The sequence below is a fragment of the Lagenorhynchus albirostris genome, chromosome 1, assembly GCF_949774975.1.
Source record: "Lagenorhynchus albirostris chromosome 1, mLagAlb1.1, whole genome shotgun sequence".
NCBI lineage: Eukaryota > Metazoa > Chordata > Mammalia > Artiodactyla > Delphinidae > Lagenorhynchus > Lagenorhynchus albirostris.
In genome coordinates, this window is record NC_083095.1 from 15,476,340 (window position 1) to 15,731,965 (window position 255,626).

Below are 255,626 nucleotides of genomic sequence, written 5' to 3' on the forward strand. Positions count from 1 at the left end.
CCGGCCACCCCTCAACCGGTGCAAACACCCAAGCAGTCTCCAGTTCTCTCCTAAGCCAAATCTTTTCCACTTGTCTTTCTCTGGGGTTCCTCCACGACCCAGTCCAAGGCTCCCCCATCCTTGGAAATTGTTTTGTTGGACTGCTGTACCGAGGCGTATAAAGCTTGAGGACTTTATTATTATTTCGATCCTTTTCATTTCCTCCCCTTCTGGGCAACGGAGCAATGAAATTTCCAATCGAGACTCCAAGAAAACAGGTGAACTGGGATCCTAAAGGTTGGTATTTCTTACTTTTGACCGCCCGGGCCCTGCCTCTGTCTCCGGCGTGTGCGCGCTTCCTTGACTGGAAGCACACTTGCTCCTGGCGGCCTGTGTCCTGAGGCTGGAAAATTCGCCTGGGAACTGCAGCGCGGGTGGGAGGAGGGCGGAGGCAGCGTGGGTGCCAAGCCCAGATAGCGCCTGTCATTATCACATAATCAGTGTCCCTCCTGGATTGTTTTAAAATCTGTTTAAAGATACACCAATCTGGGTGTTTGACTTGAAATCGCACCAAGTGTCGATATTTCCTTCTGACTTTGTGTGTGTGTATGTCCTTTGTTTCTGGTGATCTTTGTCTCTGGCAGATGGGTGGGGTGCCTCCCCCTGGACCTGGAGCTGCACCGCCTGGCAGGGTGTCCTCAGTGGGAAAGGTTTCCTGGCAGCAAGTGGGGCTTGGAGCCGCAGCAACAGCCCCTGGAGGTGGCCCTTCTCTAGGGCAAGCGGAATAATGAAGCCCACGGGGCCTTCCAAATCTTCGCTCAATCTTATTACCAAACCACGCAGCTAGGTTGGCTCAGATGGGAGTAGAAGGGGGAGGAGGGAGTGGTTTTCAAAAAGGGTGGGGCAGGTAAGGGCTCGGGGAGGGGAGCATGCCCGAGTAGTAGTGTCATTTACAAGCTTTTACGAATGTTGCACAGTGGCCCCTGGGCGCAAAAGGGAGTGATTTAGACAGATTTGTGTGTGCCTAGGGTTGTCCAGGGTGTCTGTAATTAGCATATAGATGTTAAGGCTTCTCGTGAGTGATCACTATGGGAACAGAACAAGTTGAAACCTCGTGTCCAGTTTTGACAAGAATGCTCTTGCTTTTGTCATGCTTTGACAAGCGTTTCTCTTAGCTCATCTGAAGGCTGAGTTGGGCGAGGCAACGCCTCTGTGTGAATTGGGGTTGAAATTTGTTTATTTGATGTGTATGTATCTGTGTGTGTGTGTGTGTGTGTGTGTTTAGTGTTTTTTTTATGAGTGCATTTCTTCTTTTCCCCAGACTGGAAAAGAGGAAACCCAGTCATTGTTGAATAAATGTCTTAGGAATTGACTGGGTACTGAAGACAGAGTGAAGAGACATTTCCTATTCTAACACCAGTGCTGTTAATACAACCAGGGCTGTTAAGTGCAACCCAGACCTTCTATTTTGTCTCTAGATCTCTGGAAATATGGAAGTGTGCCTGTTGTTTGTCTGTTTGTTTTCTTTTTTGGGGGGGAGAGGAATCCTTGCAAAACATATTTATTGAGTATCTACTACAAACCAAATGCTGTCCAGGCACAGGAAATACAGTCAGAATACTACAGACAAAAACTCTGCCTTCTTGGAATTTATAGTGAGGGATACAGACCTAAATCAGTCATTGCACAGAAGTGCATAATTACAAGTTTATACATGTTCCATGAAGAAGAGCATCAAGGCTTTAAGAAAGTGTCTGATGGAAGAGACTGACAAGAACCACGGGAGGTGGATAGTCAGGGAAGATAGTCAGATATTTGAACTGAGACCTGGAGGATATGTAGGGATTAATTGGCTAATGAAGATGGGAACTTGCAGAAGAAGGAACAGCAAGTGCAAAGGCCCTGAGGCAGAGGGAGCATGTATATTTGAGGACCTGAAAGGAAGCTTCCATGGCTGGAGCAGAGAGCAAGAGAGCATGTGTTTTGAGGTGTGGCTGGTGAATCCATAGGGTCTGATCCCAAAGCCTCGTGTTGTTGCAGGTAGGGATGGAATTGTGGATTGGGAGGTTGGAGTGTTTCAAGCTGAGGAGCGACATGATCTCAACTGAGTTTCAAAACAAGTGCCATGTGGCTCTTGTGGATGTGAGGGACCAGATACAATAGTAGTGTGGACCATGGTGGTGGCTGTGGAGATGGAAAAATGGATGGAGTAGGGAGCGAGGGAGGGTACAAAAATCTACAGGCTTTGTGTGAATCAGATGTGGATGTGGAGTAGTTGGAATGATTGGGAAGGCAGCCAGGGCAGGACTAGTCTTGAGGGAAAACTCAGGAGCTCAGCCCAGGACTTGTTGAGTGGGAGACGTCTCTGAGTCATCCAGGAGATGGGTCAAGTGGGCTGTTGTCTAAAATATCAGATCAGTTATTTTCAAGGAGCTCTGATAGGGAGGGCTGTGGGGCCGATTTTGTGAAGCTTGCCTTGGCTTTTAAAATACATTTCTATATAATCATCATTCTATCTATTTATGTCACAGTGATAAATACAGATGAATCCCACATTTTACAGCCTAAAACAGTGAAGAAGCATGCAAGTAGTGTCTATAGTCACAACTGATGAAGCTAAAAATGGAAAGACCCCGATAAAAGTCACAGCATTCAGTGAGCAATTATTGCATGCCAGGTGTTTGATGTACATAATTTCATACAGTTATTGTCATAGTACTTATCTGATGGCACAGTGTTATTGTCCCCGTTTGACCCTTGATTGCCATCAGGACACCACTGAGCTGCATTTTAGTAGTGTGCTCTGACTTGAGGCACAATTGTTCCTGGAGGTGTGGATGACAGTAGTCTTTCCTAGCCAGGGGGTGGAGGCAGGAAGAGAGTGGGGAGTGAGGGTACCATATCTCACACTGGCATAGAACTAGGTGCACATATATTAATGAATTAATTAAATTATTTATTAACTTATGTATTATTAATTATTCTTTAACCAGAAGATTAATTTAATGTTCTTTATTTAATCATAGACAGAAGAGATGATCCTAATTTTAGAGGTGAGGGAATCGAGGAACAGAGAGGTTGAGTAACTTATCCGAGGCCACACAGCTAGTGGGTGGTGGGGTCAGACTAAAATATGGGCCCTTAAACACTCTTCCCGTCTGTTCCTTATGTTATTGCACCTCTGGCTCCTGCCTGGTGAGGTTCCCAGAGCTCAGGGACTGGAGAAGCTTCTTTCAAGGAGGAAGAGCATAAGAGAGAGTAGGAGGAGGAGGTGGGGGAAGAGGAAGAGAAGGGTGAGGCAGTAAATCAGTCTTTCTCACTCATTCCTTTCTCCATTAACCTGTCTAACCAAATATTATCTCTGCATCTACCTCTGGGGGGCGGGTAGTCACTGGTTACTGGACAGACATTGGGTCTGTGCTTTGGAAGTTTGGGTTTACATAGACCAAATGTGTTTAGAAAGAGAAAGATGAAGCAGACCCTAGCATTATAATAGAAAAGAGGAGGGACAGTTCCTTAGAATTCTGGAATGAACAGACAGACTTGCACCTTCAGGTGGCTGTGCTCACCGATTTTGGAAGGAAGTTGTAATTATGATGTTTTGCTTATAGCCCTATTACCTGACAATTTAATAGCACAAAATGAAGGTGGTTTGAGAACAGAGTGGTTTTGATTGCACTTGGGTGAATTAAGCAGAGCACTGTTAAGAGGTTTAGGTGCAAAAATAAGACCTAAGTGTAAAATGATTATTCTCTGGTGAGCTATGGCCTTCCTCCATATTTGTAAAGCTAAGCCTTTAACACACAGTGACTGTTTGTGGAGGACCTACACAAAAGTAGGTTGGCACTAAGTATTGGCTTTCATAGCAGGATTTATATGCGTTTTAAATCACTGGGATCACTTGTTGATGATCTTCTGCTGAAAACTGGGATTGGCTATCTGCTTTGATGTATGTTAAAAGCTTTTAAAAACCAGTAAGATCAGCAAACAATATCCCTACAGCTTGAGGCAAGCAGATCATTATAGTGTAAAAAACTCAATTTTGGGGCAAAAGAATTAGTTTCTAAAACAAGCTGTAGCAATAATTAGCTGTGTGACTTTGGGCTGCTCACTTAGCCTCTCTGGGCTTAACCTTCCTCCCAAGGGCAAGGAGGCCATTGACATGGCCTCTTTGATCCTATCTCTTTAACATCCCCCTTGAGCTGACCTCTGGACTATTTGGCTTCCTTTTGTTCCTCAAGTAGATCAGACATGTTCCTGTCTCAGGGCCTTTGCACTTGCACTTTCCATTGCTTATAAATGTATGTTAGCGTGGCTGGCTCTTTTCCATCCTTTAAATCTCAGTTCAAATATCACCTTGTTAGCAAGGGCTTCCCTGTCCCATCTGAAGGCCTCGCCTCTCGTTCCCCAGCCCTATCGCTTTCTCTTACATCTCCTGTTCAGTTGTCTTCCTGGTACTTGTCATGATCTGAAACCATCTTACTTGCTCATGTGTCACCTTTGATGCCAGCCTCACTTGCTAGCGCATGAGTCCAACAAGCAAGAATGTTCCCTGTCCCGTTCACTGTCTTAATCCCAGGCCCTGGCAAGTGCCTGGCACGTAGTGGATGCTCAATAACCTTTTGCTGAATGTATGTAGGATGGATCAGAGAGGATCTCTAAGGCTTCGAGCATGATGGAAATTCCAGCACTCTTTTAAGCTACAAATGGCAAAGGACAAATAAGAATAGGATAATATATCCCTAATTAATGGAGTGTTGGACAGGACACTGATATTCCCACTTCCTTGCAAGCTCCCAGCTCTCTAGAGCCTCCAGCAGACTGTTTTCCTTCTGTTTGCCTTCTCACCAGGAGTGGAGGTGAGGTGGGGGCAGGTGGGTGGGCAGATGTAGCCTGACAAAGGTACGGTTGGTGTCCAGTTAATAATTTGGTGCATGTTGGTCAGTGGTGTGCAGCTCATTTTAGGTAGTTAAATCCACTTAACAAAGAAGCAAAGCCTTAGAGCTGGAGCTGGATTTTTTTTTTTAAAGCTGCATTTTTAGTGCATAGTTGAGTGCAAAGTTCCAGAGAGGCCTATATCTTATGTGTGTATCACCTTTCAGTTTATAGAACGCTTTTTACAAATTATCTCATTTGTTCTTTTCTTTTTTTTGCGGTACGCGGACCTCTCACTGTTGTGGCCTCTCCCGTTGCGGAGCACAGGCTCCGGACACGCAGGCTCAGCGTCCATGGCTCACGGGCCCAGCCGCTCCGTGGCATGTGGGATCCTCCCGGACCGGGGCACAAACCCGCGTCCCCTGCATCGGCAGGCGGACTCTCAACCACTGCGCCACCAGGGAAGCCCTCATTTGTTCTTTAAATAACCCTATTTTTGTCAGTATTGAACTCTTAGATTTACTGATGGGAATAGAACAAGTAAATGATTTATATGAGGGCCCAAGGCTGCCAACAGGCAGTGCTGGGGCCAACCCAGGCCTTCTGATGCTTACGTCCAGGAAATTTTCCTCAAGCTTTCCTCCCTCCCAGGATTTTTGTCCATTCCACACTCTCCCATTCTTTCCTATCCAAAAATGTATTTCAGAGATTTCTCTGAGAGATTTAGAGGAAGAAGTCTTTCGGTTGATCAGTGAGCCCTTAGCTGACGTGGTTTTCTTCAGGTTGTACTTTCACTGGCCGGCGCTTTATCCCATGAGTTCATTGAAGACCCTTGGATCCCGCTTCTGCTCTCTTGGTTAAAAAGAGATTTTGCTCTCTTGTGTATATGACGCATGCTCGACCTGTAAGCTCAGTTGAGTGCTATCTTTATTAATGTGTTTCCAAACACACATTTGTATAGCTTAGATTTTCTGGAAAGAAAATAATCTTTTGATTTAATATCCAACTTTCAGGAGATCAGCTTTCCAAATGGGATTAATGATGTGCCAAACTCACCACAATTATCCTAGAAAGTACAGAGGAAAGATGTTCCAAAGACTGTCTGGGCCAAGATTTGGCTCCGGTTCTTTTTCAGTGTCCAAGGGAGTTTCATCACCCTTTTGCCAATCCCAGCGATCACTGGGTGGAATTGGAACTGGGTAGGTCGACTTTACTATTCCACTCCGTTTCTGAAACATCTGTACTTTGGCTCTCTGGGAGTCTGCCCAGACTGTCATAACAAAATATCACAGACAGAGTGGCTGAAACAACAGAAATTTATTTTCGCACAGTTTTGAAGACTAGAAGTCCAAGACCATGGTATTAGCAAGGTTGGTGTCTGGTGAGAGCTCTCTTCTTGGGTTGCAAATGGCCATCTTCTTGCCTCACATGATGGAGAGAGTGTACTCTGATGTTTCTTCCTCTTCTTAAAGGGCACCAGCCCTACTGAATGGGAACCCTACCATTATGACCTCATTTAATGTTAATTACCTCCTAAAGGCCCTATCTCTACTTCACTTATGTTTGGGGTTTAGGTTTCAACATATGAATTTTTTGGGGGTGGGTATGTGGGACACAATTCAGTCCATAGCAGGCTCTATATGAGCATCATCTTAAGTCAGAGGCATTAAAAAAACACAATCCAGGGCTTCCCTGGTGGCACAGTGGTTGGGAGTCCGCCTGCCGATGCAGGGGACGCGGGTTCGTGCCCCGGTCCGGGAAGATCCCACATGCGGCAGAGCGGCTGGGCCCGTGAGCCATGGCCGCTGAGCCTGAGCGTCCGGAGCCTGTGCTCCACAACGGGAGAGGCCACAACAGTGAGAGGCCCGCGTACTGCAAAGAAAAACAAACAAACAAAAAACCAAGAACACAATCCACATCTTGCCCCAAATTGGGACATTTCACCACAACTGAAATACGGTGTTTAATGTAGGCACAGTGCTAGGGGCCCACTGTTGGTAAGAAAAATAAAATGTACCTTTTTTGAGGAAGTGGATTCATTTTACTTTTAGCCCGTGGGGGATTAGAGAGTTTAGTGAAGAGATAGAAGGAAGCCATTTTACTGAAAGCCAATTAGGAAGTTTCAGTTTGGACAGCTCCCTTGGCTGAAGCAGCAGAGTGAATAAAAGTGACCATCTTTTGCTGTACTCAGGTTCTGTTATGAAGGGCACTTACTGGACGAGCCAGCAAGGGTTAGAGGTGGTTAGGGGCTCAGCTCTGCATGACTTGGTTATGTAATCTACCTCAACGTGGCCCCAGCACCATGTTGGTTACACCCACCTGGCAGGTTTCTCACAGGAGTCAAAGGGCTTTTGACTACTTGTGGGCTCTGGTGTTAGTGGTCCTCTCAGCAGAGACTTTACTGTATCAGGGCTCATTAATTACTGTTATCCCGGGTAATGAGAGAAAATGGAGAAACAAAAACCTCACATTGACTTCCTAGAACATTGATTTGTGGTTTGCAGACACAGTGTGAGATTTTTTTTCTCCCTTGTAAGTGTCTGGGGCTGAGTACTATGAATTGAAAATGAAAGCTGACATTCTTATCTTCCTTGTAGGGTTGGACTGGGGGTTGAGGGCCAGAACCATTGGCATGGGTGGGGGTGGTCACAGGGGAGCTGTGTTCTCTTTTTCCTCTATTCCCAGAGCCAGGGAGGCAGATAGGGGTGGGCAGAACAGGTTGTGTGGAGGGTTAGGTAGCAGGATTTCAGGGGATTCCAGTTTCTGTACTACCAATTACTTCACTTTCTTTTTCCCTAGAGGGAACTTTGAAACAAAGCGGAACGGTGGCAAAGTATAGGATTTGTAGAGTCAACCACTGCCATACATAAATCATGTGATCACAGGGAACTCCCTTATTCCTCCCTCCCTTCTGTTTTTCCTTCCTTCCTTTATTCTCCCCCTTCCACCCTCCCTCCGCCCCCGATGATTTCTACAGAGTTCTGATTTCAAATGCTATCTCTTATGCAAAGAATTCTGAGTTTTTAAATTCAACTACCCAATGTAGGGGCAAAGGTAGTGTTTACAGTTTAAAAAGAGTTGCTTAAAGAGTCACTGCAGGTTTGCTCAAGAGATAGAGAGCCTGAAAGTCATGGTGACCTTTGCAGAATGGGCTAAAATGCTGATATTTGTAATTCTGACATACAAGCTAGCAACAATTTTACTACCAAGAAATGAGTTTCTAATGTGTAAACAGCCCTGTGGGTCCCCCAAATAACACATTAAATATTTTAGGATAAAGATAAATAGTGTAACTTACCAAATTTAATGTGATATGAGCCTGATAGTTTAAGTAGAGATGCTCAGTATCATGTGATACTGGGCAATTGAACATTCAGTCCACCAGTTGAGAATATTGCTTTAGGCCAAAGGCATTCATTTCTCATGGTGGAATTTGAGGCTATATGGGAAGCAGTTTAGTAGAGTGGGTTCAGCATATACCTCCTTAAAAGAACTTGACAGGCATAAATGCATGTTATATTCATTGAACCTAGCCTCTGGGCTAGATGCCAACCTCTGTACATTACAGGAGCTTAGGGTGGGAGGATCTAGGTGCTAGTTCCAGCTCTTCCATTCTTATGGAAAAGGAGAGAGTTGGGACATTGCTTGATAAGGCCCCTTCACGCCCTGATAGTCTTAGATCGCCTGGGTCCCAATTTGAGCTCCATCACTGATTAGTGGCTGATTTGGGCAAGTTGCTTCATTTCTCTGTGACTTGGTCTCCTCCTCTGTAAGGTGGAGATGATGACAGCCTGTACTTCCTTGATTTGTTATGTAGATCAAATGAAGTGATATATATTATACAAAGCTCTCAGAAGAGTGCTAGATTGTCATAAGAGCCCCCTGAGTGGTACCTGCATTATGTTATCATCACGGTTGAAGGGGCCCCTGTTCTGTAGAAGTCAGGGAAGGCTCTGGCTCCCAAATGCTTCAGAAGCATCTGATTCACTCTCCAGATCATTTGGGAGGGTGGCCTATTCCACAGAGCACCCCCCTTCCTGGCACTCTTTTAGACTCCCCATATTCTTATTCCAGGTTTAAAAAACCTAGACTGTTTTAATCAAACCAGAGGAAAAAAACAGAGAAAAAATCATAATACTCAACCTGAGTTACTGTTCTACCAATTCTATTAGCTGTGTGAACCCGGGCAAGTCACTTAAGCTTTTGGAGCCTTAGTTTTCTCCTGGGTAAAATAAAGAGCACAGTAACACCTGCTTCACATTTGCTAAGATGATCAAATGAGAATAAATGTGAACAAGCTTTATAAACTGTTAAGTTATCGACCAGCATTTCCCAAGGTGTGTTCCATGAGATACAAACTAGTCTTACCAGATGCTGTGTGAAAGAAAATGTTTTCATGGCCATGTCAGATGGCAGAATGATGCATGCTCGTTCCCTCCTGGAGAGTTGATATTGCTGTGTAACAAGTGACCCCAACATTTAGTGGCTTAAACCAATGATCAGTGTTGAGTATCTCACAGTTTCTGTGGATCAGGAAATCAGGAATGGCTTAGGTGTGTCATCTGTCTGGGAGTCATCCGGTGGTTATGGTCAGATGTTGGCTGGGGCTGCTGTCATCTGAGAGCTTAACTGGGGCTGCGGGATCTGCTCCTGAGATGGCTTCCTCGTGTGACTTGCAAATTGCAGCTGGTTGTTGGGGAGAGACCTCATTTCCTGCCAATGTGAATCTCTCCACGGGCTTGAGTGTCCTCACAACATGGCTGGCTTCCTCCAGAGTAAGCGCTTCAAGAGAGAACGAGGTGGAATTGAATGCCTTTTATAACGTAACCTCAGGAATCATACATTGTTACTACCACCACATGCTTTGTATTTTCATCCAGGTTTACTGAGGTATAATTGACATAAAACATGGTATTAGTTTTCAGTGTACAACATAATGATTTGATATCTTTATCCATTATGAAATGATTACCACAGTAAGTTTAGTCAACATCCATCACTTCACATAGTTACAATTCTTTTATGATGAGAACCTTTAAGATCTACTCTTTTAGCAACTTTCAAATATATAATAGAGGATTGTTAACTATAGTCACCATGCTGTACATGACATCCCTGGGACTTATTTATCTTATAGCGGGAAGTTGGTACCTTTTGATCCCCTTCACTCATTTTGCCCACTCCCCACGCTTTGCCTTTGGTAATCACCAGTCTCTTCTCTTTTTTTATGAGTTGGGTTTTTTTAGTTTCCATATATAAGTGAGATCACCCTGTATTTGTCTTTCTCTGTTTGACTTATTTCTCTTAGCATAATGTCCTCAAGGTCCATCTGTGTTGTCACAAATGGATTTGCTATCTCATTCTTTTCATTAGATGCGAGTCACTAAATTTAGTCCGCATTTGGGGAGGAGGGGTGATTAAGCTCACTTTGGAAGGAGGGAGTGTCAAAGAATTTGAGGAAATATTTAAAAATCACCATAAGCATTTCCCCTTATTTCTTATTGAATACGTACTAAGCGCCAGGCACTGTGCAAAGTACTTTAGAGTCATAATCTCATGTAGTCCTCTTTATAGTCCAAAGAAACAGGTGAAATGATTATCCCTGCTTTCTGAATGATGAGGCTGAGGCCTGCAGAGCTTAAGCAACTTGCCCAAAGTTACCTTGTAGCTCTATGACTTGATGCCGGAGGTGTGTTAACACTGGAGCTCTCACCTGTACCTTCTACACCTCCCCTGAGAATCCTGCAGTGCAGAAACCAGGCTGATTTTGTTTAACCCTGCATTTCCCACTTACCCACAGAACCATAATTTACTGAATTCCATTTACTGCTCTTATCACGCATTGCTCCGAATGGTATTTAGAAAGACAGCGAGTATGATGATGATTTATATAAAATATGAATATATGGTCTTATAGTAGATAACAATATACCAACCAGTCCAAGCAGATTTTTCAAATGCAAAAAGCATCTATTCAGCCTCTTTTGGGTGGGCACCATTCTACATGTGGATCTGCAAAATATTCACCAAAAAATGACTGCATGATATACCCAATTTCTTTTCACTGCGATACCAGAGGTTGAGTGAGACAACTCAGGGACCCACCTCGTTTGCAGATTGCCCTTCTTTGACAGCCCTCTTCCTTTACACACTCAGGGACTGAAAACCCAACCTCCTTGGATAAAGCCAGAAGAACAGGACATCCCTCAGGCTGGGCAGTAGAAATGTCAGGGAATGGGCGTCTGGTGTGTTTCTGCAGCAGACCTTATGTCTGTACGTGTGAGGGAGCACAATAAAATATTCACCAAAAAATGGCCACATGATATACCCAGTTTCTTTTCACTGTGAAACCAGAACGTAGCCAAGACGGCAGGGATGGTGTGCCTGGGGTGATGGGCCCAGCACATGGGGAGAAGCCACTCTCTGTTATATTTGGAGTAAACATACTTTTTTTTTTTAACCACCTTGTTGCTTTTTCTGCACATTCTTGAAGAGAAAATGATTTCCAGGAAGCCGAATGCATTTGATGTCTTTGAGGTTCCCACGTTTCCAAACATTGCACACCTGGATTATTCCGGAGGCGACTTTATAGTCTAAGGAGAGTTCTGAAGCTTCTGTGTCCTGGGTGGAGGAGAGTGAACACAGTGTCTTTTGAGTGCCACCATGGGCTTTGTTGAATACGTTACTTCTCCCACAAAATGGCAAAGAGAGGCCCTAGGACAGGATGAGGGTGGGTTGAATGAGGCTGCCTGAGAGCCCTGTCACATTCCGGAGCCAACTCTCATGGCGTCTGTAACCATAGCAACCAGGGGCTGAAAAAATTCTCAGGATGCAGATATGCCATTGTATCCACCTTCTGGTTCCCTTGCTTTCCCCTCTATTCCTTCATCCAGGAACTACCCTCACCCTCACCCCTGAACAGTGACTGATGTTCAGGGTGATTCTACACTGGTGATTTTAACTTCTGACTGATTCTTCATTTCCTGAGCCCCCATTTTCAATTCCTGGACCTACAGCTGATTCATTGTGACCCAGACTAAGCCACATGCACATCATTTCCTCAGCGTTTCCATTTTTACTATGAAAAATTAGGCATAGTTATGTAGCGAACGTACTCTAGATTTAATTGCAGTCATGCATAATGTTGGTGGCTCATGACACATTGTTTTGAATAACACTCCTGCACTTACTGCATGGTTTAGATCTTAGATTTTGGGGGATATGTTATAAAAGAACAGAGAAAGCCAGTGAGGCACAGTAAATAGACCGCTGGTCTCTGGCCAGAAAATCTGGATTGTGGTCCTGGTTAGAGTGTGAGGTGTGTCCTGGTGGCATGAGGATGGGGAGGTGGGTGGCTGCCAGATTATGCAGGGGATAGTAGGTCATATGAAGGAGCTTTTTAATTTTTTTTTCTGAGAATAATGGGAAGGTACTGAATAGTTTAAAGTAGTAGGGATGACACAATCAGATTTGTTTTTTTTTTTTTTTTTTTTTTTTTTTGCAGTACGCGGGCCTCTCACTGTTGTGGCCTCTCCGGTTGCGGAGCACAGGCTCCGGATGCGCAGGCTCAGTGGCCATGGCTCACGGGCCCAGCCACTCCGTGGCACGTGGGATCTTCCTGGACCGGGGCACGAACCCGTGTCCCCTGCATCGGCAGGCGGACTCTCAACCACTGCGCCACCAGGGTAGCCCCAGATTTGTATTTTTAAAGATTATTTAAACCACTTATAAATGATTATAAATTGTAATCGAATGATTGATTCAGCAAATGTTTATGGAGCATACCTACTATGTGCCAGGGATGGTGCTGGATGTAGGACTTACCTGGGGGATTCCTTGTCTTGTAGGAATTTTTGAGAAACATTTGGGGAGGAAAAGAAGCTTTCCTTGGCCTCTTTGGTTTATGACAACCAATTCTAAACTTCTGGTTGCAAATGGGAATTGTATCTTTTTCTTTTATTTTTGCAGGGGGAGGTGTATCTTAAAGCAATGGCTGCCACATTTTCAATCTCTGTTAATTAATATAATCTTTTCCTTGGCTTTGTTACATGACTTTCGATTCTGTGATAATTTCTATATTTGGAGTCAGTGAATCAGTAAACCAAAAACTATGGCGCATTCAATATTTTGTACTTCAAACACCTTTTGGAAGCATTCAGCTATCAGTTTAGCATAATGGACCTAATTAAAATTGCCAGCATCTCCTGCATACCCACTGTCACTTTGTTCCTGGAGTGTCGGGAGGCATTGTGGCATTGGGGTATTTCTCCTTTGACTATAATGGGACCTCCTGCCTGTCAAGTCCTTGTGGCCTCAGCTCTGAAGGCTTCCCCGAAGCCTGAATTAATGAGAAGCTATGAAGTGCTGGTCCGTTTCTCTGGCAGGGTGAGAACACAGCTTCTATAGGAGCATGAATGCCTGCTTATTAGGCAATAATCTTCGTATTCAGACTCAGTTCTAAAGAGAAGTGGAGCCAGCGGCACAGGGGGTGGGATTAGAGGAGCCTTCTAAGCCCCTGTCTACAAGCTGACCCACAGCACTCCTTCCCGTGACCATCGGACTGCCTAAAACCTATCAGTTACTCTGTTCATCGGCAGCCTTTCATTCATCCTTGGGGTTATTCCCTAAACATTTTGTGAGTCAGTGACAGCAGAAATGGGGCTAGACACAGAAAGATGAAAAAGATCTGAGGCTCTATACCCAGGAAAGTTACAGTCTAGCCACTGAGACAGGTGCAAGTCAATATGGATTAAAACATCATCTCCAGAACACATCTTTTTTTTTTTAACTTTTTATTTTATGTTGGAGTATAATCGATTAACAACATTGTGATATTTTCAGGTGCACAGCAAAGTGACTCAGCCATACCTGTACATGTAACCATTTACCCTCAGACTCCCCAGAACACATCTTTTTAAAATGCAAATATATCTTCTCCAGATAATTTACAGACTCTCAATTACCCACTGGTACAGCCAAGTTAATCAAGTTTCCGTGAGAGACGTGAGCTGAGAGGGAATGGAACACAGAACAAAACGTATTGATGGGTTGGCGTAAAGTGGGGAAGGGAAAAGTCAGGAGCGTTGAACACAGACTTTGGGAGGAGTCGTGTAGGGAGCAGACTGGACATGGATAGAGTTGTGTGATGGGGGCAGGTGGGATGGAGGTGCCGCAGGTCCAAGCAGGGGACAGAATGTGCGGGGACGAGAGGGGAAGTCACTGAAGGCCAACCGTGACTGTGTAAAAGCCCAGTTCACATTAAACTCACTTCAGAAATCGGGAAGGGCTTTTGAGACATCGAAACTCTCTGCGGCTTCTCAAAGGAAAATGCTGAAGTCTAGAGAAGTCAACTGACTTGCCCAGACAGCGAAGAGGCAACAAAGCACGTGTTTGCATCCTTATCTAACCTCCATGAGCAATACTGCCTCTCACAGTAATGCCAACAGGGGAGGGGCCTTTGTCTCTCTTCTCCCTTTGGAAAGAAGAATTGATGAAGATCTATGGCTCTACTGATCCTGGAACATATTGGTTCTGAGATTCCAAACTAAATCTTCCATAAGTCTATAACAAGTATGGACACGGGTGTATATTCAGCCTCTTGGAGAAGATGTTCATTCATTTATTCAGTGAATATTTACCGAGTGCCTTCCTTGTGCCCACCACTATTCCAGGCCTGGAGGTAAGAGATGAACAACACAGAGTCCCTGCCCTCCTGAAACTTACCACCTGGCCAGCGCTCTCAGCCTTTCTTACAGACACTCAGATCGATTTCCTGCGCATTTCAGAAATCTCTCTTAGGCACACATTTGACAAATAAAGGGGCTTAAAAAATTTTATAATAAGGATGAAAACGAGGCCATTGTGATGTTACATTGCTCTTTGAAAAAATGTCTAGTTTGTTAATTTTGTAGAGAATGAGTGTTGATCTTGCAGAAGGCAGCAACATTCTGCTAGAAAATGCAGTGATTTCAAAGAAGGCCTAGTTTATATTGAAATTTTATTAAGAACCTTTGTTAATTAGGACTCTGTGGCTTGTGTATCTACCACTGGGACGGGAGGTTGAGTCTCCCTCATGATGATGACATGTAAATTAATCTCAGAGGAATTGCAAGAGGCTGAGATGTTCGGTACTTAAATACTCTCACTCTGTCTGGCAGATGGGAACTTTTTGCTACACGTGATTTCCAAAGTATCTAAATTTACACGTCTTCTGAATAGGGGGAAATTGGGGCTCCAGTTGGTTTGTTTTGAGTCTGGAAGTCTCTTTGCTACATCTGGGATGCTGGGGCAGACTGAGGCCAACAGAGTCAAGGATGCCAGCCTGGGTCACGAGGCCTTAAGGAGACAGCATCTGGTTGGACTGCCTGGGGTGTCCACTATAAATCCAGTGGGCTGTGGGAGCCTTACGTGGAGTTTCAGGCAGGGTTGGGGTGAAGCGGCACCACCGCTGCCAGGATTCTCAGCCGAGTGGCTGGGAGAGACCTGTAGGAGCCATCCTGCTGGCAGCTAACAGGGGTTTCTGCTCTATTTTAAACCAATTCTAGTGATCGAGAGAGCCCTGCCTGTGATGCCTGGTGATGGTAGTGATGGCCACGTGCTGCTGGAGGGGAGGGGTGTGTGATGAGAAAGTGTGCAAGAGCTCAGATTTGACCCCCAGCTCCGGCACTCCCACGCTGCTGGTCTTACCTCTCTCTGCCTGTTTTTCCACCGTAGAACCAGAAGTGATCACAGCACCCATCCCTTCGATGTTGTGAAACTTAAATGAGACAATGGGCACAAAGGACAGAGCATAGTGCCAGGCACAAGGAGGCACCTAATAAATGATGGTGATGATGTGACTGGTAGCACCCATTTACTGAGGGTCTGCATCAGGTTCAGTGCTCAGGGCATAACACACGAGACATAACATTCTTCACAGCAACCTGAGTCACTTTGCTTGTTCTTCTAGTCAAAATCCTAATGTTCAGGCACATGACCTAGATGCTCAGGTCTTCCAAAGAACCTGCACAGAGTGAGGGCTCCAGATCTGTTTGTTTTTTTTAAACAGCTTTATTAAGATATAATTTACATAACTTAAAAATTACCCATCTAAAATGTACAATTCAGTGGTTTTGTGCAACTATTACCACTGTATGATGTTAGAAGATTTTCTAAATCACTCCAAAAAGAAACCTCATCCCCATTAGCTGTCAACCCCTAATTTCCCTCATTCTCTCCCAGTCCCAGGCAACCGCTAATCTCCTTTCTGTCTCCACGTACATGTCTGTCCTGGACATTTCGTATGAATGGAATTGTATAACATGTGGCTTTTTGTGACTGCCTTCTTTCACTTAGTGTAATTTTTTCCTTCATGTCATAGCATCCATATCTATTTTTGAATGAATGTCAGTCATCTGAGACATGTAGTATTAGGTCCATTTTGAAGATGAAGAAACCAAAGTTGCTAATGGCCACCCAAGTTGAAAGTGCTTGAGCTGGGGTTTGCACCCAGGTCTGTGTTGGATCCAAGGCCATTCTCTTGTCATTCACTTTCTGGCCTCTGATTAGGCCTCTGCATCATGCTGTGCACTATCTCCAGGGAGAAGAGCGTGGATGCCCCAGGCCTGGCCCCTCCGCATTGCTGTGGTTGTGGGAGTCCCTCCTCCCAGGACTCTGATATTCTCCATCCACCTGATTGACGGAGGAGGATATGGTTTCGTGGCTGGATACCCACAGGGTGACTTCCAGGACTTGTGTTGGCCAGTCTAGTTCTTTTGTCCATTTTTCAAGGGTAATGACGTGAACTGGAAGAGTTATAGACATGAAAATGAAGGGACAGATATATTTTCTGGATTCAAAGCCCAGCAATCCAGTCACCTGCTGTAATGGAGGAAATGTCATCTTTCTTGCCTTGTCTTTAACAGCAGATTGTAATTAAACACTACGAAGTGTATGATGGCCCTCCTCTCCCGGCCCCAGGACTTTTCCTGAGGCATGTGAGATGGAGTATACATTTCTCAGCTGCTGTGGCAGCATCGGGGTGGTGGGCATAGGTGTTTGTGGAAGGAAAAGGCCTACTACCAGCTGGCTCTTGGGCAGGGATACGTGTCTTTGTCGTATGTTCCATGGGGACCTACGTAGTCTATGATGACGAGACAGCACATCCTATGAAGTACTAGATTCTCATGTTTTCCCAAAACTGCTTCTGTCTTACTGTTCTCTCATATCCTATTCTAGGGAAAAAGGCTCCATTTGGTCATTAAAAATGCAAGTGAGTTTTCCATCTTGCTTCTACCAAAGAAGAAGGAATGTAACCTTATGTATTACCTCTAGGTTCCTTTCGAAACACCATGAAACCTTATGTTGACTTAAAACTAGTGGCACTTGATCTTTGAATTAGCAAGTTGCTGAAAGTACATTAAGACCCCAGGACTTGGTTATGCGCTTGTTTGGTAGATTTCTCGTGGAAGTGGCCCCACACCTGGTCTCAGTTCACGTGAGACGTTGAGCCTTGTGTGATGTGGCAGACGCGCCCGTGCCCATCCTTACCCCTTCAGTGCAAACTGGCTAACTTTGATGGCCAGTTCTTGCGTTTTGGGCCTTTCTCCTTAACTGAGCCTACTTTGCTGCTCCCATGGAAGGCAGAAAGTGCAGGGGAATTAGAACACCCCAAGAGCAGCCCTCAACCAATGACTGATGGGAGATGGTAGGTAAATACCCCGTTACTGAGGGTCTGCATCAGACCTCAGGCCTGGGTACGATAAATCAGGAATATGTTCTGCAGTGGGAAAAATTCCGTTCTTCCATAGTGACAGCTAGCTTGATGCTGCACTTTTCTTGGCGGCCTTCTGACCCGTGTCTCTCTTTTCCATTTCCCTATTGGTGCTTTCTTCACCTCCCAAACAACTACTGTGCTCTAGTCCTTTATCTTAGGATCAGCTTCTGGGGGAACCCAAATTAAGACATATGGTAATGTTTTACCCTTCCCTTGCTTCTCTACCTCATTCCCCAGCCAGCTGGCTTTGAGTGAGAGAATAGGGTAAGGGCCCCAAGATGCTTCTCAGGCAGGCTAATGGCTCTCAGGGGATATTATCTATAGCTAATCAGCAGCTTTCTCTTTAACTCAAATCCTGGTGCTGGTGAGTAATCCAAAAAGCATGAAAAGAGAGCTAAGGCTTGATGAGTCTCATCTCAGCCTCATCAAACCATTTTGTTTCCATAATTCCCTTTCTCAAGAGATGGCAAAATGAGATACAGTTGATTCTTGTTGTTTGCAGTAGTTACCTTCCATAAAGTCTCCGCGAGTACTGAATTAGTGAACACTGGACCATTGCTTCTAGGGGAAATCTAGAGTTAGGTTCCTGCAAGCCTCTGGTTACCACATTTCCATCAACTGATCTATATATAACCTTGTTCATGTGTGTTTCTGTTTAAAGATATCTTACTTAACATGTATCGTTGACTCACTAACATTGAACTCTCGGCCAATGGCACTGTTACTCATGCCTGATGGAAGCTTACCTAATACACATATTTTCTCCGTAAGGGCAATCCCAGCCTTGCACTTAGGAGCACGAGACAGCACTTAGCACTATGCTTGAGTGCAATCTTAAGCAGTGAAATGACCAACAGAAAGCACAAAAATGTGAAAAACGTGGCACTAAATAGACCACAGAAAGGACACTTGCTTACAGTATGAGAACTGACACAAAGAAGGCAGAGCATTTCCTTGTTTGACCTCAGTTGGGAACGTGTGTGTTGCAAGACTCAATTTTTTTGCTGCTCTGCACCTGTCCACGAATGACTGTGAAAGTACCATGAGTATCGATTTGGGGGTTATAAATAAATTTTAGCAAGTAGGAGAATTTGCATATGTGGAATCTGTCAACTTTCTTTTTCATCCCAGTGCCTTAAGGCTCTCCTTCAATTCAGTATATTTATTACACATGTGCACCAGCCTCCGTGATAGATTCTGAGGTGTTAGGAGATGCTCCCTGCCCTCCGGGAGTCTCCATCCTGCTGGCACGGGATTTAAACTACGACACAAGACAGGGCACATACTCCAGAAGAGAGGCAAACAGTTTCATGGGAGTGGGAAGGGGGGCGGGATTTGAGAGTACAAGTCAGGATGGGCTTCACAGTAGCGGGAGAGTCTTAGATAGGTCGGAAGAGACATTTCGCATTTTGAGCATTTCCTACGTCACTGAAAAAAAAGGGAGCAACTGGTCAGAAAACATCATTTCCCCCACGCCCCCCAAGTCGGCCAGACTCCCTGCATCTGCACCTGCCATCTTGTCTTTATCCCTCTATGGATGCAGTGTGTCTGCTGTCCAAGGCCAGCCTCTCCACTTGTGCCGGGGGCCCCCACCTACGCTCTCTTGCTTCTCCTCTCTGCCCTGAGCCGCCCTCTCTCCCTCTCCACTGAAACATTCCCACGCACGTGTACACGTGCTTCAGTATCTCCCCCCATCCCCTTGGCCCCCCCATCCCCTCCAGCCGCCACCTAACTCCTATACACACTTCACAGCAAAATTGCTGGAAAGAGTTGTCTGGAGTCACGGTCTCCATCCCCTCTCCTTTCTGTCCATCACCACTTCACGGGGGCTGCTCTTACCGAGGTCACCAGTGGCTGCTGCATCCCCTTTCTGTTCTTTTATCTGAAGTGTCAGTGAGGATGCTTTCACCTGAACGTGGCAGAATGTCCCATTTAAAGAGGCTCAAACAATATGGACATTTACTGTTAAGAGAGTTATCATCTCACTGAACAAGGGGGCCCTTAGGCTGGCTCAGCTGCTCTGTAATGCTACTCAGAACCCAGGCTTGTCCAGCTTCTTGCCCCGCCTCCCTTTATCACTGGGCAAAAGTTCCCTAATGGTGGTAAGAGGGCTGCGGATGCTCCAGCAGGCATTATGTTGTCTAAACACAGCATGGGAAGTGGAGTGGTCTTTTTCCTTATATTTCTCTTTTGATCATGGAGGATTTCTCCTCCTAGGAACTCCACAGCCTACTTCTCCTTACATCAACCCCTAAACCAATCACTGTCAAAGGGGAATGGTATTATCATTATTGGCTTGGACCAGTTAAGATTTATCCCCTGAGTCTGTGACTGGGGCCCACCTTTTTTGAATGTGTTGCCATTTAAGCAACATTTAAGTAAAATTGGGTCTGTTAGTGAGGAAGGGGGAGGGGCTCATGTGAAAGCACATGTAGCACCTGCCACATCTTCCTTGACACCTCAAGGCCATTTTGACAATCGACCACTCCCTCCTTCTGGAAGCATTTTACTTCTGTCACTTGCTTTGGGACATTGTCTCCTCTGAGTTTACTTTTACCCTTGTGGCCACTCCTCAGCTTCCTGTTGTCCCCTTCTCCGGTACTCTCACTCTCAATGACTGAATGCCCAGGCACTTGAACGTGAGGGCCTTCTTATCTCTGTCTGGTTCTCCCCAAGTGATGTCAGCAGTCCTTAATGCTTCCCAAGTGTGCCTCTCCAGATTTGCACAGCCACCTGCATCCTTGGTGTTTCCACTCACGTGTCTTCAAAGACTGAAACAGGACTGTGGGCTTCCTATCCCAAACCTGTGCCTCTGTGATGTGTCCTCATCCCAATAAATGGCACCACCACCATACAGTTGCTGGAACAAAAATCTACGCATGATGAGTGAGTCCTTTCTCTCCTGCCCTCTGGCATTTCACACCCCATTTATCAGCAAGTCATGTCAACTGTGACCTCTACAATATATCCAGAATCTGCTTGTTTCTGTCTAGCTCTCACCTCTCTAGTTCTAGCATCCTCAGCGGGATGGCTGACAATAGTCTTCTTATTGGCTTCCCTACTTCTACTCCTGTTCGCTATACTCCATTCCCCACAGAGCAGCCAAAATGATGCTTAAAAATGTAAATCAGATCCTATCATACCCAGAGCTTAAAATTCTTGAATAGTGTCTCTTTCCACGTTAATTCTGAGCTTCTGATGCTGGCCTGCAAAGCCCCGTGTGATGATTGTTGCTTACTTCCTCTCCAAACCTCAGCTACAGCCTAGCCCTCTTTAGACTTATTTCCATTCCTTGAATACACCGTGCGCCTCCTTATCCGAGGGCTTTTGTAGAACCCTCCTGGAATTCTCTTCCACTGGATCTTCATGTGATGGGCTCCTCTTCACTTCCAAAATCTCAGCCCAAATGCCACCTCCTCAGAGATGCTTTTCTAAACAGTCACTTGTGCAGCTCATTCTCTGTCATAGCACACTGTTATAATTCTCTGCCTTATGCCTATCACTCACTAAATGTTTTTCTATTTATTAATTTAATAAGGAAAGACTAAAAAATTAATAAACTAAGATGACTAAAATGATATCTCCATGAAGACAAGAGAGAGTTTTAAGAGAGGAAACATAATGAGCAGTGTTAAATGCTCTACAAAGACTGAAGATAATGTTAATGATGATGATAATGATAATGATAGTAACAGCTACCACTTATTGTTACTATGAACCTGGCAGAGTGCTGGGCATTTTGCATACATTATCTTATTTAATCCTGACAGTGTCTCTATTTCAGGGAATGTCATCATTCCCATTTTACAGAGGAGAACATCAAGGCTTATGGAGGTCAGGCACAGTGCCTGGCACATGGTAGCTTTCAATTAATGTTTGCTATGTTAGTGAATGAATTTTCCCGAGGTCTTGGAGTTCCAAATGGTGAAGATGAGAGTCTAACCTAGGTCTGAGTGAAACCAGAGTCCATAACCACTGGACTGTATTTCCTCAGATGGCGATTGAAATACTGAAATACCCCTTAACAGATTGAGAAAGAAAAGTATAGTACAGGATAGATGATTATTTATTTATTTAAAAAGCATTATAAATGAAATTAATTTTTGGACCAAAAACCTTCTGAATTTTGGACTTCATAAAATTCTTTTGAAGGGATAATAGAGTTTTGAAAAAATGTTAGGGATGAACCCAGATTGAGTGATTTCCTTATTTTTTTTAATTGAAGTATAGTTGATGTACAATGTTATATATGTCACAGGTGTACAATATAGTGATTCACAATTTTTAAAGGTTATACTCCATTTATATTTATAAAATATTGGCTATATTCCCTGGGTTGTACAATATATCCTTGTAGCTTATTTTATACATAATAGCTTGTACCTCTTAATCCCCTACCCCTATCTTGCCCCTCCCCCTCCCTCTTCCCACTGGTAACCACTGGTTTGTTGTCTATACCTGTGAGTCTGCTTCTTTTTTGTTATATTCACTAGTTTGCTGTATTTTAGATTCCACATATAAGTGATATCATACAGTATTTGTCTTTCTCTCTCTGACATTTCACTTAGCATAATACCTTCCAAGTCCATCCATTTTGTTGCAAATGTCAAAATTTCATTCTTTTTTACAGCTATTATTCCATTGTATGTATATACCACAGCTTCTTTATTCATTCAAAGTGTTGATGGACACTTTGGTTGCTTCCATATTTGGCGGTTGTAAATAATGCTGATATGAACATTGGGGTGCATGTATCTTTTAGAATGAATGTTTTTGGGGTTTTTTTTTGGATATATACCCAAGAGTGGAATTGCTGGGTCATGTGGTAGTTCTATTTTTAGTCTTTTGAGGAACCTCCATACTGTTTTCCATGGTGCCTGCATCAATTTACATTCCCAGCAACAATGTACAAAAGTTCACTTTTCCCCACAGGGTGATTTCCTTATTTTTTTTTTAGCACTTATTTATATTTATTTATTTATTTATTTTTGGCTGTTTTGGGTCTTCATTGCTGCACGCAGGCTTTTTCTAGTTGCGGTGAGCGGGGGCTACTCTTCCTTGCACGTGTGGGCTTCTCATTGCGGTGGCTTCTCTTTGTTGCGGCGTGCGGGCTCTAGGCGCATGGGCTTCAGTAGTTGTGGCTCTAGAGTGCGGGCTCAGTAGTTGTGGTGCACGGGCTTAGTTGCTCCGTGGCATGTGGGATCTTCCTGGACCAGGGCTCGAACCTGTGTCCCCTGCATTGGCAGGCGGATTCTTAACCACTGCACAACCTGGGAAATCCTGATTTCCTTACTGAAATACCCCAAGGATGCATTCTAACGTTACACCCAGGTTCATTGTGCAGGGAATTGTTAAAACTCAGTCTTTGGGATGAGTACAGTAAGAATCCCAATTGTAGACGCTGAGCACATTCTACACCAAGTTCATGTCTGACAAGCTAGTAGAGCACTCAGTGCTATATGTTTTCTGGATGTGTCGGCTTTTGGTTTATTACAAGACATACACTTAGTGCCTGTGGTTTGTTCAGCACTCTTGTAGGTTGACCGAGACTTCACACAACATTAAGGACATAGTCTTGGCCCTGGCTGAGTTCACAGTCTAATCAGTGTGATGAAACATACTTGTGGATGAATGCAAAGTCACAAGTGAAAACCTTACTCTAATGGATGAAGAATGTGAGGTACAAGATGGATTGGAATAAGAGATGGAAGAAGCAGATGGTTCTGAACTTCCATTACACAGGGGGAAGGGATGCACGTGGACTGGTGGAGAGAAAAGGTGGGGGAGAACGTTCTAAGCACAGGCAAGATGGTGTACATTTGCAAGATTTGCCCAAGTGTAAGATTTGCCCAAGGGGCAGAATGGGCGGAATCTCCCTGCAGAGGGATCAGAGGTGGGTTTGGAAGAAAGGATTAGAGAAATGAGAGCTGTCAATAGAGGAGGTGGGGTGTGGCTGGTCGTGGGGAGCTACTCAGGGGTTCCTGAGACCTGATGTGACATGAAGGAATATTTGTAAGGGATTAATCTTGCAGTGGGAGTGGGACATTTGGGAGCAAACAAGATTCAAACTGGAAATACTAGTTAGGGGGCAAGATTTCTTAATTTCAGTCTTTCCTGTGCCACTTCTGATTTTTATTTTTTCTGCCATATTTAAATATCATCTGTACCACTATTTACTTAATATTTTTCTGTAAGTAGATTTCACTTTTAAAAGCTTAAATAAATTTAGCTTTGCCTTAAGCAGTAATATCTACCACTGTTTAGTTAATAGTTTTCTTTGAGACCCTCATTTAAAAATTAAATAAGTTTAGCCCTACCCCAAGCAATAGTACCTTTAAAATCATAGGTATTCTGTACTAGTTATATTTTTCCTAGTGCACATTATAGTAAACCCATGGCCATTATAAAGTTTTCTTCTGTATGTCACTTGAAGTCATCTTGTTTACCACCAATGGTTCATGTGCTGCGCTTTTGGGAACACTCAGGGCATTACAGCTCTCTACTGTGACATGATGGAATTGAATAAATGGAGTTTAGCTTACATTTTTAAATACTTACCTTGTACAAACTACTGGCTGAGGGAGATGAAAATATGAATTACATACAGTCTTTGCTCTTAATGGATTTGGAGGGAAGCAGGGAGCGAATGGCATACCAATAAGAAGGTGAGATGTAGGCTTAATGAACCCAATCCCAGCCATGTGGAGCAGCTTTTAATTATGCCATCTGATATCAACTCTGTCAACTGGGCAACACTATGGAACTAGACTGGGTGAGCGCTCCTCAAATCCATTTCACTCCAGCAAGTATTTTCCAGACGCTTCCTGATGCTTTTGCGACTATGAAGGAGAGTATAGTGTTTTAGGGAGGGATAAACCAGCAACCAAAGGATGAAGTGGGAGGCAGAGTGGGCTAAGGACCATAAGAGAGATGCACTGAGTGTATGCTCAGGGCTTACGAGAGGAAGGGTTCCGAGCCAGCTCTGGGGACTAGGAAAGACTTTCTAGAAGACGTGCCATTTCAGATGGGCTTTAAAGCAGCGGTCCCCAACCTTTTTGGCACCAGGGACCAGTTTCGTGGAAGACAGTTTTTCCACTGGGGTGGGGGCATGGTTTTAGGACGATTGAAGCGCATTGCATTTATTGTGCACTTTATTTCTAGTATTATTACATTGTAATACATAATGAAATAATTATACAACCCACCATAATGCTGACAGGAGGCGGAGCTCAGGTGGTAATGCGAGCAGTGGGGAGTGGCTGTAAATACAGATGAAGCTTCCCTCACTTGCCCGAAGCTCACCTCCTGCTGTGCGGCCCCGTTCCTAACAGGCCACAGACAGGTACCGGTCAGTGGCCCGGGGGTTGGGGACCCCTGCTTTAAAGGATGAGATGATGTAGAAGGCAGTGATGGAGGGGTTCTTGCAGAAGGAAAGGCATCAACAAGGCACCAAAGAGGAAAACTGAGGCATTTGTTTGGGAGAAGGGCAAGTCTCCGGTTGTTTTGTGGGAACTTGGGGAGATGAAGGTGGAGAAGCAGGCTGGGGTCTTGTGGGCCCCTTAGATGCTGGGCCGAGCATGGATGTATTTCTGTAGGTGATCAGGAGCCATTGAAGTCTATGATGTGTGATAAGTTGCACCTTATGAAAAATCTAAATGGATCTCAATCGGAGGGCGGAATAACAGCAAGCTGGAGACTATTAGGAAGAAACTGCAGTAATCTGGGTGAGAAACGATGAGGTCCTGAATGGTCATCATGGCAGAGGTCTGGGGTAGAGGGACCAACGGGGAAGTGAAGAAGAAAGGTCTAAATAGAGGGTCAGTACAGAGGTCTGGGGATCACCTGGCCATTGGCGTAGTGGAGTCAATCATTTCTCTTAAATTACAAGGAGAGCAGTTCATCCACTGGGTGTGAGATTTTTTTTTTTTTAAATTTTCAGATGATGAGAGTAATATTTACTAAATACAAAACTGAGAGGACTAGACTAAAAAAGGTACTCTGTGGCCCACCTGGGCTCTGCTTCCCTGGTGACAGGTAAGATGACCTCTCTTCCTTCCAACACAGGCTGCCCATGGGCAAAGGACTTGAATAAACATTTCTATAGAGAAGACATACAAAAGACCAACAGGTATAGGAAAAGATGCTCAACATCACTAGTCATCAGAGAAATGTATGGGGAAAGAAGACAATGGTTGCAATTCTAGTACATGTGGAGGAGGGGGAGGGTGTGTCCTACAGGAAATACTTTGCTGTGAATAGACAGAAGCAGTCCAGGCTCTGTTATTCCTTTTATTTTGTCTTTAAGTATACACAGGAGAAAGAGCTGTGTAATTGGATTCTAGAAGCATTTAGGTCAACACTGGAAAAGGACATTATTGTTTATTATATATATATTTTTTTGCGGTATGCGGGACTCTCACCGCTGTGGCCTCTCCCGTTGCAGAGCACAGGCTCCGGACGCGCAGGCTCAGCGGCCATGGCTCACAGGCCCAGCCGCTCCGCCGCATGTGGGATCTTCCCGGACCGGGGCACGAACCTGTGTCCCCCTTCATCGGCAGGCGGACTCTCAACCACTGCGCCACCAGGGAAGCCCTAGAAAAGGACATTATTACTCTTGGCCTTTATGTGGGTAGCATATCCTGGGGAACTGGTGGATCATATTCTGTGATAGGTCATCTGAGTGGCTTGCTTTTATCCGTATAGTAGTCATTTCCCCCTGCAATGTGTCTATATTTGGGGAAACTTAGGTGACGGGACTCTTCTCTTCCAACTTCTTGTTTTCCACCTGAAAAGGATCTGATGTCCAGTGGCTGTGGATGCAATTCTGCCTCTACACGAAGAGGAGTCTAATATGAATACGGTTAAGCAAACAGCAGATGAAGGCTTAACAAGGGCTGGGTTTGGAATTTGACATTCTGATGCAGAGCAAGAGAAGAGTGACTCGCTGATGCTGGTGGCAACTGTCACTGGAAAATTTCCCAGAGAACCTTTTAAATTTATGAATCTCCAAAATCCATCTATTTTCATTTAGTCTTTGCCTCTATATTTCCTGTCCTTTTATCTCTTTCGTGTAATGCCTATCTATCTCTGTAGTACCCAGAATAAAACGCACCAATTTTAATTGTAATGAATAGGGTGTAGTGACTCTTGGGGGCTGCTCTGGACAGGCAGTGAAGGCTGAATCCTTCTAATGGGAACTGCATAGGGAACCTGACTCACTTGCCCTCACCGCACCACGGCGCAGGGATTGGTCGAGCTCCAGGGACTCTATAGCCAATTTAGCCGTACAAAGGAAAGGAAAAGCACAGTTAAGTGGATCTGTATTCCCAGTTATCAAAGATGCCAATGCTATCTCCTGGCTAATAGGAGCCCAAAGTGTGCCCTGATGTTTCTGAATAGGCCTTATGTTTTATGGTCCCAGATACTGCATACTTAAAAATAGTGTCTACCTTAAAATTAGCTATTAGCTAGACACTAAACTTTTAGAATCTATTACTGTATCTAGGTCTCCATTTCCCTGAAGAGGCAACAAACTGTTTAGACTGAAGCTTGTTTATTTTTCCAATGAATTTAAGTGGAAGGTTTGGTGAAATGATGTATTTAATTTTTAGCATGAATTTCCTTTGCATCAAATTTTCTTTTTAAATGATGGAACCTCATTATAATACAGCTATTAGGAAATGCGTTCATTTATTATAATGTGGCTGTTAGGAAATGCATTCATTCATGCATATATTTATTCATTCAACAAACATATATTTACTGTCTGCCAGGCTCTGTGCAGGACTCTTAAAAATATGGACAAGAACCATGTTTTGTACTTTTTAACATTTCTCCAAGAGAAGTGCTCTGTTGTACAACATTAATCCCAGGATGCATTATTTTCATTATATGTCTGAAATCAGAATGTGTCTTACTACCAAAGGTATGTAATCCTTTATTGACGATGTTAATTTTTTAGAGGTACATAAAATAATGATGCATTTGTAATTGATGGTGTATTAGATTTGATAGGAGATATTTACACAATACTATTACTGATACCGTGCTTTGACCACTATTATGGGGCCATTTGGAGTTCCGTACTAAAGTTAAGCCTCTAGTTTTAGGCATTGAAGTTGGTTCAGGGATGCTAGATCTCAGATGCCCAGATGTCCACATCTAAGAGAGTAGAGTCAGAAGGTTTATGGAGGGCCAGGTGGCAGAGGCAGTGCAGAGGCAGTAACAGCAGGATGGAGAGAAATTCTCCAATGCCTCGCGTCTCTGCATCTTCTCCCCTTTTCTGGTCTGCTACATAAATCCAGTGCAGCATGACTCTGCCAGACAGACAGAGCAGGAGGAATGAGAAATGGTACTTAAGGCTGTAGCGTGGGAGGTGGGAACTGGCACCCAGAGAGGCTAGGGTCAGTGTGTGTACCTGATGAGGGTAAAGTGACCAAGGAAGTTACAAGGACAGCAGCAACATTTATTGAGACACTCCATTTATCAAATGCCTTATTATTGCCCATTTAAAATATGCTATTTTTTCGGTTTTACTGAGATATAGTTGACAAATCAAATCATAATATATTTAAAGTGTACAATGTGATTATTTGATATATGTATATATTGTGGAAGGATTCCCACTATTGAGTTAATTAAGACATCCATCCTCTCACATATTTACCTTTTTTTGTGTGGGAACACTTAAGTACTACTTTCTTAGCAAATTTCAATTATACAATAAAATATCCTCAAATATAGTCACCATGCTATACATTAGATCAAACCTTATTTATCTTATCTGCTTGTGCCCTTTTGATAGCCTCTCAGTATTTCCCCTACCCCCTGGAAACCACCATTCTTCTCTGTTCAGAGTTTTATTTTTTAAAAATTTTATTTCATCTATAAGTGATACCATGCAGTACCTTTCTATGTCTGGCTTATTTCATTTAGCATAATGTCTTCTAGGTTCATACATCTTGTTGCAAATGGCAGGCTATCCTTCTTTTTAAAGGCTAAATGGTATATCTGTATATCACATTTTCTTTATCCATGAATCCACCGATGGACACTTAAGCTGTTTCCATACCTTGGCTACGGTGAACAAAGCTGCTGGAGCATTAAAGTCTACTCCACTTCAACATGCTGCATGGCATCCAAAGTCTCAGAACATGAAGTTAATTTATGTCCAGTCAAGAGAAGTCCCAGAAGCCAACCAGGGTCAGAGCAGTGCATGGACAATGACATATAGTAGCATCAGAATCCAAGATTAGGGCCACTGAGCAGAATTCTAGTGATGTCTTGAGTAACTTCCCTGTGTGCTGTAGCCCAGGTGCATGGACTGGCCCATATTGGGAGGGGACAGATGCCCTGCAGGTCCAGGGAAGTACCTGGTAGCTTGATGAGTTAAGTGCTGAGGTTTGAGAATTTTGTTACTTTACTCTAATCAAACCTCCAGAGAGCAAAAGTGCTATTGTAGCTAAGGTTCCAGAACTCTGTGATGGGTATTTTAATAAAGCCCCTGATTCCAAGAGAAGTTTGCTGTAGGGATGAGCTTACAGTCCATAGCTGAGGGCTGATTAATAATTTTAATTATGTTTCTAGTATTTGTGGAGATATTCTGCCATCATTAGATTCCTTTTAGATTTTCATTCCATGTAGATCTCGAGGAAATTTAAAATGTTTTGGTTCATTGTTTAAAATCACTGTTATTTTGCTGAGAGCTATTGAATAGCCAAAAGAATTTTACATATGATCAGAAAGAGTCCAATCTTCCAAACGCCAAGGGTTGCTGTTCAAATCTGGGAACTAGGAAGAATTTGAAGTTGTTCACCTAAGTGTATTTCTAATTTATTTTCATAGGTGTGACAGAAAAAAGTAGCTGTTTATTAATATAGAGGAAATAGCTCCACTGAATGGTCAGAGCAGTTGTCTTTCTAATGTTGCATGCAACACAAATGATACCACTCTTGTCACCACTGTCTTTGTCATCATAAACATTTAAGTACATAACTACTCCTTGCCTTGTGCAAGGTGTCCCACAAAGAGGCTTGTTCCCTGTCTTTTAGACTTTCCAATATAAGAACAGAACAATGAGGAAACACACATAAAAATACGTTGAAAAGATTTAGAGTATTCTGAATGAGAATATTAATGAATGCATAGTGAGAAATTTATAACCTCTACAGGGTCACAGGTGACTGTATTTAAATGTTTTCTAAGGGTAGAGAACAACATTATTAATACACGAAGAGGGAAAAGTTGGGACAGTATTCTTTAAGTTGCTTATTAAGTTTAGGTGGAGAAAAAAAAGGCCAGTAATTTTTCAGGTCAGGATTTGATGCTAACCTGGCAGTGGTGATGCTGGAATTGGTGCTCTGGAGACCAATCAGAACCTCTTGTGGGATTTGCCCATGTAGTGGGTATGAGACCATTTAGATGTCAAGATTGACTGAGACCTGAGCTTCGTGGGCATAAACACAGCTGCTGGATAAGCCGATGTATCTGTTAGGATAATTTCTGTTGCAGATGACAGAGAACCTGGCCCCATGGGATCCAGCTCAAAAGGGGATTATTGAGTCTCAGAACTGAACAGTTCAGGTAGAGTTCAATCTAGGGCTCAGGACTAAATGCATCCAGCACTGAGTGTTTTTTCATTTCTTGTTTTGTCTTTTTTGCATTGCTGTGTTCTTGGGCAGGTTCCTTCTTGGTGGTTCTAAGATGGTTGCCACTGGCTCCTGGGCTTCATCCTTCCAGATTCATATCCTTCAGGAAAAAGAAAGCTAAATTCTCTAAGGCTCAAATGAAAAGCTTGCATCTGAATTTTCTTGGTCCTGACTGGCCTGTGTAGGGTCAGACTCGGAGTGGAGCCCAGAAAAGCCCAGCACAAGGACTGAGAGTTGGGCTGGAGTGGTTGCCTTAAAAAATATCAGGGTGGGGAATTGCTTGGTGGTCCAGTGGTTAGGACTCTGTGGTTTCAGTGCCAAGGGCCCAGTTTCGATCCCCGGTTGGGGAACTAAGATCCCGCAAAATGCTCTGTGCGGCCAAAAAAAAAAAAAAAAAGAAAAATCAGGGTGATTTTGCTACTACGTGGCTGCTCATGGATGCTGAGAGAAGGGATGAGGTGAGGAGAGAGGGCAGATGAGAATGGAAGCTGGGATACTGGTGGGGAGGTTATTGAAGTCCAGGTAGGGAACCATGGTGGCTTGGATAAAGAGAGTGGCAGTTGACATGGAGAAGGGTGGACAGGTTTGATTTATAACCTGGAGATGGAATCCACAAGATTTGCTGATGGAAGCTGTGTCGAGGGTTATAAGAAAAAGAATTAAACGTGACTCCCAGGTTTGTGGACAGAGCAGCTTGGGAGAACAGTGGTACCATTTTTTGAGATAGGAAGACTTGAGGGGTTTTTGTTTTATTTTGTTATTATTAATTTTAGTCAACTGTGTTATTTTGACTCTGTGGGATTTGAAAAGCCTGTCAGATATCTGAGTGGAAATTTTAACTAGACAGTTGGAGATAGGAGACTGGAATTTAGAGGATAGGGCTGGAAATATAAATTAATGGACATATGAATCTGTAAAACGAAGGGGGTGGCTACAGCACTTTTAATTTTTTTTAAAGCTGTGTAGTCAGTTTATGAAATGGGTTGGACTTGTCGGGAGTGCAGAGAGAAAATGGCTTTATTCATCTTCAACTGCTACCTTCACTCTGTTCTGTTAGGCCAACCCTGGATGATATCTCAGAAATATCCCACAGCTTTTCCAGGCACTTAAAATAAAATAAGTAAAGCAAAATAAAATAAAATAAAATACAGTAAATTATTTTCAGGCCTTCCAAAGTCCAGTTGAATATAAACTCAAACATCAGTCTCTCCATCAATTCAAAGCTCTCCTTTTCCTGCAGGTCAGGCCTGCCTGAGATAACACAAACCAGCAGTGGACAAGAATGGCCTTGTTTGCTTTCTTTTTTTCCTCGTCCAAACTCCTTCCCTGCTTGCTTTGCTGCTCTGGCTACTCCAGAGTCAGGTGGCAGGGAGAGGGGTGATGAGAAAGCAAAATGTTTTATTGATACCTGGCTGATCTGTAGCCATGGGATACATACCCTCTTTGCCCTCCAGATTGAGTGGGCTTATAATGCCCAAACCAACTGCTGGGTTGACCAGCGTGAGCTCCTCCGGAACAGGTTAGACACTGTTCAGACAAGGAGAGGAAGGAGAAGGTTATGAGGGTCTACCCAGAGTCTGCGCTGGGATGATGACATGAAACCAGAAAGTGCTCTCCCCCTGCCTCCCACTCTGAGCTGTGAGGCCACCACATGTGCAGGTCCCTGGATTTTTTCCTGCTGGTGGGCAGGCTGTGTGGGGTGGCATGTAGAGTTTTACCCATCTTGTTTTCCTCCCAGGACAACTCTGTCTCCACCTGTTGGACTGCACCCTTGAGTTAAGGAGACATAACATCATTTTAGACATGTTCACAGATTGGCTAATAGAAAAAAAAAAAGCTTGTTAAATTATGGCAGATAATTTTTCACAGAACGAGAACAAAAAATTTCACAGTTTATATGGAAACACAGAAGGTCCTGAATAGGCAAAGCAATCTTGAGAAAGAAAAACGGAGCTGGAGGAATCAGGCTCCCTGAAATCAGACCATACTACAAAGCTACAGTAATCAAGACAGTATGGTACTGGCACAGAAACAGAAATATAGATCAATGGAACAGTATAGAATGCCCAGAGATAAACCCATGCACCTATGGTCACCTTATCTTTGACAAAGGAGGCAAGAATATACAATGGAGAAAAGACAGCCTCTTCAATAAGTGGTGCTGGGGAAACTGGACAGCTACACGTAAAAGAATGATATTAGAACACTTCCTAACACCATACACAAAAATAAACTCAAGATGGATTAAAGACCTAAATGCAAGGCAAGACACTATAAAACTCTTAGAGGAAAACATAGGCAGAACACTCTTTGACATATATCACAGCAAGATCTTTTTTGACCCACCTCCTAGAGAAATGGAAATAAAATAAAAAATAAACAAATGAGACCTAATGAAACTTAAAAGCTTTTGCGCAGCAAAGGAAACCATTAACAAGATGAAAAGACAACCCTCAGAATAGGAGAAAATATTTGCTAATGAAGCAACTGACAAAGGATTAATCTCCAAAATATACAAGCAGCTCATGCAGCTCAATATCAAAAAAACAAACAACCCAATCCAAAAATGGACAGAAGACCTAAAAAGACATTTCTCCAAAGAAGACATACAGATTGCCAACAAACACATGAAAAGATGCTCAACATGACTAATCATTAGAGACATGCAAATCAAAACTACAATGAGGTATCACCTCACCCCGGTCAGAATGGCCATCATCACAAAATCTACAAACAATAAATGCTGGAGAGGGTGTGGAGAAAAGGGAACCCCCTTGCACTGTTGGTGGGAATGTAAATTGATACAGTCACTGTGGAGAACAGTATGGAGTTTCCGTAAAAAACTAAAAGGAGAACTACCATATGACCCAGCAATCCCACTACTGGGCATATACCCTGAGAAAACCATAACTCAAAAATAGACATGTACCACAATGTTCACTGCAACACTATTTACAATAGCCAGGACATGGAAGCGAGCTAGATGACCATCGACAGATGAATGGATAAAGATGTGGTACGTATATACAATGGAGTATTAGCCATAAAAAGGAATGAAATTGAGCTATTTGTAATGAGGTGGATGGACCTAGAGTCTGTCATACAGAGCGAAGTAATTCAGAAAGAGAAAAACAAATACCATATGCTAACGCATACATATGGAATCTAAAAAAACGTACTGATGAACCTAGTGCAGGGCAGGAATAACAACGTGGACGTAGAGAGCGGACTTGAGGACACGGTGGGGAAGGGGAAGCTGGGACGAAGTGAGAGAGTAGGATTGACATATATACACTACCAAATGTAAAACGGATGGCTAGTGGGAAGCTGCTTCATAGCACAGGGAGATCAGCTCAATGCTTGTGACGACCTGGAAGGGTGGGATAGGGAGGATGGGAGGAAGGCTCAAGAGGGAGGGGATATGGGGATATATGTATGCTTATAGCTGATTCACTTCGTTGTACAACAGAAGCTAACACAATATTGTAAAGCAATTATACTCCAATAAATGTATTAAAAAATTATGGCAGATAGAGTTAGGGCGTCCATGCATTCTGACTTTTTAAGACTGTCTCCATTTTGAGTAATTATTTTTTCAGTAATGATGACTGATTAAATGCATACTGTGTGGGACTTAAATTTTGGATATTTGTAAGGCTTTTTATGTATAAAATCACAGATCAGAAAAATTCAGTGGCATATCGTGGTTGTCTTTCCTCCTTCCCTCCCTCCCTCTCTTCTACTCTCTCTCACTTACTCTTCCTCCCTATCCCCTTCTCTCTTTCTTTCTTTCACTACCTACTGTGGGAAAGACATTGGGTTCAAAATTTGGGATACAAGGATGAATAATTACTATTCCCTGACTACCAAGGATTTATAGTCCAGTAGAGGGATTCATTCATTTTATCCAACAGACATTTATTGGACATCTGTGATGTAGCAGGCAATAATCTAGGTGCTGGGATGCAATGATGAACAAAACAGATCAGATCTAATACCCTAGATGGGGAGTTTATACTTCAGTGGGGGAGATACACGATAACCAAGCAAATAAGTACAGAATACAATTTCACCTGTGAAGAAAATAAGGTCAGACAGTGGGCTAGAGAGTGCGTGGCCCTGAGAGTGGAGAGTAGCCTTTCTGCATTGGGATGGTAGCATTAAGCAGGGCCGGAGCATTGAGAAGGAGCTGCCCTGCAAGGATTGGCGCAAGCATGTTCCATCCAGAGGGCTCAGCGACGGGGAAATCCCAGAGGTGGGAGCTAACTTGGAAAAAACTGGAGGATGAGTGAGGCTGGAGGGTGTTGAGGAAAGAGGTGAGGTTAGAGAGAGAGGCAGGGAGGGAGGTGGTTGCTCGTTGAAGGGTAACAGGAATCCTCAGGAGGGTTCTAAGGAAGGGAGTGTTGGGGTTGAATTTGCATTTTTATTTATTTATTTAATTTAGAAATATGTACTTTTTAAAACACATTCAGTAATATCAATAAATACGTGGATGCACAGGCCAGCTGCCCATGGATGTATTGTTTGGCCTGTACACTGTTTTACAAAATACAGAATTAGCTGCCAACATTAAAAATACATATAATAATTCACATTTTCACAGATTTCTCATCAATGTTCTAGTTTTCTCAACTCCTCCCTCATCATTTTTCTTCCTAGTGAAGACCAAACATACCAAGTACTTTTCTACTGTGTTGCTTGGTATTTTTTTTTTCACACACACACACACACACACACACACACACACACACACACACTGTATTTTATTTTTACAAGAGATAAATAGGGGCTTCCCTGGTGGCGCAGTGGTTGAGAGTCCGCCTGCCGACGCAGGGGACACGGGTTCGTGACCCGGTCCGGGAAGATCCCACATGCCGCGGTGCGGCTGGGCCCATGAGCCATGGCCACTGAGCCTGCGCGTCCGGAGCCTGTGCTCCACAACGGGAGAGGCCACAACAGTGAGAGGCCCAAGTACCGCAAAAAAAAAAAAAAAAAATGATAAATAAACTGACACCAAGCATTGTAAATGGATGACCACAACAAAAGCAACAATGATTGCAATTACCAAACACGAAACACACTCATACTATGTCATAATATTGACATTCAGTCCAGGAATCCTCCACGGTAACAGCTCCTTCACTTTGCAGTGAAAATTGATTTGTATATTTTTTGCCTCTGAGTCCTTGTGGGATTTTTTTCTTTATTATTCAAACAGAAAGTCACAAAAATTATAATCGTCCTCATCAGTTCACTCAGTCTCATGTAATTAACTTTTTTTCATCTTGATCTTTTGTTAGCACTTTTATGAGTTCATCAGTTTTCCATTAGAGTTCTGAAAATGCTTATTCATTCAGTTCAGCAGTATAGTCAGTTACCAGAAACCTGTACTTGTCAGAGTCTTTTCCAAAGGGGGAAATCAGGATCTTCTTGGAAGGAAGAGTTGGCTGGATTGAATAGACAGTTCAATCCACAAGTTCTGGATAAACGTCAGGGCTGGGGATGAAGATGTAGAGATCATCAGTCAGATGAACAAGGAGTGAGACAAAATGTGAGAGGTATCCATTTGACTTAAGAAGAGCATCATTTTTGCTTTAGAAGATGTGGCACCTAAATTATGTCAGTGGTGGGGAAAGGAGTAGTATTCATTGTGTTGACTACATACCAAGCACTGTGCTAGTTGCTTCACATATAGTATTTTTCATGGCATAAGGCTTGAGAAGCATCCCTAAGTGCACTGCAGTCTGGTACCCACTCTGGAATCAGATTGTTAGATTCAAATCCCAGCCCTGGGAATTCCCTGGCGGTCCAGTGGTTAGGACTGCAAGCTTTTACTGTAGTAGGCCTGGGTTCTATCCCTGGTTGGGGAACTAAGATCCTGCAAGCTGCGTGGCCAAAACAAAACTAAACAAAACAAATCCCAGCCCTGCTTCTTATTAGTCCTTCTGTGCTTTGTTTGCTCATCTGTAAAATGGGGTAATACTAGTACTTACTTCATAGAGTAATTTTAAATGAGTTAATACATGTAAAGTATCTGGAATGGTCCTTGGTACGTAATAAGCACTCAATAAATGGTAATGATTTGAATGTTGCTATTTGCTCTGTATATGGTACGTTCAATAGATGGAAGAGTAAATTGTGTTATATATAATAAGAGCATTATTTTAGAATCTTGTTTCAACTTGTTTATTGGCCAATGTGTAAGATGCTTGGGTTCTGTTCCTGGTTTTTGCCATGGTTCAATTTTATGAGCAATTCCTCTTCTGTAGTATGAATTAAAACCACTTTCTGTTGCTATGGCTGTAGAACAAACCGCCCCAACTTACTGGCATGAAACTAGCATTTTATTTTGCTCATAGACTCTGTGGTTTGGAAAATCAGGCAGGACTTCATAGGGATGGCTTGTCTCTACTCCATGATGTCTGGGGCCTCACCTGGGGAGACTCGAAGGCTGTGGGTGTTAATGGTGGTGGTGGGGGGGCTGGAATCAACTGGAAGCATCTTTGCTCACATGACTGGTAGTTGATACTGCCCCTCAGCTGGGATCTTAGCTTGCCTGTGGGCTGGAACACCTACACAGGACCACTCCGAGTGGTCTCTCCACATAGCCTGGTTTGGGCTTCCTCACAGCAGGGCAGCTGGGTTCCAACAGTGAGTGTCCATGAGAACTGGGAAGAAGTGCTGTGATCTTTTATGACAGCTTTGGAGGTCCCATAGTGTCCCTTCTGCCTTAGTCACAAGCCTGTCCAGATTCCAGGAAAGGGGGCATAGGTTCCACCTTCACAAGGGAGGAATATCAAAGTCACATAGTGAGAAGAGTTTGTGGGATGGGAGATATTGTGGCTGGTTCTGGAGAATTACAGTCCGCCTTGAGGCTTAACCGGGAGGCCAATTATGAGGGACTGATTGGCTTAAAGGATCCAATACATTTCTACATTTGGGACATGCTCTGAAGTCAGGGTCTCCTTTATCTATTAACGGACTTGACCTCTCTTGACCCAAGTTGTGTTGGAATTCAAAGGTTGACTTGTTAGGACTGGTAAGCTCTCTCTCATTTAAGAAACCCTGATGGAATGTTGACTTTGTGCCCTGTGTTAATTGCCATGGAGAGCAACTCAAGATACCGCAGGAAGCCAACAAGCTAAAAGGTGAAGATGGATACCGTTGGCTTTCAATTAAGTAGTCTCTGGAGAGGGAGAAATGACAATCCCTAATGACAGTTACAGTAAAACTAGTCAAGGGCTTCCCTAGTGGCGTGGTGGTTAATAATCTGTCTGCCAACGCAGGGGACAAGGGTTCGAGCCCTGGTCCAGGAAGATCCCACATGCCGCAGAGCAACGAAGCCCGTGCGCCACAACTACTGAGCCTGCGCTCTAGAGCCCGTGAGCCACAACTACTGAAGCCCTCCTGCCACAGCTACTGAAACCCGCATGCCTAGAGCCCATGCTCCAAACAAAGAGAAGCCACCGCAATGAGAAGCCCACGCGCCACAACGAATAGTAGCCCCCGTTCTCAGCAATTAAAGAAAGCCCGTGAGCAGCAATGAAGACCTAATGCAGCCAAAAAAAAAAAAAAAACCTAGTCAAAACAACACACAAAATGAGTTTAATGCAAACATATTCAGTTAGCATTACATTCAATGTTCAGGAACACATTTCTCATTCTGTAGACCTTATCTATTAATTAATTATTATTATAACCAGCAATTATTTATTAAATACTTACTGCAGCCATTCGATATACTAAGCACCCTATGAGTATGATATCATTTATTTGCAGTGTAATCCAATGAGGCAGGTTACTTTACTGTGCCCCTTTTATAGGTAAGGGAGAGAGTAGTAGAGAGGTTAAGTGACACAGGCTGGCATTTGTACCCAGGTCTTCTGCTCCCACAGTAGATGCTGAACGTGGCAGGGCTGGTTGGTGCAAAGCTGGGACTAGAACCCAAGTTCTGGATATTCTCTTTGGTGCTCTTCCTCCAGATTCTTTCCTCCAGATTTGTGGTTTCCAATTGTGTTCCATGAATCTTCTGGGTCACAAGGAGGTCTGGGGACCCAGTGCAGGGATTGAGAGGGAGGTAAAGCTGGTATGACTCGTGCCCTAAATTCCAACTGTTTGGTCTTCTTTGAGACACTATATTATGTTATATTATATTATGCACAATGTGATATATAATGATATAATTTAATATATCTAATATTTACTATATTGTATTAGTAATATATGATACAATATGTAATATCCAAGACCAGTGTGGAACAGATCAGAGGCGTTGAGATTTTTAGAACAAAATTCTCCCTCCGAATGGAATTCTACATCCATATCTATGTAATTTCCACCTAAAATTTGAATTTTATTCAACTCCACTGAATTTCCACTCAAAATTCAAACTTTTAGAACAAAACTCTTCCACTTGAAGGAGAGTTCAGTTTGATTTGTATCTTATGTCTGTTAGGTTTCTCTGACGCCTTCCTTCAAATGGAATTTTGTATCTATATCTATAATCTCCACTTAAAGTTTAAATTTCATTCAATTCAATTGAATTTGCACTCAAAATTCAAACTTTTAGAACAAAACCCTTTGATGGAAGAGTTTTGTTCTAAAAGTTTGAACACCTCTGATCTGTTCCACATCGTCCTTGGATATTTTTAGTTTAAAGATTTGGTCCGTAAGCGGTATGACTGTCTTTAACTCCAGGCTTAAGAGCTCAGTCACTAGTTAAAACCTCTTCTGCCGGTAAAATCTGCATTATCATCTGCTGTAGAAAATAACCTTTAAAGTGCCCATGCAAGCACTAATCCATAAAATCAAAAGTCATAGAAAAGGGAGAAAGTGTTTATTCTATTTTTTAAAAGTTCAGTTAGATTTAGATCATCTGTCTGTTAGATTATCCTGACTGATGTAGTATGTAAATATGTCCCAGAAAGAGTGATCATACTGTGATCTTTGTTTTCAGTTTACTTTTTCACATTGGGTTTTCTTGATGGAAAGTGATTTTAAAAATAGCCTTAAAATGTGATGATCACCCTCTTCCTTTAACAGACTGCAGAGTTTGATAGATGCATCCAGCAATCGTTCACTTGTGATAAAAGGAAATGTGAAATTTTAGGTACAGGAACATTTCTAGCTCATGTCCAGATTGTAGGGAGATCACAAACTTGACAGAGCTGAAGCTGCCTCGAGAGGCAGGGTTGCCATGCACAGCTGCGCAAGTTGTGTACTGCACTTAGTGAGCACACATCAAATGCTGGTTTGAGAGAAACTGCGTTATGTGCTGTGGGGAAACGTAGCTGACAATGACATTTGAATGGAAAGAAGCTACCCCTGTACTTGTGATGCTACTTAGAGAACGCCATGAATGGGCCTCACATGGAGGTTCTCAATGAATTAAGTGGTTGTGGCACTCTTGGCTGTGCTTGAGGAACCGAGTACCTCATGACATCAGCACTGTGGCTGTGGAGCATATGGCTTTGCTGAGGTCGGCACCTCGCAATTAGAGCAGCTTAAATGCATCTGGCTTGCGAGGGGCCATTAAAAATCTTTAAATAGCAGGGAACTCTTGGAAATGCCCACAAATTCCAAGACAGCCGGGCTGAGCCATTCACTATTTTAATTGGTCAGACGAATTTCTATGCCTTCCTTTCTCCTTCTAGGAGGTGGAGGAGACATAACCACAAGACTGTATTTCAAATGACCTCTTCAGAGGCAATTTCAAAGCAATTAAGTACAGGCTGAACCCAACGTGTATGTCGAATTAAATATCAGCTAGGATTTTCTATGAAGATTCTATTCCTTGGTTAAGACTGGAGAACCCAAAGGTTAGATTTAACTCTCTATGAAAATGTTTTTTTTCTCTTGCGGTTTTCCCCAAGCTTTGCCAGTTGCGAGGATCTTGCATCCACAGTAAACATTCCTTTACATGGCAAGCTGAATGCAGTACTTACATTCTCAACTAATTTATGGAGCCCTGCTGCGTGCCAGTACTCAATATCTAATTTGTGTTTGGCTCTAGGATTTTGAATCATGTCCCATGGTTCTTATAACTGGGCAGTTCCTTGAAAGGAAATGTGTTTATAGTGGCTGCTTAATTGTGACTGATTCATCACAGGGAGAGTTTGCCTGGGTAACAGATTTGGGTCTGAGGGTCTGTAAGAAGGTGGTAGTGTGGAAGAGGGGCTTAACCCTTCAAAAGGATGTCAGAGCAAACTCCGTACACCCTTGCTTTATGACCTGCCTCTTGGGGAGCCGCTTATGGACCAGCATGGCAGCTTGGTAGATTGCCCTGTGATCCATACAAAGATCTGCTTGCTCTCTGAGATTTTGGACACCTTCTCTAGATCCTTGAGTGTTGGGCCTTCTCTGAATGACATGGGAGTGGAAGAGAACACCCCCCCGCCCCCATTCATCCATCCTTTTACCTTGGTTAACTCCTAGGCAGCAGGGTTCTGCTCCATCACCTGTGCCCTCTGGTGCCTGAGCACAAAAGGTTTGGACAAACAGCTGTTAAATCCATTCTGTGAACATGAATTGAGCTCTTATTGTGTACTGTGCATTGGGATTGGGACTGTGGACCATTCAGAGATGGAAGGGTTCATGTTCAAGGGGTCTCTGGAGGCATTTACCCTCTAGATATTTTGGGGGTGGAGTGAGATGATGGTCTAGCAGGAAGGTCCAACCTACATTTAGCAGCTCTCTGGTGTGGAAAATTCCTGTGGAAGCTGGTTTAGCCCTAGGATTTCCCTGGCAGCACTGACTCTTGCCTTCATCAAACCCCATTTGGTCCCCCCGCCCCAAACCTAGGTGTTGCTAGGTTTATTGAAGATTCCCTTCCCTACTTTTAAAAGATCTCCTCCCCCGATTTTTCAGTAAGTCTGCTGATTCCTTGAAGACTTCACTAGTTAGAGCTATTAAGAAGCTTTCAAAACACTTCTTCAGAGAACTGGATTGGTACTTTTTCTGCGTCGCTGTCTCCCCAGCCTCTTGAGGACTAATTCTTTTCCCTTTCAGGTTTCTCTCTTCCTCTCGCCCTCGCTTACTCCCAGCCTTTGAGAGCTGCATTTGCAGTAAATCACAGAAATGTTGCTGATGTCAGCAGCACTGATACTGCATTAGAGGAGCTGCTGTAGAGGAAATTATCCAGAGGGTGTTGCTGAAATGCAGAGCCATTTTGTAGGGTGTTTTGTAGAAACCGTTTTCTCCCCTTGACAGATCTCATTCATTTTTGCAACTTAGTAGGCACAGTGGAGGAAGAACCACCTAAAACAATTTTTTTCTCCATCTAAGTTTTTTGTTGGAGTTTTAGTGACAATGAATGAGCAGGGTACACTGAGCAGCTAGCTACATTGGCGAGTGAAGACGGCTGAGGCTGCTTGCAAAACAGAATGTACTGGGGCGTTGAGACTCCATCTCAAAGACCCTGGGAGAAGGGCAAAGTGAGGGCACACCTCATTCTACATAAACTGTTCTTAAAAATAGATAAGCATAAACCAAAGCCCATTTTAGAGGCACACAGAACTTGCTTTTTAAATGCTTTTTGCAAGAAATCCTTTTGGAGAGTAAATATCCATCTTGCAGAGGGATTTTCATATACAATTCCAGGTTTGTTTGTAGTGAGATACACTTGCATATCTTCAAGACATGTAACCTGACTGCCATCTCTGAGCAGGGGAGCAGGGCAGCTTGCCGCGCGGCACTGAGGGCCAGCTGAGGAGGGACACTCTGGATTTAGAATGGCAGCAATCCCTGAGCCTGTTCTGTTTCCCTGGCAGCGTTCAGCAGCCTGGATGAGGACCCTATGCAGAGAAGAGGAATAATGTAGAAGGGGCTAGTTCCAGGTAGTTCCAGGAAAGGACAGGAGGGAAGGGAGTTGAGTCTGGGAGCTGAAGGGTGTAGTGTTGAACGTGGAGTCTAAGCTGAGTGGGGTAGGAAGAAAGAGGATGTGGGGAGGGCATGAGAGGGGGCAGGAGAGTAGAGTCAGGATGTGATGGGGGAGTAATTAAGCGAGAGAGCTGGAAGAATCGGATGTGCAAGTCAGCAGCAGGTTTCTGTAACTGAGTACTTCTGAGGTGGGGACGTTTCTCGCGACGACGCTGACGAGGTTCAGGATGTGGCCCAAGAGGAGGCAGTGGTAGTGGGTGCTGTTGGTGCCCCACGAGCTCTCCCGACGCGCTTTCCTGGCCCCGTGCACCCATCCTTCAGAGTCTGTGTCCTTTCCCCTTGTAGCGCGCGTGCCCACAGCCTTTTTCAGAGGACTTCCCTGGGTTTACTGGTGCCTCTTTTCAGCAGTGTTTCAGGGTGTTTGTCTCCCCTAGGGCTTTTCCGTAGCCAGTGACAGGTCACAGGAGTGAAAGCCTAGCTCCCTTGCTTTAGGGTGAGACAAACGCAGGATGTAATTTATGCTGCAGAGCCCCCGCGGGCTCAGGCAGAGACCAGGGGCCTCACCTGGAATTGCACCTTTGCTTGGTTTCTTGCCCTTCGTTTTCCTGCTTCCTCGCTTCCTTGTGGGCTCTTCTGGAAGCACTGCTTAAATAAATTGCTTACAAACCAATCTTCATCTCGGGATCTGCTTCTGGGGAACCTGACCTGAGTCAGTGGTTGAAGTGGAATGGAGATGGTAATGGTGCTGAAATCAGGGAAATGGGAGGCGCGGGTATTGGGTGGGTTCTCTGTGGGACATTACAATCATTCAGGAGGAAAGCAGGACCTGGATGGTGGAAGGCGTCGGGGAGAAGTCAGGTCTACCACTGACAGCCATAAAGCAGAGTAGGAAGTAGAGGACCCAGAGGGCTTGGGTCTCAAAGCAACAGGGGCTTTGACAGAGTGTGGAGTATTGGTTTTCTGGGACAGCCTCGTCCTGATGTTGTGGGTGAGGGAGATTGAGCAACCTCTACCTGAATGCCACCCTTAGAGGGCAGTATCCTCAGGGGAAGCCCAAGTGTCAGGGAAGAATGTGGAGGAAGTAGGGGAGGTCTTCAGTTCTGCAGCAGGGGGTCCTGCGGTATCTTTGGAAAGGTTTGGAATGGGAGAGGAAGGGCAGGTTGGATCAGAGCAGAGGAAGCAGAGAGTAGAAGACAGATCAAAGCTACATGGAGGCCACACTGGCCTTGCACTTCTTAAAATAATTGATCCTTTTCAGCTTCCTGGTGGATGGTGGCTTGGCAGCCTGAACTCTGAGTGTAGAGTTTGGTACTATTCCTGGCACAAAGTTGGCATGTATTGGCTGAATAAGTGAACGAATGACACATCAAGTTTCTAAATACCCCTTCCTTTTTCGTTATTGTAAAACATTAGCACACTCATCACTTCAATGTATTTTATGCTCTGATAGATACGGAATTTATCCAGGTACCTGTACCCACCTCTGTCACCATCATAGGGTGGGATGCAATGAACAGATTTCCTGAGGTTAGAGAATTAGGCAGTAGCATGGGTTATGGACTTAAGTCACAGAATCTTTCTCCCTAATGGATTAACACTAGTTTTTTGGTTTTCCTTTCTGCTGTGGATCTGTAAAAATAATTGGTTAAATGAATACAACTATTCAGGATCTATGTGTTTGTGACCACTGATACCGAAAGGACTTTACTGAGGCTGGAGGAATGCCTGTGGAGGGCGAGGTAGGGCTGTCGAAGTAACACGGACCCTGAGGCCATGTAAAGAGTTGTGGCATTGTAACTGCCGGGGTTTAAGAAGCAGCTAGATTGCAATTTTAGAAGGATCGCTTGGCTCCAGCCTGGTTGGGAGGGGTCCCCTGCAGAGAGCTGCAGGAGAGGTAACTAACTGCTTTTGATGTGACATCTGGGAAAGGCAAACCTAGCTCGAAGGAATGGGTCCTGACAATAGGATTTCAAACGCTTGGCCCCAGGGTAAAGGAGGTGTTTTGGGAACTGCAGCTGTTTATATTATTTTTAATCCCAAAGGGAAGGGAAAAAAACCTTTCCTTTTAAAAGTGCTCTAGCTAATTTAAATTGTGGAGGAAAAACTTAGAGCAGGAGACAAAATATATTATTCATGAAGCATTTTGGAACAAAGGAACCCCAGCCGTGGCTGTGCACCTTTCAGCCTTGACCGTGGAGTCAAAAACAACAAATGAGTCCATCTCGCCAACATGGCAGAGTCTGGGGTCTGTTGGCAGAACCAGAAGGTAGGCAGCCCTGGATCCCGAAAGATGAGCAGACCTGCGGGAAATGATGGAGCTGTTCTGACCAGCTCAGCACATACAATACCTCTGGCTCTTCGCTCTTTGTGCTCGTGTGCGTAAGTGAGAGTTCATTTCACTGCAGCAATAAAGGCATCTCGCTTGCTAGCAGGAGTAAGCTATAATGCCTAGGAATTCTGGAACAGAGGTCTGTTGAAGAGAGTTTCCTGGAAGCCAGGGGTAGAAAATGGTCTATGAGAAGGCCATTAATGAGCAGTAGGATAGTCCTACGAGACAGTAATCAGTTCATCAAACACACCCTGAGACCTCTAGCAGACCAGGCCTTGGGAATGATGCTAGGGGTGGAGTGGAATAAGACTGACTACCTTTGGGACTTCCGTGGTGGCGCAGTGGTTAAGAATCCACCTGCCAATGCAGAGGACAAGGGTTCGAGCCCTGGTCTGGGAAGATTCCACATGCTGCAGAGCAACTAAGCCCGTGTGCCACAACTACTGAGCCTGCGCTCTAGAGCCTGCGAGCCACAACTACTGAGCCCACGTGCCACAACTACTGAAGCCCGCAGGCCTAGAGCCCATGCTCCGCAACAAAGAAAAGCCACCGCAATGAGAAGCCCGCGCACCGCAACAAAGAGCAGCCCCTGCTTGCCACAACTAGAGAAAGCCTGAATGCAGCAACGAAGACACAGCACAGCCAAAAATGTAGTTAATTAATTAAAAACAAAAAGGAAAAAAAAAAGATTGACCACCTTTGATGTCTAGGAAACCACACCCTGGTGCTCCCCCTTTGCTCTCTCATTCTTTCTAGTTCTTTCTCTGTTGTCTCTTACATGTTCCTCCCTTGAGCACCATCTTTTACTCTCTTCTCATTCTGCATCTCCTTCTGGACCATTTCGTCCAGTCCTGTGGCTTCAATATCACCTATATTCTCATCACTCTCAAACCTAGACTTCCAGCTAGATTTTGTCCCTGAGTTCCAGTCCCTTAAGTCTAATGTCTACTGGATATGGCCACCTGGATGTGCCACAGAAGCTGTAAACCCAGGCCTCCTGCCTTCTCTGTCCTGGAGAACACCACGCTCTTCCAACCAGGTGCTTGGGTGTCATCCTGGATCCTGCCCTCTCCACACTTCTCGCTTTCTGTCAATCACTAGGACCTGTGGATTTTACTTCCTTAACACCCCTTGTCTCTGACCCCCTCCTCTCCATCCCTTGTGCTACTGCCTGAGTTGAGGCCTCCATGCCAAGAGCCTCATTCTCCAGGCCCTGTCTGCTGGTGAAGACCCCTGACTTTGTGCCATGCCATTGGCTTATAAATACAACAAGAGAGTTGGGGAAGATAGGAGAAACCATCTACTTACTGGTCCTGAAAGAAGAAAGAAGTCGGTGATCATTTGAGCCCCAGATGAATCCAGCGACCTTTGTTTTCTTCTCAGGCTGGGGGTGCACTAATGGGCCAGGGCTTCAGCCTTTGGGTCCTCAAACCCAAATTGATGCTGTTTGGTCCTAGTCAGAGGAACCCCAGGAAGGCCGGCTGGAGGGAAATTCTGCCTGCTTGCTACCAGAGAGGTGATTCACCAAGGGTGATTCATTCCATCCAACGGATTTTTTTACCCCCCCCCCAAATATTTTGCACCCATGAGTAAAAGAGAACCTTCTAGCCCTTTGTGAAGAGAACAAGAAAGCTCAGAACTGAGCGTTTGGAGCACAGTGAAGTGGATTACAAGCTCTCCTTGGACTATTTGCTTTCTGAGAATTTTGACACCTTGACTCAGGATGTCTGTCTGTGAGAAAACAACCACCACCACTAGCACCAGATTCAGTGAACTCAGCAGTCAGACTTTCCTTTGGGCACGTGTGCAAACTTGATATCATAAATGCTGGCATAAGGCAGATTTGTGGATGGATGGATGAATGAATTCAGGAATGAGCAAATTGTACCTAGGAGCCTTCCAGCTGTAGGCACTGTGCTAAGCTCCACATTGAGATGTAGAGAAAATCTCAAGGGGAAGGGCATCTGGTTGTACTGAGGAGTGGGCAGTCAGGGAGGACTTCTTGGAGGTGGTAACACATGAAGAGAGTTTTGAAGTATGAGGAGCAGTTGGCCAGATAAAGAGTGAGAAGGAGAAAGGAATTGGGAAGCAAGACCTGTTCCTCTGGGCTTGGCATGCGGGGGCCTGGGTGTTGCTTGCCTGGGGCAAACGTTGCTTGTGGGGAGACAGCCAGGCATGAGGTCCTGGAAGGGAGTCTTGCTGCAAGCCATGGAGCCTGCATGTTCTTCTGAAGCTCTGTGGTGCCTGGAGTGGAGCTTGAGGATGAGGTGGGTGTGATCAGATCCACACCTTGGAGAGGCCCCCTGGAGGATGTGGAGCGTGCATTTAAGAGGGGCAGGACTGGAGGCTGTCCCAGCAATTCAGGTGAGAGCAGGCGAGGACAGAGCTGAGTCAAGGTGGCAGCACATTCTTACCTCCTTCTTCCTCCCCTTTCAGTCTTGCTTCCCATTGTCGTGGCTCTCTGTCCCAGATATTTCATGATACCTTGGTCTCTTCCATCTGGAAACAAAGCCTGAAGTTTTTAAGGAGGGCTAGAAGGAGAGGGCAATGATAAAACCTAAAGGGAGAGCCTCGTCTATGGTGGCATTTTGGGGTCATGGCTTGGTTATTTAGTATGTCTAGACTGAGTGTCATTGCATTCTTTTTTTCTTTTAAAAAAATCTTTATTGGAGTATAGTTGATTTACAATGTTGTGTTAGTTTCTGCTGTACATCAAAGGGAATCAGGTATACATATACATATATCAACTCCTTTTTTAGCTTCTTTCCCCATACAGGTCATTACAGAGTATTGAGTAGAGTTCCCTGTGCTATACAGTAGATACTTATTAGTAATCTATTTTATATATAGCAGTGTGTATATGTCAATCCCAATCTCCCAATTTATCCCCCCTCTTTACCCCCTGGTAACCGTAAGTTTGTTTTCTACATCTGTACCTCTCTTTCTGTTTTGTAGATTAGTTCATCTGTACCCTTTTTTTAGATTCCACATATAAGCTATATCATATGATTTTTGTCTTCCTGTGTCTGACTTCACTCAGTATGACAATCTCTAGGTCCATCCATGTTGCTGCAAATGGCATTATTTCATTCTTTTTTATGGCCGAGTAATATTCCATTGTATATATGTACCACATCTTCTTTATCCATTCCTCTGTTGATGGACATTTAGGGTGCTTCCATGTCCTGGCTATCGTAAACAGTGCTGCTGTGAACACTGGAGTGCATGTATCTTTTCAAATTATGGTTTCCTCTGGATATATGCCCAGGAGTGGGATTGCTGGATCATATGGTAACTCTAATTTTAGTTTTTTAAGGAACCTCCATACTTTTCTCCACAGTGGCTGTACCAATTTACATTCCCACCCACAGTGCAAGAGGGTTCCCTTTTCTCCACACCGTCTCCAGCATTTATTGTTTGTAGACTTCTTGATGATGGCCATTGTGACCAGTGTGAGGTGATACCTCATTGTAGTTTTGGTTTGCATTTCTCTAATAATTGGATTTTAAAATAAAGGCTGTAAAGTGATGGTCATTGCATTCTTACCAGGACCAGCTTGATCATGTCTAAGGTGAACCTGTCACATGGAAACAGGAGAAACAAGGTCTGGCTGCAAGGTATGTGGAATCAGACGGAGCACACACATTCTCTTGGCTGTTCTTAGAGGCAGATCATGGCTGAAACCAGCTGCTGTGACAACCGCGGGGTGATGGGGCTGGAATGGTCTCTTCCTTGTCTCTCCTTCCCTCTTCCCAACACCCACCCTCTGGTCCAGCCAGGGAAGGCTTTTGGGGATTCCAGGCTCAGCTTTAACCTGGGCCTCTATGGAAGCTCTGAGCTGCCTATGCAGGTGGCCCTGGAACAATTCCAGACCCGGGGGGGGTTGGTGGTGGTTGGTGAGGGGAGGCGAGTGTTCACTGCCTCTCACCAGCGTGTTGCAGTCACAGCTGTACTTTGCATGGGTTGACAGGCAGAGTCATGTCGCTATGTGACAGTGGTACCTCCGAGGTGGCTTCATTTCACGTTCTCAGGATACCCCGAATCCCGTTTGATACCCAGCATCCCGAACGCCATTTGTTCCAGGTGCTGTGGAAGAGTGCGGGTACTCGGGGTTAGGGGTCTGAAGCTGGATCCAAGGATGCCACTGCTTACTAGCTTGTGACAGGCTAGTCAGTGTCACCTCCCCTGGCCTCAGTTCCTCACCTGTCCAAGGGGGATAGATAATGACCACAGCCCGCTACAGAAGGCTTTGTGAAGATAAACTAGGTCTTGCATCATATCTTTGTCAATTCTCCCACTACCTCTGAAGGCAGGGATGTGTCTTATTCATATATACATCCCCAGGGCCAAGCATGGTGCCTGGTGAACTCATGTGTTTGTTGATTGAATGTATGAATGGATGATGCAGTAAAGTGTACGGGGCTTGGGAAAGCCTGAATAGTATAAAATTGACCAAATTCAAACAAGAAGAAAAAGATTTCCACATGTGCCCCCATATCCACCCACATCTACAGAAAAAATGGGATGGGCTACTGTTTGGGAGGAAACATTGTAAAATGAAAATTATTGTCTTCCAACATTTTCTTTCTCATCAAGTCTTGGCAGCACTTTTGCTGCCAAATCCTTTTCTGTTGGCGTTGTGAATAGGCCATTACTTTATATGCCTCATCCATTATTGACACATTTTAGATGAAAGGGCTCTTTCCACCTGGAGTTTCTTTTTTTCCTAGTTTTCTGTTCCTATGGGCCAGAGAACTGACTTTGAGGTCAGGTTATTCTAATTTTAATCCTGGCTCCACCACTTTCTGGCCACCTGACCTGGGCTTAGTCCTTTAAGCTCTCTGGGTCTCAGTTTCTTTGTCTGTGAAGTGGGCATGTGTGGCGGCCGTGAGCAGGCATGCGCCACGCAGGCCTCCAACTGGAGGGAGTATAACTGAGCAAGAGCCTGGCTGCTGCTCTGGCATCCTCTGTGGTCACACTTCCTGTGGGCTGCTTCCAGCCCGTGGCTGAGGGCAGCAGGGACCCTAAAGCAGGCCTCTCCTGGGAGACACAGGACTCCTCAGATGGCTGACTCTGGCTCAAGAACTCCTTGATGGCTGTGCTGAGCCTTCTTGGGCTACAGGTGGTCTAGGACTCCCACACCCTCCCTTCCTTCCCGCTCTCCATCAGTGGAGTCAGGCTCACAGTGTGTCTGCTGGCTGTCCTCACCACCTGACTGCATTTCCCTTAATAAAATCCATACACATTTATTTTTATTTTTTTGAATTTTTGAATTTTATTTTATTTTTTTATACAGCAGGTTACTAGTTATCCATTTTATACATATTAGTGTATACATGTCAATCCCAATCTCCCAATTCATCCCACCACCAACCTTCCCCTCGCCCCCCTCCCCCCACCACTTCCCCCCCCTTGGTGTCCATACGTTTGTTCTCTACATATGTGTCTCCATTTCTGCCCTGCACATTTAATCCCCTCTTGGCATCTGCTTCTGGGAGGACCTGGACTCACACAGGGGAGATAATACCTCATGGTGAGGACCAAATGCAACAATGTAAACAAGTGTTTTTCAGAGTCACAGGCACAAAGTGAGTGTGCAATAAGTGGCAGGGACTCCTATTATCTGCACCACCACTGTCACTATCATCTGGCCGATTTTGCTTCTTTGGTGGCTCCAGGCACAGAGAGCTCCAGTGGCAGATCCCAGGTCACAAGGCAACTTAGTATTAGAGTGAGAGCAACTGTGGTTTCTGAGCAGAAGAAATAGATTAAATAAAACATCCTTTGTAAAATAGAAATATAGATCAGTGGAACAGAATGGAAAGCCCAGAGATAAACCCACGCACATATGGTCACCTTATCTTTGATAAAGGAGGCAAGAATATACAATAGAGAAAAGACAGCCTCTTCAATAAGTGGTGCTGGGGAAACTGGACAGCTACATGTAAAAGAATGAAATTAGAACACTTCCTAACACCATACACAAAAATGAACTCAAAATGGATTAAAGACCTAAATGTAAGGCCAGACACTATAAAACTCTTAGAGGAAAACATAGGCAGAACACTCTATGACATAAATCACAGCAAGATCCTTTTTGACCCACCTCCTAGAGAAATGGAAATAAAATAAAAAAATAAACAAACGGGACCTAATGAAACTTAAAAGCTTTTGCACAGCAAAGGAAACCAGAAACAAGACGAAAAGACAGCCCTCAGAATGGGAGAAAATATTTGCAAATGAAGGAACTGACAAAGGATTAATCTCCAAAATTTGTAAGCAGCTCATGCAGCTCAATATCAAAAGAACAAACAACCCAATCCAAAAATGGGCAGAAGACCTAAATAAACATTTCTCCAAAGAAGATATACAGATGGCCAGCAAACACATGAAAGGATGCTCAACATCACTAATCATTAGAGAAATGCAAATCAAAACTGCAATGAGGTATCACCTCACACCTGTCAGAATGGCCATCATCAAAAAGTCTACAAACAATAAATGCTGGAGAGGATGTGGAGAAGAGGGAACCCTCTTGCACTGTGGGTGGGAATGTAAATTGCTACAGCCACTATGGAGAACAGTATAGAGGTTCCTTAGAAAACTAAAAATAGAACTACCATACGACCCAGCAATCACACTACTGGGCATATACCCTGAGAAAACCATAACTCAAAAAGAGTCATGGACCAAAATGTTCATTGCAGCTCTATTTACAATAGCCAGGACATGGAAGCGACCTAAGTATCCATAGACAGATGAATGGATAAAGAAGATGTGGCACATATATACAGTGGAATATTACTCAGCCATAAAAAAGAAATGAAATTGAGTTATTTGTAGTGAGGTGGATGGACCAGAGACTGTCATACAGAGTGAAGTAAGTCAGAAAGAGAAAAACAAATACTGTATGCTAACACATATATATGGAATCTACAAAAAAAAAAAAGGTCATGAAGAACCTAGGGGCAGGACAGGAATAAAGACGCAGACATAGAGAATGGACTTGAGGATGCAGGGAGGGGGAAGGGTAAGCTGGGACGAAGTGAGAGAGTGGCATGGACATATATACACTACCAAATGTAAAATAGCTAGCTAGTGGGAAGCAGCCGCATGGCACAGGGAGATCAGTCAGTGCTTTGTGACCACCTAGAGGGGTGGGATAGGGAGGGTGGGAGGGAGATGCAAGAGGGAGGAGATATGGGGATATATGTATATGTATAGCGGATTCACTTTGTTATAAAGGAGAAATTAACACACTGTTATAAAGCAATTATTCTCCAATAAAGATGTTTAAAACATTTTACAAAAAAAGCATCCTTTGTAAACTTATCCAAGTTAAGGAAAAGACACAAACCAAATCCTTTTCTAGCCATCGAAATGTGCAGTCATCTTTGCTAAAGCAACCTACTCCATTTCTCATCAAACGCACAAAAGGTTTTGTAACATTCTGAGGTCCCTGCCAATACTCGTGATACGTACAAATATACTCCAATCATTAAGTCAGGGCGGCTTGCATTTCCCAAGAACCATGAGGGGGTAAAAAAAAAAAAGAAAAAGAAAAAAGTGGTCATTGTTATTTACATTTGTCACATAAGGAAACAGAAACTAAGTGGCGGTTTCAAGGTCACCCAGACACTGGTGGGTTTGGGATCGGAACTCTCTGGTTTTTGTTTCTGGTGTTTTGGAACTCAGGAATTGGTGGATTCTGTTCAAACTCTGCTCCTAAGCTCAGTCTCTTAGCAAACTGGCGCCAGGAACTGGCCCGCAAAGACCTTTCTCAAGCCCAATTCTGCCCAGCCTCAGGGGTGCTAGAAGCCCTGGAATCATCCATGATGCAAATAAAGTCAGTGAAGGAAACTGATCTCCATGCTCAGGGCCATCATTTGTCACCCAGAGAGGCTTCATCCTAATGTTTTTTACCTGACGCTGTGGAGCATGTTCACTAAGTAGACTGTCAACCCTGTGAAGCTGGGAGGGACCGTGCCATATCCCCACCACAGCACAGCCCCATTTGGTGCTAAATAAATGCTTGTTCTTGAGGGTGGTGGTGATTCTGATGGGGCTTCTGTTTATAGTCCGAAGGAGTCATCATCATCATCACCAACAACAGAAAACAAATATTTGCTCTTGGCCAGGCACTGTGCCAAGAAATGGGGATCCAATGATGAAAAGTCAAGCCTTCTGACTCCAAGGAGTTCAGAGTCTTGTGGGGAGACGGTCACGTCGAGTCTGCCTGGAGAGGCCAGGATGGCATCACAGAGGAGGCAGCTTGGAGCTGAGACTCAGGAGGGCGGGAGTTCCCCAGGCAGATGGGGGTGGGGAGGGGACTCCTGGCAGAGGGAACACACGTGAAGGAGTGGAGGTGTGAACAGAGCACTGCTGTGTTAGAGGACCTGTCCAGTGTTGCTGGAATGTCAAGCTGTTTTCCATATGACCCCGCCATCCACCACTGTAGGCGTGGTTTGGAAGTGCCAACATTTCTTCCTGCCTTTCCTTTTTCATTAGAAGGTTCTTTTCATCAGCCACCAATGATTGGCTTCCCACTATGTGTCAGGCACTGGGCAGGTTACTGGGGTACAAGAGATGAGGGGGGTCGACACGGTGCCTGCCCTCCTGGAGCTCTAAGTCGAATGATGAGCAAACAGGTTCTGTCAACATCATGGTGCAGAGAGTGGGGGCCAAGGGAGACCTAATTTAGTGGGGGGGGTGTATTAGTTTCCTGTGTCTGTTGTAACAAGTTGCCACAAACTTAGTGGCTTAAAACAGCACAAATTTATTATCTTATGGTTCTGGAAGTCAGAAGTTAAAAATCTGTCTTACTGGGCTGAAATTAAGGTCTAGGCAGGGCTGGAGGCTCTAGGGGAGAATCTGTTCCTTGTCTTTTCCAGCTTCTAGGGACTGACTACATTCCTTGTCTTATGGCCACATCACTTGGACCTCTACTTCTGTCCTTAAATCTGTTTCTTTCTCTGACCCTCCTGTATTCCTCTTATAAGGACATTTGTGATGACACTGAGTCCACCCAGATAATCCAGGATCATCTCCCCAACTCAAGGTCCTTAACTTAATCAGATCTGCAAAGTTCCTTTTGCCATGTAAGGTAACATATTCATAGGTCCCAGGGATGAGGATATGGGCATCTTTGGGGGCTGTTATTCTGCCGACCACAGAGGGTGCAGGGGGAAGGGGAGGAGGTGCTTCTAGAAGTGGTATTTAACCCCCAGACTTATGGGTCAGAAGGTGGGTGAAAGTGGAAGCAAGGAGGTCACTTATGAGGCTGTTGGATTAGACCAGGCAGGATGTGATGGTGGCCATGGTGATGGTGAGACTTGCAAGGGATTAAGATACAGCGAAGAGGGCGAAAGAATGGGAAATGAGGACAAAGTTGAAAGAAAGCAGGCCTGGGCAAGGCTAGACTTCTCTGTATCAACAAGGGCAAGTTGGAACCTGAATGTAATGCCTTTAGGGAATATTAGCAAGAACATAATGCCCAGGGTGCTAATTCTAATTCTTGAGTCAGAGATTCCAGAGAGTTCTGTGTTCATGTAGGTCAGAAGGAAATGTAACATTTACTGACTTATTTGATAGAATAATGTACAATAAAAAACTGATATTCAACTTTGGTTTCCAAAGGGAAAATCTGATTTTGAGGTTCTACGAGGAAAGGCAGACTTTACAAACTAGATTCTTCCAGGTGTTGTCAGGGTCATTGGTGTTTGAGTGAGGACGAGTGACATTCCTACACTTTTATTTACCCTGAGTTCCCCAAGGCAGAGATAGAGCAGTTTAACTCTCACTGAGTGGGACTGTTTGCCTCACTTAGATAATTAGGTTTGTCACCTCCTAATATACATTATTTACACAACAGCCAAGCTGCACCTTGACAGAGGCCATAATAAGCATTAGTATTATAAAAGGAGAACAAAAGCGAAGGAAAATGGCCATTCGTTGCGCACCAGGCCGATTTCTGAAATGTGTGATACCATTCTGTGTGTGACACTGCGCTGAACTTCCTGCCATTCCGAAGAGTCCCCAAATTAACATATTTATATCCAAGGTAATGAAATTGCCCTTACAGAGAGCAGGGACCTTTGAGAATTCGATGTGTTCAAACCAGGGGAAGTTTCTTTTCCAATAACTTATTATTCGAGGAAAATAGAAGAAAAATTCTATCATTAATAGATCAGGAGTGATTACATGTAACTCATTGCATTTTCTATTGAGAAATACATTTAGGGTCTATTTTATTATTCTATTTTTTTCAGAAAACCAAGTTAACTGGAATATAACATCAGTCTTTGATTCCTTCCCTCGTTATCACCACCTTTCTTTTTGCTTACCTTTAGTAGTTGTCAGAAACCCAAACTTTCTTTACACTGATTGATTTTTTTTCAGTTGAAGTATAGTACATTTACAATATTATATTAGCTTCAGGTGTAAAACAGTGATTCAGTATTTTTATAGGTTATACTACATTTAAAGTTATTACAAAAAATGGCTGTATTTCCCTGGGCTGTTCAATACATCCTTGTTGCTTATTTATTTATTTATTATGTTAAGCCAATGAAACTTTTTTTCTTGATGTTTAGTTGATTTACAGTATTGTATAAGTTTTAGGTGTACAACATAGTGATTTGCAATTTTTAAAGGTTATACTCCATGTATAGTTATTATAAAATACTAGCTATATCACCTGTGCTATACAATATATCCTTGTAGCTTATTTATTTTACACATAGTAGTTTGTGCCTCTAATCCTGTACCCCTATCTTGTCCCTTCTCTCTTCCCTTGCCCCACTGGTTACCAGTAGTTTGTTTTCTTTAAAATTTATTTATTTTTGGTTGTGTTGGATCTTTTTTGCTGCGTGCGGGCTTTCTCTAGTTGTGGTGAGCTGGGGCTACTCTTCGTTGCGGTGTGCGGGCTCATCGTAGTGGCATCTCTTGTTGCGGAGTATGGGCTCTAGGTGCACGGGCTTCAGTAGTTGCAGCACGTGGGCTTGGTAGTTGTGATTCACGGGCTCCAGAGCGCAGGCTCAGTAGTTGTGGTGCATGGGCTTAGTTGCTCCATGGCACGTGGGATCTTCCCGGACCAAGGCTGGAACCCGTGTCCACTGCACTGGCAAGCGGATTCCGAACGACTGCGCCACCAGGGAAGTGCCCACTAGTTTGTTTTTTATATCTGTGAGTCTTTTTCTCTTTTGTTGTATTTACTAGTTTGTTTTATTTTTTACATTCCACATATAAGTGATATAGAGTATTTGTCCTTCTCTGTCTGACTTATTTCACTAAGCAAAATTTCCTCCAAATCCATCCATGTTGTTGCAAATGGCAAAATTTCATTCTTTTTTATGGCTGAGTAATATTGCATTGTGTGTATACACCACATCTTCTTTATCCATTCATCTGTTGATGGACACTTCCATATCCTGGCTGTTGTAAATAATGCTGCTATGAACATTGGGGTGCATGTATCTTTTCGAAATAGTGTTTTCATTTTCTTCAGATATATACCCAACAATGGAATTGCTGGATCATGTGGTAATTCTATTTTTGGTTTTTTGAGGAACTTCTATACTGTTTTTCATCGTGGCTATACCAATTTACAATCCCAACAGTGTATTAGTGTTCCCTTTTCTCCACATCCTTGCCAACATTTGTTATTTGTATTGTTATTTTTGTTGATTTTGCCATTTTGACAGGTGTGAGATGATATCTCATTGTGGTTTTGATGTGTATTTCTCTGATAATTAGTGATGTTGAGGATTTTTTAATGTGCCTGTTGGCCATCTGTATATCTTCATTGGAAAAATGTCTGTTCAGGTTTTCTGCCCATCTTTAATTGAGTTTTTTGGTTTTTTGATATTGAGTTGTGTGAGCTGTTTATCTATTTTGGATATTAACCCGTTATCGATCATATCATTTGCAAATCTTTTCTCCCATTCAGTAGGTGGTCTTTTTGTTTTGTCAGTGGTTTCCTTTGCTGTGCAAAACCTTTTATGTTTAATTAGGTCCCATTTGTTTATTTTTGCTTTTATTTATTTTACCTTAGGAGGCAGATCCAAAAAAATATTGCTATAGTTTAAGTCAAAGAGGGTTCTGCCTATGTTCTCTTCTAAGAGTTTTACGGTTTCAGGTCTTACATTTAGGTCTTTAATTCATTTTGAGTTTATTTTTGTATACAGTGTGAGGAAATGTTCTAATCTCATTCTTTTACATGATGTCCAGTTTTCCCAGCACCATTTATTGAAGAGACTGTCTTTTCTCCAGTGTATATTCTTGCCTCCCTTGTCATAGATTAATTGACCATAAGTGTATGGGTTTACTTCTGGGCTCTCTATTCTGTTCCAATGATCCATGTGTCTGTTTTTGTGCCAGTACCATGCTGTTTTGATTATTGTAGCTTTGTAGTATAGTCTAAAGTCAGGGAGCATGATACTGCTAGCTTTGTTCTTTTTTTTCAAGATTGCTTTGGCAATTTGGGGTCTTTTGTGGTTCCATATAAAATTTAGGATTATTCTAGTTCTGTGAAAAATGTCCCTGGTATTTTGATAGGGATTGCATTAAATCTGTAGATTGCTTTGGGTAGTATGGACATTTTAACAATATTAATTCTTCCAATCCAAGAGCATGGGATATCTTTCCATTTCTTTGAATCATCTTCAATTTCCGTCATCAGCGTTTTATAGTTTTCATCGTATAGGTCTTTCACCTCCTCGATTAAGTTTATTCTTAGGTATTTTTATGTGATTTTAAATGGGATTTAAAAAAACCTTTCTCTTTCTGATATTTCATTATTAGTGTATAGAAACACAACATATTTCTGTTTATTAATCTTGTATCTTGCAACCTTGCTGAATTCATTTATCAGTTTTAATAGTTTTTGTGTGGAGACTTTAGGTTCCTCTATATAGAGTATCATGTCATCTGCAAATAGTGATAGTTTTACCTCTTCCCTTCCAATCTGAATGCATTTTGTTTCTTTTTCTTGTCTGAATTCTGTGACTAGGACTTCCAATACTATGTTAAATATAAGTGGAGAGAGTGGGCATCTTTGTCTTCTTCCTGAATTTAGTGGGAAAGCTTTCAGCTTTTCACTGTTGAGTATTATGTTGGTTGTGAGTTTGTCATAAATGGCCTTTATTATGTTGAGATATGTTCCCTCTCTACACACTTTAATAAGAGTTTTTATCATGGATGGATGTTGAATTTTGTCAAATGCTTTTTCTGCTTCTATTGAGATTATCATGTGATTTTTATCTTTCCTTTTGTTAATGTGGTGTATCACATTGATTGATTTTCAAATGTTGAACCATCCTGTGACCCTGGAATAAAACCAACTTGATCATGGTGTATGATCCTTTTTATGTATTGTTGGATTTGATTTGCTAATATTTTGTTGAGGATTTTTGTGTCTATGTTCATCAGAGATATTGGCCTGTAATCTTTTTTTTTTATATCTTTATCTGGTATCAGGGTAATGGTGATCTCATAAAATGAATTTGGGAGTGTTCCATCCTCTACAATTTTAGAGGGGAATATTTTGAGAAGGAAAGGTGTTAGCTCTTATTTATATGTTCGGTAGAATTCCTCTGTGAAGCCATCCCATCCTGGACTTTGGTTTGCTGAGAGATTTTTTTTATTACAATTTCAATCTTACGTCTGTTCATGTTGTCTTTTTTCCTGACTCAGTCTTGGCAGGCTGTACATTTCTAGAAATGTGTCCATTTCCTCTAGGTTGTCCAATTTGTTGGCATATGACTGTTTATAGTATTCTTTTATGATTTATTGTATCGCTGTGGTATCAGTTGTTATTTCTCCTCTTTCATTTCTTACTTTGTTTATTTGGGTCTTCTCTCTTTTCTTCTTAATGAGCCTAGCTAAAGGTTTATCAATTTTGTTTACTTTTTCAAAAAACCAACTCTTGGTTTCATTGATTTTTCTATTACTTTTTGGTATCTATTTTATTTATTTCCTCTCTGATCTTTATTATTTCCTTCCTTCTGCTGACTTTGGGCTTTGTTTGTTCTGCTTTTTCTAATTTCTTTTTTTTTTTTTTTTTTTTTTTTTTGTGGTACGCAGACCTCTCACTGCTGTGGCCTCTCCCGTTGTGGAGCATAGGCTCTGGACACGCAGGCTCAGCAGCCATGGCCCACGGGCCCAGCCGCTCCGCGGCATGTGGGATCTTCCCGGACTGGGGCACAAACCCGTGTCCCCTGCATTGGCAGGCGGACTCTCAACCACTGCGCCACCAGGGAAGCCCTCTAATTTCTTTAGATGGAAGGTTAGGTTGTTTATTTGAGATTTTTCTTGTTTCTTGAGGCCTGTATTGCTATAAACTTCCCTCTTAGAACTGCTTTTGCTGCATCCCATAGATTTTGGAAAGTTGTGTTTTCATTTTCATTTGTTCAGGGTTTTTTTCTGATTTCCTTTTTGATTTCTTTGTTGACTCATTAGTTTTTTAGTAGCATGTTGTTTAGTCTCTGTGGATTTGTGCTTTCCCCATTTTTCTTTCTGTAGCTGATTTCTAGTTTCATACTTCTGTGGTTGGAAAAAATGCTTGATATAATTTCTATCCTCTTAAATTTGTTGAGACTTGTTTTGTGGCCTGGCACGTGACCTATCCTGGAGAACATTCTGTGTGCACTTTAAAAGAACGTGTATTCTGCTGTTTTTGGATGGAATGTCCTGTATATATATATATATCTATTAAGCCCAACTGGTATTGTGTCATTTAAGACCACTGTTGCCTTGTTGATTTCCTATCTAGATGATCTGTATATAGATGTAAGTGAGGTGTTAAAGTCCCCTATGTTATTGTATTGTTGTCAGTTTCTCTCTTTATGTCTGTTAATATTTGCTTTATATATTTAGGTACTCTTGTATTGGGTGCATATATGTTAATGAATGTAATATCCTCTTCTTGTATTGATCCTTTTATCAATATATAATGCCCTTCTCTGTCTTTTGTTACAGACTTTTAAAGTCTATTTTGTCTGATGTGAGTATTGCTACCTCTGCTTTCTTGTCGTTGCCATTAGCATGAAATATCTTTTTCCATGCCCTCACTTTCAGTCTGTGTGTGTATTTAGTTCTGAAGTGAGTCTCTTTGTAAGCAGCATATAGGTAAGTCTTGTTTTCTTATCCAATCAGCCACCCTATGTCTTGATTGGAACAGTTAGTCCATTGACATTTAAAGTAATTATTGATAGGTGTGAACTTATTGTCATTTTGTTATTTGTTTTCTGGTTGTATTTATAGTTCTTCCTTGTTCTTTTCTTCCTCTTTTAGTTCCTTCACTTATTTGATGATTTTCTTTAGTGGTATGCTTGTTCCTTTCTCTCTTGTTTTTGTGTATCTGTTGTAGGTTTTCACTTGTGGTTACCATGGGGTTCATATGTGTTGACCTGTATCTATTTGTTTTTGTTTGTTTGTTTGTTTGTTTGCGGTATGCGGGTCTCTCACTGTTGTGGCCTCTCCCATTGTGGAGCACAGGCTCCAGACACGCAGGCTCAGCGGCCATGGCTCACAGGCCCAGCCGCTCCGCAGCATGTGGGATCTTCCCGGACTGGGGCACGAACCCGTGTCCCCTGCATCGGCAGGCGGGCTCTCAACCACTGCGCCACCAGGGAAGCCCATCTATTTGTTTTAAACAGGTAGTTCTTCAAGTTCAAACACATTCTAAAAGATCTACATTTTTTACTTCTCCCACATATTTTATTTTTGATGTAATATTTTTCATCTTCATGTTTATCCCTTTACTGATTATTGTAGTTATACTTGATTTTACAACTTTTTTGTCTTTTAATCTTTGTACTAGCTTATTTAAGCAGTTTATCCTCAGCCTTTACTGTATATTTTCCTTTACTAGTGGGATTTTTCCTTTCCTATAGATACTTCTTCTTGTAGCCTTTTCTTTTCCACTTAGAGAAGACCCTTTAACATTTCTTTTAGGGCTGGTTTAGTATTGATGAACTCTTTTAGTTTTTGCTTATCTGGGAAGTTCTTTATCTCTCCTTCAATTCTAATTGATAATCTTACTGGATAGAGTGTTCTAGGTTGCAGGTTTTTCCCTTTCAGCACTTTAAATATATCATGATACCCCTTCTGGCTTTTGCAAAGTTTCTGCAGAAAAATCAGCTGATAGCCATCTGGGGGATACCTTGTATATGACTCTTTGTTTTTCTCTTGCTGCCTTTAGAATTCTCTCTACCTTTTGGTGTGGGTCTGTTTGGGTTCATCTTGTTTGAGACTCTCTGTTCTTCCTGGAGTTGGATATCTGTTTCCTTCTTCAGATTTGGGAAGATTTCAGTCATAATTTCATAAAATATATCTTCAACCCCCTTCTCTCTCCTTCTGGGCCCCCTATGATGTGATTGTTGGTATACTTGATGTTATCCTAGAGATCTCTTAAACTGTTCTAATTTTTAAATTTATTTTTCTTTTTGCTGTTCTGATTGGGTGATTTCTGTTATTCTATCTTCCAGATCCCTTCTATGTTCTTCTGTGTCACCTCATCTGCTGTTAATTCCTTCTAGCGTGTTTTTCATTTCAGTTATTGTATTCTTTGGTTCTGACTGGTTCTTTATTTTACATTTTTTAGTTCCTTGTTAAAATTCTCATCTATTCTTTTACCTAATTCAGTTAGTATTCTTATTACTAATGCTTTGAATTCTTCATTTGGTAACTTGTTTATTTTGATTTCATTAATTATGTTTTCAGGGGTTTTCTCTTGCTTTTTCAATTGAGAAAATTCCTCTGTCTTCTCATTTTCCTTATCTTTCTCTGTCTCTATGAAATTAGGTAAAAGTTACCCATTGCTCCTTATGTTGGAGCGAGCATTCCTTTACAGTCTGAGTCTGCCAGTGGCTTTGGTGGGAGAGCTGGATTTGATGTGAACACAAGCCATATCTTTCCTCAGGTTGTGCTGACAGCTATTATCTTGGTAGGAGGTGGCGATGGAAATGGAGAGACTAGGGCTGGAGCAGGTGTAAGCTGAAGCTTCTGTGCTAAGTGTCCATCATCACCCTGTGGGGGAGCAGGGTCAGGTTCCAAGTTGCTAGAGCAGAAGCCGTGAGAGTTGGGCTTCCAGACTGGCTCAGTTCCCTTCATGTATGTGCTCTCCCCCTCCCAGCACTGGCACCCTCACTGCAGAGTAGAACAGTACTGGAGCAAGAGGAGCTAGCACAGGCACTCGGTGAGGGCTGGGGTACAGTCCGTGGCGGTCCAGCCACCATCAGAGATCTGGACTGCCTCTGATGTGCCACTTGTATAAGTGAAGCAACGGCTGCCTCTGCCCTTCTCAGATGTTGCTTCAGGTTTGAGCTACCTCAGTGTCTCACGACTAAGGTCTCTCCTTGCTCATGGCAGCTTATTCCAGTGTGGAGCTGTGATGGGAGGCAAGCAAGGCTGGAATGTTCACTTGGATCAGGCTGGTGTATACACTGGGGAAGTCATGGGAAACCAGCCAGCCACCTGCTTGATTTCAATTTGCCCTCTCGTCCCTGCTTCAGGAGCAAGCCAGCACAAGCACGCTCCTCCTGAGTGGAGCCCAGGCTTCCCACAACCCTCCTGTTAGTCCCACCAGCTCTCCAGGGGGTCGTCTTCCTTATGTAGGACCCCAGGGTTGGGGCACCCAATATGTGGCTTGAACCACTCACTTCCCAGGGAGTGTCTCCACCCATGAAATCTCCCTTCTCCTCTGAGTCCCCTCCCAAGGACACAGGTCTCAACCTGTAGATGTATTTTTGATGTGTTCGTGGGGGGAGGTGAATTCCATGTCCTCCTGCCTGTCTATCTTGATCTGAGTGTCACTGTGTTTGGTTTTTGACTCTTCATTATAGCAAACTCCTTTTGCTTTGTGACCATAGACCTGGATAAAAGAACTTTTAAACTTGCTAGATGCTCATCTCTTCTCTACTCTTGGTATTACCTAGCCCTCAGCACTTGGACAATTCTGCTGGGTATCCTTCTCCTACCTTTTCTTCTCCAAATTGCACAATATGTCTCTTTTTAAAATATCACGGTTTGTTGTGTGTCTTACACATCACTTAACAAGGAAACTAAGGGAGAAAATGAATGAGAAATAACAGAGACATGGCTTTCAAATTTGGACCCTTGTAGAGAAATATAAACATTTCAGACTCAATTAATATTATTTTTTGGTGTGAAAACTAGAACACCTGGTGCTCGCTGTTTTAGAATTCAACAGACACCTAGCAACTGATTGAATTCCCTCACTGCAGGCTTGGTGAACCAATCTTTAATCCTCACGTTTGAAAGCTGGCTTGAGAAAGACACCTGTGCTTTGTTTCCGACAAGTTTTGGGCTTTGTGTTTATAAACAAATTCTCTTCTCCCCTCTCACCCCCCCGTTTCTCAGTGGCCGTTCCTGCAGCAGCGCCCCCGGTGTGCCAGCCCAAGGGCACCACTGACGGGCATTACGCGGCCCCACGCCTCTCCATCTCCTCCCGAGCCACGGTGGTAGCCAGAATGGAAGGTGCCTCCCAGGGGGCCCTGCAGACCGTCATGAAGTGTAAAACAGTGGTTGCCATCTTCGTGGTCGTGGTGGTCTACCTCGTCACGGGCGGTCTCGTCTTCCGGGCATTGGAACAGCCCTTTGAGAGCAGCCAAAAGAACACTATTGCCATGGAGAAGGCAGAATTCCTGCGGGATCATGTCTGTGTGAGCCCACAGGAGCTGGAGACATTGATTCAGGTGAGCAAGGAGTGAGTCCACAGTAGAATCACCTTGGGTCGGGGGGAGAGTGTGACATTGGTTTTGTCTTTCTGGCTCACTGAGCTTTGCCGTTGGTTGAGATGCTACTGATGGTCAGGGAGGTCCTCTCTGGGAGGTGACACTTGAGTGGAGACCCGTGACAATGTGGGGGAAGAGGGCTCACATGTACAACGTAGGAGCAGGCTGTGTTTTGTATCACCTGCTTTTGCATGTGGTGGCCAGAGGCAGCAGCCGGCAAAGGGCTTTGGATTTTCAGATTCAAGGCCACTTATATATGCTGATTAACTTTTAAATCTGTGTGAGATGCTGGGGTAAGAGGGTGGCCCAGAAACCAAAGAAAGAGAGAATTTTAAAGGAGCAGGGATGTATGAACCTGTCGCAGGTGGATGAGAATGGAGCAGAGAAAAGGGCACCAGCTGTGGGATGGGTAGGGTGTTAGTGACTTGAAAGAGGCTTTGGTGGATTTGTGAGGATGAAACAATAAGGATAACAGTAACAGGGATAATCAAGGTTGCTATTTTTGAACACTTACTGTGTGTCAGGCACTGTACTAAAGCCCTTCCATGCCTTGGATATTAAGGAAAAAATGTGCATAAAAAATGGAGGCAGAGAACTTTGGGCCCCCGCCTACAGAAACAAGGCAGAGGAAGGGGTGGGGCGACCTTGGCAGGGGTGATGTGAGGCTGGGAAGGGATGTGGGAGACAGGGAGTCATCTAAGGTGGCACGACAGGAGGAAGCGAAACAGGAGGCTTGAGAAGTGAGCGAAAGGTGGAGAGGACCGAGTCCTGGGAAGAGGGAAGGGAAGTGGTTTAGAGCCCAGCAGATGGGCTTCACCTTGGAGGTGAGGCAGGATGGCGGCCTCCAATCTACATGCCCTCCTGAGCCACGAGCAGCAGTGGTGGGGGGCGGTGACGTTTATGGAGGCAAGGGAGAGTCCCATCTTTCTGTGGGTTCTAAAGGTTGGAAGACAGAGGGATGGAAAAGACAGCTTTCACAATTCCTTCTGGCTCTGGGATTACCAGCATTAAATTCTTTTCTTTTAAAAATTAATTAATTATATTTTTGGCTGCGTTGGGTCTCTATTGCTATGCACGGGCTTTCTCTAGTTGCAGCGAGGGGGGGCTACTCTTTGTTGTGGTGTGCGGGCTTCTCATTGCGGTGGCTTATCTCGTGGCGGAGCACGGGCTCTAGGCGCACGGGCTTCAGTAGTTGTGGCATGTGTGCTCCAGTAGTTGTGGCACCCGGGCTTAGTTGCCCTGTGGCATGTGGGATCTTCCCAGACCAGGGATTGAACCTGTGTTCCCTGCATAGGCAGGCGGATTCTTAACCACTGCACCACCAGGGAAGTCCCACCAGCATTAAATTCTAATGGCTAAAAAAAAATTCTAATGGCTACTACAAATTAGGATTCTGTAGGATTCAAAAGTCTGGGCTGGCTTATTTATTTATCTATTTCCAGCCACACTGATAGGGGAGGGGACTTCTGAGGCTGCTTATGATCTGGCCCCTTCATAGTAGTTGTAGTCTTTTAAATTAGTTTCTATAATCTGACTTGACCCTTAGATGAATAGAAATATACATTTTTTTCCTGGAATACATATGGTTTCATACCTATATCGTACAGTTTTTTTTTTTTGTTTTGTTTTTGGCGCTACGCGGGCCTCTCACTCTTGTGGCCTCTCCCGTTGCGGAGCACAGGCTCCGGACGCGCAGGCTCAGCGGCCGTGGCTCACGGGCCCAGCCGCTCCGCGGCAGGTGGGATTTTCCCGGACTGGGGCACGAACCCGTGTCCCCTGCATCGGCAGGCGGACTCTCAACCACCGCGCCACCAGGGAAGCCCAGATTTTATTTTTTAATAAAAACTGTAGGATAGGGCCTCCCTGGTGGCGCCACCAGGGAAGCCCAGATTTTATTTTTTAATAAAAACTGTAGGATAGGGCCTCCCTGGTGGCGCGGTGGTTGAGAGTCCGCCTGCCGATGCAGGGGACACGGGTTCGTGCCCCAGTCCGGGAAAATCCCACCTGCCGCGGAGCGGCTGGGCCCGTGAGCCACGGCCGCTGAGCCTGCGCGTCCGGAGCCTGTGCTCCGCAACGGGAGAGGCCACAAGAGTGAGAGGCCCGCGTAGCGCCAAAAACAAAACAAAAAAATAAATAAAATAAAACCTTACAATTCTAAAGGTCAAGGGGCAGTGTTTCATATCACTCTTTCTTAGATGGCCTTGTCTTTTTTTTTTTTCTCCTTTCATGGTAAAATACTACCAATCTGTCACTAATCTGTGCCAGGTTTAAGGCTCATAAAGGCGTAGAGAATGGAGGAAATAATTCGGGAGTAATTTTCAGTAAGGAACTTATTATACATGCTGTGGTGATATGTGGTGAGATCCTTTTTATTTAGTTGCAATACATGTAATAACCTAAAAGGTGGTCTGAATTGAACTGGACTTGTGCCTGAATTTTCTTTCCTTAGACAATGAGATCTTGAGGAAAGGGATCATATCTCATTATCTTTGCATCCATGTGTAGCCTCTGCATGGCTTTACATCTAATTACTACCCAATAGAGACATGCTTTGGGGATGAGCTATCAAACTAAATCTATAACACTGGCGATGCCATGAGACATCTGAGCTTATTCATGCATTTATTTATTAATTCTGTATTTCTTTGTTGTTCATTCTTTGGCCTTCTCCTTTATGAAAGAATTCAGTGGCCAGAATGAAGGACAGAATGGAGGAGGGTAAAGATTCTAGTTCTGGTGTTGCTGTTAAGACCCGTCCTTTACCTCGAAGATTTCTCTATGAAATGAGGGTGTGTGTGTGTGTGCGCACATGCCCTTGAGATCATTTTTATAACAATTAAAACATATGCCCTTTAGTAGGCACCCGTTATGAGCTAGGCCTCTTCTACCCATCATCTCATTTAATCTCTCCAACAACCTTCTAAGTTGGTATAATTATACCCATTTTACAGGTAAAGAACTCATGCTAAAAGAGGTTGAGTAACTTTCCAACCACCAACATGACAGAGCTGGGATTCAAAGTGAGGTCTGCCTGGCTCTACCCTGCCTCGCCCAATGAGTCTGCAGCCCTTGAAGTAGTGTTTACTTTAGCATAAGCTTAACTCTCTCTTAAACATTTGCTTTATGTTCAACACTTTCCAGAATTTTAGCAGAGTCAAAAGGCATTGGAGTTCTTTGCTCTTTAACACAAAGCATTTCCTCTTTTTTCCCTTTATACCCATTGACTATCAATCCTGGACATGGGATACTTTAAGATCTCCATCTACTCTGATATAAGGATTTATACTGGTGTTTACTTACAGTTTTTTGTAGGCTAAGCAGTTAAAAATGCTGAACCTGTGTCAGTCAAGAATCAAATTATTATGGTTTATAAATAAGATGAAAAGACAACCCTCAGAATGAGAGAAAATATTTGCAAATGAAGCAACTGATAAAGGATTAATCTCCAAAATATACAAGCAGCTCATGCAGCTCAATATCAAAAAAACAAACAAACCAATCCAAAAATGGGCAGAAGACCTAAAAAGACATTTCTCCAAAGAAGATATACAGATTGCCAACAAACACATGAAAGGATGCTCAACATCACTAATCATTAGAGACATGCAAATCAAAACTACAATGAGGTATCACCTCACACCAGTCAGAATGGCCATCATCACAAAATCTACAAACAATAAATGCTGGAGAGGGTGTGGAGAAAGGGGAACCCTCTTGAACTGTTGGTGGGAATGTAAATTGTTACAGCCACTATGGAGAACGGTATGGAGGGTCCTTAAAAAACTAAAAATAGAACTACTGTATGACCCAGCAATCCCACTACTGGGCATATACCCTGAGAAGACCATAATTCAAAAAGAGTCATGTACCACAATGTTCACTGCAGCTCTATTTACAATAGCCAGGACATGGAAGCGACCTAAGTGTCCATAGACAGATGAATGGATAAAGAAGATGTGGCACATATATACAATGGAATATTACTCAGCCATAAAAGGAAAAGAAATTGAGTTATTTGTAGTGAGGTGGATGGACCTAGAGTCTGTCATACAGAGTGAAGTAAGTCAGAAAGAGAAAAACAAATACCATATGCTAACACATATATATGGAATCCAAAAAAAAAAAGGTTCTGAAGAACCTAGGAGCAGGACAGGAATAAAGACACAGACGTATAGAATGGACTTGAGGACACGTGGAGGGGGAAGGGTAAGCTGGGACAAAGTGAGAGAATGGCATTGACATATACACACTACCAAATGTAAAACAGATAGCTAGTGGGAAGCAGCCGCATAGCACAGGGAGATCAGCTCGGTGCTTTGTGACCACCGAGAGGGGTGGGATAGGGAGGGTGGGAGGGAGACACAGGAGGGAGGGGATATGGGGATATATGTATATGTATAGCTGATTCACTTTGTATACAGCAGCAACTAACACACCATTGTAAAGCAATCATACTCCAATAAAGATGTTAAAAAATTTTATTATGGTTTACCCTTCACTGATTCCTTCATAGGATGAAAGTGTCCACACTTTTGGACCAGGGGGCATCCTCTCCACTCTACACCTCTCAGCAGCACTGTATGTAGTGCTCATAAGAAACACAGTGTTTGGGAGGGTTTTCAGTGTGGTGTGTCCTAAGATGGAAAAATAATATTATTGTATCTCACCGATATTTTTATTGTTGTATGTGGCTGGTCAATGGTATTTATCTGGTAGTGTCAGGACTCTTGGCTGGATTGAGTGAACCCCTCATAAAGCTAATCTGGAAGGTGTAATTCATGTTATTAATAATAAAAACAGAATACCTGGAACAGATTAACCCCTGTGAAATGCCTGGCTAGCTTAAAAGGGCCATAGCTGGGGAGGGATTTTCCAAAGACTTAAACCACTTTTATGAGGTATCACAGGACTCCGGGTGTGACAGATGGGTCACCATCCCTGACCCAGATGCTGCTATGGAGGAGACTGTTTCATTCATTAATTCATCTATGCATTCTTTAAGTTGCTACGGAGCTTCTGTTATATCAGGTAACATGCTAAGTCTTGGGGATAGAAAAGATGAAGATAAAATACACCTTGAGCAAGTTGTGAACTTCTCTGTGATTCCATTTCATTATCAATAAAATGTGCCTAAAATCCCTCACCCTTAGGATATTGAGAGGATTAAGTTCTATAATTCATGAGAAGGGCTTTGAACTGCTCTTGGCACGTGGTGCGCACTCAAAAAAAAAAAAGATAGATATTGCTGCTGCTGTTTATAGTATTATTCAAGGAGCTCAGAATTTCAAGCAGTGATTCTTAGTGGGGAGTGGGGGTTGCTTCCAGGGGGCATCTGACAATGTCTGGAGACGTTTTCAGTTGTCACAGTTGGTGCTACAGATGTCTAGTGGGTAGAGTCCAGGGACACTGCTCAACATTCAGCAATGCCCAGCATATCCACTCATAACAAAGAATTATCCAGTTTCACATGGCAGTAGATTGAGAAACCCTAGAGGAAGAGGCATATAAACCAATAACTAGAATTCATTGGAATGGAGCTATTTTCCCCCAGTTTTATTGAGATATAATTGACATATATCACTGTATAGGTTTAAGGTGTATAGCATAATGGTTTGAACATTTATTGTGAAATGATTACTGCAGAAAGTTGAGTTAGCATCCATCACCTCATGTAGATCCAATAAAGGGAAAAATTTGTTTTTCCTTGTGGTGAGAACTCTTAGATTTATTCTCTTAACAACTTTCACATATAGTATACAGCAGTGTTAACTATACTCATAAAGTTGTACATTACCTCCCGAGGACTTACTTATAATTGGAAGTTTGTACCTTTCCTCCAACTGGCCTTTCCCCACCCCCTATCTCTGATCTTTTTTCCTATGAATTTTTTTTTTTTTTTTTTTTTTTTTTTTTGCGGTACGCGGGCCTCTCACTGTTGTGGCCTCTCCCGTTGCGGAGCACAGGCTCCGGACGCGCAGCCTCAGCAGCCATGGCTCACGGGCCCAGCCGCTCCGCGGCATGTGGGATCTTCCCGGACCAGGGCTCGAACCTGTGTCCCCTGCATTGGCAGGCAGATTCTTAACCACTGTGCCACAAGGGAAGCCCTCCTATGAATTTTTTAAAAAACATTTCACATGTAAGTGAAATCATACAGCATTTGTCTTTCTCCATCTGACTTATTTCACTGAGCATATCCTCAGAGTCCATCCATGTTTTTGCAAATGGCAGGATTCCTTCATTTTTTAATGGCTGAATAATATTACATCATATATATGTAAAACTCACAACTTCTTTATCCATTAATCTGTGGCCACTCAGGTTGTTTCCATGTCTCGTCTACTGTAAATGCTGCTATGAACATGGGGGTGCAGATACCTTTTCGAGTTACTGTTTTTGTTTCCTTTGGATGTGTTCCCAGAAGTGGAATTGCTGGATCATTTGGTAGTTCTGCTTTTAATTTTTTGAGGAAACGTCATACTGTTTTCCGTAGTGGCTGCACCAGTTTCCAACCCCATCAATAGTGTGCGAGGGCTCCCTTTTCTCCACGTTTTCCCCAGCGTCTGTGATCTCTTGTCTTTTCGATGATCACTGGAGTGGCACCCCAGTGAGGCAAACAGAGGTCAGGGAAGATTTCGTGGCCATTTGTCTCCTTTAGTCCCTATAACGATTCTATGAGGATAGTCTTTTGTGCCACTCGCAGAGGAGGAAACTGAGGCAGCAGGAGGTGAAGTTACACGCTCAAGGATACCTGATTAGTGAGTGGAGGATCTCAGATTCACTCCTGGGCAGTCTGACCACTGTCCTGTTCTCTTAAACACCACGCATGGGAACAGAAACGTGCAATACGGAAGGATTTCATCATTCAGGACCCACCGCGAAGGGTATCGGCATGTGGCGCCCGTTGAGGGAGGTGCAGGTGGTCCGTGTGCCTTGAGCTGAGAGGTGTGGGCAGGTGGTGGGAGATGAGCTTGGGACGGGGGCAGGGGCTGGATTTGAGGTGCCCAGAGAGCCTTGCTGAGCGGTTTGGGCTTTGTGCTGCGGGAAGTGGGGGAGTCACTGAAAGATTTAAGAAGGTAGGGACACGATGGAAACTTTCTTTGGAAAGGTAACTCTTTGAGCGCTGAGGATGTAGGGTTGGAGGAAGGAGAAATTGGAGAAGTAAGACCAGTTCGGAAGCATATTGGGACCTCATCGGTGGGCCATGCTGAGACACAAGTGAAGGGGCCACATTTAAGAGAGTCTGACAAAGCAAACTTGAAGACGACTCATGTCCCGTTCAGCAAAGATGTCTGGAGTGCCTGCCCTGTGCTCCGCCTTCCTTCCTGTTCAAGCAGAGGCCATGTGGGTCGGGGGAGCCCGGCGAGTGGCGCCCACACTCTGGAGTTAATCTTCCTGTGTTAAATCTTTTTTCTGCCCGTGGGCTGTGTGACCTGGGTGAGAAAGGGAGTCACCCCAGGCCTCAGCTTCCCTTCTGTAAAATGACGATTATGATAATAGTGTCCACTTGTTAGGGAGGTGTGAAGATTAAACAAAAAGCTCAGCTACTTTGAGCTATTGTGATCGCTACTATTTATTTGTTAGGGAAGGCAGGAAAAAGAAATATAGAGAACCCCTAAATTATTATTATTTTATTTTAGTGAAACAAGTAAAGTGTTTATTAGGAGGAAAAAGAGTACGTGTGGATAGACACATGGGCGGACTCAGAGAGAGTCGTGCCCTCATGGGAGTTTGAATCACCTATATGGGGCATTTCTTCCAGGTTTCCTTTGGCCAGTCATCTTGCTTTGCCTGGTTCTGAGTCCGTATTTGGTATATCTCAGGGTCCTCCCAAGTGTGTGCACCCATCTCTTAGCCAAGATGGATTCTAGTGAAGAGGCCTATGGGTAGGTTGACATCACTCCCGTTTTGACCTCCAAGGAGCCTTTCTGCGCATGTGCAGTAGGGAAGGTCTCCTCGACCTCGACAATGAGAAATATGTGGTCTCTATCTTTTTTCTGGGCAGGGCTCAGCCTCTCCTATTGTTCTCCTGATAAATATTATCTTTATCTTGGAGTATCTGTCCACAGGGGACAAACTCCAGCTGCTCAGCCTGGGGCCCATCTATCTCCTGCCTCAAATCCTCCCTGAGAGACATAGACCCCGAGAACTCTTTATTGGGAAGAAGAAGGGCAAATGTCTGTCTTCTGTAACTTCTTCAGGCTGGCACGGGGCTCATAGACCCTACCTAGTTGGGGTCACGGAGCTCTGGCCCTGTCTCATTAAGGGCCCCAGCATGACTTCCGTTGTTATTTCAGCAGGATATGCTGTGGGGAGTAGAAACCCTCTAAATTATGCGCATCCTGGGGTTCTGCTAAGGGAAAAGAGAAGAAAACTCCTGAAATGCACTTTGGGGCTTCAAATCCTAAATTTGATTTGCTTCGACTGTTAAAGTGTAAAGTCCCCTTCGCAGCAATGACTCCCCTGAGTGCTGAGTTGGGCTGCTAACACCATTTGCTGTGTTGATGTGGCTTGAGCCCAGGGAAGTAACCGAGCAGTTTTCTGTGTCATTTAGAGGCTTACCCTGCCACCTAGATAATCATCCCAGCTTTGATGGGGACGCTTGGCCTCAGATCTATTAAGCAGACACCGGGGCTGGCTCCATGATCTCTGTTCAGCCTGACTGTTCCTCTGTGTGGTTTGAAACACATAGTGGAGAACCTCAGGGACCCAGAAGGCTCAGGCAGCCCCAAGGAGTGGGTCACTCAGACAATGGGATGACCAGTGACTCCAGAGTGTGAGTGAGTGAAAGGGCCTGCATCCTCCGGGCCTGTTTGCTATTTATCCCTCAGTGAGGCACGTCCATCTTCTAGTGTGGTGCCCGGGGGCAGGCTGATTAACCTGAACTGGGCTTCAGCAGTTCAGTCCACAGAGGACACAGAAGACCCATTCATCTCTGGAATCTTACCCTTGAGACTCCATGAGAGAGTCTGCAGATGACAGTAGTAGGGAAATTTCCTGCAGAGCTGTTGTAATAATAAAAAATGGCTACCACTTTTATGTTTATGTTTATGTTTACGTTTACGTTTATGTTTACGTTCCTCTAGGCATGTTCTAAGTGCTTCAATCCTTTAATTCATCTAACCCCTGCAACAAACCTACAGGTAGGAGCTATTGTCATCATTCAATTTCATGGATGAACAAATAAATTCTAAGAAATTAAGTAATTTGCCCAAGGCCACACAGCTGATAGGTGGTTAAACTGGGATTTGAGCCTTGGGATGCCGGACTCCAGAGCCCATACGTCTAAGCACTGTGCTAGACTGCCCACTTGTGTCAAGGGTCAGTACCCCCTACACTACGTCTGAGCCTTTTCTTAAAGGTTTTACCCCAAGGAAAAGATTGGAGGGAGAAAGAGAAATTTTTAGGGAAATGTGGGCTGACACGGTACCATAGCACTCTAAATATGGACTGTTGTGTTTTCAAAGAAGGGAGTGTCAAGGAGGGGAAAGAGCACGGACATTGGAGTCAGATAGACTTGGTCTTTAGCACTATTAAACCTAAGGCTGCTTTTCCTATGATAGGGATGGTGCAGTCCCTCTTCATTCGGAATAATGGGAGGAGGGAGTGAGTTAACCCACGTAAAGTGCTCAGCAGAGTATCTGGCATAGAGTTGGCATTTAGGAAACACTATTTCCCCCTGTCCAGCTTTCATCTCCAAACATCTTATGGAAAAATCCCAACAAACTTTTTTGGCCAAACCAATACATTGAATAGGTTTTTTAATTTTTTTTTATTTTTTGCGGTACGCGGGCCTCTCACTGTCGTGGCCTCTCCCATTGCAGAGCACAGCCTCCGGACGCGCAGGCTCAGCGGCCATGGCTCATGGGCCCAGCCGCTCCGCGGCATGTGGGATCCTCCCGGACCGGGGCACGAACCTGTGTCCCCTGCATCGGCAGGCAAACTCTCAGCCACTGCGCCACCAGGGAAGCCCCTGAATAGGTTTATGAAGTCGCAGTTTCCATCAACTCAATTAGGCAGTCACTCCATCCCAAGAACTCCTTTACCCTCCATGCTCTCACAGGCCACAATTGCTTCCTTCCCTGCCCCCAGCGCAGTTGTTTTAGAAACTTCCCACATGACTCATCTTGGAGAAAGCAATAAAACATTCAACCTCTGTAACCGTCAAGGGACAAAATCATGAGGCTTCACTGACTGACAGGGGAGGGAAGAATGCTTCAGCCTGCGTGGATGAGGGTCTGTAGTGGTCATTTGTCAGGTTGTGACTTTTTATGTTGATGGGTAGGATCTTTGCCACTGGTTTTCACCGTATGATCGCTTAGGGATTTTTATCCTTTGCTAATAAATGGTTAGAGTCTTGGATCCTTTGCTCAGTACTGGGGCCTCAAGATGTATTTGATGGATACTGTTTGACACCACTGATTAAGTCCTGACTGTGTGCAGGCTTGGGGCCAGGCAGTTTACATGTGTTCCTGAACCTCATTTTCACTCCCCATTATTCCAAGTGGTAGCCGCTGTTACTGTCCCCATTTACCAAGGCTAGGTGTCCTGGTTAAGTCCTCGCAACTAGCTAGTGGCAAAAGTGGGCCTGGAATCTGGATTTTCCAACTCCAGAGCCCATGGTCTCTTCATCAGGCTCTATCCCTGGCTCGACACAATGGGGCTGAAGAGTGTGTAATTATATCAGGACAAATTCATCCTAAGGGAAAATCCACTTAAACCACAGGATGGGAAAGCTCCTTCCTGAGAGTCAGTGCTTGCTTTCTGACACAGATTCCCGTTCTCCTTCTCCCCTGGATTTTTAACGCTCCCAGCATATGGAGAGCATCCGTGCCAGGGCCAGGTGCTGAACTGTGGGCCTCTGGTATAGTGACTCACTTCACTGCTGGTGGAGGAGTTAATTTGAGATATGGGCGGCTGCAGGAGAGGACTGGGTACAATGCTGTGGTCCTGGGCATGGACCTTTGATGTTGTCATGGTGACTGAAGCTGCTATTCTGCAGATAAAGGGAAGGCCAGAGATCTTGAGCTGTCAAGATTTCTCCCCACAAGCAGGAGATATTGGTTAATTTGCATGACCCATGAACATGTCCCAAGGCTGTGACATTTACCATTCTCTTCTGCCAAACCCCAAATCACTCGCTCACTCACCTGCTTACTCACTCCCTCATTCATTTATTAATTTGACAAATTTATTGATTTACTCAACGCTAAGTACTGAGGCCATGATGGTGAATAAAAGGCAGACACGGTCCCCGACCTCTTGGAGCGTTTATAGCTAGGATGGGCAAACATCCCAGCTTTTGTGGATCTGAAATATTTGTGAACAGTGGCCCTTTTCCTCTCAAACGTGGTTTGAAAGATAAATTATATGGTCACCCTACTGATTGGTAGTGGGAGAGGCAAACCTTATGCATGTAATCACAGAAATAAGTGTAAATAAAACCAGATGAATGCTGCAAAGGGATGGGGGAACTAGAGCTGTGAGGCATGTGAACAGACCTGATTAGTAGGACAGGGGTTCTGGGCGGAGGGAGCTGTCAGGCCCCTGTGGGTGGAAGGAAGCCAGGATGTCTGGGAACTTGAGAGAAGGGGAGTGTAGGTGGCCGGAGGTCCATTAACAAGGGGAGATTGGTAGGCATTTAGGTTGGAGACAGGCAGGGGCAACACCCTGCAGGGCCTGATGCTGGATTTTATCCTAAGAGCGCCGGGAAGCTCTGGCTGTATCAAGCAGCAGGGTGACGTGATCCGATCAGTCAGTCCATTGCCATTTTGGTCCCTCATAGAAGCCCAGAGTATAGCAGTGGTAGTTATGAGCTGGGTTTTAGTCATCCGTTCATCCATTCATCAGCTAAACGTTCATGGAGTGCCAACTGTGGCACTTTGCTAAGTGTTATGCTCCGGATTTCTGAACTGATTTATCCTCAGGGGTGCCAAAACTCAAGGCCTGGAAGAAGCCTTCGTGGGCCCTCCTGGTAGCATCAGACACTCACATTTGCCTCTATGCTTATTAGACTCTATTAGCTAGTCATCATTTTCTCACCTGTCTCTTTCCCAGGATTGTGAGCTTTTTGAGGTTGAGTCTGTGTCTTTTATCCTTGTATCCCTGATGCCTGGCACAGTGGCTGGCCCGTAGAAGTTGCTTACAGTTTGAGAAATGAATGAATGGTGCTTGTGTATCTGTTTTGGAGACCAAGAGCCCTTCGTTTATTTATTTTATTTTATTTTGGCTGCGTCTGAGGCTTGCAGGATTTTAGTTCCCTGACCAGGGATTGAACCCAGGCCACGGCAGTGAGAGCACCGAGTCGTAAACACTGGACCGCCAGGGAACTCCCCTTTCATTTAGAACCTTCACAGAAGCAAAGCAGAAAGTGATTTTGTTTCTGTGCTCTAGAAGACCTTTCCTCTCGGTCTGGTTGTCAAGAGTACTTCTTCGTGTTCTTTATGCATGAGCAGATTCCCTTCGTGTCCATAGCCCCAAAGTTTTACTTATTTAAGAACGTAATGATTTTAAGGAAAGGATGGTGCCTGAGACATCCGTTCAGCAGCCAGTGGAAATCCTTGCTGTGAGTGTGTGCAAAGCCAGATGAGCCTTCTCCTTCCCTGCCCTGAACCCTCCCTTCCTCCAAGCAGCCTTTTGTGCAGGAAGTTTGGACCGCAGCCGAGGCAGCAGGTGACCTCTGGTGAGCGCAAGATCGGCATCTTTGTGCCCAAAGATGCAGCTCTGGCAAGTTGAAGCAACTCCCCTGGCTGTTGCCCTGAAGTCAGAGGCACTGCCCTCTCTTCAGCGAAGTGGTCATGCAGAAGATTGTTCAATGTGTGCAAGATCGGGCTTGCAGCCCCTGGCCTGTCTCTACAGGCTTACACTTCATTATTACTATTGTTTTTATCCCTGGGGTTGTTGAGTCCATCACTGTTTAGGGAAGAAGATCTAAAGCTTTTAAGCCAGAAATTGAAGAGCTAATGGCAAGTGGCATGACACTAGATAAATGAATTTGCAAATGAGAAGTCAGTGTTCTTAAAAAACTCTCATAAAAATAAAACAAAATCCAGAAATGAATGCTACGGTGTCGGTGTCCGCATTTATCTACAAATGTGCATGTGTTTGCTCCTCATTGAAGGTGAAGCAAAAATCTCATTTAACAAGATTTATTTTTTTATTTTTAAAATTTTTATTGGAGTATAGTTGATTCACAATGTTGTGTTAGTTTCAGGTATATAGCAAAGTGAATCAGTTATACATGTACATATAGCCACTCTTTTTTAGATTCTTTTCCCATACAGGCCATTACAGAGTATTGAGTAGAGTTCCCTGTGCTGTACAATAGGTCCTTATTAGTTACTTATTTTATATATAGTAGTGTGTATATGTCAATCTCAATCTCCCAATTTATCCTTCCCCCACTTTTTCCCCCTTGGTAACCATACGTTTGTTTTCTACATCTGTGACTCGTTCATTTAACAAGGTTTTGGTGGTGTGTGGCTCGTACAATTATTTTCATTACTCATAATCAGTTGTATTCATTTTAATAACTAATATTTGCTGAATGCCTGTCATGAAGCAGGTGCTGTGTTAGACCGATGATTAGAAAAATAAAAGAAAAAATGATGCAAGACGTCTACTTCCTGTCCTCCAGAATCCATTGTCTCTCTAGCTCACTTACACGGTATTTACTGTGGCTAGGCACCGCTCTAAATGCTTCATGTTTATTGTTATTTAGTCTTTACAATGATCCTTCGAGGTAAGGGTAAGCAGCTGGGGAACAGAAGTTAGATAAGCTTAGGTGACAGGTAGAACTGGGATCTGGACACAGGCAGCCTGGCTCCAGAACCCACGCTTTTTCACCAAGATGCTCTACTCCTGCTGGGGGAGACCGACGTGGCTTGGGTAGTTAAAGTCCAGTGCGACTGGTGCCAGAAGACAAGGAAACACTCAGGCCCTTATTCACGGAGCAGGAGTCTCTGACTCAATCTGTGGGACCCCCATTCTCCTGTGAGAAGACTACAGAGAATAATAATTATCTGTTGGTTGTGCTCTAGAGGGACATGGCTTTGCATCTTCACATAAGGTGTTGAACTGGGCCAATAGATTCTATTTAAAACCACAGTACACGATGTATCATTCAGGTCTGCAGTTAAGAGGCGCTTATCCGTATCTATTGAGAACATGTGTTTTCCCTTCATTCTTGGTAGAAATGGGCAGAAGAGACGGAAAGCTTGTCGATGAGGGTTAGCCTTACTGAGGAAGGGAGGGTTTAACCTTTTGTTCTTTGAAAAATGAGGATCAGACGTACAAATTCCTATTTCCCTATATTGTCCTTTTTCAGGTGGAAGAAAGTGACATAACAGACGAGCGTTAGAAAAAGGGTTTGCAAACTGGAGAGAGAGCTGAGGTGCTGGTAGAAGGTGCTGATACATTTTCTAAGGGGCGCAGGAAATGAAATATTAATTTGGGATTAATATCCAGCACTCAAAAGTAAGAAAGAGTCCAAGTGAAAAGCTACAATGAAAACAAGATAGCAGAAGCATCGTCTGTTAAATTTCAAGCTTTCTCCAATGCAGTGACGATGGAAGGAGTAGTCATCTTGGGTTTAGCTCACGGCAGTGAATCAGAATTCCTGGAGCTGCTTTTGTAGTCCAGTAAAAAAAAAAAAATTTTCCCCAGAAATTAGATAGACTCATCTTTGATAGGAATAATCTCAAGTGCAGAGAGAGCAGTGCATACATCAAGCATTCTCCTCAGGACCAAGGTGATTTTTCATCATCACTTGGCGGATTTGGTAGAGGCTGAGTCCAGCCTGAGATGAAAGGACGAGTTAGTCACTCTGAAAGTTTATTGGTCTTATCAGAGCACACACATATATCTCTGCTTCCTTAGTGGACTTGATGCGTTAAAATGTCTCTTATTTCATCCTTCCATGTAGTCAAAGAGACAGAAAAAACGAATTCTACATTGTAAGGCACAATTTGGAAGGTAGGAGGTCTCCTGCCAATATGGCTTGGTCCCATATGACAATGTTTGGCTACATCAGTCATTAGTGTATACCCAGGTGCTAAGGAACTGAGTTTTAGAACATTTTCTCCCCAAAGAATTAACTAGTGTAGCAAGGAAAGCTACCTTCCTCAGACCATAGGCTCTGGATGCGCCGTCTAGCTCACTTTGGGTTTCTCTATCTTATTCTTCAAACAAATTCTCCACTCACGCTGTCCAATCTGCAGGTGACCTTCACTTTACGTTTATAACCAGGTCGTAAAGCACCCCCCGGACAGAGGAAAGGCTAATGGGGGTGGCTCCAGGTTTCCTCTCTGATGCCCTCCCACTGTTGTCTGAAGTATGTATATGATGTGGCTTTGCACTTGGACGTGAAGGAGCCCCTCCCCCTGCCCCCAGCCCCAGCACGGTCACTTCTGCTGCTGTGAAATATTTATATGTGAAATGCTTCTGAAGCAGGAGAAATAAAAAGCAACTGCGGTGAACAAATTAATATCATACTTCCACTTGTCACCTGAGGCCCTTCCGCAACAAACGTGTGAGGCGGGGGAAGGATGCTGCTACCCTGTTGTCAGGGTTTTGAGTCATTAGGGGCATTTGTGAGTTGTAATGAATGTGGTCTGCCAGTTGCCCTTCTCTGTCTCCCAGGGGTTGTGGCTTTCCTTCTGTCCATTAATGGCTGAAAGTATGCCCGCTTTGAATGCATTTATGAAGCCACTTTCCACCGCGACCCCCTCCTCTTGCCTCGACCCCTGGCTAAATATCTCCTTCATAAATCCTTTTGCTGACTGTGCCCTCTCGAGATTAAGAACGTTGTAGACCTAGCGCCACCTTTGTGCCCTCAGATGAGGTCATTTCCCTTTGTTCCCGTAGTGTGAGCTGTTAGTAAGAGGATCATACATCCTGTCTTATGCCTGTCCTGCAGTTCAAGCATAATCGCGAACAAGGCCCTTTTCCCTCTGCAAGTGTCCTGGTTTGGACAGTAAATCAAACCATCGCCATGGTTATTAGCGTCCGTGTATACGGTGCCAATCGGCTGCATTCTTCAGTCTCAGACACGCTGAGTGATCACCTCTCCACCTTTGTTTGTCTTCCTTTTTGGTGCCATGTGAGGAAACAGAGAAACAGATTGTCTCACCAAGTACACAGATCATAGGAGAAAAGCCACAGACAGTTAGTGGTCCCCTGTGGGCCGTCATTCATCCCAGAGTAGCGCTAACACTCATGATGGTATCTTGTGCTGCCCGGAACAGTGAGTTATGCAACCCAGCATTGCCGCATGGGATGACAGCACCAGGAGAATTTGGTGGGGGGATCTTCGAGGGCTCTTTATCCCCTTCTCATTTTGGGAGAGGCTGCAGTTTCTCTGTTATACCTTTCTGGTGGTCCTAATGCAGGGAAGGAAGGAGGATAGAGGAAGCAGGAAGAAAAGAGATCCTTTCATTTATTTATTTTCCAGTTTTATTGAGATATCATTGACATATAACATTGGGGAAGTTTAAGGTGTACAACGTATTGATTTGATATACTTATTTATTACAAAATGATGACCAGCATAGCATTAACTAACATCTCCATCATGTCGTATAATTACCATTTCTTTTTTTGTGGTGAGAACATCTAAGATTTATTCTCTCAGTAACTTCAGGTATATAATACAGTATTAGTAACTGAAATCACCATGCTATACGTTAGATCCCCAGAACGTATTCATCTTATAACTGGAAGTTTGTACCCTTTGACCAATATCTGCCCTCTCCACCCTCTAGCCCCTGGCAATCTCCATTCTACTCTCTGTGAGAAACAGATGTTTAAATTTATTTTTATTGGAGTATAGTTGATTTACAATGTTGTGTTAGTTTCAGGGGTACAGCGAAGTGAATCAGATATATATACATATATATATATATATCTCCATTTTTTTTCAGATTCTTTTCCCATATCGGTTATTACAGAATGTCAAATATAGTTCTCTGTGCTATACAGTAGGCCCTTGTTAGTTTTCTGTTTTATATATAGCAGTGTGTATATGTTAATCCCAATCTCCTCATTTATCTCTCTCCCCTACGTTTCCCCTTTGGTAACCATAAGTTTGATTTCGAGATCTGTGATTCTGTTTCTGTTTTGTAAGTAAGTTAGAAACAGATTCTTTTAGACCTTACCACTGTCACCAACTCTTCCTCCTCCTTCTTTATTTTTTAAAAAATAGGACAATCGTTATATTTCTTTGTGTTGGACTACTTTCTTATGTTTGTCTGTATTACAAAGAAATAATTGCTTTCCTCTCACACCTCTGGGAAGACCATGTGCCTACATTTATTACTGTCGTTTGTTCACTCATTTCTTATTTTTTTTTAAAGCAATCTTTTTTTTTAAATGTATTTATTTAATTAATTTATTTATTTTGGCTGTGTTGGGTCTTCATTGCTGCGTGTGGGCTTTTCTCTAGTTGCGGTGAGCGGGGGCTACTCTTTGTTGCAGTGCGCGGGCTTCTCCTTGCGGTGGCTTCTCTTGTTGCAGAGCACGGGCTCTAGGCGCACGGGCTTCAGAAGTTGCAGAACTCAGGCTCAGTAGTTGTGGCTCGCGGGCTCTAGAGCGCAGGCGTAGTAGTTGTGGCTCACGGACTTAGTTGCTCCGCGGCATGTGGGATCTTCCCAGACCAGGGCTCGAACCCGTGTCCCCTGCATTGGCAGGCGGGTTCTTAACCACTGCACCACCAGGGAAGCCCCACTCATTTCTTATTGATTGAAACATTCATTTATGAATCGTTTACTGGGTAGGAGCTGGAAGTTCTAACTGACAGGCTAAAAAGGAAATTCAAAAAGGGATGGAATTAAATTTTCAAATGGGACCCTCTTATCTATAGTATGTTTTTCCTGAAGCTTGAAACTCTCACATGACATGTAGTTTAATTTTTTTCTTTTTGATCCTCAGAAGACCTCTCTGAACTTGGTAGTGGTTGATCTTGTAACTGAACACGTGATGCTCATTAAGTCTGAGATCGTGGCTTAAAATGATGCTGATGTTGGTTGAACCTCTACCCTTATGATCCTTTAAGCCAGACTGTACATGGCTCAGTTTCGTCATTTCATTATCTACGTGCTTTCATTATCTACGTTCTAATGGGCTGGCTTATCTTCACTTTTGCAGCCTGAATGGAGAGAAAGAAAAACAAACAAACTTAAAAGCAAATGCATTTAATTTTAAAAGGCTTTACTTGAGTTCAAACAGTTAAGATTATTAGAAAATACTTTAGGAAATTAATAATGTTAGAAGTATGAATTCAATCAGAACTATTGAGTTAAAAATGATGCTGTTGGTTCAAGTGATAGCAGTCCATTTATACTGGGTTTCCCCTGTAGGTATGTAACCTGAGTTTGTTAATTCATTTTAATTCTGCTTGTTTGCTGGAGTCTTTCTGATGTATATGATCTAGATAGAATCAAACCTCATTCCTGGGGTTGGGGATCCTCTAAAGTCTTACCAAGAGGTTGGTGACTTGTGACAGGCCTTATTTTTCTCCTTCTTACTTCTGGTTTTAAATCACATTCTGGCCCACAGTGCCCATAACAATCCTTATATTTAAAACCACTTCCCCAGGGCATTTGCTTGTATAGCCCACTTTACTGAAGATTTGGGGGAACAGGAGAGGAATTTATGTCACACATATGAAGCAAGTTAAAACTGGGTACTAGATGGACCTGCTTTTCAGAAGTCTTGGACATTGCTGTAACTGAGCTCAGCTGACACTTTGTCTCTTTTGCTTTCCTTTTTTCTTTTTTTGGGGGCTTTCTCTCTCTTTTCTCTGTTCCCTCCCTTTCAGGCTATAAAATCAACCTTTCTCCATTTTTATTTATTTATTTTTAATTTAAAATTTAATGCTGAGCCATTAAGCTCTCACCAGCTCCAGCAGCCAAATAAAGTTTGGTGCCCCCATGGACATGTTCAGGGAAGTAGTCTAATTAGAAATGATCGCTTGTGAGGTCCCTTCTGTCTAAATTCTTGGACGATGACAAGACCTCTCCCTCATCTCTGTCTGGAGGTGAGCACAGGGTGGGGGAGGATGAGTGTGTTCTGGGTACCATATGCAGAGGAAAGGGCAAAACCGTGGCTTTGGGCCAGTCAAGACTTGAATTCTGGCTTCTCCACTTCCTGGCTGTGTGACCTCGGGCAAGTTCCTTAACTTTCCTGAGCCTCTTTCCTTATCTCGAAAGAGCAATAATATTCCATAAAGTTCTTGCAAGTTGTAGAAAGAATAAAATTGAATAACACACAAGTTGTGGAAGGGATAAAATGGAAGAACACTTCTAAAACACCTGCCTCAATGTAGACACTCAACAAATGTTAATTTCCTTTCCTTTCAACCGATAGACACTTTCCTTCAGGGTTACATATGTAAACATTAAATATTTATAAATTGCATAATTCAAAGAAAAGAAACTTGGAAAGGAATCTTACTTTGGATTTTTTGATGAAGCAAATAATTATCCCTGCCTGTCTTTGCTGCAAATCTGCATTTTTATAGGCAGCACTTGGTCTGCTTAGGATACTTACGTGTAATTCTCAGCACAGTGAGACCTGATTGAACCCAAACTCTTTTTGCAGCTTCATAGAAGTTGTAAATATTAGGTATTGATGGTGTGGTCTGTGGCTACCTAAGCGACTGGGGCCTGGAGCTGTCCCTGAGGTATTATTTCCAGGTGGACCCATCAGAGCTAAATAGACTATGAGGCTATAAACACTAGTTAAGGCCTGTGGCTTGGTCTGATGGCGCTCAAAGTATAGTGACAATGGGTATTTTACCAGCAGAAAGGACTTGGCATCTGTCTTTTCTCTAAAGCAGAGAATTGCATAGCCCCCGATGAATAAGTGATCCTTGTAGATTAGGCCGATTTAAACCACAGGCAAAGACACATCCCATGCAGCTGGATTTGAAATTCTGGGATGCCAGCGTTTATGTTAGAAACAGTGGCCAGTATAATATTTCATGTTCTTATAGGCAGGAAAGAATAAACTAAAGACTTAAACAAAAGAGCTTTTTTCTTTTGTCCAGTATGTTGTCTAGGGGGTTTGCAACAGAAACCATATGTGGCCCACAATTACTATCCGACCTTTTCTGGAAAAGGGTTGATCCCTGGTTTAAAGAGTTTGAAATATCTCAGATCAATGAAGGCAAAATGTTACTAACAATGATTGACTTTTTCATTTGTAATTTAATTTATGGCAACCACTGTCTGCTTGTTTTTTTGTGTGTTTTTTTTGCGGTACGCGGGCCTCTCACTGTTGTGGCCTCTCCCGTTGCGGAGCACAGGCTCCGGACGCGCAGGCTCAGCGGCCACGGCTCACGGGCGCAGCCGCTCCACGGCATGTGGGATCCTCCCGGACCGGGGCACGAACCCGTGTCCCCTGCAGCGGCAGGCGGACCCTCAATCACTGCACCACCAGAGAAGCCCCTGTCTGCTTGTTTTAACAGAGCTTTATGGGCATTATTTAGGATGAATATAATCCCATTGCAGTATTTAATTGTGTCTGGCAATATTCACATGGGGTTATTACGATTTTGTCCAGGGAATGGAGACTCTAGAAGTAGCTCATATTTCTGTCACCTCCGTCTGAAGCCCCTACCTTCCTCACCACAGCTCACCTGATTGAAATCTCTTGCTACCCTCTCCCCTGGCCTGAAGGAGTTTGGCAGGGTGAGCTCAGGAAGGGCTGCTGAGGAATTTTCCACCTTATTCTGTGCCTGCTGAGAGTAGGGAAGGATTTCCAGCAAGGGAGTGTGTGATCAAAAGCCCGTTAAATGTATGGGTGCAGAAGCGTAAGTCCTGGGACGGAGGCATGTTGTGGAGGCTACAAGGTACAAACTGAACCTCCTGGAAGAAATGGGGCCCAGATTAGACCCTGAAGGGTGGGCACCTTTGTGGGAGGGCAAAGCAAAGTTCCAGAAGTATGAGGGGATGTCTCATAGCGTTTCCTGCCCAGGGCTGGAGGCTTTTATAGTATAGTGTGAGATGAGGTTGGAGCATCAATGTGGCCAAGTCACTGGGAATTTTAAGGTGTATGGAATTCCAAATCCGGTAGCCAGTGAGGAGTCATTGTTATTTATTTTTAAAAGGAGCCGTGTGTGTGTGTGTGTGTGTGTGTGTGTGTGTGTGTGTGTGTTGGGGGACAGTGAAATGACAGTCACAAAATTGTCAACTAGTTGTTAAACCCTGACACAGTGCTGGGCGTTGGGCTCAGCGTATTACATGAATCATCTCATTTAATCCTCACAACGACTCTGTGGGGGAAGGCATTGTTATCTCCAGTTTGCAAATGAGGAAATTTGGGCTTAGAGAGGTTAAAATAACTTGCCCACTCTCTCGCTTTGTCACAGTTTACCCTTCTGCCTCCTCATATCCTGAAGTCCATATATACACTACCAAACATAAAATAGATAGCTAGTGGGAAGCAGCTGCATAGCACAGGGAGATCAGCTCGGTGCTTAGTGACCACCTAGAGGAGTGGGATAGGGAGGGTGGGAGGGAGGGAGACGCAGGGGGGAAGAGATACAGGAACATATGTATAACTGATTCACTTTGTTATAAAGCAGAAACTAACACACCATTGTAAAGCAATTATACTCCAATAAAGATGTAAAAAAAAAAAAAAGATACATTAAAAAAAAAATAACTTGCCCAAGTGTCTGAGGTGATTAACGAGCAGAACCATGACAGTCTGACCCAGGAGCCCAAGCTCTTAACTCCTGAAACAAGCTCAGTGTAAAACATTCCAACAAAACAGGAAAAAAGAGAGTGAAAAGGAACTGAAACCCTGCCTCCCGGGAGTGACCACTTTGGGTGCCAGTCCTTTTAGACATCTTTCTATGTATGTGCACAACAAGATGTATGCGTTTTGCATAACTTCTGCCAGGATTGGGTAAATCCTATGTCTGCAAATTTTACATAAATGGCAACATACTATATATGGATTTTTCCCCCCAATTTAAAACTAATTTTCTAATTTTAACAAGTGGAGGTATAGTGTTAAAAAACAAAATTCAGGGACTTCCCTGGTGATCCAGTGGTTAAAACTTGGCGTTTCCACTGCAGGGGGCGTGGGTTCCATCCCTGGTCAGGGAACTAAGATCCTGTGTGCCACACGGCGAGGCCAAAAAATTAAAACAAAAACCAAAATTCAACCGAGTAGATTTGAAGATCTAATGGGCTTTATTCAATGATTTATGAATCAGGCACCATCCCATATAGCAGCTAGAGGGGTCCTCCCAGGGGTTGTACAAAATGGAAGGTTTTTATAGGAAGAGAGTGGGGCAAAGGAGCTATTATCAAAAGAAAAGAAAGGATTATATTTTAGGTCAGGACATCTTTGGGGGGAGAGGGGGGAAGGAATAGCAGGGGTTTTAGCATGCACATTGCCTCTTTTCCTCTGGGGGACGGAGCAGGTCTATGAGACAGGCTGCCTCATTGGTGCTGACCAGAAAATTCCAGACTGGTTGATTAAGATTACATTTCTGGATAGACCTAGAAAATATTATATTTAGCGAGGTAACTCAGACAGAGAAAGACAAATACTACATGATATCATTTATATGTGGAATCTAAAGATAATACAAATGAGTCTATATACAAGACAGAAATAGACTCACAGACACAGAACACAAACTTACGGTTACCAAAGGGGAGAGAGAGGGAGGGAGGTACAAATTAGGAGTATGGGATTAACAGATACAAACTACTATACATAAAATAGAGAAGCACAAGGATTCAGCACAGGGAACTATATTCAGTATCTTGTTATAACCTATAATGGAATATAATCTGAAAAACAATAACTAAATCACTTTGCTGTACACCTGAAACTGACACAATATTGTAAATCAACTATACTTCACTAAAAGAAAAGAATAAATAGTAAAAAAAAATTACATTTCTGGGGAAGGTCGTAACTGCAGTAAAGTCAGGTATCAAGTGCAGCTTTGATACCATGGACTTTAGCACAAGTGATGCCATTTGGGCCTGTGCTTTTCTCTGTAACAATAGTATTTCATCATATGACGGTACCCTCATCCACGTAACCAGTCCTTTATAGATCATTGCAGGTTCTGGAGCAAGGAAATCTTAGTAAGCTTTTTTTTTTTTATAAACTTATTTTAAATTGCTTTCTTCTCACACCTTTGGGAAGCTCATGTGCCTACATTTATTACTTTTGTTTGTTCACTCATTTCTTACTTTTTAAAGCAATCTTTTTTAAAAAACGTATTTATTTTATTTATTTATTCTTTTTGGCTGCCTTGGGTCTTTGTTGCTGAACGCGGGCTTTCTCTAGTTGTGGCGAGCGGGGGCTACTCTGCGTTGCGGTGTGTGGGCTTCTCATTGCGGTGGCTTCTCTTGTTGCGGAGCACGGGCTCTAGGCACGTGGGCTTCAGAAGTTGCAGCATGTGGGCTTCAGTAGTTGCAGCACGCGGGGTCAGTAGTTGTGGCGCATGGGCTTAGTTGCTCCGTGGCACGTGAGATCTTCCTGGATTTATTGGCAGACGATCCTTAACCACTGTGCCACCAGGGAAGCCCCTTGGTAAGCTTTTTCACTGAACCTCATGCTTTCTCACTTTCCTTGCAGCATGCTCTTGACGCTGACAACGCAGGAGTAAGCCCCATAGGAAACTCTTCTAACAACAGCAGTCACTGGGACCTCGGAAGTGCCTTTTTCTTTGCTGGAACTGTCATCACCACCATAGGTATCAATGTATTTGCAAGTATCTTTTCCTCTGCAGGCCCTCCTGAGGAATGGCACTAAAATCAACATTTTGTCCTCATAGAATACATGGCAGCCGGAGGTTCAAAGGAGGCTGAGGAAACACTGTCAGATTAATGCAGTACTTGTGTGGTGGCTTTCAATAAAAGGCAGAGCAGAATGAAGAATTTCACTTTTCAAAATGAAAGACTAGGGAAACTTTCGTTTGAAAGGACCTCATGGAAAGGTTAGGGTAAAAAATGAACCTCTGAACGATCAGTTGAACTCTGATTGCTCAGTTGAGCTCAAATTCTTTTTTAAAAAGTGTACTTTTTATTGACGTTATACATTAAACAGCCAAACTGTGTTCCACAAAGTTTGTTATGTAAAACAGCAGTCTCTGCCCCTCTCCTCTTTTTCACCTCCCCTGGGGCAACCCCTTTCATTTCTTTTGCATGATTATTTTGATATTCATCTCCATGTCTTTAAATGTCACATTGGTATTACACTTCCCGAATTTTATTTTAGAGGTGATTTCTTGACTTCCCATTGTGGAAGATGAGGAATCAGTTCTCTTTTTCCTCCCCGCCCCACTGTAGAAGAGCTCTCTTCCTGTCCTCTTTCCTTCCCAGTATAGTTTGATTAGATCAAAAGTGAATGTGAGTAGTTGCATTATTTTGCTAGGTAAATGCTCCTCTTCCAACTGATCGTAAGGCGAGCTATGATTACTTCCTTCCTGCACCAATTTTTGTCTTTTGTCAATTTTTGTGTGTGTCTTTTTTCTTATACTTGGGGAGTTTTGTATTTTTGCCATAGGGATTAAACGATTTGTCATAGGGGTTAACTTTATAATTATAATCGCATATAATAACCTTAGTGTTCTATTCTTTAAGTAGTATCTATTAGTTCCTTATTATGGGTGATGACATCTCTTCTCTTTCTCCACCACACAATTTTAGTTGACACCATCCTTTTAATGTTTACTTTTACATTATTAAATATGCTTAGGCTTCTATTAGAAGAATTGCCCACTTTAATAACTCTTGGCTCTCAATTATTATATATAATGCAGTCAGGGAACTTACTCAGCATCTCAACTTCTTTTCTTCTTCCACTATCAATTATTACTCATTGTATCATTCTGTAACATCAGGGTGTATATTTCACATTCTGCTATTCTGTTCTGCTACCTGGGCACTCCCATTTGTTTTAGTCATAGTTCCACAGTTAAGTATTTTCGCTGTTCATCTCTAGCCCTGGTTTTCATCACGGTTTTGCTATAGTTTTTGTCACCATCACTTGCTTGGCTGAAACTCTTCTTCAGGTAGTTGCCTTAAGAATGGCTCCAGGGAGCAATATTCCCTGGGTTCTTGTGTTGTTCAAAATGGTCTTATCCTTGGAGGGCAGTTTGGCTGGAAATGAAACCCTTGACTCACATGTGCTTTTTTAAGGATCTTGTTGGATCTCCACTTTCTCCCAATGCTTATGTTGCTGTGGAGAAACCTGATGCCAGACAATTTTTTCCCTTTTATAAGTGACTTGATCTTTCTGCTCAGCTACTCAAAAGATTATTTCTTTATCTTTCATCTGATAACACTACCAGGTTTTGTCCCTTTTATTTCAGGAAAGTTTTCTTGATTGCTATTTTTAAACATTTTCTCTGCTGTATGATTTTGGTTCTGTTCTTTGGGAACTCCAGTTATACATCTATCATCACTTCTTTGCTTGTCTTCTATGTCTAGTGTTTTCCCTCTACTCCTTTTTGTCTTTAAAATTTGGTTTTCAACTTGTTAGTATTATCTTCTTTTTTTTGTTATTTTTTCACAGTGCCTACTCTGCCATGTGCTTCTTCCAATTTTGTTTTCATTTTTATGAGCATTAGGGGACTTTTTTCTTTCCTACTTTTTCCCTGCATTCTATTAGCTTGGCTCACATTTCATCTGCACTTGTTGTCTCACCATTTCCTCCCTGATTTCTTGCATCTTTGTGGTTTCTCTGTGATGATTCTTAGAGGTGATTACTTCATAGTTGTTTACACTTTTCGTCTGGTTGGGGCAACATTTTTCTGCTGAGTGTCTCACATTCACTGGTAAGTTTTGCTGCTCTTTCACATTTTTAAAAAAAGGAAGCTTTATGCTGGGCCAGTTTCTTTCTTTTTAATTTTTTATTATTTTTTCGGCTGCATTGGGTCTTCGTTGCTGTGTGTGATCTTCCTCTAGTTATGGCGAGCAGGGACTGCTCTTTGTTGCGGTGCATGGGCTTCTCATTGCGGTGGCTTCTCTTGTTGCGGAGCACAGGCTGTAGGTGCACGGGCTTCAGTAGTTGTGGCGTGCAGGCTCAATAGTTGTGGTTCGTGGGCTCTAGAGTGCAGGCTCAGTAGTTGTGGCGCACAGGCTTAGTTGCTCCGTGGCATGTGGGATCTTCCCGGACCAGAGCTCAAACCCGTGTCCCCTGCATTGACAGGCAGATTCTTAACCACTGCGCCACCAGGGAAGTCCCTGGGCCAGTTTCTTTTTCACATACTTGATGCCAAATGAACTGGATATTCCTGGACCAGCTCTCTGCTGAACATTTCCATGGGCTGGGGAGAGCAGAGCAGGGAGAAGCAGGTAACCTTTCTGGTAGCACATGCCAGGACTCTCCTCTTTCCTGTTGTCAGAGAGACAGAGTGCTTCCTGCAAATATGGCCCATCTGTGTTATTCTCTGTATAGCTCTGCCTCTTCTGTTTTTCTGGATCAGATCAAGTTTAGGGGGGCTTCTGCTGCTCTCCCTCTTCACCCTACATTCCATACTTGGTACATATAGGGTTATCTTTTTTGAAGTTCAAGGTGAGACACTCACTTTCATAACTGGATTTTTGCAGGGACTTTCTGAGATATGCCACCTATGGACCCTCTCATCATTCTCTGTACTTCTTCTCTGTATTATTTTTCCATATTGCTTCTGTGTAATCTCATCTTCTTTTGGTAATCCTTACGTATATTGTGGAATCTGTAGATTGCATCCCTCTCCCAGCTCTGCTGAAAAAGAGTTTGAGAGTTATCTGCCCTCATTTACTAGTGAGGTAGTGAAGTCACACTACAATAAAAATTCTCATTCAGAAGAATGGGAGACACACAACAGTCACCGGTTCATAGCAATGTTGGACACACAGTGGGATGCTCTTCTACCCTCGAAGTGGGAGGATTCCTTCGTTAACATTTGTTTATACGCTTTGGGAGGAAATCTCTCTCATAGCTCAAGTCTCTCAAATCTCATAGCTCTCTGAGGCCCAGCTCTGCCTTCTGGGAGGTTTTTCCCTCTCCCTTACTTCTTGGTGTTGGAGAGTATGCCTTTTTGGGGGGATGCATCTTTGACGATTGACTTCCTATTGGCACAAGTTTCAGAAGCTAAGCGTTGTTTAGAGGCACAGGATTTTGTTTATGGTTGTAGACCTCCTCTTTAGGACCTGTGTTATTTTTACATCGGTGCAATGAAGAAAGTTATATGCATTAAGAAAACTAGAGTCAGAGAGAATTGTCATTCCTTTTTAGAAAGCCTCTTAATCATGTGATGTACTAGGTTCACGCTTGCAAGTCTGCAAATACATTAAGATCAACTATGACAAGTAGTAGAGGTGTGCATTACACTGGTGAGTCTAGGGCCTAGAAACCTTTCAGACACTCCAGACCAGATTAGGTCATATTTGTCCTCAATCCCACAGCATCCAACAAAGGAAGCAGGGTGATACGGCGCCATCTGGTGTAATGGCAAACAGTGCTATACACCTCAGCATCCCCCGAGGGCATCACTGTAGTAGAGCAGAGAAGACCAATGTCAGGTTAGATTGTGTTCAGTGGTCTGGTTATTAAGATGGGGAAATGTGTCATGTGTTTCAGGGGGATTTATAGTAAAATAATTGAAATTGAGAAAGTCTAGGCCACTTCAAGAAGTACATTTTGGAAAGTGCACCTCCAGTGCCCAGTATTGGACACATGAGACCTTAGTGTATATTAAACAAAAAAGAAAATTCTAATATTCTTATTTTTATAAAATGGCTAAATCAGTGGCCTATATGATGCACTGAAAAACACTATAGCTACATTGGGATGTGCGCCCATTTATCGTGTTAACTCATTAAGCTCCCAAGGGCTTGGTTTATTGAACAACTGTGTTCACTGACCCACATGACATTATGTAACTGAGGAATGGTGGTTCCAACCACCTAATGAGGAACATTTGACGTGTAACGTCTTCTGCCCCTTTTAATGTGCTTACACTGGAATCTTTGAGTTTGTGCAAATGAGTCAGTTTCTGCTGCTTGGCACCCATTCACTTACTCACTCTTGTCCTGATAACCATTTCCCTAATGGTCCCCTTCCCCACACTTGGCCCCCAGGCCACGGGAAGAATCATCTTGTCTAGACTCAGAAATCCAGTGCCTTTTGTTTACAATAACCAAGACATGGAAGCAACCTAACTGTCCATTGCCAGATGAATGGATGAGGAAGACGTGGTACATATATACAACAGAATACTACTCAGCAATAAACAAGTATGAAATAATGCAGCAACATGGATGGATCTAGAGATTGTCATACTAAGTGAAGTAAGTCTGAAAGAGAAGGACAAATACCATATGATGTCACTTACATGTCGAATCTAATACATGACACATATGAACCTTTCTACAAAACAGAAACAGACTCACAGACATAGAGAACAGACTTGTGGTTGCCAAGGGGGAAGGGGGTGGGGCAGGGATGGACTGGATATTTGGGGTTAGTAGGTACAAACTATTACATATAGAATGGATAAGCAACAAGGTCCTTCTGTATAGCATAGGGAACTATATTCAATATCCTATGATAAACAATAATGGAAAAGAATATAACAGAAAGAATGTGTGTATATATATATATATATATATATATATATATGTAACTGAATCACTTTGCTGTACAGCAGAAATTAGCACAACGTTGTAAATCAACTATACTTAAATTAAAAATGTGAATTAAAATTAGATTAGAACCATAAAAATAAGAAATCCAGTGCCTTGCATGTGCGTGGCCGCAGCCCTGAGTTCAGAGACAGACATGAGATCTGGATTAGGCCAATAAGCAAGTCAATTCCTGGGCTTTTGCTTGAGCGTTGGAGGAAGTGACTTCTCTTTCTTACTGGATGTAAATTGGGAAAAGGATAAGCCTGGGACCCTACCATTCATTTTTGTCCCTTGAGGGTTTTTCTGCCTAGAATTCAGCTAACAGTAAAGAAGCAGATTAACAGGAGAGGAGTGATAAGCGGGGTGCAGCTGGTATCCTTTGAGCTTGGAATGAAGCTACCCATGAAGAATTAAATAAATATTAAATATCCTGCTATTTACTGGGGTCTGTACATTTCTCTTTTTTCTTCAGCAAGTGTGCATTGGGTTTTATCTCGCCTAAGGCTGAAAAATTCTAACCAATGCACACTTATGGCTCAGAGATCACAGAGGGCCAGTAAGTATCCTCTGACCTCATAGCCAGTGCCTGACCCTGCTGGCCACTGCAGCTGCCATCTCCCACCTTCTTTGGGCTACTTGCTCTTGATTTAAAGTCTTAGAGCTTCCTATTGGGTAAGCCCCTAAGTTCATATGCTGGTGTCCTGGCAACCTGGGATGCTGTTGCCTGTATAGTGAGAGGCAGGACGCTGTGTCATATCTGGGCAAAGGACAGAGACCTTTCCCAAAATATGAAAGAAGGTGGAGGCTGAACAGGAAACTACTACAAAACAAGCGTAAATCAAAAACAAACAAAAATAAAACCCAACCCAAACCACAAGTCCACTTCAGTATCATGGCTCAGTGTTAGTGTTAGAGATTGGGTCCTTTACTATTCAATGGAGAAAATGCTATTTTCTCTCTCACTTTGTCTTAATTGAAAAATAATGTGTTGTGAGTTGAACATCATTTAGCTGGCTAAGTTTTGACTCCAGGGCGGAGGGTCTTTAGAGAGTCATACCAGTAGAAAATTCTAAAGAAAACATAAGTACAATGTTAGTAAGAATAATGAAGTGAGGAAATAAGGTTTTTTTCCCCAGTTATTTAGTGGTAAATTCATTCATCACAAGTGGTAGCAAAGCTGATAAGAAAACTAAGAGCCTGCTAATTCTTCCCTTTCTTGCTGAGAAATTTTCCATCATTTAGGACACAGGCAGTAGAGCAGCTGGAGCTGAGGAACGTTTTCATTATTTGTGAAATACGCATACATTAGCATGCTTGCTTGGTTTCACATAATGTGTGACATAATTCGGTAAACATTTTCCCATATTACTAAGGTTCTTCGAAAAACATAAGCTTTGATGGGTTCCATTGGCTCTACTCTCAATGCTGTCATCACATGTTGTTGGAGTCGTACGCGGTTTTTACTTATGTGATGGTGTAACATCACGATGAAAATCTTTCTTCATGAATGGTGATCTTCATCTGTGGCTGTTTCCTTGGAAAGATCCCCCAGGGCTTGCTGTGTCAAAGGGCCTGGACCTTTTAAAGGCTTGCCAAATTGCTCTCCAGAATGACTCTCTTGAGTACTATGTACTATTCAGACACAGAAGAATGTGCTCATTATTTAGAATGTGTTAGAGAGATCTTAGGAATAATAGTCTTTTCCTGAAAAGCAGTGATATTACTCAGTATCAGAGGTCCCTTTTATATGAAAATATCAAAGCTTCTTTTTTTTTTTTAAATAAGGTTTTCTTGTGCTCAGATATACAGGAAGATCTCCAAGTGTATGGCAAAAGGGAGAATACTCAGGCTCTTTTCCAAACCAGGAGCCATGCCAGAAGACTAGACTGCTGTCTTTGTTGAGGTCACTGTGCACCCTGTTCCCTTTCTCGGTAACTAATTCTGATGTGAGAAAGTCCCACCTGCCTCAATTGTTGACTCTGCTGGTGGGTCTCCAGCAACTAGTTTTTCTAAGCTGGAGGAATGATACTCCTGTGTGCAGATTGTTTCCCACAAACCATCACATGTGGAAGGGCAGAAAATGATTGCGTTCTCACCAACAGCTATGGAATGCAGTTAGATGTCATCTTGGAGGCTTTTTTTTTTTTGTCTTGGCCACACTGTGTGGCATGTGGGATCTTATTTCCCTGATCAGGGATGGAACCCATGCCCCCTGCAGTGGAAGTGCAGAGTCTTAACTGCTGGGCTGCCAGGGAATTCTCCATTTGAGGCATTTTTGGATTAAGTCACTTGGCTCTACCCATATCCTAGAGAGCCCCTCATCAGGTCCCAGACGGTAGTCAGTAACTGTGTTCCTTGCCTGGTGGCCTCAGTGAAGAGCTGTACTGGCCAAGGTACCAAGGCAGCTATTTCTACTTGACTAGCACTTGGATTGGACGTTTAGCCCATGGCTTTGGGAATAGCTGTCACTGTGGCTAACACTTACTGGGTGCTTACGAGGTGCCAGGAACTGTGCTCCACATACGTTATCTCACTTAGTTTCACGTTAACTTCATGAGGTAGGTACTCTTACTTGCCTTATTTTACTAATGAGAAGACTGAGACCCAGGGATGTCAAGTAGCTTGTTCAGTATCTCAAGGTCGGTAAGCCATGGAGTCTAGCTTTATTCACCAGGACCAGCTACATAAGGCACAAGGCCCAGTGCAAAATGAAAATTCAGTCTTTTGCTAAAATAAAAAGATTAAGAAGGACAAAATGGCAAGGGCAGAGCATTAAACCAAGCGTGGGGCCCTTCTGAGTATGGGGCTCCATGTGACTGCACAGGCCACACGCCCATAAATGCACAGACAGTAGACTTTGAGAACATGTACTCTAAACCAAATACCAGAGCTGAATAGCACATGGTTTGCCCAAGATTTGACTTTGGCATGTAAACAGCAAATGGAAGAGTTTCACGTGCACCACTCAGGCCTGAGTCCTCTTGAAACACCAGCTTTGTCTTTGGAAAGGGCTTGGGCTGTTTTCTAGCCAGGGGTGACCAGAGCTAAGCACTACCTTGGTCCTTCTCGTTCACAACAGAATGTTCTCTCTGGGCTGGTCATCTCCTGCCAAAAGTCACCAGAAGCCAGTTGGTGGAGGAGCTCCTGGAACTTCTTCTGCTTTATTTTCAATCCAGTTCTAATGTCCTGGGCTAGTTCTTCCTGACCATCTGCCTCTCACTTCCCAGCCTTTGCTGCCCCATCCATACGCACACCCCAAATCCAGCTGTGGGCCCACCCAAGCCATTGAGTCAGCCCAGCCTGGGGCACAGGCATTTTGTCTTTTGTCCTGGTGCTATAGGAGAACAATGGAGTTTCCGGAGGGAAAATAGGAACCAACCCTGTTTACTCCTGGGGCTTTAGTTTTCCTGGAGACACATAGCTTAGAAACGATTCCTTCCCACAGAAAACCTGGGGCAAGATGATAACTGTGGATCCTTACTGAGGGCTTATTCTTTGCATCATGCTTCACATGTATTTAATCTCCACAGGTTACTCATGCTTCACATGTAACTCTTTAAGCTATGAGGTAGGTGCTATTAATAGCTCCATCATTCAGTCACGGAAAGCAAGGCAGAAAGGTAGATTGCCCAAGATCTGAGAGTTGGTAAGTGGAAGAATCAGAGCAGGAATCCCCGCAGTCTCGAGTTCTAGAGCCACTGTTACACCTTACTTCAAAGTTCCATCAAGCCTTCTGGAAGGATGGGCAGGGAAGTCTAGCAGGCCCGGTACAAACAGAGGCAAAAATCCAGGAATGTGGCCCTCTTGTTGCCTCCTGTTTAGAGCAAAGCTCTAAAATGTAGCTTCTGGAAATTTCTCAGAGTAACAGGGTTGAGGGTCAAACTGGAGAACCGTCTTTCCATATAGTTCATCAGAGGCAGGTGACACAGATACACACACGCACACACACACACACACACACACACACACACACACACACACACACACAATACAGCATTACTCAAGAACAGCAATTATTTTATGTCCCATGTGAGGTGATGGCCTGAAATATATTTAAAGACTTATTTTGTTACCAAGTCCAAGCTTGCTCCGCTTGCCGCACGACAGGCCAATAAATCAGAGATGAGGTGTTGAGGCAAGGAATAATGACTTTGACTTTGTTCAGAAAGGCAGACCGAGAAGATAGCAGACTAGTGTCTCCAATAAACCATCTTATCGGGGTTTGGATGCCAGTATAGCCTTACAAATGTTCCCTGAAATGGCCAGCCTTAGGGTGGGGATGTTTTAATTTCTTCTTTCTTGCAGCCATCCATAGGTGGACAGGGTTTGGATGTTTCCCTGAACAAAGGCACTTGGGTTTAACATTCAGGCAGAGGGGCAGGGTTCCCTGAGGCAGGCCATTGTGTACAGACACTATCCTTTTAGTGAACAAAAGCAACAGTTAGCAAAGGTTAAAGTAAAAGAAACAGATCCAACATGTAGTCAGATTGGCTCTTCCCTGTTACAATTTGAATATTACTTCACTAGTGCCCAAGAACTTTGCTCTAATTTTATTTTAGTGTCTAGTCTGCGAAACACTGAACAAGTAAGGAGCTGATTGTAAGACTACTACTAACCCTTGGCATTGGTATAGCACTTTACAGTTCACTGATTTTCCCCACATTGTCCATCAACCCCTCTAATACTAGGATTGGGGAGGTGAAGCGAGCCTAAGGCCAACCAGGTAGAAGGAGGTGGTATCGGATTTGAGCCTCATCTTCCCACTTTTCTCTCATGCTCCTAAGATGACACTGGAATGTCCCCTGAGCACAGTCCTTACTGTGGTGGGACAGATCCTCTCTAAAAGCTGGAGGAAGGGGTGCAGCCCCTGTTAGGGCTAATAAGAGGCCTATTAAGCAGGTGTAAAGCCTCAGTTTGTCTGCCTGTGTCTGCAATGTGCTTCTTTCTGAGATATTCAGACTAAAGGAAAACCTATATTCCTTGACAGTAATCAGGCAATTATGAAACAGTCAAGCAAGAGTGATAAATGTTTCCACAAATTACCAGAATATTTCCAAGAGTCACCATAACTCTGCATAAAGTGGAGCTATATAGGCACATTTATTCCTTTTTTAATAGGGCTATCTTAATGTAAATTGGATTATTCTAGAGGGAGATGCTTACAAAATGATTTTGTCCAAGTTCCTGAAAACACTTGAAAAAAGTTCTGAGAGCCTTTGGTTTTTTGTGTGTTTTTTTGCACAATTAAATCAAAAATCATGGTGAGTAAAAGAAATGCAAGATTAGGAAGGCTTGCCTGAACAGTCATTTAAGAAATAGAAGCTATAATTTAGATGATTTATGATAAGACGTTTGAATGATTGTGACTGGAAAATTGAAAGGGAAAATAACCAGGTGACTCATCACCTAAAGGCAGAAAGCAACAGTGAGTTCTCCAGGCCTGTAAGAGGATGAATGATGGACCAACCATCAACATTATCTTTACTCTGTTGCATCCCCCAAATGCCAGTAAGCCATGAGCCCAATAACTCACTTCTTGCATGGGTTTAGAAATAAGCTCCAGGAGTTGCCCTATATGGGAGAATAGTTAGGTGACTATCTAGACACTAGTTAGCATAATGTTGCAAGATTCATTGGCATGAAAGTGAGTAACAAGTAATTTAGAGTCTCATCTCTGTGTAATTTGTGCTAATGCTATAAGCCTTTTTCTTCCAGCACCACTTTCTTCAGTCCCGTCATACAGAGTAAGCCGAATACTCACTAGACGTGAGTTACTTACGTAATTGCAGAACTCTTGAGAACGCAGGTGTTGGTGTTTTCAAAGCACTATTTGACATAACATATGAATAGACCTGGCTATAAAAGGATTCTATTGTATTTAAACATCCATTCCACCAACAAACATTTATTTAGCACCTGATAATCCTTGGGGCAAGAAGTGGGTGGGATATCATCCACCCTGGTCAGGATGGCCATCCGTCAAAAAATCTACAAACAATAAATGCTGGGGAGGGTGTGGAGAAAAGGGAACCCTCTTGCACTGTTGGTGGGAATGTAAATTGATACAGCCACTATGGAGAACAGTATGGAGGTTCCTTAAAAAACTAAAAAGAGAAATACCATATGACCCAGCAATCGCACTACTGGGCATATACCCTGAGAAAACCATAATTCAAAAAGAGTCATGTACCACAATGTTCACTGCAGCTCTATTTACAATAGCCAGGGTATGGAAGCAACCTAAGTGTCCATAGACAGATGAATGGATAAAGAAGGTGTGGCACATATATACAATGGAATATTACTCAGCCATAAAAGGAAAAGAAATTGAGTTATTTGTAGTGAGGTGCATGGACCTAGAGTCTGTCATACAGAGTGAAGTAAGTCAGAAAGAGAAAAACAAATACCATATGCTAACACATATATATGGAATCTAAAAAAAAAAAAAAAGGTCATGAAGAACCTAGGGGCAAGATGGGAATAAAGACGCAGACCTGCTACAGAATGGACTTGAGGGTATAGGGAGGGGAAAGGGTAAGCTGGGACAAAGTGAGAGAGTGGCATGGACATATATACACTACCAAACGTAAAACAGATAGCTAGTGGGAAGCAGCCGCATAGCACAGGGAGATCAGCTCAGTGCTTTGTGACCACTTAGAGGAGTGGGATAGGGAGGGTGGGAGGGAGACACAAGAGGGAGGAGATATGGGGATATATGTATATGTATAACTGATTCACTTTGTTATAAAGCAGAAACTAACACACCATTGTAAAGCAATTATACTCCAATAAAGATGTTAAAAAAAAAAAAAAAAAAGGAAGTTGGTGGGAGGAGAGGCAGGGCTCAGTTGATATGGAGTTCCCAGGAAAGAGAAAAAGAGATCCGGGCAGAGCTAACCATCACTGTCAGCGTGAGTAAGAGCACAAAGTCTTCCCTCCTCCACTCTTTACTCTTTTCCCAGGGTAGGGCTGTACGATCCATGGGTCCTTTCTGAATTTGTACTAGACCACACATCCTCCTTAATGTGGAGCACCCATCACCCTAAGAAGGCAAATGCTGGAGACACCCACAGCCTGTCAGGTGGAGGGGATGGCCATGGGATGAGGCTGTAAGGCAGAAGCTGTTTTTAAATCTAAAAAAGGCAATGCTGAACCCTTCTCAGGTGTTCAGCGTCCCTAAACCAGACACATCCTAGATATGTGATGTTTCTGAAATGGGTTGTACCATTTCCCATCAGAAATGCAATTCTGGGTGACCATAGATTTCCTAAAATGTCATCTAATGAAACACAATAAGATCCTGGAAACCTGGGTCCTTTTGAAAGTATTTACAGGGAGAGAAGGAAGAGAAGCAATGGAACAATGTTCTGAATTTTATAGGGCCTTGGAAATGAAGTTCTGCTCCTAAAACTCATGAAGTGGAGGGGTGGGGGGGAATGGAGAAACCCTTTAAGAAGTCCGGATTCTTTCATTCAGTGCTGTAATTTCTCTGGCGCCTCACCATTCTCCCTCTCTCTTTTTGTTATTTCTCACCAGGGTATGGGAATATTGCTCCAAGCACTGAAGGAGGCAAAATCTTTTGCATTTTATATGCCATCTTTGGAATTCCACTTTTTGGTTTCTTATTGGCTGGAATTGGAGACCAACTGGGAACCATTTTTGGGAAGAGCATTGCAAGAGTGGAGAAGGTCTTTCGAGTGAGTACTGCCATCTATTTAAACCCTAACCTCTGTGATCCAGTTGGCTTTAGCCTGACAGGATCCAGAAGGAATTACCAGGGTGTTCTTGTATCATTATCACTTTTAATGGAATAGTTCAATGTTATGGTCGTATTTTTATTTTTGGCCCATGGTAGTCACAGGTACTGTGCCTAAACTCTTGTCTCTTGTCGGTCTTCCTGGAATCACAACACAAGAGGGTTAAGTATAGATTTGCCAATACAGATTTTCTGAAGAGGTGAGGCATACGCAATTTCTTATGAAAGGTGGAAGATGGGTTCCTTAGTGTGTTGGCAATAAAGTAGAGAATTATAAATCCATCCATTTTGTTATTGGAGCTCCTTCACTTTATTTCCAAGCACAGCATCTTCAGGCTGATCCTGGCTTCTAAGACCTCTTCCAGAAGCCTGCATTTTCTAGACATTGCTCTGTGCTATGTGTCTGTCTCTTCATGGCCCCCCCCGCTCCCACTGCTGAGCGCTCCATCAGCAGTAGTACACTAACATACTAATTCATACTAAGGTGTTGATGATTGCTATTGCCTTAATTAGGCTTTTCCTCTTGAGAATACTCACCTTTAAACAAGGGACAAAAATCTCAACTCAAGGAATTTATTTTCTACAGATGGCATTCCTGGCATCAGTGACAGGCATGTGGAGTAGAGGTGATTGGACTGGGGTTTCCAAAGCCCTTTAGCTCACACCTGTTCACATAGTTTAACAGAACATTAGTTTTACTTAGGTGTTAGGTCATTTCTGCTCTCTTTCTCAGTTTTGACATAATTCTCAAGTCTTTCGAACCTTCTTCAGGGAATTATTTCTTATGATGACTTCATATTTGAAAATGATCATTTGAGATCTTTTTCAGAATCTGGCAATGATGGGCAAAGATAGATCAGTGGTAAGTTCTAAGGCTGCGCTTGTTTTCCCCTCTGAGACAAGAAATCATGACATAAACTTCTCTTTAGAAGAATGCAAGGTAGCTCTCCCCTCGAGAGCTACCAGTTTCAGAAATTCTGGTAGAGTTGAGTGGAGGAATAAGGCACTAGAGCTGGCTTAGAGCCATCTTCTATAAGCTCAGTGATCTTGGGTAAGCTGCCTCAGTTTACTCATCAGCAAAATGGGATGGAATTTGAATTTAAGGTCTGGGTGATGATTAAATGAAATAATGTATGGAAAAGAGCTTGGTACAGGGCCAGACACAGAGTTCAGTGTTGCTGTGTGTCTGTCTCCTGAAAGAAGCACTTGTTGGCAGGCTAGCCACCCATTCAAATTTCATGAGTCGCTCGGTGACATGGGGGTTTTCCTGGAATGTTCTACAGTCTTTGCCCCAAAATGCTGGCTGGCCTTATTAGAACATGCACCTGGGCCCCTTGGTCACCATGGAAACCATCAGTGCTCAGCTTCTGTGCTTCTCAGATGCTCATCTCCCTAAACCAGATGTGGCAACCTTGTCTCCAAGAGCAGTTTTGAACTTCTCAGAGGTACCCTTTTAGCCGTGGCCTCTTGGCTTCTGATTTAGAGAAAAATGAATCTGCGGATTAAACACTCCGAAGAACAGGAGTCAAATGGAGAAATGACTGATCTGGAATTTCTATTTTTATATAGCTTCTCTAGATCTGAGTTTATTTGTAGAAAGAAAGGATCGGACTACAGGCTTTTGAAATCCCCCTTTAGCAAAAATAAAATTTGGTCACTGTATTCTAAATGAGGGAAGAGGTTGCAATCATTTAGTGACATCTGCTACCGAAACTGGGGACTTAGTTCCCATACGAATTTTGGACTGCAAGTACAGAGAACTGTTCTTCCCCTTGAAGATGCCTCTCAAATGGATCATTCACAGGACTCTGGGACAGAGCCTTCAAAATCTTGTTTCATTTTTTTTTTTTTAAGATTTATTATTTATTTATTTTATTTATTTATTTTTGGCTGCGTCAGGTCTTAGTTGAGGCACGTGGGATCTTCGCTGAGGCACGCGGGATCTTCCGTTGCAGTGTGCGGGCTCTTCCTTGTGGCGTGCGGGCTTCTCTCTAGTTGTGCTGTGGGTTCCAAGAGCACGTGCGCTCTGTAGTTTGCGGCACGAGGGCTCTCTAGTTGTGGCGCGTGGGCTTAGTTGCCCCGTGGCATGTGGGATCTTAGTTCCCCGACCAGGGATCGAACGGGTGTCCCCTGCATTGCAAGGCGGATTCTTTACCACTGGACCACCAGGGAAGCCCCTCATGTTTCATTTCTATGCTGATGGCCCACTCAGGTCCTTGCGGTGCCATCAAAGACTGGGAGTCTTTGGGGAAGGAGCAGCGGTATATTACCGAGTTGGCCGCACACGATGTATGCGTTTGCACAACATTTGGAGGGGGCTGTGGAAGGGGTGTCTGAGTTCCAGGAGGAACACGGGTGCACTTCCGGAAACTACAAACAACTGATTCTGCAGCAGTTTGCTTGCTGCATGCAGTTTTGGTGGAAAATCTCAAAGCTTTTTGCTTTTCACTTAAACTACATCTAAAAGGCCCGTTACCCTTAGGTGATTATTTGAGAACTGAAAATTGTACAAACCAACAAAGGTTGGGATTGTGAAGTTTTAGTTCCCACGAGGAAGGTTTATTTATTTATTTACCTGCTCACTGATTAAGGCTTTCCATTCATCTGGTGTGTTTTCTCTCAGCTCTAGGAAGGAGAGGATTTTTAGTGGAGTAAAGATAGAATATAAAATCTAGGTGCCTATATTCTGAGGTGATATGATTTGGTTTCTTCTATACCATTCCAGGTCTGAGCCTCATTTTAAAGAATTGTGGAGACTTACTGTATTATATAGAAATGCCAAAAGCATTCCTGAATACCCGACTGTTGGGGTTTTTATGGGGTGACTAAATGAAAACTCTTTTTTCCCCTCTGGAGTTCAGAACTAATTGAGAAATAGACACAGGAGTCAGATGGAGATTAAAAGGTCAGCTTTATTGCTGATAAGCTCATCAGAGAATGTAGCTTTAGCTTTGATGCCAAAAGGACTTACTAACCATTTTCACCCTGAATTAGAAGAATTTCCCTGCAGTATTAGTTTTCTATTGCTGTGTAACAAATTAGTACAAATGTAGACGCTTAAAGCAACACTCGTTTATTATGTCATAGCTGTGTAGGTGAGACGTCTGGGCAGGCTTGGCTGGGCTCTGGATCTGGGGAAGAATCTGCTTCCACACTCATTCAGGTCTTGGCAAAGGATAGTTCCCTGTGGCTGTAGGACTGAGAGTCCTGTTTCCTTGCTGGTTGTCAGGTGGGAGCCATTCTTACCTTTGAGGTTGCCTGCATTCCTTGGCCTCCATCTTCAGAACCAGTATGGAACCCTTCTTCTATCTCTAGGACTTCCCCTCTGCGCTCTCCCGTCATCTGGAGAAAGCACTATGCTTTTAAGGGCTCATGTGATTAGATCAGACCCACGTGGACAATCTCCCTATCTTTACGTGAACTGTGCCCTATAACATAACAGAGTCATGGGAGTAATCGCTCATCATATCACAGGTTCTGGGGATTAGGGTGGGGCATCTTCTCTGGTCTTTTTAGAAAATCTGCCTCCCACTCCATCTTGGTCGTTGGTAGCACAGGCCTCCTCAGTGAGGGCAGGGTCTGCTCCACTGACCTTACTACATCATAGAGAGCGAAACAGTGCAGCTCTCCGCAGCAGATGGTTTCAAACAAGAGATGAAAGAGGCTGAGCCGAGGGAGCTCAGGCCCTTCTGCTGAGTCCACTGGGTGAGCCACTGTCTGGCTAAGCAGCAGGGGTAGAGATAGGGAGTGTTACTCTAGCTGGAGTCCTTCTACATGGAACATGAAAATGGACATTGCCCCCAACGTTGATTTACAGTGGATGAAGAATTTGACACTTCCTTATCTCGCATAGCAAGAAGGCTAGAGGAAGATTGTTTCCGGTTTGGTGCATCAGTTTCCCAGTGACAAGTTAAGGATTCTGGTGCCAATTCCAATGCGTGGATTTTTCCGCACACCACCAGGTAATTCTCTGGCACCAGCTGGGTGTCCTACAGTTCAACTCAATTCTGACACTATCTGTCTGGAATTAGCATCAGATCCCACAGGTTAAGGGCTCAGTCCTACAAGCCTGCCCTCCCCTTTAGATGCCAATTGCAAGTTCTGCTTGTTACCCATGCTTCTGATGAATGGCTAAAAATCAGAGGTTCCCACAGCATCTTCCTTCCTTGGGTTCAATTAATTTGTTAGCGTGGCTTACAGAACTCAGGAAACCAGCTTATTCACTAGATTACTGGTTTATCACAAAGGATATTTAAAGATATGAATCAAAAGTGAGATGAAGAGATACACAGGGAGAGGTCCAAAAACCATGGAGCTTCTGTCCCCAGGGCATTCGGGGCCTGGCATGGTGGCATGTGGAGTGTTATGGTTCACCAACCTGGACGCTCCCTGAATCTCCTCCTTTTTGAGTTTTGATGGTGGTTTCATCACACAGGCGTGATTGATTCAATCGTTGGCCATTGGTGATCAAGTCAACTTCCAGCTCCTCTCCTCTCCTGGGAAATTGGGGGTTGGAGGTGGAGTGGGGCGGGACTGAAAGTTCCAGCCCTCTATTCCTGGTTGGTTTCCCTGGTAACCAACCCCCATCTTTAGGTGATCCCAAAGCTACCTCATTAACATAACAAAAGAACCTCTATGGCTCTCATCACAGGAAATTCCAAGGGCTTTAGGAGCCCTGTGCCAGGAAAGACCAAGACCAAATACGTATTTCTTGTTCTCAATCACAATATCACACGTGTACACCCGGGTTTGTTCTCCTTCTACTCTGCTGTCCTTGCCACGTTAGCTTTGCGTCCTCAGGCTTGTGACCTCCTTGTTTGCAAGACAGCTGCCTCAGGACCAAATAGCATGTTTTCACTCAACCACATTTAAAAAAATTATTTATTTATATTGAGGTATAGTTGATATACAATACTGTAGGTAACAATATAGTGTACAATACAGTGATTCACAATTTTTAAAGGTTATACTCCATTTATAGTTAAAATAAAATATTGGCTATATTCCCTGTATTGTACAATTATATCCTTGTAGCTTATACATTTTATACATGATAGTTTGTACCTCTTAATCCCCCACCCCTCCCCCCTCCCTCTTCCCACTGGTAACCACTGGTTTGTTGTCTATATCTGTGAGTCTGCTTCTTTTTTGTTATATTCACTAGTTTGTTGTAGTTTTTAGATTCCACATATAAGTGATATCATATAGTATTTGACTTTCTCTGATTACTCAACCACATTTAAGGTAAGACAAAAAGGGCTCCTTTTATGGGAGAAAAGTCTTGCCCCAAATTTTCCCTGCAGACTTCCTCTTCTGTCTCATTGGCCGGAAGTGGGTCGCATGACCATTCCTACCTGCAAGAGAGCTTAGGAAGGTGAGGCATTGACAAAGGAGAATGGGGTGGATTGACTTAGACCATTGGTTCTCAGCGTGTGGTCCCTGGACCAGCAGCATTAGTAGCATACTCTGGGAACTTGTTAGACATGGAAATTCTTAGAGAAGTTGGGGCCCAGCAATCTGTGTCTGCCAAGCTTTCCAGGTGATTCTGATGCCTGCTAAAGTTTCAGAACCCCAAGGCACAGTGGAGTCATATTTCATCTCCGGCTGTGATGAACAAAGTTAGAATTCTGGGAGCAAAGGAGAAGTTGGGGTAAGCAAATGACAGCATCTGCCACAGGTGTCATTCAACTGCTAGCCACACGGACCACTCACAGCGATGCCGCCCTCTCTCCCCCTTACGTATCGATAAATTCGGTGGCCTTTGGGATCCTTGACTGACGAGAGGCTAACTTATACGATACCTAACAAACCACCAGCTTACTCACCCCCGTCCCCCAGGTCTGCTGCTGCCTGGGCAATTCTCCAGACTTTAGGGTTTTTTAGGGGAAGAGAGTCAGGCATGGCATGGCTCTTCAGAGCTTTGGCCTCCAGTCACAACCCACTGGCCTGAACAAGTCACACTGCTCTATCCAGAGCCTGGAATGCATTGTTTGATCTCCAGGAAGGGGGGCGGGGATGGGAAAATAGGTGAGTACTAGTAACGTCATGTGCAGATTCCCTGGGACTACCTGTTGGCTCCGCTCTAGGGTGACAAGCGTCCCTAGAATTTAGATACAGGTGGCCCATGGATCACTCTTTGGGGAACACATCTCCAGTGAAACTCATATAGCATCCAACAAAAGTGGAGCCCCTGATTTGTTGTGACTTGCCTAAAACCACACAGTGAGTTGAGTGAGTGAGCCTGGACTTGGGATAATTTATAATTATTTATATAACATAAAGTAAAAATAATTCTTCCTAGGTTTCCAGCAGGAAATCTGGGCAGTTAGCAAGGAAGGATAATTACTTGGGATTGAGCAGGGATTACTTGGGTTCCAAAGCAGATTTTTTTTTAATTAATTTATTTTATTTATTTATTTTTGGCTGTGTTGGGCCTTTGTTGCTATGCGTGGGCTTTCTCTAGCTGCGGCGAGCAGGGGCTACTCTTCATTGTGGTGCGCAGGCTTCTCACTGCAGTGGCTTCTCTTGTTGCAGACCATGGGCTCTAGGCACACGGGCTTCAGTAGTTGTGAAACACGGGTTCAGTAGTTGTGGCTCGCGGGCTCTAGAACGCAGGCTCAGTAGTTGTGACGCACACGCTTAGTTGCTCCACGGCATGTGGGATCTTCCCGGACCAGGGCTTGAACCCATATCCCTGTGTTGGCAGGTGGATTCTTAACCACTGTGCCACCAGGGAAGCCCCCAAAGCAGATTTTGGAAGTGGGCAGCCTCTTCTTCTCCTGCTATGGGCTGGCTCTTTTGCTGGGCTGGGCCGACTGTCACTTGATAGGATACTGTAGGAAACCTGGTCAGATTTTGGACTGGATCCCATTTTCTTGCTCTGAGCTGGACTTTGGCCTCTGGTAGGAAGCAGCTGCCTTTTTTTATCTGGCTGATCAGCAGGCTTTCTGATATTATCTCTAAAACCAAGGGACACTTTTTTTCTTCTTTGGCCTCGCTCCCAAGGATACAGCAGAAATGTGTATTTGCCTTTGGAACGAAAGGAGCCTGGGTGTAGCTGACAAATAATAACGTGTTACCCTAGGCTTATCGGTGCTGTGATAACCTGGGGACTTTAGAACCCACCAAATGCTTACAACAGGGTGATGACAATCTCAGTCTGGTAATGATGTTCCATTAGTGGGCTAATTGATCACTTTGGATTGCAGGAAGGGGCTGGTGGAGAAAGCCTAGGACTCCTGGAGTCCTCTGCCATGTGCCTGGCCTGAGTCAAAGAAAGATTTTGAAGAACACCCTTGGCAGGAGACTTGTTTCTTACAGCGTGTCTTTGAACTAGTCCCCAGCAGCAACGGGGATAACAAAATTATTATCATGTCAAGAAGATAAAAGCCCTTGTTTTCGAAACTGGGTATTATTCTCGGCTCTGTGGGTTCAACTACAATTTCCAATTCCTAGTATTAGTGTGAAAGTTCGTTGGGGTACTAGTTATGCACACCAGCATCTTGCCTAAATAGCGGGGGGCCGGGGAGGGCCAGATGGTGGGCTGAGAGCGCCCAAGGGTCTGCATGTGTTTATGTGTGTGTACGTGTGTCTTTCTGCCTCTATGACATGCCCCCACTAGTGCATACCCTATTAAACATGCCTGAGAAATAACCCAGTGGGACTAATGTTACATGAATATTGTGAGTTTATTTTGATCAGAGAGAAGACCCTGGTTTTTAATGTGCACACTGCTTTCTTACTTCCCCTAATGGGCTAGAAGAGGGTGCAAGGTAGCTGTTTTTAAATGCACAGAAGGCAAATATTTTTACAGCTTTCTCAACCAGGTTCAGAACAGCTGAATTAATTTAATATTGTCCCAGGGGCTTCCCTGGTGGCGCAGTGGTTGAGATTCCACCTGCCAATGCAGGGGACACGGGTTCGTGCCCCGGTCCCGGAAGATCCCACATGCCGCAGAGCGGCTGGGCCCGTGAGCCATGGCTGCTGAGCCTGCGCGTCTGGAGCCTGTGCTCCGCAACAGGAGAGGCCACAACAGTGAGAGGCCCACGTACCGCAAAAAAAAAAAAAAAAAAAAACATTGTCCCAGATGTGCACTTGGGACAAACTATATAAGTGACATCCACAAAACAGTCTACACAGCATCTCTTAATCACAGCCGTGACACAGTTTGTCCACGATGGTCCTTCGTTTCTCCCTTCCTCTGATGCAGGCTTGCTTAGCCTCAGCTCTATGGACATTTTGGGCTGGATAATTGTCATGGGACCTGTCCTGTGCATTGTAGGAAGTTTAGCAGCTTCCCTGGCCTCTATTCACTAGATGCCAGTGTCATCAGTGCTTCTGGTACGACAGCCAAAAATATCTCCAGACATGACTAAATATCCCCTTGAGGGCAAAATCATCCAGGTAAGAACCATGACTCTGCTGGGATTTAAGGGATCAATTGCCCCACAGGTCCCAAGGGGTGGACCCTGGTCCCCTGGCTGAATCTTCCATACAAGCTCTGGGGTCTTCATCCATGGTCCTGTCCAGTTCATCAATGCCAGTGCCGTTCCCACTCGGAATTCTCTTCTCTCAGATGGGTCCTTGAAGAGGGCTTTAGAAATTTTATACTCTGGGAATAAGATCATTTCTCACCAATAAGGGAACATGCCTGGGGACTTGATTCTGATGATATATACAAAGATAGTTGGTTCTGCTACTCTTCAGCAGGCATACCATCTCAGCACTCTCTCTAGCTGGCCCACTGGGGACTAATCTAATATATGATTCTTCCTCGTTCTTGTCTATCTTTGATAACTGGCCAGTGTCCTTTTGGTGTTTCCTGTTGCCATCTGGGATCACCATGGGAGGTTTTTGTTTGTTTGTTTTTTTATAAATTTATTTTATTTATTTATTTTTGGCTGCCTTGGGTCTTCGTTGCTGCTCGTGGGCTTTCTCTAGTTGGCAGTGAGCGGGGGCTACTGTTTGTCATGGTGCCTGGGCTTCTCACTGTGGTGGCTTCTCTTGTTGCAGAGCACGGGCTGTAGGCTCCAGTAGTTGTGGCGCGTGGGTTTCAGTAGTTGTGGCTCGCGGGCTCTGGAGCAAGGCTCAGTAGTTGTGGCGCACGGGCTTAGTTGCTCCGCGGCATGTGGGATCTTCCCGGACCAGGGCTTGAACCCGTGTCCCCTGCATCGGCAGGCAGATTCTTAACCACTGCGCCACCAGGGAAGCCCACCATGGGAGGTTTTAATGGCCTTTAAAATGCATCTTCACTGTTTCCTATAAACAGCAAGGCTATCAAATCTGCCTAAAATATAACTACTTAAAATACTGCCTGGGGCTTCCCTGGTGGCGTGAGTGAGCCTGGACTTGGGATAATTTATAATTATTTATATAACATAAAGTAAAAATAATTCTTCCTAGGTTTCCAGCAGGAAAACCTATTTGTGCCTCATAGCATTTTATCTGCTCCCAAAGCGTTTTAGTTTTCCAGCTTTATCTCATCTGTGGATACTTTGAATTGGACCATTGCCTCGGATTCTTCTCTCTGCACCTGCTCTAGCTCCTTCACCTGGCTCCTCATTGGCAAACATCTTTTCTTGGTGTTCTCTTCTCCTGGAGATTAACCTAGGACTTCATTAAATGCCCGCTTGCTCGTGTCTGCTGTGTGATTAACGTGAGGGTGGGCTTATAATATGAAAGTGGGCTTGTACTGTCTCGACGGCTGACTGATTTGGGCCCACCTCTGTGAGGCGGGTGGCCAGGCAGACTGTGTTCTCCACTCTTGTGTTCATTTCTCCACTGTGTACAGCCCACTCGGTGTTGACAATAAGGGGAACACACAGCTCTAAGCCAAGCTTCTTGGTGAGCCGAGGCAGCTGGTCTTGTCTTCCAAAAGCATTCTTCTTTTTCTGGATTCATCAGATTGCCTCAACAGTTTTGAGAACCTGGAGTCTGAGGGCATCAACAGCAAGATTTTAATTCCCACTGGGGATTTCACTCAGTCCTAACCTCAGGGAAAGTGGTGGAAGAAGCTCTTCCTAAACTACCGTCCAAACGAGGAAGGTCTCTGGAACGTTTATATGGGTATTCCTTACCTGCCAGGTCTTGCCCATGGAAGAGTTGGTCACTTCCTAGAATCCCAGGGGATTTATTGATGAAAACATTTTATATCTTTGCCTTTTGGAACTACTGAAAGTCCAGTGATGCCTTAGTATGTATGGTAAGCTGTTTTTAAAACTTCCAGGTACTTCTGAGTTATGAATTTAATCCAAGAATTTTATTAGTACTCACATTTTTATTAGTATCATAAAACCAGCTTAATAGGTGGATGATTTCCCATGTTCACCTTTCATCACCAGTTTTTACAGGATAGTTTGGGTCCTTTGGAGGACACTCATACAATAGAATAATAATCCTTTACCCTTTTATAGAACTCTCTACCTTTTTTATATTACATTTATCAATATTAAAAAAACTTTTTTTCTTTTACACTTAACCTCATGCTACCTCTGTGAGCCAAACGAGTAAAAAACACTCTAGTATGTCTTCTGACAAATTAGGTTCCTAAAAATTGAGAGATGCCATTGTTGAACCGTTGAGTCTGCCCATCTGGAGCAGGGTATGTGGTCTATGACTGGTATGTCAGCGGTCATTGATAAATTCCAAGTTGCTTTAGAACTTTTTGTTTTAGGAAAGGGGAAGTGTTTACATCATTACTGAGAGGTGTGCTGGTGTTCTGAACTTTGACCCCAAAGAAGCCGCTCCCTTGGGGGTGACAGCATGGTAGGCATGGTATGGTCACACTGCAGAGCAGACTGATGGCTTTGAGTAAGGAAGGGCTGCCCAAACTGATCGAGCCTAGGAAACGTGCATTCCTGTTAGAGGAATTACACTTTGTATTTTGGGGGAGAAAATGCTTTGTTTTTTATTTTCTGAGGAGAGCTGCATTTGTGCCTCATAGCATTTTTGACTTAATGGTTTTGCACTATATCTTGGAAGTTTACTGCTGAGTTTTAGTCTCTTGTTGGGATAGAGCTGTGGTTCTCACCCTGTGGGTGGTGGGTCCCCAGGGGCCTGAGCTGCGATTTTAAAGGATTAGAGCATCATTTTGTGCATCAAGCATTATTGGTAGATAGAATAAATAATGTCTCCTTTATATACTTACTACCCTTTCCCAAATGTACGTAGAGGGGTAGTCATCAATAATTCACTTAAGTTCATTTAATAATATGATTCCTGGATTCATAGTAGCTTTTTTTTTTCTTTATGGGTTTGCACAATCAATGGGTACCAAACGTCCTATTATTGTGTGGGGATTGAGGATTTTTTTTTTTAATGTTCAAAAGGGATTCCCATACTCAGAAAAGTTGAGTACAAAAGTACAGGGCAACCCTGGCTTTTCAAATCAGCACTGTTTCCAGGGAATGAACATTTTGGTCCTGGCCATAGTCACTGTTTCAGTGAGGGTCTCTTCATTTAAGGTGTCCCCAGGAATTTGCTGGATACTTTAGAGCCTGCTTCAGCTTTTTCTTTAGGTCTATTTTGTTCTATTGTGGTAAAATACACATAACATAACATTTACCATGTTAACCATTTTTAAGTGCACAGCTCAGTGGCGTTAAGCACATTCACACTGCTGCGCCGCCATCACCACCATCCACCTCTACAACTTTTTCACCTTCCCGAACCGAAACCCTGGGCCCATTAAACAGTAACCCCTCATTCCCTCCAACCTCCCAGCCCATGGCAACCTCTATCCTACTTTCTGTCCCTATATATTTGGCTGCTCAATATACTCATATAAATGGACTCATACAGTACGTCTCCTTTCCTGACTGGTCTCTTTCACTTAATGTAATGTCTTTAAGGATTCATGCATGTGGTGGCATGTGTCAGCGTCTCCTTCCTTTTCAAGGCTGATGGGTTCCACTGTATATATATAGACCACATTTTGTTTATCTATTCATCTGTCTTTCGTTGGACACTTGGGTTGCTTCACCTTTTGGCAGTTGTGCATAATGCTGCATGAACATGGATGTACAAGTATCTGTTCAAGTCCCTGCATTAATTGGGTATATACCCAGAAATGGGATTGCCGGATCATGTGGGAATTCTGTGTTTTATTTTTTGAGAAACTGCACTATTTTACATTCCCACCAGCAATGCCCAAAGGTTCCAATTTCTCCACATCTTCACCGGCACTTGTTCTTTTCTTTTCTTTTTTTTCTTCAGCTTTTATAGGCCACAAAGACAACATTTGGTAACCTGCTACCTGATTGTCCTCTGAAATCTGGGCTGCTCCAAGGCTGTCATTCTGTTTCATGGGGGGCAAAGTGGAGAGGCTGTGCTTTGGGCCCTGCCTCCCTCTTAAACTCTCTCCCCTCCTCTACTCTCACCTCCAGCTGTGTCCCTGTGCTTATTCCCACTCTGCTTCCTTAGCTCTGGCCATGCACCAGCGCTGCTAGGAGGGAGGGTGGCTCACCACCAGGCCAACCTGGGCCTCACATGCTGTTGATGCCTGGTTTCCACCTGGCCTTGCTGATGCTCTGAAATCCTTTCTTCACCTCATAATGATTCACTCCCCAGCTCCCCATTCGGGTTGCTCCTTTATACCTCTCCCCAGGTCGACTTCATAAGCAGTTATCAAATAACGCCTTTTGTGTTCTCAGCAGGGTGGGGGCATGGCCATAAACAAAGACAGCCCCTTCTTCCAAGGAGAAAACAGACATGTATGAAGACCAGTGTCCATAGTGAGACCAGGGCTGGGGCAGGCGGCCTCAGAAGTCACATGGCCTCAGTGCGTAAGCCCTGATCACCAGCCACGTGACCCCGGGCTGTGCCTCAGTTTCCTTACTAGAAAAATGGGGATAAAAAAATAGTAGCTATCTCTTTGGGCACTTAGTTGATGCCTGAGAGCAATGCCTGGCATCCAGTTAGCGCTCAATAAATGTTATTCATTGTTATGATAAGCACATTGTTAGCTTACGAGCCCAGGGGAGGGTCTTGTGAATTCTAGCTTGTGTATTTGACGTCACACACTTTTTCAATGATGGACCTGTTTTGTGTAGCTAATGGATTGTTCTCTTTAAGTAACACATAAGGGCTCTGAAGCTAAGGGATACTCTGCCTTTCTTTTTCCGTTCCCCTCTGGTACCTGCTCAGTGCTAAGTGCTTTAGAGGCATTCAGTAAATAAGTATTGATGGTGAATTTGTTGGAGGGGAAAGAGAAATGAACCAGATTCCTTTTCACACACCCAGGGAGTGTAGGCTCTGCGTCTCCCTCCAACAAACCCGACTGAAGAAGAGATGCTTACTGATGCAGGTTTCAGTGCTACCCTTCCTGGAATGGATGTGGAGGTGGGTGGGGCTGGAGAAATGGAGGCAAAAGGGCAGTAACAGACAGAGGGAATCCCATGGGCAGGAGGACGTGGGCCTGGGATAGAGCTCCAATCGTCAGTCATTGCCTTGGGAGGAAAAGATGCACTGACCATGATTCAGCAAAGGAAGAATCCAGAAGCTCTGTTTTCCATCTGAGCAAGCGGGGAGGTTGTGCATTTCATCCTTGACTGCATTTCACTGACTGCAACTGCTTACGCAGACATGTCCATGATATTCCACCACATAGATAGATGCTGGTGAAAGGAAAATCGAAGAACGAAAAAGAATTTATTTTAGCTACATGCTGCTTGCCTCTCAGCTTGCATGTGCTCTTGCTAGGTCTTGAACACACAGACCTGTACATATTTTTCATAAAGCATCAAAGACTTCCAAGGCTTTCTTCCCCAAAGATAAATGGCTCCTGAAATATCAACGAGGGACCCCCCCACCTGGAAGACGGGTTTTGCTGTGCTGGTGTTTAGATACTGCGTTCTTGCCACCATGGTTCCACTTAGACTGAACAATGTCCCTTGGGTTAGTTTTTTTCCATTCCTTGGCAGAAATGAATTTTACTGTAGAAAGCATCAACAATATTTCTACCTGAGCCTGGGGAATGGTTGAAGGGCTCATGTCAGATTATTATTATTAATATTTGGCTGTCTCCCCATCCACACTCCCTCCCTCCCCCAGCTTCCGTCTCACTGCTGAATAGGCACAAATGAATGTGACGGGCATCTCGCATCAGTCACCAGGACAGTCCCTCCTGATTTGATCAATGCTTTGCACTTTAGTTTGAACAATTAGAAACAGGATTCTAGAGCATGCAGTTAAAAAAAAAAAAAAAAGCAAAGGAATTTATGTATGATTTTAAGGATAGGACACAGAAGCTTCCGTGTGATTTTTTTCAAAATGAATTTTATCAAGGACGGTAACAGAGTTGGCACCAAAACCAACAAGAAAGCAAATATCAACATTTCAAATGAAATGCGTCCCATCTAAGTGCCATATGGTGCTCTGGCAGTGTTATTACCACTTTCTTTTTGGCTTTCATCCTTTTCCTGACGTCGCCGTTTGCTTCTTGTCTCTGCTGCTCTTGAAAAAAGTCTCAGTTGTCCTTAGCCCTTTGACTCTGTATTTCTGGTAGGTGTCTTTCTCTTCTACCTCCCCTTTGGAGGCTTGTCAACCTTTTCCCCAGGGAAGAGGAGGAAGAAGACCTGCCCAGATGGCCGGATAAACATGTGACATCTGCTTTCGGGAGCCTCTACTAGGGGTAGTTGGAAGGTGGATGAGACTGCTTCCTGCCTGAAAAATGGGCATGTTGCTTTCTGTCTCTTTTCTAGTTTTTTAAAAAAATGATCACATGCCTTTAGTTTTAATAATATTTTTAGAAATGTCTTGAGTTCAGATTCTCTCCCATTATTAGGGAAACAACAACAACAACAAAATGAATTCACCAACCAGACTTTGTGAAAAATTCATATGGGTCGAATTTTTAAAAAATGAGTGAAATAGGTGTGGGAGATTCAGAGGTACAAAATTTTGGTTACAAAATAAATGAGTCATGGAGATGAAATGTACGGCATGGGGAACAGAGTCAATAATATTGGAATAACTTTGTACGGTGACAGGTGGTAACTAGACTTACTGTGATCATTTCGTAACATATAGAAATATTGAATCACTATATTGTGCACCTGAAACTGATATAAGTGTTGTAGGTCAACTATGCTTCAACAAAATTATTAAAAAAATTTTTTAAAGTTTTTCACAGTTAACATTCTTTCTTAGAGTAAGATCCTTGATGATCGTGTTTGGGGAGAAATCTCTGCTTTCACAGGGGAAATTCCAAGGGTCTGTGTGTTTGCACCGAGTGCCACCCTCTTTCATCTCCAGATTTTCGCTGTGATATTTATGGTGCTTCAAACACTGTCCCATCTTCCAACTGCTCTCAGCATAAACGTCAGCTCTTCAGGGAGGGTTTTCTGAGTCCTAAATAAGGTCAGCACCTTGCACTCCCATAGCACCTCACATGCCTAGGTAATGTTCATCTCCTTGAATCTGAGTTTCATGTTTGATTCTTCTCACCCCCATCAGCCCTATGAGGACAGGTTTGTCTGCCCGTTCAGCACAGTTTCCAGCGCAGGGCCCAGCACCCACACCTGGGGAAGGAGTGAGTGAGCGTGACTACAATCATACATTTTGATACAGAAAATGCCCTTGAAATCAAAAGTAGTATCGCATGCAAATAAACGTCAGTGGAAAAAAAAACCAAATAGCTTTAACCTTTGAGATGCAATTATTTTGATGAAAGGGCAGTCCAGTAGGGGAGCTGTCCCCTGATAATGCTTTTTGCACATGGACTTTTATCTCATCGAGAGACACCTGTAAGTGTGATCTTACAGAATTCTCAAGTCAACCTCAGATACAATGTACAGTTAACTTTCTTAGTGGTTCTCATCCCTGTAATACCCAACACCCCCTTTTAGAGCAACTATTACTGCCCCTTTACTACATAGAAACAAATTTCATAGGTAGTACAACTTACCTACACACCATTTTCTAGCTACAAGATGAAGGAGGAATAAAAGGAAGGTAATTTATAATAAAATAATCATGTTTTTGTAATAGGTGCTTGGTCATGAATCCCCAGGAGAAGTACTGAAGTAGTGAGACCCTCGCATCTACATGTAGGATGCAGAGGCTGGTCCAGGTGTGTGGTGTCAGTGACTAAGCTGCCACAAGGGACTTTCCTGCCAGTGATGGGGTTTTCCAAGATGGAGAACAGCTCTTGGCAAGGTTCCAACTCGTCAAAATTCAGCCTTCTTGCAATTTATGTTGGAGTCACAGTCTTATAAAATTCAGCCTATATTGAAACTGTGCAAAAAATTGTGTGTGTGTGTGTGTGTGTGTGTGTGTGTGTGTGTGTGTGTGTGTATGTATACCTAAAAGGGAGTTACATTCTCAGCTCAGGTAATTATACATACACATACATTTTTCTCAGTGGGTTGTTCAGAACTCACAGTAACTTTGGGCTAATCCTCTGCTTCGTGACACTCACTTTTGTATTATAGGATGTCTAAACATTCTTGTCCTCACCTACTATGTGCCAGGAGAGCACAAACACCCTCACAGATTTACCAGTCACCTCCTCAGGTGTTATAAACCAAACGGGGTTATAAAAAAAACTTCCAGGAAGCTCCTGTGTAACTTTCAGGACTATACATGTATAATTTCCTGTAAATGGCCATGTTCAAATGTCAAGACTCTCTCCTTGAGGCAGTTCCTGTGCTGTCAATATTCAATTCAATTCAACAGAAACATCCTGTGTGCATGCGTGTGTATGTCCATTGCCTGGGCCTGTCATATATACTCTTATGAGCAACTTACATTAGGAACTCCTGACACTTTATCTCTTGCTGGATGAATAGTTTTAGTTCCTTCATAGAACAGTTTACCTTAAACAGTGGCTCTCATATTTTCCCCAGGTGCCAAGAAAGAGGAAGCAAGTGTAGAAAAACACATGGTGCAGGGCACCTGGGATGCAAAGGTAGGGAGACACACATGCAGGAAGACAGCAGTTCGGGGTGAATTGCAAGGAATAAAGACGGCAGGGAAGAGGACACGGTAACTGACAAGGCAGAGGCTTCCTGCAGGAGGTAATGTCAGAATTGTGTTTTGAGGAATGAACAGGAGTTTTCCAAGCGTAAAAAATGGAAGAACATCCTAGCAGATGGAACGACCTTGAAGAAGACACAGAAGCATAGATTGGTGCAGTGTTTGGGCACCAGTAAAGGATCCAGTCCCTTTAGAGAGTAAGATGCAAAAATAACTGGAGTTATAGATGAGATGGGATGGCACACGCTTGCCAACAGTGGGACTCCTCCACAGCTTTGCTCAGGAAGGGGGTTGCCGCATTCTGGAGGGAGGGGAGGTGGCGTGGGCAGCAGGCAGGATGCAATTACTGAATTGGAACAAGGCCACGTCCTCACAGCTTCCACTGCCACCTCTGGCAACCGTCCCTGGGATTCTGAAGCTTCAGACAAGGCCCATCTCTCTTACTTTACCACAGGGAGTAGCTACTTTTCCTTCTCTCTCTAGTTTTCCCTCAAAGGCATGGCTGTCAACCCCTTCCCAAAAGAAAGAAAGACAAACTGCACAGTTTTCCAGGGCTTCGTGTTATTTCTCTGGGGAAATATTGCAGTGTTTGTGAGCACGGTCGACACTTTCTGTCTTTCCCTTTTCTCCTCCTCTCGCTCTCCCTCTCGTTCTCTCCACCTCTCCTCCTTTTCTTTCATTGTAAAGGTTACAAAAGGAATAGATGGTCGTTGTAGAGACTTTGGAAACACAGAAGGGTACAAAGGAGAAAAAAAATCACATGAAAATCCGTTGCCCAAAGAGATCCATCGTTAAGACGCTGATAATTGTACTTTTGAGTCTTTTCTCTTTGCATCTATATGTAGCCTTAATGCCTGTTGCTCCACTGGCCCCCCAGCAGGCCCCTCCCAGCTGTCTTTTCTTCTAGTACTTGCAGGGGGTATCACTCATGTGTGCCCACATCTGTCCTGACCACAGCCTGTGTCCTCCCCCATCAACTCCTCCAGATTACCAATCTTGCCTCTAACCACGGACCCCTCTTGGCAATGCTCCTGGCCCCCTCCTGCAGGTGGCAGACCCCTCTGCCTTGGTTGGTACTTGCTCCTGCCCTGCTGGCCTGGAAGGAGGCTGGGCCTCCACGCTCGCTATAACCCTTCATCCCAGGAATGGATATAGCCTCTTCTATACCACAGCCGAAACTAGCTGCAATTTTTAAAGAGACTTTTCTGAAGATTTAGGAATGTCAGAGAGATATTACCCAAAGCAGTTAGATCACATCTGGTTATCTTGGAGTTCAGATCTCTGGCTGATCTTGGAGTCCAGATGTCTGGCAGTGGCAGGGGACTCTGTGGGGCTATGTCCCTGACCCACCTCCAAGTGGCTGAAGCTAGTTTTACCCTCACCTCTAGGAGTGGCAGTTTAGCTGAATCAAGAGAAACCAACTATGGCTAAGTTAAGCAAAAAAGAAAAAAAATTTAAATGCTGTTGTGTAACTATCACATCCCTGAGGTGGATGGAGACCTATACTTGGAAGGTACCCAGCCAAGAACAGCTACCCATAGAGCTAGACCTGAAAGAAGTCACTGCTCTGTCTGCCTGGCACAGACAGCAGCCAGCCCTGCTGACCCCACTGATTCTGGGCCCTGGATGCTGTACTGACCACCACTGGGGCTACCAGTCCCGGAACGGAGTCCACATGGTCCATGCTTCTTTCTGCAACACCACTGGTGTGCTCACTGCTGCCTGCCCCCTCCCACTCCCCACCCCCAGCACCTTGGAAGCTCCCATCTGGTCCTACTCAATTCCACCTTGATCAGGGCCAAGTTTCTCCCCTCCTCATCTCTACCCCACTCAGTGTCCAAGTCCCTCAGTCTTTGTTGAAGAGACTTAGGAGGATCCAGGACTCATGAGAGGTGGGCTGTGCACAGGTGGTGAAGCTGGGGGTGCCCACTCTAGGAGAGAGCTCTACAACGAATCCCTTCCTCTCTGCCTCTGGTCCTGCACACTGGGGGTTGTGCTTGGAAGACCCTAGGGAGACTCAGTCCCTTCCTCCCTCCTCCCTTTCCAGGCTGAGTGGCCATTCTGCCCCCTCTCTGTCTCCATCCCTAGCCAAGTCTTATCTAGTCTCTGGGAGATGAAGAAGTGGTTCTGTAAGATGCCTCTGAGAATCATCACCCCTCATTTAGGAATGGCCTTTGGGATGCCAGAGAGAGAAAAGAGAGGGAGGAAAACACAGAAAACCTTCAGATGAACACTTCATGATCCACTCTGCCACATCTGCCCAGTAGTGCCTTGTTCAAAGTCTGACTTACATCTCTCTGGTTGGGGGAGCCTGGGTTGCATGCTTGTGTCCTTGTAGTAGGGAGGCTGGGAAAGTGAGTAGCTGGCATTCTTCAGCTTCTGTGCTGGGAGGAGGTCTCTGTCTTTCACCAAACAAAAGAAGGGGGTTCAGATGATGGGTGGACAAAAAGGAATGACTGGGGTCCTCTAAAGCGGTCATGACCTGTGATCTAATCTATCACAGCATGATAATAGGGTGGTTAGTTGGCCTTCAACAGCATCACGATGGTCATGAACAGCACACTGCAGGCTGTGTGTTACCAGGGTGGGTCCAAGTCCATTTTCTAGTCTTTTTTCAACATGAGGAGAACATCAGGAAGCCTGGATGTCTTTTTACAAAATTGTCTTTGGGGTCTCCGCTTTTGGTCTTCTGTGGAGAACGGTTCAAATAAAGCATGCGTCTCTGCTAAACACTTTGCAGGATTGAAGTCATCTAAAACTAGATGAGAATACTTCTAGTTTAAAGAGAATACTTTTCTAAAGAAATTATTACCTGCAGAGACACAACTCCTACCTAAGAGTGGACCACTGTTTACTATTTTATCTTATAGAGCATGTGATGTCCACGCCTGCTATCATTTGCATAGCTAAACAGCCCAGTCATTTCATGAAAGATGAAGGTATACTTTAGTCATTTACATTAAGCTCCATTAAAGGGTTTGTGTATAACTTAATTCTCTTAAAAGAAAAAAAAATATGCCAATTAACTAACAACTGGGACATTTATTGTGTGTGTTCATTTAGTAATACCAATAGGCTTCTGTCTGGTCATGTCTAATCAAATCCACATTCTAATGAAATCCATTCTAATCAAATTAAAGAACAATGCTACTCTTTAATAATCATGGAAGAATGATAGATGAATAAACATAGATGAATTATGGATTTATTTGCTCACAGTGCATACACACTTGGAACTTGGAATGTCCTTGAGGGATTTGTATAAAACTTGAGTAAGATACAAAGAGGACAAGTCTATCAGGATGTTGAGATACCCACTTTGGACGACTCTGCCATGAGGCTATCAATGAAAATTCTGCCAGGAGCAGGAATCAACCAAAAAAGTACATTAAGTCTGAGTTCCTTCACCTCCTTGGCCTCCTTGCAGGCTTGTTTCTCTCCAGCACCAGTCTCCTGCCTTGAATCATTTGCAGTAACCCCCTTTACTACTATGGGTGAATCTTGAGGTATTACATATATATGGGCCATATATATGGGAGAACAGGACAGGCAAACAGTGTCATCAGTTCTTCCTGTTATACTCTCTCATTCAGTGAATTCTTTCCCCTTCATGGCATTTCTCTCAAGCTGTGATGATATACTTGCTTGTGTGATTATTTAATGTTTGTCTTGCCCCGACTAGCTCTGTGAGGCTGGGGGCCATTTGTTTCTTCTCACCCGTGGATTTAGCCCTGTAACTGATGGAGAGTCGTGCCTGATAAATGTTTATTGAATGAAAGAATAGAAAAGTTATAGGATTCAGCTTCACTCACAGCTTGGGAAATATTCTGCTCGAGAAAATCTCTCTGTTCTTGATGCTTCTGTCAAGTTCCCTCAGTGCAGGGCTTCCCAGTGTAAGATTTATTTCTGGGTGACTTTCTATGAAGCTGTGTTCCATTCTTATTTAAACTTCTCTGTTTCCAGTCTAACTCTAAAGGTCAAGCATATCTCTTTCTCTTCTGTTTTCTTTGTTTCTCAAACAGAGAGGTACAAGCCCAGCTGAAAGCCTTCTAATACCTCCAAAAAAAAAATTTTTTTTTAATGAATTTATTTATTTATTTATTTTTGGCTGTGTTGGGTCTTCATTGCGGTGCGCGGGCTTTCCCTAGTTGCGGTGATTGGGTGCGGGGGGCTACTCTTCGTTGTGGTGTGCGGGCGTCTCATTGCGGTGGCTGCTCTTGCTGCGGGGCATGGGCTCTAGGCGCGCGGGCTTCAGTAGTTGTGGCACGCGGGCTCTAGAGCACAGGCTCAGTAGTTATGGTGCATGTGCTTAGTTGCTCCGCGGCATGTGGGATCTTCCCGGACCAGGGCTTGAACCCGTGTCCCCTGCATTGGCAGGCGGAGTCTTAACCACTGCGCCACCAGGGAAGCCCCTCAAAGGTTTTCTTAATTTTTCTTGCTTCTCATTGCCTTTTTTTTCTCTTGTAGTTCACACATCTTTTCCCTATATGAGTTCTTAATGCTTATTTCATTATTCTTTATAGTTTTATGTGGATGAGCATCCCTATGGGCTTTCGTTAAAAATATCTGTCTAAAAAGAAAGAAAGAAGGAAAGAAAGGGTGTAACCATTGGGAAAGGGTTTGCTCTCCACTTCCCCAATAAAACTCAGGAATTTTTACAGAGATTGACTCAATAATATCCAGGTGCTTTTTTAGCTGCTGACCTAAATCTGGCTGATCTTGGGGGCTTTCTTCAAATCTTCCAACAGGCAAGATAAATAAGACCACAGAAAATACATGCTTGTTTGTCACTTATCTTGATTCTTGGACATATAGACAGTCATTCCGGGAAGCCCACCAGAAGCTCACAGATGCCTTCTCTCTGGGCTACTCATACCCAAGGTGAGGGCATTTGAAGGCTTTCTTCTCTCCCATACTTCCTGGGTGCTCTTAGATGCTGGTTCCAGTCAACAGTGACATGGCTAAGAGATGCCAGGAAGGACGAGAAAGAGTGAAGAGCTCCTTGATAAGCCACAGTGGGGCAAGTGAGCATTTTACTTACCTCGTGTGTTAGGCGGCTGCATTATGATCATTGCTCCCCAACTCCACCCCACCAAAGCCCCTCCCCCTGCTCCCCCCGCCAGACCCTGGGCAAGGTTCTTGTCTCTCCTAGACAGCTCCAGCCAGGACTTGTCTTTCCCAATTCCTTATCTTCTTTTAGGAGAGCATTCTTAGCAGGAGGCCCACTGTAATCTCACTCTTTCTTTTCCCCTTTTGTTACATGTGTTCCTTCCTGGTGAGGGGCCACAATCTAAAGAAGAGAATTTACCTTCCTTTGAAAAGAACTTGCACCACAGTACGTGGTCTGACTTCCTTCCCCCCTTTATAGTGGAGTAATTACTGAGCTATTGCCAAAATTTTTAAAACAAACATGGTAACAGAGTTGAGATGATTGGGGTCTTTGAAAGAACCAAATAAACAGCATCCCCTCTTTCCCACCCAAGGTATGTACCAACTGAGAAATAAGACAAAGGAGATGATGATCCCAACCTAATGTTACTATGTCCCCTCAACACTGGAGAATTTGGCTTATATTTGTGGAAAAACGGGTTTCCTAGTACAACCTGAGAATTAGACAGGAGATCACAAGGGGCTACTTTTTTTTGTGTGTGTGGTACGCGGGCCTCTCACTGTTGTGGTCTCTCCCGTTGCGGAGCACAGGCTCCGGATGTACAGGCTCAGCGGCCATGGCTCACGGGCCCAGCCGCTCCACGGCATGTGGGATCTTCCCAGACCGGGGCACGAACCCGTGTCCCCTGCATCGGCAGGCGGACTCTCAACCACTGCGCCACCAGGGAAGCCCCACAAGGGGGTACTTCTTGAGGGCAGCTTGTTCCCAAAAGGAAGAAGAGAGGAAGAGGCTGAGTTCTCAGTTCTTGCATCAGAGTCAGAGGCTGGAGAGAGGCCTGTGTGTTACAGCGTGTGGAGCCCCATGAACAAGGGAAAAAGCAGCAGGGATGGGAAGGAACACTTTTTCTATTCGGGGACTCTTGTGTCTTGACTACTGTGGACTGTTTGGCCAATGAACTATGACCTTGAACCCTCGTTAGCAAAGGGAGGGAGAAGAGTGAGTCTACCTTTCAGCTGTCTGTAGCCTAGTTACTGTAGTATTATCATTATATGCTTGTGTGTTTGGTGGTGGAGAGGGCATTTTTGGGTGGGAACATTGTTCATGTTGCTGCTGAAATCTGGGTAAAATACATTTAGAATTTGGATAGGTGAGCAGCTGGGTGTGGCATCTGTCAGGATTGCCAGGAGTTATTCTGTTGGTGTGGCTCATCAGGAGGTGTCCCCAGCCTCCTCTCCTTACCATGGGCCTGCCTTTCATACCTCAATTAAAGGGAAGGATCATTCCTCAGCCACGGTTACAGCTGGGTGTTTCCTCCATTGGTGTGATCACTTATGTGTTGTTCTGATTTCTGGGACATAGTTTCTGAGTGCTTAGCTAACAAAGATCCAAACATCTTCTGTTACGGGTGGCACACTTTTGGATTCCACTTACAATAGCTACAAGAATATTCCTTTCTTCTCTACCAGGTGATATTTTTAATCACTGGGATGTCATTAGGTAATAACTTTGCCTTCAATGGTCAGACCAGGGCTGGGCACCATGGACAGCGCCACAAAGACTGTTTTTTGGCCAAAGACTCAGATGTTCCCACCCCGCCCCAGCCAACTAGACTTTGTGTGCATGAGGAAGGAACTTTCTCTCTCTCTTTTTAACTCCTGTGTCCCTTGCAACTAGAACAACCCCTGACATGTAAAAGGTTCTTAATAATTATGTGCTGAATGAATTACCTGGTTGAATTTTAAGTGCAAAAAAATCTTGTGTTCCAATAGAGAATTATCTTCAAATGTTAAAAGCCACGGAATTTTTGAACAGAAAACTTTCAAAGATTTTAATTAAACTGTTTCCGGAGTGGAACAGCTGAGAATTATGATTATTTCTGGATTTTAATTTTTCTTCATCCCAGATGCACCTATGTTGGCACTTCAGTGATAAAAACAACTTAATTGTATACACCAAAAGCTTTTTCAAAAACTTTGCATGGCCATACCAGCAAAGCACTGAACTGGCCAAAAATCTGTTGGATGCTGCAACGTGGCTCAGAGTCAGATATAACTTTTCTTTCTTTTTTTTTTTTTTTTTTGGTATAGATACTATCCTGCTTTTGAGTAGGACATTTTCAGTAGGCTCCATGGAGAGTTTACTGCACAATTCTTACTAATGTGTGTTTATAGTTTCTCTGCCATGGAGATTATAGGCAAATGGTGTTTAACAGCTCTCCTCACAGTTCATAGAATTGCTGGTACTACATGGCTATTCGTGGTGATGTTGAAACCACTCGTTAGAATTGGACTTTTAAAAAAGAAATCTTTGTGAAAAACATAATAGTATCAGAAAATAAAGTCAACTCTTTTGTGAGGCAGCTCCTATTATCTTTCCATTTTGAGAAATCATTCTCAGTTCAATTGTATTACCATGGTGATGTGTTTGCATTTCAACAAAACAAAAGTGAACCATAAACTAGAGCTCTGCATGTCTAGCTCCCGTCCTAGGGTTTTTATGACGGTGTCTTTATTATTGAATAAAATCCCCAATGTCCTGGCTAAAAATCACAGCAAATAAACAGTTTCTCAGCCATACACAACAATCTGGATTGCTAACCTCAGAATTCTAAGACATCTCATAAAAGTGAAAAGAAGAATAGATATTAGAGAGGGGTAAAAAATCAAAAAAGAAATAGCCCACAAATGAATAGAAATATACTTGTTCTCTAACCTAAGATTGTGGAAGTAAACCAACAGGGGAAGACCTCTATCCTTGATGAGAATTGGATGTGTGGCTTAGCCCTCTGAGGTCTGAAACAAGTAAACACTACCCGAATGGTCAGCACATGCCTCCTCTCTCAAAGGAGAGCTCTTAGAGCTGGGTCCCCTGCCTCCTATTTATGAAATGTATTTTGCTCTTTGGAACAATTGCACATAATTTTGACAACTAAAAGAACTGTACAGGAGGTGTGGTTTGAGTTCCTCAAAAATTCCTACAGTTAGTGCCAGTCGGACGTGGGAAATAGTATTGCATGATACCATCTGCATAAGGAGAAGGAAAACCCACATCATCTATTCTAATCCAAAAAGTGTGAAAACAAGATTTGGACAGATATATACAACTATTCTATCACTTCTGCCCAAATATTGTATCAAACCATCTCTTCCCAGATAACAATTTTGTTAGCCTAAAAACACATTAGCTCAGTCAGATCTGGGCTCTCACAAAGCTTTTTGCTAGCTGCTCGGCCTACTGGTAAATAAGCAATGGGATTTTGCCTAGCAACCCCACCATGGAAACACAGCTTGACTCCCTAAGTGGTGGGGGAGTTAGGGGGGCAGTTCAAGGAACCCAAAGGCTGTGCCTTTCAGGGACCCTCTGCAGCTGGTTCCTGACACCGCAACCATTAACGGCAATTCTTGTCAGTTTCAGAAGGATGATGAAAAACTTGGGGGAAATTAATTAAAAGGCAAATAAAAAAGCTTCCAAGATTGTGAGCTGAGACTGTCTGAGAGCTCAGTCCAGAGTCAGCACAAAAGAACCAAGGGAGAATGAGGACTTTTTTCTTATTGAAAAGGAGGTAATTATAGGAGATAATGTATCCAGGAAGGGAAAACCAGCAGTGACCACCTGAAGTTAAACAAAGATTATCTTAAGCCACATGTGAGGGAACATTTCCTCAATAGCAAAGGGCAACATTAAATCCGGGAATGTCCACATTTAAGGAAAGCCTTGAACTTTTACATCAAAAATGATTGCTAACAGTCATCAGGCATTTAGCAGGCACTGTGCTGAGCTTTTAGACACTTATTTAATCTTCCAGGCAATCCTATGAGGTGGATTTTCTTACCTCCATTTTTAGAGGAAGAAACTGATGCCAGAAAAATTGAGAAACTTGCCCAAGGTCACTCAGTCATTTAGCAGCGGGGATGGGATGTGTCTCAAGCAGGCTGCCCCTAGACGCCAAGTTCTTAAACACTATTTTACCATAGTAGTGAATGGGTGCAGAGCTAATGAGGATAAGAAGCCCAGAGATCACTGGATGACGTGTTTGTGGTTCCAGCTTGAAAGCTACAGTTTAAAATGTTCAATTAAGGCAACTGTTCTTTCTTTTTAAGTGTCTAGAGGGCAGCAAAAACATGAGTATTCAGAATAACATATTGCCAAAATCTTACACCCATATCTCTTCCTTATATGGTGAAGTATGGGTATACGCAATTTCATACACCTACACACACACGTGCATGCAAGACACTTGATTTCGTAAGTCCCTAAAATACTCCGATGACTAAATTCTCCAAGGATTCTCTGAGCATCACCCTAGGATGTCTGGAGGAAGCAGCCCAGGGACATGTTGGTTGGCTTGGGCAGTGAGCAGTGGTGAAATGTTTACCTTGCAGATAAACTCTCCAACAGATAATGCAATTAAGACTCCACCATCTAGCCTTTGTTACACACCTTCCTCTCCTCTACAAGACAAATGCTGTCCAGTGCCATCTTCCCTTCTGCCCACCTCCTGGAGCCTGGGAATGTCTCCAGCTTCCTCCGTACGTGCTGCTCTCTTTTGCCAATCTCAACCTCATTTGGATTGCAGTTGCATTCGCATCCTAATTTCTGACTTAACTAGTGTCTCACAAACATTTAATTCACTTTAATTTCATTATGCATTTGAGGAGACGATTTACCGAGGGGGAAAATGATGTTCCCATTGCCGGCAATTAGATTAACTGAATGATCTATGGTAAAAATCTCCTTTTGGGCTTTGGAGTTTTGTACATGTTTACAAACAAAACTAGGCTAATAATAACTAATTTTCTGGATTCTCAGAGGGGCCTTAACTGTCCCCTCAAAGTTCTATAATATCGTATTTGGAAATTCATGAAATGGGTAAAACATTCCTTGTGGTTCTCGGGTAATTTATCTTGTCACAGTACTTTCATTTGTGGAATAATGGTATTTTCATATGCAGTTTCAAAAATATCAATAAATTATCTTTTTTTTTTTTCTGATGGCTTTTCTGAGGAGATGGGGAGGGAACTATATAAAAGCTTGGATCAATTTATTTTTTCCTGTTCCCACTTTATATACTGAGTACTCTTTTAGGAGTTAGAGAACTTGACTCCTTTTTATAAAGGATTGTATGTCTTTAGCTTTTCCTACAAATATTTAGGGGAATATACTGATCCAGGAACTGGAGTGTAAATAATGCTGATTGAGGTTTGTGCAAATAAATATTCTCCACTCTTCCTATCATTTACCTGCCCCTTCCATTCTGCCATATTGAACATACCTGGGACTCAGGACCCCAGGCAGGTGGGACGGATGGTTTTGAGACATGATTACAGAGAAGAGCAGCCTCGCCACTCCTTTTCCAGCTCTTTTGTCCCTTGGCGTTTTCCAGGGAAGAGGTGGTACTGAGGTTTGTCTCCGTAAGTCAAGGAGGAAGAGGCGAACGAGAGGAAGGGAAACAGAATCATCATCAACCTTCCTATCTTGGAGACCTAGTCATTGCCTTGGCTAGCGTTTCCTGGTCAAGCCGAGTGGTTGATCGTAGAAGAATCTCTCTTGACCATTTCTGTCCTGGGAAACCTGGCTGACGTGACCCTGCTGTGATGAAAGTTTAGGAATTCCTGGACACTGACAAGGTCGCTCCGTGACAAGTTTTTGTTTTTTTTTTTTTTGCGGTACGCGGGCCTCTCACTGTTGTGACCTCTCCCGTTGCGGAGCACAGGCTCCGGACGCGCAGGCTCAGCGGCCATGGCTCACGGGCCCAGCCGCTCCGCGGCATGTGGGATCTTCCCGGAGCGGGGCACGAACCCGTGTCCCCTGCATCGGCAGGCGGACTCTCAACCACTGCGCCACCAGGGAAGCCCTCAGTGACAAGTTTTTATTCTCAGTCTTCCTTCCGAGAGGGGAAACAGGAAGGCCTATTCTTCACGGAGGTTAGTCTGGTTTCTGTCCTTGGAGGAGCACTCTGGCAACTTTGAATTGGTGAATCCTTGAGTAACTTGAAAGTCGGTTTCCATCGCTGCGCACCGGACTGAGATCATGCCAGAATTCGCATCTTGGCTCTGCCCCTAATTAGCAACATTTTATGCAAGTTCCTTACCCTTGTTGGCTTCTTTCTGCATCTGTAAAATGAGGTGTATGAATGCAAAGTTCTCTCTGTACTCTGGAGGTTCTCTGCTAAGTTACCAGAAGGCAATAACTAGAAAATAGATCACATGGTGAGGATTTCCATGACGTAAATGTGTACTTTTGCAGAAACTCAATCTAAGCAATGTACAAAGGTCCGGGCACTCTGGTGTTAAATATATATTTATGATAGTATGTGGCTTTGGTTGAGTAATGGTGCTAGGGTCCCCTCTTGACAGTCTGTAAATTATTCAGTTTAGTTGCCATGCCAGTGTTGTCTTGAGTGCCATTCAGTGGGACACCGGTGTGCCTCCCGTCTATCTCTGGACTCCATGGGCATGATTCTTTGGCTAAACCCCAAGCTAAGTGGCGTTTCTTGCCCAAGGACCCCTAGACCCCCTGAAAACTTCTGAATGTGCATTTCTCTAGGAGAGGGTCCACAGCTTTCGTCAGATTCTCCCAAAGCTGCCCATGACCAAAGAGAGGTTCAAAGCCACTGATGTTTTTTTCTCTACCTCTGTCTTCCGAATCCAGGGTGATGGAGCTGACTTGCCTCTCCTTCTTTCTCTTTTGCTGTTCTTTAGAAAAAGCAAGTGAGTCAGACCAAGATCCGGGTCATCTCGACCATCCTGTTCATCTTGGCCGGCTGTGTTGTGTTTGTGACAATCCCCGCTGTCATTTTCAAATACATTGAGGGGTGGACGGCCCTGGAGTCCATTTACTTTGTGGTGGTCACTCTCACCACGGTTGGCTTTGGTGATTTTGTGGCAGGTAAGCACCCTGGGCATCCCAGTTACCAGGGCCCTGGTGGGGAAAATATTCTGCCGGCAGTGCTTTTCCGAACCATGAGAAAAGATGTGGGAGAAGCAAATGAAAAAGGCTCAGCATCACTGCTGCTGTGCCCAGGCTTGTTTCAAGCCCATGGTCCTATGCGATGTAGACAGCAGCGGGCTGCTGCCTTGAAAGGAAGCCAGCCTCTGCCTCCCCAGGTTGCAGAGTGTCCTTATCACCATATGAATTATGAGTGAAATGAATTTCTCATTGGATTTTGGACTTCTGAATTGTATTAAGGCTGCTTGAATCAATTGATAAAGGCTATATTAGCAAGTGGCAAATATGAAACTCTGGAGAAATTAGCATAGAGTATAGTCTGCAGTGATCTGCAGATTAAGCTGCCTGATGCTGAGGTGAGAGCCACTGTCCCTGCAGAAGTTGTCCTGGGCATGTCCGGATGCAAGACTTAAGACTCAGGTGCCCTACCAGGAGCTGAAAACTGCCCCGAGGGAATATAATATTATAATGGCTTCTGCATGAATGTATATAAGAGAAATAGCCTTCACTGTAAAAATAAATGCCAATGAACTGTGCTTAAGGAAGCAAAAGAAAACCACCATCAAATGCATCTAGGGACCGGGAGCTTGAAAATTGAGATGAGATCTGACATCTTACGTGGACCACTTTCCGAGTGTGGTAGGAAGGCAGGAATAGAAGGAGGAGGCCATCCTTCTTTTTCCTAATGGAATAGTTCTAGGTGGTCAGAGAGTCGGTCATTTTCTACTTCAAGAAGTGAACACTCTGACCAAGCAACTCTATCATAAGTTATACATTTATAGAGGACAGGGATCTCCTCTCCCGGAATCTGGAAAACAGCAAATTCTGGAGAGGGTGTGAAGGCTGGTCAGCAGGTGCATGGGTGTCTCCAGGTTAATTCTGGAGTGATTTTGTAGCTATTCCAACTGGGAAGAGGAAGACTGAAGTCCACTTTGTAGAAATAGCAGTTTTAACTTTTTCTTCCTTTTTATCGGCTAAGGACTAAGAACTGCAAAGTCAAAGTGATTAAAAATTGTTGACAAAGAGCCCGAGGCCTGGGACCCCACCAGTCTTTCCTTATGCACAGTGCTCAACCATTGTGCAGATCCTCAGCTTGGGCAAGAGGTCACTTGATGCAATTTGGTGAGAGGCCTGAAGCTCTGGAAAGACACCACACAGAGAAATGAGGAAAGTAAGAGGAACAACTGTCTGGTTAAGTCCTTAGCATCACCCATAGCTGCACTGTGGGAAAACTCAGCTGAGGTTCCAGTCCCAGGTAAACACATGGAACGGCAGCTGCAGTTTAGAGCTATTTCACCAACATCTTTTTTTTTTTTTTTTTTTTGTGGTACGCGGGCCTCTCACTGTTGTGGCCTCTCCCGTTGCGGAGCACAGGCTCCGGACGCGCAGGCTCAGCGGCCATGGCTCACGAGCCCAGCCGCTTCGCGACATGTGGGATCCTCCTGGACCGGGGCACGAACCCGCGTCCCCTGCGTCGGCAGGCGGACTCCCAAGCACTGCGCCACCAGGGAAGCCCTTCACCAGCATCTTTAAGCTCCCCAGAGCATCATTTGCACTCTGTTGTGCTGCAGAGCCCCCTGTGCTAACACTGGCCTGTCTGGAGGACTGTCTTCTGGAGGGCACTTATGGTAAACCCTGCTTTCTAACCAAGCGCTCAGTTCCATCTGTCAACCTGTTAATCTGGGGCAGAAATAGCACAGCCTTGGGAGTATGAGGTTTAAAAAATTACTTGTGATTTAAATGTATTATTTATCCTTATGAGCCACCATGGGCTGTGACTACAGTAGCACACACCAGCACTTGAGCTGATGTTTACTTACCTGGTAAGGTTGTGACTGCCACTAGCACTGGTTTTTTTGTTGTTTTTTTTTAATGATCTTTAACAATGGAAGATTTTAATGGAGCAAATGGGCAAATCTACAGAAAAACACATAGAATTGTTAGAATGTTTTAAAGTCTGTTTTTGTTGTAACTGAGTGAGAGAAAATGGACGTGTTTTCCCCATGGGTTTTTGATAACGGTGGTTGTACATGTAAATATGTGTCCCACAGAGTACCTCTCTTTTTTTTTCCTTTTACTTTTTATTTTATATTGGAGCAGAGTTGATAACAATGTTGTGTTAGTTTCAGGTGTACAGCAAAGTGATTCAGTTATACGTATACATGTATCTATTCTTTTTCAAATTCTTTTCCCACTTAGGTTATTACAGAATATTGAGCAGGGTCCCCTGTATAGCACTGTTTTAACTCTCTTACTCACCGCAGATTACAGAGCAATATTTCCTTTGTCCTGAAGTTTCCGCAGACTCGGGTCTTCTATAATTCACGGTGCTGACTGCAATTGGACCAGGCCCTTCTAAACTGCAGTTTCCAGGGCTAACATAGACCAATCTGAAGAATGCATGCCTTAGAACACTGGAAGTATGTCACAACCTTTTGGCAATACTTTTAAGAGCAAAAGGGAAGGATGCCCGTCATTTTTTTTTTTTTTTTTTTTTTTGTGGTACGTGGGCCTCTCACTGTTGTGGCCTCTCCCGTTGCAGAGCACAGGCTCTGGAGGCGCACGCTCAGCGACCATGGCTCACGGGCCCAGCCACTCTGCGGCATGTGGGATCTTCCCGGACCGGGGCACGAACCCGTGTCCCCTGCATTGGCAGGGGGACTCTCAACCACTGCGCCACCAGGGAAGCCCGCCCATCATTTTAAAAGATAACATTAACAAGAGTTGCTGGTTGCTGTGATTTGACAGGGCGTCATTTCAGAAATATCGGTCAGAACATCAGTCACCATGCAGGATCAAGTGCTGGTTTATTTTGTAGCTGACTCACTTTAGGACAGTCTAACAACATTACAAGCATTTTGGACCCTGACTGGGAGCACATACTGAGTTCTGCATTCCAGGCTAGCCGCTGATAAAGGAACAGGCAGCCTTGTTCACTAGCGCGCCCTAGTGACAGTCTTTTTTGGGTGATGGTGACTTGTGAAGGTAAATATTTATTTTTAGATAGCTCCAAGGAGAAAGCTGCAGAGATCTCTAGCCTAGCGCAGAGATGAAATGAACCTCGAAACACACTTAATGTTGCAGAAACTCCAACTGTATCCTAGAGAAAGCTGAGCGGGGAGAGTTGCCTGAAAGGGCAAAACAAGGCAGCTACACCAAACCGAGGGGGGTTTAACCACAGAGCCCTTTAGCAAAATTTGGAATTCTAATTTTAAGAAGTGGCTGTAGCTATGGAAACCTCGTGGGGTGGCGTTGCAAAGTGGGTTTGGTCACCCCGAAAAGAGCCGCAAGCCACAGTGCCTGCCCAGCTGCCTTTGGGAGGTATTCTTGATACCATAAGAGCTCAGTATGGATTCAAGGATGCTAGATGAGGTTACAAACATGCCCCAGTGGGAAAGTCCAGTGATCACTCACCATGTGGTACCATAATTACCAATCCATGGTTCAAGTTGGTTGCCTTAGAAATGGCCACCTGCCTGCTTCAGGGGGCAGCGACATCTCACAGAGTGAGAGCAAGGCTGTGAGTTATTTCGTGGAGCTTCCTTACTTCTTTAGGAGAAGGGCGCTGGGCTTGGAATCTCTTTTGCATGGCTACCTTAGGCAGTGCCTGTAGGAGGCCTAGAATAAATAGGCTAATTACTTGGAATAATGACTGCTCCTTTCAGTGGGACAGCAGTCAATGCAGTCAGGCAACTAGTCAATTTGGTCTGATGGATTTTTACTGTAATCCCTATTTGTAAAGGGGTTGAACTAGCCGGCCTTGGAGGTCCCTTTTCGTTCTACCACGGTGATTCTAATTGCTGAGTCTAACTGACCCTACGGATTAGCATCATGTGAACGCCATCCCTTGGTGAGCACTATTGCTTGGGCCCGAGTCTTGGGAATACCATTAAGTCTAATATTACTTCCATACACCTACTCATCTCTTGGTTCATGCATGTGCGCTTAAGAAGGACATGGTTCCAAGAGTTCCCAACCATCCGGGATTATTTAATGATATTTTATTTTGATTAAATTTAAGGCGATTTAAGAAAAACTTGACAACTGGGCCTGCTCCGTTGTCCTCTAATTCAAGTCATTCATCGTCAAGCTCAGGTTTAGACTAGGTGGATCAAGTTGGCCACTGGATATTTTTTGTTACGGGTATTATGGTGAGTGGTTAAGATTCAGAGGAAGTTAAGCCACAGGTCAGGCTACTTTAGGGAAGAGACACGTCTTTTCCTGGCCATCCCACCGATGTCACATTATGGATTACAGCAAGCCTAGTAGCTGTTAGATGGTGATGGACGACATTTCTGCTACACAGACTGGGATATGTTTGCTCTGCGAAGACTATATGCTAGATCCTGGTTAAAGTAACATTTGGTTGTTTTCAGGGGGAAACGCTGGCATCAATTACCGGGAGTGGTATAAGCCCCTAGTGTGGTTTTGGATCCTTGTTGGCCTTGCCTACTTTGCAGCTGTCCTCAGTATGATCGGAGATTGGCTACGGGTTCTGTCCAAAAAGACAAAAGAAGAGGTAGGACCCCTTTCCAGATTCTATGAATGTTCCTGAGATCAGATAGGCTCGTGTTAAGAATTACCTATCTCTATTCTATGGGCTAGACTGTGTCCTACTAAATGGAGGGCTTCTAGGCTTCCTCATTTTGAATCCTTGAATTGTTTTAAAAGCCAGGCTAAATGGAATAGCAGTTATTTCTGGATCCTTTTTTGGCAGGTGTGAGAATCTGATGACCCACCAGCCCACAGCTCCTGGAAAGACTAGTAAACAACAACTTATTTTTAAAAAAAGAAATGAAAAGAAAAACAAACAAACATAGCAGAGGTAGATTACATTTGAGGGAGGTGTGCAGTTTTCCCCAATCAGCAAATATGTGAATTTTTCTCAATTCCATATGAGACTGAAGTTATTGAACTGTGGCTGGCCGTGGGGAAGTGAACTCAAGGGGTCCCTTTCACTTATGCCCCCTCTTGGTTATCAGATCTGTAGAAACAAGTATATCTCTGTAGCCAGGGGCACACAGTCTTTCCTTCCTCAAATAAATGTGCATGGAAACCTACACAGAGGCAAGAAAAGGAAGGCATAAGGAGGAAAGGTAGATTTTGTTTTTTCAAAAAAATGTCCACGTAGTTCATCTGGAAAGAGAGGAAAAGAAATAAGAAAGAGGGAGGGCAAAGTAAAGAGAAGGAATGTGCTAAAGAAAGGAAAGGAGATAAAACCCAAAGAAACACAAAGAGGGGCAGCCTCTTGAAGGGTGACTGTTCCCTTCCCAGAACGCGGTCATTTGATGTGGAAGGCCCCAGGAGAGCGTTGTTGAATGGAGACGTCTCCCAGATCACTCCTGGGGGCAATGCTTTAATTTTCCTGGCTTGCATAAGCCCTGTCAATGCACTCTCCAGTCCGATTCCCCAGATAGCTAACTGGCCTGCTGAAAATCAGCTATAACGAAAGAGAAAGCCACAACATAAATACTGACGTTCCTCAATCCAAAAGTCCGAGTTACTCATCTGTACGGGAAAGCATGAGACTTTAACTAATAGCCCTGCTGAAAAAGAGCCCAGAGATTTGGGATTGATCCTCATGCAAAACTTCACTCTAAGGAAGTGTGTTCTGTGGGCTTTGGCAGAACACGCCCCCTTCCTGCACCTTGACCCTGGAAGTTTGGTTACCATGTGCCCTGGAGGGTCTTCTTAAACCAGGGTTAGCACAAGGCCATAGCACGGCCCAGATATAGGGTGATCACCTTGACCAGTGTGCCCAGGACTGAGGACTTTCCCTTTTAAAAGCGCGACATTCCCAGGCTAACTGGGACAGGTGGGTCACCTTTCCCAGATAGAGATGGAGCTTGGAGGGACAGGGAAGGGCAAAGGACCTGCTGAACACCTGCTTTGTGTCTGCTGAACGTGCTAGATGCATGCCTGCCTCACGTAACAGGAAAAACCCCGTGAGCTAGGCACGACCGCCCCGGAGTTATGCTGGAGGAACGAGGCCAGACGATTAAAAAGGGGGCGGAAACAACGGGAACTCGGGCCTGTCCGACTCCAAACATTGATCTCTGCCCCAGAATGCCAAACGCCTCTCCTCCTTCAGTCACGGTCTCCAGATCTCAAGCTTCCATCGGGTTCCCCAGCAGGTGTGCCTTCCCGAGCCACGTTAGACCCGAGCCATTCGGAGGTGGGTGTCTAAGCGGCAGGAAGGGCGAGGGCAGAGGTTGCATCCCGGCCCTCCCGCTGGGCGATGCTGGGGGGGCCCCGCCGCGGCCTCCTTCCCGTGGGGACACCCGAGGGCTGCGCGCCTGGGGTGGAGCGCCGAGGCAGAGGAGGATGCCTCAGCGCGTGGCTGTTTTCCCGTCTCTCCGCCAGGTGGGTGAAATCAAGGCGCACGCGGCCGAGTGGAAGGCCAACGTGACGGCGGAGTTCCGGGAGACGCGGCGGCGGCTGAGCGTGGAGATCCACGACAAGCTGCAGCGGGCGGCCACCCTCCGCAGCATGGAGCGCCGGCGCCTGGGCCTGGACCAGAGGGCACACTCGCTCGACATGCTCTCCCCCGAGAAGCGCTCCGTCTTCGCCGCGCTGGACGCGGGCCGCTTCAAGGCCTCGTCCCAGGACAGCATCAACAACCGGCCCAACAACCTACGCCTGCAGGGGTCCGAGCAGCTCAACAAACACGGGCAGGGAGCCTCTGAGGACAACATAATCAACAAGTTCGGGTCCGCCTCCAGGCTCACCAAGAGGAAGAACAAGGACATCAGAAAGACCTTGCCCGAGGATGTTCAGAAGATCTACAGGACCTTCCGGAATTACTCCCTGGATGAGGAGAAGAGAGAGGAGGCGGCGGAAAAGGTGTGTAACCCGGACCACTCGAGCACGGCCGTGTTGACTGACTGCATCCAGCCGCAGGCCGAGATGGAGAATGGCGTGGCCCCCACGGACACCAAAGACCAGGAGCGCGAGAACAACGCGTTACTTGAAGGCAGAAACTAAACGGTAAGGACATTGGACTTGACCCAGCGTTGTGGGTTTTGTTTGTTTGTTTGTTTTTTAATTCACCCTGAGACACGTGCCTTAAACAAGACTTCTCGTTAGTCCGAAATTACATAGCATCGAAGAATATATTTCACTGTGCCATAAACGACTGAGAAAGCTTGCTCTGCCCAAAGGAATCAAAGAACAAGGACTTCACTTTCCATCTCGACCGCAGGACACCCAGGGAGCCTTCGCAGGCATAGGAGGTCACGGCCGCAGAGGTCAAGGGCACGTCCAGGCGATGCTGTGCCCCAGTGAAGCGCCGCCCCGCTCTGGCGGGTAGAAAAGGGCAGCTATTCCGTAGACCAGCCGTCTGAAAGGAACAGGTGTGTCTTTTAAATGGAGTCATTTCCTGAACCTACCGGTAGCGATATGTGCGCACACAGAAGGGGACTGGATTGGGGGGTGAAGTGGTACTTGTAACTTGGGTTAGAGTGGACATTTCAGAATGTTGCTCTGAGCTCCAATTTTGATACAAACGGTTCAGTGCATACCTAGCCTTTCTAAGCTCCAAATGAATGTCCTTGGGACCGGAGAGCACCTGGAATTTGTTGGAAGCAGATCCGAGCGCACATATTAAAAGGTGCAATTGCTTTCCTCATTACAAAAGAAAAAAAAAATCACAAACATATCACACTGTGGATATTACCTTAACCAATGGCAGAAGCCTACTGAATTTTGTCTTTCTCACAGGGGCAGGTAGTCCCAAAGAACTTGCAAGCATTGGTGAAAACCCAGCCTCAGCCGCTGCATGGTTACAGGCAAAAATCATGCATTTTCCTCAGTGGGTGCAACGGTGAAAATAAACTGGCTTTTGAAATGTTCATGTTCACTTTTCCAGTGGAACTTCTGTTACAATTTGTTTTGATAAGAGGGGGAAAAATACCAAAACTATTGCCTTGCACGATGCCGGTGGCTTGTTCTTCTGTCTAGCTGATCCTAAATTTTTATAGACATCCTGCATGTCTGAGACACACCAAGGAGGACCATGGCATCATTCCATCTCAGGGCTTCTTGTCCCTTTGGGTGTCTTAGGGTAGACATAGTGACCCGAGGCCCAATCTTGCTATCTGCAAACAAAAGGAAAATTAATCCCTCAACCAACCCTTGTACAAGGAGATTGAATTGTTTTCATTGCTTGCAGCTTAAGTGCCATTATTGCCATTTAAAAAAAATAATACTTAAAAGAAGTATTTGAAAGATTTCACTTTCCTGTGTGGGTGTTCCTTTATTCCGAAAGCATCACTTATTTTCCTTTGCTCCTTTCTCTCCTCACACCTGCTAGTCACTAAAATTGGAACACCAGTGGGATTGATTGTTTCTAGGCAAAGAGTAACCAATAAGTGGTGATAATTATGATTGTTCCATGAGGTTAGAACATCCAGTGAAGGAAAGGGGGGACTGGCTAGTCATAGGTTTGGAGAGGAAGATTCTAAGTGAATTTTTATCAGAAAGGGAAAAACACGTACTAGGCCACCTATCCTGTGTGCGCCTCAGCCTTTTTCAGAGTTGGCTGGCCGTTATGCGGGTTCAAACTTAGTTATTTGTGCCACACACTTAAGCATTTGGACCTGGCAACACTGGGAAGTTGCTGGTTATGGACCTCCCAGGCTCGGTACCACTGTTTGCAGATGTCACATAACTAATACAGAGAGGAGATTTATCACAAGATCACAGGACTAGCAGAGACTTCCAGAAACCATCTAATGCTTTCTGGGCTTTCAGGGAAAATTATACCCACCACATCCTTGACTACTGGAACCATGGCAGACCTCTTCCTGCCCATTTCCCCCAAATGCACAGCTCTCCCTTGTCTAGGGCACATGTAGCCCTCCGGCCCCCGCCCCCCGCCCCCCAATTTTAGGCTCTACTTAAAGTTTTGGCATTGCTTTTGGAAAGGAGCCAAATAAGAATCAAGTTTGATGAGACCCCTCCTGTCCGAGGTCGGTTTCGGTTAACGCCTCCACGGGGCTGTGGCTCACTGGTGACATCCTGTGTCCACATAGTAATAAATAGACACTTGGAAAACAATGTATATGCGGGTGTGGGTGTTGGTTCTTCCTATGGGAATCATTCCAGCCCGACATAAAATGTGTTTTAAGAAATTGGTAGATAACTGGGACTTTTCTTATTCTGTCAAGTTAAAAGCTTCCTGATTAAACTGTCCAAGGATCTCATTCATTTGGGTTTCCACCCTCTGTTACTTGGTACCTTCTTTATAATAGTGGGTTAAAATTCTAGACCCTATAGGCAGATCTGGCCAAGCGGCTTCCCTGTCTTGTATCCAGTGGCTTCCATGGGCCAGGCTCTAGATGAGGTACTTTATGGGCGTGGGCTCACTGAAACCTCCCAGCAATACTCTCCGGGAAGTGTTTGGAAACCCATTATACAGTTGAAGACACAGAGGCTCAGGGAAGCTAAGTGAGTAACTTACCTAAGATCACACAGCAAGAAGGTGGTGGAGCTGGTATTCAAAGTCTATCTGACCAAAGTCTGCTTTTGACTTTGCTACAGCGTCTGTGTCATGTACCCTTGTGAGTGTGAGTGTGCATGTGATTGTGTGTGTGTGTGTGTGTGTGTGTGAATGTGTGTCTTTCTAGTTTCAAGGACACAGCATACAGAGGTGGGGAGAAGATCTTTACTGCCAAGACGGTATGAGGTCTTTGTGTAAACATGGCCTAACGAGTTGCCCTTGCAGACGCTGATTGGACATTATTTTGGTTTTAGTTTTGGGAATGCTCTAGGTGGCATCCTTTCTGTATTGTTAAAAATGCCCTTTGAAAGCACGCTTTTGCACTTTACTTGCTTATCCTGCAGGAACTCGGCCTACAGCTGGAATAAAACAATTCAAAGCTCTAAGCTGCACACTTTACCCAACAGAACAGGCGTTGGTGTGTGTGTAAATGCTCGTCCAGATGAGTCAGATCCCAGTAACATGGAGGGATCGAAAATAGCCCTTGCCTGGGAGTTCCGCAAGTACAGATGGGGCCGAGGCCCTGATGAATAAAGTCGAAGAAGAGCCCACCCTTTGTGGAGATTGACCCATTAGCTCTGTGGACAGAGTGTTTGACAAGCTATAATGTACTCTCCAGAGGAGAAGCTGAGACTTCACTTCGTGTGTACAAGCTAAGATTTGGGGGGAGGCCAGTTGTTTTGGAGTTGCTTGAAAGTTACCTTTTTAAGATGGGACCAAGTAACACGTAGAATTTGCGTGGATAAGGCAAAGCTGCTACAAATTCTACATACGCATCGGCACAGCCCCGTCCTTCCAACCTGCATTCCCCACCCCACCGTCAACCTGGAGAAAACGTTTTGATTTTGCACATGGATAGAGCACAGGGGCAGTAACTTCAGTGCGCAGTGTCCGTTGTTTCTCCTGGTAATTAGGTATTGAATTTCTCCTCCACATGGATGTGGTGAGAACCAAGGGACAATTTGAAAAGACTTCAGCTCAACACTCAGTCCTAATCCAATAGTGACTCTAGGACTTTATCACTTTTGGGGAAGGGCCTTACGTGTGTGTAGGTACGGGTGTCCCCGACCTACAGCTAAGGTGACTGGGACTGTTTGTCTGTGCTCCCCAGTCCCAGACTGTTATCTTGGGCCCCTCAGACCCGTTGCCTATATCTCTGTTACCTCATCAGCACATCAAGGGAGTGGAACACAGCTAAGCGTTAAGGTCCCTTTTAGTTCTGCAGTTCTCTGACCAAACACTCCCTGGTCCATGAGTTAATTACATTGATTAAGAACATTGCTACCTGGGTTTGTAAACACTGACTAACGGGCCCCACTCATTTTAGGCGAAGATGAGAGCTTAGTCTCTTGCCCTCTGGGATTTGTTTTCTTGGTGATTGATGGAGACCAGATGTATTTGGGAGCCTGGTATCCACATGAGGTCCGTGCCCTGTGTAGACTCACTCTGTCACCTTACAAGCACACTGTCACCTAGGGGACTCATGCCATGTGGGCATTTTTTGCATGGTGTTAAGACTAAAGAATTTTAAGCTGTTTTTATTTGCAGTCAGTTGTAGTAAAGTTTACCTTTGATTACTTTATGAATTCATATACTATAGACAGACATTTCTTACTCAGACGCACACACACACACACACACACACACACACACACACACAGAGGAAATGGCTGCTTTGGGTTCTGTGAGGACTGTTCCATGTTGAAAGTCCTAGTTGTACTAGATGTTAGCAAACCACCCTCACCTCCCTCTGAGATGATGCTTCGAGGCTGAGTCGATTGTCGATGCTGCTCATATATTTGTATGCTTAGTTTTGGGGGTTAGTGAGAATGTGGCCAGAATTTGGGTAGGGCAGATTTTTACTCACTATATTGGGTAAGAATGTCGACCATTCCAATGTGTACTGTGGTTTCTGAACCATAGGAAAGGCATAGGAAAACAAACAAACATGTAGAGGCTCTCTAAAAAAAAAAAAAAAAACATAAGAAAAGCCAGTCCTGCATTTCATGTCTCTGCTTCCTGCATCCCGCTGATGTCTTAAGGGGGGAGGGTGATATACTTTCTCACAGTTATGATGCAACTCTGTGCAGACAGTGGCTGCGTGAGCAGAGGGAACTCTTGGTGGTAGAGTGTAAAAGCTAGTAATGGCCTTGGAAAATACAGATGGCAACTCTATGAAACACAGGTGACTTTAATTTGGCTTTGTGGGTGCTGTGAATTCTGCGTATGGAAACACTGGAATAGCATGCTGATTCCAGGGCTGTAAATAAAGTCCCAGCCTCTGTCCTTGCATGAGGAACCAGCTGCTTTGTACTTACTTCACCACCCCACCCACAGGCCATGGAAACCTCAGTCCTCCCAGGGCGGTCCCCAAGTCATGTGACATCGGTGCAGTGGCAATGAGGAGAAATAAGAGGTGTCTCTGATTTTACCGAACGTGATCGTTTTCACAGGTGCCTAAGAGATTTGGAATCTTTCTGTTCTCAGTTCTTAAGTGAAAAATCTCAAATAGTTCCCTGTGCATTACGAAAAAACCAAAAAACTCCTTGACAGCATTCCCACTCCATCTCTACAGCGGTCTTGCGCTGTCCAGGACAACCGGGAAGCCTCCACTCTGCCATCAGGGCTTGAGGTGAGAACGTGCAGGGGTGCCTAGAAGCGATATGCAAACCCACCCACATGCCAGCCTCTGGTCTCTCACCCATCCCAGAGTCATAGGCAGGGGACCCCGTGACAACGATGAACCCACGTGTGGAGGTGTTTTACCTAATTTTCTCTCTGTAGGATTTCATGGTGCTTTAAAAAAAAAAAAAGGCATTTTACAGAAAATAATGCAGGGTGGGGGGAGGAGGGAATTTCATAATGTTCTTAGGAAAAGTACAAAAGCAACTTTGCTTGTAACATTTCAATAAGCTGTGCTGCTATTGTCTTTATTTGATGATGTAATTTTTTTTTTCAATGATGGAGAAAACTGCAACAAAGACCTTCTGGAAGATCCAATCCGATGTCTCTCCTGTTTTCCTTTCTTTTGTGGGCCAAACGTGGTTCAGAGTGGCTGGGTTGGGAGCTATACTCAGGACCGCAGGTCGTCTGGGGCATGCCTGGCTGGCATTCATCGGGGCAGAGCTGATGGAAACTCGCTGTCTTGCGGGCAGGGGAGCCCACAGCAACCCAAGAAGAGGAATCTTAACCCAGTATGGTTACTGTGCATTTACTTTCACCTCCCTCTTTTTATCTGGTCCTGATTGCATGTTGCTGGGGGTCGGACAGCATGTCACACTTTCTAGGTGAAACACTGAATTTGGACATTGTGACAAGTCTGCCAGTATAAAATGGACAACTCCTTGGGTGCCAACACTTCAAGCTGTATCTGATTTTGCCCTTGCTATGTGTCCACCAAGCATGGGCTTGTCATGATGGGTAGAGATAAAATGCCCACCATTTCTGAGCACCTGTTACCTACCAGGTACTCTGCTAGGCAGTTTACAAACATGCCATTGGGTCTTCCAAACGAAACAAGTTGGGTTTCTTCATTTTGTAGATGCAGACTTTGAGGCTCAGAGAGAATAAGACACTTCGAACCCAAGTGAGTCAGCTCCAAACCTGAGTTTCTTTCACCAGATCATGCAGCTGCGAGGGACATGTGCTTTGAGCACTTTTCCAGTAAAGGTGATGTGGCTCTTTCTGACTTGTCTGCAATGTCTCTCTCATCCTGTTTGTGAGAGAGGCGTGCCATGAGGTCAAAGGTGAGTTCCCAGCTGCAGGACTAAGCAAGGCCAAGTGGCTGCCACAGTAACCAAAGCCAAGAACTGCACCAGGCTAACCCAGTGCGACAACTGGTCATGGGTGGGCAGGGACGGATCCGTTTCATATTTTTATTGTTTTCATGGGCTTCATTTTCACGGGCCTGGGGCATGGTGCATGGTGCGTAGTAGGAATTCAAAATGATCTTTCCAAAATACAACTTGGTCTGTGGCTCTCCTTGGCCCTCAGGATAAAACCCCAAAGCTCTGGTCTATCCCAGGCCCTGCGTGTATTTCTGCCTCTTTGCACACCAGTCTCTGCCACCACAATTTTGGATTACTTGCAAGCTCCCCAATGGTCCATGCTTTCTTCTTCTGTTGCCAGGTCTTCGCACATGCTGTCCCTTTTGGAAGTCCTCCTCATTTATGTGCCACCTTCCCCGTCCCACCACCACCTGACTCCTTCAAGTCTTTCAGTAGTGAGCTGAAGAGGTACCTGTGGGGAATCTTCCCTCACTCGTCCCCTTCCCCTCAGAGTGAGTTAGCTGCCTTCAACACAGTGGGCTCCCCTCAACTCGAGCATCTGCTATACTGGATTTAACAGCTGGTTTCCTTGTCTGTCTGGTGCAGATGATAAGCTCCTCAGGACAGGAACTCAGCCTCTCATTTTCATTCCCAGCACTGAGCACTACCTGATACAATATAGACACTCGAATTATTGGTGGAATAATTTTAGTACCCTTCATGATAGCACATTTGCATCCTTCAAGGCAGATTTAATTTTTTCGTGAATTGGAAATCATTTGGAGCCAAGACTGGTGGAATAAGTGATTTATCCAATTCTTGAGTATCATCTTGGTCAAAATCAAGTTTGCCGGGCTTCCCTGGTGGCGCAGTGGTTGAGAGTCCGCCTGCCGATGCAGGGGACACGGGTTCGTGCCCCGGTCTTGGAGGATCCCGCATGCCGCGGAGCGGCTGGGCCCGTGAGTCATGGCCGCTGAGCCTGCGCGTCCGGAGCCTGTGCTCCGCAACGGAGAGGCCACAACAGTGAGAGGCCCGCGTACCGCAAAAAAAAACCCAAAACAAAACAAACAACAACAACAAATCAAGTTTGCCTACAAAGTAATGAATTTGATTTGTATTTGGGGTTTACAAAGAACTCCAAAATTTTAATCATAGTGATATTAAAATAACTAGACTCTAAAGGTGACTGCTTTGATGGATAGCTCTCATATAGATGTACAGATGATGGAATATTTATTTAAAAACCAATCTTATTACTAGAGATACAGTTTGAATGTCTATGACCTTAGGAAATAGGAAATTATGTTTTGTGGGGATGTCAAATATGTGACAAATGTGCCACCACTCCTTACACCTATGCCCAAGGCAGGTACTTTCATCAATTGTAGAATACCTTCCCTATTAATCCACGTGCATTCTCAGAATCCATTTTAAGACCTTACTCAAGGTTAGCAGTTCTCAAAGTATTGTCCAGTGACCTTCTTACATCCCTTAGATTCTCTCATGGTATCCATGAGGCCAGAAGTATTTTCAGAATAATACTAAGACATCATTCACCCACACTGTCTCATGAGGGTACAGCATTTAGAATTGAGTAGCATTAGTCACTCTGAGAACAGGGGCAGGATAACTAGATACCTTTGTTGAAGATTAAGAATTTTCAAAAATGATAGTAAATGGACTTGCATTTCTTAGAGAACCCCAAAGTACCTAGATATGATATTTTTATTGGAAAGGGCTTCCTGCTTGGCCTCATAGGAATGGATCATAGCAATAGCCGTAAAACAGTATTCCTCTGGCCCTGCCCTGCTGCCTGGTGGGGCTCCAGCCCCTCAAATTCCTCTCCAGTTAGCCCTGAGAATCCCAGAGAGGTCTCATGGTTGCTCTATTTCTTGGCCGCTGTGCTGTGGGGATCAGTTTTCTGGAAAACTCCTTGCGCCTCCAGGACTGGACTACATGGCCTTCCAGTGATCCCCTGGTATCAACCGTCATCCCATTTGTGTCATTGTCTATCTTCCCCACATCGAGGGCTCCTAGAGGGAGACCTCTCTCCCTCTTTGTTTTCATGGGCCCATCACAGTGCCAGGAACGCGGTAGGAGATCAAAAGATATTTGTTGGATAAACAGCAAATCCAAAACCACGGTGTTGCGTAAGGGCCTCTGAGGAGGATAGGAGCAGAGGAGCGGAGCCCAAATCTGGGGTGAGCTGGAGGGGAGGTTGGAAGGATGCAGTGTGTGAGGGGAGCCCAGGGCAGAGGGTAGTGGTCCAGGTAAATGGAAAGTATCTGGGAAGACATCTAGAGACAGCATACTGACCCCCAATGGCAACTTTTACCTCGTCACTTCTATGAATTTACATCAACCTCAGGAATAAGAGTGGTGCGCACACACCCTGAACACAAAACTATTCAGTCTTAAGATGCCAGTGCATACGTGGCTGTGTGAATTTGAGATGGCACACAAGCCAACACTCATTTGCCTTTATTTGTTGCCTTTATGTATGACTTGTTCTAGGAAATAAATTTAAAAATACATTACAAGAATCTAAAACTAAAAAAAAATTTTTTGAAATGTTTTGCATAACCCATTTGAAAGAGTTAACGTTTAGTAAATGAATTTTAAACGTCATTTAAGGATTCATCACTTGGAATCATTCAGGATAAATACAGATTTTTTTTCCTCACTTGGAATACGATAACTTTAAAATGTTTTCCAGTATCTGTTATCTACAAACTGCCTATATGAATGACTCAAAATTGAATCATTTACAGACACCTGAGGCAAAGAACAAGTGCAAAGCCTCAGTAAGACAGAAATTTGTTTTGAAATGAAGAACCTCGGAGAACTCCAACATTCTGGAATCAACAGCATAAGCTGCAAATGTATGAAATAGAAATACACATAATGCTAGCATAATCTATGGTTCTAGGTTTCAACATTTTATGTAGAACAGTAATCTGTGCCGTAAACAACATTCTGTAGTCGTCTGATTCCATAGAAAGAAGAAAAGTAATGGGACATTCCTTTCTTTCCATGAGTGAATGTGAATTTGAAACAATTTCTCCACTGAATTATTGCTGAGAGGGGAAAAAAAAAGAAGAAATAGCTAATGGTGATGGTAATTGGTTAAGACTGTACAAGCCATCCATCCATCCATCCATTCATTTAACAAATACTTATGGAGCCCCACTCTGTGTGAGGGCCTGGGAGAGTGACAGGGCGTGGCAAAGCCTTGATCCCTGCCCTCAAGGATCTCGTGTTGTAGTTAGGTAGTGCTGTGCAATGTGCACTGGAGCAGTAAAACCCTGCAATCTGGTTGGAGGAAGAACCGTAATAGGACTGTATGTGATTCTGTTCAAAAATACAAGAAATTATCACAAAAGTGCTAGGAATTCAGAGAGCGTGAGCATTGGTATGCACCGTGACAATCAAAGCAGGCTTCCTGTAAGAGTTGGCATCTTAAAGAAGGCATACATAGTAGGACTGGTTAGGGAACAGGGGAACGTGAATGACTCCCAATCAGAATTCTGCATAATAATATTTGAGATTGATCCATTTGTCCTGAGGATATCACAAATGAATCTTCACTTGGGATTACTTTGCTGTAAGACATTTTCTGAAATAAATCACAAACTCTAAACCAAACTTAAAAGATGAACAGAAGATAAGCTCTACCCTTCACTGATCGCAACAGGAATTGTAACTCCTTCTGAAAGCAAGTGTGACTGAGGAAGACACAGTATAGCAGCTTTTCTCTCTCCTCCCTGTGTTTCCCCCTTCCTCTTGTCTCACGTCAAGCAGCTCCCAGGTTCTGGCTTCATTTCCTCAAGGGAGGAATACAATGGCAACAGGATTCCTTGCTTCTTTGTTTCAAAAGCCGGGCACACAGGAGGATTTCATTTAACAGGAAGCACAGTGACTCGGAACGCAGGCCTGGGAAAGAGGCTTCCCCACGTCAGAAGACATTTCCTTACGATGGGGACAGAGCAGAGAGAAGTCTGGGGTCCCACACAGAGGGCATGGGACATGGCACGATGGGCTTCAGCAGAGGAGCCCCGGGGCAGCCCTGCGGGAAGGGCTAGGGCCGCTCTGGGCAGGTGCAGGGTCCCAGGATCCCAGCCCAAACCATCAACCCAAGTGGAAATTTCCTATATTCCTGGTAGGATGGATGTTGAAATTGAAATGATAATGATTTACAGAAAATAAAGGGCTTCACTGTTTCTTGCACACCTAAACATTTTTTCCTGTCCTAAATGAATCTTCTTGTTTTGAACCTGTATCATCTCGTTTCTAAGGCAGGAACAGAAGAGTTGTGGAAGATTCCGATGCTAGAAACACTTTGTATCTGGGCAGTGCCTCAGACTGGATAATCCCTTTTTTGAGAATAGGATGGGGAAGGCTCTTTCCTGGAACTAGAGGCAAAGAACACCCTCAGCTGAGCTCCTGTTTTCTATCCCCTTCCGGCCTCGGTGGGTAGGAGGGTGGTGCTGAGCAGAGTTTGTCTCCCCCCTCAGGGAAAAAGGAGGGGCGACGGGGACCGAAATGGGGGTCCCCTGTGGGGAGAGAGGGATCCAGACAACCCTATGGCCAAACCAGGTCACAGAACTGAACTCCAGACATACTCAGGCGCACGTATTCTACCCATCCACTAAGCATATTCTAACCTGCCCCTGGGCTGTCTCTCTTTACCAGCTCAGCACGGTGGGATCTGGGACCCAGGACCAATTTCCAGCTAACTTGAGGGAGGACTTATTCCAGAAAATAGGCATGTGTGTGTGTCGAGGGGAGGAGGGGGACCTTCGCCACCTCCCCCTCCCCTCTCCCCCTCTCCTTCCCAGGCCTTAAGGAGCTCCTAGAGGGAAGAACTTTATCCCCCAAAGTTGACTGCAGGTTATGAATGAGGCTGGATGATTATTCTGCCGTATAAACATTTTTCTCTCTCCTTAAATTTTCCTCTTTCCTTTCTTCAGTCTGCCCTCTGCATACGCCACCCCCTGCACCTCCTGCCCCAATTCAGGCAAGAGAAGGATGTGACTGGATGGAAAGCAGAAAGAGCCTAGCATTTCTCTGCCTTTTTTATTTTCTCACAAGTCTGAATCCTTAGGGGATAACTAACAGAATAATGAAAACTGGTAAAGAGGGAAAGGTATGGAGACCCAGGCAAAAATGTGTCCCAGAAGCAAAGAGACAAAATAATTTTTTTCATTCTGGAAAAAACACTCCTGCGGCCTGGGGAGAGAAGAGTGAAAAAAGGAAAAAGGAGAGTGGCAAGACCTGGAGGGGGGTGCTTGCAAAGTGTACCTGGGTTGTGGGACCAGAGCTCTGCTTCCCAGCGGGAGCATGGGTTCTGCACGGGGTGGGACAAAGGGAGACATTCCAGGGTGTCTAGGTACAGGGTGAGGGGTGAGAACCAACCTTCCTGGGGGAGAGGGGTTCCCCGCCCTGTCCGAGGTACAGAGGCAGGTCGAGGATCTGAAAGTAGCCTCAGGCTGGAGGGGGGCCAGACACTGAGCCGGTGAGACGTTTTGGAAAAATAATCTCAGAAAAGGTCTAGAGGAAGAAGAGGTGGCCCGAGGCCATAAAAAGGACCCAAAGGGTAGCAAACTGAAGGGACGAGGGAGGGCCCTTTCAGATGGGGTGGGTGGAGGGCCGGGCCCTGGGAGATGGTTTCTCCCAGGATTTCTGCACCTGCCCCTGTGCTGTGCTCCAGGACAGGGGAAGAGGTTTCATGGGACCGGCTGCTCCGAGGGCCCTCAACTGTGTGCTCAAGACAGAACAACTCATACACCCGTGTCTGAAAACACGTGCCAAGCGCACTTGTCTGCGACCAGGGGATCTTTGGAAATTTGAGGCCAGACACCGAGAGTGCTTGGCTGCCTCTGAGGACAGCATGAGACCCTCAGGGATCTTTCGGCACTGACTTGTACACCAAGCCCAAGCAGTGTGTCCGGGTTTGTGCCTTTGCACAAACAGCTCCATCTGTTGAAGGGAGGCAAATGATTTTGCTGATGGCTACAGTATAGGTAAACACACGTATGGAAGCATCAGGGGACTTTACTAAGCAGGTCTTGTGCCCTTTTATCTCCCTGTGGGCTGGTTTAGTGTAGAGAACTCGCAGACAGACGGAGCAGGGAAGTGTACAACGTGAGTCCTCATTAAATGAAAGCAGTTTTCTGTGCTCATGGCCGTGGGGATTGCCCCCATTTCTGTGTCTTTAAGCCCAGGCTTCCGGGCCTTGTCGGACAAGAGACCCAGAAGATGTCCCAAAGGCGATTAGAACAAAGCACGAGGTGGCCTCTTACAAAAGATTAAAAGAAAAAAAAAAAATCAAGAGATTAGAATTTTCTGGGTTAGAATACCCCAGGGCTACTGTATCCAGAATAGAACTGATTCCGTGGAAAAAACGTCCGACCCAGTGTCTGGGTCTTGGTGAGTCTTTTTCTTCTGGAGTGTGTTTCCCCTTTTCAACTTCTCTTTTCCTTTTTATTTATGTTTTAGCTCTAAGAGAAACTGAAGAGCCTTTCAATAGTTGCTGGCTTGTCAGGCCCTTTGAGAAGTTCAAGCTTGACAATCTCCCTTGTCTATAATAACAGAAACGTAACTCCTGTTTGCCGCGGCGGGGGGACTTGCCCAACGTCACAGCCACACTGGTGGGTGACAGACCGGGGATGTAAAGTCAAGATGTGCGTAGCTCCAGGTCCCACTTTCTCCTGGGCTCCTCCCTGCAGGGAAGCTTCTAATCCAAACTTGAAAGCCACAGCCTAGTAGAGGCAACCGCCCCCTGGAGACGCCGCCTCTTTGTCATCAAAGGCACCGGATGGGCCAGGGCACCTCATCTCTTCCCACGGTCACTTGGATGAGTTTCCTAAGGTGAGGCTACCAAACCCTGGGAGTTAGGGGACCGGTCCTCCCCCTGGGCTGGAAGATGAGCAGCAAATCACAGGGGCGCCATCTGCCGCTGAGACCTCCTCCTCAGACCCCCTCATTTCCCTGTGTTTCAGCTAAAGCACTGAATTAGTAAAGGCTCCAAGAGTGATACACCCAAGTGCCCTCCCCGCCCCTTCCATCCCCCTCCAGTCTCTGGGGAGGGAGAAGAGTGAGAACTCAGGTCGGGGGCTGGCTGTGACACCACCAGGGAAAGTCAGAAAATTCCCTACTGGTCAGAAAACGTGTTAGGCCATCCAGCAGAGGTACAAGTACAGAATGGAAGACACCAGGTAGTGTCTTCACCTTCCTCTTTTTCTGTCTCCGTCTCTTGTTCCATCCTTTCAGAAGCCGCTGAGCGCAGTTCCATCTGGTGGGTAAATCATCACAGGGACATTTGGGACATCACCCAAAGGCCACAGCTGCCCTCCATCCTGGACGATCGGCTCTTGAGAAAGAAAATGCAAGTGAGCCGCTGCCCCTCCCCCGCCCCCTCCTGCCTGGTTCTCCTCCCTTGGGTATTCTGCTGGCGCTGTGTGATTAGTCTCCTGCCGGCTGGCTAGCTTCAGCAAGAAGTTCCTCTTGCAGTTCGGGAGGGTTTGGCCGTGGTCGATACCGTTGTATCTATCTATCCACTTCCTCTGTTTCCTCTGGATTCGGATTTCAAGTCCTAGATGATCCTATTCAAAAATACCTCTTGGCGTTTAGAGGCCATTTCACAGTGGAAAAGCCCTCTTCCCTTTGGCCTTCGGAGGCCAGGAAAGCTGGTGTGGGGAAGGTTAGGTAGCTGGGGGTGTTAATCGTGTTTGCGTGCTTTGGAGTTCAGTCTCTGCTCTGCGGACGGTTCCAGTTTTGTTTTGTTTTTTATGAAAAGGTCCGTCCCGTGAGCGGGCTTAGTCTGGGAGGGTGGGTGGTGACGCTAGTGCAGAAACGGGCGCCATGTGGGATGCGGCTCCAGAAGGGCCCGTGCCCTGTTTAGGCAGGGCTGTAACACGCAGCGGCATTGCATCCCATTGCCCTAGCTTGCACACAGCCTGCCTCCCACCCCCTGGGACCCCCAGGCCTGGCAGAGTACTCAGAAGCGCCGTATTCTGGGCCAGCAAAATCTTCCCTGCCGGTCCCTGGATAGTTACAAGAAAAGGCGGTTTTGCCTTCTCTTGCCCCCGTGGTCGTCCTCCCTCCCTTCACTGCTGTCAGGCAGCAGGTTCCCCTCCACTCTCCCGGTCCCCCAGGCAGGCTTCTGCTCCACGCCACCATCCGGGGTGCCTTCCTGGGTCTGGAGTCGGAGTCATCACTTCTCTTTACTCCCAAACTTGCCCCCGGGAGTCATCTCAGTCCAGTGGTTCCAAATGCAACCAAACTCTGGGAAGCCACCCATTTCGCTGGGGACTAGACTAGCAGGAACAGCCACACAGCAGCATTCCTCGGGCCCCGTCCTTCCCCCACAGCTGCCCTGTGGGGCTCCAACCCCTCAAGCGTCTCTTAAATCGTCCCCAGAGTCCCTGAGAGTGACTCTCACACAGTACTCATCCTTTTCCTCTTTGGCCGAGGGATCTGGGCTTGTGCCAATATTCAAACTGGCAGGTAAGCTGTGGAAGATGCCAGAAAGTCCTGGGGCTGACACTTAAGCTCGTACATCACGTGAAGGCCCCGGGGCATTTGTGCCAAAGGCGCCGAAAGCGTTGCTGTTGTTGCCATCGAGCTTATTGCTGCCAGCACTGTCCCGAGTAAGCAGGGAGCAGTTACTGTGGCATTTTGGTAACTGCCTTTCTCTGTAACCCTAATATTCACTTTCCTTTTCATAGGCTGGACCTTGAAAGAGCCCAGGGGAGGAGAAGATCCCGCCTTCCCTCCGTTGGGGTCAGGCCAAGGAGCCCTCCCCTCCCCACCCTGCAGTCTCCCTCCTGGGGTAGGAAGGGGAAGGCGGATGGGACAGTAGGTCGGAATCACAGCCCCAGTCAAAAACGCACTGTAGTCTCCCCAAACTGCCCTCAGATATTGACACCTGCCAATACAGGGAATGTTGAGTTCACGTATTCCAACTGTCCCGCAGAGCCCGTGTCCCCTCTGTAGTAATCCTGACAGAGGACCCCCCCCAGTGGCTATTTGCCCACTTCCAGCATGAGTGGGGAGGGGTCCAGACTGGAATACAGTATTCCTGATATGGATACTAGAAAAATCTTACATGCCAAGGCTTTCCTTGGTTCACTCAAAATAGGAAACACTGTCTTCCAGCACACACTTTGAGTCCCTCGGAATAGATTTCAGGAAGGTCTCTGTCTCCTGATGCCCCCCGCTGACCCAGGCCATCGCTGGGAGTTGATGCCTTCTGCTTGTGTCACGACTGCCAGACTTCCAGCCTTGTAAACTGCTTGGCATCTGGGAGCTGGCATGCCGTTAAAGTGACAAAGGGGAATAAGGGAGAAATGAGAGAGGGTACGAGGAGAAAGAGGCACAAAATATGCACCCACTGAGAAGACGGAGGGAGGGAGTGACAAATAGAGTGGTTTCAAACTTACTTTTCAGTCTTCTCAAGGACATCTGGGTTTCAAGCGCAGGGAGAAGATGATCGTTCATTCATTCATCCCTTCACCCAACAAACACTGATCGAATGCCTACTGTGTGCCGGGCCTGGGGCTCTAAGGCGGAGATCCAGTGATAGAAGTGAGATGGTGTTTCTGCCCAAAGGACCTCACTGTCTAGTGCGGGTGAAACCCACAAAGCCGATGAATGTCACAGAATGTGGCCACTGCGATGAAAGAGTCACTCCCAGAAGAAGGGGTCCCACCTGACACCTGGCAGCGGGGTCGTGGCGGGTTCCAGGAAGAGGCCTGAGTGAGTGGTGGTTGGCCTGGGGGTGGGGGTAGGTGAGCGTTCCAGGCAGAGCAGAGCCATGAGCAAAAGCACAGAAACGGGCAGGTGAGGCCGGGTTCAAGGATGGATGAGTGCTGTGAGAATGGAAGGACCAAATGGGGGTGTGGGGGGAGCATTGAAGGTTTGTGAGGAAGAGCCCAGCCTAAGAAAACGGTCCAGTTAAAACGTCTAGGAACACAAACCCAGAACCACATGAGCGAACGGTACTGCAGATTTATAAAGGACTTCCGGTCCTTTGAGGTTAGGAAAAGCAAGAGTTCACACATCAGACAATCTGGTTAAAGGGACTTCTTCACCCAGCTAGAAAATGACAGCACTGAGACCTGAAACTAGTTATTGAGAAATTTGATTCAGTGTCTTCATTCTCAGAAATGAATTCAACAAAAAGTTCTCGGTTTTTTAGCTCTGGACTTGAGACGGGGGCTGCTTTAAATTTCAGTGTTTGTTTCATCTGTATCTGTATTTTGCCCTTCCTTCCTTCCCTCCTTCCTTCCTTCCTCCCTCCCTCCCTTCCTCCATCCCTCCCTCCCTTCATTCTTCCCATCTTTCCTCCCTCCTTTCTCCCTTGCTCTCTCTCTCCAACCCCTCCTTCCTTCTTTCCTTCTATACGGATTGACTGCCATTCATAAGTGCAGGCCAAAACTCACATTAGTAATTCTTCCCACCATGGCCTGTGTGTTAAGGCGCAGAGCAGTTTCCCTAAATCATTCATCCTTAGGAAAAGCCAACCAGGCTAAGCTCCTTCATTAGTAAGAACAGAAGGGAATGGAATGAAGAGTGGGAGTTTGCCTGAAGTCAGGAGCTACCCCTCCTCTTAGGATATGGAGGGCTCCAGTGTGGGGAAAATGTGGAACGGAGTTCTGCAGTGTACCCATCAATCAAATGGGTCATCAGGACCACGGTTTCTGTACTGTGGCTCTTCTCCCAACGCAGTATCTGCTGCCATCAATGGGCAGAATGGTCCTTCTTGGAGAAAACATTAGTTTGGTCAGCAATCCAGGGAGTCCCCCAGGCTGGAACAGGGAGATTACTTCCCAAGGTCAAGCTTTTGCTTCTACCTCTTTCTATCCTTCAAAATGCAGTTTCATCCTTCTCTGTTTTGCCAGGTGTGTCAGAGGGATTTGCCTGAAATAAGAGATCCTGAAAGGCAGAGTCCCACAATGTCAGAGCTGGAAAGGGCTTTAGAACTGAGCTTCACGTTCATTCAACATGGTTTTTAGGAACACCTGTCTGCCTGTTTGCCAGGCTCTGTGGTCACTTCTGGCCCTGGCCCTCAGGGGAACAAAGAATAGGGGACACTGTCTCTGTCCCCATCCTCAGGCTTTCTTGTCTTGGCCACTAGAGAAAATTTGGACCTCTTCTCCATTGAGCTGAGCCCGCTGAAGTTTTCAGAAATTCCAGAGGATTGTCTGGGTCTTTCAGCTGTTACTTGAGACTGGTCCTGCTGCTTATTTTAAGTTCTTGTCTCACTTGTGTCTGTATGTAGGCTTTCCAGTTGTCTTGCCTTCTCTCCTTCCTCCCCCCTTCCTCCCTTCCTTCCATTCTTCCATATTCATTGGCTTCCTACTATGTGCCAGGCTTGGGCTGGGGCTCTGAGATAAGTTAAGTGGCTTATAATCAAGTGGGAGAGGAACAAGAAAATGAATAGTGACTATGGAAGAAGAGTCACATGTTCACTTGGAATATGAGAGCAGTCAAAGTCTGAAGCTCCTCCCACCTCCCCCAACCCCCATCCCACCAAAGGCCCTCCCCCTGGCCTGGAGGGTTGCTGTGGCATCTTGCCTTCGCCAAGGTTCCGTTCAGTTAAACTGCCCTGTGGTCTGCTCCTCTCCACACTTGCAGCTCTTCAGAGACACAGCACAGTCTTCTCTCTGTGTGTGTCTGACGACACCTTGAATCTCAAGGTTAAGATCCAATTTATTCAACTCTCATCATTTTTTCTCCTTCTACCTGTGGTTTTTATGGGGTTTGCTCCATTCTTCAGTATGATTTTCATGATGACTTGGGGCCAAAAATTTTCCAGGAGAACAGGTAGACTTCTCTCTAATACAAGTTCAAGGGGAAAGCTCCTCTGAGGAGTTGGCACAAATGTGGATGGATTTTTCTAGGCAACTTGTGGCTGAACAAAGCCTGGAGGGGTACAAGGACCATTGTTCTTGCACTGTATATCACCAAAATTTTGAGTCTAATTGGATGCCTTCATTAGACAAACAGAAAAACATTAGGACATCAACATAGTGTCCTTTCGTTAAATAATTTTTGGATGACTCTTGCACTGCAAAGGTGTTTATTGAACACCTAACTGAAGCTAAATTTAGAAGTCAAACTCAAATAGTTGGACTAATGTTGGGATTTTGATACCATTGGTCAAGATCATTTTCTCTTTCTCACTCTAATCTTTAGAGAGAGCGCCTGACTTCTTGGTTTTTAATTCCCCGGGGGTGGCGGGTAGGTAACCTTGCAAGAGAAGTGGTTTTCAATAGTCATGACCTCAGAGGCAATGCCCTCAGCCCACCTTCAATACATAAATGTACTCACATGCACATCACATACACCCACCAACCATCCAACGTAGTTCTTGCTGATCTTCACAATATTTCCACAGCTAAGGAAAAGAGGGAGGGGTCACTCTCTTGGCTGATAGGAAATCGTAGTAAGTTTAGAGAAAAAGCCAAGGAAATAATGCAGATTTCTTACTCCATCTTCCCCTTCCACCCTCCCACAAGACCCAATCTAATTATACAAATGGTTAAAGTTTTTTATTTTAAAAAAGTCAGTGATGAGGGTGAAAGGCAGTGACAAAGATTAAGCCTAAGGAAAATATATCCGGGCTCCCAGGGAGTTATCTATTGTGAATGTTGAATGCCCAGGGTGCCAAGACCTAAAGCAAATTGGAGTGTACAAAATTTCTTCATCCCCATAGGTGATGGAGCAGGAAAGATGAGATTGGAGGAGGAAAGGCAAAAGTCAGCAGATAAACTCACACAGCTCAATATCAAAAAAAACAAACAGCCCAATCCAGAAATGGGCAGAAGACCTAAATAGACATTTCTCCAAAGAACATATACAGATTGTCAACAGACACCTGAAAGGTTGCTCACATCACTAATCATTAGAGAAATGCAAATCAAAACTACAATGAGGTATCACCTCACACCAGTCAGAACGGCCATCATCAAAAAATCTACACACAATAAATGCTGGAAAGGGTGTGGAGAAAAGGGGACCCTCTTGCACTGTTGGTGGGAATATAAATTGATACAGCCACTATGGAGAACAGTATGGAGGTTCTTTAAAAAACTAAACATAGAACTACCATATGACCCAGCAATCCCACTACTGGGCATATACCCTGAGAAAACCATAATTCAAAAAGAGTCACATACCACAATGTTCACTGCAGCACTATTCACAATAGCCAGGACATGGAAGCAACCTAAATGTCCATCAACAGACGAATGGATAAAGAAGATGTGACACATATATACAATGAATATCACTCAGCCATAAAAAGAAATAAAACTGAGTTATTTGTAGTGAGGTGCATGGACCTAGAGTCTGTCATACAGAGTGAAGTAAGTCAGAAAGATAAAAACAAATACCGTATGCTAACACATATATATGGAATCTTAAAAAAAATGAAAAAAAAAATGCTCAGAAGAACCTAGGGGCAAGACAGGAATAAAGACACAGACCTACTAAAGAATGGACTTGAGGATACAGGGAGGGGGAAGGGTAAGCTGGGACAAAGTGAGAGAGTGGCATGGACATATATACACTACCAAACGTAAAATACATAGGTAGTGGGAAGCACCCGCATAGCACAGGGAGATCACCTTGGTGCTTTGTGACCACCTAGAGGGGTGGGATAGGGAGGGTGGTAGGGAGGGAGATGCAAGAGGGAGGGGATATGGGGACATATGTATATGTATAACTGATTCACTTTGTTATAAAGCAGAAACTAGCACACCATTGTAAAGCAATTATACTCCAATAAAGATGTTAATAATAATAATAAAATTTTAAAAAAAGTCAGCAGATGAAGCCACAAAGCATCTCTGTTCCCTCTCTTTTCCACTCAAAATTCAATATAAGAAGAAAAGACCACAAATGAGATTTAACACATTTAAAAAAAATCAGTTGGAAGGGAAATACTATTGAGCTTGATGACTATTGGACTTTTTGGAGAAAAGGAGATTGGGCAATGGGAAGACATAGGGAAATATTCTCCCAGGCTTTTGAGTTTATTCAATTTTGTGACATCCTTTTTTCTTTCTATTTCTATTCATATTCAGAAGGTTGTCAGACTTCTCATATTTCTTTCTCTCCCAGAGCCTTGTTTTATCTCTCTCATGCCTTAGGAACAATGACTTTGCAGAGACCTGGTTTCAGTTTGAGTCTTAACTTTGGCACTTAACTAGCTCTGTGACCTTGGGCAAATTAATGAACCTCGTTTGGCATGTATTTCCTCTTCTATAAAACAGGAATGATATTCCCTATCTCATAAGGTTATTGTGAGTAGGAAACAGAGCCAAATGCTTAGTCCTTGCTGGCATCTACGGTTGGCACTCAATAAATACTAAGTTTTCTTCCTCAGAGGAACAACTGTTATTTCCAAAGCTAAGCCCTCTACTTGTGCCCTCAATAATCCCATTCTTTCCTGATTTTGTGGAGACCTTCCTCCTCTCTCTTGCATCTCCAACCTTTCTCGCTTTGTGAGACCCTTTCCTCTATGAAGGCACCCGCATTTAGTGGGTCTCTCTTTGTACTTGGAAATTGTGGGAAAGGAAGAATCAGTCAGGAGATGAGGTACCTGTGGGTTCTTTAGAAAACTCGGACCAGGAGATGGTTAGAAAAGGACTTGGTTATTCTGGGTCAACTCGTCCATCCGGGAGACAAGGCCATGAGAGTGGGGAAGAGCCCTCTACTAAGCACGTGGAGGGAAAAGCCTAGAATGGTGGCACATGCCAAAGGTAGAAGCGAAACCAACAGAAGTTAGTAATGCAGGAGTGGGGGGAGAGAAACAGAAAAGGAGGATCCCAGGGAGCCAGAGCCTGGGCTAGGGCGGGGCAAGGGAGAAAGGAGTAGTAGGGCGTTCACATACGATAAGGTCTGTAAGGAGTCCACCGAGCCTCGTTTTGTTATTTAGGAGGTGCCTGCAAGTTTTGCCAGAACATTTTCAATGGTGCAGCGGTGGGAAGCGCAGTTGCGGTGAGCTAAAGGAGGTAGTGAAGGGGGCAAGCATGGCAGATTTATTTGACGAGCTTGGCAAGGAAGATAGAGCAGTTGCAAGAGAAGAGGAAAGATCAGTGGAGACCTTTGCTTCTTCCACAAGTATGGCATGCACTGGGGCACCTTTAAAGCTGTACAGAAGGAGCCTGATGACAGAGGTTGAGAATACAAGGGGGATTGGGGAAGCCCCAGGGAGGGCCTTGGGCCAGGAAGAGGGGAGAGAGGGGATGCATGCAGGGCATTGGTGGTGGAACTGCCTTGGACATAAGAATAGATAATGTTCTCTGAAGGCGATGGAGTGAGGAGGGATGAATGCAGATTTGGATACATAGGCAGAAAGGAGCTTGCCTGACTCTTTTGAGGGTTTATTTTCCTCCGGGAAGTAGGAGGCAAGAGGATCTGCTAAGGCAGTAAGTTGGGAATGCAATGGGGACTTGGCAAGAGTGGTGAAGCTTTGGAATAGCTGTGGTGGGATATGGGAGAGGGTTGTTATGAGACACTGAGATCCCAGGCGAGGCTGCAGACCTTGTGAAGTGACTTTGTCAAGCAGTGCTCAGCAGCACAGAGGTAGAAGCACAGTCGGGGGAGAATGTTTGGACCGATCCAAGGTTGGCAATAGGGCAGATGGGGCTGGAAGAGAAGGGGCTAGGACATTGAGGATGTCTGAAGGGGTCGGGAAAGGATTCACTATGAGTCTCACTGTGAGTTCTCCCAGAACAGGAAGAGAAGCCATGAAGGGGGGATTGGCTGGGAGGGAAGGAGGGGAGCACAGGCTCAATGAGGCTGAAGAGCTGATATCAGGCCACTTCCCCAGAAACCTTTTGATGGTGGAGGTAAGGGCATCTCAAACAATTTTTCTTTCCCTAGCGTTTAGGGATTCTGAGTATGACCCCCTTTGTCTTTCTTCTCTTCCTTTTATGACATTGAGTAGCTTTTTAAAAAGGTCACCCTGACAATTACAGGCAGTTATAGACCTTACATATCTGACAATACACCCCTGTACCTTAAATCTTATCTTCTTGCCCAGCTTGTCAGGTCCAAGTTTTTGTTTTTGGTGATGGTAATCTGGGACAATGAAAATAATTTCCTTCAAGTGGAAGCACAGTCTTTCACGCAGGGGCCAGGGGTCCACCCCTTACCTGCCATGGGGACCTGTTGTTCGGTCCTGGGTTTGGTCTCCCATCCGGTCCCCAGGACTGTGACTCAGAGCTGGATTCTGTTTCTGCACCTCTTTCAGGAATCTACTATTTTCTATAAGCAGTCACAGCAGGGGCAGTATACATTTTTGTGAAAATTTCCCTCTTTGGCCTTTTGCTCTTTCCTTAAAGCTTGCAAGTTGGAAATGCAAAGGAATTATGAGCTCTGAATTTGGGCCATGTGGGATCCATACATCCAGACTGTATGGGGCTTCTGTGATTCTTCCATAAATGACTCCCCTTTCCTGAACTGGTAGAATATTCCTTCAACTGGAAGTTGGACTTGGACAAGTCATTGTGGGCCTCAGAAATGTCTGTGAATCTGAGAGTCCGGGTATACAATCTTCTACCTTTGATGCACTATGGTATGGGGGGGTATCTGAGCACACCTGTACACTCTTATCCATTTTATGTAAATGGAAATCACTGCAGAATGGGCAACTTTGATAGACTCAGAGAAAGAGCAGGTGCACATGCTTCACTAGGAAGGAAGTAAATGGATCCTTCCCAGGCATACTTCATTCATGTACATCCCATAAGTCACAAAATATTGGAAATTAGGAATGAAGGAGTCTCATTACCATAACCGATTCAGTTAATCTGCCCTGTAGTTCATTTGGTTGTCCAGTTGCATTTCTAGTGTTGAATGCAGAAAGAGCCTCATTATTGGTTTCCTAATGCCTTCAGCAGGCATAAGTCACTGAGTGATCCCCTCTTCTTCTCTTCTTGAAAATCCTTCCATTTTGGATTCCAAGAGGAAATAGTTAAGAAAATCAGCAGAACCAGATTTGTTCTGGTTCTATTTCTGGAGTTGGTTTGGTACCTTTTTTTTTTTGGTCTGATAAAGAATGTACTGTGCCACTTTTTAAAACCCTTTTAGCTTCTGGAGGTACCATGGATATGTCCTCCACTCTATGTCACTTCCTGTCTCTCTCATGCCATCCTCCCTTTTCCTCCCGCATTTTGCCAAATGTTCAGGGCACAAAGATACTGGACTTCCTTCATAATATTCCCTGGTCAGGGGTGAGCCCTTTACTCCAGATTAAATTTTGATTATATTGGGTCACTGTCACGCAAGGTTGATTTTAATGAGTTATCTCAACCAAAGGGATCCAGAAGTGCCAAGGTTGGAAAGGTCAAGGTCCTTGCTGCCCAAAGTATGGGTTGTGGACCAGTCATATCATGAGCATCATCTGAGAGCTTGTTAGAAATCCCAGATCCCAGGCCCCAACCCAGACCTAAGGATCTGCATTTTACCAAGATCTCCAGGTGATTTCATACACACATTAAAGTTTGAAAAGCACTGGTTGAGATAGCATATTAAGAGAAGCCAGTTGGGGCTTCTTTGGTGTCTCAGTGGTTGAGAGTCCGCCTGCCGATGCAGAGGACACGGGTTCGTACCCCGGTCTGGGAAGATCCCACATGCCGCAGAGCGGCTGGGCCCGTGAGCCATGGCCGCTGAGCCTGTGCGTCCGGAGCCTGTGCTCCGCAACAGGAGAGGCCACAACAGTGAGAGGCCCGCGCAAGGAAAAAAAAAAAAAGAGAAGCCAATTGGCTCAAATACTGTTTTAACCTTCACCTTATCTGATTGAGGGTTAGGCTATCTCAGAGGCTGCTTGGTTTTTGTTTTTGTTTTTTTAATTCAGAGAGGGAGAGAAATGGAGACCATTAGGAGTCTGGGATATTGAACATACTTGCCATTATGGAAATTTGTCCCCTCTGTTTGGCCTCCCAGTCTGTCATGCTGCTGCCAAGCTCTTGTGAGCTTAGATGGCACTGCATTCCAAGAAAACAAAACCACGCTGTAGATAGAGAACACGTATGATAGCTCTAGTTTCCGTTCTAAGACTTACAGAGGCAAAATGAAGCCCAATAATGGTAATTACCAATAGGTTTTCAGGATGAGTAGTAAGGAAGAAGCAGAAACCTGTTTTGATAAATCCTGTTACATATTAGCAGATTCATTTTGGACAACAGTGTAAGGAAACCCTTAAGAGAAATAATATTAGTGTGTTTTGTGGCATTTGGGCTGCAGGCAGGACATTGTCTGTGGTCTCCTGTTGAGTGCTTGTGTAAGTGATGTCTAGCATGGAAATAGAGCTGCCTTTCACGAAGAAGCCCTTCTCTTCTGCATTGCATAGCAGTGTGGTGAGATAGGGTCTGTAGGTGATGCTGAAAGTTTGGGACTGTATGAATGTTAGGATATGGCAGAGAATCTTCCAGGAACACAGCTGCTCTCATGAATCTGCCCCCGATGAGTGACTGCTAGCTTCTCATTGGAGAAACTTCAAAGTCCTTGGTCCTGCATGTCGTGTCCCCACCCTAACCTGTCTACTTTTATTCCATGGTGCGTATTTCATAGCGCTTGCCTACATTAATCTTGCATGAAAATGGGTCCATTCACATCCAGAGACTAGCTCCTCTGGCTCTGCAGAAATGCTTAGCAGGCTTCCTCCTCCGATAGCAGCCTCCTGGTTTTTTCCTCCCCTTGTAAATCCCACCCACTCTTACTCAAGACTCAGTTCCTCCACGCGGCCTTGCAGTCCTCCAGACTTCCTAGCTCCTGGCGCTTTCTGACACAGATGGGCGTCTCTCAGTTGGTATTTCTCATATACTTTAGTCACCTGATTATGTGTTTATGTACACATACTTGGTTATATGCCAATGCGTACGGACACATCCCTGCTTAAAGCAATAACCCTTTTCCATGTACAAGTCAGTTGACAAAGAAGGTATATTTCTTTTGCCTTCATTTCATAGAAGCCACCCTAATGTCCCACAAATCACTTTGACGTCATCAAGATGGGAATAGGTTTTCAACCTTTTGAATCAGCCATGACTGGCCACAGAATGAATTAGGATCTCTGTGTTTTCTTTGCTATGTCCTCAAAATGACTTTTACCTTCCCCTGAACTATAATCTCCAATAACAATGAAGATGCAATAACAGGATGCACGTTAGGTTGACAGAAAGTGAATTATTTGCCAAAGCTAGAAGTAATGTGAGCTGATGAAGGAAGAGTCCAGACGATTCAGAAACATGGGGCTGAAAGCAAAAGTCCCCCCTTTCCCACGCCTCCCTCCTTCCTCTAGCCCCTTGGTTTGCATCTGTGCTCAAGACTACTTTGTGTCTACTTGAGAAAGGCATAATTTTACCATCTTTTAGATGGTAGCCAGTGCCTTTAGGAACCATTTGTGTAAGGGGCAATTTGCCCATGAGTATCTCATAACCTGGGGAACATCTGTAGAGCTAAACTGTGAGACCCTAATAAAGAGGGCCCTGATGTTTATTTCCTGTTGTCCCTGATAGCACCTGGGGCTAAGTCCTTATGCATAGAAGCTGCCCAATGCCATGGATTGAAGCATCTGAAACAATAGGATATGAGGGTCTCTGTTTCCAGTACACTGCCAGTGGTATAGATATACCTATAAGTCCTGCCAGACACAAAATTACATAAGATCACACATTTCCATAAGGAGTTTCTGCCTTCTTTGGGGAAGGTGGGCATAGGGGAAACTCAGTGGGAGACCCTTGCCAGCAAAGGCTCCATTATAGCAGCAGGAACATAGGGCCAAGCCCCCTTGGCAACCTTGCTGAGCTGAGTCTTGTGGTAGTGCTGGTTGTAGTGCAGCGGGGGGAATAGCCCTGACAAGATGGATGGATGAGTCAAATGTGGATGGATTGCTAGGGCCTCCTTAATTCTGAAAAGGGTGTGGGGAGGAATTAATGGTGAGAGGACAGAAAATTCACTATAGATAGTAGAGGAAGAGAGAAACCAGAGGCCCATCCTAGAAACCCAGGGACCCTTTGGGTTTAGGGAGAGGGAAATTCTTTCCTGTCTTCCAGGTGTTAACAACCTCACATTCTCCGCCTCTTGTCTGCATCAATATTCCACTTTTAAGTGAACTCGGGGGGCAAAGAAATTGACATCTGCATTTGGGGTGCTCCCTACCTCCTATACCCAGGCCCCCCAGGCAGCCTGCCCCTCCAGCAGAAGACTTGGATTTCTCTCTCTTTCCAGCATCCCCCTGGCAATGCCATTTCTTAGCAGAAAGCACTTTCCAATAAGAACTATTTCTGTGAATTTGAAATCACTCTCTAGCTCCACTTTTCCCCACACAAATGCAGATAGATAATAAACTTTGGAAATAAAAGAGAGCTTCCTATTTCTCTGGTCCACTTTCCTGATCTTAGCTATGTTCAGTGACTCCTTGGGGTCACACACGCCAGAGGCCAGGTCAGGCCTCTCTGCCCACTGCATGCACACACTGAGTCAAGAGTCTTCTCAGTGGATTTCTTTGGACTCATACTGAACCGAAGTACAGGTAGATGGTACCTTGACAGTATGGGCATCACCTGAATTATTCAGATGTTAGTTTCACCACGTTATTTGGAACACTCTCCAGTCAAAGCTTTAGACGGAGGGCGTATCATACATCCACCCTCCCATCCTCTCTAGCAAGTCTTCCAGGTTAAGAATGGTCACCAAAATAGACCCCTCCCCCGCCCCCACCCATGCTTTCTGAAGATCACAGTAACCGTGTCACAGAGCAGAGAATCTCCGGGCATTTATTTGTTCACCAGCTTTCCTTTTCTGAAGTGTGAACCTTACAGATGGGACAGTGGTACTCAGTTGTCCCTCAGCTCACTTCTCACACTGCTGCTAAAGCGGTAAGCAGTGGTGCTAACCCCTTCTTTCGTTTTCGGTTTCCAGCCACTTACGGGATCAAGTCTCTGGTCCTGCCCGGTGGCCCCAGACCCCTGTGCTCCTGCTGCTTCCCTTGAAGCTCCCAGGCTTCAGCTCTACCAATGTCCTTCCATTTTTCAAATGGGTCCTGCTCTTTCACCTGCTGGGAACTTGCACTTGCTTTCCTTTAGCCTAAAATGACCTGCCCAAGTTTCTGTCCACTAGAAAACTCCTTTTCCTTTTTTATGGGTGGACGTTCCTTCTTCTGGGAAACCTTTCTGAATTTTGTTTTCTGCTACTTGATATATTCAGTTCTGTTGCTATCAGTATTTGCTTATGTGTTTGTTTCCCCGAAGAGCCTAGGAACTCCATGAGGATAGGGATCTTGTTTGATTCATGTTTATGTCCCTCCTCTCCTCACCAGGATCCAGGAAAAAAAGGTGCTCAATGAACACTTTTCGAATTGACCCATATAAGTTCCCTGCATGGAGCCTTTCCTTTTAGCTGGGTTGATGTTAACTTGTGACATGTTTGCCTAAGAAAAACCTAGTCCAGGATTCCCCATTATGTGATTGGTTGATTCCATGAACAACTTCACTCTCCCAATTTTAATGACTTCTCAAGGGCTTCACAGAGGTCTAAACTTGTTGTACTCTGCCTACCTGAAGGTATGCTGTCAAAGGATTAAAGAAAGGACTTGTTTTGGTTAACCTGGTCTCCTTCCAGGAGGAGGTAATGATCCAGCTCAGCTGACACAGACAAAGCATCATGGTGGCTTGAAGCCCAGGAGCTCTGATGACATTAGAAGTTCACTGGAAACCCAGGCACTCCAGAAAGTGTTGCTAGTAGAGGATAAGCTTCCATCTTATTTGAAGATAAGCTCATTTGTCCACTGTCAGGCAGTTGAAGGTTTAAGGACATCTCCTTACCTTCGTATCCAAGGACGGAGTTGAATATGACATTTTGGAGATGAAGAGAAAAAGGCAAAGCTAATTCCCAACCACTGTCGCCCCCAGATTAGGAAATGATCCTTATGTCAAAGGAGAAAGGGGTGGGTGCAGCCTGGACAGCTGAGAAGAGGGAGGGAGGTGGAGGGAAGGACAGTCACCTTCACTAAGGATCCACTCTTTGCTTGACACTTAGCTCGGTACTTGACATACATGATATAAGGTAATTCTTCTAAGAACTTTGCCAGGTAGAATAACTATTTCCATTTTACAGATGCAGAAACTGACCCTCTGAGAAAATAGACAGACTTGCCTGAGGTAAACATGGCTACTGAGCGGCAGAGTCCCAGTCTAGCTGGAACCAGAAAGGAGGGGTAGTTTTGCACACTCTTATGTGGCTTCTGTGTCCTGACTAGGAGGTAAAAATAGCATGCCAGGTTGTGGGACTGAGGGAAGCGAAAGGGCATTTTGCAGAATCAGATTTTCGGTAGAGATTTATGGGGCTTTCCAGTTTTTCCTGACATCTGTTACCATGTTTTCTGCCCTACTCCTGTGGGGTCCGTCCTGCCTAGATGGATCAGAATATTTAGAAATGACAGCCTTAGGGAATTAATTCTGGACATAGCTGTGGTAGGCTGGTAAAAAATATGTAACAAGACTTTGGAAATAAAAGTAGTATATACTTCCTGCTACAAAGTAATAAAAGTTGCCTTGAATTGGTGACTCTTGACGTCTGCCAGTCTGCAGCCGTTGGCAGCCCGACTGTCCAGTATTCAGGGGACAGAGCTTTAGAATGACAGAGATGGATGCCTGTTTTGGGAACGCCCCCTCACAAACACTAAAAGAAAGTCAGCATTAGATATTTTGTGACTGATCTTCTGTGTTTCCACCACTTGATAAATCTGGGGGAAGATAAGATGTCTGTGACGATGAAAGTCTTTATAACTGAATCGCATTGGACAGGACAGCTGTAAAAGGGCATGAGGAGGGGGGCTGTTTCTCTGCTCTGGTTCTGATGAGTTATTAGGAGAGCGGAATGACGGAAGGAAGGGAAGAAGAGGGAATATTCTCCACATGAACCTGAGAGTCAAGCACAGAATCTTGATGTGTGTGCTCCATAGAAGTAAGAACGTCTGGACAAAATAAGATACAAGGGCAAGTGCTAGTGATGGCGAGAGAGACCACCTGAGTTAGAAAAATGGAATAAACAGAGCAGGCTTCTGGCGGAGCTTGAGGGTAACTGACTCCAGTGAGGCCGACGAGGGGACAGGAGGATGGCTGAGAAGATCTGGGGTGAGACGGGCAGCGAGAAAGCTATGAGTCAACTCCCCTCCTTCTGCAATGCGGGCCCCCTGTCTTCCTGTCTCCCCAGAATAGGGCTCTCTCCTTTAGTAACCAAATTGCCAGGGTGGAGTCCTGAGAGACTCTGAGAGATCTAGTGTTCTCCCAAATACATCCAAGGATTTTCTTGGATTTCTTTGGTTCTTTCCTGTCTCCATTTTCCTGATCCTACTGAATTCCCTCTTTCACTCTTCCTGGCCTCTTATAACTTTTTTTTTGCCCTTGTAGGGCAAAAATGAATGGATGAATGAAATATAGGATGAATGAAATATGGCTACTTCTCTTTGTATATCTGAAGGTTTGAGGTTAGTGGAAGAGATTTTAGCACTGCCTAGAATAGAATAGGAAACAAAATTCACTAGGTATCCCAGGCTTTGGGGGCTTTTCCGCAGGCCCCTTTTCTCCCTAATCCCAGCCCCCGCCATTGCTGCGAACTACACTACATCCCCATTTCTCCCCAGATCCCAGCCCCCTCCCTGGTGGTGTCTGCAGTTGGCCCCATAGCTCTGGTTGCTTTATTAAGCAAAGCGATTTAGCTCTCCTTGGCTCACTCTGTACACATGTAGACTAGCCCAGTGGCCTCACTCCTCATATCCCAAGAGGCCCATCAACCTGACAGCTCAACAGAAAAATCAGCTACAAGGAGGTGGATCATGCCACTTCCTTAGAAGGCAGAAGGTGCAACCCCTGATTGTTTTAAATAGAAATCTTTTCCTTCCTCCAATGTTGAGAGTGGTTATGACAGAGTCAAAGGATATGGGGGCTGGAGGAGTGAGCGCAGCCTGCTCCCAGCTCTGCCAATAAGGGAGGAGCCTGTGAGTTGCTTATGTTGGGTTTTCTACTGGATTTGCTTCCTACCTGTGTCCTGGGAGAGGCAAGTGACTTGGTGGTGGTGTGCTACTTATTGCAGGGAAAACTTGGGTAACTTTGTGGAAGTGGTGATTCAGGACTTCGGTCCAACATGACCTTGGGCAAGTCCTTGACAAATAGGAAAAGGGACTTGGAAACACAGCGGCCTCCCCTTCATAATTACTACTCTGTTTACAGGAGGCTCCCCTCGTTCTTGGCCTGCACAACCCTGACCCTGCTGCCTCTCTGCTTCCTCTGTCACTCGCCGTACGGCGTCGTTAGGGGCCCAAATGTCTTCTCACATAGAGTGTGTGCCCCGTGCGGACAGGGCCTCAGTGACAATCTCCTCTTAAGAGAATAAAGGAAAGAATGAGGGGCTGCTTCTGAGTTTTGGATTTGCTTTGCTTCTTTGTGGCCATGTCCGCCTCTGTATCTCTGGCTGACCTCCCTCTGGAATAGCCTTGCTTTTTTCACTATTCATGACTCAAAGCCAGGTCCTCCACTCCTGTCCACCCTCCCTGGGAGAACAGGCTGCTTAACCTGCCACCCAAACAGAATTCAGTTTACTAAGATGTCCAGTTCGTAGAGCCAATGATAACCGCTGCTGGAAATGACCAGGAAGGGCCCAAATCAAGAGTGGCCATGATTGTCCTTTCATGATGCATAATTAACAGAGCCTCTGAGAGGGGACAGAATTTTGGTTGACCCAATTCCATCTGCAGTACAAATGGATAAAAAAATAAAATCTAGGGCTAAGTTAGAGATTTCCCTCCACTCTTGCGGCAAATATCACGCATGCTGTTTGTTTAATATCAGTTCATTGAACTCTATACATTTTCCTTTCCTGAGAAACAAATGCACGGATTGAGTTGCTGCCTCCTCACAGATTAGACTCTTTGTTTTAAGGGCATCAGCATACTGCCTCTTTATTCTTCACAGCCCCTTTCAAAACCTCCAATTCCTATCAAAACCCCTATTTCATTCACACTGCACACACTGTCCCACAGCGTTCTTACTCGGGAGGAGTTTAGTAGTTGTTTGCTGATTTTTACGGGGACAAACACAGATATTCAGGTTTAGAAAGAGTAAAGGAAATCATCGCATATCAGAGACTGGCAAAAGGCTACTGGGATTTCTAATGGTCTCTGGGTGAAGAAGGGCTCTGTCATCTCTGAGAGGGCTCTTGGTTTTTTGGTGCCCTAGATTTTCCACCCATAACATGCTGGAACACTAAGGCATTGGTTCAAGTCTCTAAGTTGGGATTCAGAAGAAGTTTTCAGAATTCATGCTTTAACACACTTGGGTGCCCACTGGGGCTGTGAAAGGTCCAAAGGCTGCTGGGGTTGTGGCTGTCCTCATTTTGCACAAGTTGAAACTGAGCCCCTGAGGTTCAGTGACTCGGATTCGCACAGCCAGATCCCAGCCTCATGTCCTGGGATTCTAGATGCTTGCCCCTCGCTCCCTTTCTGCCTTCCTAACAAAACGACAAAGGGAATTGTGCACGACTCTCCTGCTGAGTGAAAGGTGAGCAATGTCAGCCTCATGGTCTAAAGGCCAAGACATAATCAGCTCTGCAGGCTCTATTTACATAGATCTTTGCCACCTTCTTTCTATAAACCCCCAGAGTGCCAGTGTTTACTGCGGTGGAGTAAAGAGTCAGGATGTGTATGTTCCTATTCTCTCTTTCCCCTGATGGAAAGGTGTGCTGGAGACGGGGAAGGAAGACACCCAGAAACTGCTCTTCTGATCTGTGCTCTTCCTGGTGGAAGTAGGTTCCAAAGTTGGCCATGATGTCCATGAAGACAGATGCTTCCCCAGTGATGAACTCTGGGACCCCAAGCTGGGTCACCACAACATGTGGGCAGTGAATGGGGACTAGGTGAGTTAGGCATGGCCGTATCCAGGGAGAGATGGGGTACATGCCTGGGGAAAGAGGTTGACAGAACTGGAAGCTATGGGATTATGGTTTTGGTTATCTCAAAAGGCTCTTGCCGGGGGTTTTCCAGGCTTGGCACAGGAACATGGCATATTTTCCATTTTGAACCAGAGGGTGACTCCTACTTGACTGGAATATACCTTACAGCAATGGAGTTTAACATCACTTGGGTCATGGATTCCTGTGAGAGTTGATGAAAGTCATATTTGCAGAAGGAAAAAAGAAAAACATTACACACCATTTCAGTGTGTTTATGGATCCCTTGACGACAGCCCCCCAGATCCTGATTTGAAAGCCACTGCCTTTTTCTATTTTTCTTTTTGCACACCAGAGGGTGTATAGGAATCCTGTAAGGTATTGGCCAGGCTCCAAAGTGAAGATGGGAATATTGGGATGTGACTGAGCTTACGTCAAAAGAGATGTTCTGGGTGGAGGAATGCAGTGAGCTGTGTGATCTTCCCATTCATGGGAAGACTGCATTTTTTGTCTGTAGGACACGTAGCAAGATTCTATTTTTTCCCCAGAATATGTCCATCTGTCCACTGTGCTGTGGCTGGAAGACAATGCATGGATAGGGATGGATAGATGCCTTTAATAGCTACTCAGAAACTGATACCTATTGGACGTTAGGGTTGGAGATGTGCTAGCTGTGTGGTGAATGCAGATTGGAGAATTTCTAGGTGGTAGTGCCTGGTGCAAACTTAGCAGCAGGGTGAGCCCCTGACAAAATGGACAGAAGGTGGATCACCTCTTACTTACCCCTGAGCAGCTGCAAAAATTAAGGAAGACGGCAGAGCTGACTGGAGCACCTCCAAAAATAAAGGGTTACACTCAGATGATAAAAGTATCAAATTCATAACTAAGAAAGATGGCCTGTGAAAACACAGATAATGCCAAGATCAAGGACTTTGATAAGCATTCCATAAAGGAAGAGCCAAGGGAGTCTCACCCTTCTGAAGTGCTCTTAGACTCCTGGGGTGCCCGGGGGACCCAGTTCGGAAACTCTGTGGATACATTCTATTAGAGAGTCTAGTACGTCACACTTGCAATGACTTGATCCCAACTGATCAAAACGAGGCTCTTAGTGCCTCTAGAAGGCAGCCCCAAGCCCCATAGGAGTTGTCAGTGACTACAGTTTTTCAACACCCAGAGTCTCCCCCAGTTTCCTGCCTCATTGGATAAGACTTGTCCCATGATATAACCCTCTGCCTGCCTTCTGCAGGTGTGGGTGCTTTCTAGAATCTTCTGCTTTCATACCCTCCCCACTCCTGCCAGAGTGTGGGTGTTGTCTACAGATGCTCTGAGGAGTCTCAGAAAAGCTTGAGAAGCTCCCTTCTGATCTATCTAGTGAAAGGGCTACACACTTAGTATCCAGGACATGCAGTTTGGATGAGGAAGTGTTGAAATATTGTTTGTTCAACTGGACTGAATATCTGAAATCAGGACTGTTCTGAAAAGCCCAGAATGGTGTGTATGTGTGTGTCCCAAACCCTGGTCCTGGTGCCCTTCCAAATCTCCCCCCAATGGAATGGGCTCTCCTGAACTAAGTCCCCCGATTATTTATCTGTTTACACTCATGAGGTGCTGGGGCAAACTACACACGAGACTCCAAAGCCTGCCCACTGTCATGGTTAAATGCAGGTTCTCTATGTGTTGATGTTCAGTGAATTTTGAAAGGTTTTGGCACCTGTTGTTTGGATAAATTATAAAATGCCTCTCCTTGCTCTTCCTCTCTTCTTCCATAGGCTGTGAACTTTGTGGTTTCTGAAACGAGTCAGTTGTTGTTGGAATATTATTTAAGGAGACAGGCGTCAATGCCATTGTAAAAATGGTAACATTTTAAACCATCACTTAAAAGCGTGGTGAGTTGCAGAACAGAATTTTAGTGTGGCCAGACAACTGGCTTTCTGTGAGATCTGGTCAAAGTAAAGAGTGGTCAGGAGGGCTGGGTGGCTCTAGACACTCTACCACCGACATCACCATAGGTTGGGGTAGACTCTGGGCCACTGAGCCCAGCAACAGATCCCCACCGTTGAGGTTCAGCTAGGTGGGCAGAGCTGCTCAGCTTTCTGGCAGGTCCAGCGAGCTCTCATCACGAAGCTGGACCAGGTCATGAAAATGCGGGGGATGCAGAGAAGTCCAGGTGGGCTGGCTATTACTGATAAGAAAGCTCATTTTCTTATTCATCCATCCAAAATTCTTCCAGTTGGCATGTATTTTGTTTTTTCTCTGTGCTAGGCACCGTATTTGCCCTAAGGTTATATAGAAATGGTCAAAACTTCATCTCTGCCTTCAAGGTCACAGCTACTAGACAAGGCAGTCAAGTTGAAGTGGAATTACAACGGAATGCAAAAGCACTATGCTAGAGATAAGCTACAGGGGGGCTCTGAAACCTAAGGGTGAGGCCCTTCACCTTGCTGGGGGGAGTCAGGAAAGGCATCCAAAGAAGGGGGTTTCTGCTCTAGATCTGGATCCTGCCCAAGGAGGGCTGGAGAATGGAGTGGAGATCAACTTTCCAGCAGAGGGCACCCACCGCTGGGTAGAGAGTCCTGACTTGGTTGTGAATAGGGCTGGGGCTTTAATCTGTTGGGGAATTGGAAAATCAGAACAGCGGACCTCGAGCACCACGTTGGAGGATCAAGAACAGGACTTGGAACACGGGGTACAAGGCAGAAACCCAGTCCTCTGACCTTGGGCACATGGAGATTATCTGGGTTTGGGAGCACCAGGATGCAGGAGCCCTGATTGCCCTACGACTAGAATGGAGATAGTGAACTGCTCTCAGGGATGTATGCAAGCTCGGGCATCAGTCCTAGGGCTCAGAGGTCAGGATGAGAGCCAGGGAGGGTCCAGGCGCAGAGCTGTAACCTAGCTACCTAGCCCTCATGGGTGGGCACCACTCCCCTCTCAGTCTACAGGCAGGAGACCTAAAGCTAAGCCCTGCCAGACGGGCAGTGGGGTAGGAAGGGAAGGGCCGGGGGGTGGTGGGGAGAACGGAAGCGACTCCACCATTTCCTTCCTCGTGCCTGGATTGGTTTGGGTCTAGACTGGGGTGGGGTGCCAGCCTTGGACAGGCCCGGCTGTGGCAGGGAGATGGAGAGCTGGGGGTAGCGATGTGGACGCGCTGAGAGATTCGGTACACTAATGTCCTGCAGAGCTGGGCGGCTTTCTGGCTGAGAGTTGGGTTGCACGAAAACTGTCACATGCAAATGGATGCTCAATGTTGTGGAGGTAGATGATAGAGTTGACTTGTCAGGGGTTAGCCAATCAAACTTGGACCAGTGGCAAACCCTCGGTCCTTCTGACACCAGGATGTCCCTGACCCTCGTTGCACGCCTCTGTGAAGGACGTCTCCTAGCAAGGGTATTTATGCTAATTTCAACCTCCTGGGAGGTTATGGAAGCTAATAGGCTGTCTTTGGATCCACAGCTGTCTGCCCCTTTATCTTCATTCCCTCCAGCCCACCCCATTCAGGGAATACATTTCTACCTGTACCTTGTGCAGCTTGCAATCTGGCCTGGGACCTGATCTGGAGTCTTGACTTAAGAGAACCAAGCCTTTGAATCCTAGTTTTTGATCCTGACGGCTCTTTGATCCACCTCTATATTCCTGTCCCTACAAGGCACTTGGTCCTGGACCCCAGCTTGGTCAAATCTGTCTCTGATCCAAATTGTGCTCTTGGTTATAGCTTCATCAATGGCATATTTCAAAGCCAAAGTTAAATCTCTGCTGGAGGAACATGTGAATATTCAGAGCACAGTCCTGTATACCTGGCCTACATGACTGGCTTAGGAGTAACAGAAAGCTTTAAGAGTAATAACTGCCTTTTGGGTGAGATTTAAAACTTAGGGCCAGAGCATTTTCTTATAAAACCGTGGATATGTTTCCTACGTGTAGAAGCACAGACAGCTAGTTAAGAGCTGTATCAGGTTCTTGAAATCTGCATAAAATTTGGCCCATTATTGAGTCAAACAAAACTTGTATGAATTGGCATTTCTCTTCATATTCTGAGACTCCAGCAGCAGTTGGCTTCTTTCTTGTTTATTGCCCTGAGTGGCCATTTCCCTGCTAGCCTCAGCTTATGTACTTAGGTGTTTTCTAAAAAAAATTTGAAACTGTGCCCAATACTCTTGTCATGTGATTGTTCATTCACTTATTATTTAAAGCAACAGCTTCCCTCTTCTTATACCCCAGAGAAGTCCACAAAATGCTAAATTAAATGAGAAAGGCCCTCAGTCTCTGATATATAGCCCTAGTAATAAATTTCTCTCCTTTGGCAGTCATTGGCATTTTGGGTTATTTGACTACTTTGACTAAATATATATGTATATATATATATACACACATATACATATATATTTCAGTCCAAAACAGAGGTTTATAACTGCAGTTTTGCAACTAATTTCAATGTCCTGATTTAAATGCATTTTGTTATACCAATTCAATGGTAAAAAATAATTCAAGAAATTCATGAATTTTTTTTTTTGGAGGGAGGAGAAATTAGTGATTTTTAACTATGCTAAATCCAGACGAGCAGCTGTGGGATGCTGATGAGCTAATATAGCCGGGGCTTCTCCTCAATGAATACCTTGTGATGCCAAGGGCTGTTGGGATGATCCTTGTCTTTCACTGGCAGCCCCAGAGAATGTGAGAAATAGATAGCACATCTATATTTAAATTATATTTGGGGTATATTTAGCCAGTAACAGAGACACTGTAGAGACTGAGTAGAAGAAGAGCATTCCCTGGCAATGAATTGCTAGCTGGTGTTCATGATACTTTGGGCTCCCAAACGCCTCTGGGTGTGCTTTTATTTCCAGGAAATGGCTGGTGTCTTAATCATGAATTCTTACTTTGCCTGCTAAAATAGAATGTACATTTGCGCATCTTTATGTGATGTGGTTTCTCCCTCAGATGCCAATCAGTCTACTTTATTTGGAGAGGAAGAAGACAGCTGGTGCAATCTCGTTGGGGCAGTAACGGAGGAGAGTTTGTGAGAGCTAGTTTTATTTCTTCCTGTCCCCTGAAGGTAGAAGAAGCCCTACTTCAGAGTGACGGGTTTCCTGGGAATTTCCTAGTAGTTCAGTGTTTGATGACAACAGGGAAAGTGCTTGTCCTTTGGAAGGGAAGTTATTTCAGAAAAATACACTTGTTGAAATTTCCATGTGAGGAGATGTTTATTTATAGGGGGATATTACCTAAGTAAAAATCTCAACGACCCCCCAAGCCCTCCAAAAAACCTCCCAGTATAGGCATGACACCTTTTGCTCCCTCATAGCCAGGCTTTCCCCTCTGTGAATGATGCAGTCAAGCTAGCTCTAATTGTAGACAGTCTTGAGGTTCTTGAAGAACACACAGGCTAACAATGGAAGAAAAACCATGGGCCTTAAACACAGGCCTAAGTTTCTTCATCCTCACTTTGGGATCCTTATTCAGGAGGTGCCCACCAGCCCTTCTGTGCTGATTGTTTACTGTTGGAATCCGCTCTGATTGGTTGGTGCCCGTACCATATACCGGTTGTTAAATATTTTGAACATCAGGTCCATCTAGCTTAGAATAGAGCTGGGAAGGGAATCGCAGTTTAAAGGATGTGAATGGGTCAGAGGTGACACTCTCAGATGGGAATAGTCCTAGTTGTGACAGCAGTCACTGGGAGGGAGGATAGGATGGTGAGGGGGGAATTGACTGGACCACCCAAGGTAGGCATCGGTAAATCTGAGCCTTTCAAAGCCTTTCTTACAAAGTCCAAAGGTGGAAGACAACATTTACCTGTGAAACCCAGGGAATAGGAGTGGACTGGAAAGAGAGGTAAGGCCAGGAAGGTACCCGAGAGAGCACGAGGGACAGAGCTGGAGTGTGAATGGCTTGCCTCCATTCGTCCCTAGTCTGATGGCCGGTGAAGCTGGCTACCCCTGAGGCACTGGGTGAGGGCAGACATAGCCTGAGTGCCCAGCCCTCTCAGCTGCTCTCCCTGCCTCCTTTCTAGCACCAATACCGGGGAGCTGGCCTAGAGTGGATGGAACATGTCCTAGGGGTGTACCCTGGCTGAGGCCCAGCCCCTTCCCTCCTGCTCAGCACATCCTTTTCATGGCCCCCATTACTCTTCTGAGCGTTCAGAGTGGACCCCAGTTGGCAATTCATTCGTGCACTTGTTTTCTCAGTGCTGGGAACTCTGAAGGAGGAAAGGTGGAACCTGCCTTATACTATGGTCATGGTATATCCCTGTCACTCTAACTTTCCACAGCTTTGATGTGTAAAAAGATTCAAACCTGTGCACGCTTTGGCTTTTCCTTCCAGTTCACTATGTTACTTGCAGGCAGTTGAATGTTAACAGAATTTCTGGAAACAATTTGCATTTGACTTTAGGATGTACTATATCGCTTCTTCCCTGAGCAAAATTAACTGTCTACTTGTCTTTTGGGGAGGGATATTAAGTTAGATTTTATTCTGCGATGTCATAGTAACACAAGTGGTAGATGAGCCAGGCAGAAACTGAGCCTGGATAAGATGAACATTTTCCTCTCAATATATCACAAAGGGGTAACTGAAAGTGGATGCTAGTCATAAAGTTCCACATTATCACTTATCTTTGGGTGTGACTTAGGTTGACTACTTCTGATGATGTCCTTTGGGGTTAGAAGAAACACTTTGTGTTCAATGAGCCAACATATGCTGCTGGTTAAATGATTTCAATTTTTCATGTGTAAGTAGCCAGGTTTCACAATACGATGTTTCAGTCCTTATGGAAGTAAAGGCTGAAGACGCACCCAGGTGTCCGAAGCCCCCTTGAAAATTGGTTAGTGTGCCTTTGGAGAAGGATACCTAACCTCCTGAACAGGGATCAAAGTTCATAGTACTGGGGCTAGACCTGTGACTTTGAGTGGAGGGTCAGTGCTGAGGACTCCTTGGCATAGCCAAAGAGAAGCCCAGTAGCGATGGGGAGATGACTGTTTGAAGTGGACACCTCACTGTGTCACCTCATCTTGTGATTTTTCTTTTATCCTGGTAGAGGTAGACCTCATTTACAAAGAGGCAGAATCCATGAAATGGCCTATGAAAAGAGGCTTTTCTCTCTGCACTGGAGTCTCAGCTAAAGCCTTAACGTTGAGGGCAATGGGCTAAATAAATAAATAGCTCCACATTCATTCAGAATTTACCAAAGAGGAACCAGAGTTGTTCTTTGAACACCTGCACCCATCAACCAGGTCCATCTTATTGGAGGATTGCCATTTATTGGGTGAATTATTTTGAAGGGTATTTGAAGGAGTAAAGCCAGCTATGGGTCTTCTCCTCAGGGAAGGGAAAAGAGGAGAGGAGAGGGTGTTGCTACTTTTTGCTCTCATTCATTAGCCAAATGAAGAAGACCTAATAAAACCACCAGAACTTCTCAGACTTTGGTGTTTTCTGTTAGAAGGGTGACCATGTCACATTCCCTGGCTGAATACCAGTTGGGGTTCAGAAACTCATTAGCTTGCCTGTTTGAGCACAGAGTTCTCTGGAAAGATTGACAGGTGTCCCCTGGAGAAGTCTAAAGGTGGGAGGTTGGCTGGGGCAGCTCACAGGAGCAAGTTCAGTGACTAAGCAAGATGCACTTCACTGCTTTGAGGGGCAAGAATGTGTCCCCAAGGCATCAGGCAGATATGTAAACAGATCTGGGCGCAAGTTGTCTTGAAAAGATCCTGTCTAAGAAGCCTGTTTTCTTGAGTAAGCAGACCCCAGAGATACGCTGCCAGGGCAGGAACTGATGGAGCTGGGGTCATAGAGGCTCAGCCAGGGGAAGAATCGCTTGTCACAAGGAGGAGCCCTAAATGGTCTTCAACACACCCTTAACTGCTGCCCACAAAATAAAGCCAGTACTTATATGACAGAGGCACATCGAGGCACTGAAACAGCACCAATTAAGTAAAAATTCCTCTGGTCTCTTCCTTCTCATCCCTTTGGTACCTGGAGAACCAAACAGCAGACACTGGGTAGATTGAGCTGGGGTAGGAGGTATTGCTGAGAGAGAAGGCCAACGACCCCTCCAAAGATGCTGATTCCCAAAACGTGAAATCAAGCCTGAGTTGGGTGGAGAAAGAAGCTGTAATTGAACACAAGTTTACAGTTTTGATTCAGAAAGTTTTGATTCTGGACTGGATCTTTGAATTCCTGAATATGAGGCTGTTTTTTAACAGCTGAAATTGACTTGAAAGTGATGGAATCTGACCCAGGCATTGGGGGGAGAAAAAAGAATCTCCCACTTATATCATACCCAGTTAAACCCTATATAAACTTGATAAAAGATCTGCATTCCAGGTGTGCTAATGCAGTTTGCTACATTAGCTTGCTGTTAGCTACACTGGCTTTATTTCATACACCTACCAAGATAGTGGTAGTTTCAGGCACAAAATGTATATCTCCACTCTGGTTATTTAAGGGCTGGCAAGATTTCGCCCAAGGGGAACAGAGCACAGTGCTTTCCAAGGCAAGAGTATAACAGGGAAGACCCACCCCAGACCATCCTATCCTCTCTAGAGCCAGGAGAAGACTCTTTGGGCTCTGGTTAGATTTTTTCCAAGGTAGTTTTCAGCCCTTCTCCGTGGACTCACATGGCTTCCCCGTCCCCCAATTAGGATGAAAAGTCCAATGTTTGCCGAAGCTGTTTTCTCCATAGGAGGGACTCACTTTGAAGGGTCAAAAGGATCAAACTGAGCTCCTGTGGACAGCCAAAAGTCAGTGATGCCTTTGGGAACTTTTCTGACACCTTCCACTGAAAACCCCCAAGAAGAATCCAGAAACTCTCTTTTATTATCTGTATTCATACTAAGAAGCAAAAGCAGGCAAGGTGTTGTCTCATCTTCTCCAAGGGCATTTTCTTTCTTCTCAGAGCTCACTTTAGGAGCCTCACAATTAAGCACACACAAACAAGAAATACGCAAGGCTCAACAATACGGAAGCTTCCTTTGTGAATGGCAGATTAATAAGCATTTATGCTAATGGTCCTGGCTGGGTCGCTTTCTTTTCCGTATATTGCTCTTCTTGAGCATATCTCAACCTGAAGACCATTTTCTTTGCTGTGTGCTGGCAGCACCATGTTAAAGACTCAAGAGGATATTTTCCAAAGAATAGTAAGGCATTCCTAAGGTCCTCAAGGACTGATTGGAGCTGTTCTTCTATAGTCCTTTCTTCCGTTGATGCCAACGCATTGTTTGAGTCATACTTCCTCTTTGCAGAGGCAGAGGCAGAGACAGGAGAAACAGATGAGTACGGTTTCAGAAGTGAGGGATCCTGGGTTCTCTTTCCAACGCTGCCATGGACTTCCAACAAAACCTGAGGCTCAAAGTCAAATATATTGTTAAGCAATTTAAAGCCAGAGGGAGCTGTTACACAGAGGGTATTAGAGCCTTTCTGGAAGCTATGTTTATGTTGCCTTTTGTTTTGGGAGAAGACAGGTCCTAACACCCAAATTCTAGTTCATAAGGTCTCTTCCTTAATTTCAAACTCAACCACTAAAATCTGGCTTTTGTTCATTTTATTTTTTTTCTCTGGAGCTGGACAGATTTCTCATTACAAACACAATATTTTAAATTGCTTTTAGACTGAGCTGAACTTTTTTTCTGATGGTATGAGAAAAGCATAGGAGACATGCTCCAGGCTCCCAAGAGCAGAAAAAGTTAGCAGTTGGAGGAACCACAGCAATGTGTACCCAGTAAAGACAGTAGATGAGGCTCAGTGGGTGTCTTGGATGGGAGTCCCTGGTTTTGTAGGAAATGTAGGACAAAAATTGTAAAATCTTTTTATTTTTTGTAGCTTGAATTTCTTACTGAGGATTCAGTTCTGCTTTTCTGTCATCCTGGAGAAAACTCAGACACGGTTTTAAGAGGCTAGGTTGGCCAGATTATACCTAGTTTTGACTTCAGTTGATATCAAAAACTTCTATAGCAATTGTCTCCTGTTTGTCCCAAATTAATCTCCTTTACTTTTTTTTAATAACAATTTTATTTATTTATTTATTTATTTATTAATGGCTGGGATGGGTCTTTGTTGCTGTGTGCAGGCTTTCTCTAGTTGCGGTAGAGAAAGAATAATGGGGGCTATTCTTCATTGCGGTGCGTGCACTTCTCACTGCGGTGGCTTCTCTTGTTGTGGAGCATGGGCTCTAGGCACGTGGGCTCAGCAGTTGTGGCACGCGGGCCCTAGAGCGCAGGCTAAGCAGTTGTGGCACAGGGTCTTAGTTCCTCTGCGGAATGTGGGATCTTTCTGGACCAGGGCTCGAACCCGTGTCCCCTGCATTAGCAGGCGGATTCTTAACCACTGCACCACCTGGGCAGTCCCTCCTTAACTTCTAAAGGCAGGGATTCTGGACTGTTATTTTTGTTTTAAGCAACTAACAATGAGGGGGAAGTCAAAACACATGGCCTTGATGTGGTCTTTTGCACAGAGATTCTCAAATGGCTAAGAAACAAGGGCAAAGGTCACTGAAGACTGACGTCGACCTGGATTCAAGATGAGCTCCCCTGATCTCCTTGCTGGGATCAGAATCTTGCCCCGACCCCATAGTTGCTTGGCCAGATGATAAATTTATTAGAAATTTTTACTCTTCCAGAAGGATAGACCCTGATTGGTTTATCCTTAAATGCTCACTGGAGTAGTCTACTTCAAACAATAGACTACCTAGATTCACTGCTCTGCTGGCTTTCTGAGTTTCAATTGTCATGCTCTCTGGGAACTTCTTCCCAACAGGTCTGACAGCTTTCAGTGTTTAATGCTGGTTGAAACCTGCTGGATTCATCATGTCCCTCTAGGGGCTGTGTCTTGGCTGCTGGCTGTGGCTTCTCTTCTCTTGTTAGGGGTCTCTTGATGAAACCAGTTCCTCCCATTCTCACAGTGATGGCCTCTTCTCTGCCCTCACTGACCCATGGTTGAAGTATACAGTATGCCTCAATGTCGCTTCCATCAGAGTAGTGATACATCAGGGACATGTCCAGATGGAAATATTTTGTGATCAGTAATTTTTGAGAGCTCAGGAATTTTTCTATCAGATGGTCCTTACCACCAGGAATCATAAGAAGTCTGTGCAGAGGCAGAATCTCAGCTCTTTTGGTTATGTACTTTTGAGACTGTCTTACACAATTCTGAAACAACCGGTCAGTACAATTAACCACTCTTTTGGCAGGAAGCACACAAACATAATCATGCCTTAAATAGTCCAGTTATAGTGTCATTTGTTTTCTGTCAGTGAAGAGGAGGGATTCAGTGACATCTGATTCTCAAAGACACACAAACATAGGAAGCTGGAAGATACTAGAGCAATGGCTACAAAATTCTGGAGGAAACCAAAATTTCCAATCAAGAATTTTATACCCAAACATGGTATTAATGCACGTGTGGCTAGAATAAAGAAATTTTCAGACATGGGAAGTGCCCCAAATTTTACCTCTCTATAATGCTTCTCAGGAAGTTATTGGAGGATGTGATCCATTTAAAAAAAAAAAAAAAGCACCAAGTAATCAGAAGACATGGTGTGTCAGTCAGTGCTCTGTATTCCCCAGACCATTTCTTCTTCCCAGCACACAGGAAGACTACATATCCCAGGATCCCTTGCAGTTATATTGAAGCCATGTGAACGAATCCTGGACAATGGAATGTGGGAAGAAGTGATGTAACTCCTCTATCAGGTCTGGATATAAAAATATCCAGAATGATCTTCTGGTCTCCTTCATTTCCATGGTCACTTTGAGGCCTTGAGTTCCAGATGGCTTTCTATGAGATGGAGAGCCACCTGATCTGCCCTGGACTGTGACATGAGTGAGAAAAAATATTATGTTGAACCAATGAGATTTGGGTTTTGTCTATTGTAGCAACTAGTGTTGCTTTCTCACACTGAGAGAAAGTGGGTGCTGATGTAACAGAAACTTAAACTATGAGATGTGGGAGCCAGCAGCCCAAGGAGAACTGGTTACAAAGAATTAGTGTCGATGTGTGTTGGCCATTCTGGGATTCATTTGGCAAGTTGTTACAAGAAAGAGATGGACTTAGGAAATAATTGGGAAGTTGAATTATAGATAAGAACACAGAAACTAAGGGGTGGAAGGAAGATAATAATTACCTCCAGGAAAAAGCAGATGGGTTTCAGAAAAGAAAAAAAAGACATGTTATAGTTTGCCACGTGTCTTATTCATAAATAGCATATAGATTCATAATTTTAGAAGCACTGATGTAACATGTTGAGCAAGAGGAGATGAGGATGGAGGATGTGCACGTGTTGGTGGGGGAAGGGGAAGAGAGGAGGAGACTAATATCAGGAGACTGATATTATCATATCAGGAAGCCAATACATTGCCTAAAACCAAAAGAAAAATAAAAAAAGCAATAATAGCATGTTCTTCAGAGATATGCACATTTTCATACTGAAAGACTCAATTCAAAACAATACTTTCTGATGTATTGTCATGTCAGAGAAGGAGAAAGAATTTTAAACCAAACCATTTTCAGTGGTGAATTTCCTGTGATAGTTACCCTGATGGTAGCCATTCTTCAGTCAAGCTAATAAGAGAAACGAGCCTAGTTGTGATAGAGGTATTAAAAAGTCCTGACAATCAAACCTAAAAAGTCCTGACAATCAAACCTAAAAAGTCCTGACAATCAAACCTAAAAAGTCCTGACAATCATTACCCTATTTATCTACCTTGTCTTGTTTTCCTTCTGCAACCTCTGACCTTCACAGTTGGCTCAGAACATGATGTTCCTATCAACCATTTCTTCTCAGATAAACTGCAAATCACAACTGTTATTCTTTCCTTTCTCTTTGGACAATGATGCAAAACTAGTACTTGTGTATCAGCACACGCAACGTAATCGTTGCTATGGAAAATTTACTCCCTGGTTTTCTTTCTTTTTCTACTTTTATTAAGTAACGGGTCAACAATTTATGGTCCATGGGTCAAATCTGGCCCATGACCTCTTTTTGTGTGGTCTGTGGGGTAAGAATTGATTCATACTTACCTCTCCTCAATTCATACGTACATAAAGCAAAAAAAGTGGTAGTGAGACCGGAATCAGATTTTTTTTTTACATCTTTATTGGAGTATAATTGCGTTACAATGGTGTGTTAGTTTCTGCTTTATAACAAAGTGAATCAGTTATACATATACATATGTTCCCATATCTCTTCCCTTTTGTGTCTCCCTCCCTCCCACCCTCCCTATCCCACCCCTCCAGGCGGTCACGAAGCACCGAGCTGATCTCCCTGTGCTATGCGGCTGCTTCCCACTAGCTATCTACCTTATGTTTGGTAGTGTATATATGTCCATGCCTCTCTCTCGCTTTGTCACAGCTTACCCTTCCCCCTCTCCATATCCTAAAGTCCATTCTCTAGTAGGTCTGTGTCTTTATACCTGTCTTACCCCTAGGTTCTTCATGACATTTTCTTTTCTTAAATTCCATATATATGTGTTAGCAGACGGTATTTGTCTTTCTCTTTCTGACTTACTTCACTCTGTAGGACAGACTCTAGGTCTATCCACCTCATTACAAACAGCTCAATTTCGCTTCTTTTTATGCCTGAGTAATATTCCATTGTATATATGTGCCACATCTTTATCCATTCATCTGTTGATGGACACTTAGGTTGTTTCCATTTCCAGGCTATTGTAAATAGAGCTGCAATGAACATTTTGGTACATGACTTTTTTTGAATTATGGTTTTCTCAGGGTATATGCCCAGTAGTGGGATTGCTGGGTCATATGGTAGTTCTATTTGTAGTTTTTTAAGGAACCTCCACACTGTTCTCCACAGTGGTTGCATCAATTTACATTCCCACCAAAGGTGCAAGAGGGTTCTCTTTTCTCCACACCCTCTCCAGCATTTATTGTTTCTAGATTTTTTGATGATGGCTGTTCTGACTGGTGTGAGATGATATTTCATTGTAGTTTTGATTTGCATTTCTCTAAGGATTAATGAAGTTGAGCATTTTTTCATGTGTTTGTTGGCAGTCTGTATATCTTCTTTGGAGAAATGTCTATTTAGGTCTTCTGCCCATTTTTGGATTGGGTTGTTTGTTTTTTTGTTATTGAGCTGCATGAGCTGCTTATAAATTTTGGAGATTAATCCTTTGTCAGTTGCTTCATTTGCAAATATTTTCTCCCATTCTGAGGGTTGTCTTTTGGTCTTGTTTATGGTTTCCTTTGCTGTGCAAAAGCTTTGAAGTTTCATGAGGTCCCATTTGTTTATTTTTGGTATTATTTCCATTTCTCTGGGAGGTGGGTCAGAAAGGATCTTGCTGTGATTTATGTCATAGAGTGTTCTGCCTATGTTTTCCTCTAAGAGTTTGATAGTTTCTGGCCTTACATTTAGGTCTTTAATCCATTTTGAGCTTATTTTTGTGTATGGTGTTAGGGAGTGATCTAATCTCATACTTTTACATGTACCTGTCCAGTTTTCCCAGCACCACTTATTGAAGAGGCTGTCCTTTCTCCACTGTACATTCCTGCCTCCTTTATCAAAGATAAGGTGACCATATGTGCGTGGGTTTATCTCTGGGCTTTATATCCTGTTCCATTGATCTATCTTTCTGTTTTTGTGCCAGTACCATACTGTCTTGATTACTGTAGCTTTGTAGTATAGTCTGAAGTCAGGGAGCCTGATTCCTCCAGCTCCGTTTTTCTTTCTCAAGATTGCTTTGGCTATTCGGGGTCTTTTGTGTTTCCATAAAAATTGTGAAATTTTTTATTCTAGTTCTGTGAAAAAAACCACTGGTAGTTTGATAGGGATTGCATTGAATCTGTAGATTGCTTTGGGTAGTAGAGTCATTTTCACAATGTTGATTCTTCCAATCCAAGAACATGGTATATCTCTCCATCTATTTGTATTATCTTTAATTTCTTTCATCAGTGTCTTATAATTTTCTGCATACAGGTCTTTTGTATCCTTAGGTAGGTTTATTCCTAGATATTTTATTCTTTTTGTTGCAATGGTAAATGGGAGTGTTTTCTTAATTTCTCTTTCAGATTTTTCATCATTAGTGTATAGGAATGCCAGAGATTTCTGAGCATTAATTTTGTATCGTGCTACTTTCCCAAATTCATTGATTAGATCTAGTAGTTTTCTGGTAGCATCTTTAGGATTCTCTATGTATAGTACCATGTCATCTGCAAACAGTGACAGCTTTACTTCTTTTCTGATTTGGATTCCTTTTATTTCCTTTTCTTCTCTGACTGCTGTGGCTAGAACTTCCAACACTATGTTGAATAAGAGTGGTGAGAGTGGGTAAACTTGTCTTTTTCCTGATCTTAGTGGAAATGCTTTCAGTTTTTCACCATTGAGGATGATGTTGGCTGTGGGTTTGTCATATATGGCCTTTATTTTGTTGAGGAAAGTTCCCTCAATGCCTACTTTCTGCAGGGTTTTTATCATAAATGGGTGTTGAATTTTGTCGAAAGCTTTCTCTGCATCTATTGAGATGATCATATGGTTTTTCTCCTTCAATTTGTTAATATGGTTTATCACACTGATTGTTTTGCGTATATTGAAGAATCCTTGCATTCCTGGAATAAGCCCCACTTGATCATGGTGTATGATCCATTTAATGTGCTGTTGGACAATGTTTGCTAGTATTTTGTTGGGGATTTTGCATCTATGTTCATCAGTGATATTGGCCTGTAGTTTTCTTTCTTTGTGACATCCTTGTCTGGTTTTGGTATCAAGGTGATGGTGGCCTCGTAGAATGAGTTTGGGAGTGTTCCTCCCTCTCCTATATTTTGGAATAGTTTGAGAAGGGTAGGCATTAGCTCTTCTCTAAATGTTTGATAGAATTCGCCTGTGAAGGTGTCTGGTCCTGGGCTTTTGTTTGTTGGAAGATTTTTAATCACAGTTTCAATTTCAGTGCTTCTGATTGGTCTGTTCATATTTTCTATTTCTTCCTGATTCAGTCTTGGCAGGTTGTGCATTTCTAAGAATTTGTCCATTTCTTCCAGGTTGTCCATTTTATTGGCATAGAGTTGCTTGCAGTAATCTCTCATGATCCTTCTGCAGTGTCAGTTGTTACTTCTCCTTTTTAATTTCTAATTCTATTGATTTGAATCTTCTCCCTTTATTTCCTAATGAATCTGGCTAATGGCTTACCAATTTTGTTTATCTTCTCAAAGAACAAGCTTTTAGTTTTATTGATTTTTGCTATCGTTTCCTTCATTTCTTTTTCATTGATTTCTGATCTGATTTTTACGATTTCTTTCCTTCTGCTAACTTTGGGGATTTTTGTTCTTCTTTCTCTAATTGCTTTAGGTGCAAGGTTAGGTTGTTTATTCGAGATGTTTCCTGTTTCTTAAGGTAGGATTGTATTGCTATAAACTTTCCTCTTAGAACTGCTTTTGCTGCATCCCATAGATTTTTGGTCGTCATGTCTCCATTGTCATTTGTTTCTAGGTATTTTTTGATTTCCACTTTGATTTCTTCAGTGATTACTTCGTTATTAAGTAGTGCATTGTTTAGCCTCCATGTGCTTGTATTTTTTACAGATCTTTTCTTGTAATTGATATCTAGTCTCATAGCCTTGTGATCGGAAGAGATACTTGATATGATTTCAATTTTCTTAAATTTACCAAGGCTTGACTTGTGACCCAAGATATGATCGATCCTGGAGAATGTTCCATGAGCACTTGAGAAAAATGTGTATTCTGTTGTTTTTGGATGGAATGTCCTATAAATATCAATTAAGCCCATCTTGTTTAATGCATCATTTAAAGCTTGTGTTTCCTTATTTATTTTCATTTTAGATGATCTGTCCATTGGTGAAAGTGGGGTGTTAAAGTCCCCTACTATGAATATGTTACTGTCAATTTCCCGTTTTATGGCTGTTAGTATTTGCCTTATGTATTGAGGTACTCCTATGTTGGGTGCATAAATATTTACAATTGTTATATCTTCTTCTTGGATCGATTCCTTGATCATTATGTAGTGTCCTTCTTTGTCTCTTCTAATAGTCTTTATTTTAAAGTCTATTTTGTCTGATATGAGAATTGCTACTCCAGCTTTCTTTTGGTTTCCATTTGCATGAAATATATTTTTCCATCCCCTTACTTTCAGTCTGTATGTGTCTCTAGGTCTGAAGTGGGTCTCTTGTAGACAGCAAATATATGGGTCTTGTTTTTGTATCCATTCAGCCAATCTGTGTCTTTTGGAGGGAGCATTTAGTCCATTTACATTTAAGGTAATTATCAATATGTATGTTCCTATTCCCATTTTGTTAATTGTTTTGGGTTCATTGTTGTAGGTCTTTTCCTTCTCTTGTGTTTCTGGCCTAGAGAAGTTCCTTTAGCATTTGTTGTAAAGCTGGTTTGTGGTGCTGAACTCTCTCAGCTTTTGCTTGTCTGTAAAGGTTTTAATTTCTCCAACAAATCTGAATGAGGTCCTTGCTGGGCAGAGTAATCTTAGTTGCAGGTTTTTCTCCTTCATCACTTTAAATATGTCCTGCCAGTCCCTTCTGGCTTGCAGAGTTTCTGCTGAAAGATCAGCTGTTAACCTTATGGGGATTCCCTTGTGTGTTATTTGTTGTTTTTCCCTTGCTGCTTTTAATATGTTTTCTTTGTATTTAATTTTTGACAGTTTGATTAATATGTGTCTTGGCATATTTCTCCTTGGATTTATCCTGTATGGGACTCTCTGTGCTTCTGGACTTGGTTAACTATTTCCTTTCCCATATTAGGGAAATTTTCAACTATAATCTCTTCAAATATTTTCTCAGTCCCTTTCTTTTTCTCTTCTTCTTCTGGAACCCCTATAATTCGAATATTGGTGCGTTTAATGTTGTCCCAGAGGTCTCTGAGACTGTCTTCAGCTCTTTTCATTCTTTTTTCTTTATTCTGCTCTGCAGTAGTTATTTCCACTATTTTATCTTCCAGGTCACTTATCCATTCTTCTGCCTCAGTTATTCTGCTATTGATCCCATCTAGACTATTTTTAATTTCATTTATTGTGTTGTTCATCATTATTTGTTTCATCTTTAGTTCTTCTAGGACCTTGTTAAATGTTTCTTGCATTTTGTCCATTCTATTTCCAAGACTTTGGATCATCTTTACTATCATTATTCTGAATTCTTTTTCAGGTTGACTGCCTATTTCCTCTTCATTTGTTAGGTCTGGTTGGTTTTTATCTTGCTCCTTCATCTGCTGTGTTTTTCTGTCTTCTCATTTTGCTTATCTTACTGTGTTTGGGGTCTCCTTTTTGCAGGCTGCAGGTTCGTAGTTCCCGTTGTTTTTGGTGTCTGTCCCCAGTGGCTAAGGTTGGTTCAGTGGGTTGTGTAGGCTTCCTGGTGGAGGGGACTAGTGCCTGTGTTCTGATGGATGAGACTGGATCTTGTCTTTCTGGTGGGCAGGTCCAGGTCTGGTGGTGTGTTTTGGGGTGTCTGTGGACTTATTATGATTTTAGGCAGCCTCTCTGCTAATGTGTGGGGTTGTGTTCCTGTCTTGCTAGTTGTTTGGCATAGGATGTCCACTGTAGCTTGCTGGTCGTTGAGTGAAGCTGGGTGCTGGCGTTGAGATGGATATCTCTGGGAGATTTTCGCCGTTTGATATTATGTGGAGCTGGGAGGTCTCTTGTGGACCAGTGTCCTGAAGTTGGCTGTCCCACCTCAGAGGCACAGCCCTGACTCCTGGCTGCAGCACCAAGAGCCTTTCATCCACACGGCTCAGAATAAAAGGGAGAAAAAGTAAAAGGAAAGAATTAGTAGAAGTAGAAAGAAAGAAAGAAAGAAAGAAAGGAGGGAGGGAGGGAGGGAGGGAGGAAGGAAGGAAAGAAGGAGGGAAGGAAGGAAAGAAAGAAAGAAGATAAAGTAAAATAAAGTAAGATAAAATATAATAAAGTTATTTAAATTATTAAGAAAAAAAACAAACAAAAAAGCAGACGGATAGAACCCTAGGACAAATGGTGGAAGCAAAGCTATACAGACAAAATCTCACACAGAAACATACACATACACACTCACAAAAAGAGGAAAAGGGGAAAAAAATCATAAATCTTGCTCTCAAAGTCCACCTCCTCAATTTGGGATGATTCGTTGTCTATTCATGTATTCCACAGAGGCAGGGTACATCAAGTTGATTGTGGAGCTTTAATCTGCTGCTTCTGAGGCTGCTGGGAGAAATTTCCCTTTCTCTTCTTTGTTCGCACAGCTCCCGGGGTTCAGCTTTGGATTTGGCCCCGCCTCTGCGTGTAGGTCGCCGGAGGGCGTCTAGTTTTCCCTCAGACAGGACGGGGTTAAAGGAGCCACTGATTCGGGGGCTCTGGCTCACTCAGGCTGGGGGGAGGGAGGGGCATGGAGGGAGGGGCGAGCCTGCGGCGTCAGAGGCCCACGTGACATTGCACCAGCCTGAGGCGCGCCGTGTGTTCTCCCGGGGAAGTTGTCCCTGGATCCCGGGACCCTGGCAGTGGCGGGCTGCACAGGCTCTGGGAGGGGAGGTGGGGATAGTGACCTGTGCTCACACACAGGCTTCTTGGTGGTGGCAGCAACAGCCTTAGCGTCTCATGCCCGTCTCTGGGGTCTGCGCTTTTAGCCGCGGCTCGCGCCCGTCTCTGGAGCTCCTTTACGCAGCGTTCTTAATCCCCTCTCCTCGTGCACCAGGAAACAAAGAGGGAAGAAAAAGTCTCTTGCCTGTTCGGCAGGTCCAGACTTTTCTCCGGACTCCCTCCGGGCCAGCCGTGGCGCACTAACCCCCCTGCAGGCTGTGTTCACGCCACCAACCCCAGTCCTCTCCCAGTGCTCCGACCGAAGCCCGAGCCTCAACTCCCTGCCCCGCCCGCCCCGGCGGGTGATCAGACAAGCCTCTCGAGCTGGTGAGTGCTGGTCGGCCCTGATCCTGTGTGGAAATCTCTCTGCTTTGCCCTCCGCACCCCTGTTGCTGTGCTCCCCTCCGCGGCTCCGAAGCTTTCCCCCTTCGCCACCCGCAGTCTCCGCCTGGGAAGGGGCTTCCAGTGTGTGGAAACCTTTCCTCCTTCACAGCTCCCTCCCACTGGTGCAGGTCTTTTTTCTTTTGCCCTACCCAGGTACGTGGGGGGTTTCCTGCCTTTTGGGAGGTCTGAGGTCTTCTGCCAGCGTTCAGTAGGTGTTCTGTAGGAGTTGTTCCACGTGTAGATGTATTTCTGGTGTATATGTGGGGAGGAAGGTGATCTCCGCGTCTTACTCTTCCGCCATCTTTCCAGAAGCTCTCTATTACAAGTTATTGAATATAGTTCCCTGTGCTATACAGTAGGTCCTTGTTGTTCATCTATTTTATGTATAGTAGTGTGAATCTGTTAATCCCAAACCCCTAATTTATCCCTCCCCCCTTCCCCTTTGGTAACCATAAATTTGTTTTCTATGTCTGTAAGTCAGTTTCTGTTTTGTAAATACGTTCATTTCTATCATTTTTTTACATTCCACATATAAGTGGTATCATATGATATTTGTCTTTCTCTGACTTACTTCACTTAATATGATAATCTCTAGGTCCATCCGTGTTGCTGCCAATGGTGTTATTTCATTCTTTCTTATGTCTGAGTAGTATTGCACTGTATATTTGTACCACATCTTCTTTATCTATCTGTTGATGGACATTTAGAACTACATAGTCTTTTGTGGTTTGTAACTTTATCTGCATAAAACATATTTGATCACAAAGTCTAATGAAATTAATGGTGCTATTTCTTAACCTCCTACATTATTCTTATTTAACTTTTCCTGTAATGTGTTTTCTGTATTATTTGAGAATATTTAGCTCTTTTATAAAAGGCAAGACAACAAATGGGATAGACAAGACTCGTAAGAAGTGTTAAGCATAGTTAAGAAAGCTAGTAACTTACGAGATATAGGCAAAATCGATAGGACATACCTGGGATAAATAATGGGCAAACAAAGAGCTTGCAGAATACATAAGTGTTATAGATAGTAAGTAACCTGTGAGACAGGTTGAAGATAGAATAAATGGGATGTGTGGTGGAACAAAAAAAGAGTGTTAGTTATAGGTACAAAGACTTAGAAAAACCAAATCATAAAGTGAGATGATGCCACTTCTGGGCTTCCTTAAATTGACCAGCCATTGGAGGCTCCCGCTATGGTCTTATTCTGGCCCCACTCGTGTGCCGCCTAAGAAGCTCAGTGAAGACCCAGAGCTATTGAGCAGACTAATTGCCAAGCTGTCGCCATGCCCAGGCATCCTTGTCCTGAGTCTCTTGGATGAAGCTAGTGTTTGTGTTGCCTCTGGGCACTTTCTGTCTGCAAAGCCCTGTGTTCAAATCTCAGTCATCAGTGGGGAATATTGATGCAGGAAAGACAAGATGCAAACACTGTGTGACCCAAGATTTGGGTAGTGTAGTCTTTCCATCCTGGACTGCAAGATGTCTGTCCCTCACCCTGAGCACTTGAATCTTCCTTCCTGGGTCCCTTCTTCCAACAAGAAATATTAAAAATTGTATTTACTACTGTATTGGTATAAAGATGAGTATAATCCAGGCTGGATGACATATTTTCTTCAATTGTAAAAGAAATTAAAACCGCTTTGTGGGCTCCTAAAAGTGCCATGGGCCCTAGGCACTGAGTCTGTAATTCTTGATGGAGAATTTGTGCTGGTTCCATCTGCTTGTATCCTAAGTGTGTTAGCCTACTTCATCTCTTTCCCTGTCTTCTTACTGTGCTTTTAATTGATTAAATAACCTGTGTGATTCAGGTATTTTGATTTGGTTGGTGAATCTTTGTGACCTTTGAGAAATCTTGCCTGAGAGCATAGTTGGAAGCTACCATTGCATCAAGGTAATTTTCGTCACAACATCACCCAAACATCTGCATTAATACACACACACACACACACACACACACACACACACACAGCTGACAGAATAGAACCGTCTTTCACCCTAGGCCCCCCTTCACAAAAAATGCATAATTTTAACCATACATTAAATTTTATACCATAATGAGTTAAATAATGAAAAACAGCAAATAGCTTTATGGTTGATTTCATAACTTACAAAAATCCATAAGTTTATGATATTAGATCTGTGTCATTTTAATTTTGACAACTTTTTGTAATTTATTTTACAGTATTGTAAACTTATCACTCTGATTTGTGTCTTTCTTAGTGGATTTTATAATTAATGCATTACTTTGGGTAAAGTCAGAGGTTTTTGTTTTTCCTGACAGTAAATCAGATTGATTGACTTGATGAAAGGGGACTAGCTTTGCTAACTAGGTTATGTGCTGGATATTTTTCATAAATTGAATGAACTAAATATGAAGCTCCAAGGTTTTGCTATATAAATACATATATCTATATATTCTAAATGTATATTTATATGTAATAAGAAAAAGTATATTGAAATCAACAAATTTATTTTCATAGTATTTTCCGGTACATTGGCTTAAACAAGATAATTACAACAATAATAAATCCCACATGAAAGTGGCATCAGTCTTGGTCTAAAACGCCTCCTTCTCTGCACTTGGCCATGACCCAGGTTCAGTGTCTTCTGTGGTAGGCAGAATGGCCCTCCAAGATGTCCATGCCCTAATCCCTGGAATCTGTGAATATGTTACATTACATGGTAAAAGGGATTTTGCAGATGTAATTAAGGTAACAGGCCTTAAAATAATGAGGGTATCCTGGATTATTCAGGTGGGCCGGATCTAATCACACAAGCCTTTAAAAGCAGCGAACTTTTTTCAGCTGGAGACAGAGGAATGTGGCAGAAGGAGAACACAGAGGGATTTGAAGCACAGGGAGCATTTTACTACCTGTCGGTGGCTTTAAAAATGGAGAGAACCATGATTAAGGCTCTAGAAGCTGAGACAACCTCTGGCTGAGAGCCCCCAAGGATACAGGGGCCTCAGTTCTCCAGTGAAAAGGCACTGAATTCTGCCGACAACCTGAATGGGCCTGGAAGCAGATTCTTTCCAGAGCCTCTGCAGAAGAGCTGAGGCCGGTCAACACTTTTATTTTGGCCTTGAGACCCAGGAGGAGAGAAATCAGGTGAGCCCATCCTACCTACAGAAATGTGACACAAATTTTTGTTGCTTTAAGTCACTAAATTGGTGGTCAGTTTTCATGGCAACAATAAAAAATGAATATATACCCTCCTAGCTGTCAGGACAGTGCCACACCTGCAGCTGACTTTTTTGATTGTTAATTTTTGATTTTCTTCCCTCTGGAAGAGTAGTCCTTACAGCAAAAAAAATGTGACTACTGTGTGTGTCAGTCACACTGTCTTATACGTGCATACTTTCGGGATATTGCATGTTTAGTTCCAGATCACCGCAATAAAGTGAATATTGCAATAAGGTGAGTCACACGAAGTTTTTGGTTTCCCAGTGCATATAAAGGTTATGATTACACTATGCTGTAGTTTATTAAGAGTGCAATAGCACTACATCTAAAAAAAATGCATACCTTAATTTAAAAATATTTTATTGCTAAAAAATGCTATCATCCAAGACTTCAGCAAGTCCTAATCTTTTTGCTGGTGGAGGGTTTTGCCTCCTTGTTGACTGCTGACTGATCAGAGTAGGCGTGGCTGTGACAACTTCCTAAAAGACGATAATGCAGTTTGCCGCATTGACTGACTCTTCTTTTCGCAAATGATTTCTTGGTAGGGTGCAATGCTGTTTGATAGTATTTTACCCGCAGTAGAACTTCTTTAAAAATTGGAGTCAATCCTTTCAACCTTGCCTGCTGCTTTATCAACTAAGTTGATGTAATATTCTAAATCCTCTGTTATTTCAACAATCTTCACAGCATCTTCACTAGGAGTAGAGTCCATCTCAAGAAACCACTTTCTTTGCTCATCCATAATAAGCAACTCCTCATCCATTAAAGTTTTTTTTTGTTTTGTTTTGTTTTTTGTTTTGTGGTACGCGGGCCTCTCACTGTTGTGGCCTCTCCGTTGCGGAGCACAGGCTCCGGACGCGCAGGCTCAGCGGCCACGGCTCACGGGCTCAGCCGCTCCGCGGCATGTGGGATCCTCCCAGACCGGGGCACGAACCCATGTCCCCTGCATCGGCAGGTGGACCCTCAACCACTGCGCCACCAGGGAAGCCCTCATTAAAGTTTTATCATGAAATGGCAGCATTTCAGTCACATCTTCAGGCTCCACTTGTATTCTTGCTATTTCTAACACATCTGCAGTTACTTCCTCTCAAAGTCATCCATGAGGGTTGGAATCAACTTCTTCCAAATTCCTATTAATGTTCATATTTTGACTTCTTCCCATGAATCACAAATATTTTTAATATTATCTAGAATGGTGAATCCTTTCCAGAAGGTTTTCAATTTGTTTTGCCCAGATCCATCAGAGGAATCACTATCTATGGCAACTATAGGTGTACGAAATGTATTTCTTAATAAGACTTGAAAGTTGCAGATCCATGGGTTGCAGAATGGATGTTGTGTTAACGGGCATGAAAACATTAATCTCATGCATCTCCATTATAGCTCTTGGGTGACGAGATGCATTGTCAATGAGCAGTAATATTTTGAAAACAATCTTTTTTCCCTGAGCATTAGGTCTCAATAGTGGGCTTGAACTATTCAGTGAACCATGTTGTAAACAGATGTGCTGTGATCCAGGTTTTGTTGCTCCATTTACAGAACACAGGCAGAGTAGACTTAGCATAATTCTTAAGGGCCCTAGGATTCTCAGAATGGTAAATAAACGGCTTCAACTTAAAATCACCAGCTGCATTACCCCATATCAAAAGAGTCAGCCTGTCCTTTGAAGCTTTGAAGTCAGGCATTGACTTATCCTCTCCAGCTATGAAAGTCCTAGATGGCATCTTCTTCCGGTATAAGGCTGTTTCATCTACATAGAAAATCTGTTGTTTAGTGTAGCTACCTCCATTAATTATCTTAGCTAGATCTTCTGGTTAGTTTGCTGCAGCTTCTATATCAGCACTTACTGCTTCAACCTTGCACTTTTATGTTATGGAGACAACTTCTTTCCTTAAACCTCATGAACCAACCTCTGCTAGCTTCAAACTTTCCTTCTGCAGCTTCCTCATTTCTTTCAGCCCTCATAGAATCGAAGAGAGTTAGGGCCTTGCTCTGGATTAGGCTTTGGCTCAAGGGAATGTTATGGCTGCTTTGATCTTCTATCAAGACCACTGAAACTTTCTCCATATCAGCAATAAGGCTGTTTTGCTTTCTTATCGTTCGCATGTTCACTGGAGCAGCACTTTTAATTTCCTTCAAGAGCTCTTCCTTTGCATTCACAACTTCGCTAACTACTTGGCATAAGAGGCCTAGCTTTCAGCCTATCTTGGCTTTTGACATGCCTTCCTCGCTAAGCTTAATCATTTCTAGGTTTTGATTTAAAGTAAGAGATGTGCGACTCCTCATTTCACTTGAACTCTTAGAGGCCATTTTAGGCTTATTAATTGGCCTAATTTAAATATTGCTGTGTCTCAGGAAATAGGCTGGAGGAGAGGGAGAGTGATGGGGGAATGGCCAGTTGGTAGAACAGTCAGAACACATACAACATTGGCTGATTAGGTTCTCTGTCTTACATGGGTGCAGTTCATGGTGCCCCTCAAACAATTAGAGTAGTAACCTCGAAGATCACTGATCACAGATCGCTGTAACAAATATAATAATAATGAAAAAGTTTGAAATATTGCTAGAATTACCAAAATGTGACACAGAAACGTGAAGTGAACAAATGCTGTTGGAAAAATGGTGCCAATAGACTTGCTTGATGCTGGGCTGCCACAAACCTTCCATTTGTAAAAAAATGCAGTATCTGTGAAGCACAATAAAGCAACACACAATAAACCGAGGTGTGTCTGTGCTGACTATAATAGTGTTCATTTGAAATAAAACCTAATTCGGAGAGATTAGTTTAAAAAATCCTTATCTATCTATCTATCTATCCACCTATCTGTCATCTATTTAAGTGAGCCAGGTGATTCATGGGGGAATCATGGAGAAGCTGCCTTTATAGGAGATCAGTGGCTACAGTGGTGGGAAATGACTCCATTGACCTTAACTACCTTGAATCCAGAGGCTATATCTACAGGTACTTCCGTGAGAACCCTGTCCTCATTTATTACTGTGGCACTCAAGTCCCCTGAAAACAGAATGTGTGTGTGTGTGTGAGTGTGCCCACGCACATGTGTGAACATGCACTTAATGTTGGGCAGTCAAGGTGTGGAGTGTATGAGACACTTTTTGGGTTTACTGTCTTATTCGTGAATATTTGTTTTATGCTGGGAACAGCCCTTGATACATTCATTGCAGTTGGTTTCTCAATAGCTGCACTTGTACTAAATAATCCTGTCCCTTTAGCTACAACTGAGTGATTCAGGAATGGGTGCCTGACCTATGTCAAGCCAATTTGAATGCTTCCCTATTATCTTTCTGACTGGATTAAAAAAAAAAGGGTTTCTTTTATGGGAGAAGGAGGCATGATGAAATGAGATAGCAACTGTTGGATGTCCTCTTTTCTGCCATGTGGAAGAAGTCATCTACTTTGGAAGGAAATAAAGTCAACCTACAAGAAGCAGAGGCAAGACCCAGAGTCCAGGAAATGCTCAATTTCAATTGCTCTTGAATTCCAGCTGAATCTCTGTCTTTGCCATTGGATTGTTCAATCCCTTAATAATGTAAGTTACCTCCGTATTCTTTCAATAAATTGTTTTTGGTCAAAGCTTGCTTGGGTTGGATTTCTAACAGAATCCTGACCAATACAGTTGACACAGCTGATAGTCCAAATTAATTGTTCCATACATAGTGCAAATTACAGTGAGAATTAAATGATAGGAAGTCAGAATCTAGAGAGATCCTTAGGAACAGGGCAGTAAGATGAAACACTTGACTAAAGCTTTGACTTAAATGGATGGGGAGGAATCTTTTTTTTTTTTTTTTTTGCGTTACAAGGGCCTCTCACTGCTGTGGCCTCTCCCGCTGCAGAGCACAGGCTCCGGACGTGCAGGCTCAGCGGCCATGGCTCACGGGCCCAGCCACTCCACGGCATGTGGGATCTTCCCGGACCAGGGCACGAACCCGTGTCCCCTGCATCGGCAGGCGGACTCTCAACCACTGCGCCACCAGGGAAGCCCTGGGGAGGAATCTTTGATTGCAGAATATTCCAGGCAAGGAGAACAGCATGTGCAAAAGGGTGATGGTCCCAATTCCAAAGACAAATTTGTGAGACAGAGAGTAGTTGGGGACAAGAGTGTGTGTAGGAAGAGACAAGGTTGAAGAGGAACTTCACTGCTGAGGACTTTGGATGCCAAGCTAAGAAGTTTGTGCTTTATTGTAATAGAGAGCCATTAAAGTTTTTCAACATGAAAGTGGTATTATAAAAGCTGTGTTTTAGAAATTTTGACCTGGTAATATGCAAGGTGAGCTGAAGGAAATAGGAAGTAGTGTTAGATGTATGATTTGGAAGACAACTGCAGTCATCCTGACATGAGTGACAAGAACCTGGACCAGAGTGTTAGAAATGGAAATGGAAAGAGAAGAAGGAGTGTCTTATTCATCTCTGTATCCTTCACATTACTTAGCAGAGTGACTAGCATCTTGTAGACATTCAACAAATTCTTGTTAATAAGTAAGGAATTCAAGTCAAGTAATGTTTTATTCACATCATCAACATTTTATAATATTTTAGTATTTTAGATTACAATTTGAAAATAAACTATTGTGTTGAATTTTTGAAGACACTTAGTCTGAATATTTTAGTTGTCATTGAATTCCAGTATAACCTCATGAAAATCAGAGAAATACATAAGTTTTTTGTTGTGACTAACGGTTCCCTTTAAATCACAGAAAGAAATCTGTTGCTGGAGAAAGGTTTGTTCATGTGTTTATTAGAAACTTAATTCCTTACATCTTTAAAATCTATTTAGACTATTTAATATTTATCATTTCATAAGAAAATGCAATATCTTCAGCCACTTCAAGTGTTAATTGGTATTCTACAGATGAAGAATACTGTTTATTAGCCTGATGAAAATACATGAAATTTTCTTTTTTCTTATAACTTGGCTTTAGAGAAAATGGCCAGCAAAGACCATTAGTAATCATGCAGGAAAATAGAACATTAAGACGCCTTATACAGTCAGTGGATCTCATATCTTGAGTACTATGTTTTTGATACTTGATTATTCTATCTCCTTTTATTAGTAGAACACCATGCCACCTCCTACTATGCATCTCTTCATAACTTTGCATTCAGTGGTGTCATATTGGTAGCTTGAAATCCTGGTGGGAGTGGTGGAAGTATTTACATACCAGAAATTGGTAAACACTATAAAGTTTTTTGTTTATTTTGTTGATTGTCTAGACCAGAGGTATGGCCTGTGGGCCTGTGATCTAGTTTTGTAAATTAGATCTTACTAGAATACATCCAGTTATTTACATATTGTTTATGGCTGTTTTCGTGCTACAGTGGGAGGGTTGAGTACTTGCAACAGAAACTGTATGACCCACAAGCCTAAAATATGTGCTATGTGTCCCTTTAAGAAAAAGTTTGCTGATCCCTGATCTAGACTTAAAAAGTGATGGAGAAAATGTTAATAATCAAGATTAAACTTAAAAGTGTGTTGTGTTTATGACTGTTACATTGTCAATGGCATAAAATGTTGAGAAAATACTCTTTCGGTTATTTATGCTGTTCAGCAAAGAAGTTGCTCATATCCTTGATGAATGAAGTTCTGATGTATGTCTCCATTGTTTCACACTTTACTCATGAATATAAATGAAAATATCATTACCACATTGGAACTACATTCAATCATCATTTGCAACTGATGGCTGTCTATGGAGACAAGAGGTTAGCAAAACTCAAGGAAAGCAGTCTATGAGAATCCATTGCTCATTTGGAATTCATGATAAAAACTACAGTCAGTCACATCAACCATATATTGTTAGTTTCCATTTATGTGAAATGTTAAGAATAGGCAAATTCATAGAGACAGAAAGTAGATTATCTGTATAAATCTTTTCAGTTTGGTGGTTTTTTAGTATATTTACCTAGTCGTGCAGCCATCACCACAATCTAATCTTAGAACATTTTCAATGCCTCCAAAAGAAACCCCGTACATATTAGCTGTTATTCCCCATTCCCACTCCCCACTCCCTCCACCCAAGATCCAGGCAGCCAGTGGTGTTTTTAGTGTATTCACAGTGCTGTGTGAAGCTCTAAAAATATTATACACTTTACTATTACTTGTAAAATGTGGTATACTTATCATTTATAATAAAGGTACAATGTATAAGATACATATTTCTTCTATCTTTTTTTTAAAAAAAGCTCATTGTTGATACTACAAAGCTACAGCAATCAAAACAGCATGGTATTGGCACAAAAGCAGACATATGGATCCATGGAACAGAATAGAGAGCCAGAAATAAACCCACACACCTACGGTCAATTAATCTTCGACAGAGGAGGCAAGAATATACAATGGGGAAAAAAGTCTCTTCAGCAAGTGGTGTTAGGAAAGTTGGAAAGCCGCATGTAAATCAATGAAGTTAGAAGACACTCTCTCACCATACACAAAAATAAACTCAAAATGGCTTAAAGACTTAAACATAAGACATGACATAAAACTCCTAGAAGAGAACATAAGCAAAATATTCTCCGACATAAATCGTACCAATGTCTTCTTAGTCAGTCTCCCAAGGCAATACAAATAAAAGCAAAAATTAACAAATGGGACTTAATCAAACTTACAAGCTTTTGCACAGCAAAGGAAACAATAAATAAAACAAAAAGAAAACCTGAGGACTGGGCAAAAATATTTGCAAATGATGTGACTGACAAGGGCTTAATTTCCAAAATATACAGACAGCTCATACAACTGAATAACAAAAAGACAACTCAATTGAAAAATGGACAGGGGACCTAAATAGACATTTCTCTAAATAAGACACACAGATGGCCAACAGACACATGAAAAGATGCTCAACATCGTTAATTAGAGAAATGCAAACCAAAACTACAATGAGATATCACCTCATACCAGTCAGAATGGCCATCTGTGGGACTTCCCTGGTGGCGCAGTGATTAAGAATCCGCCTGCCAGTGCAGGGGACATGGTTTCGAGCCCTGGTCCGGGAAGATCCCACATGCCGTGGAGCAACTAAGCCCATGTGCCACAACTACTGAGCCTGTGCTCTAGAGCCTGTGAGCCACAACTGCTGAAGCCCGTGCACCTAGAGCCTGTGCCCTGCAACAAGAGAAGCCACTGCAATGAAAAGCCGGCGCACCGCAAAGAAGAGGAGCCCCCGCTTGCCGTAACTAGAGAAAGCCCGTGCGTAGAAACAAAGACCCAATGCAGCCAAAAATAAATAAATAAATTTATTTTAAAAAAAAGTCCACAAATAGCAAATGCTGGAGAGAGCGTGAAGAAAAAGGAACCCTCCTACACTGTTGGTGGGAATGTAAATTGGTGCAGCCACTATGGAAAACAGTATGGAGGGTCCTCAAAGAACTAAAAATAGAGTTGCCATAGAATCCAGCAATCCCATTCCTGGGCAGGTATCTGGACAAAACCATAATTCAAAAAGGTACATGCACCCCAATGTTCATAGCCGCACTATTCACAGTAGCCAAGACATGGAAACAACCTGTGGTGATTGCAGTTATCCTGGGGTTTCTCCACTGGTGAAGGGGGAGCTGGGGATAAGTAGTGCCCTGCTCTGTCAGTGTGACCTTGATCCGGTGTCTTGCGAATGATGGTTTATGTGGCTCTGAGATCACCTCTCCCTATCTTCCTCATTGGGATTGCTGCACTTTCAGGCTGGTGAAAACCCCATGCTTAATCTTTATGGCACTAATTGTTCACTGTGCCGTGGTGCTAGTGGTTGGGGGCCCTGGAGGGATGGTAATAACTTATGATGGGAAGCACCATGTGGAAATAGAAAAAAGAGAAGCTCCATCTTTTAGTCCAGAAGTGAATGAGAGTGAACCAAATGCCTACATACTCTGTTTCACTTCTTTTATATCATTCGCTAAATGGACACCTGTTGGTAATATGCAATAAATACCAGTGGAATGTAGAACCTGAATGGAGGCTACTTCGGATGCTTTAATGTGCCTGGCCTGTGAACGTGTCAAAGGCCTATGTCCTTTTAAATTGTTCTCGTGGCGTCAAAACACAGACTATCTCCTCCAATTTATGACTAATAGTAGATTTCATTATTCATGGACTAGCAAAGTCCCTAATCCTGAAAAAGATTACAGAACAAGGTACACATCAATTCTGCTGCATTTGGAGCCCGAGAAAATGATTGACAGGCAGGCAGACAGGCTGGCTGCTCTAGGCTGTCACTCCTGAAGCCTAATCTTACCGTATGAATACTGAACAGGCCTTGTGCAATCTGAGTGAGGCTCCCAGTGAATGTTTTTTTTTAAAGAATAATCAAATTTTGAGAATGTGCTACAGGAAAGAGCTGTCATGTTGCATTAAGTTAGCACTGTGAGTTTCATGGAAATTATCAGGTAATTCGATTGCTACTGCCCAATCATTCGCAGGCATAATTTAGTTCCCTTAGAGGTAAGAGAATGAATAAGTAATAAAATTTCCTATTTGGGATTGTTGAAGGCAAGCAAAAAACTGTGGTGCATCATGTGGTTCACAGGAGCTGGGGCCTGGCTGCTAGGATTAGAATGGGCATCCAAAGCCTGTAATGCCAGACGAATGCCCGTGATTAATTTAAGTTACACAATGCCCTACAGTCCACAAAGCACTCTCACTTATAGTCATCTGATTCTTAGGGAGATTTTAGAAGATAGTTATTATTATCTCCATTTATAAATGAAGATACTAATGAACAGAGGAAATACCTCATTCAAGGTCACTTGCGATAGAGTGGGACAAGAAGCTGAAATTAAACTCCCATTATGGGTTGAATTGTGTCCCTTCATCCTGCCCACCCCCTTCCCCCCAAAAGAAAAGATATGTTCAAGTCTTGACTTCTAGTACCTCAGAATGTGACCTTATTTGGAAATAGGTTTGTTACAGATGTAATTCAGGTGAGGTCGTGTTGGAGTAGGGTGGGTCCTTAATCCAGTATGACTGGTGTCCTTATAAGAAGAGGAGAGAGACACAGAGACACAGGGAGAAGACCATGTGATGATGCAGGCAGAGATTGGAGGGATGCATCTACAAGCCAAGGGATGCCAAGGATTGCTGGCCACCACCAGAAGCCAGGGGAGGCATGGAACACATTCTCTCTCACAGCCCGCAGAGGGAACCAATCCCTCCAACGACTTGATTTTAGACTTCCAAGCCTCCAGAATGGTGAGAAATAAATTTCTGTCATTTTAAGCCACCTCATTTGTGAAGCTTTGTTACAGCAGCCCTAGGAAACCAATATAGCTCCTAAGAATAATAAAAGTTTCCATTTACAGTGCTCTGACTGTGGGCTGGGTACTTTACACATGCTCTCATGAAATCTTTAGGAACCCTTCAAGGTACATTATTATCAACGACCTTTTCATGACTTACCTAGGTCAAATAACAAATAGATGGTGGAGCTGGGATTCCAGCCCTGGGCCTGAATTTTGCCTTGTCTATTATGCCTCTGAGCCATGATGGTACCCAAAATATTTATGGCAGTGTTAGGAGAGACAACCCTCAACCCTTTAAAATTGTTCCTTTAGTCTAGTTCTTTTGGGCAACTACTAACTCAATTTGAACTCCACCATGCTAACTTGTATGCATTTATTATGAATAACCACAAAATGGTGCCTGACATACAGGAAAAAGCTCAGTATTTGTTCAATGAACAGTAATAAGAACTCCTTAACCTGTTATGATGCTTCAAATTTACAAATCATTTTCACACATTCTTTTTTTTAATTAATTTTTATTGGAGTATAGTTGACTTACAATGTTGTATTAGTTTCTGTTGTACAACAAAGTGAATCAGTTATACATATACTTATATCCACTCTTTTTTAGATTTTTTTCCCATGTAGGTCATTACAGAGTTTGAGTAGAGTCCCCTAGTCTATACACTAGGTCCTTATTGGTTATCTATTTTGTATATAGTAGTGTGTATATGTCAATCCCAATCTCCCAAATTATCTCTCCACCCACCCACCCCCCTCGCTGCTTTCCTCCTTGGTAACCATAAGTTTGTTTTCTACCTCTGTGACTCTATTTCTGTTTTGTAAATACATTTGTACCATTTTTTTTAGATTCCACATATAAGCGATATCATATGATATTTGTCTTTCTCTGTCTGACTTACTTCACTCAGTATGACAATCTCTACGTCCATCCATGTCACTGCAAATGGCATTATTTTGTTCTTTTTTATGGCTGAATAATATTCCATTGTATATATGTATCACATCTTCTTTATCTGCTCATCTGTCGATGGACATTTAGGTTGCTTCCATGCCTGGCTACTGTAACTAGTGCTGCAATGAACACTGGGGTGCATGTGTCTTTTTGAATTATGGTTTTCTCCAGATGTATGCCCAGGAGTGGGATTGCTGGATCATATGGTAACTCTGCTCTCTAACACCATATGCAAGAAATGAACTCAAAATGGGTTAAAGACCTAAATGTAAGACCAGATACTCTAAAACTCTTAGAGGAAAACACAGGCAGAACACTCTCTGACATAAATCGCAGCAATATCTTTTTGGATCCACCTCCTACAGTAATGAAAATAAAAACAAAAATAAACAAATGGGACCTAATTAAACTTAAAAGCTTTTGCACAGCAAAAGAAACCATAAGCAAAACAAAAGGACAACCCACAGAATGGGAGAAAATATTTGCAAAACAAAGTGACTGACAAGGGATAATCTCCAAAATATACAAACAGCTCATGAAGCTCAATATCAAAAAAAAAAAAAAAACCCAATCAAAAAATGGGCAGAAAACCTAAATAGACATTTCTCCAAAGAAGGCATACAGATGGCAAAGAGGTACATGAAAAGGTGCTCAACATCACTAATTATTAGAGAAATGCAAATCAAAACTGCAATGAGGTATCACCTCACACCAGTTAGAATGGCCTTCATCAGAAAATCTACAAACAACAAATGCTGGAGAGGGTGTGGAGAAAAGGAAGCCCTCTTGCACTGTTGGTGGGAATGTAAGTTGGTGCAGCCACTATGGAGAACAGCATGGAGGTTCCTTAACCTTTCTTATTAGGCTATTTAAAAAATAATTTGAAGGCTGCTTTAAACATATTCCTGTCTTTTTTCTTTCTAATTTAAAAAAATATTTTGTTATGTTTTCTTCAACCAGATAGTAAGATTCTAGAAGGTGATGAATGTTTTCTTTTTTTTTCTCCTTGAGTGATCCCAGTTCTTCACTGGATTTCACTGGAGGTAGACATACGGTCTTGCAATGGTTACACATATCATTCTGAAAATGGTTATAAAGAATGAATTGAATAATCTTTAGACAAAAAGCAAAAACAGAACTCTTGATTTTTATCTTGCGAATCATAGAGTTCATTGCTAATGTTCCTGAGTGTTGCTGTGAATCATTCTTTCCCTCTTCTCATAGACTGTGAGGTGAGCACCAACACCATCCTCCCCTTTGCTTTATCAGATCCAGGGGTAGGGAGGGATCAGCCACCTTCAGCTCTTCATAAGTCTTGGGGTCCAGGAAGATGAGGGAGTCCTCCCCGGAACATTCACATAGGCTAGGACTGCCTTTCCACTCTCCACAATGTGCCATAGCCATGTTCTCATCTATTGTGGTGCTTGGTTTTCTTGGGTGATCATGAAATTCCTTACCAGTTTTAATAGGTTATGATTCATTTTTGTTTTTTCCAATATAGTTTTCAAGATGTTTTTGCCTTATGTAGATTCCTTTGGCAGCTTATTCAAAGCTGAGATAGGCAAACCTAAATCGACATGCTCGGAGTTTTAGTGATATGGGGAGTGTCCAGGATAAAACCACTAAGTAAAAATGAGCAAATAAAAATATGTGCAGTGTGATTCCACTTCTCTACCTATTTTTTTTCTGCTACTTTTAGAGGTGTGTCCTTGGGTGAGTTACTTATCCTCTGTGAGCCTGTTTCCTTAAATGTGCACAATAATGTGTATGTTGCAAGGATAATGTGAGGGTTAAGGGTGATGCATTTGACGGTCTTTTACAAATTTTGGTGAGTTACACCTTGTATTAGTTTGCTAGCACAGCCGTCACAAAGTACCACAGACTGAGTCACTTAAATAACAGAAATTTATCTCCTCACAATTCTGGAGGCTGGAAGTCTGAGATCAAGGTGTTGGCAGGGTTGGTTTCTCCTGAGGCCTCTCTCCTTGGCTTGTAGATGGTTTGTCTTCTCCCTGTGTCTTCACATGCTCTTCTTTCTGTGCGTGTCTGTGTCCAAAGTTCCTCTTATAAGGACACCTGTCATATATTGGATTAGAGCCCTCCCTAATGACCTCATTTTAGCTTGATTGCCTCTTTAAAGATCCTGTCTCCAAATACAGTCATATTCTGAGGTACTGGGAGTTACGACTTCAACATATGAATTTTGGGAGACACAATTCAGCCCATAAACATACCTGCTGTACAGCCTACAGCTCATTCCCACTGGGCTCTGTATTGTTCATCCAACATCCATGGAAATTCGTCCCCTCTCCTGGAATGTCAAATAGGCCTCCTTGGCAGGTCCAGCCCTTCCTCCTTCCTGAAGTTCAGCTCAAATGTAGGAATATTTAGGAAGAGTTTTGATTCTAACCGTAAGGAATTCATCTTTTCCTCTAGGTCCCTGGGCTTTTTGCTTGCATCTGTAACAGAGCAACAATTTTAGTTTCATTTAATTCTGCATCCCCACAGGCCTAGGACAGGATCTAGCACATAGCAGGTATTCAAGAAATAACCTGGAGAACTGCACTGAAAGGCAGTGAATTAAACCAACGCTTTCCCTTTTTCTGACTCAGTTGAGAAATACTTTCATTTGACTGTTGACAGAGCAGTCTGAGGGCAACAGAGATGGGAGGAATGAACATGATCTCAACAATCCATTAAGACAGAATAAATAAATTTGTTTATCTTCCTTCCTGTATATTTTATGTTTAAGAAACCTATTTTAGGATATAGTTGAGGCAGCCTAACATTTATGGATGTTAACAGGAATGTGAAACGACTTTCCTGATTTATAGATATCCTTTGAATTTTTTTTTGAAATCTTTTTATTTATTTATTTATTTATGGCTGTGTTGGATCTTCGTTTCTGTGTGAGGGCTTTCTCTAGTTGTGGCAAGCGGGGGCCACTCTTCATGGCGGTGCACGGGCCTCTCTTGTTGTGGAACACAGGCTCCAGACGTGCAGGCTCAGTAATTGTGGCTCACGGGCCCAGTTGCTCCACGGCATGTGGGATCTTCCCAGACCAGGGCTCGAACCCATGTCCCCTGCATTGGCAGGCAGATTCTCAACCACTGCGCCACCAGGGAATCCCCTTCTTTGAATTTTTAATCAACATGAGAAAACCTATTCTACTCAGGAAGTCTGGAATATCACGTGGAGTGATTATTTAAACTGCATGTGTAAGAGGATAAACAGTACAAAAAGAAAGTCTGCTGCAAAATGTGCAGAGATTATTTAAACAAGGCTATGTTTCAAAATGTGTGGAATGTACATACACATATTTTATTTTGTTCCAACAATTTAGCTTAAAATGGACTTCCTAAGGATATTTGGGATTATGGCACAACTAAATGAGTGTTTATGTGGAATCATCCTCACTTTATGGACTTTCTCCTTCTCACAGCACCTCAATTCCAAACAAGTGGGCTTTGATAAAAGCTTGCAGCTCAAAGCGTGCCTCACACACTTTCTTTTTCAGGCTCGCTGCCTGTGCCAACCTGGAGTAACACCACGCTAGGTGAGAGATGCCCTTCTGCTGATAGCTCAAGCCATGGAGGGTCCAAAACATCTGTGCTTAGTCTAGAGAGTTCTGTACTTTACTGTTGTTACAGTTGAGATGCCCATCTTTTTTTTTTTAACTTACTCTGTTGTTAATGTATAACTTAAAAAAAATAATTTGTTACTTATACTTAGCGCAAGTTCAGTACAGGGTTTTTAAATGGATGAACAAATGAACTGAAAACCGAAATCTTTTCCAGCAAACTTCCAAGTCCTTTAAGATGTTTGGAAGTAATTTAATTTCTCCTATCTTTCTTCTTAAATGACGTCACCATCCACCTAGTCTTCAAGCAAAGGCACCTGGGGGGAGCAATTGACACCTCTTTCTCTCATGTCTCCTTCATCCTTTGAGTAAGTCCAACAGCTTCTCTCAAATCTGTTATCTCTGTTCCATTCCCTCTGCCCCCAGTTAGACCATCTCCTTTCAACTAGGCAGCAGCATCTCATGGAATTTTTACAATATAGGTTTGACTGCATGTGACGGAGACCTAAAGTAACAGTGGCTTAAAACATAAGAGAGAAGTGATTTTCTGTCACATAACAATCCAGGCTGGTCTGAAGCCTCTTCCTCTGCAGGAGCTCAGATCCCTTCTATTTTGGTACTTCACCTTCTTCAGGTGCTGCTCTCATCTGCGTGGTCCAAAGTGGCTCACCACCATCCCTGAATTCCAGGAAGAAAGAAGGGAGATATGAGAAATGAGAGGATTTTTTCTTAACCTTTCCTTTAAGTAGGAACCCAGAGTTTCACATGTAATATAAACTCACATCCCATTGGACAGGATTAGTCACATGGCCTCACCTCACTGCAAGGAGATAACTGGGAAATATAATCTTCATTCTGGACAGCCTTATGTCCAGGTAAAAATTTTATCCCTGTGTAGGAAGAGAGAATGGATATTGGATTGATATTGGTGGAGAGCTTGCAGTCTTGACCTCCTCTCCTAACTGGCTTTCCTGCTTCCTGCCTCGTCAAATTGCTCCTTTTCCTCAACTCATACCAAAAGCAATCTGGCCACACCTCTCTCTGCTCAAAAGTGTTCAACAAACCCTTCACTGCCTGCACATAAACTATTAGTTCTCAGCATGGACTGAACAGTCTTCATGTTCTGGTTCCTGTCACCTCACCTCCTATTTCTGTCCTCTTTGCACCTTATTCTCTAACATTGAACTCTGTTATTTTTCCATGAATAACATGGTGTTTCATGCCTCAGTGCCTTTGCACGTGCTATTTCTTTGAAAACCAAGCTCAAGAGTCACTTCCCTCAGGAAATATTTTCTATTAATCTCTCCTCTCCCAGCCTTAATCAAGAGAATTCATTGGTCACTCTTTACACCTCATACCTGTACATACCTGTTCCATTTTTCCCTTAATATATTATGTAGTCATTTATATCCTCTTCTCACTATGAGCATGATTAGATTCACCTTTATATCTCCAGAATTCAGTGCAATGCTTGCCACAGAGCAGATAATAACTGTGTATTTACTCTTTTTTAAAAAAATATTTATTTATTTTTGGCTACATTGGGTCTTCGTTGCTATGGGCGGGCTTTCTCTAGTTGTGGTGAGTGAGGGCTACACTTCATTGTGGTGTGCAGGCTTCTCATTGCGGTGGCTTCTCTTGTTGTGGAGTGTGGGCCCTAGGTGTGTGGGCTTCAGTAGTTGTGGAACATGGGCTCAGTAGTTGCAGTGTGCAGGCTCAGTAGTTGTGGCTCAGGGGGCTCTAGAGTGCAGACTCAGTAGTTGTGGCGCACGGGCTTAGTTGCTCCGTGGCATGTGGGATCTTCCTGGACCATGGCTTGAACCCGTGTCCCCTGCACTGGCAGGCAGATTCTTAGTCACTGTGCCACCAGAGAAGTCCCCTGTGTATTTACTCTTGATTGAATGAATCAATGAATGAATGAATAAGTGACAGAGTGATTATATGACATTGGTCCTTGCTTAGAAATTTTAACCTTTTACATGGTGTCCTCTTTTTTTTTTTTTTTTTTGTGGTATGCGGGCCTCTCACTGTTGTGGCCTCTCCCGTTGTGATGCACAGGCTGTGGACACGTAGGCTCAGCGGCCATGGCTCATGGGCCCAGCCACTCCGCAGCATGTGGGATCTTCCCGGACCTGGGAACGAACCCGTGTCCCTTGCATTGGCAGGCGGACTCTCAACCACTGCACCACCAGGGAAGCCGGGTGTCCTTTTTTAATAAAAACTCCTTGTGAGCCCTTATTCTGTTTGAGGTACATTTACTTTGTTTGTGTTAGAGTATTAGCATAGTTATCTAACTTAATCTTTATGGATAGCCCTGTGATTCAGGCATTATGAATCTCATTATACAGATGGGAAAGTGAGGCATGGAGAAGTTAATTTAAGTAACCCACCTCCTTTCTTTCTTAATTGTATTGACTGTAGGGAAAGTGCAGGGTGGAAGAGAGTGGAGGGGAGTTTTGCCTGGTATGGTATTCTGGAAAACATATTGAACTGGTAGTTATTGGGCTATTGTCCAATTCTCTAATTTATTAGCTTGAGTGGCCAGCTTTTCTTTCCTTCTCTGGGCTTCAGTTTTCTCATCTGTAATAGGTAGGGTTGGCTCAAAGATCTCTAAGTTTCCTTCCAGATCTAAAAGTCAGTGATTTTCTTACTTCTCTAACACAGCAAATTGAAATGTAACCCTCCTCCACACCAATATGCTACATTCACATGATGTGCTTTTGCTAAAAATGGCCACTTTCTAAATGTTAAAACAGGACATGGTAGAGAATAGTCAGTCTAGATCCAAACACCCCTACTCTGCTAAAGAATTAACACGAAAGCTCTGGATCCCACTCAACAGAAAATCTTCCCAGGATGGAGGATGTATAATGGCATTGCTTTCACTGGAGCTTTTTTAAAGATTACATCCAGACATATTTAGCCACCAAACACATTTTGGATCTAGGAGTAGTGCAATTGAAATGTAGCCAGAAATGCACCCTGGATTCTCTCCATGCCATGGGTCCACAACGTATGGAATTCTATGTGACTCCCGTGTGTGTTGACACATTCTGTGCAGGTCTTTTCCTCATTAAGTTATACTGGAAATCTGAAGGGTCTATAAAACTATCACCCTTCTTCCCCACCAGGGTTCTGAAACAATTGAAAATAAGGCAAAGTTGTTCAGCAGGTGAAAATAAATATATCACCTCTGTGGTGGTAACAATGATATTGGAGAATATGGCTTCTATTGGTGGCCAAGGCAACTTTCTAATCCTGAACTGTAGAATCAGGCAGACATCCACCCAGCCCTGCTAGATGAGGAGGGGTCTTTTCCCCAACAAGTGTATGAATTGAGCCTTCTGTTTCTCCTTACAAACTCACTACGGCAGAGTCTGCTAGTTATGCCCTAAATCTCTTCTCCCTTTCCCCTACAGTAATACAACCCCCATTTTTCAGTGGGGCCTGGTGACTCCTCAGAAGAAAGACTACATTCCCAATCTCTCTTGCAACTAGGTGTGGCCATGTGACTTTGTTCAAGGGGATGGGAGTGAAAGGAAGGTTGTGCTCTGTTTCTACAATGAATGAGGATGTGCATTTCTCTCCCTAGTTTTCCTCTTCCCTTCTGGCAAGAATAAGGAGCTGGTGTCCCTTTGCACCATGAAGTGGAAACTGAATTTTGAGGATGGCAAACCAACTAGCCTGGGACCCTGGAGACATCATACTAAGCCTGGACTGCATACTTCAGACTTTATGGGAGAGAGATGACCTCTATCTTGTTTAAGCCATTATTATTTTGAGTTTCCTGTCACTTAAGGCTGAGCCCAATTCTAGCTGATGTACTCTCCAATCAGATAAGTCATTCCATCCCCTCAGGCCCTGAGTGAGGAAAGGAGTGGTCAAGAGGTGGGGAGCAGCCTGGAGTGTTACACTAATTGGTGTCCCTCCACATGGAAGGGAGTGTTAGGGAATAGAGAAGAAGAGTTCCCCTTCGGGCAAGTTATTCATTCAACAAGTGATTATAGACCACTTGCTATGTGCCGAGCACTGCTCTAAGCACTTTACAATTATTAATTTATTTAAGCCCCATAACAACCCTACAAGATAAGTAATAATAATATACCCATAATAAAATCCCCCACAGGTAAGGGAACAGAGGTACAGAGAGGTCAGGTAACTTGCTCTGGGTCACATTGCTTGGGAGTGCTGGAGTTTGGATGCAAACCCAGGCAGTCTAGCTCTAGTGCTCCTGCCTTCCATCACTACAGTAGGTGGTTTCTTATGTGGGACAAGAACAGAGGCACTCTTATGTTATCTCATAAGAGTAATGGGTGTTTATAACATAAGTAATGGGTAATATAAGTAATATAAGTAATATCATAAGTAATGGGTGTTTGTCTTTGGGATAGATGGAGAGGCCAGAAAAATAACAAATATCTCAGTGGTCACCTGAGATGTCCTGGCGTCTGGTTATCCCTTCAGCAGGATTGAATCCATTGCTCCTAGATTATTGTTCCATCACTGTGGGGACTCAGTTGCTGTGTGTCACTACTTCTCATGCTTCTGCCCTCCTATTGCACTCAGCCACTAGCTATTTCTACTCAGTTTCTTTCTTCTTATGACATCTTCTTATACATGTCCTCTACTGCCTGTGGCTTCCGCATTTTGCCCTCTTTATATATACACATTTCTGCCTACCCTATTGTCCACCAACAATATTGTCTTCTCCATACCAAGGATTGATGGATTCAGCCAGTTATCCTCCAGGACTGAATGCCTAGTTGGGAAAGGCTTTTGCACCAGTCACCATCTTTGGATGGTCAGAGCCCCCTGGCTCAGCTGCCCATTCCCCCTCCCCAGCTCATGTCACCAAGAATGCTGCAGACTATGACACACCCTTCAAGAACTCTCTGCCATACAGTTCCTCGTTCAATTTCTTCAAGCAGGAGACATGCCCAGCAAGGGAGTTTGTCCTTGTTATGCTGTCCTTGTTATTTTCTCTTTGTTATTCTTTCTCTTTATATCCTGTGAATGAAGCCAAAGACATAAACAGAATATTCAACTTTTGCTATTTCTTTTCCTGTATCTTATCAAAATAACATGGAATGAGCTTTGGACATGCACCAAAGATACCATCCAACTCTCACTACTCCTACTAGCCCAACTGCCTACTCCATGTAGTCTAGCTGCTGTATCTGGCTTCTTTATAGATTATTGGCCAGACTATCAATGGTGGTCTTTGAATCAGTGACCACCCTGGTTCAATCTGCTGTGATCAGAATAGTTGGCTATAAAGAATTATGGGGACTTTAGTCCTGGCCATCTCTTCAGGCACCATAGACTCTTTACTAAGAATAGTAGCAGAAGATAAGCATGACTGAGATACCCTCATCCACCAGAGGGGAGATGAAGGAACGAGATAAAACCCCAGAAAAACAACTAAATGAAGTGGAGATAAGCAATCTTCCGGAAAAGGAATTCAGAATAATGATAATGAAGATGATCCAGGACCTCGGAAAAAGAATGGAGTCAAAGATCAAGAAGATGCAAGAAATGTTTAACAAAGACCCAGAAGAATTAAAGAACAAATAAACAGAGATGAACAATACAATACCTGAAATGAAAACTACACTAGAAGGAATCAATAGCAGAATAACTGAGGCAGAAGAACGGATAAGTGACCTGGAAAACAGAATGGTGGAATTCACTGCTGCAGAACAGAATAAAGAAAAAAGAATGAAAAGAAATGAAGACAGCTTAAGAGACCTCTGGGACAACATTAAACGCAACAACATTCACATTATAGGAGTACCAGAAGGAGAAGAGAGAGAGAAAGGACCCGAGAAAATACTTGAAAAGATTATAATCGAAAACTTCCCTAACATGGGAAAGGAAATAGCCACCCAAGTCCAGGAAGCACACAGAGTCCCATACAGGATAAACCCAAGGAGAAACACGCCTAGACACATAGTTATCAAACTGGCAAAAATTAAAGACAAAGAAAAATTATTGAAAGCAGCAAGGGAAAAATGACAAATGACATACAAGGGAACTCCCATAAGGTTAACAGCTGATTTCTCAGCAGAAACTCTACAAGCCAGAAGGGAGTGGCATGATATACTTAAAGTGATGAAAAGGAAGAACCTACAACCAAAGTTACTCTACCCGGCAAGGATCTCATTCATGTTCGATGGAGAAATCAAAAGCTTTACAGACAAGCAAAAGCTAAGAGAATTCAGCACCACCAAACCAGCTCTACAACAAATGCTAAAGGAACTTCTCTAAGTGGGAAACACAAGAGAAGAAAAGGACCAACAAAAACAAACCCAAAACAATTAAAAAAATGGTCATAGGGACATACATATAAATAATTACCTTAAACATGAATGGGTTAAATGCTCCAACCAAAAGACACAGGCTTGCTGAATGGATACAAAAACAAGACCCATCTATATGCTGTCTACAAGAGACCTACTTCAGATCTAGGAATACATACAGACTGAAAGTGAGGGGATGGAAAAAGATATTCCATGCAAATGGAAATCAAATGTAAGCTGGAGTAGCAATACTCATATCAGAAAAAATAGACTTTAAAATAAAGAATGGTACAAGAGGCAAGGAAGGACACTACATAATGATGAAGGGATCAATCCAAGAAGAAGATATAACAATTATAAATATATATGCACCCAACATAGGAGCACCTCAATACATAAGGCAACTGCTAACAGCTATAAAAGAGGAAATCGGCAGTAACACAATAATAGTGGGGGACTTTAACACCTCAGTTACACCAATGGACAGATCACCCAAAATGAAAATAAATAAGGAAACAGAAGCTTTAAATGACACAACAGACCAGATAGATTTAGTTGATATTTATAGGGCATTCCATCCAAAAACAGCAGATTACACTTTCTTCTCAAGTGCACACGGAACATTCTCCAGGATAGATCACATCTTGGGTCACAAATCAAGCCACAGTAAATTTAAGAAAATTGAAATCATATCAAGCATCTTTTCTGACCACAACACTATGAGATTAGAAATGAATTACAGGGAAACAATGTAAAAAACACAAACACATGGAGGCTAAACAATACATTACTAAATAACCAAGAGATCACTGAATAAATCAACAAGGAAATCAAAAAATACCTAGAGATATGGGCTTCCCTGGTGGCGCAGTGGTTGAGAGTCTGCCTGCCAATGCAGGGGACATGGTTCATGCCCCGGTCTGGGAAGATCCCACATGCCATGGAGTGGCTAGGCCCATGAGCCATGGCTGCTGAGCCTGCACATCCGGAGCCTGTGCTCCACAATGGGAGAGGCCACAATAGTGAGAGGCCCGCATAACGCAAAAAAACAAAACAAAACAAAAAACCTAGAGATAAATGACAATGAAAACGTGATGACCCAAAACCTATGGGATGCAGCAAAAGCAGTTCTAAGAGAGAGGTTTATAGCTATACTAGCCTACCTTAAGAAACAAGAAAAATCTCAAACAATCTAACCTTACACCTAAAGGAACTAGAGGAAAAAGAACAAACAAAACCCGGAGTTAGCAGAAGGAAAGAAATCATAAAGATCAGAGCAGAAATAATTGAAATAGAAACGAAGAAAACAATGGCAAAGATCAATAAAACTAAAAGCTGGTTCTCTGAGAAGATAAACAAAATTGATAAACCATTAGCCAGACTCATCAAGAAAAGGAGGGAGAGGACTCAAATCAATAAAATTAGAAACGAAAAAGGAGAAGTTACAACAGACACCGCAGAAATACAAAGCATCCTAAGAGACTACTACAGGAAACTCTATGCCAATAAAATGGACAACCTGGAAGAAATGGACAAATTCTTAGAAAGGTATAACCTTCCAAGACTGAACCAGTAAGAAATAGAAAATATGAACAGACCAGTCACAAGTAATGAAATTGAAACTGTGATTAAAAATCTTCCAAAAAACAAAAGTCCAGGACCAGATGGCTTTACAGGTGAATTCTATCAAACATTTAGAGAAGACCTAACACCCATCCTTCTCAAACTCTTCCAAAAAATTGCAGAGGAAGGAACACTCCTAAACTCATTCTATGAGGCCACCATCACCCTGATACCAAAACCAGACAAAGATACAACAAAAAAAGAAAATTACAGACCAATATCACTGATGAATATAGATGCAAAAATCCTCAACAAAATACTAGCAAACAGAATCCAACAACACATTAAAAGGATCATACACCATGATCAAGTGGGATTTATCCCAGGGATGCAAAAATTCTTCAGTATACGTAAATCAATCAATGTGATACACCATATTAATAAATTAAAGAATAAAACCCATATGATCATCTCAATAGATGCAGAGAAAGCTTTTGACAAAATTCAGCACCCATTTATGATAAAAACTCTCCAGAAAGTGGGTATAGAGGGAACCTACCTCAACATGATGAAGGCCATATACAACAAACCCACAGCCAACATCATTCTCAATGGTGAAAAACTGAAAGCATTTCCTCTAAGATCAGGAACAAGACAAGGAAGTCCACTCTCACCATTATTATTCAAGATAGTTTTGGAAGTCCTAGCCATGGCAATCAGAGAAGGAAAAGAAATAAAAGGAATACAAATTGGAAAAGAAGAAGTAAAACTGTCACTGTTTGCAGATGACATGATACTATACATAGAGAATCCTAAAGATGCCACCAGAAAACTACTAGAGCTAATCAATGAATCTGGTAAAGTTGCAGGTACAAAATTAATGCACAGAAATCTCTTGCATTCTTATATACTAATGATGAAAAATCTGAAAGAGAAATTAAGGAAACACTCCCATTTACCATTGCAACAAGAAGAATAAAATACATAGGAATAAATTTACCTAGGGAGACAAAAGACCTGTACGCAGATAACTATAAGACACTGATGAAAGAAATTAAAGATGATACCAACAGATGGAGAGATATACCATGTTCTTGGATTGGAAGAATCAATATTGTGAAAATGACTATACTACACAAAGCAATCTACACATTCAGTGCAATCCCTATCAAATTACCAATGGCATTTTTTACAGAAGTAGAACAAAAAATCCTAAAGTTTGTATGGAGACACAAAAGAACCCGAATAGCCAAAGCAATCTTGAGGGAAAAAAACGGAGCTGGAGGAATCAGACTCCCTGACTTCAGACTATACCACAAAGCTACAATAATCAAGACAGTATGGTAATGGCACAAAAACAGAAACATATATAAATGGAACAAGATAGAAAGCCCAGAGATAAACCCACGCACCTATGGTCAACTAATCTATGACAGAGGAGGCAAGGATGTACAATGGAGAAAAGACAGCCTCTTCAATAAGTGGTGCTGGGAAAACTAGACAGCTACATGTAAAAGAATGAAATTATATCACTCCCTAACACCATACACAAAAATAAATTCCAAATGGATTAGAGACCTAAATGTAAGACCGGACACTATAAAACTTTTAGAGGAAAACATAGGAAGAACAGTCTTTGACATAAATAACAGCAAGATCTTTTTTTTGCGGTACGCGGGCCTCTCACCGCTGTGGCCTCTCCCATTGTGGAGCAGAGGCTCCAGACGTTCAGGCTCAGCGGCCATGGCCCACGGGCTCAGCCGCTCCATGGCACGTGGGATCCTCCTGGACCAGGGCACAAACCCGTGTCCCCTGCATCGGCAGGCGGACTCTCAGCCACTGCACCACCAGGGAAGCCCAGCAAGATCTTTTTTGATCCACATCCTAGGATAATGGAAATAAAAACAAAAATAAACAAATGGGACCTAATGAAACTTCAAAGCTTTTGCCCAGCAAAGGAAACCATAAAGAAGACGAAAAGACAACACAGAGAATGGGAGAAAATATTTGCAAATGAATCAACGGACAAAGGATTAATCTCCAAAATATATAAACAGCTCATGCAGCTCAACATTAAAAAAATAAACAACCCAATCCAAAAATGGGCAGAAGACCTAAATAGACATTTCTCCAAAGAAGACATACAGATGGCCAAGTAGCACATGAAAAGCTGCTCAACGTCACTAATTATTAGAGAAATACCAATCAAAACTACAATGAGGTATCACCTCACACCAGTTAGAATGGGCATCATCAGAAAATCTACAAACAACAAATGCTGGAGTGGGTGTGGAGAAAAGGGAAACCTCTTGCACTGTTGGTGGGAATGTAAGTTGGTGCAACCACTATGGAGAACAGTATGGAGGTTCCTTAAAAAACTAAAAATAGAATTACCATATGATCCAGCAATCCCACTACTGAGCATATACCCAGAGAAAACCATAATTCAAAAAGACACATGCACCCCAATGTTCATTGCAGCAGTATTTACAATAGCCAGGTCACGGAAGCAACCTAAATGCCCATCGACAGATGAATGGATAAAGAAGATGTGGTACATATATACAATGGAATATTACTCAGACATAAAAAGGAACTAAATTGGGTCATTTGTTGAGACATGGATGGATGTCTAGAGACTGTTCTACAGAGTGGAGTAAGTCAGAAAGAGAAAAACATATATCGTATATTAACGCATATATGTGGAACCTAGAGAAATAGTACAGATGAACCGGTTTGCAGGGCAGAAATTGAGACACAGTAGTAGAGAACAAATATATGGACACCAAGGGGGGAAAGTGGCGGTGGGGTGGGGTGGTGGTGTGTTGAAGTGGGCGATTGGGATTGACATGTATACACTGATGTGTATAAAATTGATGACTAAGAAGGACCTGCTGTATAAAAAAATAAATAAAATAAAATCCAAAAATTAAAAAAAGAAGATAAGCTTAACTTAGGAAGGGTTGGCATGAGGAAAGATAGGTAGATCCATTCAAGGTTTCATAGGTTGAATAGAATTTAATATAACCACTGTCTTCTGAACTCTTCTTAGGGACTGTAGGTGTTCAGGATTTGAATTGGGAATGGAAACAAGCACTGGACTGGAAAGTCTAATCTGAGCTCCTTGCCCAAGGAAGAGAGCAGGTCCCAGGCTTCCTGTCCTTTTCTCCTTTTCCTCCTCCCACTTCATTTTTATTGCAGATGTACAGAAATTGGTTAATTATAATCCTTGGATCATGACATATTCTTATCATTAATTGCAAAAATTCTATAGGTCAGGAATCTGAGCATAACTTAGCTGTGTCCTCTGCTCTGTGTCCTACAAGGCTTAAATCATAGGGTTGGACAGGCTGTGATCTCACCTGGAAGGTTGACTAGGGAAGCTTCTTTGGGTTGTTGGCTGAATCCATTTCCTCGAGGCTATAGAATTCATGGAGGCTTACTTCTTCAAAGTCAGCAATGGAGAGAAAATCGCTGCTGCTTTGAGTCTCTGACCTCTAAATATTCCTTGAATGGCTTACCTGATTAAGTAAGGTCCACCCAGGATATCCCTTTTGATTACTTTAAAGTCATTCGTTACAGGCTTTAATTACATCTTCAAAATCGTTCACCTTTGCAATGTAACATAACTTGATCACAATTGTGATCTACCATCACTTTTGCTATGCTGTATTGAGTAGAAGCAAGTTACAGATCCCACTCATACTTAAAAGGAGGGGATCATACACGGCGGGGGGGGCGGTCATTGGAGGTCATTTTAGAATTCTGGCTACTATACTACCTATGTGGAAACCTTTCCTATATCCCATGTACCTGGCTCTCTCCCTCTCAAATCTATTTGTCCTTCCCTCGTTTTTTTTTTTGTTTGATTTTTTCTGTAGGTTTATATATATTTTGAGACTTGCTTTTCCTGTCACTTTGTATTATATTCCTAAGATTTATACACGTTGGTGTGTATTTTTATAATCCATTCATTTTAACTGCTATATAATATTCCATTAAGTGAAATGTTTCTATATAATATATTTATTCACTGTCATGTGAATAAATGGCATTTGGGTTATTTTTAGATTTTTTGCTATTGTGAACAATGCTGATATAAATATTTTTATACATGTCTCCAGTTATAGATGTACAAGAATGTCTCTTGAGAATATACATAAGAGTGGAATTTCTGGATCTCAGGACATATGAACATTCAACTTTAGTAGATAATGTCAAACTTTTCTAAATTCACATTTCCATCAGCAGTGTATAAGAAATCCTATGGCTCTATTTGTCTCCAATACTTATCATAGGTAGATTTTTACACTTTTGCCCATCAAAGGCATGGACATTGTTACCCCACTCTGGCCTAGCCAGTTTTCTATCAAATTGTTTGCATTACTTTAGTGTTTATTTGTATGTATTCTGTATATATGCATACTAAATGTACACTAAAAATTAGATAATCACTTGTTTTGGGTAATATAAGCCTGATAATTGGTAAATAGGGAAACATTCAACTTTGAATTGAAGGGCAGTATAGTGTGGTGATGAAGCACAGACTTTTGCATCAGATTTCCTGGGTCCCAAACTGGTAGTTAATAACAGTGTGTCCATAGGTGACTTATTTAACTTTTGTGCCTCAGTTCTCTTATGTATCAGATGAGGATAGTGATAGTGTCTACCTCATAGGGATTTTTTAAGGAGTAAATGAATTAAATATAGACAACACTGAGAACAGTGTCCAGCACATAATAAACACTATGTTAATATTTGCTTAGACTGTTATTTGACCGGGATTTCCAGGACCTGCTGGACGCTAAGACAGTGTTCTGCTAATCAACTTTGAGAGTGTCACTTCTACCCATCCTCATATGTGTATATCCTTTTATCTTGACTCATTTCTGACCAGTCAAAATGGATTATTTTTTTCCTTCATAGATAACTTTTTCTTGAGTAGTGAATTAGTGGCTGATCGAAAAATATTAACTCAGTTAATATACACTGAAATATACATATAATAATATAATACAAATAATACATATATCATATAATAATAATATATCATACAATGCATAATCTATCTCTAAACTCTCCCCCAGCTTTAATAGCCTGTGATTCTATAAGTGTTGCTGAATTACTTATTGAGGCTGCCTGAAGATGGGCAGGTAAGGGATGGATCCATTGAGAGGACAAAACTCTTCTTTCCTGACTTCTAAGTAAGAACACCTGTATACATGTTATTCTCAGGAGGCCCTGTCAGCTGATACAAACCTATTTCTCTCAGGTTAAGCCCCCAAATGAGTCTTAACATGGCCATTGGAAGGTATTCTGGTTATCTTCTGCTGTGTAACCAACCACTCCAAAACTTACTGGCTTAAAACAACAATTTATCATTATCTGTCATGGTTCTGTGAGTTGACAAAGCTTAGCTTGACAACCCTGGCTTGGGGTCTCTCGTGCACGTGCAGTTAGATAGCTACCAGGGCAGGATTCATCAGAAGGCTCATGTGGGCTGGACACCCAGGATGGTACCCTCACTCACAGGTCTGGGGCCCCGGTGCTCTTCCACCTGGCCTCTCTCTCCAGCTGAGCAGCCTGGACATGGCAGCTCAGGGCTCCAAGAAAGAGGAAGGTGCCCTAGTATAGCATCACTTCTGCCACATTCCATTGGTAAAAGCCATTAAAGGCCAACTCAGACTCAAGAGGATGGAATGGCGTGTGGGTACAAAGAAGGGAGGAACTGATGGTGTCATCTTTGGAGATACGCTACTACGTACAGCAAGTCTCACCTCTTGGGATGTCTCCCAGAAAACCTACTTATTGGAGAGGCAGAGACCTTCAGTGCTAGGCCTGCAGAGATCCCTTCCTAGTTATCTACTTTTCATCCTTTAGCTCTCAGCTGAAACATCACTCTCCCAGGATGCTTTTCTAAGGCCCCATCATTAAACTAGGTTCTACTCTGCTTTTCCTACACAGCATTATCGTAGTCTGTTAACTGCATTATTTCTGTGATTACTGATTTAATGTATGTCTCCAACATGGGACTAAAAACTCCACAAGGCAGGCAGGCCTGTCTGGATTATCTCTCTCGACTCCCTGGGCCTGTCATAGTGCTGACTCTCAGTAGCAGCTCAGGAAACAGTTAGAGGATGAAGGAATGGATGAGAGGTGAACACATCTGATCTTTCCATTTTGTTCCAGTGGTTCACATGGAGGTTTTCATAAAGGGGAGTCAGGGTACACTTTCTTTAGTTTATGATGTTTGAAAACCAGTATTTACTGAGCACCAAGCAGATGCTAGACACCACACTAGGCCAAAGGATAGAACCAAGGACAGGAAGGCAGAAGTGAACTCTGCCTTCACAGAGTCTACAGTCTGTGGAGGAAGGCAGACAAGTAAACACACTACTACAGTCCAAGCAGAAAGTGCTAGAATGGGTAGTGCAGGTTGCCAGGGTGCATTGTGTGCAACTCATTCCCTCTGTCTCCTACTCTCTCTCTCTCTCTCACACACACACATGGAATTTCATATATAGTTTCAGGGCCCCATGGATTCTACACTGATTACTCCTGGTTTAGATGCTGTAGCATAAAACATACTTCATTCATATTTGCAGTTGTATTATTTTGGGCTTATTAAGAATGACTGAGCAATGTCCTTCTTTAATGAGAAAAATAAACTTGTAACATATTAGATGTTCATAATAATGGAAAGCCAGAGTTTGTGGCTTTTTCAACAAGGAGTTGAAAAGTTCATAAAATATTTTCAAGGTCAGAACCAGAGGTTAAGGTTTTTCACTTTTGGACCAGCTTGCATTTCAGATCATGCAAACCAGACTTACCTTTGAGCCTGTTCTGTACATATTTCACACAAGTATTTATCTAAATGTGAATAAAATACAGAGCAGTTGCAAAATCCCCCAGCAATGCTGAAGTTTTATTGTTTCAGGTCAGCTGTCCATCACATTCTGAGAACAAAAGAGAGATCTTCTAATACAGCAGTGAAAGAAGTATGAATTTTGTTCTAAACAGGAATTGATTGGAAGGTTTGGGGTGGGAGAGAGGCATGATCATTTCTACATTTTAAAGAAACATTCCAGCTTCAGAATGGAGTTTATTTGGACTACAGAAGTTTAGAAATGAAGCAGGAAGACCAGTCAAGAAGTTTCTGTAATTGGCCAGGCTCAGAGCAAAGGGTAACAACGGAGGCTGGAGATGAGTGACTAGAGTTATGAAGGGATTTAAAAATCATGTCATATTTGTATTTTAAAAAAGCTAGGAGAGGCTTGGATGCTTCAGTTGGGAATATAGGAGAGGCCTTCAAATATGAGATGGGCTGTCAGGTAAAAGATGCATTCAAATTCTTCTGTGTCTCAAAAGGAAGACCCATGGATGGAGAATACAGGGCATGAGATTTGTGCTCAGAATGAAGAAGCGTCTTCTCTCAGAGCTGTGCCAAGATGGAAGGGGCTGCCTGGGGAGTGAGTCCTCATCCTTGATTCTGGATGAGCAGGCGCTGGAAGACCCGTGGAAGGAGATGCGGAGAATCTCGGAAGGAATTTGGGGACCAGAACATGTAGAATCCTCACCCTGAGATTCCCTGATTTTGGAAACTCATAAATGTAGCAGGACTGAGAGTTGTGGATATTTTCATTTTCATGTAACACCACTGGGATGAAGAAAATTCATAATTATAGTATCCGTCTTGGGGATATTTAGAGAACTCCCCATTATCTGGTACATAATACATCCAACGTGGGTGGAGCTGCTGCTGACCTATTTAGTAGAAGTTTGTGAGCTATCCTTCCCACTTCTTGGCTACGTTTCTCAGAATATTTCTCTTTAATCTTCTTTAGAGAGATGGTGTAGGAGAAGAGTGTAGGCTCTGGGTTAGGCAGATCTAGCTTGAACTTCTCTGCCACACTTGCTAATTGCATGGGTGTAGACAACTTACTTAATATCGGTGAGCCTCATTTACTCACCTATTAAATGGGAATCATATTACCTATTTTCTATGGTTGTTTTAAGAGATAATCTGTGCAAAGTTCCAAGCACCTGGGAGGATTTTAATACGTGGGAATGATGCCCAGGAAGAAATGAAAACAAAATATTTTTTCTTGTGCAAAGAAATGGAGCCTAGTTATTATGTATGGGAATTGTGTAGTCATGGTGATTGAAGAGTCAACCAACAAAAGGAAATGCTCACTGATTGAATTGATGGAGTCCTAACTCCAGGATATTATTCATTTTATCCCCTCTAATTTGGTGCATCTTTAAAGATAACCATTTACACGAGTTCTTAAAACACTGAGGAATTAGCGACAGTTCAGAGTCAATGATGTACATGTTTGGTGCTTTCTTGAGACTGGTGCTGGGAAGCTAGAGAGACTAATTGAGCCTCTTCGATGAGTGCACTTCTTCCTGTGAATACTGGGTGGGGTGAGGGGAGGGTAATTTGTCTTCAAATAAATATAATTCATGGTTTCATGGAAAAACTGCAAACTCCCCCATGAACATTGAATAGCAAGTCAGTTCATTATACTGTAGTTATTGATATTGCAATCTGCTCCCAATGAATGCAATTACAGATCCATTTAGGAAGGAGCATGATTGGGGATTTTGTTGGCTTTCTTTTACCCTTTAGGTACCTGAATGGTTTTGCAAATGAGACCTGGCCCCCCCTTTCACTACCCTTGGGTCCCGATCACTTCTACACCTGCAGCACCCGTCACAGTGCCCGCCACGCTGATGGTTCTTGCTAGTATTTACCGGCTGATTGGAAAATGCCCTTATTATGTGTCTCTAGTGTGCTTTTCTTACTCAACACAGGAATGGTCAGAATCTGATTATAAATTTACCGTCACGTGTGCATTCACTGTGCATGCCCCACGACCCTGGCAGCTAATGCCAACCTTGACACACAGCTTCTACTTCTCTTTCTATGTATGGTGAATGATCCATGGGTGATCAATAGGGGTACACAACCTGCTTATGCATGAGACTTTCTCTGTTTTCTCAGGGTATCTTATAAAGCCCCAAAGCTGAGGAGAGCAGACAAGCTCCCGCATGTTTTCAAGGGAGTGACAGGGAGCTGGCAGACCTACCCTTTACGGCTTTGGGAGATAATCTGTCTGCTGCTATCACCACCTGCTCCCCCCCTCCACACTCCAACCATCCTACATAAAGTGAAAATGCAACTTTAGAAGGGGGCTGACCCAGTGGTTCACTGAGGTGGGGGATTTAGGCCGTGTGGGGAATGCTGCAGCAGTCTCATCTCCAGATTCAAGTAACAAAGTTCCCAGGAAACTGTCAAAGGGTTTTGGGGTGGATGCTTCTAGAAAGGGAGGCTGGCATCTCTCTCCCTAGCTGGATTTTGGCTGAGCTCAGAAGCATGGCAGCTATCCCAGCCTGCCACCAGGGAGGAGGGGAGAGAGTTCTTGGAGGGGTTGACTCCTTGATGCTGGAGATGTGGTGGCTTCCTGGATATGAAAAATGGGCTTAATTACAACCTGGAGCATTCTGGATGTATGAGAGTGGATGGTACAGCCTGCAATGGCTGGGAGGAGATAAAGGAAGAGAGGGTCAAACACATTTGGCCTGCGTTTCCCTCACCCACAGAAGGTGGTCAGGCTTAAGCCATTGTCTTAGTCAGCTTGGGCTGATTATAACAGAATACCATAGATGGGGTGGCTTACCCAGCACAAATTTACTTCCTACAATTCTGGAGGCTAAGAAGTCCAAGATCAGGGTGCCACCATGGTCAGGTTCTGGTGAGATCTCTCTTTTAGGCTTGCAAATGGCTGTTTTCTCACTATGTCCTCACATGGCAGACACTAGAGAGAGGAAACAATCTCTCTCCTATCTCTTTTTAGAAGGGCACTAATCCTATCATGAAGGCTCCACCCACATGACCTCATCACCTCCCAAAGGCCCCATCTCCAAATACCATCACATTGAGTATTAGGCCTCCAATATATGAATTTGGGGGGAACACAAATATACAGTCTGTGACAGTCATCTAGAAAGAATCTTCCCAAGAGGGCAGCATGCATGGCCAGGGAGACTCAGTTGTGGGAGGTCCTGTAGTGGGCAGGAGCTCAGAAGTGGTCCAAAAAGAGCAACTAGAGAGCACACTACCCCCTCAGAAACAGAGCAGTACAGTGTTTCCCACTGTGACTCTGAAGAACCCACGTGTGTGTCCCCCACAAAGTCAGCATTTAAAAGGGGGCGGCACAGAGGTGGCCACCTGGTGTCAGCCAAGGGAGAACATACAAGTGACCAGAGAGGGAGAAAAGACTTTTGACTCTTCCTCTAATCTACATTTTCCATGCACTGACCTTAAAAGTGCAGAAGAGATGGAAGAAGAGGGAGGCAAAGGTCATGTTCCGTGTCCACTGCAAGTCCCCCAGCTAAGGTCAGGCCTGATTGGGAAGGAGTGGGGGGCAGTAGAGGCAGGTAGTGGGGAAATAGGAGAGGGACAGAGCTTGGAATTAGACAGGAGGTTCAAGTTTTGTTTTAGATTGGACAGGACTTTATAGTGTCTGAAAATGAATCTTTATAACTAGAGGGAGATTGTTTATGAAACCAAAGGAGGTCATGGGACCTTCCAGGATGCCCTTAAAAGGTAGAGAAAGGAGATCCATCAGAACATGCTGGAAGCAGTGGAAGGAGAAAAATAAACCTGTTCCTCTTTGTATCCACACTGAGTCCAAACTATTCATTAAATTGCTTCCATGTGCAATGTAGACATTACTGAGGGATTCACAGGTGAAATGGAGGCGAGTACTTACACTGCACATAGCAGACTGCCCCAAGCATCCTCATGAGATGTGATTTTCCTTTCTGAATATCCTCCAACAACTGTGCAGCCCTACTGGTCCTGCTCTCTTACATGGAGCTCATTCTCTTTTCCCTGGATGGAAACTTGCATTTCCTTCCCCAAAGGCACTTTAGCGATCCCCCACGGGAAGGGCATGACGTCAAGGTCAGTGTGCATGGGAAGGAGCAGACACTTGCAGACTCACCCTAGACTTTACAAGAATGAAGTCTGAAGGCAGGTTTGTAGGTTGATCTCAATCTAGTACAATGAGCTTTCATTTAGGTTAAATAAAGCAGGTATTGTGCCCAGAAAGGAAATCAAAGATAATTTTTTAAGGTTATCTTGGATTCTCATTGAAAAATTCAGTGGGGTGTCTTGGTTGTTAGATGTGAAAGGCTCACAATGACATTTCATATGTGCTTTTATAACTTCTTTCCAAGCTTCAGGCAAATTTCCTATTTTGGGACATTGTCTCCACTTAGTTGAAAATTGCTGAGCTCTAACAGTTTTATCCAGATGGCTTTATAAAATGATTTTGAGTTCTCATTTGCTCTTAATAGATGAGTTTATTTGGAAAAGAAAATTAAGAAAACAACATTAACCATCAAAAATGACAGTGATGGGCCTTTCTGTGGAAATCACAACAGGATGGTACGTGATTGGATGGAGTTAAAAGCATCTTTTGAGAGGGTCTCTCCATAGGAGGATTGTGGTAGAAGCTGGAGGGTGATAGCGTGTAATATTTTAAAATTGCGATGGCCTTTTCACAGTCTCTTCTTCTGTAATCTGTGCAACTCTGCAATAGTTGAAGGCAGGGACATTTAATCTACCAGTGATCTTTTGATTATCGCCAAACTGTATTTTTCAATAAATTCTCTTCTCTCCACCTCCAGTGTGATCACATTAGTGTGGGCACTAACAGGTCACTTCGCTTCTAATTTGCCTTCCTTGAACTATTCCCCACACAGTAGCTGATGTGATTGTAAAAAACAATTGGATTAAGATGGTGAATGGAATTCACAGGATTTCTCTTCTCCAATACCCAGTAAATGAGAGCAAGGGTGTACAAACCAGCCAAGGATATATCAACAATCTAGTTGAATAAACTTAAAACAAAATTCATTTTGCTTGCATCCCTCCAGATTTGGGAGTACTGGTGAGAAAGTCCAGCCTTTTGTTGGCTCACCAGAATGCCTTCTGGGGCATGGGTAGTGGCTGAGGAGCAGGCTGGGCTATAGTCCTTCCCTTTTCTGGTGGATAGAAAGATTCCTGTCTGTGGTTCCATGAGAATGTGCCCCTCAGATTCCCAACCATAGGGACTGAGGCCTCCAGGTGCTTGGCTCTGAAATCTGTTACTGTGTTTGCACCAAAGCTGTGTTTGCCACGGGCTGCTCCCAGGCACTGGCTGTGCATGGCAGAGATATTAAACAGGTCCATTCCTGAGAGACGTAGGTCTCCTCTGATGGGCAACTTTGGCTCGAAGACTCCCCCTGGCCTTGCCCAACTTTCCTTAAGCTGCATGGCTATCTAGGACGTGTCCACCCAAACTTGTTTCCTTCCTGTCGTCTTTCCTTCACTCAGAGTCAGACCTGCATCCTGGTCCGAGGGCATTCTCAGCTTTTCCTGGCACCCTCCGAATTTTCTTTCATAAATGTTTCCCCTTATAAATGTCTTGCACGTTTAATCCTTTCGTGGTACCTGCTTCTTGGAGGACCCAGAATAACACACTGGCACATAGGAGGTGCTTGATAAATTTATTCAGAAAGTGAATGAAAACACAAATTGAAAAGAGTTTTCCTTTAACTTTTCAGAAAATAATCTCCAGTGTCCTTGGGGGAACTATGGGAAGAAAAATCAGATTTTTTCCCCTCCCTGTTCTGTTTCTGACTCTTTATTCTCTGTGCCTGATTCTTCGTTATAAAATAGTTTTATCCAAAGAGAAGCTCTGAGTCATCTTGCTCTTTTTCTAGATGACTTTGGCACCTGGAATGGTTTATAAGATGGTGGGATCATAAAATCGTATGTGAATTCACTAAAAATATTTTTCATGGTGTCCCTGTGAGGACTAAATGAGATAACCCAAGTAAAGAGTTTAGCATAGATCCTGACACACTATAAATAGATAAAACGTGGTGGACACACAGCACAGGGTCCTGTGCCTCCATCTGAAACAACACAGTGAATGTATGCACATCAACAAAGATGAATCATAAATCACATGTGTTGACTGAAGGGAGGGCCTCTGGTCAGGTTTAATGTTTATATTTGCTTGGAGAATTTTGAGTGCTTATGGTAGGCCAAGAAGCCTCTTGGTCTAAGGGCTCTTATTCCTCATGATGTTTGACTGTGAAAAGAATTTTGCAGTTTGGAATCATAGTAACAGCTGATACTTTTAAAGCACTTCTTTGTTCCAGAATGTTCAGTAACTTACCTCAGATCACACAGCTAGTATAGGAAAAGGTGGGCTTGTCCAGGGTGATGGGGCTGGCATGGATGTAAAGATGAGAAATGAGGTAGAGAGGAAGCTAGAGAGAACTGGAGCCCTCAGGGTACCGTGTTACCTTGAACACCAGTGGGGATGCAGGGCTGCCATGGCAAGACTGGAGATTCTTTCTCTTCAGCACCTGGAGGCAGCATCCAGTGAGACAAGCACGGGCTGAGTCCAGAAACTGAGCTGCAATGTGGCTTCGACACTGAGTAGTGTGGAATCTCAGGGAAATTACTTGATTTAATATGCTATGATTTCCTTTTCTGTAAAATGGAAGCATGCTACCTACTTCAGAGGGTTGTGTGCAAATCACGCGAGACAATATATGTGTTCCAGTTTGTGCGGTAACAAAGCTTACCGATTGCAGTGGCTTAAAACAACTCACAACCCCTAAGTCAGGAATTCGGGCCAGGCTGTGTTTGGTGATTATTCTGCTCCATCTGGCATTGACGGGGGTCACGCTGGTATTCAGCTCGTGGCCGGCTTTCTCTGGAGGGTTCAAGCAGGCTTCACTCACACGTCTGGGGCCTTGGTGGGGATGGCTGGAAGGCTGGACTCAGGTGAGCCATTCTTCCCCTCTATGTAATCTTGAAATTCTGCACATGGTCTGTCCATTGGGGTAGTCTGATTTCTTACAGGCAGACTCAGTTCTCAGAAGGAGTCATTACAGCAAGAGGAAATGGAAGCTACCAGTCTCTTAAGATCTGGGCCAGGAAACTGGTACAACCTCACTAACTCCATATTCTATTAGATAATCACAGAGCCAATACAGATTTAAGAGGAGAGGGCATAGACTCCACCTCTTGTTGGAAGGAGTGAGTATCAAAGCATTTGCAGCCATCTTAACCTGCCATGGTAAGTAGTGCAGATTACCCATCAGGAGCTTAAACTCTCAAGACAGAGAGCATGTTGGTTTCACCATTTACCACCTGCCTAGCAGACACATTACTTATGCTAATCCTACAGCTCAGTTTCCTTGTCTGAAAAATGGGATAAAAATGGACTGTACATTCTAATGCTAAAAGAAACTCTCACTGCTTTTCATTTTCAAATTAATTACAGAAACCTTGAAGACATCAGATTCCAGAAATGGGAGAATAGAAAAAACCCAACTTGCCATATAGTACAAAGTACTGAGAGTCCATTGTGTTCTTCATACCAGGCCAATTGTTATATGCATGTTTCCTCATTAATCTTCACAGTAACTCTAAAAGGCACTGATTGTCTCCATTTTTTTAAATGAGGTTCTGAGACATTAAGGCTAGTCTAGTATTGCACAGGTAGCAAGAGGTAGGGTCGGAATTGTGCCAACCAGAAATGTCTTCCTGACTTTGGGTTCTATTTATGCGACAGCTACAGCTTATCCCCAAGACTTATTTTCCCTGCTGTACATAATGAAGGATTTCAAAGGCTTTCACCTCTATCAGCCAATAGCCAATTGTCTGAGCTGAAAAAAGCAGGTATTGCAATGAAAAGGAAAGCATTTTTTCCCCATATTTCAACATATCACAAATTTTTAAAGGCTGCACATTTATCTTGATGATTACTTTTATTTTAGGCCCGTGATTCCCGATCTTTTAAGAATTTTGATATTTTTTTATTTCATAGGAAATGCAGCCTGGGAAATTCACAAAATTGGGAAAGTAAATGTCTACTGACACTCAGACACAAAAGAATTATTTTTACCACCCATTTATGGCAAGTGATACTGGTTTCCTATTTGCATTAGTGATATTAAGGTTGCTTTTAAATAAATTTATATGAAAATGTGAGTTGATTTAAAGAAAACAAACAAAATAATAGTAAGTTGGCAGGTGCATGTGGCACAGATTGGAAATTGTGAACTACTGAAATTTGGGAAATACTGGGGCAGTGGATAGAGATACCTACTAGATATTTGGTATTAGTGTAAATATTAAGATCTAGCTCTAGATAGATATAGATGTAGAGACATCATATGTGGAGAGTCATGTGTAGCCCTGACGGCCACTGATTACTGTCTGATTTTTGACTAACTTACATAACATCCATATGGACCTCAGTCTTCTCATCTGCAAAATTAAGAATTGATTTAATTTACTCTGAGAATTCTTTTTTTTTACTCTAAGAATTTGTGAGATCGCACCTCTTTTTCCAACAAGCCACTCATTTATTCAGAAATAAAAAAAACAAATTTGGTTTATATTTCATATGTATCTGAAGCAAGTGAAGATGATAAGGTTTTTAATTCAGCCCCTTCTCCTAAGAAAAACTATTTTAATACTATCTAGAGTAGGGCTGGTGTCTGTGGACTTCATTTTTCTTCACTGACTTTCGAATACATTTCTGTCAGCATCATTAATTCCTCATTACAATTACATCTGCAAGCCAAGATCATACAGCATGAACACTATTATTATCCATTGAAATACACCATCAAAGACTGTCCCAATCCTCCATAATTACACTACCAGTAATACTGCTGTGTATATCACATTCAGAAAATTTTATGAAAATTCATAAAAGATACATATTCTATATATCAACTTCAGAAAAATTCATGGAAATTGATCCGAAGGAAGCATCCTAAATGCAGAGACAATTCCTGTTGCAGCCAGGCAGTCACTGAGGTGCCCAGTCAATGTTAAAGTAGCATCTCTCATCAGTCGATGACTTTGAAGTTGATGTTTTCCAAAGTGAACAGGCTCCAAGTTGTCAGAGGCTTTCACTCAAACTGGAGGAGGAGACAAAAGACCCGAAGAAAGGAATGCCACCACCCTCAGACATAGGATGGTCTCCCGGCCATAGTACTGGTCTTGGAGACTGCAGCTATGACACTTAGAGGCAGTTCAATTGTAGGCTTTTAGCTCAAGGTCACAGGGCGACGTAGCAGCAAAGTTAGGACCAGAGCCCAAGTTATGCCACTCCTGTTAGACCAATGCTTTCCAAAACTTACTCCAAGCTTTAAGGAGGGATAGGGTCCTAGGAAGATACATGTCATCCCAGGTTCCTTTGTCTTCCAGCCTGAATGGAACACAACCAGCGTTGCATGGCCAGCAGTCAGTCCCAGAGATTCCCTGATACTTGTGGTCTATACAGCTGATCACTGATGTTACCACTGCTTTACTTCCTTGAGTTTTTAGAGGAGCAATTGTATCCATGCTCAGAATGACTGATGGATATAAATATGGGGCCAATCTGGGCTCCAGCCATCATGTCTGCTGAAACTACAGAGATCGTTCAGAGAATACACCTGGCTAGTGTCCCTCAGGCTTAGCAGCTCAGGCTTCCCTCCTTGACCTGCACAATGCACTCGCCATTCTAGCAACTATGACAGAAAAGGGGCTCTTGGGGTAAGCTGGGGAGATGTTTTCCCAGACTTTTTCTAAGAGTTTTCTACAACTGCCATTTATTTTACAAAGACTAGCTGAGTACTCACTCACTTATTGACCTATTACCCATTCATGCATTTATCCATACATTCAAGAAATGTTTATTGAGCACTTAATAGATGCCAGCAGTATGATCACTATTAGGTATACTTCAGTGAATCAGACATAGTCATTGCCTTCAAGGGGCTCACATTCAATATCCATGTAATGAAGGGCCATGCATGCTACAATAGAGGAAAAATTTTGATTGGCCTAACTTAAGCTCATTTCTGGACAAATGATTGTAGTCAAGGAAATGTTCTATTATGACTGGCTAGGCTTGGATCACATGTCCATCCATTTGGCTAGGAGACTGACAGCTCTCATCAGAACCACATGTTTGTTGTAGAAAAGAAAAAAACTCTCCAAAGATATGAGGGATGGATGTGTGTGGAGGGGTGAATATTGCTATCAGAAGAAGGGGGACAATTGGTCATGAGCAGGCAAAAAGAAAGAATATACCCTAATCCCTTTCCATAAGCATTTCCCACCCTACTTCGATAAAAGCAGGTATGCTTTTATTAGGGGAAAATACTTGCAAATATAGAATACATACTTTCAAATGGCAGTATAGTGAAAATTAAAAAATGCCTACAAACTTAAGAAAAGATGGATGTTTTGGGCTTCCCTGGTGGCGCAGTGGTTGAGAGTCCGCCTGCCGATGCAAGGGACACGGGTTTGTGCCCCAGTCCGGGAAGATTCCACATGCCACGGAGCAGCTGGGCCCGTGAGCCATGACCGCTGAGCCTGCACGTCCGGAACCTGTGCTCCGCCACAGGAGAGGCCACAACAGTGAGAGGCCCACGTACCGCAAAAAAAGAAAAGAAAAGATGGATGTTTTGATAGCCATGGTAACAAGTAGCTACCAGGGTCAGTTTTAAACCTGTTCCCATAGATCAAGGCAGCTCCCCTCAGTGAACATGCGGTCAGTGCTGAGTAAACTAACCAGTCAGTGTTAGTATCTTGTTTGTAAAAGTCAGTCTATCAGTGATGGACTCTGGTAAATACACCAGGACTACTAACCAAACAAGAGTCTTACGCAAGTCTCAACCATGCTTCTACAGATGAAGTCAACCCCTTATGCCTCTGAAAGTCTCTCAAGTCCTTGAACTCTGTGCTTTCCCAAAGCTGGTAAAACATCAATACTCTGTTCTACTCAGAGAGACTGTGTCAGACCAGCTTACCTCTCCCTTACTGTAGTGAGCAATAAATTCAATTTTTTTTTTCTGGCTTCATGTGGGTTACTTGAACATTTTTGGAATTCTGTTTTTATTGATAGCTTCTTTGAGTGTATATCTTTGTACAGTTTTTTTGTGGTTAGTCTAGGTATTAGATACATAACTTATCAAAGTCTACTGGTATCAACATTTTACCAGTTCGAGTAAAGTGTAAAAATCTTAGTTCCCTTTACATCTCTTCACCCTCCCTCATTAATAATTTAAGTGTCTTAAATATTTCCTCTACCTACATTGAGAATCACATTAGACAGTTTTTTTTTTTTCTCTTCCTCTGGGACTTGTTATAGTCCCAATATCTCTGAGGTTTTCTTCATTTTTTTCAATCTATTTTCTCTCTGTTGTTCAAATTAGGTACCTTCAAGTTCACTGATTCTTTCCTCTGTCCCTTCCATTCTTCTGTTGAGCCCATTCACTGACTTTTTAATTTTAATTTTGGCTATTGTAATTTTTAGTTCCAAAATCTGCATCTTGCTCTTCTTTGTATTGCCTATTTCTTTTCTAAGACTTTCTATTTTTTTCATTTGTCTCAAGTGTTTTCATAATTGCTTATTAATTAATTAATTTATTTTTGCTGTGTTGAGTCTTCGTTTCTGTGCGAGGGCTTTCTCTAGTTGTGGCAAGCGGGGGCCACTCTTCACCGCGGTGCGTGGGCCTCTCACTATCGCGGCCTCTCTTGTTGTGGAGCACAGGCGCCAGACGCGCAGGCTCAGTAGGTGTGGCTCACGGGCCTAGTTGCTGCGCGGCATGTGGGATCCTCCCAGACCAGGGCTCGAACCCGTGTCCCCTGCATTAGCAGGCAGGTTCTCAACCACTGCGCCACCAGGGAAGCCCCATAATTGCTTATTAAAGCATTTTTGTGATGACTGATTTATAATCCTTGTCAGTTAATTCTACTGTCTATGTCATCATGGTGTTGATATCTGTTGATTGTCTTTTCTCATTCAGTTTGAGATGTTCCTAGTTCTTGGTGTAAGTGATTTTTGATTGAAACCTGGACACTTGGATTTTTATGTTATAAGAATGTGAATCTTGTTTATTTATTTATTTATATGAAAATAATTATGGCTGGTTTTCTTTATTTGCTTACCAATTCTTTTTTTTTAATTGGAGTATATTTGCTTTACAGTGGTGTGTTAGTTTCTGCTGTACACTGAAGTGAATCAGCTACATGTGTACATATATCCCCTCCCTCTTTGTCCTCCCTCGCCGCCCCCCATCCCAACCATCTAGTTCATCACAGAGCACTGAGCTGAGCTCCCTGTGCTATACTGCAGGTTCCCACTAGCTATCTATTTTACACATGGTGGTATATTTATGTCAAATCTAATCTCCCAATTCATCCCACACTCCCCTTCCCCTACTGTGTCCTCACGTCCATTCTCTATGTCTGCATCTTTGTTCCTGCCCTGGAACTAAGTTCATCTGTACCATGTTTCTAGATTCCACATACATGTGTTAATGTATGATATTTGTTTTTCTCTTTCTGACTTACTTCACTCTGTATGACAGACTCTAGGTCCATCCACATCTCTGCAAATGAACCAATTTTGTTCCTTTTTATGGCTGAGTAATATTTCATTGTATATATACCACATCTTCTTTATCCATTCATCTGTCTATGGACACTTAGGTTATTTCCATGTCCTAGCTATGGTAAATAGTGCTGCAAAGCTTTTGCACAGCAAAGGAAACCACAAATAAGAAGAAAAGACAACGCTCAGAATGGGAGAAAATATTTGCAAATGAAGCAGCTTGGATATTTTGGATTAATCTCCAAAATATACAAACAGCACCTGCAGCTCAATATCAAAAAAAATAACAACCCAATCCAAAAATGGGCAGAAGACCTAAATAGATATTTCTCCAAAGAAGATATACAGATTGCCAACAGACACATGAAGGGATGCTCAACGTCACTAATCATTAGAGAAATGCAAATCAAAACTGCAATGAGGTATCACCTCACACCAGTCAGAATGGCCATCATCACAAAATCTACAAACAATAAATGCCGCAGAGGGTGTGGAGAAAAGGGGACCCTCTTATTTAAATCTTGTGTTTTAGCTGGCTTCCTCACTGATCTGATCTGCTTCATCACTGCCAGATGGAGGTGGGAGCTCAGGTTCTTCCCTTCTTCTCTTTTGACAGCCAGAGGGAGGGGATTTTTGTTACTTTGTTACTGCAGAAGTGACAGTGAGGGTCTTCCAAGTTTGGGTTAGAAAGGCCACCCAGCTTCTATGAAGCCCTCAAGGGAACCGCAGTCCCATCACCACCTAATTACAGCTGTATGAGAGACCTCAAATGAGAACTGCCTAACTCGGGGTTTCTCAACCTCAGACTGGATAGTTCCTTTCTGTGGGGGCTGTCCTGTGTATTATAGCATATCTGGCACCATCTCTGGCCTCTACTCACTAGATGTCAGTAGCAACTTCCCAGTTGTGACAACTAAAAATGTCTCCAGACATTTATAAATGTCCCTTGGGGAAAAATCACCCCTAGCTGGTTAGCTGATCTCAGTCAACCCCAGATTCATGAGCAAAATAAATGATTGTTATTAAAATATTCTTTAGGGGTGATTTAGAGCAATAGATAATAAGAGGGGTGTCAGGGAGGCTAGGATGTAGAGCATCTTTACCTCCTCCCCAGCTCACTTGATGCTAGCTGAAGAGCTGGACTCTGTCAGAGGCATGATGCTTCTACCAGACAGTCTGCTTCTACCACCCTGGAATTTTTATGGTGGGCTATCTATGGCATCTAGATATGTATTAATTTATCATGCATAGGTAAATGATCCTCCTATAGATAGGATTTGTAGTGACATAATAAAAAAACATGCCCATATGCTATAGAAACTTATGCTTTTTATATAAATATACATGAGGCAGGTAAATAAAAATAAAAGGAAAAATTGGAATCATTCAGGAGAATGGGAAGATAATTGTTTTAGGAAGAAGAAAATGGTTGATGATTCCATTTTCTTTTTGTCTTTCTAAAAAACTGAGAGAAACACATTGGAGTTTTATTATAAACTAATTTGTGAGTGTTATAAGTTTTTGAGTCCCTAAATCCTAAGAGGAATTTACAACATGGATTCTTACTTGAAGGACACTGAAAAAGTCATCAACACAGTTTTACTTTTATAAAAGCTGCAGAAAAAATTCTCCCTATGGCCAAGGACCTCACACTAAACCATAACTCAAAGGAGGTATTTCTGTCAGAATGAAGCTGATGTTGCCCAGAGGTTTTTGATGATTTAGCAAGACACCAGGATAGCATTTAGAGAAAGCAATAAACCAAGGAATATAACTTGAATAGTGGCCAGCTGATCAGCAACGCAATTTCTGGCAAACACTATCTCATGGGATCATCTGTTACTTTACAACCTATCTATTTAAGACCCATAGTTCTTAAAAAACATAGTATACATATAGGAAGGAATGCTTGTTTTCCTTTTTTTTTGTTTTTTGGGATGTGGCAAATCCATGAATGGGATCAAGTTATTAATCAGTAATTTAAAAAGAAAAAAGGGATGGGGGTATTCAAAACACTCTCTGGATTTCCATGACTATCTTCTTACAAGCTTGAGGGTTCCATCCAAAGATTTTGACTCTTGCAATTGGGATTACGGCACAAGATCTTTATTAGCATTCCTAATGGCTAAGGATAGGTCAGTGGAGACCCTAAAAATCTTATATTGTTCAAGGTGGTTTTCCCCTCAAGGTAAGGAATGTAACTCTAGATTGTGGTAGAAGAGTCTGGGCTAAACTTGTTTGCTCTAGAGGAAGAGGTGTTTAGAATGCCCTTTGGACCATTTCTTCTTAAATACAGGCCCATGGTGCTTTTAGCGGTACTGTGAAGTGGACGGATTCTGGGGTGTTGTTAGAAGATGATCCATTCACTTAAGATCCTGGGCCCCCATGCAGCCCCAGACAAGATTTACCTCACTTCTGCCTGAGAACCACCAGAGTAGGATCTGTGGGAACACGTGGTATTATTTTGGGGTCATGCTTGAATAATTTAGAGTATTAGCATCGAATCTGTCATGCATGGATCCTAGCTTGTCGATTAGTGGAACAGATTCAATGTTAGAAAGCCTTTGCTGGATTCTAACTTCTGCCTTGTGAAGTAAACCACAGTGAGTAACTTGAGAATCTCTTCGTTTCTCTAGTTGCTCAATGGGAAGCAGATCTGATCACCCCATGAATATAAAATGATGGTTATTAAAGATGAAGAACTTTGTTACCTCTCACTGGGTTGAGAGGCAGATGAGTTTGCTCTCCAGGCAGGCAGACTACACCATCTTGTAGCTCACTGTGGGTGGCAATACACTGCTTTCTTGAGAACAAACAGCCCTCAAAACCCATACAAGTCTTGAGGCGGCTTTTGCTGTTGCTTTTAAAGTAAACAGACACCTCTGATTTTAATGGGTCATTGTTTTTTATGGGACCTGTCCTCTGCAGCAAGTGGCTTCCACGGCGTGGGCGAGCTTTGTTTGGAGGTCATCCGCCATACGACTCAAAAAAATCATCAGAGGTCCTTGAGTGGAAGAATGCAGGGCTACTGTTGTGCTAAGAATGACAGGCAGGCCCAGGAAGGGTAAATTACCAAGTATGAAGCATAGAGTCACTACCACAAGATCAAGCTGAATTGAGGATCTTTATTATGAAGACACAGCCGTGATGTACCTTGTGCCTCCACTTCTTCAGAGTTTTATTTCAGTTTTCAACAATCGAACTGGATACAGTTTTTGGTATTTGCATGTCAGACAGACTAAGATGGACTTAGGAGATCATGGTACCCGATAAAGTCCGCTTCTTGGTTCGTACCAACTGCAGAGTCACATTTGATCCCCAGCTCAGCCCAGGGTCACAGGGTAGTGCAGATTACTTGCAAGTCCATACTGTGAGAGTGAACCCTGACTTTGTTTTTGGAAAGGCATACATTTTGAGTCTGTTGTTTTGACTCCATGTGATGGCTTTCACAGTCTGACAGGGAGGCAACTTATCTGTAAATCACAGTGATTAAGAATGAGGTCTCCATGTGCCCCCTAGAGAGGCTGATTCTTAGAACAGTTTATTTAGATGTCACTTTTAGAAGGGACTTTCATCTTCATGTCCAGAACTCAGTAATACATTGAATTGCTTTTGTCCAGCCTGATTTCAGCCACTTTGGAACTTAAAGGCTTGAGTCCACATGGAAAGGGAACTACTTGGATGAATCATTCTTTCAAATTACAATACATTAATTAATCATGGATTTAAATCTCAATTTCCCACATAGTAACTGAGTGATATGGTGCAAGATTTTAACCTCTTTAAGTCCATAGTTCCCTTTTTTTGTAAGGTGAGGATAATAATTGTACTTTCCTCTTTGGGTTGTCACCTGAATTAAATGAAATAATGTAAAGTTCAAAGCTCAGTTCCTGGAGAACAAGCTGCCCTTAGAAAATATTAACTAATATAATGACTGCAAAAAATAATGGGGGACGGAGAATCTATCAAATTCAGTTTCTTATAGTTCAAAGAGCTGGTAAAACAATTCTGTTTTCTTACTGTAATTGTAGATAGTAAGAATGTTTTGGGATAATGCATGACTTTAACTTGGAAGATTCAGTGGACTATTTTGTAATATAAAAACATAGAAAATAAGAAAAGATCAAATTTTAATTTTTCTGAGAATGAGTCCAATGTTGGCATAAATTATTGATTAAGTACAATTTTCTAAGGGTAGAATATAAAAAGAATTTATTATATAGACACATACGCCACTTTTAGGCATTCGTTAGAAAATAGTAAATTTTAATATGTCTAGGATGTCCATTTTTCTCTAGACATCCTAACTCTCAGCAGAACTTCTCCCTCCCATACCCTACGGTTGAAACTGAGTCACTGGTTCTGTTTTGGCGTAAGCAGAATCCCACACTTCATTCTTGCTATGAAGTGAGAGAGTGACTCAGGTCTTCTTGTTCCTTAAAATTACTGTCTCAGGGTTAGATTTCCTGTAAACTTTGCTGGTTTGGGCTGAGTGGTAGTCTTCTTTGCAGTTCCTGTGAAGGATGATGTTTTATTACCTGGAGAAGTATTAATCTCCCAGATATACAGTCCCACCTAGAGCAATCTCAGTGATTAAGAGAAGCCTGTAGTCTAGTGAAAAGAGCAAGCTCTCTAGAGTCAGCCAGGTCTGAGTTCTTTTTCTTTTTTTTTTATTGAAGTACAGTTGATTTACAATTGTATATTAGTTTCAGATATACAGCATAGTGATTCAGTATTTTTACAGATTATACTCCATTAAAAGTTATTATAAGATATGGCTATAATTCCCTGTGCTGTATAATACATGCTTGTTGCTATTTTATACACAGTAGTTTGTATCTCTTAATCCCTCATCCCTATCTTACCCCTTTCCCCTTTCCCCTTTCCTCCCCTCACTGGTAACCACTTGTTTGTTTTCTAGGCCTGTGAGTCTGTTTCTGTTTTGCTATATACATTCATTTGATTTATGTTTTTAGATTCCACATATAAGTGATGTCATACAGTATTTGTCTTTCTCTTTTTGGCTTATTTCACTGAGCATACTATTCTCTAGGTCCATCCATGTTGCTGCAAATTTCATTCTCTTTTATAGGTTGAGTAATATTCCATTGTGTATCCATTTACCACATCTTCTTTATCCATTCGTTTGTTGATGGACACTTGGGTTCAGGTTGGGGTTCTGATCCAGATTCCACATTGTCCAGGCTGTGTGGTCACGAGCAAATCTCTGCTCTTTCCGAACCTATTTCTTCACCCGACGTGGGAAGATACTATATCACTATATACATGTGAAGCTCCCGAAGGCTCCCCATTTTATAGTAAAAGCTCAACATATGTTGTCTCTTCTTATTAGGGTAATTATGCCTCTGGTTATTGTAATCCAGTAAGTTCATTGAGACAACATTGTGCTGCAATAATATGTACAAAGCAACTAGCACAGTACATAGCTGCAGAGCAGGCACTAGACAAACGACAACTCTTAATATTATCAATAATCTACTCCTTGCTCATAGACATTTTAAGCATTGTACTAAGTGTGTGAGGAAAGAGAAGGAAGGAGTAATCCTAATATGTCGATGTCACCTGTCTTAGGACTTCGAACAAAGTCAAACTCAGTTCCCCTGCAAGAGACTGACGATGGCGATGATCATGGATGACGACGCTACTGATGCTAGCTGGCGTTTACCGAGCACGTCCTCTGGGACAGAGGGGAAGCTCAGCACGTTCTCTCACTTGTCCCTCCTGACGAACCTGTGAGGTGAGTACTAGCATTACCCCCACACTTCAGCTTGGGTCTCCCCAGTTCACACCTTGAGACAAGGAATTTGCATGGGAGGTAGTCTCAGGAGCATGGTGGGGAACTGGCAAATGACACAGGGAAGGCAGGAGGCCAGGAAAGGGTGAAATAAGGAGATAAGGGGTGAGTCTGCTGTGGGTGACTGGGGTCTAGAAGCACAGATTTCCCATTGGTCACTGGATATTACAGTAAACAAATCCCCTTGAAAGTCTATTCCTTGGTGCCCAGACCCACGTGTTCTAACTACTGGGGACACAGTGCCATGTAATGCTCGTTGATTTGGGGAGCATATTAAATTCTGGAGGATGGCACTCACCCTTGCAGGGTACCATCTCCAATCTGCTGCCTCAGCTGTGCATTCAAAAGGCTGTTCCATTGCCCTGATGGTGTGGGACGAGTGATCCCAGCTCAAGTGCTCACGGCTAATAGCCTTTGCTGTAAAATGGTTTCACTGATCCGAAGTGAGAACATTTTCCTAACAAAGCCCCTCTGCCCTTTTTGAGTCCAGGTTAGGGACAAGCATCACATTGCGTATCCCTATCATCTATTGTCAGAACTCCCAAATGACAGTTTTCCTTTGCAAGACCGAAGCAGCAGGCAAGTATTAGGAAACAATTGCACAGGTGCCTCTGGTGGGAAAGGATATGAATGCAAATGAGAGTGAGCTGGGCAGAGGGATGGACACAGGGTCCTTGGCCAAGAGGGAGGATGCTTGATGCTGTTGGTAGAGGCTCCCAACATAAGGTGTCCAGAGGAGGAACATTAATTGGAAAAGAACAAATCCTGATACCCAGGAATTCAATTAAAAGAATTATTATAACCAGCACTACTCTTGAGCCAAAGCTAAAGCAAAAAAGAAAAGTAAAATTCTGGAATTTATTCTAGAATTTTATTGCAGAAAGGGATTCAGTTGTTCCACTTTATTGTATAAATGAGAAACACGGGGTTGGGAAGATGGACCCACAGTCAAAGCAGAGCCTGTTTCAGGTACTTGGGAGAAGGCTGGGGTAGGAGGAATTTGTGTGGACATGAAATCGTCAGCTCGAGAGGTTTCCTGAGTCAGGAGACGAGGTTCACAAAACACAGGACAAGGACTGAGCAAAACCCAGCACTGGGGGAGGCCATGGCAACCCAGAATAAAGAATGCTTGGGACACCGAATGGCAAATACAGATTATCATCACCACACCCTTCTCCCTGCTTTGTGCACTTGCAAAACTTTCAATAATAAATAGACAAACATGCAAGGCAGATTTGGTGGGTGAGGTTGAGGTCGGCCCCAGAAGGTCTGTGTACCTGTGAAGTTGAGAGCCTTGTGTCTCGGGTTTCTCAGTGAGCGTGAACATTGCAGGCTTGTGTTTGAAAGCACTGCTTGGTAACTGGCTTCTCTCAGAACCATATGATTCAAAAATGAATGTTGGCCTGGAAGCAGAGGTACCCTCAATTTGGCCCTGACGTGTACAACTGAAGTGACTTAGGGAAGATCCCCAGAAAACACGTGTCTGGTCCTTGAGCCTGGCACTCCACCATTGCAACTTCAGCCTTTTCAGTGAAGAAGAGATCCCTTATTAAAAAGGTTAATATGCCTGGGAAGGATAACAGATAGTAACTGTTATCAGTCCTCAGTTCCTTGGGGCTCATTAATGCATTCACTGATTAGTTATTAAGCAGTTACTGTGGGCTAAACACTAGGTGCTAAAAGGAATAACTACAAAAGAATAATGGTAACACTTTACATTCAACAGGGCCTGTACTAAAGGACTCTGTATGCTTATCTAATCATTGTTAAAATATTAGATATTTGGGAATACAAGGATATATAAGAACCAATTCATAGATATCATGGCCAAGTAGGAGAAACCTATGTCTAACTAAAATGAGGATGCAGTGTAGTTTGGCTACCACACAGATATGCCCAGGGCATTAGGGGAGCCCAGCAGAAGGACATCTAATGCAGCCTGTGGGCAGAGGGGTGGAGGTCAGCCTTTCCAGAGGTGGTCAGGATAGGGGTGTGTCTTGAAAGACAGCAGTGAAGGAGCAAAAAGAGCCTGGCTGTGGAGTCAGCCAGACCCAGCTTCAAACCTCTGCCCCAACAGTAACCTGGTATAAGGTATGAACTTTTGAGCCTCATTTCTAAAAAGAGTTCTAACACCTTCCTTATATCGTTCAGATGAGGGAGCTGGTGCAAAGACGCCAATTGTGGCTGATAGTGTGAGAGACTCCCTCAGCACCCATTCCAACCGCTCTGTAGTATGCCTCCCTGGAAAACCAGGAACTACATTTCCCAAGCTCCCTTGCAGCCTGGTTCAACCTGTGACCCAGGTTCAGTCAAGCATTCGTACCTTCTTAAGAGTAGGAGGCAGAAGTGAGCAGTATGGCCTGCCATTGGGAGAGGGGAAGTAGCCTCTTGTGGCAATCAAATGGGGAGGCATCCGGCTCTTCTCGGGTAAAGGCTGTTGTTGTCTCACAGGAGCCAAGCAAAAAGCAGCAGTGATTTTGCTCCCACAGCGCCATGGAATGGCTGGGCATTACTCTGGGCTACCTTGTTCCTGGCTGAGAACCTTCCAACCTGGGTTTTCTAGCCCTCCCAAAGATTGTGTTGCCTCCTAATATCTTATTAACAAAACCGCATTCTGCTTAACCAGAAAAGAGGATTTGGTTTCTACTGCTAAGAACCCAGGTAGATGCCATCCTTCTTCCCCTGCACCTCCAAATCCAATCTATCACCAAGTCCTGTTGATGCAATCTTTTCCATCTGTCCACTTCTCTTCTTTCCCTCTACTTCTTCCCTGGTTCAGAAACCACCATCTCTTGTCCAGATCCCATCCAGAGCCTCCTGCTGGCTCTCTCTGACCGCTGTATCACCCCACTCGAATTCATTCTCCTCACTGACACCAGCGTCATCTCCCTAAGATGCCAATGTGCTCATGACACTTGCCAGTGCAAATTACCTGCCCCCCCCAATCTAGGCTTCCACCATAGGGGGTCACTTTCTATTACTAGTGTGTACAGGTGATCCTCTTATCACCAGACTTGTGTGAATTTACCCTTTCTACCTAGAACGCTTTTCTCTCCAATTACCAGGTGGAATTTTACTCATCTTCCAGGTCTTAGGTAAAGTGTTCTTTGCTTCAGGAAGCATTTCCTGACTTCTCAAGTTCAAGTTAGGGGCCTTTGTACTTCTACAGCATCCCAAAACATATTTGACTTGCTGTTTATTTATCAGGATTCCCTACTACACAAAAAGGGCTGGGAATCTTTTGTTTAGTTGATAAGCATGCCTCCAAAATCTGGCAAACAGCCTGAAATATGTGAACACTCAATAAAAGCTAATTAAATGAAGAATGGTTTCGAATGTCTTAGAAAGGACTAAAGTATAAGGATTGACCATCATCCATGAGTTCTGACAACTTAGAGGCTCCTGATGACCTCAGTAGGGGCAGTTTCTGTAGAGAAGTGGTAGCTGAAACCAGGTCCTACGGGGGCGAGGACGAAGTGGATACAGGAAGTCCACTGGTTTATCACATCGTTCCCCACTCCATAACTTGCCAAGATGTTCTGATGAGATCGGGGGGCAGGACAGGCCATGGAAGCAGGAAGGTACTAGATGCCCAGGATATTTGTGTGAAAAAAACAGCAAAGGAGCTGAAGCACCAACTTAGGCTGAATTCTCTACTAGGCACAGGAAGCAGTGTCTAGGACACCCACTACTTTTAGGGGCCCACAGAATTGTTTTAATTTCATTTTTAATAAGAACAAAACCTGGTGATGTAAATGTGCTTTTAATCATCATGAATCTGTTCTAGTGAACCCAGTTTGGTTTATATTCCTCTTTATACCTACACAATCATAAAATATAATTTTTTATATTATTTAACAGGGGAAGGGGACCCCATAGATAAAAGTGCCTGCAGCCCACTGCAGTTGTGATGCAGCCCTGAGCAACTTTGTTGACCGCACAGTATAGTCTTGTCTCTGAGATTCATTTGTCATGAATTGGGTCACCCCCTTTCTTCTTTCTCTCAGCCTCTGGCTCTCACCTTGGCTTTGGCTCTCCTACACTTGCTTCCTGCATTGACCTGATGGGAGCAACCATATCCTCTGATATCTCAGGGGCTGTGGTTTGGAAAGGTCTTGTCAAAGGTCAAAGGGCGATACTGTTTTTCATGATTTTCAAGCAGATATAGGGTTCAGCATTTGGGCATGTCTGTTTCTTTATTTCTGTTTCCGCTCAGTGTAAGCAAAGTCTGCGAATAAGATACCATCTTCCCGGAACTGAAGAGAGAGAGAGAAGACCAGTCAAATTGCCAACACAGCACAGGATCTGGAGAGAAGTGCTGACTTTGTTGGATGAAACAATTAGCAACTAGTGTACATGACCAGATAGATGAAGAAACCCTGGCAAAGTAACAGGGGACCCTGGTCAATGATTATTTCTCTCAACAAGGACAAAGAAAGCTTATCAGAAAACATTTTAACTTGCAGATGCCTTTCCCAACAAGAGAGGTCTAATTTGCTGTAGATAAATTGGGGAAGAGAGGTCTTTCTTCTAAAGAGAGGTCTAATTTGCTGTAGATAAATTGGGGAAGTTCTCAACTTTATAAGAATCTCCACCTCTTAGAGGAGGTGAAGTCTCTCTGTAGCCCTTGGTATATGGGGCTGGGAGAGGGGTTGCAAGCAGAGGCCATAAAAAGGACTTTGTCTCTTAAGGCTTTTCTTTGGGAACCACCTGCAGCCAATGCACAAGGCCTCAGTTTGTGGGAGATGGAACTAAGGCATGCATGCCCCAGCCACCCCATTTCATGGCTGTAGAGCAAATGCTCTGTCTGATCAGAAGTTCTGCAGGTAGAGTTTATCAAATTAAGTCATTAATCCATTCATCCTCTTAAGCTCCTTCAAAGCTCCAAATGCTGGTGATGTAAATGTGCATAAAACTCCATCCCTGCCTGCTTTGCTGGCACTTATCTTTGTAACCTGATGTTTTATACATTTACTTGTTTACTCTCTCTCCCTCCACCCTCTATCCCACAAGACTGTAATCTCCATGAGACTGGGGACTTGGCTCTTTTGTTCACTACTCTAAATTTAGTGCCTAGAACAGTGACTAACATTGCTAGATGAATATTTGTTGCACGATTTTTGATGAATGAATGAATGAAATTATTTTAGATAATTCTTAATCCTGAACAAAGAAAAAGAAAAGTCCATGAGCTGCATTCAAAGTAGTTTTGATTACCATTTTCCAAAAATTTGATTTTGAAAACGTTTATGAAGACATGGTAAAATTAACATGGAAACACCAACACTTTTCTTTAATACAAACTTGATATACGTATGTAACAGGGCACTACCAAGCTCTACCTAAACTTATTAGAAGTTATTCACTTTGAGGAATTTGAACTTCACTTGAACTAGCAATTGTCTTTAGTAACTTCTAAATACAGCATTCACCAGCTCAGTAATGCAATTCACCTTTTAGTTGTTTGAAATTGTTCGTTGACACAAGTCTAGATCCCTTACTAGGAAAGATTAATCTGTTCGCAATGATCTCTGCACATGTTCAAAGCCTGGTTGGCCTGTTTTGACATTTAAAAAGAAAACAGACTCGTGCTATGAACCAAATCAAACAACTCTCCAAGACTGAGCCATACGGCTTTGTAAAATAATCTGGTAGACAGAATTTGGCCTTAAGAGCATCAGGTATAGAAAGTCATATGCATTGATTGTCTCTTGAGTTCCACTCTTAAAGGGTCAATCTTTTGGGTCACAAAAAGCTTCTTAATCTTTGCGTTTTCCCCTATAAATTTGGGAGAACTAAATACTTTAAGCCAGCATGTCTTGAGCAACCAGACAAAATTATGAATTTGTGAAGTAGGGGGATACATGACAACAGAGAGTTGGTGGGGGGTGGGGTGGGGAAAGTGAACTATAGATGCTTATGCCTCCCGATTTCTGTCCAGCAGCGACTTTAGACTTTATATTTAGAAGGATGACCATCTAACTGGGGCTGGGGATGGGATGGAGTCAAGGGTACTGGTGCTCGAAGCTAAGTTTGCATGGGAGTCTACATAAAATAAACACAGCATCCTTTGCTCCTGTCAAAGCAGGGGGGGGACAAAGTACAGATGGAAATTATATGGGAAGAATAAATGAAGTTCTCCAAAGACCCACCTTGAAGCTATTCCTCTCTCAAGTCCATTGCTTCCCTGTGAAAATTGGGCCCAGTATTGTCAGAGCAGTTGCATTTTCTAAAGAAGCTGAAAACCCCAACTTTTCTGGGAAATGTCCTGGTGCTTGTGGTAAATGTTTAGATCAGGTAGTCAGAAAAATCCTGATTGATAAGGTGATATCTGAGTAAAGTCTTGAAGAAACTGAGAAAGAGTGAACCACGAGATAACAAGGGACGAGGAAAAGAGTGCACAGCCCTTCAGCAGCAGTGTGCTTGTGAGTCAGCGAGTGGCCATTGTGTCTGGAATAAAACAAGTGGGGAGAAGAGTGGCTGGAGATGAGGGCAGAGGAGCAGGGGGAGCAGAACATGGAAGTGCAGACAGGTCTAGTGAGGGCTTTGATGAGACCATGATGGGAGTAGCATGGGAAGCCCCTGGAATGCTTTGATCACAAGAGTAGCATGAGCCAACCTGGTATTATTCTGGCTGATGCTGTGGGAGAATAGTTTATAAAGGAGCAGAAGCAGGGAAAAAAATCAGAAGGCATATTGTCTTGAAGGAAGTTCAGCAGGGACAGTGTTCTCCAAATAAGAGAGGCTTTAAGTAGAAGTTGGTTTCTCTCTCATTCATAAGTTCAGAGGTCTGAATCTAGAGGTAGATGGCAGCTTCATTTACCAAGTCCTCAGGGATTCAAGAACCTTCCAACTCAGTGCTCTAAGGACTTACATAGGGCGTGAGTGCTGAGAGGAAAGAGTAAACTTAAGGCTGCCACCTCTCTGCGGGTTAAAGAGTTATCTATGTAGCAGGAAGCAGGATGAGAAAAAGATGAAGAGGAAGCTACAAAAGGTACCTTACGACTATCTCTTAAGGAACATTCCTAGAAGTTCCACAGATATTTCTGCTTACATCCCCTTGGCTACACCAAGCTGCAAAAAATGTTAGGAAATCTAAATTCTGGAAGACCAGGTACCCAGTTAAAAATTCTATCAGTATAGAAGGAGGGAATAGAGATATTGGGAGGAAATAAGCAGTTTTGACCACAGGATACTATCTTAGTAATCCAGTGAGAGATGATGGTGATGGAGGTGGTGAGAAGGTGTCAGATTCTGGATATAGTTTGAGGTAGAGGCAAGAGATTATGCTGATGCACTGGTTGTAGAGTGTTAGGGAAAGAGAATAGTCAAGGAGGATGAAGGTTTTGGCTTAAGCAACTCAAATATGGAGCTACTTTTATTGAGCAGGCTTAAGGATAATCATGAGTTTGATTTTGGGGAAAGTTAATTTTGATACCCAAGTGAAGATGTCAGGAAGGCAGTTGGATATACAAGCCTGGGGTTAAAGAGAAACATCTAGCTTAGAAACAGAAATTTGGGATCCACCTGCATAAATATGGTCTCAAAAGCTATGAAACTTGACAAGATCCTCTAGAGAATGTGTGTACATAGAAAAGAGTAAACATAAGATACTGAGCCTGAGGCATTCCAACATTAGAGGCTGGGGAGATGGAAAAGTGACCAGTCAGGAGGGCAAAGAACCAAGAGAGAAGGGTCCCTGGAAGCCAAGACAAATTACATGAGAACAGATGAAGGTAGGCAATAGAGGCCTGGTGGGAGCTAGTGGAAATTCTCCCCTGATTGCTTCTGCTTTCTTACTGAAAAAGAATTCAAACTCCTCAGCCGAGAGGGAGGAGGAGGGTCGAGGACCTGGCGATTTGTGGAGGGAGAAGGAAATATGAACTAGTTCTGTAGGAGACTGGATGAGCGAATGAACTATGGAAATGTAATGAGATTGCTGGGCACCACTACGGACCTATTTTACTTCAGCGGTCATGAATTTAAAGTTTGTGAGTATGGGAGTAGGTAGACAGTTGGGTGTAAGCAGAGCAGGGGATAAGGAGAAAGAAAGAGAGAGAGAGAGAGAGAAAGAGAGAGAGAGAGAGAGAGAGAGCAGTGGTGGGAGAGGGAGAGAAGAGATTCAGAGTGGATTATTCAAGGGAATCGTAAGAAATAAAAAGAGACCATGAAATCTAATCTCATCCTGAAGAGATGGATGGTGATGAGGGACAGTGTAAAGGTCTTGGATTCAATGGACCAGCTATAGCCTTTCTTGGAAAAATTGACAAATTGTGCAAAAATAGACACTACTACTTTTTAGCATGATGTGTTAGAGAATTTTAGGCTGCAGTTAAAATAAAATCCAAATATTGGTAGCTTAAAACTCAAAAAGCCACTACGATAGCATCTGAGTGGATTGCACCTCTCTTCCACACAGCTGTTTAAGAACCCAGGTTGACAGTGGCCCTGCCAACTTCAACATGTGATCTCTGGGAGTCATCCAAAACCTTGCCATGTCAGTCAGCCAGTAGGGAGAAAGGGCATAGAGGGACAAGAGTGAGAGGCTTTTATGGGCCATGCTTGGAAGTGGCATGTATCATTTTAATAATATTCCACTGAAGAGAACTTAGTCACTTCTCTTCTGGGGTTGTTGAGAAGCGAAGTCTAGCTGTGTGCCCAGAAAGAAGGGGAGAATGGATTTTGGTAGACCTCTAGTAATCTTTATCACAATTAGCCCTTTTGGTCACCATCATCCCTTACATAAAACGTGCATACTCTTTAGGGGAGAAAACCCAAAATTTCATCCAGTTATTATATCTGTCTCAAAGTCTAGGATCTCCAGGTGATGCTCAGACCACTCCTTCAGATCCAGATATGGTCCCTCAAGGTCAGGCACCCTCTGTACCAAAAGATAAGTTACCTGTGCTCTGTCTGCTCACTTAACATACAAAAGTGGACAGGATAACCATAATAAAAACCCTCAAAGCAGTCCACAGCAATGATGGTCCACAGCTGGTCCACAGCAATGATGGTCCACAGCTGGTCCACAGCAATGATAGAAAAAGAACCCCAACCCTTAGAAGGAAATGTCTTTTAGACTCTGCATCTGTCCTTTGCAAGGAGCTTTCTTGTCCTTGTTCTTGGTGGCCCTAGTTTTTGCCCGCCTGGAGAATATTCTTGTCCACTGTGCTCATGGTCACCTATGGGGTGGATATCGGGGAGTATGTTATAAGCTGTACATCTTTCAAAGCCCACTTTCTGCTACTGTATGAGGGTAATTTTACAGACCCAAGCTTGTAGTTTCTGGGTAGTACAGTTTGCTCAAAAACATGACAGGCTTCTGACCTACTTGCTTCCAGTCAGTTTCATGTAGAAGTAAATAAGCTCCAAATTCTTTTCTAGATCTGTTCTAAAGTCTGTTTTTTTGTTTTTTTTTGCTCAGCCCATCCACTTTGCCCTCATGGAATCTACACTGACCTCTGAAGCAATCGTCTTAGGTGGTAAGGCAACATCCTTGATATCATCTTTGCCACTGGGCTGGGTCTCGCCCCTTTTTTTATGACATACAAATCTTATCTTCTAGTATTTGAGGTACAGAAACCATCAGTTTTCTCAGCCCTAGGAAACCCTGAAGTTTAAAAGTCTTGTTATTTAATTCCACTTCAGCTGTCAAACTAGACAATTTTTGCCTGAGTTCATCTCTTTCTTGTAATACTTTGCTAAAAGTGATAAATAGGAGCCAACACACAATAATATTCTTGCTTTTCCAATTGCTTTCCCTTGAGCTACAGGCTTAACAGGCTCTTGGTCTGCCTTCCAAGTCATCATAGATGATAATTTTATTAAGTTTTTTCCCCCATGGATAACACGGGGCTCTAGCTTTCCAGTCTTTGATACCCATTTTCTTCCTTCCTTCGTTCTGAACACTCAGCTAATTCCATACATTTTAGGTGTTTACTATGGCGCTCACTTTCAGGTAATGATTTCAGGAAATTGATTAGGGAGTATGGTAAACAAATAAACCCTTAAAGTTCAGTGGGTTAAATAGAAATGTGTTCCTCTCTCACTGAGGGAGTTTAAGTCAGCGGCAGCAGTGGCATAGTTTCTCAGGGATCCAGGTGTGATGGTGAGTCTGCCGTTCTCCACACATGGCCACCAAGGCTTCCTATGGTCACCTTCCCAGTCACCCAGAAAGAGGAAAGCACGCGGGAGGAGCACGAGTGGGGGGGGGGGGTTCATGAGCCCTGGAGGGTGCATATTATTGCTGTTCACATTCCAACGGTGAGAACTGAGTCACCTAAAACAACTGCGAAGGAAATCGGGAAATCTACTCCAGCCATGGGTCCAGGAAGGAGGACAGAATGGATTTAGGTGGCCAGCTTGTGGTATCTGTTACACACAATAATAAGAGTGAGAACAAATAAATGGGACTAATTCTTCCTATAGAACGCCTTAATGTCTTTGAAGTGTCATGACTTCTTGGGAAGAATTAGAAGAGGTTATAAGATTTCTAGAAGAAACCAAGGGTTAAATGAAGGGATTTTTTAAAAAAATCAATGACAGGAATTCATTAAAACAAGTGCCTAATAAAGATAAAACTTTTTGATTTGATCTGGCTTGCAGCAACAGAGATAGATGGGAAAACTGTCTTTTGAAAGTGGTTGGTTTTTCTATTTCTAGAAGTTGAGATTTCCTTTGTTTTGAAAAAAACCCTAAGAGAAGATTTGAGAATAAAAACCACAGCAAGGTAGCTCATTTTAAAGGAGAAAACAGGGCACCATACACCTCAATTATATTTCAGAATAAAATGACAATGCTTTGCTTATGACATGAATTAAGGTCAGCCTTAAACAGAGTATGCTTTGAACAGCTAAAGAAATGATTTTTTGAGACTTCCCTCGTGGTCCAATGGTTAAGACTTTGCTTTCCAATGCAGGGGGTACAGGTTCTATCCCCGGTTGGAGCGCTAAGACCTCACATGCCTCAAGGCCAAAAAACTGAAACATAAAACAGAAGCAACATTGTGACAAATTATAAACAAAGACTTTAAAAGTGGTCCACATCAAAAAAATCTTAAAACAAAAAAAGATTTTTCTTTTAACTGTATAACTGGACTCAAATGGTGGCATCCCCCATGTGGTGTTTTTTTATTGAATAACCGACACTTTGAGAAATATACTAAAAGTCATTATAATTCCTTTGCTGCCCTGAGGTCAGGTTACACCCTGTGAGTGGAGGTGAGAGAGCTTATGAAAGGAAACTGATGTTTCCCCTGCCAGTCATTCTGGGGATAAGGATGAATGAATAGACTGGGGAAGGGTCTTATTGATGTGAAAGGGTGGGGAGAAGGTTAAAGAGGCTTACTACATATTTGGCCACGTTGGATTTGAACTAGTTTGCTCCCCTGAAACCCAGCAGGAGCTAGACAGGAATGCAAAGGTTAGATTTTGGCTTGCGATCCTCCAAAGTGATGAGTTTTAGGAACACTTAGTCATATTTTGAAAGCTTTTCCCCTAAGCAACCGATAAAGATAAAAAAAAATTTTTCATTGTTAAATGAAAACTTAGATACAAAAAACTCCGTGATACAAAATTATACTTTAATGAATTATTAAAAGGCAAATAACTCTTGTAACCACTGCCAAGTCAAGAAATAGAACTTTGTCAGCTACCTCAGAAGCCCTCCACATACTGGATCCCTCTTCCCTAAAAGTAACCACTCTCTTGATTTTTATTGTAATCACTTTTCTTTAAGAGATCATTTTTTTTTCACCCAGTCTTGCAGCCATCAATGCTATAGTTTATTTTTTTCTATTTTTAGATTTGTCTTTTAATCTAATGTTTCTCCCCAATTCCCACTTTATCCCTTGTAAAGCATTTGTTGAAGAATCTAGGTTGTTTGGCCTGTAGAGACTCCCATAAGATGATTATGTCATCATGGTGTAGTTTAAGAGGTTCTTCTGTCCTCTGTATTTCCTATAAATTGATAATTGCATCAGATTTGGGTTTGTTTGTTTGTTTACTTGTTTTGGCAAGAGTATAGGGGTTTCGTGTCCTTTCATCAGGGGGCACAGATTGTCTGGTTTCGTCTCTTTTTGTGAAATTAGCAGCTATTCCTGATCAATGCCTAGATCAGTGAATTAAGTAGGGGCTGCAAAAGGGGAATTTCACTTCTTCTTAATTTATTGAATTGAATCTTCCTTTGAAGAGTCACTTCTCCTGATCTACTATTTAGGTACAGAGATACAATTCATATAGGAAAGACAGGATGAGTGCTTGAGGCTTTCCCCTTGATTAGTTTTCAAGATAATAAGTTGATTTCCCAAATTCTTCTCTAAGTATGACTAACCCTAAAAACTCATGTATTTATTTAAACACATTTGATATGTACTAATCTATTGTAGTTAATATCTTTATTAAAACTAAAATAGCCCCATATTTGGCCTTGAGGAGCTTCTTCAAGTTGGTTCCATTTAACATGACCCTTATGGGCTAAGAACATGGTCCAGGATCATCTTGTGTATTTCCTGCCACTGTCCTGAAATTGGTCACATCTCTAAGAAACCCTCATTTCAAATCATATTGTGGGTGTTATGGAGGCTCAGTGCTACTGGGTTGTGTCCTTGTTTCCAGAAATTTTCAGTGGACAGATTTAGGACCAGCCCATTGACACAGAGCATCCTTTGCACCCAGACCATGATCTTGAAATGAGAGCTTCTTAAATATATATATATATATATATACATACATACATATATATTCATAAATATAAATTTGAATTCTACTAATATACACTCATTCAATTCAAATTCAGGACAATTGAGTTTTTACTTACTCTCTTCTAGCTTACATCTGTCTCTTCTTTTTTCCATACTAAGAATCCTGCTTCTCCAGAACAGAGGGAATAATAGAATTAGAATAGGTCGTAATTACTAATTTGTTTTATCCTATGTCATACACAGTGTTGTCCCATAATACTGATATTAATACTATCCATCAGAGGATTATGAAAACAATTAAAAGCTTTTTTGTGATGCTCCCCCCAGGCATTTTTTAGTTAGACTGTGATTACATCGTCAAAACATATAACTATTACACACTATAATCTTGTCTTTTTACTCTCATTTCAACTTAGTTCTATAACTAACTACATGCCAGTATTTATGACAAAGTCCTAGACATGTTGTGTGTCTGCAGGTTGATCTCTGGTAGATTCAGGAAAGGGTTAAGTATTGAATATTTAGATGTTGATACTAAGTTTAGAGCTTTTGATATTGAAAGTCAATTTGGCTGGTTATACAACCCTTAGAGCACATTCTTCACTTTGAGTGTCTTAAATATATTGTTTCATTTTCTTCTGGAGCGTTGTTTTTGAAAACCTGATGACAAATTTTCTTTCCATTATAAGTCACTTGATCATCTCCTCTAGGTGCTCACAAATAAGTTTTGTTAAATAGTTTGGGAATTATGAGAAGGGATCATGTCCAAGCTTAGAGGAATCTGATAAGGATGTGGAATGCTCTATGAGGTGGTGAGAGGGGCTGTGCCTGGCTTTGGAGAAGCAGTGGTTCAGAGCATGGGCTGCAGGAACAAGTGGATGACTCCACCAACAGAGAACCATTTATGTAGATACATTCCGTAGAGCTTCTCCAAAATCTATTGGAAAGTGAAACCCTGGAGAAAAATAGATTTCTGGTAGTCCATGCAATAGGCCTAGTACTCTTTGTATCTTGAATACCAAAGAAAATAAAATATTATTTTGCAGTCACAGACTGCTGACTCTGATAATATGCTGGATACATTTTAAAGAGCTTAGCAAAGTGATTAGAACTGAATGCAAGTATGCCTCCTATATACCAGTATTAACTAGCAAGAATAGATAATAAAATAGAGATCTCATTTTACAATAGTAAGCAAAACAAAAACTTTTTTATAAGTTTATTTTATATATTTTTGGCTGCTTTGGGTCTTCGTTGCTGTGCTCAGGCTTTTCTCTGGTTGCTGCGTCTTTGTTGCGGTGCGCGGGCATCTCACTGCAAGTGGCTTCTCTTGTTGCGGAGCACGGGCTCTAGGCGTGCAAGCTTCAGTAGTTGTGCAGCGCGCAGGCTGCGATATGCTGGCTTAGTTGTTCTGTGGCATGTGTGATCTTCCCAAACCAGGGCTCGAACCCGTGTCCCGTGCAGTGGCAGGTGGATTCTTAACCACTGCACTACCAGTGAAGCCCAGCAAAAAAAATTTTTAAAGGACTAATCCAAGACTTCTGATTTTAGAAAGCTGGTGGATCATGTTAATACAAAAACTTGCATAACATGTAGAAATTCAGGATACTATATATAATATATAGAAATTTTTAAAAAGTGTGCTTCCCAGTTTCACATGATAGAAAGAAAATCTGCAGAAGTGAGAAATAAATAAGGAATGAAAAAACAAGCATAGGTCCAGATGATGTTATAGGCAAATTCCAACAGTTCTTCCAAAACCAATTCTTATCTTATACAAACTGGTCTAGAAAATAGAAAAAGAGGGAAAATATTCCATCTCATTTTATGACATATGGTAATCTCTGCAAATTCAGAGAAAGCATTCATAATGCTAATACTAATTTATAATACGAACTTATAACAAATTTTTTAACCTGAGAAAGGAAATCACAAAGAAAGCCAAGAGCAAATATTACACTTAATAGTAAAATCTGACAAGGATGTCTGTTATGCCAGTTTTAATCAACATTATTATGAAAGACCTAGTTAGCACAATAATATATGAAAATAGATAAAAGTTAAAATGATAGGTAAATAAAAATCAAATTGTTATTATTTGTGAGCAAAATATTAATTTCTACATAGGGCACTAAAGGAATTGAAAGGCAAAAACTAGAGCTACTAAGAGACTTCATCAAAGTTGCTAGATACTAGATTACCTTAGGAAAAATGAATTCATTCTTGTGCATCAACCACAAACCACAACCAATGAAAGGATACATTTTTAAAAATGCCATTTGCAGTATCAAAAACTTGTAATAAAATCTAGAAGTGACCTAGCAATAAATCTAATATAGATGTCTAAGATCTTTATGGAGAATATTATAAAACTTTATTGAAAGCCATAAAAGATTTACACAAAATAGAAACATATGCTAACTTCCTGGATGAGAAGTCATAAATATGTAAAATGTCCCAAAATATACCTGTAAAATTCAATGCAATTCTAACGAGCATTTCAACAGAGTCTCCTCACAGAACTTGATAAATTGGTCCAAAAAGCCCAATGGAAGTGTAATGGGTCAAGAACAAAAAAATTCTTGAAGAACAATTAGTCAGGAGGGGGAGAATCTCCTTACCAGATATAAAGATTTATTATAAAACTATATGGTAATTAACGCAGGGTGGTGATGGTATAAAAATAGGCACAAAAGTTCAGTAAAAGAGGAGAGAGTGTAGATACAGACTTAGGTTCACACCAGAATTGAGAAATACGGGAAAAGTGGCATTGTGTCATACAGGAGGGATGGCCATTCAATTAACAGTGCCAAAAAATCGGCTCCCCATGTGAAAAAAATAAAGATATTTTAACTTTTATACACACACTACTCATTGAACTAAAGTTTCAGATAGGCTTGTAAGTAATAATCATAGACTCCACAACCTAAGAAAGTGGCATCCTTATCCAACTACGTGATGATTTATAACTGGGACCATGAAGAAATGGAACAAAGATGGTCCCAGGCTGAAGGACCAGCATTTGCCCTAATGCAGAAAGGAGCAAGGCGAAAAGCAGGAGACCGGTGCGATGGAAGCTTGAGGAAAGGGGATAAGTGGCCAGAGTTGAGATCTGATATATCGTTAGGACTGTGTCAGACCACAAAGCTCTTATGGACCATGTTATGAGTTTTAGAATCTGCCATAAGAGCAGTAAAAGCCAAGAGAGTTTTCAGTGGGATGAGTCCCGATCAGACTTCTTAGAAGATCCCTCTAGCTGCTGTATGAAGAATGGATGAGAAGATGCAGGAAAGACCACGCTGGAGGTTCTACCAGTTGTCCAGGGGCTTGAATTATGGAGGGGGCAGTATTATGAGAGAGACATTTTAGAAGAATATACCTAAAATGGGAAAAAGGTCACATGAACAAAAATGTATTCTGTTACAGTTCTTCCCATAATTTCACACAGGGAGTCTAAAGCCGCAAATGAAATGAACCTTTCAAACACTGCTAAGGTCAACAAAAATGTCCTGCTTCTCTATGTTTAGAGCTAAAGGACCAAAGAAGGAGAGAGGCCTCATGTTTGGGTGGGGGAGTGGAGAGATGGAGAGAATGCTAGAATCACATGGAGAGCTTTGTTCAAGTTATATACATCCTGGCCACGCCAACCTTCCAATTCAGACATCAGAAATTCTAATAGGGAGACACAATTAGGTGAATCATTGAGAATTTAATATGACAGCATATGAAAATTCAAACATATTGTTGTCTTACTACTTCTAAGGAAAGTTATGCTGACCATTCTTGGGCGATGGGACAGAAATCGTTGCTCTGGTACAGACTGAGCTCTTCACAACCCTCAGAAAAATATTTGCTCCACCGTGAGAGCTCCAGTAGTCCACGAGGAAGTAAAGGGCAGAGGGAAAGAAGGTATCAATATAAACTTCAAGTCAGGGACAGCTGCAAGGGTGCAAGAGAGGACTAAGCAGGCGTGGAGACACACATCCCTGGACACCACAGCTGAGCACAGGAGCATCATGGCTGGACACTCATGTGAGTGGATAGCAGCATCGCGTGGAGACTCAGGGCCTGGGCCCCTCAGCCTTTTCCCAGCGTCGTGTAACCTTCAACAGAGTAAGAAAAGGAGCCCCAGGCCCACAGAGAATAACGGCTGTAAAACTTCAGGAGCCTCATTGTTAAGAAGGGGTCTCTCCTAAGGAGGGCCCTTTTTGTACATTCCAAGTTCTCCAAGGTTTTCTCCAGTCACTTTGGAATGGCTTACATTGATTTTCGTGCAGTTATCCAGATACGCCTAGATTCAAACTGGAAGAGACCTGCAAGAGCATCTAAGCCCCACTTTAAAGATGAGACAACTAGGCATTTGGCCAAGGTCACATAGCAAGAGTATGTATCACTGGGACAAGAATTCGGGTCTCTTGCCTCTCACTCCAAAGCTACATCATCACACTCTCTCCACTTCAGTAAAGGTAACTTGACCCAGAAGCACAAGCTGTTTCTAACCTCCCGCTCACAAATGTGAACTGCTTCTTGGTTTGCGGTCGACTTGTGGAGTCACATCATGAACGCACGATAGGAAAAAATTCAGCGGGATGAATTCTTTACTTTCGGGCTCCCTACTGTTCTCACATATATTACTTCAGCTCTCAACAGGGAGTTGCAGCTTCAAGGAGTCAGTGAAATAACTATGCAGAGCCATAACATCATGTACAATCAATGGGGGATAAGCATCCGTGGAATACACAATGCCTCGTGCAGGATAACAGCTTGTTTTTTGTTTTGTTTTGTTATTTTTTCCTTGGACAAACATCTTTATTTAGGATATCAAATAATTATGGTAAAAAATTATGCTAACAGCTTCACGCAAAGATACAAGACCAAACTTTGAATTACTTGCTCAGGTTACTCAGAATGGAACAAACTTCTTTCTGTGCTCGTAATTAGCACAGAAAATACCCAGTTATATTACTTGCTTTTCAATGGACATTTACTGGTTTACTGTAAGATCCCACGCTGTTACAGTACAAAAGAAGCCACTCCCGCC

The 255,626-nt window shown here is 43.4% G+C and overlaps 1 protein-coding gene across 1 annotated transcript; it reads left to right on the forward strand.

The window, feature by feature from the left end:
* Positions 1-224: 224 nt before the first annotated feature.
* On the forward strand, positions 225-135,631 carry KCNK10 (potassium two pore domain channel subfamily K member 10). Its single transcript, XM_060124903.1, has 7 exons — positions 225-276; positions 62,843-63,177; positions 86,821-86,938; positions 99,396-99,556; positions 128,401-128,587; positions 133,024-133,166; positions 135,011-135,631. The coding sequence occupies exons 1-7, from the start codon at positions 225-227 to the stop codon at positions 135,629-135,631; spliced, it is 1,617 nt and encodes a 538-aa protein (XP_059980886.1).
* Positions 135,632-255,626: the final 119,995 nt, after the last annotated feature.

Bases quoted from the DNA above. Each gene is read 5' to 3' on its own strand.
- KCNK10 (XM_060124903.1), top strand. From the start codon at position 225: ATGAAATTTCCAATCGAGACTCCAAGAAAACAGGTGAACTGGGATCCT. The intron at 277-62,842 runs GTTGGTATTTCT...CCCGTTTCTCAG, and splicing joins GGTGAACTGGGATCCTAAAG to TGGCCGTTCCTGCAGCAGCG. The intron at 63,178-86,820 runs GTGAGCAAGGAG...CTTTCCTTGCAG, and splicing joins AGCTGGAGACATTGATTCAG to CATGCTCTTGACGCTGACAA.